General features: G+C 49.2%; 15 protein-coding genes across 29 annotated transcripts; 7 read left to right on the forward strand and 8 right to left on the reverse strand.

The window, feature by feature from the left end:
• The first annotated feature begins 205 nt into the window (after positions 1–205).
• Positions 206–28,067, forward strand: SLC6A16 (solute carrier family 6 member 16). The gene is made up of 12 exons (XM_036834056.1): positions 206–635; positions 1,069–1,226; positions 1,415–1,541; positions 1,753–1,928; positions 2,164–2,274; positions 2,447–2,688; positions 24,278–24,464; positions 24,794–24,995; positions 25,137–25,296; positions 27,085–27,247; positions 27,461–27,631; positions 27,957–28,067. Exons 1-12 carry the CDS (start codon positions 206–208, stop codon positions 27,999–28,001), a joined length of 2,172 nt encoding a protein of 723 aa, XP_036689951.1. The 3' UTR covers positions 28,002–28,067.
• A 26,166-nt stretch (positions 28,068–54,233) lies between these two features.
• Positions 54,234–90,564, reverse strand: TRPM4 (transient receptor potential cation channel subfamily M member 4). Of its 6 annotated transcripts, none has more exons than XM_036834281.1 (25): positions 90,459–90,564; positions 90,061–90,128; positions 86,037–86,211; positions 85,496–85,676; positions 85,133–85,296; positions 84,820–85,003; positions 80,487–80,548; positions 80,150–80,335; positions 79,710–79,809; positions 77,079–77,191; positions 76,376–76,708; positions 76,063–76,197; positions 71,084–71,213; positions 70,760–70,905; positions 69,544–69,656; positions 69,106–69,183; positions 65,435–65,866; positions 60,508–60,640; positions 60,154–60,328; positions 59,763–59,940; positions 55,741–55,934; positions 55,316–55,448; positions 55,033–55,105; positions 54,835–54,940; positions 54,234–54,595 (listed from the first exon to the last, which is right to left on the reverse strand). In XM_036834281.1, the coding sequence occupies exons 1-25, from the start codon at positions 90,459–90,461 to the stop codon at positions 54,591–54,593; spliced, it is 3,600 nt and encodes a 1,199-aa protein (XP_036690176.1). In that variant the 5' UTR covers positions 90,462–90,564; the 3' UTR covers positions 54,234–54,590. The 6 variants fall into 6 exon arrangements, with proteins under 6 accessions (XP_036690176.1, XP_036690175.1, XP_036690178.1 ...); XM_036834280.1 differs by having other exon boundaries at positions 90,438–90,564; XM_036834283.1 differs by lacking the exons at positions 85,496–85,676; positions 86,037–86,211; positions 90,459–90,564 and adding an exon at positions 90,438–90,451.
• Positions 90,565–91,690: 1,126 nt separating this feature from the next.
• On the forward strand, positions 91,691–95,436 carry HRC (histidine rich calcium binding protein). 2 transcript variants are annotated; one of them, XM_036834274.1, is made up of 6 exons: positions 91,692–93,522; positions 93,601–93,671; positions 94,207–94,275; positions 94,537–94,591; positions 95,077–95,113; positions 95,298–95,419. In XM_036834274.1, exons 1-6 carry the CDS (start codon positions 91,887–91,889, stop codon positions 95,332–95,334), a joined length of 1,905 nt encoding a protein of 634 aa, XP_036690169.1. In that variant the 5' UTR covers positions 91,692–91,886; the 3' UTR covers positions 95,335–95,419. The 2 variants fall into 2 exon arrangements, with proteins under 2 accessions (XP_036690168.1, XP_036690169.1); XM_036834273.1 differs by lacking the exon at positions 95,077–95,113 and having other exon boundaries at positions 91,691–93,522; positions 95,298–95,436.
• Positions 95,437–95,582: 146 nt separating this feature from the next.
• On the reverse strand, positions 95,583–116,875 carry PPFIA3 (PTPRF interacting protein alpha 3). Of its 4 annotated transcripts, none has more exons than XM_036834275.1 (29): positions 116,704–116,875; positions 111,811–112,065; positions 111,448–111,549; positions 110,910–111,074; positions 110,475–110,549; positions 109,927–110,001; positions 109,390–109,611; positions 108,248–108,394; positions 108,025–108,159; positions 107,529–107,612; positions 107,275–107,406; positions 106,765–106,827; positions 106,529–106,608; positions 106,094–106,238; positions 105,363–105,550; positions 104,124–104,346; positions 102,778–102,941; positions 102,529–102,656; positions 101,860–101,953; positions 101,434–101,515; positions 100,534–100,734; positions 99,826–99,888; positions 99,631–99,657; positions 98,382–98,557; positions 97,866–97,963; positions 97,469–97,644; positions 97,312–97,380; positions 96,916–97,087; positions 95,583–96,515 (listed from the first exon to the last, which is right to left on the reverse strand). In XM_036834275.1, exons 2-29 carry the CDS (start codon positions 112,048–112,050, stop codon positions 96,457–96,459), a joined length of 3,585 nt encoding a protein of 1,194 aa, XP_036690170.1. In that variant the 5' UTR covers positions 112,051–112,065; positions 116,704–116,875; the 3' UTR covers positions 95,583–96,456. The 4 variants fall into 4 exon arrangements, 3 of the variants coding, with proteins under 3 accessions (XP_036690170.1, XP_036690171.1, XP_036690172.1); XM_036834276.1 differs by lacking the exon at positions 116,704–116,875 and having other exon boundaries at positions 95,583–96,359; positions 96,444–96,515; positions 111,811–112,050; XM_036834277.1 differs by lacking the exon at positions 99,631–99,657.
• C19H19orf73 (chromosome 19 C19orf73 homolog) lies at positions 112,221–117,854 on the forward strand. The gene is given in 5 exon segments (XM_036834058.1): positions 112,221–112,277; positions 116,102–116,307; positions 117,380–117,488; positions 117,490–117,627; positions 117,630–117,854. Coding segments are annotated over 5 exon segments (735 nt in total).
• A 90-nt stretch (positions 117,855–117,944) lies between these two features.
• Positions 117,945–121,666, reverse strand: LIN7B (lin-7 homolog B, crumbs cell polarity complex component). Its single transcript, XM_036832308.1, has 6 exons — positions 121,343–121,666; positions 120,805–120,923; positions 120,458–120,529; positions 119,599–119,808; positions 118,393–118,556; positions 117,945–118,048 (listed from the first exon to the last, which is right to left on the reverse strand). The coding sequence occupies exons 1-6, from the start codon at positions 121,377–121,379 to the stop codon at positions 118,027–118,029; spliced, it is 624 nt and encodes a 207-aa protein (XP_036688203.1). The 5' UTR covers positions 121,380–121,666; the 3' UTR covers positions 117,945–118,026.
• Positions 121,667–129,179: 7,513 nt separating this feature from the next.
• On the reverse strand, positions 129,180–145,119 carry SNRNP70 (small nuclear ribonucleoprotein U1 subunit 70). Of its 2 annotated transcripts, none has more exons than XM_036833218.1 (10): positions 144,890–145,119; positions 143,977–144,133; positions 142,553–142,615; positions 142,385–142,439; positions 137,043–137,107; positions 136,836–136,898; positions 136,068–136,149; positions 132,750–132,851; positions 130,082–130,169; positions 129,180–129,973 (listed from the first exon to the last, which is right to left on the reverse strand). In XM_036833218.1, the coding sequence occupies exons 2-10, from the start codon at positions 144,121–144,123 to the stop codon at positions 129,349–129,351; spliced, it is 1,290 nt and encodes a 429-aa protein (XP_036689113.1). In that variant the 5' UTR covers positions 144,124–144,133; positions 144,890–145,119; the 3' UTR covers positions 129,180–129,348. The 2 variants fall into 2 exon arrangements, with proteins under 2 accessions (XP_036689113.1, XP_036689112.1); XM_036833217.1 differs by having other exon boundaries at positions 129,180–130,000; positions 144,890–145,117.
• A 15,078-nt stretch (positions 145,120–160,197) lies between these two features.
• KCNA7 (potassium voltage-gated channel subfamily A member 7) lies at positions 160,198–162,681 on the forward strand. Its single transcript, XM_036834057.1, has 2 exons — positions 160,198–160,828; positions 161,829–162,681. The coding sequence occupies exons 1-2, from the start codon at positions 160,274–160,276 to the stop codon at positions 162,645–162,647; spliced, it is 1,374 nt and encodes a 457-aa protein (XP_036689952.1). The 5' UTR covers positions 160,198–160,273; the 3' UTR covers positions 162,648–162,681.
• Positions 162,682–166,513: 3,832 nt separating this feature from the next.
• Positions 166,514–172,829, forward strand: NTF4 (neurotrophin 4). Of its 3 annotated transcripts, none has more exons than XM_036832122.1 (6): positions 166,514–166,706; positions 167,700–167,823; positions 168,480–168,848; positions 171,543–171,743; positions 171,844–172,005; positions 172,719–172,829. In XM_036832122.1, exons 3-6 carry the CDS (start codon positions 168,492–168,494, stop codon positions 172,809–172,811), a joined length of 813 nt encoding a protein of 270 aa, XP_036688017.1. In that variant the 5' UTR covers positions 166,514–166,706; positions 167,700–167,823; positions 168,480–168,491; the 3' UTR covers positions 172,812–172,829. The 3 variants fall into 3 exon arrangements, with proteins under 3 accessions (XP_036688017.1, XP_036688018.1, XP_036688019.1); XM_036832123.1 differs by having other exon boundaries at positions 168,480–168,734; XM_036832124.1 differs by lacking the exons at positions 171,543–171,743; positions 171,844–172,005; positions 172,719–172,829 and having other exon boundaries at positions 168,480–169,427.
• Positions 172,830–174,593: 1,764 nt separating this feature from the next.
• Positions 174,594–175,748, forward strand: LHB (luteinizing hormone subunit beta). Its single transcript, XM_036832125.1, has 2 exons — positions 174,594–175,131; positions 175,394–175,748. The coding sequence occupies exons 1-2, from the start codon at positions 174,613–174,615 to the stop codon at positions 175,634–175,636; spliced, it is 762 nt and encodes a 253-aa protein (XP_036688020.1). The 5' UTR covers positions 174,594–174,612; the 3' UTR covers positions 175,637–175,748.
• Positions 175,749–175,826: 78 nt separating this feature from the next.
• Positions 175,827–189,920, reverse strand: RUVBL2 (RuvB like AAA ATPase 2). 2 transcript variants are annotated; one of them, XM_036835045.1, is made up of 15 exons: positions 189,570–189,920; positions 186,547–186,601; positions 184,937–184,992; positions 184,482–184,623; positions 182,508–182,637; positions 182,291–182,357; positions 181,013–181,119; positions 180,834–180,927; positions 180,316–180,439; positions 179,885–179,979; positions 179,670–179,788; positions 177,050–177,169; positions 176,532–176,661; positions 176,051–176,165; positions 175,827–175,937 (listed from the first exon to the last, which is right to left on the reverse strand). In XM_036835045.1, exons 1-15 carry the CDS (start codon positions 189,579–189,581, stop codon positions 175,912–175,914), a joined length of 1,392 nt encoding a protein of 463 aa, XP_036690940.1. In that variant the 5' UTR covers positions 189,582–189,920; the 3' UTR covers positions 175,827–175,911. The 2 variants fall into 2 exon arrangements, with proteins under 2 accessions (XP_036690940.1, XP_036690939.1); XM_036835044.1 differs by lacking the exon at positions 189,570–189,920 and adding an exon at positions 187,202–187,374.
• A 216-nt stretch (positions 189,921–190,136) lies between these two features.
• Positions 190,137–205,641, forward strand: GYS1 (glycogen synthase 1). The gene is made up of 16 exons (XM_036833099.1): positions 190,137–190,467; positions 191,912–192,093; positions 194,037–194,228; positions 195,431–195,616; positions 195,859–196,003; positions 196,844–196,961; positions 197,255–197,375; positions 197,689–197,795; positions 199,030–199,089; positions 199,180–199,258; positions 200,966–201,079; positions 201,368–201,494; positions 202,491–202,586; positions 202,778–202,941; positions 203,401–203,481; positions 203,644–205,641. The coding sequence occupies exons 1-16, from the start codon at positions 190,350–190,352 to the stop codon at positions 203,965–203,967; spliced, it is 2,214 nt and encodes a 737-aa protein (XP_036688994.1). The 5' UTR covers positions 190,137–190,349; the 3' UTR covers positions 203,968–205,641.
• An 829-nt stretch (positions 205,642–206,470) lies between these two features.
• On the reverse strand, positions 206,471–208,079 carry FTL (ferritin light chain). The gene is made up of 4 exons (XM_036833102.1): positions 207,737–208,079; positions 207,424–207,570; positions 206,946–207,071; positions 206,471–206,781 (listed from the first exon to the last, which is right to left on the reverse strand). Exons 1-4 carry the CDS (start codon positions 207,836–207,838, stop codon positions 206,629–206,631), a joined length of 528 nt encoding a protein of 175 aa, XP_036688997.1. The 5' UTR covers positions 207,839–208,079; the 3' UTR covers positions 206,471–206,628.
• Positions 208,080–211,403: 3,324 nt separating this feature from the next.
• BAX (BCL2 associated X, apoptosis regulator) lies at positions 211,404–215,331 on the reverse strand. Of its 2 annotated transcripts, none has more exons than XM_036833100.1 (6): positions 215,228–215,331; positions 214,606–214,657; positions 214,368–214,514; positions 213,850–213,985; positions 211,998–212,102; positions 211,404–211,581 (listed from the first exon to the last, which is right to left on the reverse strand). In XM_036833100.1, exons 1-6 carry the CDS (start codon positions 215,259–215,261, stop codon positions 211,477–211,479), a joined length of 579 nt encoding a protein of 192 aa, XP_036688995.1. In that variant the 5' UTR covers positions 215,262–215,331; the 3' UTR covers positions 211,404–211,476. The 2 variants fall into 2 exon arrangements, with proteins under 2 accessions (XP_036688995.1, XP_036688996.1); XM_036833101.1 differs by lacking the exon at positions 215,228–215,331 and adding an exon at positions 215,157–215,190 and having other exon boundaries at positions 211,405–211,581.
• A 7,794-nt stretch (positions 215,332–223,125) lies between these two features.
• On the reverse strand, positions 223,126–233,711 carry DHDH (dihydrodiol dehydrogenase). Its single transcript, XM_036834061.1, is given in 9 exon segments — positions 223,126–223,267; positions 223,546–223,699; positions 224,579–224,703; positions 228,903–229,155; positions 231,640–231,660; positions 231,662–231,804; positions 232,480–232,591; positions 233,040–233,156; positions 233,661–233,711. Coding segments are annotated over 9 exon segments (1,053 nt in total). The 3' UTR covers positions 223,126–223,190.
• Between the last annotated feature and the right edge of the window lie 6,697 nt (positions 233,712–240,408).

Consider the following 240,408-nt stretch of genomic DNA (forward strand, 5'->3'; position numbering starts at 1 on the left):
GATTTTTTTGGTGTGCTTTGAATTTCAGTGGTGGTAGGGACAGAAATGCAAGTTTTCCTTTAAGGAGGTGTTGAGGATTGTTTTGGAACTCAGTCATTTCTTGACTCTAAAATCTAAAATCTAGTTTTTGGTGTCCTTAAGGTCTACTCAGAAAGGCAAACCCTCCCTTGAAAGAGTTGGAGCTGCTCCTGAGAGTCTGCCTGGAATGACGACAGAGGCCCAGGCTTCAGAATCTTCACTGGCAAAAGCCTCATCTGCTGAGAGTTCCCTAGGAAGCCAAACTTGGGAAGACAAGGGCGTAGGGACCTGGTCTCTGATGGCCTGGGTTTCAGAGGCCCAGGCTTTGGAGGCCCGGGCTGCAAGGGCTCAGGCCTGGGAGACGCAAGCTTGTGAGGCTCAGAGCAGGGCCAGCCAACCCAAGCCAACCTCTGTATCGGGGGTAGAAGCTGCCCCAGTCCTGAAACAGAGACTCTTACCTGCGAAAGTTCAGGTGCCAGAGAAGGAAAAGAGTGAGGTTCTCTTTACTCGTCCATTCTGGTCCAGCAAGGTTGAGTACATCCTGGCCCAGGTGGGCTACTCCATGAGGCCAGGCAGTCTCTGGCATTTTTGCTACCTGTGGCTTCACAGCGGAGGTTGTAAGTCTGGGTACCAGGAATCACGGATCCACAAGGGGCTAGCAGGACGGAGGCCTGTCTGGGCTTCAAACTTTAAGATCTCTGGAATCTGTAGAGGCTAGAGACTTGGTGCTCTGAGCAGGGTAGGAGCCAGGTGCCTGAACATCAAGGATCATGAGAGGGGTAGAGGTGCAGGATATCTGAACATGAGGATGGTGGGGCTAGAAGCTGGGATCGGGGTGGGGGTGCACACTAGGTATTTGGGTCTTCCAGGAACTGGGGACCAAAGAACTGGGCACCTGGGACTGTGAGGGATGTGGAAACAGTTGATCCCTGATGCTGGTGGCCCTGAGGAGGTCACTGTTGGGGAACGTGTTTTCCTGGACCCATGAAGAAGTCCAGGCACTGAAAAGCCTGATGGTTCTAAGAGCTCCTCCTCGAATCCCCTGCACAGGCAGTTTTCTCATCATCTACATCTTCCTGCTGTTGTTGCTTGGGGTTCCTCTCCTCTTCCTGGAGATGGCAGCTGGTCAGAGGACTCGTCAGGGCACCATTGGTGTGTGGAAGGTCATCAGCCCCTGGATTGGTGGTGTAGGGTATACCAGCTTCATGGTGAGGAGCCCTGGGCTGCCCAGGCCTACCCTTTACACCCCCTCCCCACCCCAACCCTTGTCCTGGAATGGGTCCCATGACTTCACTTCCATGGGTCAGGTTCCTTCAGTTCCCCAGTCCTCTGTCAAATCCCCTCCTTTTTCCTGTCCCCACTCTTCCTCCCCAGCCACCTCCTCCCTGGCCCCTAGGTGTGCTTCATCACTGGCTTGTACTTGAATGTGGTCAGTGCCTGGACCCTCTTCTACTTGGGTCAATCCTTCCAGTTTCCTGTTCCATGGGAGAAATGTCCTTTACTGAAGAACTCCACTGGCCTTGGTGAGGGGGAAATGAAAGATGAGAAGGGGGAAAACAGAGAGGTGGAAGGGAATTTGGAAAAGGAGAAAGGAGCGAGGAGCGATAAAGAAGAGGAAGATAGGGGAAGGAAGAAGAAATGGGAGGGGGAAGGAGGAGGGGGTAGTGGCGGAGGGGCTAAAGAGGGGAGGGGTAACCCTGTCTAGCAGGCATGTCCAGAGCCAGGTCCCCTCAGATCCTGAATGTGCACGGACGACACCCTCCCTGTACTTCTGGTACCGGATGACTTTGAAGGCCTCAGACAGAATTGAGGATGGTGGGCCACCAGTCTTCAGTCTGAGCCTGCCCTTATTCGTGTCCTTGTGTATTCTTGGTGCCCTCACGATTAATGGGCTCAAGTCCACCGGGAAGGTGAGCCACCTGTTTTTGATTCCTTGACATTGTCAGATGCTTTAGCCCTCACCTAACATTGTTACTCTTTGATCTCCTAACTTCTCACTCCCTCTGACCTTTTACTCCCACTAGCCCCTGACCCCTGCTGGAAGCTGTCTTCTTACTCCTCCTTATTTCTGATTCAGCACTTTTGATCACTGCTGACTGATGGTTGACTCCCACTGGTACATGCTTTGTCCCACTCTCAATTCAGGTAATATATGTCTTGGTATCATTGAGCTATCTCATCATCCTCTGTTTCATCATCCGGAGTATACTGCTGGATGGGGCAGTATTTGGCCTTCGGTATTTGGCAGTTATCAAGGTAAGGTGTACCTTCCTCACTCCCCTATCAGGCCTTGGAGGACAGTTCTTGCCTATTCTTATCGCATCCTTTCCCCATTATTTCTGTCTGTCTCTCTTTCTCCCCATTTCTGTTAAGGTTCTCCTCTCCTTCTTTGACATCTCCCCTTAACAATTGTCTTCTCCCTTTTTAGATATCAGATATGTACAACGTGAACGTGTGGTACCGAGCAGGGAACCAAGTCTTGTTTTCCTTGGGCCTCGGCTTTGGCTCCATTGTCTCCATATCCTCGCACATGCAACCGTCCAACAGCTGTCTCAGTGATGCCTTTGTTGTGGCTCTGGCTAACCTGGTCTCCATGCTGCTTTTCACACCTTTTATCTGCTCTGTCCTGGGCTTCTGGGCCACAGTCCTCACACACCGCTGCAGTGAGAAGTAAGGCCGACCTCTTAGTTGAGGGTCCCAGCCCCAGGGGACTACAAAACCCAGAGAGCCTAACCTTAAAGTCGCTACAAAGACCCACATTCACACATCTCAACCTCAGGTGCACTTGCGAACCTCTACTTTCCCCTATAGTGAAAAACAGACAATAGAATCCCTGTCATATATTGTCCTTCTCAGAACATTTTTCTAGCCCTAGAAATCTTAAAACTCCGAAAATTGCCAACTGTCTACCTCAGAGTACCACCACAGAGTTATGCAAGCGTTCAAGGTTACTCTAATCCCAGACAGCATCCAGGACCACAGCCATCTGGAGACCTTTCTACTTTCTGAATGCCTGCATTCTTTACTGTCAGCTCCGAAATTTAGGGATTTCTGTCAGTCTATCATACTTAAACCCCAGAAGGACTCAGAACTAGAGCCTTTATTGTCTGCTCACCCCATTTTTTAACTTCTTTAGGCATTAATTTCAAAAGCATCCATCAGACATTTAGAAAGTACTCCTTGTGTAACGCAGAGACTTGGACAGGTGAATCAGACCACAGTCCTTGCCTTCACTGAGTTTTTAGTTTTGGAGGGAGGAGGGGAGGGGAGTTAGATACTTGATTATACTGTCTTAAACTCATGATAACCAGCAGCAGGAGTGATGGGGAGGACAGAAGACAGAGCTGTTCATTCTGCCTGAGCTACTCAGAGAAGGACTCCCAGAGGAGGCAAACCTAAGCTGAATTTGTCCCTGGTAATCCTAACCCATGCAAATGGCCACGATTTCATTCCAGAAAAAGGCTGGGCATATACAGATGCACACATGCAAGAGTTCTGTAATGTATATACTTAGGAATGGAATTGCTGGATAAGGTTGGCACACCTTCAGTCTTAACATATGTTGTCTGATTTTCAACGTGGTTTATGATATGTGAGAATTCCATGTATTTCACTTTCTGCACAACACTTGGTTAAACTTGGTCGAACTTTAAAATTTTGACAGTCTGGTGGCAGTGTAATGGTATTTTTAATGTTTTTAAAAACATTTTGTTATATATTACTTACATATAGAAACATGCATAAAACAAAATATGCAATGTAAAGAACTATAAAATAAACAGCACCCATGGTAAGAACTAGAATGACCCTAGAAGCTCTCCATGTATCTCTAATTATAACCTCTTTCCTCCCTCCTAGAGGTAACCATTATCCTGACTTTTATGATAATTAGTTCGTTTTCTTTACATGTTTATCATATGTTTGCTTATCTAAGCAATATAGTTTAATTTGAACACTTACATAAAGCAATATAGTTTAGTGTGTCCATCTGTGTAGTCTAATTTGTTCATTTACATGTACATTTTCTTTGTATTCTTTTATGTTTTACCTTTTTTATTCAACATATGTTTGAAAGATTCATCCATATTGTGCATACCTCTAGTCTGTGCTTTTTAATGCTGTATAATGTTCCAGTAAATGAACATACTGAAGTTCATTTACCGATTCTATTACTGGTGGACGTTTGGAATCTTTCCAGTTTTTGGCTGTTAAAGCAACGTTGCTCTAAACATTCTTATGCATTTTCCTTATGTAATACATATGTGCACATTTTTTTAGGGTATATAAGTATGAGTGAGATTGTTGGGGTGTACTTATCTATTACTATGTGATAAATCACTCCAAAAGTAAGTGGCTGAAAACAGCAGTGGTTTATTATTTCCTCATGATTCTGTGGGTTGACTGGAAAGTTCTTCTACTGGGCTTGGGTGGGTTAACTCACATGTCTGTGTTCAGCTGGGCCCAAATGGGACAGCACTGCTCTGCTGTACATGGTGTTGGCTGGGCTCACTCCACCTGCAGTCAGTTGGCAGTTCAGCAAGGCCTGTTTTCTTCAGGGAGGCCTCACCTTGTGGCTAGTTTGGGCTTCCTCACATGCAGCTTACAGAGAATAAAGGTGGAATCAGCAAAATGTCTTGAAGCCTATTAAGCTTGGGAATGCTCGCATTGTTACTGCTGTTACATTTTGGTCAAAGGAAGTCACAGAGCCACCCCAGATTCAAGGAGTGGAAAAACAGACTTTACCTCTTGATGGGAGGAGCTGCAAAATACCATGGCCATGTTTCTTCAATCTACCACATGTATCTTCAGCTTCACTAGATAATGCAAATTACTTTCCACAGTGTTGATAGGATTGTAATTCTCTCTCTCACTGTCTCTCTGTCTGTCTGTCTTTCACACACACACCCATTTACTTAATCCCAATGCTAGAATACATGGAACATAGTTACAGAATTGCTAGTCCATACTATTGCAAAAACATACTAATCCCAGGTTTCCCAGGTATTTGTTGACAACTTTTTGTCTTTATCCTGAATTTTACAGTCAAAATGCTGTGTTCAGAAATTACTTGGGCTAGTTCTTTATTCCTCTATTCAATGTGGTTATGTTATTCACTTGAAATACAGTTATGTTCATTTGTCTCTGTTTGTATGTCATCTCAGTGCCCCTCCAAACTTGATTTTATTTTTTATTAAACATTAATGTGGTTTCAAAAGACAAAATTATATAAAAAGATACTCAAATATCACTCCCCCACCATCACTTCAACCCATTTCCTACCCATCCCTTGCAGGAAACTCATTATTTTTTGGTTTATACTTCTGGTGTTTGTAAAAATAAGTAGAAATATGTCTATTTTCTTATTTACCCTTCTTTCTTACACAGAATATAGCGTACTGTGTATATTCTAGTTTTTTACTTTTGAAAAATTTAATAAGATATCCTGGGAATCACTCTTCCATATTCATTCCTTTCTTATTAGCCTGCCTTAGGCCTAATGGTATTGCCTGTTATCCGCTATATCTGCTGTTCCTCTATTCTTTAGAGTTCTCATTGCCCCTAGTAGGTAAGCCCTTGTTAATAATTGGACAACGTCAGAATTAAAATCATTTTCTCTTTGAAAGATACCATTAAGATAATGAAAGTACATGTCACAAAATTGGAGGAATTTATATATTCTGTACACAGTTGATCCTTGAACAACACAGGTTTGAACTGCACAGGCCCACTGTATATGTCGTTTTTTTTCAATAGTCAGTACTACAGTACTACATGATCTGTGGTTGGTTGAATCCATGGATACAGAACTGGATACGGAGGAACCGTGGATGTGGAGGTCTGACTATAAGTTATAAATGGATTTTCAACTGTGTAGAGGGCTGGCTCCCCTAACCCTCGTTTTGTTGAGGGATCAACTGTATATGTTATCCAGAATATGTAAAGAAGTCTTTCAACTCAGTGAGAAGACAAACAACCCAATGAAAGTGTGCTATTAACTTTTTACAGTCTGCTTAGAATTAATATGATATTTTACCACTTTAAGTGAAATGTAAAACCTTATCATCATAATAGGACCTTTATCTGCCCCCCTTTATGTTATGGTTGTCATATGTACTACATATACATACACTGAAAATCCCATCAAACAAGGTTATAATTTTTACTTTCAACTGATATACTTTTTTTTTTTAATTTTAGAATTAAAAAAATTTTTTTTAATTTAAAATTTTTTTTTCTTTTTTTTTTAACATCTCTATTGGAGTATAATTGCTTTACAATGGTGTTTTAGTTTCTGCTTTATAACAAAGTGAATCAGTTATACATATGTCCCCATATCTCTTCCCTCTTGCATCTTCCTCCTTCCCACCCTCCCTATCCCACCCCTCTAGGTGGTCACAGAGCACCGAGCTGATCTCCTTGTGCTATGCGGCTGCTTCCCACTAGCTATCTATTTTACGTTTGGTAGTATATATAAGTCCATGCCACTCTCTCACTTTGTCCCAGCTTACCCTTCCCCCCCCCAAGTCCATTCTCTAGTAGGTCTGCATCTTTATTCCGGTCTTGCCCCTAGGTTCTTCCTGATCATTTTTTTTTTTTTTTTAGATTCCATATATACGTGTTAGCATACAGTATTTGTTTTTCTCTTTCTGACTTACTTCACTCTGTATGACAGACTCTAGGTCCATCCACCTCACTACAAATAACTCAGTTTCGTTCCTTTATATGGCTGAGTAATATTCAACTGACATACATATTGTAATACTTAAGAGGATAAAAATATCCTGTTATACTTACCTAGATACCATTTTTGTTGCTCTTCCTTCATTTCTGAAGTTTGAATTTTCCCTCCAGTATTATTTCCATTCCATCTGAAAAACTTTTAACATTTCTTTTATGTTACAGGTATGTTGGCAATGAATTTTTTGAAATTCCTTTATCTAACAATGCCTTTATTTTACCCTTATTTCTTGAAGGAACTATGGGTTGACAGTCCTTTTCTTTCAGTACTTAAAAAATGTACTATTTCTTTCTAGTCTCCATTTCTTTTTTTTTTTAATTTAAAAAAGAATTATTTATTTATTTATTTGGTTGTGCCGGGTCTTAGTTGTGGCAGGCAGACTCCTTAGTTGAGGCTTGCAGCCTTCTTAGTTGTGGCTCACTGGCTCCTTAGTTGTGGCACGTGAGCTCCTTAGTTGTGGCAGGTGGGCTCCTTAGTTGTGGCATGTGAACTTAGTTGTGGCATGCATGTGGGATCTAGTTCCCTGATCAGGGATCAAACCCGGGCCCCCTCTTGGGAGCACAGAGTCTTAACCACTGCACCACCAGGGAAGTCCCTCTGGTCTCCTTTTTTTTTTTTTTTTTTTTTTTTAATTTATTTATCAGTAATAGTGGCTCACGGGCTTAGTTGCTCCGTGGCATGTGGGATCTTCCCAGACCAGGGCCCGAACCCGTGTCTCCTGCATTGGCAGGCAGATTCTCAACCACTGCGCCACCAGGGAAGCCCCTGGTCTCCATTTTTGATGAGAAACGTAGTCACTCAAATGGTTGTTCCTCTATATGTAATGTGTCATTTTTCTTTGGCGGCTTTCAGATTAAAAACAATTTTTTAAAATTGAAGTATAGTTGATTTACAGTGTTGTTAGTTTCAGGTGTACAACAAAGTGATATATATATAAATTTTATATATATATTTATATATATACACACACCCAGACACAAATACTATATATTCTGCATTTTTTTATGTTTAATTTTCGTTTGTTTGATTTTGATGTGTCTGGGCATAGGCTTTTTGGGTTTATCATGTTTAAGGCTCGCTGAGCTTCTTGAATCTAAAGTTTTATGACTTTGGCCAAATGCCAAATTTTCAGGGAAATTTTTCAGCCATTGTTTCTCCAAATATTTTTTCTGCACTGCACTCAGTTTGACTCTCATTCTGGACTCTGATGACACAGATTATAGGCCCTTTGTTATTGTCCCATAGGTTTCTGAGGCTCTGTATATTTTTTTCCCCACTGTTTTTCCTGTCGTTCATATTGGATACTTCCTATTGATTTATCCTCAAGGGCACTGATCCTTCCTCTGTCATCTTCATTCTGTTATTTAGCCATTCAAGTGAATTTTTTGTTATTGTATTTTTCAGGTATAAAATTTTCCACTTAGTATTTTTCTTATATCTTTTGTCTGCTGATAGTCTCTTTATCCATTTGTTTCAGGTGTTTGCTTTGACTTCTCAAAGTGTGATTGTAATAGTTGCTTTCAAGTCTGATAACTAAAACTGCTTTGTCATTTTGGGGTTGTTATGTATTGATTATCTTTTTCCTTGTGGCATATTGAGGTTTTCCTGGTTCTTTATAAATTAGGTAATTACGTATTGTATTATGGTTATTTAAAATATATATGAGACTGTATTCATTTGGAAAATGTTGATTTTTTTTTTTTTTTACAGTTTTATGAGGCAACTGTCCCAGTTAGATTTAAGTTGTAAATTTCTACCCATCTTCCCAACTTCTGTGGGCTGTGGTTCCAGTGTCAGTTCAGTTTTCAGTCTTCGCAGTGCTACTTGGGTATGCCCTGGTTATGTGCCACCAGCAGTTTGGAAGCTGGGAAGTGGTATACCCTGTTTTCCAGTTGTCAGAATTTTTTGAATGCTGTTTAGGGTCAGATATAATCCTGTGCTGCCCAGGATTTCATATAACACTTCATAGGATCACCTTCTTGAGCTCCCTCTTACCTGAAGTCTCCCCAACACTTTCCAGCTCTTAGAAGCCCCACTAACTGGCTTTCTGCCTAGAAAACTAGGGCTTTAGTTTCTCTGCTCTGCTACTCCTTTCGTCAGCTGCATCTGTCTCAGGGCTACACATTGAAAGAATAGAAAAAAAGTGTTTAACAGGGATTTTCCTCCCTTATCCATGTACTTGGAATCACAGTTTATTTGATTAGAGGAGGGTTTCCATCTCAGATGTATGTAGCTTGTCCAGCCACCAGTGCCGTAGCCACCATTGTTGCTGCAGGATTGTCTGACATGTTCGATAAAACAGAAAAAAGGAAGAAAAATCAGGGGATTTCTCTTGCTTTCTCTGAAATTTGAGGCCTCTTTTCTTTTCCTTGGACCAGAAATATAGGACTTTTCTCTCGGAACTCTTTCTGTCCACACCTGATAGGTAGTTCTGGGTTTCAGGCTACCTTTGAGTCCAGACCAGGAGGTACTATGGGAAAAAGTATTGTAACTCACTGCTAATTTGGTGGTACTTTGAATTCAACTTTCCTTCCCCCAGCTGCCAGCTACCGTTTACTATTCAGAGTCCTTCCATGTGTAGGACTTTCAGTTGCATTAAGTAGAAGCAGGGTAGAATGTACATCTGAGCTCTAGTTTCTGATGAGAAGGCATTCAAAAGAAAATTCATCCTGCTTGGGGTTGGCTAAGCTTTGTAAATTTGTACTTTTCACCAAATTTGAGAACTGTCATTATCCCTGTAAATATTTTTTTCTGCCTCATTCTCTCCTCTCCTTTTGGAACTCTTAATTATGTGTATGTATGTTAAACTCTTTGTTATTGTCCCATAAGTCCCTGAGGCTCTGTTCATTATATTCTAAAATATGATTTCCTCTGTTCCTCAGATTGTATAATACTATTGATCTATCTTTAAGTTCACCAAGTTACCTCTGATTCCGCCTATCCTAGTACTTATGTTATAACTAGAAGTTTGTACCTTTTGACCACCTTCATCCAATTCCTCCTACCCCCAACCCTGCCTCTGGTAACCACATATCTGATCTCTTTCTCTATGAGTTTCTTTGTTTTTGAAGTATAATTGACCTACAACACTATGTTAATTCCTGGTACATAACACAGTAATTCGATATTTCTACATTTCAAAATGATCACCATAAGTCTAGATATCTTCTGTCACCATACAAAGATATTACATAATCATTGGTTATATTCTCCACATGGTACAATTCATACCTGTGACTCACTTTTTTTGTAACTGAAAGCTATACCTCTTAATCTCCCTCACCTATTTCTCTCCTCCCCAACACTTCCCCTCTAGCAACCATCTGTTTGTTCTCTGTAACTATGACTGTATCTATGACTCTGTTTAGTTATGTGTGTTCATTTGTTTTGTTTTTTAGATTCCACATATAAGTGATATACAGTATTTGTCTTTCTCTGTCTGACTTATTTCATGTAGCATAATATCCTCTAGATCCGTCTGTGTTGTTGCAAGTGGCAAGATTTCATTATTTTTTGTGGCTGAGTAATATTCCATTATATATATATATGTGTGTGTGTGTGTGTGTATCTTCTTTATCCATTCATCTATTTTTTAAAAACTTAATATATTTTGGATATTAACCCCTTGTTGGATATATCATTTGCAGATACCTTCTCCCATTCAATAGATGGCCTTTTTGTTTTATTGATAGTTTCCTTCACTGTGCAAAAGCCTTTAAGCTTAATTAGGTCCCATTTGTTTCTTTTGCTTTTGTTTCCATTGCCTGAGGAGACATATCCAAAAATATATTGTTAAGACTGATGTCAAAGAGTGTACTGCCTAAGTTTTCTTCTAGAAGTTTTATGGTTCAGGCCTTACATTTAAGTCTTTAATCCATTTTGAGTTTATTTTTGTATATGGTATGAGAAAGTAGTCCAGTTTGATTCTTTTGCATGTAGCTATCCAGTTTTCCCAACACCACTTATTGAAGAGGCTGTCTTTTCCCCATTGTGTATTATTGCCTCTTTTGTTGCAGATTTTGGATTGTTGTGTTTTAATTTCCATTTGTCTCCTGGTATTTTTTTTTAAATTTCTTCTTTGATTTTTTTTCAGTGACCCATCAGTTGTTTAGTAGCATAATGTTTAGCCTCCATGTGTTTGTGTGGGGTTTTTTTTCTGCAGTTTTTTCCTTGTAGTTGATTTCTAGTCATAAAAGATTCTGATATGATTTCAATCTTCCTAAATTTACTGAGACTTGTTCTGTGGCCCAGCATGTGATCCATTCTGGAGCATGTTCCATGTGCACTTGAAAAGAATGTGTATTCTGCTGCTTTTGGATGGAATATTCTATATATATCTATTAAACCCTCTGGTATAATGTGTCATTTAAGGCCAGTGTTTCCTTATTGATTTTCTTTCTGATAATCTGTCCATTGATGTAAGTGGGGTGTTAAATTCCCCTACTATTGTTGTGTTACTGTCAATTTCTTCCTTTATGTCTGTTAATATTTGCTTTATGTATTTAGGTGCTCCTATATTGGGTTCATATATATTTACAATTGTCATATCTTCTTAGGTTGATCCTTTGATTATTATGTAATGTCCTTCTTTGTCTCTTTTACAGTTTTTGTTTTAAAGTCTATTTTGTCTGATATAGGTATTGCTACCCTGGCTTTCTTTTTATATCCGTTTGCATAGAATAGCTTTTTACATCCCCTCACTTTCAATCTGTGTGTGTCTTTAGGTCTGAAGTGAGTCTCTTTTAGGCAGCATATATATAGATCTTCTTTTTGTGTCCATTCAGCCACTCTGTGTCTTTTGTTTGGAGCATTTAGTCCATTTACATTTAAAGTAATTATTGATAGGTATGTATACTTATTGCCATTTTGTTAATTGTTTTGGGGTTGTTCTTGTAGTTCTTTTTTGTTCCTTTCTTCTTTTGCTCTCTTCCCTTGTGATTTGATGACTATCTTTAGTGTTATGTTTGGATTCCTTTCTCTTTTGTGTGTGTATCTATTATAGATTAAAAAAAAATTTATTTATTTGGCTGTTGGGTCTTAGTTGCGGCATGCGGGATCTTTGTTGCCATGTGTGGGATCTTCGTTGCCACGTGTGGGATCTTCGTTGTGGCATGCGGGATCTTTGGTTGAGGCATGTGGGATCTTTTTTTAGTTGTGGCATGTGAACTCTTAGTTGCAGCATGTGGTATCTAGTTCCCTGACCAGGGATCAAACCTGGGCCCCCTGCATTGGGAGCACAGAATTAGCCACTGGACCACCAGGGAAGTCCCTATTATAGATTTTTGGTTGTGATTTCCATGAAGTTTATATATATATATATATATATATATATAATTATTTTAAGTTGCTGATCTCTTACATTTGAACACATTTTAACAACCCTGAATTTTTACTCCCACCCCATGTTTACTGTTTCTGACATCATATTTTACATCCTTTTGTTTTGTATATCCCATAAGTACTTATTGTGGATATACATGATTTTACTACTTTTGTCTTTTGTCCTGCTAGCTTTATAAGTGATTAATCTACTACCTTTACTGTATATTTGCCTTTACCAATGAGATTTTTCCTTTTGTAATTTTTATATTTCTATTATAGTTATGGCCTTTTCTGCTTAGAGAAGTCCCTTTAACATTTCTTTTAAAGCTGGTTTCTTTTAGCTTTTACTTGTCCGTAAAATTTTTTATCTCGCCTTCAAATCCGAATGAAAGCCTTGCTGGGTACAGTATTCTTGGTTGTAGGTTTTTACCTTTCATCACTTTAAATGCATCATCCCACTCCCTTTTGTCCTGTAGAGTCTCTGCTGAAAAGTCAGCTGACAGCCTTATGGGAGTTCCCTTGAACGTAACTTGTTGCTTTTCCCTTAATATTTTCTCTTTATCTTTAATTTTTGCCATTTTAATTAGTGTGTCTTGGTGTGGTCTTCTTTGGGTTAATCCTGTTTGGCACTCTCTGTGCCTCATGGTCCTGGATGTCTGTTTCTTTCTCATGTTAGGGAAAATTTCAGCTATTATGTCTTTAAATATGTTCTCTGCCTCTTTCTCTCTTTCTTCTCCTGGGATTCCTAAAATGAGAATGTTGGTATGCTTAATGTTGTCTCATAGGCCTCTTAAACTATCCTCATTTTAAAAAATTCTTTTTCCTTTTTTTCTGTTCAGCTTGAGTGATTTCCAACTCTGTCTTCCAGCTCGCTGATCCATTCCTCTGTATGTACTATTGATTCCTTCTAGCGTATTTTTAATTTCAGTTATTGTATTCTCTGATATTTCAGCTCTGTTTGGTTCTTCTTTATATGTTCTAACTCTTTGTTAAAAACTTCTAACTTCACACTGTGTTCATGCATTCTTCTCCCAAGTTCTTTGAGCATCTTTATGTTTTTTTTTTAATTAATTAGTTAATTTATTTATGGCTGTGTTGGGTCTTCGTTTCTCTGCGAGGGCTTTCTCTAGTTGCGGCAAGTGGGGGCCACTCTTCATCGTGGTGCGTGGGCCTCTCATTATCGCAGCCTCTCTTGTTGCGGAGCACAGGCTCCAGACGCGCAGGCTCAGTAATTGTGGCTCACGGGCCTAGTTGCTCCACGGCATGTGGGATCTTCCCAGACCAGGGCCCGAACCTGTGTCCCCTGCATTGGCAGGCAGATTCTCAACCACTGCGCCACCAGGGAAGCCCCATCTTTATGTATTTACCTTATACTTTTTATCAGGTAGATTGCTTATCTCCACTTTACTTGGTTCTTCTTCTGGGTTTTTATATCGTTTTTTATTTGGAACATATTCCTCTGTCACCTCATTGCCTAATTTGCTATTTTTATTTCTATGTATTTGGTAGGTTGGTTATGTTTCCAGTCTCGGAGAGGTGACCTTATGTAAGAAACATCCTGTGGGGCCCACCAGTGCACTCTGGGTCACCAGAGTTATATGCTTAGGGGTGCCCTCTATGTGGGCTGAGTGGGTCCATCTGTTGTGGTGGGCTGACTACTGTGGGCACGCTGGTAGGCATTGCTGGACCCTGTTCCAGGTGGTTGCCAGGCCCTGCCTTGTGCAGAGGCTGCCGGCCACTAGTGGGCAAGGCCAGTTCCTGACATGGCTCGATGCAGAGTCCAGGGTGTCCCAGAGCTGGTGTCAGCATGCTGTTGGGTGGGGCTGGGATCCAGGGCGTCCTCTGGTGGTGCTGGCCTGCTGGTGTGGGCAGGATCCGACATGGCTGGCTATGGGACTGCAGTGGTCGCAGGGCTGGTGTTAGCCTGCTGGTGGGTGGGCCAGACCTCAGAGGTTCCCAGGGCTAGTGCCAGCCCACTGGTAGGGTCTTGGGGTCTCTGGCTGCAGGGCCCTGGGGGTCCTGGAGTTGGTGTCAGCCTGCTGGTGAGTGGAGCTGGGGCCCAGGGGGTCCTGGGGCTGGTGTTGGCCCACTGGTATATGGACTTCGGTCCTGCCACAGCTGGCTGCAGGGCCTCAGTGGTCCCAGGGCTGGTGTCTGCCCACTGATGGGTGGGGCTGCGTCCTGGCCCTCTGGTGGCTAGGACTGGGTTCCTACTCAGCTAGCTGCTTGGCCTGAGGCATCCCAGGACTGATGCCAACTGGCTGGTGGGTGGATCTGGGTCCTGGGACTCATGAGCTAGAGGGAGAGTTCCACAATGGCACTTGCCAGCTCCACTACCCTTGTGGTGGCATGAGCTCCCCAAAATGGCTGCTGCTAGCATCTTTGTCCAGAATGAGTCCCAGTTACCTTCTTCCTCTCTGGGAGGCTCTCCAAGATCAGCAAGTGGGTCTGACTCAGGGTCCTTTCAAATTACTGCTTCTGCCCTGGGCCCTCAAGTGTGTGAGATTTTGTGTGTACCCTTTGACAGTGGAGTCTCTATTTCCCATAGCCCTCTGACTCGCCCGAAAATAAGCTCCACTGGCTTTCAAAGCCAAACATTCTGTGGGCTCATCTTCCCAGTGCAGAATTCTGGGGCTGGGGAGCCCAATGTGGGGCTTGGACCCCTTGCTCCCTGGGGAGAACCTCTGCAGTTGTAAACATCCTCCCACTTGTGAGTCACCTACCTTGGTGTATGGGTCTTGATTATACCATGTCTCTGTTCCTCCTATCTGCCTTGTTGTATTTCCTTCTTTAATTGTAGAAGATCTTTTCTGCTAGTCTTCATATTATTCATATCAGTAGTTGCCTTATAATTAGTTCTACCTTTGGTGTGCCTGTGGGAGGAGGTGAGCTCAGGGTCTTCCTACTCTACCCTCTTGGCCACTTCCCCCATGTAAGTTTTTTTAGAAGTAGCTTGTCAGTTTTTTTACAAAAAAAGTTATGCTCTGCTGTTAATTGAGTTTGCATTGAATCTGTGGGTCATTTTGGGAAGAATGAACAATTAATATTTTGTCTTCTGATTTAAGAACATGGTATATCTCTGTTTATTTACATGTTCTTTAATTTCTTTCAGCAATATTTTGTAAATTTCAGTATATAACATGTCTTGTACATGTTTTGTAAAGTTTTTCTGCAATGATTTCTTGTTTTATGTTCTATTGTAAATAATATTCTGAAATTTTAATTATTTAATTGTTCATTGCTTAGTATATTGGAATATAACTAATTTGTGGGTATTGACCTTGATAAATTCATTTATTTTTGTAGCTTTAGGTTTTTCTACATACACAATCATGTATCTGCTGTGAAGACTTTTACTTCTCCCTTTCTAATCTTTAAAAATTATTTTACTTGCTTTATTTCACTGACTAGAATCTCCAGTAGAAGATAGAAGGGGTGAGAATGGACATTCATGCATTTTGCCATTTTCAGGGGAAAGCAGTGAATCACTAGTATGTATGATGTTATTCGTAGGATTTCCCCCTCAGATGTCTTTAATTAGGTTAAGCAAGTTCCCTTATATTCCTAGTTTTTCTGCAACTTTTTACATGAATGAACACTGGAATTTTGTTATATTTTTACTCTACAACTATTGAGCTGATTATATCAATTTATTTCTTCTGTATTTTTGTTAATGTGGTTCATTGTATTGGTTGATTTTTGAATGTTTAAGCATTCTTGCATTCCTGGAATAAACCCCACTTGATCATGGTGTATTATACTTTTTATATATTTCTGGATTAAATCTGCTGATGTTTTGTTAAAGATGTTGAATCTAAGTTGATGAGGGGTATCAGTATTTTGTTTTCTTTTCTTCTGGTGTCCTTGCATGGTTTTATTATCAGGGTAATACTGGCTAAATAAAATGACCTGGGAAGCGTTTCCTCCTTCTCTAGTTTCCAAAAGAGCTTCTGTAATATTATTATTATTTGTGACTCAAATATTTGATGGAATATGCCAGTGAGCCGTCTGGGCCTGGAATTTTCTTTGTGGGAAGGTTCTTTATTGTACTTCAATTTATCTAATAGATTGTAGGGCTCTTTTGGTTTTCTGTTTCATCATGTGTTATTTTTGGTAATTGGTAATTTATGTGCTTCAGAAAAATTTTTTCATTTTATCTTAAGTTGTCTATAGTTTTGGCATAACATTGTTCATAACACTCCTGTTTTATCCTTTTAAGGACCTGAAGTGATATTCTTTCATTGCTGATATTGGTGATTTTCATTTTGGGGGGGGGGGGTCAGTCTAGCTGGAGGTTATCAATTTTAAAAATTCAATTTTTGGTTTTGTTGTTTTTTTGTTTATTAATTTTCTATTTCACTGACTTCTGCTCTTATCTTTAATATTCCCTTCCTCCTACTTACTCTTTTTTTTAGCTTATTATAGACATGTATCCACAACTATAGTATCATACAGGGTATTTTTACTGCCTTAAAATCCTCTGCGCTCCTCCTGTTCATCCCTCCCCCAGCTCTGGGCAATCAGTGCTCTTTTTACTGATTCCATAGTTTTACTTTTTCCAGAATGTCGTATAGTTGGAATCATACAGTATTTAGCCTTTTCTGGTTGATTTCTTCTTTCACTTAGTAATATGCATATTTACATTTCTTCCATGTATTTTCTTTTTTTAAAAAATAAATTTATTTATTTATTTATTTATGGCTGCGTTGGGTCTTCGTTGCTGCGTGTGGGCTTCCTCTAGTTGCGGCGAGCGGGGGCTGCTCTTTGTTGTGGTTCGCAGGCTTCTCATTGTGGTTTCTCTTGTTGTGGAGCACAGGCTCTAGGCACGCGGGCTTCAGTAGTTGTGGCTCGCTGGCTCTAGAGCACAGGCTCAGTAGTTGTGGCGCACGGGCTTAGTTGCTCTGCGGCATGTGGGATCTTCCCGGACCAGGTCTCGAACCCATGTCCTCTGCATTGGCGGGCGGATTCTTAACCACTGCACTGCCAGGGAAGTCCCTCTTCCATGTAATTTCATGGCTTGATGGTTTATTTCTTTTTCACACTAAATAATAGTCCATTGTCTGAGTGTACCACAGTTTATCCATTCACCTACTGGTTGCTTCCAAGTTTTGGCAATTACAAGTAAAGCTGTTATGAACATTCTCGTGCAGATTTTTGTATGGAGAAAAGTTTTCAGCCCTCTAGGATAAATACCAAGGAGCACAGTTGCTGGATTGTATGGTAAAAGTATGTGTTTTTTTTGTAAGAAACCTCCAAACTGTCTTCCAAAGTAGCTGTACCATTTTGCCTTCCCACAATAAATGAATGAGAGTTTCTAATGCTCCACATCCTCACCAGCACTTGTTATTATTAGTGTTCTGGATTTTGGCTATCCTAATAGGTGTGTAGAGCTATCTTGTTGTTTGAATTTGTATTTCCCTGATGACATATGAAAAGATGTTCTGCACATCATATGCTTATTTGCCATATGTATATCTTCTTTGGTGAGGTGTCTGTTAAGGTATTTGGCCCATTTTAAAATCAGATTGTTTTCTCATCAACATTTAGGAGTTTTTTATATATTTTAGATAACAGTTCTTTATCAGGTATATCTTTTGTGAATATTTTCTCTATCTTATTCTCTTGATAGAGTCTTTCACAGAGCAGGACTTTACTTCAATTTAATTTAATTTAAAAAAAAATATTTATTTATTTATTTATTTATTTGGCTGTGCCGGGTCTTAGTTGCAGCACGCGGGATCTTTGTTGCCACGTGCAGGATCTTCGTTGTGGGGCAGGGCATACAGGATCTTTAGTTGCAGCATGCAAGATCTAGTTCCCTGACCAGGGATTGAACCTGGGCCCCCTGCATTGGGAGCGCTGTGTCTTAAGCACTGGACCACCAGGGAAGTCCCAGAATTTTAATTTTAATGAAGCCCAGCTTATCAAATATTTCTTCATGGATTGTACCTTTGGTGTTGTATCTAAACAGTCATTACCATACCCAAGGTCCTCTAGAGTTTATCCTGTATTATCTTCTAGGAGTTTATAGTTTGAGTTTTACATTTAGGTCTGTGATCTATTTTGAGTTAATGTTTGTGATGAGGTGTAAGGTCTGTTGTCTACATTTTTTTTTTTTTTTTTTGCACATGGATGTCCAGTTGTTCCAGTATCACTTGTTGAAAAGACCATCTTTGTTCCATTGTATTGCCTATGCTACTTTTTCAGAGTTAGGTTAACTATATTTATTTATGTGGGTCTATTTCTGGGCATTCTATTCTGTTGATCTATTTGTCTGTTCTTTTGCCAGTACCGTATTTCTTGATTACTATAGTTTATAGTAAGTCTTGCCAGTCCTCCAACTTTGTTCTGCAATATTGTGTTGGCTCTTCTGGGTCCTCTTCCTCTCTTCATATAAATTTTGGAATTTGTTTGTCAGTATCCACAAAACAACATGCTTGGATGTGATTAGAAATGCTAGAAGTATGTTGTTCATTTTCCAAATATTTGAGTTTTTATTAGCCCTATTTTTATTGTTAATAATTTAAAATTTAATGCCATTGTGGTCAGAGAACATACTCTGTATAATTACCATCCTTTTATTTTATTGAGAATTGTTTTATGGCTCAGCATATGGTCTGTCTTGCAGAGCATTCCATGGGCACTTTAAATTTATTTATTTATTTATTTATTTTTGCTGTGTTGGGTCTTCGTTTCTGTGCGAGGGCCCTCTCCAGTTGTGGCAAGCGGGGGCCACTCTTCATTGCGGTGCACGGGCCTCTCACTGTCGCGGCCCCTCCTGTTGCGGGGCACAGGCTCCAGACGTGCAGGCTCAGCAGTTGTGGCTCACGGGCCCAGTCCATGGGCACTTTAAAAGAATGTGCATTCTGCTGCTGTTGGATAGAGTGTCCTATAAATGTCAAGTTGGTTGATAATTGGTTCAAGTCTGTGTTATTAGTGGTTTTGTATACTTGTTCTATCAATTAATGAAAGAAGAATGTTGGTAACTATAAGTGTGGATTTATCTCTTTTCAATTCTGTCAGTTTTTGCTTTATTCAGTTTGAATCTCTGTTACTAGTTGTATAAACATTATAATTGTTATATCTTTGTGATGAATTGACCACTTTATCATTATGAAATGTCTTTTCATCCCTGGTATATTACTTATTCTGAAGTCTACTTTGTCTTAATATAGCCATTTCAGCTTGCTTATGGTTCGTGTTTGTGTGGCATATATTTTTCATCCTTATACTTTTAATCTATCCATATCTTTATAATTAAAATATGTTCTTGTAGCTAGCATACAGTTGGTTCTTGCTTTTTTATTCAGTATGAAAATAGAATGTTTAGGCCATTTATGTTTATTGTAATTATCAATAGAATTGCCTTCTTCCTACTTCTTTTCTTTTTGTCTTGTGTCTTCTTTGTTGCTTTATTTCTCATTTCCCAATTAGATTGCTTTTTTAAAAGGATCTTAAGATTCCATTTTTAACTCCATTCTTGGCTTATTCACTATACCTCTGTTTTATGTGTTGAGTAGTTTTTCTAGAGCCTACAATACACATCTTTGATTCGTCACAGTCTTCTTTCAAATAATATCAAACAATTTCATACAAAACTTAAGAACATTCCAACAATACACTTCTATTCCATCTTCCTGTCCTTTGTATTGTTGTTGTCACACATTTTTCTTCTCGGGACATTATAAACATAATACATTGCTACTATTTATGCTTTAAATAATTAATACCTTTAAAATAAATTTTTAAATAAGAAAAAAATGTGTCTTATATTTGCCCAAGTATTTCCCATTTCCACTACTGTTCACTTCTTTGTGCAGATCCAAGTTTTCATCTGGTATCATTTTCCTTTCATTTAAGAAAATCCTTTTATTAAAGGAATGTAATGTTTTTGTAGTGCAGATCTGCCAGCAATGAATTATCTCAACTTTTGTTTGTCTAAAAGTCTTTACTTCACTTTTACTTATTAAACATATATTCAAATGAATATATGAAATACAGTCAGAATGATAGAATATTTCAGTGTAAAGTTCATTTAACAGTTTTTTTCTTTCAGCATTTTAATGAGGTAATTTCTCATCCTCTTGCTTTTATACTTTCTGATGGCTTTCCTGCGTTCATTCTTATCTTTGTTTCACTGTAATGTATCTTATTCTTTCTCAGACTACTTTTAAGATTTTCTTTTTTTCACTGTTTTTCAGGAATTTTATTATCATAGGTCTTCTTTCAGTGTTCTTTCTGTTTATCCTGTTTGGAGTTCATTGAGCTTCCTGGAACTGGGGATTTACAGTTTTTATCAAATCAGGAAAGATTTAGGCCAATATTTTTCAAATACACTCCCCTTCCCTTTCCTCTTTTTCTGGAACTCCAGTTGCACTTATTTTAGAGGGCTTGATATTATTCTGCAAGTCATTGGCTCTCTGTCTTCTTTTTCAGTATTTTTTCTCTGTATATTTACTATTGTATAGTTTTTATTTTATTTCTTTGGGTTCCTTCATCTTTCCTTATACAGTGTCTAATCTGCTGTTAATCTCATCTGGGAGTTTTCATTTCAAATACTATATTTTTTATTTCTAGAAGTCCCCCTGGTTCTTTTTTTTTTTTTTCTTGCACAATTCATATTTTTTAAGGAACCATTGATGTTAAAGGGACTGTATTTTTTAAAAAATTTATTTAATTATTTATTTTTGGCTGCGTTGGGTCTTCGTTGCTGCGCACGGGCTTTCTCTAGTTGCGGCGAGCGGGGGCTACTCTTCGTTGCGGTACACGGGCTTCTCATTGCGGTGACTTCTCTTGTTGCGGAGCATGGGCTCTAGGCGTGTGGGCTTCAATAGTTGTGGCTTGCGGGCTTCAGTAGTTGTGGCTCACAGGCTCAGTAGTTGTGGCTCGCGGGCTCTAGAGCACAGGCTCAGTAGTTGTGGTGCACGGGCTTAGTTGCTCCACGGCATGTGGGATCTTCCCGGACCAGGGCTCGAACCCGTGTCCCCTGCATTGGCAGGTGGATTCTTAACCACTGAGCCACCAGGGAAGCTCTCCCTGGTTCTTTTTTATATCTTCCATTTCTCTACTTGTTAGGTTCATATTTTTCTTTAAACACTTTAACATAGTTTTAATAGCTGTTTTGATAAATATCCCTGACTGCTAATTCCATATCTGTCATTTATTGCTCTATTTTATTTACTGATTTTTATAGTGATTATAGGTCACATTTTTCTCTTTCTTCATTTGTTTACTAATTTTTGACTGGAGGTTGGACTTTGTGAATTTTATATTTTCGAGTGTCTGGCTTTTTGTTGCCTTCCTTGAATGAGTATTGATTGAGCTTTGTTCTAGTAAGTAATGTTACTTGTGGTTCAGTTTGATCCTTTTGAGGCTTGATTTTAAGCTTCATTAGGGTGGGTCTAGAGTAGTCTTTTCTTTTCTTTTTTTTAAATTTTATTTATTTTTTTGGCAGCATTGGGTCTTTGTTGCTGTGCGTGGGCTTTCTCTAGTTGCAGCGAGTGGGGGATACTCTTTGTTGTGGTTCATGGGCTTCTCATTGCAGTGGCTTCTCCTGTTGCAGAGCATGGGGTCTAGGGTGCACAGGCTCCAGTAGTTGTGATGCGCGAGCTCAGTAGTTGTGGCTCGCTGGCTCTAGAGCGCAGGCTCAATAGTTGTGGTGCACGGGCTTAGTTGCTTCACAGCATGTGGGATCTTCCCAGACCAGGGCTCGAACCCATGTCCCGTGCCTTGGCAGGAGGATTCTTAACCACTGCACCACCAGTGAAGTCCTAGAGTAGTCTTTTCTCCAGGAATACTTCAGTCCCATTGGGAAGGCATGGCCCTTCTGGGCTCTCTACTGAAAACCCCATTCAGAACTTGGATGTTATTCTTTACATAGCCTTGTGGATTTTCATCCTATATGTGTGGATCTTAAAATTCAGCAAAGACTCAAGAGCCTGTATGCAAATTTCTGGAATTCTTTTTCTTTGTAACTACCTTTCCTCCAGAATTCTTCTTTGGAACTTCCAGCTTCTTTGGCCTCCGTGAACTCCCTCTTTGTCTCCCCAGCTCAGTGAGACTGCCATGCTTTACTTGTGATCTTCTTTTCTGCTCTGCAGACTAGAATGTGCCTTCAGGCAGAAAACCAGGGCAATTATATGGCACACCTCACTTGTGGCACACACATCCTTTCTCTCAGGGATCACAATCCTATACTGCCTGTTATCTAATGTCTGAAAACAGTTGTTTTATAAATTTTGTCCAATTATCTAGTTGTTTACAATGGGAGGGTAAGTTGTGCCCCTGTTACTTAATTGTGACTGGAATTAGAATTATCCACACTGAATTTTAAATCTCAATTATTTTTTATTTCAAGAGGTTCTGTTTCATTTTTTTAAATCTTCACGGTCATTTTATAGTTTCTTGTTCCCTACAAATGTTTCCAGCCTTGTCGTTTATTATTTAATCATAGTAAACTTAGTTGTATTATAATCTTTGATAATTCTAATATTTGGAAGTAACTTTAGTTCTATTTTTACTGTGTTTCTGATGGTTATTGCTCATGGTGTCTTGTTTTTGTGTGCGTGGTTCTTTTCATGTCCTATTTATTTATTTGACCATTATTTGTAGGAATTCTTTAAAGTCTAAGAAGAGGGTGTATTCATCCAGATAGGACTTTTGTTTCTACTTGATGCATAGGGACAATTAGAAAGACTGCTTGAAACTCAGTTCTTAACTTGAGCTTTTTTTTTTTTTTTTTTTTTGATGTGGACCATTTTTAAAGTCTTTATTGAATTTGTTAACAATATTGCTTCTGTTTTATGCTTTGGTTTTTTGGCCGCGAGGCATGTGGGATCTTAGCTCCCCAACCAGGGATTGAACCTGCACCCCTTGCATTGGAAGGCGAAGTCTTAACCACTGGACCGCCAGGGAGGTCCCTTAACTTGAGCTTTTGAGACAACCAGGGTCAAATATTTGGGCTCCAAGTCCAAGCTAGGGCTGGCTTGTGGTTATGACATTCAGGAACTTTAAAAATTTGCCCTTGTTTTGCTCATTTCTGAAGCAACTTTCCTTGCATTCCCTGTGGTGTGGAACAGTTGGGTGCAAGCTTCTGGTTCATGAAGGTGTAGCCCTTTGAAGTGCCAGATTTAGGGGAAAACCTTCTGTTCTAATCCTTACTTTGGGCAGGCTCTGGTGCTTTATATTTGACCCCCATGCTCTCTTTATTTCTTAAAGGTCACTTTAAATTAGAAACTTCAGGTACAGTTTGCTGTATTTGACATATACATTCGGGGCAAAATTGCCTTGGAAGTCTCCTTTCCCCACTGCTTTTGTTTGTACTTTGATTTTTGTCTAATAATTCCTTATTATCTCGTCAACATTTTTATTTTTTAAGAAGATTTAAAAATCTCTTTGAGACTTTTAAATTATCTCCAGTGAGAAGTTTGGTCCAAATATTTAACTTGCCTGTTACCAGAAGAACATATAGTATTTTATTTTCTAAAATGTGATCAAACTATACTTATTTCTCTGCTGCTTGCATTTCGCCGTTATCAGCACATCTTGGCAAGCCTTCCACTGCAGTTGTTATAGAGCAATGAGCTGAAGTTTTAGGGATTTATAGGAATTAGCCCAAGTGAAGAATGATGGTGGGAATGGGGTTGTTCTTGGGCATGAGAGGGCATGGCAGGCCCTGAAACTGTAAATAGTTAAGTCTGACTAGAGTATAATGTGTACAGAGGGTCATGGGGGGAAGATAAAGTTTAGAGAGCAGGGCTCAGATCAAAAAGTGCAAGAAGCTTCTGCAAGTTTCTCACAACATAGTACAGCTTCATGGGACCATTATGCACATGGTACACTTAAGTAAATGCTCCCTGACGTTCTGTAATATAAAGCTTAGAAGGTTGCTTTTACCCACTAGTCTAAGAAGGGAAGAGGTAGGGGGTGAATAAGAGACCCCATCACTAGATCAGGGACCCCAGAGTCCCCAAGAAGACTATAGGAGAGGCTTCTCTTGGGGCTCCCCCCATGGTCATAAATTATCCAGGCTCATAAAAATTCATGACTTTGAAGGTGGGTGGCTTCTAGATTTCATCCCAGGCTCTACCTTACCCAGATCAGTTATGTGATGTCCTTTCTTCTCTGGAAGATAAGGGAAAAGGAGGTGATCTTCTAAAGAGCAAAATGGTACTATATGATTCAACTCCTTATCCTCAGGAATACTGAAACACTTTTAAAGCTGGTAACCCTGGGGATACTGCCTCCTGAGGCCCAGCCCCCTCAAAACCTGAATGGTGATCCGACCTCCATCTTCACCTCCTGGTTCAACAGCCTCTCCAACCCCATCAAGAGGAAGGTCCTCAGGCATGTGCCTGAGTGCAACTTAGAGAAGCAGTTTTTGAAGGTCAGTAAAAATAGGTGAGCGGGGCCTAGAGTTCTTTCAAAGCTTTTTGTAAAACAGAAATTTCACCAGAAAAAAATCCCAGAAGCACCAGGATAAGCTGCAGCCCTGGTAATGCAAAGAACTATAGCTTGCAGAATGCTCTTCTGTGGATAATGTTAGGTGGATTGGTTTCCATGTCAGAGGGTCAGCTTGGAGATCTGATTTTCTCAGTGACCCAGGGTTTTTAGGGAATTTTCCAGGAAAGATAGAATGTTTCTTTGTCTGTATTTTGTTGTTGTTGTTGTTAAGTTCAAAGACACTTTAACTCCTCCCCTTTCTCCCCTTAACAGGTTAGGGAGAGCACAAACTTTGCTTTCCTGGCCTTCATTGAAGCCATGTCATTTATTCCTGGGTCTGTCTTCTGGTCGTTCCTCTTCTTCCTGATGTTGCTGACCATGGGGATGACCACCATGATAGGGATCATGCAGGGCATCATTACCCCCCTCCAGGACACCTTTACTTCTTTCCAGAAATACACAAAGCCATTTACAGGTACTCTGACCCATGTCCCTGTACCCATCAATGACCCTGACTTCATTAAGACTCTTACCCAGCCCTAGTCTATCACCTCTGCTTAGCCCTTGTCACCCAGCCAGACCTCTGACCTTGATCCAAATCCAATGTTCCCTCCAGTGGTTGTCTTTCTGCTCATGTTCCTGTGTGGCCTCTTCTTCACTCGACCTTCAGGCAGCTACTACATCAGACTGCTGGCTGACTACTGGACAGTCCTCCCCGTAATCATCATCATCATATTTGAAAACTTGGCTGTGAGCTGGGCCAGTGAGGCCAGGAGGTGATAGCTTGGGTCTATAGGGAAAGTTGACCCCTCTCTTGTTGCCTCTTTTCTCACTTGACTAGAGTGACATAGGAACCCCGTAACTTCAGGGCCTTCTGAGAAATCGTTTTATTCACTCATTCATTTAACATATTTTTGGGGTGCTTAATATGTGCCAGGCACTGTTTTAGTCCCCGGGGATACAGCATTGAGTGAAACAAGCATCCCTGTCCTCAGGGAGTTTACATTCTAGTGGTGGAGATAGACAATAACCAGATGAAAAGATTAAAATGTCAGGAGATGATAACTGACAGGCGAAAAATCAAAAGTAAGGTAAGACGATCAAGAGTGGGAGTATGTTTGGGTGCTAGTTTAGATAGAATTGCAGGGAAGGCCTCTATGATAAGGTGACATTTGAGCAGACTCCTGAATGAAATGAGGGGAGGAACCATGACAAGATTTTGAGAGAGCATTCCAAGCAGAGAAAACAGTAAGTACCAAAGCAAGAGGAAGCATCATTCCTGGAATTTTTGAGCAACAAGGAGATCAGAGGTTAGAATAGTATGTTAGGAGATGAGGCCAGAGAAGTAATGGGATATTATGTAGGACCTTTTAAGCTATGGTAGGACTTAGTTTTTTATGTAGAATGAGAGAGGAGGCATGGCAGCATTTTGAGAAGGGGACATTATTAGATTTGTTTTTTAAAAAGATACCTATGACTGCTGTATGGTGAACAGACTATGAGGAGTCAAGAGTGAAGCAAGCAGAGCAGTTGGGAGCTATTGTAATATTCCAAATGGGAGCTAATGATGGCTTGGGCTAAGGTGGTAGAGATGTAGGTTGAGAGATGTGGTCTAATTCTGCAAGGAAGAGCTACCAAGGAAAGGGAACAAGATAAACAGGGACATAGTAGACATAATTGTGAAAGGAAGAGCGGGAAAATGCACATAAAATACAAGGAACTCCCAACGACTTTTAAACAGGCTGAGGTGTGGTTATCCAAGAGGTATAACTCAAGGGCAGAAGGTTCCGGTGGCAGCATTTTCAGGTGACAGTGGTTCTTGGAGTCAGGTTACTCATTCACTAACTCGCTCAATACATATGTTGAGACTTTCTTTGTGTCAGGAAAGCCTTGTGGTACTGGGATACAAATGAATAGAATAAGCTTCTCCTCTCAAAGAGCACAGAGTCCAAGGAGGAAGACATATATAAGCAGACAATCCCAGTACAAGGTGGAAAGCCTATAGTAGAGGTAGCCAGGGACATCTAGGGGCATCTGGAGAGTTGGGGAAGGCATCCCACGTGAGAGGATGGTTGAGCATAGTCTGGACAGATGAATATGTAGACAAAGAGGGAGAGAGAAGGGCATTCTAGGCCAAAGGACCCCACTTGCATATTTATTGAGATTGAGAACATGGAGTGAAGGAGGCTGGATACATAGGTTGGAAGAAACTAAGAAAAGCTCCATGAGGGTCGAATGTCAGCTTTTTTGGAGTCTGTGGTGTTCACTATGGACACCCAGCACCTGGAAGAATCCCTGGTACATCATAGACACTCTCATGTTCATGGAATGAATGAAAGGGACTTGGCTTTTATCCTGAGGGCACTGATAACCCATGAAAGGTTTTTGAGCAGTAGAGGAATGTTTGAAAATTTTTCTTGGGTTGGGATGAAAGATTGACTAAGAAGAAAATAAAGAGGATGAAGCTTGAGCTGAGGCAGGGGCTAAGGTTGGGCTGACCTTGTCCTCCAAGACTGGGTATGGCCCAACTGGGCCTTCTACTGTCTTGTGGCCCTTCCTCCCAGTTTCTTTGCAGACTTGGCTAACCTGTGGGGCCACCCCGTCTACCCCATCGTTCGTTGGCTGTGGTCCTGTCTGAATCCAATTGTGCTGCTGGTCCTGTTTGTGACCACTGTGTTTCATCTGTCTCTGAAGACCATCACCTATCTGGCCTGGGACTCAAGCACTGTAAGTCTCCATCCTCAGACCCCTGACCTTCACAGAGAGTGGGGGGAGAGATTTTTCAATCCACTCTTGGTTTAAAGACTCTATATCATCTCATTCTCTGACTCCCTGAAGACTCTTAGTTCTCTGCCCTGGTTCCCCTCCGACCCTCCCCTTCCACAGTCCTTCGTCTTATGGGAACTTTGATGTTCTGAAACCCTTTCCATCTCTCCACAGTCAAAAGAAGTGGTTCGACGATACCCATCATGGGGGCTGTTCGCAATGATTGCCCTTTTACTCATTGTCATTCTCCCCATCCCCACGTACTTTGTATATTGCCTCACCCATGGGATTCCTGTCACCTCCACCCGCTGGGACAAGCCTGTGATATCCTCCAGATCCCTGCCCGTAAGTGTCCAACTAACACCCATTAAAGAGGTCCAAAAGGAGGAAATCCTACAAGGTGATATTCAAATTGCTGATTAACCTGTTGTGAGACTTCCTAACTTTATTTGGCCTGACATCATATATCCCTCAAAACAGATCTAACAGGCAACTCTTAATACCAACTTGCAACTGTTGATGTCTCTAGACCCAGAACTGCTTTTATTCCCAAGGGTGGGGACATTTTTGGTGGGGGGAGCTCATGGGGCCTGGCTTTGCAGTCTTCCTCCTAGACTGCATCCTCCCTGGTTACCACTTTTCATTGTGTTTTCCCCATCCCCTTCCTCAGTATATACACATACCCGTTTTATACGCCATCGGTGATGCCTACTAGAACCTGCTTCTCAACTGGTCTACCCAGCTCTTGGAATGAAGCTGGAAGAGTAATGCTGTTGGTCAATAAATTAGTCTACTGGGATTCCAAGCACTGGGTGTGAGCAGATCTTTTTTTTTTTTTTTTCTTCTATAAATGTCTCAGATGTTTTCTTCCTTTCATGAGTTTTCCATTTTTTTGAGAGCCAAATATCCAGCCCTGAGTTCCTGCCCTCTCTTTGACATGGTAAATTAGATGCTAGATTACTAGACTTGATTTATCCAAGGATTGGCCTTGAGCCAGGAGAAACCCAGGAAATAGTGGCTTCAACAAACATGGAAAGGATATTAATACACTTGCTGATGGGAAGTGGTAATCCTATCATTGGTCTAAAAATAACTTTTTAAAAGAAGTTCCAAGACTGTTGCGGACTGTGTATCTGTGAATCGACACACAACCAGCTTGGGGAACTACCAAATTGTATCGCTGAGCCCACCAGGGTCCCATATCTGCTTGGTAAGAGACATAGTAGGTTTTACCATAGGGCTAAATCAAATGAATCTGCCTAGAGGATGATAATGAGTGGGTCTCTCAGAACTTGTGGGAGGGGTGACTCCGTAACTGAGCTGAAGCACTTCCCAAAAGGAGGTGGCATCAGTCAGTTAGCAACCGGGATGGAGGCTGTGGGTGGAGGTTTTCGGGACTTCCGAGGATCCAGGGAATGGGTTTCCCTTAAATGTTCAAGAGATCCCAGGACTTCAGATTGCTTAGGGCCCACAGGGAGGCTGCTCCTGTGTAAGTTTCTGTGACAAAGGAAGAAAAAGCAGACATCCCGAACCGCTGGAGCGTGGGACTCTAGGGATGGGTCTGGTGAATGGAAAGAGCAGAGATCCCAGATTTCTGTGCACCTCTGAAGTTTCGAGCTCAAGCTAGATGATTGTAGGGCTGGAGGGGATGCGAACCTCTATGTCATCACCCATTGGTTCCTGTACCTTGTAGCCCCACCCTCTCACGCTCCTTCCTTCCTGCCGCGCCCCCTCCCCAATCCAAACGAGATCGTCTGCTTCAAGTCCTGTGCTGTTGAGTCGGGTAAGGTGAGAATCAGAGATAGGAGGCAGTCGCCTTCTCCTCATGATCAAATAGTCTTTGAGTTTTCAACCTCCTTGTATTTGGGAGCCCAGGAGCTCATCCTCCTTTCTGCCCACACCCACCTCCTCCAGTTCCAGCTTTGGGAATGGAACTTGTCGGGGCAGGGGGGATTGAAAAGTGGGGTTTTACCGGATAAACCGAAGGGAGTGGAATGAAGATCTTGGTGTTTCTCCGCCTCGCACTGTAAATTTTTCTCTTCTCAGGCCACTTGTTGAATGTCCTTTGACACCTAACGGCAAGGTTGTTTGAACTGGGAATATCTCACATTGCTGTAGGCTGTACTGATTAGAGATAGGAAGACTGATTTCTACAGTAGGTATTTCTCTACAAAGCTCTGGGTCCTTGTTGTCTCAAGTTGGGTTTAGTAGCACCCTGTGTGTGATGAGCAGATTTTCTTTGGACTGCTCTTGGGAATCTCCGGCCATGTTAGACAAAATGGAGCCCTTTTTCTTGGGTAGGGAACCTTACACATCTTCACTTTTATTCCTCCCAAGAGTGGTGTGAGATAAAGGTATTGTCATCCTCAGGTTTAAGTGGGAGACCCGGAAGTAAGAGAGGTTCACATAGTGAGTCAGGGGTAGATCCTGAGAAATGTTCTTGTCTTGTGGCTCCCGGCCATTTTATTTTGGACATTTTCAAACACATCTGAAAAAGTAACGAAGTGAATTACTTTGTACTTACCACCCATCTTCAATAATGACCAACTTGTGACAAATCTGGTTTTATCTCTCCTCCCCCTACTGCATGCCTACCCATTATTTTGAAGCAAATCCCAAGTTTATCATTTCATCTGTAGATAAGTCAGTATATTCTCTAAAAAATACCCTTTTAAAAAAATCTGACAAAACTATTATCACACCTAAAACAAATAACAGTATCCTTTTATTAAATATCTAGTCAGTATTCAAATTTTCTAGTTGTCTCATAATTCTTTTTTCTAGCTTTATATTTTTTTAAATAGCTTTACTGAGATATAATTCATATACCACACAACTCACCCTTTTAAAGTGTACAATTCAATGGTTTTTAATATATTCACAGAGTTGTCCATCTAGCACTACAGTTTTTGTACATTTTCATTACCCCAAATAGAAACCCCACACCCCATAGCCATCACCCCAACTGTCCCAGCCCGCAACCCCAGTCTTAGATGAACACTAATCTACTTTTTGTTCTATACATTTGCCTGTTCTGGACATTTCATATAAATGGAATCATGCAATATGTGTAGTTCTTTGTGACTGGCTTCTTTCACATAACATGTTTTCAAGATTCACCCATGAAGTGTGTATCAGTACACACTTCATTTCTTTTTTTTTTTTTTTTTAATTTTATTTATTTATTTATTTATTTATGGCTGTGTTGGGTCTTCGTTTCTGTGCGAGGGCTTTCTCTAGTTGTGGCAAGCGGGGGCCACTCTTCATCGCGGTGCGCGGGCCTCTCACCATCGCTGCCTCTCTTGTTGCGGAGCACAGGCTCCAGATGCGCAGGCTCAGCAGTTGTGGCTCACGGGCCTAGCTGTTCTACGGCATGTGGGATCTTGCCAGACCAGGGCTCGAACCCGTGTCCCCTGCATTAGCAGGCAGATTCTCAACTACTGCACCACGAGGGAAGCCCTTCATTTCTTTTTATTGCTGAATACTAGTCCACATTTTATTTATCCAGTTATCAGTTGATGGACATTTTGGGTTGTTCCCACTTTGGGACTATTATGAATAATGCTGTTATGAACATTCATATAAAAGTGGGGTTTTTGGTTGGACATATATTCTTATTTGTCTTGACATATATTTAAGAGTGGAATTTCTGGATCATATGCTAACTCTGTTTAACTATTTGAGAGACTGTCTCATAATTTTTTAAAAGTTTGTTTGAATCATCATCCGAATAAAATTCATATGTTGCAATTCATTGCTATACCTCTTAAGAATCTTTTAGTCTACAGGTCTACCTTCCTCTTTTTTTTCCCCCTTGAAATGTGTTTGTTGATAAAACTGGGTTATTTGTCCTGTACAATTTCTAGCCATCTGGAATTTGCTGATCACCTCCCTGTGATGTTATTTAATATATTCTTGTGTCCCCCGTGTTTCTAATAAATTGGTAGTTAGGTTGAGAAGTCAATATTCTAGCAAGAATACTTCAAGGGTTGTTTTATGTACTTCAATTAGGAGGCAAAAAAAAAAAAAAAAAAAAAAAGCCAAATACCTGGATGGCTCTCTTTTTGTGATGTTAGCAGCCATTGATGATCATTGTCTAGATTTGCATATTTAATAGAGATTATAAAATGTAGCATTCTAAATTTATTATTCCTTTTTTTATTAGCTGGAATAATTCTAGGAAGAGAAGCTTCTTATCAAACATTCATTACCCTGGCATGCATTTTGTATAGGAAAAACAATAAATTTTGATTCTTTCCCTTTATTTACCAGCTTAAAAAATGAGTTTGTTGCCTAATATCCTCTAAATATGATCATTGAGATTTTTAACTTTTAGTATTTCTCTGAACTCATTGATTTAAACATATTTGATGTATTTTAGTCCATTGCAGTCATTCTTACTGATGCTCAGATCATCTCATCTTTGACTCATGGGAGTGTCTTCAAGTTGCTCCTGCGTCCTTTAGACAAGACCCGAGTATATCTAAAAATGTCCTTGCTTTCTGGTATTGACTGTATGGTCCAGGATTAACTTGTACATTTCATGACCCAGATCTGAAATCAGCTATTTTTCCAAGAATACCTAATTCCTTTTAGTGGAAAATGGTATTTAGAGATCACAGTTTTGTGCTAGGGGTGTTCATTGCTACTGCATTGATCATTGTTTCTAAGCCTTTCAATAGATACAGCTAGGAAATACTTCTTTTCCTAAGACAAAATATATCATAAATGCATACTCATTTTTTCAATTCAAATTTAAGACTATAGCGTTTCTACTTAGCCTCTTGGATCTTACCTTTATATTTTTTTCTCTATGTGTTTTTAGGCTCTTGATGTTTGTTTCTCAACTAGAAGTTGGTGCCCACAAGCCCTCACCCTCATCATTTCCCAAACTGAACTCATCATTGTCTCTATCAGTTTTCTCATTCCCAGACCTACAAACGCATATGTGTTTCCACCTAGGGAGTAGGGCAGCTGGACCCAGATGTGGTGGACCTAGAACCTAGGTGGGTAAACTGAGGCAAAACCTGTTTTAGGACTCTTTGTGGTAGGGTTTGAGGAGATCTAAAATGGAAATGTTCACATGTCCTCTCACTGTTTTAGGGGTCCACGGGCAGCAAGACTAATCCCAGATGTACTCACTGATGGAACTGTTATTGCAATCCCTGTCTTGAGGGGCTTCTTGGCTCTGTGAGAAGAAGGATAGCGTTTGGGGATAAACAAGTCTGTGTTTGTATGCTACATCAAACCCTTAAGTAATTCTGTGACTCTCAGCAAGTTGCTTTTTCTTCTTTTTCTTAGCTTTCTTATCTGTCAAGTGGAGATGGGGAAACAATCCCACAGATTTATTTGTTGGGTAAATTAAATTGTTAAGCATAAGGGAATTATCACAAAATAAAAGAGCTGATATAGATGATAGTATGTTAAGATTATATAATTTTCTCTAAATCTCTACATTTTTTCAGATTTTATACACAGATATTACACATTAAAATATTCTGCACTATATAAAATGTTTTAAGTTACTAGAAGGTAAGCTCAAGGAAGGCGGGAATTTTGTCTGCTGCTGTATTCATAATGCCTAGAACAGTGTCATACGTGTGTTTTCAAGCGCAAGTGGGCAATCAAATATTTGTTCAATGAATAGATAGATTAATCCCAGAAGTTGATGTTTTAAATAGGTAAAAACAGTTGCCAGTCTAGAAGTGAGAATTTTCCACTTCAAATGTTATTTCTCCCTTAATTAAAAAAAAGAAACCCCTTTAACAGTCTGAGGTGGTAAACTACAAATAAGAAAAGATTTCGTTTTTCCCCAAGTATTGTATCCATCTTTATATTGTTGACTTTATCTTGCTGTGTTCCAGATCCCTTAATTTCTGGTCGTTTTCATTCATTAAAAATCCATTCTAAGGTCCATTTAAAAACTCCAGTCTTATCTGATTCAAAGCTTCCTTACTCTAATTCCTGGACAGGCTTGTGACTCAATGGACCTGAAGTGAGAAGAGATGGTCTGCTCTTTTATTCTTCCCTTCCCTTTGAGTTATCTTCTCCCCCTTTTCCAAACCTCTGTTTCTAACACCAAGTCCTCTAATGTTTTCAAACTTGAGACCCACCCCCCTCCTTTCCCTAAGCCTAAGACTCCATGGAGGAAAATAAGGGACAATCATCTCCAACTTTACTGAGGACATGATTACAATTGTCTTTCTTTTGGTGGGTCTCTGATTCTCTGGCTAAACCATAGTGGCCTTGTATGCACCAAAGTGTAAGAGGTGTCTGAATGGTGACTTTTTTGTGGAAACTTACATGTGAATTCTCCCTGACAGCATAATTCCCTGACATGGGAGATTTGACTCCAACATAACCTCTTCTGAACCTCCTCATATCCTACTCCAGAAGCCAGCCTTCTTAGGTATTGTACCTACTAGTAAGTATAAGCCAAGCTGTCTTCCATGATACCTATTTGACCACTAGGAAATTCAGGCATTCTCGTCACTACCACCCTGGTCAAGAAGTAGAACATGTGCCCTCTCCCCGTCACCACTACTTCCCTCCCCTCTAGAGGTAATCACTATCCTGTCTTTTAAGGTAATCATTTCCTTGCTTCTTTGTAGTTTTACAACCTATGTATGTATCCCTATATAGTTTTGCTTTAGTTGTTTTGGGGATATCTCTTTATCTATCTATCTATCTATCATCTCTATCATCTATATAAAGCTACAGTAACTAGGTGAAGTAAATGTGCAAGGAGATACAAAATGACCAGTGAAGCAGAATAAAGAGCCCCAAAACAGATCCACACATGTATGGAACTTTAATAAACAACAGAGTTGGCACTACAGATAAGTTGGAAAGAAAATTGTTTCATAAATATGCTGATACAATTAGATATCCATATTTTAAAAAACAAATTTGGATTCACACCTTATACCTTATACAAAAAAAAAATCAGGTCAAGATAGATTAAAGGCTTAGATGGGGGGACTTCCCTGGTGGCACAGTGGTTAAGAATCCACTTGCCCATGCAGGGGACATGGGTTTGATCCCTGGTCCAGGAAGATCCCACATGCCACAGAGTAACTAAGCCTGTGCACCACAGCTACTGAGCCTGTGCTCTAGAGCCCGCGAGCCACAACTACTGATGCCCACACGCCCTAGAGCCCGCCTGCCGCAACTTCTGAGCCCATCCACAACTACTGAAGCCTGTGCGCTCTAGGACCTGCGTGCTGCAACTACTGAAGCCCGCGTGCCTAGAACCTGTGCTCCGCAGCAAGAGAAGTCACCGCAGTGAGAAGCCCGCGCACTGCAATGAAGAGTAGCCCTCACTCACCTCAACTAGAGAAAGCCTGCGTGCAGCAACGGAGACCCAATGCAGCCCCCCCACCCCCCCAAAAAAAGGCTTAGATGGGTTTTTAAATATTTTTTAATTTTATTTTTGGCTGTGTCAGGTCTTAGTTGCAGCACGCGGGATCTTCGTTGCGGCATGTGGGATCCTCTGCTGCAGCATGAGGGCTCTCTAGTTGTGGTGCCCAGGCTCCAGAGCATGTGGGCTCTGTAGTTGTGGCACGTGGGCTTAGTTCCCCCGCGGCAGGTGGGATCTAAGTTCCCCGACCAGGGATCGAACCCATGTCCCCTGCATTGGAAGGCGGATCCCTAACCACTGGACCACCAGGGAAGTCCCAAGGTTTAGATGTTAAAAAGCAAAATTTTTAAACTTTCAGACAAAATATGGAAGAATACCTTTTGAGAAGATATATATATATATATAATATCTATATATAGAGAGCAATCAATATACATATTTATATATACCACTTTACTATGTCATGATATCTTATTCTTCAAAAATATCTTCATTATTCTTTTTTTAATTTAAAGTTATAAACAGTAAAATTCACTCTAGCTGTAGAGTTCTATGAATTTTGACAAATACATGTGGAGTCATGTAACTATCAACATAGTCAAGATACAGAATAGTTCCATCACCCCCCAAACACTCCTTTGAGCTGCCCCAGTATAGTCTAACCCTATCTCCACCGCTAACCCCTGGTAATCAGTTCTCCATCACTATGGTTCTGCCTTTTCCAGAATGTTATTTAAATGTAACCTTTTGAGGCTGGTTTCTTTCATTTTGTGTAATATATATGAGATTTGTATATGTTCTTGAGTTTATCAATAGTTCATTCCTTTTTACTGCTGACTAGTATTGCATTCCATGGATGTACCACAGTTTATCTATTCACTAGTTTAAGGGCATTTGGATTTTCCAGTTTGGGCAATCATGAATAAAGCTTCTATAAACACTGGTTTTTATAAACAAAATTTCTTGGAAAGATACCTAGGAGTGGTTTTGCTGGGTTATATGGAAAGTGTATGTTTAACTTTTTTTTTTTGACTGCGCTGGGTCTTCGTTGCTGCATGTGGACTTTCTCTAATTGTGGCGAGCGGGGGCTACTCTTCGTTGCGGTGCGTGGGCTTCTCATTGTGGTGGCTTCTCTTGTTGCGGAGCACGGGCTCTAGGCGCGCAGGCTTCAGTAGTTGTGGTGCACAGGCTCAGTAGTTGTGGCATGCTGGCTCTAGAGCTCAGGCTCAGTAGTAGTGGCGCATGGGCTTAGTTGCTCCGCGGCATGTGGGATCTTCCCGGACCAGGGCTCGAACCCGTGTCCCCTGCATTGGCAGGCGGACTCTTAACCACTGCGCCACCAGGGAAGTCCCTGTTTTCATTTTCTTCATTGTGATCTTGACCCATCTGAAATATATTTTCTTGTAAGGAGCATAATTTTCCCCCAGGTGGCTTGCCAATTGTTCCAACCCAATTACTGAATACTTCATGTTTTGTCCACTGATTTGAAACGCCACTTTATCACGTCCTGATTTCCATCAGTACCCAGGTCCTCTTCTAGACTTCTGTTCTGTGCTATCAAGCAGTTTATGTAAATCTACTCCAGAACCACCCTGTTTTATTGATAGATATTGAAGCTGTACACTATGTTGAGTCTTTATAGCACAGTGGTTAAGAGTGTGAGCTCTGAAACAGGTCTCCTGGGTTCCTATTTTAGCTCTCCCCTTACCTCAATCCACAAAGTGTGTTAACCACTAAGCTACTAGCCACAGTAAATATGCCTGGCAACCGGTGACTTCACTCCAGCCGCCGCAAGGCTGAATTGGCCTAGTAACTGGTGTCCCTAGGGATCCTCCTCAAGGAATAAACGTGGAGAGAAGATGCTCCAAGGAGGCAGGGATGATGGGGTGAAAAGGAGTGGGAAGAACTGAACTATGCTTGACACCTAAGGCGCAGATCATCAGGTTTCAAAACTGTGGGAACCGTGGGGAAGGCGGCTCCCTTCAGAGAGATAAGTCCAGGACGCCGGCAGCGGCCTGCGGACGGCGGGTCCGAAGCCTAGAAGAGTGAGCCAACAGGGGCTGGGCTGGGGGTCTCAAGAGGGCACCCCAAATGTGAGCATCTTCAAGGTAAACTGCCTAAATCACCTTTCGGCTACAGCGAAATATTAAAATCTCCTCCGACCCCAATGGCGATGGCTCCCACGGATCCTCGTACCATCGTCCCCTCGTCGCACTCCCATGCCGACCCTCCCACCCCCACCCCCAAGCGCCCGCAGAAGCGACCGGTCTTCTCCAGACGCGCGCGTCAGTGGTGGGTAAAGGGGCGCAGTAGTCCTGGCCCGCTGTTCCCGACCTCTCCGGGAGCCAGGCGTCTGTTCCCCCGGCCCCCACCCCTCCGCCTCTGGACACAGACCTCGGAACTTCCCCTTCCATCTCCCTTTTTCCCAGGAATTTAGGGGTCCAGCATGCCCTGAATCTGGGAGCGGAGGGGCGGACCCCGGGCGCGGAGGGGCGGGGTAGTAAACGCCAGCGGGTAGAGCGGAAGTCTGGTGGCCCATCTCGCCGCCGCTCTGCTCGTCAGCTTGCCTCCCCTCTCCTCCGCCTTTCTCTTTCCTCAACCAGGTCTCGGATGGGCCCGCCCTGGAGACACCGACTTCCTCCAGCAGGTGATCGGGGCAGAGGCCGGTGGGGTTGGGATGCTGTAGGCGCGTCCTTCACTGACTCGCTCCGAGGTGGACTCCTGGTATTTTCCCGTCTGGATCAAAGAATTTCTTAGCTGGCCTTCAAACAGGTTGTCGCTCCTTTGATTCTCAGAGAGCCCGGCGGAGAGTAGACAGAGTAGAGGGCACGGAGGCAGAGAAAGACCGGGTGCACAGATCCTGGTAGGGCCGGACTCGTGACAGAGACAGTTATCCCAGGTGGGTGCTACCTGGGTTGACACTTCCCGGGGGTGAAAGCAGAGGGAGCATCGGCAGCAGATTGAATTGCAGGTAACGAGGCTTGAAAGGGTGACAAGGCGGTGGCTGCTGCTGGAGGAAGGGTGGGAGGCGGGAGCAGGAGCAGGAAGCAGTGGGCTGTTCAGGAAGGGCCCTGGGTGCTAAACTAAACGGGTTGTGAGGCATCCGTGGGAAGATTTAAGCAAACCATAGATTTGGTCAGGTTTATATAATGACTCTGGAATATTAAGTAGCCATTAAAAATCATATTTTTAAAGAATGCTTTATCACATAGGAAAATACTCATTATATACTCATGATATAATGGAAACATATATATATTATATATATCCAATATATCTCCAATCTGTAAGAAATACATATACGTGTTCATAGAATATATATTAATATATATTTATATACTCTATGTTACATTTAACAGATTATCAAATATATATGTTCTATAATCATATCCAATTTGTAACAAATATACAAACACATATGTGTTAATAATAATATCTAGTTTGTAAGAAATATACATGTATAAAGTATTCATATAGACATATGATATGATAATGTCCAATTTATAAGATTGGCTGTGTCTCCTTCCAAAACCTAAAGGGAGCAAACATTTATTTATTTATTTATTTATTTATTTATTTATTTATTTATTTATTTATTTATTTATGGCTGTGTTGGGTCTTCGTTGCTGCACGCAGACTGTCTCTGGCTGCTGCAAGCGGGGGCTACTCTTCACTGTGGTGTGTGGGCTTCTCATTTGCGGTGGCTTCTCTTGTTGTGAAGCATGAACTCTAGGTGTGCAGGCTTCAGTAGTTGTGGCGTACAGGCTTAGTTGCTCTGTGGCATGTGGGATCTTCCCGGACCAGGGATCAAAGCTGTGTCCCCTGCATTGGCAGGTGGATTCTTAACCGCTGTGCCACCAGGGAAGTCCCAAGCAAACATTTAAATTATGGTATCTTTTAAGATTGTGTAGGCACCCAATTAAACTAAAATCTCAAACTTAAACCAAGAGGAGGCCCAGTGGCTCCATCTTGCAAATAGCATTCTCCCTGAGCCATCTTCCCAAATCCAGATTGAACCGAGCTCAGATGTGTGCTGGCTTGGTACAAAAGCTGATGCTGGTGCTAGTACTGTCCACAGAGGAGGTTGAAAGGAGTTTGCAGGTCAGGGTGACCGCCTCTTTGGCTGGAGTCTGTGCCGTGGACTCTTGAATGGGTTTGACCATCCTAGTCAAAAAAGGAGAACACTGCCTATACCCTAGAAACACTTCCTTGAGCCTGTCCCAACCACCAATCCCTCATGCCCCCCAAGAGAGAATCACTATCCTGACACTTATGGTCATCACTTCTTTGATGTTATTTCTGATTTTACCACCTCAGTGTGTATACCTAAATACTTTAGTTTTGCTTGTTTTTTTGGACTTTGATATAAACAGAGTCATATGATCTGTGTTCTTTAGGATATAGCTTCTTTCACTCAATGTTAAGTTTTTGAGATTCATCCATGTCATTAAGCATAATTGTAGTTCATTTCTTTGCTGTGTAGTATTCCTTTGTACTGGCTATATCACTCTATATTAATGCTACCGTGATGGATTTCTGGATTGTTTCCTTTGGGGGTTGTCGCAAACAATGCTGTTAAGAAAAATGTGTCCTTTGGTGCACATGTACACACATATTTTGTTGCAGTCATACCTAGGAGTGAAATTGCTGTTCATGGGATATGTATACTTCAATCTTAATAGATAATGGCCAACCCATCTCTCAAAATATTTTTGTCAGTTTCCATTCAGCAGCAGTGGGTAAGCTTTACCATGGCTCCTCATTCTTGCTAATATTTGGCAAGTCTTCTCATTCAAGCCAGCCTGGTGTGTAGTGTCACTTCATCGTGGCTTAAACTACCATTTTCCCACTGTCTGAATAGCTGGAGAACATTTTCATATGTTCACTGGCCATTTGGAAGACCACTTCGGTGAAAGATCTCAAGTTTCCTGAATATTTTTCTATTGGGTTATTTATATTTTTCTTATTGCTTTGTAGGAGCTTTTTATAGATTCCAGATAAAAGCCCTCTGTCAGCTATATGTGTGGCAACTTTTTTCTACTCTGTAACTTTTTAGTCTTTTAATGGTGTCTCTTGATGAACAGATGTACTTAATTCTAATGAACTCACATTTACCTATTGTTTCCCTTACGGTGAGCCCTAAGTCCTGTTAAAGGAATCTTTCTTAATCTCCAGATCATGAAGATATTCTCCCATATTAACTTCTTTAGAAGCTTCATGGATTAATTTTTGTATGTTGTGAGATAATAGTCAAATTTTGTTTTTTCCAAATGAATATACATTTTCCCATCATAATTATTTAATTCTGTCATTTCCATGATCCTCTGAGTTGACATGGACTACCTCTCCATTTATTTAAAACTTTTACTTCTCTTAGTAATCATTTTTAGGTTTTGGTATAAAGGTCTTATCTTTCTTTTGTTAGAGTTATTCCTAAGCACTTGAAATATCTTCATGTTATTATAAACATTTCCTTTAATTTTTTCATTACCTATTTATTTCCTGCTGGTATTAGAAATGCTATTAATGGTATTCCACTAACCCTGTATCCAGCAATGTTGTTAAACTCACTTATTAATCCTAATTATGTATTTACAGATTCTTTTTTATTTTTCACATGCACAATCATATCCATAAACAATGACAGTTTTACTTCTTTTTCCAAACTTTATACTCTAAAAATATCTTACTGCACTTTCTAGGACCTTGTATCAATTATCTATTGCCACCAAAATGCTGTATAACATACCACCTCAAAATTCAGTGATTTAAAGCAACAAGATGGGGTTCCCTGGTGGCGCAGTGGTTGAGAATCCGCCTGCCAATGCAGGGGACATGGGTTCGAGCCCTGGTCTGGGAAGATCCCACATGCTGCGGAGCAACTAGGCCCGTGAGCCACAATTACTGAGCCTGTGCGTCTGGAGCCTGTGCTCCGCAGCAAGAGAGGCCGCGATAGTGAGAGGCCTGCGCACCGCGATGAAGAGTGGCCCCCGCTTGCCGTAACTAGAGAAAACCGTCGCACAGAAACAAAGACCCAACACAGCCATAAATAAATTAAAAAAAAAAAAAAAGCAACAAGATTTTATTATTGTATCTCATGAGTCATTAGACTGGGGTCAGCAAATATGTAAGGGGATTGACTGGCTATTGACTGATCTAAGTTAGCTTGAGCTAGGGCCACTGGAATGATTCAGCTCTGGTTTACATGTCTCACTTCCAGCAGATTAGCCTAGATGTGTCCTCATGGTGATAGCAAAAGAGTAAGAGAGCAAGCAATAACAAGGAAGGTCTTTTGCAGCCTAGGCTCTGAATTGGCATACCAGCCCAGATTCCAGTTAGCGAGAGGATCTGAAGAATTACATTGTAAAGGGAGTAAATAAAGGAAAAAATTGAAGACTTAGGACCACTGATGCTATTAACCTACCCAAATTTTAAATTCAATTTGACTAGAATGGTAGTGGGCATCCTTGTCTTATTACTGAGCTCCAAGGGAAAGCCTTCAACATTTTATCACTAAGTTTGATATTTGCTGTAAGCTTTTTTGTAAATAACCTCTGTGAAATTAAGGATGTTCCTTTTTAGTCCTAGTTTCCTAAAAGTGTTTTTTTAAAATGAGTAGTTATTGGGTTTTATAAAATATTTCCACAAATATTAAGATGATCATATGATTTATATCCTTTGTTATGTTATCATTGATTGATTTTCTTTTTTCTTTTTTTTTTTTTACTTTTAAACTTCCCTGCAATCCTGGAATAAATTCACCTCGGTTGTAATGTAATGTCGTTTTTATGTACTGATGGATTTGATTTGCTAGTATTTTGTTTGGGACGTTTGCATCAACGTTCATGAGTGACATTGGCATATGATTTTCTTTTTCATAATTCCCTTGCCAGGTTTTGGTATTAAGGTTAGGCTGGTCTCACCACTGTTTCTATTCTGGAAGATTTTATGCAAGATTAGTAGTATTCATTTCTTAAATGTTTAGTACAATTCACCAGTAAAATCATCCAGGTTGGAAGTTTTCTATGGAGGAATATTACTAATTAAGAAGCAATTTATTTAAAAGTTATAGGACATGTATCTTTTCTAATTATGGTTTTCTCCAGATATATGCCCAAGAGTGGGATTGCTGGGTCATATTGTAGGTCTATTTTTAGTTTTTTAAGGAACCTCCATACTGTTCTCCATAGTGGCTGCACCAATTTACATTCCCACCAACAGTGTAGGAGGGTTCCCTTTTCTCCACACCCTCTCTAGCATTTACTGTTTGTAGATTTTTTGATGATGGCCATTCTGACCAGTGTAAGGTGATACCTCATTGTAGTTTTGATTTGCATTTCTCTAATAATTAGTGATGTTGAGCATCTTTTTGTGTGCTTTTTGCCATTTGTATGTCTTCTTTGGAGAAATATCTATTTAGATCTTTCAACCGTTTTTTATTGGGCTGTTTGTTTTTTTGATATTGAGCTGCATGAGCTGTTTGTAATATATTTTGGAGATTAATCCCTTGTCGGTTGCTTCGTTTGCAAATATCTTCTCCCATTCTGTGGGTTGCCTTTTCATTTTGTTTAAGGTTTCCTTTGCTGTGCAACAGCTTTTAAGTTTAATTAGGTCCCATTTGTTTATTTTTGTTTTATTTTCATTACTCTAGGAGGTGGTTCAAAAAAGATCTTGCTACGATTTATGTCAGAGAGTATTCTGCCTATGTTTTCCTCTAGGAGTTTTATAGTATCTGGTCTTATATTTAGGTCTTTAATCCATTTTGGGTTTATTTTTGTGTATGTTATTGGAGACAGGTTTAGGTTTAAATCTACCATCTGATTAGGTGTTTTGTACTTGTCCTATCTACTCTATATTCCTTTTTCTCTCCTTTCTTGCATTCTTTGTACATTAATTGTTTTCATTAGTCCATTTTTTCTCTGATAGCTCAGAAATTATACACTTATACTATTATTTTAATGGTTCCCCTACATATTAAATATGCATACATTTTATCAAGTAATATTTATTTGTACTTTCATCCCCTTCCTAGACAATGAAAAGTACTTATAATAATTAAACTCTATTTACCACCCTCCTAATCTCTGTTGTTATATATTTAATTCTTTACTTAATTAAAACCAAATAAGATGTTACTGTAACTGTTTTTTTGCAGCCTCAATTTTATCCACATATTTCCATTTTAATTACTCTCAATTCCTTTCTGCATGTTTGACCTTTCTTCTGAGATAAGTTTTCCTCTTCCAGAAGAATCCACTGTAGTATTTTTAGTAGTGCCACACTTCTGGCAACAAAACTCTGTGGTTTTGTTACTCCAAAAATGTATTTACTTCATCTTCATTCTTGAGGAATATGTTTTCGAGAAATGGAATTCCAAATTCACAGTTATTTTCTTCCAGGACTTTAAAGATTTAATTCCACTGCCCACTTGCTGTAACAGTTATTAAATATTTTGAAATTGATCTATGCTTATAAGATGAGAAAAAAACGGAGTGTCAGAGAGATGAAATTATTTTCCCAAAGTCAATAACTCATGAGGAGAAGGGCCAAGATTTAAACTCTGGCCCTCATTGCTCTAAAACCTTTGTTGTCATGGAGTTTTACAGTCTGGTATCTGAGACATGTCCCTTAAAGTCTGCTATTCTTGGTGATCCCAGGATTCCCTTAGGAGTTAGTGGGCCTGTAAGAAGAAACTCATGGAGTCCCTTGAGGAAATATCAGAGGAAGAGGCCCCCAAAGAACACCACTCTTCCTCAACCCCATCCTGGAAGCTCACGGCCAAGGAGATTCTGGCCACCAAGACCCAAAACTACTTTGCTCAGACTAAAAGAACTGAGAACATCTTGATCCAGGTTGCCTTCTCCGTTGGGCTAAACAGCATATGGCGTTTCCCTTACTTTTGTCATCTGAATGGAGGAGGTAAGGTCAGGGACCTGGATCCTGAGTTTAAGGAAGGAGTTTTAAGGCTGGGAGCCTAGACTGCTAGGTGCTGGGGGAGGAGATAACTGGAGGGGAGGCACCCAGACTCCTAGAGGATAAAGAGGAGAGGGGCCAGGACTCCTGGCTGCCTGAGCACAGCTCCTGGCTCTCTTCTTCAGGCAGCTTTATCCTGATGTACTTCTTCATGCTCCTCTTGTTCGGGATTCCCCTCTTGTACGTGGAGATGATCATGGGGAAATGTCTGCATGTAGACAACATCTGGGTCTGAAAGCAGCTTGTCTCCTGGCTGGGCAGCATAGGCTACGCCAGCATACTGGTGAACGTGGGGCCCAGCCAAGAGGCATCCCAGTTCACCCCTTGTGGTCTCCAGGTTCCCTGACTCCACCCATCCCACCCCTCAGGCCCACTATGTCCACCCCCAGGTATGCATCTTGGTGAGCTTGTATAACAGCGTCATCATCACCTGGAGCCTCTCCTACCTGGGCAACTCCTTTGGTCATCCCCTGCCCTGGAACAAGTGCCCACTGGTGAAGAACATCAATGTCACCAGTGAGGAGAGGGAGAGAGAAGGCCAGCAGAGCCCAGGGAGGCAGGGGCACCAGGGGGCAAGAGACAGGGAGTGAGAGCCAAAGGGAAGGAAGTGACTAGCAGGGGCAGCCACCAGGTGAGGTGGTACCTAAGCGCCTGGGTCCCCCCAGACCTCACTTGCCTTCGGACTGTGTCCCACCAGTACTTCTGGTACCACACCACTCTGAATGCCTCAAACCACATTGAAGAAGGGGTCGAGGCCCTCGTCCTGAATCTCAGCCTGGGCATCTTCGCAGTCTGGTGCCTCCTCTTCCTAATCATGAGCACAGGGCTAAAGATTTCAGTGCAGGTAAGCCACCTTGATCACTGATCCCACTACCACTTCACCTTTGCAAATCCAAAGATCCTCAGGCTCCCTGCCCCCGCACCATCCTCCTCCTCCCTCCTTTCCAGGACCCAACTTCCCAGTTATCATGGAGATGGACAGTGTTCTCTCCAACCCCTCACCTCCACCACCAAACTGGATCAGTGGGGTGGCTAACTTCTCTGGGGCTGCCCTCTCAGAATGAAGCTGAGACGACAGTGCTGTGAGTTAATAAATGGGTCCACTGGGACGCCCTGCACAGGCCACGGGCATAGTGTGCTTTCAGTGAGCAGCCCAGATGTCAGCCTCCTCCTGCACATACACCCTCCAAATTGCCAACACCCCTGGCAAACTGAGTATCCAATCTGGTGACCCCAGTTTCCCCCTGCCTTTGAGACCCCTCCATCTCCTGGAGCTGAGCCAAACTGCGGGGGAACTTTGCAGCAATCAGTATCATGCAACTAGAAAGTGTGTTAATCCCTAAAGCTAACTTGGTAATTGGTGACCATACTAAATCTATCCCATAACTCATCTCACTACTCCTACCAAGAGGGTAGCTCGCCTAGAACATTTAGGTTCTCACTAGCTGGCTGTTATGCTTCGTTCTTACTTGGGATAAGGTCCCTCACCTACTTGGGCCCTGGGAAGTAGGTCACCTGGTTTCTGTGGGCTCAGGACCAGGGAATCGTGGAGGACTTGGACCTTATTAGGGTTGTCTGTGGGAATAGGTAACACCGCCCTGCCTATCTGTCAAATGGAGTTAAGGGAACTCAGGGGATGGAGGACAGAGGCCCCTTCTAGAAGCCACACCCCTTAGTGACTTCCTGGGCAAAAACCCTTCTCTCCCATTGCCTACTCCCGAAGGTCATGACCTTGAGAATCAATGCCAGCTTCCATTACCACCCACTCTGGTTCCCAATCACTTCTCAAATCTTCGCCTGCTCTTTCACACCTTTTAGTTACCGCAAATGTCTCTAAACATCTTTTATCACACTCCCCTATCACTGACAGCTTTTTGAAAAAATATCCCCAACCTACGTAGAAAATTTACGTGTGAATTCCTGTCATTCTATCAGTACATACTTGATATCAGTAAAGTTTCATTTGTTTTGCTCATTGATTTTTAAAAAAATAGATGTAAGTAGAAATCCTAAATTTTTCTTCCTGCATTCCCAATGTAATGGCTTATCCTTCCCAATTTGGAGAGCCCTGAAAAGGTCAGAGGCAGAGACCCCCAGGCCCTTCCAGCCCCTGAGATTCACCTCGGGGCCTCCTGCCTCCTCCCTTGCTCTCCATGCACCCTGGGTCTGGGATAACCCAGCTCCGGGAGCTGGAGGTGAGTGGAGTGGGCCTTGGTCCCCCTGCCACCCTCACCCTCACCTCTGTGTCTCTCCTCCCCTCTCAGAGTCAGGGTGGGCCACCATGAACCAGTATTACCAAGTGTCTGGTGGGGTAAGAGAAAGGCCAGTGTAGACGATGAGTCCTGCACTTGGAGTGGTAGTTGTAAGGTTGCTTTTTGTGAGGTTGGGGGGTGAGAAGTCCTGGCATGGAGGACACCTTCCCAGGTGCTATGAGAAGCCCCTCGCCCTTGGTAACACCTGGACAATGTATTAACGGACAGGCCCTTGGCTGGTCTCCCTCTCCACCTCTCCTTTCATGAAGTGGATATTGCAGGAGGCTCAGAGAAGAGAAAGGACAGCCCTGCAGTCAAACGCCCAGCCAGTGACAGGTGGAGAGAGAATCAAGGTTTTCTGGCTCCTAGTCTGGGATCCTTTCGTGATTTGGATGACCATGACATTGGCTGGGGGAAGCCACGTGAGGAGCTTTAGCAAGTAGTTGCAGCTAAGACAGGAGTCTGCAAACTTTTCCTACAAAGGGCCAGATGGTGTTTTTGGCTTTTCAGGACGTGGTCTCTCTGGCATACAGTTGTCCCTCAGGATTGCTTCCAGGACCCCCCACAGATACCAAAATCTTCAGATCCTCAAGCTCCTTATATAAAATTATGTAGTATTTGCATATAACCTACACACATCCTCCCGTATACTTTAAATCATCTCTAGATTACTTAATACAATGTAAATGCTACGTAAATAACAGCCAGTGTGGCAAATTCAAGTTTTGCTTCCTGAAATTTTTTTTCGAATATTTTCGATCCACATTTGGTTGAATCCATGGATGTGGAACATGTGCCTACAAAGGGGGCCGACTGTGCAACTAGAACTGTAATCAGAAAGAACTTTTGTACTTTTGTATAACTTGATCGCCATTTTATATAACAGGTCCTGTTTTACAAATAAATTTTGATTTACTAAAAACAAAAACAAAGGGGGCTGACTGTATTCTCTTTGTTGTTTGATTTTTACAACTCTTTAAAAATGTAAAAATCATTCTTAGCTCACAGGCCAGATTTATCCCACACACAACGCCCGTAGTTTGCCAATCCCTGGTCTAGGGCCATGTGATACCTACAAGAGAATGCTGGTGACTAAACCAGAATTTACTTTGAACTCCCTAGTTGGCCCACTTTGTGCCAGGCAGCCACCCAGAGGGTATAACCATCAGGCTGTCCAGCAGAAAGAAAGGTGACCCAAGAATGGTCAGGGGGGCAGAATCCTAAATTTTCAAAATGGTCTATATAACTCCCCCACCCCTTAGATCTCAAGAGATTGATCATCCAGGAGACAGCCAAGAAGAGACGAAGCCTCTCTGGGGACACCCACATTCAGTGACCAAAGTGCCCGACTAAGCTGTGTGGACCAGGAGGAGAGGAAGAAGGTAAAGTCAGAAATCTTTTTGAGCTGATTTTTTAGGAGATGGGTCCAACAACCATTAATACCAGATACATGTGGATGGGAGGGAAAATAGTCCCACCCAATACCTTAACCTTGACTGCAGTCTGTCTTCCAAGGTGGGCTCTGGGGTTGGATGGATGGACACCACCAGCTTTTAACTCAGCCCAACCAGCAGTGAACCAGGCCCAGTCACTTACAAGGACTTGTATAAATCGAGGGCCCCACTGAGCCAGCAGCTTTGCTTCAGGCGGTGGAGGGAGGGATAAAGTTTTCTCCAAAGGGGAAGCTGCTACTTCTCCACTGCAAAACTGAGATGACCCAAGGACCAGCCCAGCTGTGCCCTTGAACATACCATTTACATTTAACCATTTCAGACCTTACTAGTTGTCAAGTTCAAGTTGACCTACCCCAAAATGGAGGAGTCAAGCCAGGAAGTCACAAGGCCTCGGTGGGTTGGTGGGTCCCTTTCAACAGCGCTTAATAGCAATTAATAGAGGCCTTTCCTAAAAGGGGTGTATGTGGTGGCTGCGTCGGCAGGTGGCGCTGTTGTACCGGGAAATGACTTCTGAGTACCTCCACAGCCATTAGGTCATTAAAGCTATGATTTCCCTTTCTCCTGGGGTTCTACGTAGTTTCTGTAGTCGGCCGTGGAGAGGACCACACATGCTACAGTCCCTGGATGGGAGAATCCCCGGACACTTATGGGACAATCACAGTATGAACACATAAAACATCAATACCAATTATATATTCAATAGGGGAAGCCATGACAGCACACTGAATTGGCCCAAATGCCCGTACCCTGCAAGGTCACTTCAGCTTCCCTGCCCCCATAATGAGCCTTATCAGTTGAATTCAGGTGCTTTTTCCTCCTCGAGGAACATGCATGCGTCAGGGACTACAGCATCAGCTTTAGTGAAATTTCTACCTGGGGGATATACTGTCTCCAAAATCCACAAAGGCTGATCCTTGTTGAACATCCTTTGTAGCAGGACCAACAGTTTGTCTTTTCTAAGCTATGAAATGTCTGTCTGAGCCTAGATAGTCCTCAAGATGATGACTTGGATAGCAGGGTCTTCTCTTTCGTTTGTTCATTTGTTTGTTTAATATTTATTTATTTTGGCTGTGCTGGGTCTTAGTTGCAGCACACAGGATCTTCATTGCAGCATGTGGGATCTTTTAGTTGTGGCACATGGACTTCTTAGTTGAGGCATGCATATGGGATCTAGTTCCCACCAGGGATCGAACCCAGGCACCCTGCATTGGGAGCATGGAGTCTTACCCACTGGACCACCAGGGAAGTCCCAGGGTCTTCGTTTTTGTCTTCATTCAAGACCCATCCATCCTCAGTTAACTGTGATTGGGTGGCAGGTAATGCAATACAAGCAGTGAAGGTCATTACTAAAAAGCCATTCCTTCCAAAGATGTACAAATGGCCAAACGCACATGAAAAGAAGTTCAATGTCGTTAGTCATTAGGGAAATGCAAATCAAACTCACCATGAGACACCACTTCATACCCACCAGGATATCTATAACCAAAAGAAAAAAAAAAAAAAGGAAAATAACAAGTGTTGGTGTGTATTTGAAGAATTTGGAACCTCATACACTGCTGGTGGGAATGTGAAATGGTGTGACCACTGTGAAAATCAGTTTGTCAGGTCCTCAAAAAGTTAAACGTAGAATCACCAGCAATTCCACTCCTAGTTATATACCAAAAAAACTGAAAACAGGTGTTCAAACAAAAACTTGTACCTGAACATTCATAGCAGCATCAGTCACGATAGCTAAAAAGTAGAAACAACCCAAATGTCCATCAATGGATGAATGGATTTTAAAAAGTTATATATCCATACTATGGTTATTATTCAGCTATGGAAAGGAATGAAGTTATAATATAACATCAATGAACCATTGTGCTAAGTGAAAGAGGTCAGGCACAGAAGACCACATATGTTATTATTCCACTTATATGAAATATCCAGAATAGGCAAATCCATATAGATAGAGAGCAGATTGTTGGTTGCCAGGGGCTGGGAACAGAGGAGAATAAGAAGTGAGTTCTTAATGGATACAAGGTTACTGTGTGGGGTGATGAAAACTTCTGGAACTAGACAGTAGTAATGATTGTACAACATTGTGACTATTCTAAATGCCACTGAAGTGTACACTTAAAAAGGGTTAAAATGGTAAATTTTATACTATGTGTATTTTACCACCACCACCACAACAACAAAAATACAAATTGAAAAGAATGAAATAAAATTGCCTCTATTTACAGACAGTATGACATAGAAAATCCTAAACAATCTGCAAAAATAATACTAGAACTAGTAAAGTGAGTTCATCAAAGTCATAGAATACAAGGTTAATATACAAAAAATCAGCAGTATTTCTGTATACTAGCAATAAGCAATTCGAAATTCTAAAAAATTTGAACAGTATCATATACAATATCACATTGTATAAGAATACATCTAACAAAATATGTGGAAGATTTGTATGCTGAAAACCACAAACACTCATGATAGAAATCAAAGAAGACCTAACCAAATTAAGAGACATACAGTGTTCATGGATCAGAAACTACAGTACCATTAAGATGTCAATCACCTTGAACTGACCTGTAGATTCAACACAATCCCAAACAAAATCCCAACAGGTTGTTTAGAGAAATTGACAACCAGATTCCAAAGTTTATATCAAAAATCAAAGGAATTAGGACAACTAAAACAATTTTGAAAAGGGAAGGCAAAGTTAGAGGACTCACACTACCTGATTTCAAGATTCAGTACAAAGCTACAGTAATCGAAACAGTATGGTACTGGTGAAAAGACTGACATATAGATGTACTGATCAGAAGAGAGAGCTCAGAAATAGACCCACACATATATGGTCAATTGATTTTCAACAAAGGTGCCATGATAATTCAATGGAGAAAAAAGGAGTCTTTTCAACCAATGATGCTGAGCAATTAAATTACACATCTGCAAAAATAAATAACCTTGACTACAAAATTACCCTATGTATAAAAATGAACTCAAAATAGATTGCAGGGAGTTCCCTGGTGTCCAGTTGTTAGGACCCCGAGGGCATGGGTTCAATCCCTGGCCAGGGAACTAAGATCCCACAAGCTACGTGGCCAGGCCAAAAGAAAAAAAAAAAAAAAAAAAGATTACAGACCTAAATGCAAAGCCTAAAACTATAAAACTTTGAAGAGAAAATCTTTGTGACTTGGGTTAGTCAAAGATTTCTCAGATAGGACAAAAAAGCATCAAACATAAAAGAAAATGTTGATAAAATTCTTCCCTCCAAGAGACACCATTAAGAAAGTGAAGGGCACTTCCCTGGTGGTCCAGCAGTTAAGATTTCGCCTTCCAGTGCAGGGGGTGCAGGTTCGATCCCTGGTTGGGGAGCTAAGATCCCACATGCCTCACAAACAAGAAACCAAAACATAAAACAGAAGCAATATTGGAACAAATTCAATAAAGACTAAAAATGGTCCACATCAAAAAAAAAAAACTTAAAAAAAAATGAAAAAGCTCAATACATACTGAGGGAAAATATTTGCAAAATACATATCTGATATAGGAGTATGCAGAATACATTAAATTTTACAATTCAGTGATACAAAAACAACCCATTTTTTAAGTGGGTAAAAGATTTGAACTGACACTTCACCAAAAAAGCTATACAGGGCTTCCCTGGTGGCACAGGGAAGAATCCGCCTGCCAATGCAGGGGACACGGGTTTGAGCCCTGGTGCGGGAAGATCCCACATGCCGCAAAGCAACTAAGTCCGTGTGCCACAACTACTGAGCCTACGCTATAGAGCCCACGAGCCACAACTACTGAGCCTGTGTGCCACAACTACTGAAGCCCACACTCCTAGAGCCCATGCTCTGCAATAAGAGAAGCCACCACAATGAGAAGCCCGCGCACTGCAACGAAGAGTAGCCACCGCTCACCGCACCTAGAGAAAGCCCATGCACAGCAGTGAAGACCCAACGCAGCCAAAAGTAAATAAAATAAATTTATAAATAAATAAATAAAATATCTTTTAAAAATTTTTAAAAATTTAGAAAAACACAGTGAGACACCACTACAAACCTCTTAGAATGGCTAATTAAAAATACTGATAATAGCAAGTGCTAGTGAGGATGCAGAGCAACTGAAATTCTCTGATAACATTGCTGATGGAAATGTAAAATGTGCAACCACTTAGGAAAAGAGTTAAGCAGCCTCAGATAAAGTTATACAGGGGAATTCCCTGGCAGTCCAGTGGTTAGGATTCGGCGCTTTCACTGCTGGGACCCGGGTTCAATCCCTGGTTGGGGAACTAAGATCCCGCTTATTATACAACCCAGACACCCCAATCTTAGGTATCTACCCAAGAGAAACAGAAACATATCCGATACCCAGTTTTCTCTAATTCAATCTAGGTTTGCATATCAGCCCCTTGGCTTGTCTAAGTAGGCCTCACAGGAGCTACCAAATCTATTCCAGTTTTTGGCGGCAGCTTTGAGCAGCCTTTACAGCTGTCTTCTCTAGCCCCACTTGTCCCTTTAATGTAGCAGGTCTTCAGCCTTCACAAAGCTCATGCATTCTTTTTTTTTTTTTTTCACATGCATTCTTGAGTCCTCACTCCATCCTGCTGCCTCCGTTTCTCTGACGACCTGCACCTTCTTATCTGGAGTTTTCGTTTCTGTATAAAATACACCTCTCTTTCAAATGACCTATTTGTTTAAGATTTTAGTGGCTTACATATTCTACTGACAGTCACTCCCTTCCCACATCTGAGACTGGAGCAGATATCTTACGGGTTCTTTTGGATCACAGGCTAGTGAATGCCACAGCTGTCCCGTGCCCTCAGCAACCCCTCCAGAGGACCCTAGAGTAGCAGATCATGGCTATGCTGCTCACTCTTGGTTAATGGACACCCAGTCACTTACTGGCCTTGCTGGTGACCTGCAAGAGGTCCTCCTCACTCCTAAAAGGAAATATCTTCCATCTTTGTAATGGCCCAGTTAAACTCTGTGTGGCTTCCAAAAACACAGCATCAAGACAAGTGGAGACATTTGTGGTCACCAATTGTCATTTTAAGGGGCCAGGATTCCCACTGCACCAGGGCTGTGCAACAGAGAAGTGAAATAGGTTCACTGCGGGAAAATATACAAGTAAGAAAGATTTAAATATAAATTTTAGCAGTATTTTGTAATTCCTCGAGCGCCTAGCCTCCTCTTCAATTACAGGACTTTTGGTTTCCAAACTGATTTATGTGTGGAAATGAAGTGGAGGTTGTATCTCTCCATTATGATGACTCGTGTCAGATTTCTACCTGCCAGACCTGGCGTTTTCCTGTTATACAGATATTTCAACAGAAATAAATTAATACAGGGGTCTCAGATATATTAAACGGGTCTCAGAAAACTGGGAAAGAAATAGAAAGAAGCAGAGTTAGCACAGAAATAGTAAACTGCACGAAGCAAATATCACCCCCAGGACTGGAGAGACAAATGGAAGAGAACAGAGTTATCAGAACCTAAACTCTTGGAGACGCGCCCCTGGGAGCTGAAACTCAGGCTAGAAAAAGGGGCTGCTTGGATGGAGCAGGTGTGATTGAGGGCATAAACGGAACTTGTGGGAGTGCTGGGGCGGGGGAAGCTGAAAGCTGCAACCAGATAAAGCAATGCTCTGGGGCTACGCTCAGGAACGGGAAGCAGCAAATCCCCTCTTCCTCCTCCAGTCACCGTTCTCCCTCTAGCGCCCCCTCTAGGCAGAGTCTAATAGGAACCCAGCTGGCAAGACAAATGTGGCTTGCGGAGTCCCAGCCCCAGCATCACAGAGCTGAGTATACAGAAGGGCAGATTTGGAGCTGAGAGACAACAGCTTAATAAAGCAGCATGCCCACTGAGTGAATTCCTAGGGCTTTGTAGCATTTAACATTTCTAAATATAAATTAGTGCTTTACAAAGGCTCTGGATCCAGATGGCCCAGATTCCTATTCAAACTCAGCCACTTTCTAGCTGTGAGACCTTGTGTGAGTCACTTAACTTTTATCTGTGCCTCAGTTTTCTTATCTGCAAATGGAGACATTAGTACCTACCTAATATATGGTTGCCATGAGAATTCCTTGACTTAGCACCTGGGAAGAACTTAAACACAATGCCAGACACATAGCACTCGTGTTAGCTGCTGTTGTTGTTGTTGCCACCATCGTCATTACTGTTGTTATTACTACTTGGGTTAGTGAGAATTGATTCAGCATCTTCCAGAGAAATCTGGTTGCCACAAAACACTTGGCAATATTTCAAAGCTACTCTGCATCCAAAGTGGCAGACAGTTGGAATTCCTCCAATTTGGAAAAAGGATGTTTTGGTTTGCATTTTTGGATGTGTTGGTTGTTGGTGGCTTTTTTGCTATTTTACTAATAATTGCTGTCAGTTCAACCTTGTCATTACCAGTTTAGTTTGTTATGGGTTGTTTAGTTAAACGGCATGTATAATGATGCGTATTTGCCTCAATTCCGTGCGTGCGTGGCCTGCAATTTTCCACTAATTAGACTTTTTAAAGACACATAGGCAGTTATCTACTCAAATTTGCATCATCTGTTCCCCTATTGCCAAAGCAGATGTACACAGCACCCACCCACCCCCACTCCAGGAAATACTCTTACTTTTTATCTCTGAGTTCTTCTTTCATTGGTGGGCAGGAATGGGGGGGGTACAGATGGTTAGGGTTCTTATCCCACTGAAGTGAGAGTCATCAAAATAGTGCAGATAAGAGGTGCTGGGCCTGAGTCACACAGGAATAGTGGGGCTGAGAGGAAAAAACAGCCGGGGGATACCTGAAAGAAAGCAGCAAACGAACCAAGGACCCCAAACACACCCCCAGCTTCAGCCCCCATCCCCAAAGGATCTAGACACCCACCAGTTCCCCAAGAATCAAGCATCCAGACACTACTCCTCTCAAATGGCTTTATTTCTCCAGTGTGGGGAGCTGTGAGTGGGCTCTGGTACCTCAAGGACCCTGCAGCCTTCTCCAGCCCAGCAGGCTGTGGTACAGCCTGGAGAGGCAATGCCTGGGCTCCAGAGGCTCATGCTTCCAGAGTAGGGCTGGTTCTGGGAGGATCCAAGCCTGCTGTGGCTTGTGTGGATGACACTCCCTGCAGTGGTCGTGACAGCGGCCGAGGTGGTAGTCCGTGGGCATGAGGTTCACCTCAAGGACAAGGTCGCCAGGTGCAGGGGTCAAGGACCTGCTAGGCCTTACTCTGGGAGCAAAACTCCCTATGGCAGCTACTCTTTGAAGTCCACCAGCAGGGCTCAGTCTGGGGGAAGAGAGAAGAGGTGGTGGGCATAGAGGCGAAGACAGAAAAAATAAAGAGACTGGTAAAAACAAAGATGTACAAAAAGCCAAAAGGAGACCGAGAGTGAACCAGGGACTAAGGAAAGCCAGTTAAAGAGAAAAACACTCAGAGATAGGGGAAGAGAGACCCGGAAAGCAGGGACACAGACGTAGGTAGTGATAGACGCCAGAGATACACACAGGTACACCACACACACTGACCTTTAGGCCCAGGTGAGGCTGGGGGCAGCGGCCCCCCTGGGGGAAGTAATGCAGAGTGGCTCAGGGCCTCAGCTACCCAGCCCAGGACACGGCTACAGTACTGGACCTGGGGAGCAGGGAGGATATCAGGGCACCAGACTGGAACCCTACTGCCCCTCATCCCAGCCATACTCCCCCAGCCTGGCCCAGGGTCCTCACCTCCTGTTCCAGTCCTTTCAGACGCTGCTCGTACTCGCGGATCTGTCTCAGCTGCTGCAATGCTGTGTCCACCCTGGGGATCCAGGGTTTCAGGTCAGTGCCTGCAGCCTACCAGCCCCGCCCACCTTCGAAGACCCGCCCTCTGTAGTTCAGCTTTCCTCCCTAGCATTCTAGGACCCTGTCCCCGCAGGCTCCGCCTCTAGCCTGGGTCTTTGCAGGATCTAAATCATGGGCTCGATTCCTGAAGCCAAAAGCCCCGCCCAGAGCCAGGCCCCGCCCTCACTTCTGCGATGTGCGCTTCAGACTTTCAGAGTCGCTCTCCCGCTTGTCCCGAGCTCGCTCCAGCAGGAAATTCTCCTTTTGCACTGATTCCCACGTCAACAGCCTCCGCTCTGCTTCCTTCGAGAGGTGGACCCCTGGACAGTGGGGTCAGGAGAGAGTCAAAGGGCTCGCCCATCCTCGAGTCAAAGGGCTCGCCCGCTCCTAGACCCAGCTTCCCCAACCAAAACCATGAGCTTTGGTGATCTCCCAGACCACTCCCCTTCGCCGTTCTAGGCCTCCCACTAATATCCCACGCCCAGCTCCCTGACAGACTAAGCCCTGCCCACTAGTGCTCCTGGGCGTCCTCCTCCAGCCTATACATGCTCTTCTTTCTCTCCAGGTTCCGCCCCCTAGGTTTCTCTCTTTTGGGCCAAGCCGGCCTCTCACGAAAATGCTCGACGACTGCTGAAGGTGGCAAGCTGGCCCGGCGCCTGCGCAATCGACGGATGAGGGAGAGCACGTGCGAGATGACGATGAGAGGCGGAGCCAGTGCGGGCCGAGAGTGAAATTCCCGGATGAGGCTGTAGCGCTGCGCCTTCCAGTAGAGGTCGCTGTTGCCCTGTACTTTGCCGAAGGTATAGCTGTGGGGACCAGAGATCAAGGGTCACTGGAGGTCAACGCCCCTTCAGGAAGAGAGGATGAAGATTAGCTGTCAGGCAATATCTGTTTGAAGCCCAAGGCAGCAGGCAGATGTCAAGATCAATAAAGTTGGAGGTTATTACAGGACGCAATTAGTAGCTGGGTTAGGAGTGTCCAGGGTCAGATGTCATAGGTCAAGTTGGGAAAGCTATCATGAATTAAGTAGAGATTGGAGTCAGGTTCAAAAGTCAGCCTGGACACAAATAATAAAATAGCAAATGAAAATGGGGACACTACTATCAACCTTATAGAAATAAAAAGGATTATAAGAGAATGCTATTAATAATTGTACACCAACAAATTAGATAACCTAGATGAAATGGACAAATTGCTAGAAACACACAAATTACCTAAACTGACTCAAGAAGAAACAGGACAATCTCAAAAGACCTATAACAAGTAAAGAGATTGAATCACTAATTTAAAATGTCCCAACAAAAAAAGCCCAGGACCAGATGGTTTGACTGGTGAATTCTACCAAACATTTTAAAAAGATTTAACACCAATCCTTCTCAAACTCTTTCAAAAAATTGAAGAGGAGAGAACACTTCCCAATTCATTCTATGAGGCCAGCATTACCATGATAATATCAAAGTCAGATAAAGATATCACAAGAAAACTACAGAGCAATATCCTTTATGAATATACATGCAAAAATCCTCAACAAAATACTAGAAACCTAATTTAACAACATATTGAAAGGATTGTAAGTGGGATATATGCAAGGAATGCAAGGGTGGTTCAACATACAAAAATCAATCAATGTAATATACCACCTTAATAGAACATAGGAAAAAAAACCATGTGATCATCTCAATTGACATGGAGACACAGAAAAGGCATTTGACAAAATCCAACACCCTTTCATGGTTACAAACAAACAAACAAAACAAAACAAAAGCTCAGAAAAGTAGAAATAGAAGGAAACTTCTTCAACATGATAAAAGGTACTTATGAAAAACCCACAGCTAACATCATACTCAATGAAAAAAGACTGAAAACGTTCCCCAAAGATCAAGAACAAGACAAGAATGCCCACTTTCGGGACTTCCCTGGTTGCCCAGTGGTAAAGAATCTGCCTTCCAATGCAGGGGACGTGGGTTCGATCCCTGGTCGGGGAACTAAGATCCCACATGCCGCAGGGCAACTAAGCTCGCACACCACAACTACTGAGCTCCTGCACCTCATCGAGAGATCTCTCGTGCCGCAAACTACAGAGCCCACACGCTTTGGAACCCGCGCACCACAACTAGAGAGAGAAAAACCCATGTGCCACAACAAAGAGCCCGCATGCCACAACTAAGACCCTACGCAGGCAAAAAAATAAAGAAATATTAAAAAAAAAAAAAAAAAAGAATGCCCACTTTCACCACTTCTATTCATTATACTGGAAGTTCTAGCCACAGCAAGCAAGAAAAAGAACTAAAAGGCATCCAAATTGGAAAGGAAGAAGTAAAACTGTCTCCATTGACAGATGATATAGCCTACATATAGAAATAGAAAATCCCAGGGACTTCCCTGGTGGTCCAGTGGTTAAGAATCCATCTTGCAATGCAGGGGATGCTGGTTCAATCCCTGGTCAGGGAGCTAAGATCCCGCAAGCTGTGTGGCACAGCCAAAAAAATAAATAAATAAATAAACTTTTAAGAATCAAAGGATATTATCAAGAAAAGGAAAAGACAACCAACAGAATGGGAGAAAATATTTGCAAATTATATATGTGATAGGAGTTTAATATCCAGAATAAAGAACTGCTACAACTCAACACTAAAATACAAACAACTCAATTTAAAAAACGGGCAAATGGGGGCTTCCCTGGTGGTGCAGTGGTTAAGAATCCGCCTGCCAATGCAGGGGACACGGGTTCAAGCCCTGGTCCAGGAAGATCCCACATGCCACGGAGCAACTAAGCCTGTGCGCCACAACTACTGAGCCTGTGCTCTAGAGCCCGCGAGTCACAACTACTGAGCCCACGTGCTACAACTACTGAAGCCCGCACGCCTAGAGCCCATGCTCCGCAACAAGAGAAGCCACCGCAATGAGGAGCCCGCGCACCACAACAAAGAGTAGCCCCTGGGCTTCCCTGGTGGCGCAGTGGTTAAGGATCTGCCTGCCAATGCAGGGGACACGGGTTCGAGCCCTGGTCTGGGAAGATCCCACATGCTCGCGGAGCGACTAGGCCCGTGAGCCACAACTACTGAGCCTGCGCGTCTGGAGCCTGTGCCCCGCAACAAGAGAGGCCACGACAGTGAGAGGCCCATGCACCGCGATGAAGAGTGGCCCCTGCTTGCCGCAACCAGAGAAAGCCCTCGCACAGAAACAAAGACCCAACACAGCCAAAAATAAATAAATAAATAAATAAATTAAAAAAAAAAAAAAAAGAGTAGCCCCTGCTCACTGCAACTAGAGAAAGCCTGCGCGCAGCAATGAAGACCCAACACAGCCAAAAATAAAAATAAATAAAATAAATAAATTTATTTTTAAAAATGGGCAAAGGATTTGAACAGACATTTCTTTAAAGATGTGCAAATGGGCAATAAGTCCATGGAAAGATGCTCAGTGTCACCAGTCATTAGGAAAATACAAATCAAAACCACAATGAAATAACCAGTTCATGCCCACTAGAATGGCTAGAACCTCTTAATAAGGAAAATAACAACTGTTGGTAAGGAAAGGCTAAACATAGAATTACCATATGACCCAGCATTCTATTCTAGAAATATACCCAAAAGAAATAAAAAACGGAGACTCAAACAGATTTGTGAACTGCAATGTTCATTGCAGCATCATCCACAATAACCAAAAGATGGAACCAACCCAAGTTTCCATCATCAGATGAATGGATCAACAAAATGCCTTATAAAAATACATCAGTATTATTCAGCCATAAAAAGGACTGGAGTGGCGGTACATGCTACAACGTGATTGCACAATGAAAACATTATGCCAGACACAACAGGACAAATATTGTATGATTTCACTTACATGAATCACCTCCAAGAGGCAGATTCATAGACACAGAAAGTAAATTAGAGGTTACCAGGAACTGGGTGGGGGAGGGGAAAATGAGGCGTTACCCTTGCTTAATGGGTACACACTTTGTTTGGCGTGATGAAAATGTTTTGGAAATAGTGGTGATGGTTGTACAACATTATAAATGTAATTAATGTCACTGCATTGTGCACTTAAAAATGGTGATGATGGCAAATTTTGTTATATATATTTTGCCACAATAAAAAAAATTTTTAATCTTCAGCCTGGGCTCAGAGAGCAGATCAGATTCCAAAGGCCAGGTCAGGAGCAGACTCTAACTGGGTTTAGGACAAGCCAGCATTAGATTTGAATCAGAGTTCAGAGACTAAAACTAGAATTGCTTAGACTGGGATCAAGAATCATGCTGGGGGCGCTTCTCTGGTGGCACAGTGGTTGAGAATCTGCCTGCCAATGCAGGGGACATGGGTTCGAGCCCTGGTCTGGGAAGATCCCACATGCCGCGGAGCAACTAGGTCCGTGAGCCACAACTACTGAGCCTGTGCGTCTGGAGCTTGTGCTCCGCAACAAGAAAGGCTGCAGCAGTGAGAGGCCCACGCACCGCGATGAACAGTGGCCCCCGCTTGCCGCAACTAGAGAAAGCCCACACACAGAAATGAAGACCCAACACAGAAAAAAATAAATAAATAAATTTTTAAAAAATCATGCTGGGGTCAAGGGTCATGCTGGGTGAGGTCACCCAGATGAGGTCAGATCATCAGAGAGCAGTGGGGACTCACCTGAACATCGCGATGAGCAAATTGACCAGCAGGATGTTGGCCACGAGCAGGAAGATGACGAGGAGGACCAACACCAGCCAGTTGGCATAAAGCGAGACGCAGGAGCCTGCCTGGGTCCTTGAGGGGCGCGCCCATAAGCCCTTCTCCGATGAACAGTTGTCGGGCTTCATGAGGCCCGCTGTAAAGGGAGATAGAGATGGAGCCAGAGAGACAGAGACCTAAGGAAGACAGAAATCCAGACGGGCATGGGAGAGCAGAGAGGGAGACAGAATCCCAGAAAGAGGGGGGAACAGAGACGCAAAGAGAAAGAGGAGGGGCCAGAGACCCAGAGATAGGGGAGAGAGAGGGGGGACTCAGAGGGAGGGTGTCACGCCCTCTCATCCCTCCTCACCGTCTATGTCCTCCTGGGGGATCTGCCCAAAGATCTGCAGGTAGGGCCGGTAGAAGACCCGGCGCAGGATATTCGCGAGGTTACGGTCCTGGGGCCTAAGGAGCCCCTCCGTGGCCACCCCGTAGGCAATCAGCCACACGCCAAGGAAGAAGAGGAAGAAGAACACATCCTTCATCTGCAGAAGAGGAAGATGAGACCAATCCGGGCCCTGCCCTTCCCTACTCTGGCCCCGCCCCTGCATCCAAAGCCCCGCCTCCTTCCCTGACATTGCGTTCCAGAGTCCACGACACCTTCCCTGGCTCCGCCCCTTTCCTCCTCTGGCCCCGCCCACACAAGCCCTACCGCACCCCTCACCATCTTGTTCACCATGACGATCTTGGGCCCCAGCTGTTTGTTGACTGTGAAGATGTGCAGCAGCCTCACCGTGAAGATCATGAAGTCGAGGCAGAGGACAGTACGGCCCAGGTCATACAGTCCTGCGGTCAGCCTGGGGTATGGGTGACGCGGCAGGGGTCACTCAAGGGTTACAGCGTGCAAAGGAAAACCCCGAGTCTTCCCAACACCAGGCTGAAGGTGAGGGTGTGGCCTCCCCAGGGCCAGAACTGGGACCCCCCCACACCTCCGATTCACCCGGGGTTTACTCAGATTTAAAATTTGGCACCCATGACAGTGCCAAGCTGGGCCACGCAGGGCGCTGGTACCCATTAAATAATGGCTGCATGAACAATGGCCTTAGCAAAAAGCTGGGAGGTCCCTGTAGCAATCAAGTTGTGAAAACTGCAGGAATATTTGTCCAACCTATAAAAGGCAAAATATAGAGAGTTCCAGCAAACCAATAAGCAGAAGACAAACGACCTAACAGGAAATCGGATAAAGGATAACACACAATTCACAGAGGAAGGTCAAATGGTGAATAACATCAGCAATCCCTATGGGGAAAATAAAAATTATATCTCTATTTTGCATCATGTACTTTAACTTTGAAGGGATTAAAAACCTAGAGTAAAAGGGAAAACATCAAAATCTTAGTAAGAAAATATAGAAGAATTTCTTCATAAGCTTGACATAAGATAAATGTCATATAAGAAAAAGTCTTATATACAAGACACAAAATCATAATAAAGGAAAAGACTGAATATTTAACTACTTTGAAATATAAAACTTATGTGTTAAAAGATAACATAAATACGATGGACAGAGAAAGGCAAAATTTTCTGCCAAAAATACATAGCCTAAATTTGATCAGGAGGGAATACCAGACAAATTTAAACAGAGGCAAATTCTACAAAATAACTGGTCTGGACTGTTCAAAAGTGTTAAGATCATAAAAGCCAAAGATGGACTGAAAAACTGTCCCAGATTAGAGACAATTAAGGAGACATGACAACTAAAGGCAACATGGAATCCTGGATTGGCTCCTGATCCAGAAAAAGAACATCAGTGGACAACTGATGAAATTTAAATAAAATTTCCTGGTTCTGATAATATAAGATGTTAACATTTGGGGCATCTGGATGAATTCTCTGTGCGGTTTTTGCAACATTTTTTTATGTCTCGGGGTTTTTCGAAATGAAAAGTTAAAGAATAAAAGAATGTTTAAAGAACATACAAAAGTGAAAAGACAAGCTTCAGACTGTAAGAAGATACTTAGAACAAAACCACCAAGGATTGGGATCCAGAGTATAAGGAGAGCACCTACCAAAAAATATATACATGCAAGAGATGGATGAACACAATAAATTAAAAACTGGGGCAAAGGATATGAAAAGACAGTTGACAGAGTACATGTGCCATTAGATATGAAAGATGCCCAACTTACCCAACTAGGAGTCAGGGATGCATAAATTAAAACAAGGAGAGGTCATTTTTCCCATCAGATTGGCAAAACATGTAAAGGTTAAATTGAGAGCTACAAAATTTTAAAGATTGAAAATATCAGGTATCATCAAGCATGTCCTCAAGGGGGCAGTGTCTTACCCAGATGGTGGGTGTGTAGCCGGAAGAAGCTATTTTACAAGGAAAGCAATCCACATCAAGAATACACATACCCTTTGACATCTCAGATGTAAACTGTTATTACTTTGGAATAATAAAAAATTAGAAACAACTGAAATGTCCATCCGGAAGGGATTGGCAAAATAAAACGATTCATCCATTCAATTCTGGAGAACATGGGAAATTTCTCCCGTGTAAAATGAGATTTTTGGGATTTTTTTTTCCTGTCCAATAATTCTTCCCCCACCTAAAAAACGATGAGCTTGACAAAAATGTCTATCACTGGTATTCCTAAAGGGTGGTAGCACATGGTCCTAGCCCTTTCCTCTCAGAAGATACTTTATACAAAATACAAGGAATAAACAGAAGCACAGTGTTCTACAAAACTTTCTTATCCTGCTGTTTGAATAAATTATTCATGTCGAATTACTTTGTACCATTTTTAACACAGCACAGAGGAAGCATAACTCTCAGTGTGTCAACTGAGAAAAGAGTAGGGGGTCATTGCTGTGAACCATCCAGATTATAAAAGGGGGTGTCAGGACACTTCATCCCCTGTAAATAGTCACTAGGTTGTGACCACAAAGTTCTTTGTCTGCTCTCTTCAAAAGCAGTGGTGTCCTAACAGCTAGGACTTTATTTAAAAACAAAAAAACAAAAAAACAACTCACCATCAGAGTACTGGACACAGAGCAGCTAATATCTGATTATAACTTCATGTTATCTCAAGTAGAAAATGAAAGACGCTTTGTAGAGAAATTTTTGGCCTAATTCTATCTCTTGAAGTTCAGAATTTTTGTCCCACTGCCTCATGAAAGGAATTCATTCATTTATTAAATCTGGCAAGAAGAAGTCTGTCTTGTCTGCCTTAGCCAGCGAAGACTAAAACCCCTTCTTCAGGAATCTGATGCAACATTTTTAAAGAATAAGGAATATTTGCAAATATTGACATGGAAAGAATGTCAGGGCATATTACAGAGGAAAAGAAGAGGTTGCAAAAGAATAATAAAATATAGTATCATCTGTGTATAATATCTGTGTATAAAAGAAGTAGGTAAATGCATAGAAAAAGAACAGGCAGGATGTGCACCAAACTGTTGATGGAGGTAACTGCTGAGAAAAGGAGGAAGCTTGAAATGGTTGAGGAAGATAATCTGTTTCTGTTCTATGCTCGTCTTCATTTGAATATAATCTTGTTCAATAAGGACGCACTTCTGCATTTCTTTGGGCACAGACTATATTCAAAGATGTTTTAAGTTGCTGGGAGACAAGATAGATGTGGCTTGAGGAGTTTATAATCTTGTATGAGGAGAGAGACAGCAAAAGCCATGGTCAAAGCACTATTGGGGGGACTCTCAGGATGTTAGAGGAACACAAAGAAGAGACCCAGAGTCTGGGTAGGAGAAAGGAAGACCTCCAGAGGCAGAGACAGCAAAGCTGAGGCTGAGAGGAAGTGTAGGAGTGGCTTGGCCAAGGAGAGGAGGGAAAAGTGTTTCAGGAAGGGGAAACAGCATGTGCCAAGACCCAAAGACAACACAATTTATTCCCGAGGACATTTTGATTTGCCCTTTGCCCTCTCTCTGGCACCACACAATACAATCTAGAAACTATGGAAGAAATGAGCTAACATTATATAGCCCAGTCTGGGCAACAGAAAATAGTTGAGGGTAATTCCTCACAGTTAGTTTTTTGTAAATTAGCTAAGAAATAAGCAGAAACAGTCAAGATTTTTATGGAGTAAAAAGTTGACAAAGCATTGAGGCCTCCCTGATGAAATTTAAAATTATGAAATTTGACCCAGGAAAACCAGACATGCAAGAAATAAAAGCCACAAAGTAAAATTCACAAACACAGACCCTAGATTTTGGCAAAATTTGATACGGACAAAAACACAAACGTTGAACCAAATATTTGTTGTAAAACTTAACCCAAATAATAATTAATCAAGTTGAAATAATTTCAGAAACTGAAAAAGAAAATAATTGAAGCTACTTTCACTGCCCTGCGATGTAAAATCAATCAAGGCAGTTTAAAGTAACTAGAAAATAGTTCCTTGGTAAGAATCCGTCAGTACTGGTAAAATTCTGATTGCAATTTTATAATTACGCAGATTCAAAATACCAAGGATCACGGTCAAAACCACTGGCCTTGTGAAGAAGGAACTGCAAGTCGCTCTCAGACAAGCCAGAGTGTAAATGAAGAAAAGAGAAAGAAATCAGGGAGGCAGCCCTGGCAGAGAAGGGCAGGGGCTGAGACTCTGTGCATGGGCGCTGGAGAGCCCCAAGAAGCAGGGAGAGACAGGCCAGCTCTGGGTGTAGAAAGACCCTTGCGGGCCCTGTGGGGGATGGATTGGAGGGAAGAGAGGCTGGGGCGAGGGTCCAGGTGGGAGAGGCAGGCGTGGAGGTAAACAGGGGGATGAGGCAGAGAAAGTCAGGGGCCAGGAGGACGGGGCCTGGGACCCAGGGCTGTAGAGGAAGAGGAGGGAGGAGGTGAGGGTGGCACTCGGTGTGTGGCCTGATGTCTGGGGTCCAGGACAGGGGTGCAGCTGCAGGGCCATGTTGAGGACTAGAGAAACATCCTGTAAAGTCCAGATCTAGAATGAAGAGCAGTGGGGTCCTCATTCTATCCTATCAGCCCTAAAGCCAGATATCCACATGTGAGCAAATGGCTTACAGAACATCTTTAGGCAGTACTTTCAATCAAGATGGGATTTTTTTTTTTTTTTTTTTACGAATAAGCAGGGGCTCCCCTGGTGGCAGAGTGGTTAAGAATCCGTTTGCCAATGCAGGGGACACGGATTCAAGCCCTGGTCTGGGAAGATCCCACATGCCCCAGAGCAACTAAGCCCGTGCGCCACGACTACTGAGCCTGCGCTCTGGAGTCCGCGAGCCACAACTACTGAAGTCTGCGCGCCTAGAGCCCGTGCTCCGCAACAAGAGAAGCCGCCGCAATGAGAAGCCTGCGCACCGCAACGAAGACCCAATGCAGCCAAATTAATTAATTAATTAATTTTTTTAAAAAAAAGAATAAGCAAAGTTATTTTAAAACTGTGAATCACTATATGTATACCTGCAACGTATATAATATTGTACATCAACTATACCTCAATGAAAAAAGGAAAAGAATAAGTGGAGTTGGATTTAGCCTCTGCCTGCCACAGGGAAGCCAAGAGTTGAGACCCCCAACCCCACCCCTCACCCCCATCCCCACTCCCACCCCCCCACCCCCAGGAAGGAAGGGTCAGAGGTCGCCATGGGCTGGGAGTGTAAGGTCACAGGGCACTCACCGGCAGCCCACGCCCAGGAGGAAGCAGGTGAGGGCCACCAAGTCGCACTGGTTCCAGGCATCTGAGAGGTAGAGGTGCAGGCGGCGGCGCAGTGGGGCCTGGTGGGAGTCTGTCCTGGGGGCCCCCATGGCCAGGCTGCCCAAGCCGCCACCCAGCCCCTGGCGGAACTCCTCGCAGAGCAGGGTGAAGGCCCAGAAGTAGAGCAGCAGCTCCAGGGCGCTGGGCGTCTCGGGCTGGAAGTCAATGAGCAGCACGTGGGCGAAGAGCAACAGGAAGAGGAGGTAGCTGACCACGTTGCCCATGAAGGAAGTCACCGGTGCTCCCCAGAACTGGGGCCAGCGGCGCAGGCGCTGGGGGCACCCCCCACAGCAGCTCCTGCGGCTGGGCGGCCTCAACACCCCCAAGGGCGTCTTCTCAGGAGGGTCTGTGGTCCTGGGGGAGAGAGGGAGAGAAGGGAGAAGGGCTCAATCTGACCTCTGCACCTGACTGTCACCATTATCAGGACCTCTAAACTTTCATATCCTCCTCATCCTCCTTTCCAGACATTCCCCACCTTCACGACTTCTGACCCTGCCTGACCTGAAACTAAGTCTGATGTCCGCCATCACCTTGACTTTTGACCCCTGTATCTAATTTCTGACCTCTGAAATCTCCTACCATCAAGACTGCTGAGCTTGCACCTCTGACTTTTTCCACCTTTCTGACCTCTGGCCTCTGGGCTGACCTCTGACTCTTGTCTGGCTTTTGTCTCCAAGTCCCTCTTCTTTCACCTTCACAACCTCTGACTCTCTGTCTGACCTTGGACCATCTATCTGACCTCTGGCCCTCAAATATGACCTCTGACCCCCTCACTTTCATGGCCTTGGTTCCCCAGGTTTGACAACTCCATCCCTGAATATTAACTTCTAACCCATAAATTCTGATATCAGATTATCCAGCACAGTTTTCTCAGATAACTCTTCCTTCTCTATATCTGATCTCTGACTGTACAGCCATATCTGAATTCTAAGCTTCTAGGTCCACTCATATCTCTGACCCTTCTCACCTGAGTTCTGATCCTCTGTCCCAGTTTCATCCTAACTCTTAATTCTGACCTCAAATCAGAAACAGAAAAATGAATAATACAAATAATAATAAATTCAGAAAGCTAACAGGAAAAATAAACTGGCTTGGAAAGGCATCCTCTCTTTATAAACCAAGTGGAAAGAAAACCCCAAAGTGGAAACAACCCAAATGTCCATCAGCTGATGAATAGATAATAAAATGTGGTAGATTCAAACAATGGAATATTATTCAACAATAAAAAGGAATGAAGCACTGACACATGCTACAAAGTGGATCAATCTTGAAAACATGATGTTAAGTTAACGAGGCCAGTCATAAAAGACCACCTGGTGTATGACTCCGTTTATATGGAATGTCCAGAACAGGCAAATCCGTAGGGACAGAAAGTAAATTAGCGGTTGCCTGGGACTGGGAGGAGGGAGGAGCGGGGAGTGAGACTGTTAATGGGTACAAGATTTCTTGCTGCAGTGATGAAAATGTTTTCAAATTAATTTTGTGATGATTTCACAACTCTGTGAATATACTGAAAACGACTGAAAATTGTACACCTTAAATGGGTGAACTGAATGGTATGTGAACTATATCTCAATAGGGCTGTTCTTTTTTTGTTTTTTTCAGGCTGTTCTAAAGAAAATAAGCAGAAAGAACACTACAAGCTAAAGAAAGTGAGATGCAGAGAGGAGAACTAGCTCCCCAATAATAAGAGAAAACAGACCTGGTAACAAAAATATGTGGTGGGTCAGAATGCTCCCCAAAGTCTGCCATCTTGAATCACCTCCAGGCAGGAGACACACAGATTCCTGGATGCTTCCCTGGAGGAGAAGCATCCAGGAATCTGTCCTTTTACAAAGCTCTCCAGGGAGGTGGCTTTCTACAGTGACTAAAAGCACAGATTCAGGAACAAGAAGATCTGGGCTCAAATCCCAGCTCCACCACTGACCAATCACATGATCTGAGGTGGGTGACTTAATGCCTCAGTTATGTCATCTGTAAAATGGGGATAATAATGGACCCTATGGCATAGGGTTGTTGAGAGAATTAAATGAACTGATTTTCAAAACAATTTAGCGCATTGGCTGTCCACTGTAAGTGTTCTATAACCTCAGCTATTGTCATCATCATATGGTACAAATGTTGGGAACTCACCAGACAAGGATACCACTATGGATCGTGACACTGGGACCCTCTGTCTAATTTTTTTCAGTGGTCCAAATTTTTTTCTTAGTAGTCTCTTCTACCTTGACAAATATTTTGTATTCTTTGTGCATTGTCTCAGAAAAAATATGTATATACATAATACATTTAAATTTGACTTGTTTCACAGCAGGTGGTAGGTTTTACAGACTTCTGGCTGTCTGATTATGTTTCTAACAGTTACCAGAAACACTTTTTCTTCTGGAATACTGGGGCTGAGTTTCCTCCCTGTTCCCATTCAGATGATTAAAGTAGAGATGGAGGGTGCAAAGATGGGGCCTCTTCCTCTGTTTCTCTATTACCATAGATTTAGACCCTTATACCTACACACACACACACACACCATTCAACAAAACAAATAAGTGTATCAGTAATAGCAGTAGTAATGCTAGTCCCCATGAGCTGAGCACTTACTTTGTGCCAGGCACTACAACATGCACATTTAATACACATTATCTCCATGAATCCTCCCAACTGTTCCATCAGGCTTTGTGGTATATTGTATTACTGTGGACCAAACATTTTGGTTCCCTCCCAGTGGGAGAATTAAGAGCTAAGGAATTATCATATGACTAGTTTTCGGCAATGAAATGTGGGCAAAAGTGACACGTGTCACTTCCAAGTGGAGGCTTTAAGGTCCAGAACCTGGTTTGCCACGTCTCTTTTCCCTCTACCATGATACCAGCAACATCTCAGCTAGGAGGTGTTTGCTTATCCCAAAGTGGAGACCACGTGGAGCAGAGCCGCAGACAACCCAAAAATGGAGCATGAATGACAATTAAATCCTCACTGTTGCCCGCCCACTGAGAGTTTGGGATGCTTTGTCATTGCAGCATTACTCAACCTAACCTGACTAACACACGTACAACCTTCTCTTTACAGCAAAGAAAGCTGAGGCTCAGGGGTGAAGCCACTTACAAAGGCAAAGTCGGGATTTGAACCCCGCTCTGCTTGACTCAGAGCCAAGTCCCCCAGCACCTCTGCTCTGCAGAATTAACAGAAGATTGATAAATATTCAATTTCATTTGCTTAGGACTGATTTTGAAAACACCTTCATGGGTACCACAGCACAGAGATTAAGAGCAAAGGCCCTGGAGTCAGAAAAAAAAAAATTGGCAAAAGATCCCTAAATGAACCAAATCCACCCAATTCCACTTGCTTTATCAAGACAGAAATACATGTATCATGAAGCAAATTGATTTTCAGTGAGGAACTCCTTGGTGGCAGAACCAAAGTTGAACCAAGCCTTGAGCCTGGCATTTGGGAAACTTCCTCAGTATTTTCAGTGGCTTCATGAAACCACCATCTCCCGAAGCCCCACTTCTCCCCTCTGGTTTTGCTCCCATTACCTGGTGCTCCTGGAGCTGCCTAGGGTGCCCCCTACCCCCGCACAGTGCTGGTGCTTCACTTACTCGCCAGGCCCTTCCCCACTGACGTCCCTGTCCATGTCAAATGCCAGGTCCTTCTGCGTGGGTTCCTCATCTGGCTTCCTGGCATGGAGGGACACACAGAGTGAGAAATAGGGGGAGGGTAGGTGGGAGAGGAATTCTCCAAACCAAACTCAGTCACCCAGAGACATTGCAGGGAATGAGAGGTATCATCCCAAAGTGACCTTCCCCCCAGAGCCATGGCCAGAGGGCAGAGGAATTGCCCCTAGAGATACTGCAGAGACCCACCCCCAAAGCTCGCTTCCCACAACATGCTCCCAGTCTGGGGGAGGGAAAGAGAATGAACAAGGGTGGGGGAAGCACAGGACAGACCAAGTAGAAAGGCAGCCAGAATTCAGCAGGAAGTAGAGACTGATCTCCCCTCTCCCCCTCCTCCTGCCAATCTAACCCCAGGGGACTGACCTGAAGGTGATGAGGTTGGTGTAGATGAGTGGGGGGCAAAAGAAGGTGAGAACCAGGGCCCAGATGGGTGTGGTGCTGTCCATCTCCCCCCACCACTTCTGTGTCAGCAGAGACTGTGGGGTGTGGGGAGGATTAGGAGCCTGAATCTCCCCACAGCCCTCTCCCAAAGACCCCAGACAAGGATCAAGCCACACTCCAGAGCACAGAGCAAATGCTCACTGTGGGGGCCATAACTACTGGGGGTTGGGGGAAAGGAGTCAAAGGCAAGGAACATCTGTCCCAGATTTTAAAAGAGTTAAACAGCCAACATTTGTTAACATGATATACCAGATACTGGGCTAAGCACTTTACATAGATTAGCTCACTTAACCCTCACCACACCTCCAGGAGGACAGGTACTAATATTTTCTCCTTTTTCACAGGTGGAGCACAGGGAGGTTACAGAAGAGGCAAAAGCTGCAATCCATGAGTTAACCACCATTCAAAGCAAAGGACTCAGGGAAAGTATTTGAAGTGCCAACAAATCATTCCAAGAAGTGAAATGGGACTTCCTGCTGGGTAGGCAAAACTTCTTGTACTGAGGATGGGACTCTCTTTGCCCCTGTCAGATTTAGATTAAGGAGACCGAGAGTGTTTTCAAAATGTCAGGATTAGCAGGATGGGAGCAACTATGGGGGCACACAGGTCTTTCCCAAAGGAAGGGTAGGATTTCCTAAACCAGAGTTTGTCTATATCCAAAACACTAAGTAATTGTCCAGTGACACCATTTTAATTGTTGAAGCCTGGCAGTGGGCACCTCTTAAGGAAGTGGGAAGGACTTCTTGTGTGAGAGGTGACACTTCTTACTAAAGCCCCAGGTATTCCTATATCTGGAATAGAACTTTTTTTAGTTCCCTGACCAGGGACTGAACCTGGGCCACGGAAGTGAAAGCGCCGCATCCTAAGCACTGGACTGCCAGGGGATTCCCTGGAATAGAACTTTTTAGGAGGGTGCGCTTTGCTGTGGGAAGGTTGGCTTTACTGTGGCAGGGTGTGAGGCTTCTTTTGGGAAGACCAACCCTTCCAGGAGAAGGCTGAGACTTTCTGGAGAGGGGTTATCTCCAGGGGGAGAGGCTGGTCAAGACCATGGACTGCCCACCATGGCAGGGGCTTATCCTCCAGACTTCCCACAGTCCAGCTGAGAACTGTTTGGGATGTTGGTATATCAGATGCTCACCTGTACCCCATCCTGGGCAAAGAAGGAACGGGCATCAGCCTGCATGGCAAGGTGGAGGCAGGTGGCATCCCCCCAGAGTGGGCAGCGCCAAAGGAGCAGGTGAGCAGCCCGTTCCTCGCTGCTGCGGTAGCATTCTCCAAAGAGGTCTGGGTGCAGGAGATTTATGTGAGAGGGAGGAAAAGTAGTAGGAAGACGGTGTGAGCGAAGAGATGAGGGGATTGAAGGGGAAGAGGCAGAGTGACGAGAGGAGGAATGGGTAGGTTTACAACCCCCTTCATGGCAGCTCCCTGTCCCTGCCCCGCCAGGCACCCATGCCCCACGCACCAACACCCAGCCCCTCAAACTTGGCTGCCAGGTCCTTCCTCCGTGCTGCCTCCTCAGCCTCAGTCTCCAGGCGCCCCAGCACTCGCAGCAACAGACAGGCCCCAAGAGCTGAGGCCACAGAATTGGAACCCTGGAGAGACAGAGACGGGGGTCACAATTAGGGTCAGAGTTTGGAATGAGAGTCACAGAGGGGTGAAGAAGGTGAGAGGAAAGCTTGTGATCAAGGGAAGGGACACAGCCAGAGGTTAGGAATTAACTAAGGTCGGGAATTTCCTGGTGGTCCAGTGGTTAGGACTCCATGCTTCCATTGCAGGGGACACGGGTTTGATCCCTGGTCGGGGAACAAAGATCCCGCAAGCTGCGTGGCATGGCCAAAAAAAAAAAGAATTTAACCAAGGTCATCAGAGACCAAGGATGAAGTAATATTTGTAGATGGATCTGGAAGAAACTGGACATCAAGGGAAAATGTCAGAAGTCAGGTGGTTCAGAGACCAGGGGCTGGGCTGGAATTAAAATGACATCAGAGGTTACAGACAAGCCAAGAAGCAATGGAGATGTCACCTAAGATGGCAGAGTAGAGAACGTCAAAACACTGTCCCTCCACAAAAGCAACAAAGAAGCTGGCAAAAAACTGTCAAGATCAACTTTTTCGGAATTCTGGACTCTAACATAAAATTTACAGCAAACAGGAGAATGCTTAATGAAAGATCTCAGTAAAAGAGCACTGTGACATTTTAACTAATCCACTTACCATTGCCAATTCCCCAGCTCAGTGGTTGCCTTGAAGGCAACAGCCCATATTGCTGCTTCAGGTTGTTGGTATCAGAAGGAGCAATTCAGATCTTACTCTTAAATAATTGTGGTTGTGTGTATAAACCTAGCTGGTGGCTCTCTGAAGGGACAGCTCAAGGGTTGGCCTTTGTTTCACTGTTTTTGGTGCTTCCCCAGAGCAGAAGTGTCTTCCCAGGTGGTGTTTGAAAACATCAAACACAAATGTATCAGCCTCAGCTAACTGAGGCAAAGAATAACAGATTCTTTGCCTCAAGTAGCTGAGGCAAGCAATAGATACTCTGAACAGCTTGGGAGGGAAGAGGGAAGCAGCTGGGGAAGGAGATGCTTGGGGGAGTAAGGGGTTTTAAAAGCTCCTATGGGGAATTCCCTGGTGGTCCAGTGGTTAGGACTCTGAGCTTCCACTGCAGGAAGCACGGGTTAGATCCCTGTTGGGGGAACTAACATCCCGCATGCCACGCAGCACAGCCAAATAAATAAAGAAGTAAAAATAAAACAAAAAAATAAAAAGCTCCTACATGTACCAGGAAATCTAGAAGGCTACAAACATGACCAAGACTGGATGCATGCTCAGGAAAGACTATGGAAAGCCCTAAGCTTTCACCTCTGGCTGACCTTTAGGCTCAGCAAAAGCAGGAAGTGAAGGCTAAAGTCAAATTGTAAACAGCCTGCCTAAGTGTTGAAAGACAGCTCCACAAAGAGCCAACCTGCAAAGTGGAAGAGCTTTATTCCCCCACCCCTGTGCATTTAAGGGAATCTCTGTCAAGTCACTAGCTGACCACTAAGCTAACAGAATGGGATTTCAGTGGCCATACATGACAAAGAATACAGACTTTACCAAAATAGCTTAGGAAAGTCACTAAACAAACAACAACCACCCACAACAAGCAGCAACAACAACCCCTGAAGGAAGGAGTTAAGCTGATTTCCAAAGTTGCCATATTATAATATTCAAAATGTCCTGTTTTCAACAACAACAACAAAAATTATGAGGCATGCAAAGAAACAAAAAAGTATGACACATTCACAGGACAAAATAAATTAGGAAACTTAGCCACTGGATTTACTAGAGAAAGACTTTAAATCAACTATCTTAAGTATGCTCAAAAAGCTAAAGGAAATTATGAACAAAGAGCTAAAGGAAGCCAGGAGAATGATGTGTCAGCAAATAGAGAATAGAAATAAAGATATAGAAATTATAAAAAGGAACCAGGGACTTCCCTGGTGGCGCAGTGGTTAAGAATCTGCCTTCCAATGCAAGGGACATGGGTTTGAGCCCTGGTCCAGGAAGATCCCACATGCCACGAAGCAACTAAGCCCATGTGCCACAACTACTGAGCCTGTGCTCTAGAGCCCACGAGTCACAACTACTGAGCCCACGTGCCACAACTACTGAAGCCTGCACCCCTAGAGCCTGTGCTCTGCAACAAGAGAAGCTACCGCATTGAGAAGCCCGTGCATTGCAATGAAGAGTAGCCCCCACTCGCCACTAGAGAAAGCCTTCACGCAGCAACGAAGACCCAACGCAGCCAAAAATAAATAATTAAATAAATAAATTTTTAAAAAATAAAAAGGAACCAAATAGAAATTCTGGAGCTGAAAAGTGCAATAACTGAAATGAAAAATTCATTTAAAGGGCTTAAGAGCAGCTTTGAGGAGACAGAAGAAAGAATTTGTAAACTTGAAGATAGGTCAATTGCGATTATCCAGTTTGAGGTGCAGAAAGGAAAAAGAAGGAAGAAAAATAAACAGACCCTAAGAGATCTGTGGGACACCATCAACCATACCAACATATGCATAATGGGAGTCCCAAAAGGAGAGGACAGAGAGAAAGGGACAGAAAGAATATTTGAGGATATAACATACTAAAACTTCCCCAATCTGATGAAATACATGAATCTGTACATCCAAAAAGATGAAGAAACTCCAAGTAGGATAAATTCAAAGAGATCCACACTACAAAACATTATAATCAAATTACTGAAAGCCAAAAACAAAGAAAGAATTTTAAAATCAGCAAGACAGAAGTGACTCATCATATGTAAGGAATCTCAATAAGATTAACATGTAGGGTTAAATAATTATATATATAATAGTTATAAAACTATAAAACTCTTAGAAGGAAACATAGGGATAAAACTTCATGATCTTGGATTTGGCAATGGTTACTTAGATATGACACCAAAAGCACAAGAAAACAAAGGAAAAAAAAAGACAAATGGGACTTCATCAAAATGTAATACTTTTGTGCATCAAAGGACATTATCAACAAAAGGAAAAGACAGCCCACAGAGAGAGAGAATGTATTGGCAAATCATCTATCTAATAAGGGATTAATACCCAGAACATATAAAGAATTCTTTAAACTCGTCAACAAAAAAGACCAAAGAGTCAATTAAAAAATGGGCAAAGACTTGAATAGACATTTCTCTTAAGAAAGATAGATGGCCGATAAGCACATGAAAAGATTCTCAACCTCACTAATCATTAAGAAAATGCAAATCAAAACCAAGTGAGAGGGCTTCCCTGGTGGCGCAATGGTTAAGAATCCGCCTGCCAATGCAGGGGACACGGGTTCGAGCCCTGGTCCAGGAAGATCCCACATGCCGTGGAGCAACTAAGCCCGTGCACCACAACTACCGAGCCTGCGCTCTACAGCCTGCGAGCCACAACTACTGAGCTCACGTGCCACAACTACCGAAGCCCGTGCTCTGCAACAAGAGAAGCCACCGCAATGAGAAGCCCGCACACTGCAACGAAGAGTAGCCCCCGCTCGCCACAACTAGAGAAAGCCCACGCACAGCAACGAAGACCCAACGCAGCCAAAAATAATAAACAAATAAAATAAATAAATAAAAATAAAACTTAAAAAAAAAAAACCAAGTGAGAGGGACTTCCCTGGTGGTCCAGTGGTTAAGACTCCAAGCTCCCAATGCAGGGGGTTCGATCCCTGGTCAGGGAACTAGATCCTGAATGCCACAACCAAGAGCCTGCATGCCGCAATGAAGATCCCACGTGCCGCAACTAAGACCCGGCGCAGCCAAGTAAATAAATAAATAAATATTTAAAAAAAAAAAAAAACCAAGGTGAGATCACACCCATTAGGATGGCAATTATAAAAAAGAAAGAAAGAGACAGAGAGAGAGAGAGAGAGGAAGGAAGAGAAAAGAGAAAAGAAAAGAACAAGTGCTGGTGAAGATGTGGAGAAATTGGAACACTTGTGCATTGCTGGTGGAAATTTAAATGGTACCACCACTGTGGAAAATAGTATGGCAGTTCCTCAAAAAATTAAACCTAGAATTACCATATGGTCCAGCAATTCCACTCTTAGATATGTACTCAAAACAATTGAAAGCAGGGACTCAAACAGATATTTGTACACTAATCATAGCAGTATTATCCACAATAGCCAAAAGGTCAAAACAATCCACATGTCCATCAACAGATGAATGGATAAAGAAAATGTAGTATATCCATACAATGGAATATAATTCAACCTTAAAAAGGAAGGATGTTCTAATACATGCTACAACATTGATAAACATTTATCTCAATTTAAAAAAAAATCTATTTATTTTTAACCAATGACCGGATGGGCTGAAAATAACCCAGGGCTGAAGAACTCCTGTCAAGATATTTCTTCGACATAAAGATAGGGTCTGTCTTTGATCCTATTCGAATACCATGACTTTTTTTTAAACTTCTCAAATGTGTCCCAACACCTATGTCTCACCAGCTTTAATCCAGGCCCCCATCTTGGCTGCCTGAAGCTTTACCTTCCTACCTGGCATCCTTGCCTCTAGTCTTGTCCCCTTCTGCAATGCAACTACAACAATGCATTTAAATTGCAAGCACAATTATGATGAAATGAATCCCCATCAGCTACAGATAACGTCTAACTTCCTCATACAAGCAACCACTTTGAAAGGATGAGATTGATGCATATGTACGAACAAGGGTAAATGCCCAATATATACTGTTAATGGAAAAAGCAAGTTACAAGAAATGCATGATATGGGGGGGTGGGGAGGAAGAAACAGCACTCGGGGTCATATATCAAGAATGGAGTGGGGTGGGGGACGGGTGATATCCTAGGTCAGGGAATCTTACTGCACAAGCATTGGAGTTCGGTAGAAATAAAGGACAGGAATGTAGGAGAGAGTAGAATCAGAGATCAAGTCAGCACTCACCATCTCCCAGAAGTACACGGCCATCTGAGCCCTGTTGAGCAGCAGTGCCCAGAGGAGCAGGTCAATCCAGGGTGCCTGCCCGGGAACGGCTTCCAGCACAAGTTCTGAGGTAGCCTTGTCCCACAGCAGATACGACTGGAGGCGAGGAAGGCAAGGTGAGCGTTGTCTCCGCCCCAGACCTTTCCTGACTCCGCCCCAACCATCAGCCCCACACCCCGTTCAGTCACACACCCCGTGCTCTGACCACGCCCCCTCCTGGCATAGCCCCGCCCCCAGACCCTTTTGTGCTTCCCCCACCCACCCCATTCCTTACATCCTCCTTGCTGCCATCGCCCTGGTGGGTGCCCCCGGCGGGGAACGTCGGCGCACACGTCTTCCCCAGCAGCAACCGCAGCACCTGCCCCACCTTAGGGGGTTGTGGCTCCGAAGAGGGTTTAGAGACTGGGCCTTTGTTGCCTGTGCCGTGGGACGCCTGCTCCAAAAGGCTGTAGATAAGTGAGTTGGGGGGCGCTGCACTGTAGAGCTGGGCCAGGCGCGTAGGGGTCAGGAAGCGGTCCAGGCTAAGGCCATGGGAGATGAGCAAGCGCACGAACTCTGGCCGGTCATTCAGAAGGGCGTCCATGAGGGAGGCTTCCAGGTGGAAAGACTGGTGGGGGCGGAATGAATGGGGGAAGAGTTGAGCACAGAGACAGGCAGAAGGCCAGGTGAGGTCAGAGATTAAGGACAAGAGATGGGGGTACAGAGCTATGAGTGACAGATGGATGGATGGATGGTTGGATTGATGGATGGGTGGAGGGGTGGATGAGAGGATGGATGGGTGGGCAAGTAGATGGATGGATGGAGGGGGAGAGAGGGAACAAGATGGGGACAGATGGACAACCAGAGATGGATGGACAATTAAGAGAAGGCTGGACAGGCCATAAAGGAAGATAGAGCCAGATGTCAAAGGAGTCAGGGAGTGGGGGAAATGCATTCCTTTTGTCAGGATCCCCAATCGCCAGGCCCCAACCCCTCACCCGCCATCGGATATCCCCCCGGAAGAGTTCACTCTGGGCAATGTCCACACGGTTCCAAGCCACAGCCAAACGCAACTCATCCAGGTAAGCTGAGGCTTCAGAGCTCCCACAGGCTGAAAGGGTGAGAAGGAGAGGGGGCAAGAAGTCAGGGGAGGTTGGGAAGATCTGATGAATGTCTGTATTGCTTCTACTTGAGATGCCTGACATTTAAACTCTGTATAAAGGCAATGTTGTTGGGCAGAGTCTGGGGTCTTAAGAAGTCAGGCTATTACAAGCATAAGGTCATTCAACACAGGGGCAGAGTTGAATGTAAATCTCTTCAGACCAGCGGTTGAGAGGCCCCAAGAAAAGGAAAGGGAATCATTTATTCATTTAACATTTACTGAGGTAGGCTACGGGCCAGGCAGTAAGAGGGATGGAGAGAGATTGGATACAGTCCCTGCCCTGAAGGAGCTCATTCCCGGGAAGTATGTCCCAGAACCACATAACTGCCCTTAGAGTGATCGGTGCCCTTGGAGGAGGGCATAGAATGTGATTAGGACCCAGGGGAGGCTACAATCACAGAGGTATGGAGAGATCCAAGGGAGCCTCCTAGGGGATGCACATTGAGGTAAGGCTTTTGAAAGACTAGTAGGATTTGGAAGTGTGCATCTAAGGTGAGAAAAGAATCATCAAGGCAGCAGGAGCAGCTTGAGCAAAAGCCTCGGTGCAGGAAAGCACAGGCTATGATGGCAAATGTGAGTCACTCTGGTTTCCTGCAACTTGGGAGTATTTGTGAGACGAAAAGTAGCAGAAAAAATGTAAACATTAGCCGGACTTCGGAAGAACTTGGAGGTCATTAAATAGAACAAGGAAGAACAAGTGGCCTTTAAAAATTTGATCGGATAATTTAATGGATCCAAAAGTGTGCAGTCAACCTTGTGTGACCTTGGGCAAGTCACTTTCCCCCTCTCTGAGCCTCAGTTTCTTCATCTGCAAACTGGGGAGACGGTCCTTATAGGAAGGGTTAGAGGATCAGGGGCAATAATGTGTGCCAGCTGCTCAGCACAGTGCCTGGCTGTTCCTAGACTCTCATGAAGCATTCATCCCCTTCCCTCTTCCTTCCTCACCTGCTGAAACCCCATCCCTTCAACTCTGCCAACACTGAGACTGTCCAGCCATCTCCAGTTTCCCCAGCAGAGTGTGATCACTTGTACTTCTGCAGGCAACAGACTTAAAACACCACCCCCTCAAACCACATCTTAGAGAGCCGCTGTGTTTTCCCCCAGGAGGCTGATGAGTTAACTTCTGTAAAGTAAATCAGATTTGCCCACTGACTGTCATCCTCTATTAAAGGATGTGTCCCCACAAGAAATGGAATCATATTAAGAAGAGTTCCCATTTATTAGGCTCCCCCTGGGGACCAGGCACTGCCCATAATCTGCCTCTGAGGCCCACAACACTCCCGCCAGGTATTATCTCAGTTTTTCAGAGAGAGAAACGAAGGCTCAGAGAGGGAAAGTCTCTTTCTCAAAGTCACACAGCAGAGAGGGGGCCAAGCTGATACTCAAATTTTAGTTTTATCTGATTCCAAAGTCAAAAATAACTGCCACACCACAGAACATGGTAGATGCAGTTGGGGTGGGGACCTGGAACTCAGAACGCATTACAAATTGACACTATGCCTCTTGAGAGTTTTTATCTAAGTGGGTGTTTTCCCTGTAAAACTCTTCTGACACCAAAAACGACCCTCCCCACCCACATCCCCACAGAGCCCTGGGGAACCCCCTTACCACTTATTTATCCCACCTCCACATCTTACTAACTCCAAATTCTACTGGCTCTTCAAGGCCGCCCAGTTTAAATACCACCTCCCCGTTTTTCTGACAGCAGTTCCTCTCCCATGCTTTTGTCTTGAATTTTACTTAAGGTTGTGTCCAAACAACCCTGGTAGGAACTGCTTTTATCTCTGAGCCTAATCTTTGTTGAATGAATAATGAGCTCCATCCTCAGCCTCTACCAAGCAGCCATTATGCTCCCTACCTTGGTTTTCATCATGCATTCCTCTAGTGAAATATCAGGAGCTCCTTGCTGGGAGATAGCACTCTGGTTTTTCTCTGACTCCACCACCCCTCAGGGCTTAAAACATATTGGAGGCATATAGAAAAAGTAGAAAGGGTGAGTGGGTGGATAGATGGAAGAAGGGACGGATGGATGAAAAGATGGATGGATAGATGAAAGATGGATGGATGGAAGAATGATGAGTGGATGGAATTGTTACTAGATGTGTGAATAAACTGGTAGAAGGATGGGTGGATGGCAAGATGGATGGATGATTCGATGGATGGAAGAATGAAGGATGAATGGAATAATGGGTAGATGGAAAGATCAATGTACATATGGCTGGCTGGATGGATAAAGGATGAAAGGATGGGTGGATGGATACAACAGAAGGAAAGCAACGTTGGAACATAATGAAAGTATCTTGGGAAAACTGTCCAAATAACTCCATGCAAAGCCCCAAAAGGTAATGATAAAAGGAAAAAGATAAAAGGGGGCGCAATTTAGAGAGGATGGATAAAGTGCCGAGGCCAAGAGAGATGTCCAAAGTTGAGCTGACAGTGGGGGAAGTTTTGGGACTCCAAGCCTTACCCTTGACAAGGGCCTTCAAAACGATGGTCTCAAATTCCTCAGGGCCATCATTAGCTGAATAGACTGTCAGCAGCTCCTTCCGAGTCATGATCCTCTCCACCTGCAGGATACCAAATTTTGCAACCCACACCCAACTCCCTGGCCCTGTCCACAGAGATATAGGAGAACATTCCCCTGCAGGACCCAGTAGTCTAGGTGCCTAGCACCCTCTACTCCCAGAACTTAGGGGGGATCCAGGCCCCCAGGCCTCTCCTCCCTTAGACCCAGGAATCCAGGCTCCCAGCCTTTCCTCCCTCATATCCATGAGGCTGGGCCCCCATTCCCCTTCCCTTGGATCCAGGACTCCAAATCCTCAGCATCCTCACCTCTCAAGACCCAGGAACCCAGGTTCCCAGCTCCCTCCCATCTCAGGTTCCTGAGTTGGGCCCCCAGTGTCATACCTGGGCCTGTAGGATCTCAGGGTCCCCTTTGGGGAAGAAACGTTTAATCAGATCTTGGGCTTCACATCGCCTGCCTCCTCCACTCCCTGGAGCCAGAGTGTGGATCTCTGCCAGGCAGTCTGCAGCTCCCCCAGACCCGGCCACCAGGAGGCAGGGGAGCTGAGCCTGGGTGGCATTCTCTATCCGCTACAGGACAAAAGCGGGAGTCAGGTTAGGGAAGGAAAGTATTCACACCTCCTGGAGTCTAGATTCCCAGCCCCCTCCTCCCCTAGGACCCAGGAGTACAGCCCCCGGCTACTGCCCCCGCCCTTAGACCCAGGCACCTGGGCCCTTATACCTTCAACATCTTTTCATCACCATCAATCAAGAGAAGGAGGACAGGGATGTCAATTCCAGTCCCTGAGGAGAGAAGAGAGCACAGGGCTTGGTCACCTCCCATCAGCCTCTGTCAGCGATGGGAGAGAACCACATTTCCCAGGAGTCCCCAGGGCAAATGCTTGGGAGGGGCCAGATCTTGAAGACAGTAATGTTCAACTTCTCAAGGGAGGAGAGGGCTGGGAGCCTGGACTCCTGGGTTCCCGAATGAGGCATGAGTCAATCCTATAACTGATTAACCATCCAGGAGCCAGGAGAGGATGAAAGTGCAAATTGAAAATCAAGGAAATAAGGAATAGAAAGGACTATCCAAATACAATAAAGATATTTATCAAAGCCCAATAGCAAACGCATATAAGTTTTTTATGAACTCTATTCCAAATAAAATAAGAACTGAAACAACATTACTACTATTCACACTTATCTAGGAGTTTTGAGCTAATGTAACAATGCAAGAAAATGAAATAGTTGGAATGAAAACTTGTATATATATTTTTTAAGCTGGAAGAGACAAAGGTATCTATTTGAAGGAAAGATGATTTATATTCTCAGAAAATTTGAGAGACTCCACTCAGAATAACTAAATATTAATAAGAGAATTTGGTTAAGAGGATTAATACAAGAAAAATAAATAAAAAACTTTTCTCCAACTATTATAATATGTATCTTATCCATGTTTTCACAAAAATGATAAACTACCTGGGAATTAATTCATACAGAAAGGTATAATATTTTTATAAGGAGATTGATAAACCTTATATAAGGACAAGGCCTGAATAAATGGTAAAACAAATACCATGTTAACCTGTCACAATGTAACACATAAATTCAATGCAGTTTGGAGAAAGAGGGAGGTAGGAGGAGGTTGGCAATGTTTTCCTTTTTTTTTCTTAATGGAACAAAATAATTTTTACATTAATATGAAAGAATTAATATCAGAAGAGTTAAGAAATGTTTGAGAAATGACAGTGGGGAGAAACTTTCCCTAATATACATTCAAACGTCTTTAAACTGCTGTAAACAACAAGAACAAATATATATATATATATATATATATATATTTTTTTTATTTTTTTTTTTGCCGCGCTGCACAGCATGTTGGGTCTTAGTTCCCTGACCAGGGATTGAACCTGCACCCCTTGCATTGGACACGCAGAGTCTTAACCACTGGACCACCAGGGAAGTCCCAAACAAAATATATTTTTGGCACAGGAATAAATAGAGAGGTAGAAGAGGAAAAGGTTCAGAAATACTTCAACATATAAAGGAACTGAATATACAACTTAAGTGGCATTTCAATTTAGCTGGGAAAAGATGGTTTATTTATTAAATGGACATGAAGAAAACGTGGCTTCCCATTTGTAAGAAAAAAATGTAGACTCCCTATCTCAAGACACCTAAAAATCATTTCCAGATGGATTAAAAGTTTAAACATAAAAATATAAGATATTAAAAAAGAAGACAACATATTTGTATAGCATTGGAGTGAAATGGACCTTCCTAAAAAACCAAGGGAAACCAAGGGGCTATAAAAGGAACAACAAATATATCTAACCACATAAAAATGATAGAATTTTTATGGAAGTAGACACCATAATTAAAGTATCTTTTAAAAATTTTACATCTAACAGTCAAAGCGTTACTAAGGACAGGATACAAAGAATTCTTACAAAAAGACAAGAAAGAAATAACCCAATTCAAAAATGTGCAAAGAATATGAATAGACAGTTCATAATTGAGGAAATCTGATTGGCCAACAAAATATGTTTATATCTTTTAATAGTGGTTAGATAAATTAAAAAATCAAATGAAAAGTGGCATGTCACTTTTTATCCATCAAATTTGCCAAAAAAAAATTTTAAACCAAGAGTATCCAGAGCCGGTTAAGACCGGACAGAAAAGGAAACTCTCACACATTGTCGATGAGAGTGAAAACTGCTACACACTTTTAGAAAGTTATCTAGTACTATCTATTAGTATACACACAGGGCAATCTCACTTGGGGGATCTACTGTATAGAATTTAAAACACCTGGATGTAATTATGGATGTTCATACAAAGATATTTATTCAGCATTGTTTGTAGTGCCAAACACTGATAGCACTTTAAGTATCCACCAATTGAGAAAAATTTAAATAACAGATGGTACAACCATTACCAAGGAATATCATGCAACTATTAAAAGGAGATACAGGGCTTCCCTGGTGGCGCAGTGGTTGAGAGTCTGCCTGCCAATGCAGGGGACACGGGTTTGAGCCCTGGTCTGGTAAGATCCCACATGCCGCGGAGCAACTAGGCCCGTGAGCCACAATTACTGAGCCTGCGCGTCTGGAGCCTGTGCTCCGCAACAAGAGAGGCCGCGCTAGTGAGAGGCCCGCGCACCGCGATGAAGAGTGGCCCCCACTTGCCGCAACTAGAGAAAGCCCTCGCACAGAAACAAAGACCCAACACAGCCATAAGTAAATAAATAAAAATTAAAAAAAAAAAAAAAAAAGGAGATACAAGATAGAGTAGTTTGTATCTAAAAGGGATGGTTGTAAGAGAGTGATATGTATATGTATAGTATAAAAGAGAGAAAGGAACACCATTGAGCATAGGATTTTATAAGCATAGACAAAGATATAAAAGGATTAACTCCAAACCATATAACACAGATTACCCCAATAGAAGGGATTGGAGCTGGGAAGGGAATTTTCTAACGTCTTTTTTTTTTCTTCTTTGACCAGTGGGTTATTTACAAACTACAATTCAGGCAATGATATGAATTTCCTTATATACCTTCGCATGGTTTGATTAGTTCCAATAAACACATATTAAAGCTGCCATAAAATATTATGTTGAGTGAAAGAAGCCAATCTCAAAAGGTCATGTATTATATTATTCCATTTATTTATCTTCTGGAAAAGAGAAGACTAGAGTGATGGAAAACAGATCAGTAGCTGCCAGGGGCTGGGCACAAAAGGAATGCCTTCATGGTAACAGAACTGGTCTATGTCCTGACTGTGGACATGAATCTCTACATATGCCTAAACTCACAGAATTATACACCCCAAAAAAGTCAGTTTACACCCCAAAAAGATAATTTTAAAAATAAGATTAAAGTTGCCAAAAAGCTAAGTAAAGTTTAAGAATTAAATGAGGGACTTCCCTGGTGGTGCAGTGGTTAAGAATCCGCCTGCCAATGCAGGGGAAACGGGTTCTAATCCCTGGTCCGGGAAGATCCCACATGCTGTGGAGCAACTAAGCCGGTGCGCCACACTACTGAGCCTGCGCTCTAGAGCCCATGAGCCACAACTACTGAGCCCTCATGCCACAACTACTGAAGCCCACGCGCCTAGAGCCCGTGCTCCGCAACAAGAGAAGCCACCGCGATGAGAAGCCCGTGCACTGCAACGAAGAGTAGCCCCCGCTCGCCACAGCTAGAGAAACCCCGCACACAGCAACGAAGACCCAACGCAGCCAAAAATAAATAAATACTTTAAAAAAAAAAGAATTAAATGGACACTTTTTAAAATACAGGAAATGTTCATAAAGAAGCAGGTTTCTGTTTAGTTGACTTTCTACATTGGGCATTTCTTTCTGTTTTAGTGATTTCTGCCCTGTCTTTATTATATCCTTGCTTCTGCTTTCTCTAGATTTGATTTGCTCTTCTGTTTCTAGGATTTTTTTAAATTGGAGACTTAAATCATTGATTTTCAACCTTTCTTTTCTTTTCATTTTAGATAAGCATTTAAGTCTACAGATTTCCCTCTAAGTACTGCATTAGTTGCATCCCCAAAGTGTTGGTATGTCATAACATCATTATCATTCAGTTCAAAATATTTTCTAGCTTCTTTTTTTTTTTCCTTCTTTGATCTGTGGGTTATTTACAAACTACAGTTCATGCAATGATATGGATGAATCTCACAGAAATAATGTCGAATATGAGAAGGCAGAATTTAAAACATGGGGTTGTATTCATATGAAACACGGTCAGAACTACTCTATGCTGTGACAAGCAGAATAGGGTGGCTCTTGGGTGTGGGCAGAAGGCTTCTGGGGGCTGGTATTATTCTGTTTCTTGATCTGGGTGCTGGTTGCATAAGTGGGTTCAGTTTGTTAAAAATTCATCAAGCTGTCCACCTTTCGGTATTGTAGATTTCAAGATAATGATTTTTTCAAACACAGCAAATGATGGGAGAAGGCACTTGACTACAGGAAACTCCACCTGGCCGCAACCCCCAAATTCCGACCAGATCTGACCACTGGGATCCTGAGCCTTGGGCTGTGAATCCCCAGTGGAAGGAGCCACTCACCTCCCACGCCCGTCTTCTGTTGGGCAAGGTAGGACTCGAAGCCCAAGCGGAAGCGGTTCTCGCCGCCCAGGCGGCTGTGGGTGCCGTCGTCCACCAGGAGGAAGGCCGAATAGTTGTAGTCAAGAGGGAACTGGACCCCATCCTCAGGGTCACCGTGCCACCGGTACCTCGCAGGAAACGAGCCCTGGGGGACAGGTGGCAAGACCAGGGAGTCTTTCCATCAGGGCCAAGAGGACAGACACCAGTCGTTCGTCCTTCAGACCCAGGAGACCAGACACCCAGCCCCCTCCTTGTCCAAGACCCTGGGTCCCACCTTGGGGTTGATGAGGGTGTGTCTATTCCGAACCACACCCCAGGGGGCCACGCCCATGGCCACCACCTTGTTGCCCCCAGTCCTGGCCGTCTGGTGGTCCCGCACAGCCACACCCACATGCCGTCCAATGCCCTTGTGCAGCCCTCCGGTGACAATCCAGGCCCCTACACAGCGACACAGACTGGTGGTGAGATCCAGAGACACACAGGAGTGCAGAGACAGAGAGAGAGAGACTAGAGAGTGAGACAAAACCCCACACACAAAGACGGGATGGGGGGAAAACAGAATTCCAGGGAAGTGGCGGAGATGGGGGAGCAGTTGGCCCCGGCCCAGGAGGCAGAGCCCCTGCCCACCCTCAGTCACCTGTGTTCTGGGCAGCCCGCACCAGCCCGCGTCGCAGCAGGTCCTGCAGCCAAGTCTGCAGGGTGGGGTCCCCCGACCCCCCCAGCACTGACACCACCAGGTTCGGGGCCTGGAAGCCCCATATGTTCGTGACCAGATTATAAACTGTAGCTGGATCCGCGCGGTCAGAGAGCCGGAGGAACTGTGGACACACAAGAGGAAGGGACATGGGGAGGGGGACAGAGACAGAGAGAAAGGGACAGAGACGCAGAGAGAGGAGCACAGAGATGGGGGGAGGGGAGACGGGGACAGAGACCCAGAGAGGAGGGATGGAGACCCAGAGAGAGGAGGACAGAGACCCAGAGAGAGAGAGAGGGGGACAGGCTCAGAAAAGACAGACAGTGGTGGAGGGGACAGGGATCCAGGAGAGGTGAAGATAGGGATGGGCAAATGAAGAGACACAGCGTTCAGCTGGGACACCCCCAGGCCCTGGCTCCGGGAGCCCCTGAGGCATGCAGCCCCACTGGTCAACCCTGGCCCTGCCCAGACATGCAGGCCTCACATTGCTGGCCTTGCGGCTGGCACCCAGGAAGTCCAGGTCTCCGAAGGCATCTGTGGGCTTCTCCGTGGTGTGCAGGTCACTGTCCCATACGGTCACCACGGCTGCCCCGAATGCATCCTCCACAGCCACCGATGGGTGGGCACACCGGGGTTGCCCACACTGGCACAAGGTCCCCCTGAGGGGGGAGGGGAAGGAGGAGAATGAAGCCCAGAGGTGTCCGCACCGACCCCAAGCATCCTGTAGAAATGTCCATATTTCTGCACCTCCCTCCAGAGGAGCTCACAATCCATACTGACCCTGGCACTGGCCCTCCACGGTTCTGACCAGCCTGAGGGAGAGACTGGCAGGGAGGTCTCCCTGAGCAGGGAGGTCTACATACCAGGCCCCACACTCACTGTTGCCTTCAGGGCCTGAGGTGGAAAAGTGCAGGGGGCCATCGGGGATGTCCTTGCTGCCCCCATTTCAAACAGATGATATTCACATGAAAAGGAAAATCAAGAGAGTGATTCACAGAGCACGCATGCACTAGAGGCCAAGGCAGCTGTGTGACTTTGAGCAAGTAGCTTCATCTCTCTGAGCCTAAATTTCCACCTCAAATGGAAAGACAATGATAGCACAGCCTACGTCATAGAACTATGAGGAGCCAATGAAATAACACAACATTTCCTAAAATGGGGGCCGCATACCAGATCCAGTCTCCGTGAACTCCACACAGAGCTTTAAATAACCTTGAACAACACAGTGAGAAAGTCATTCCTTTTTGAGCTCTCCTGATTACTGTCAAGGAGAGAGGCTCAGCGGGTGCTAGAATATTTTTAATGCCTAACTCTTTACTTTTTCTTTTTAACAGAGAAAAGCTAGCCTCATGCTCAGAAAACTGGGCTGGCAACAGCAACCATTTAGACGGTAAATACTTTTTATTTGGTTTTCATTGTGATTGTCTTTTATGCCTTGTTTCTTTCTCTTTGTGGCAAATGGAACAGATTTTGCATTTATGGTGATCACATATGAAACTTTTTTCCCCCTAAATAAATACACAAGTATCCCTTGTCACCTAATGGGATTGGCACCTGAGTTTAAAAACAGGAAGCAACACGGGTTTGGGAGATGAGGGATTTATTTGAAAATGTGTCTAAATCTCTTTGGTCCCTGATTCCAGAAGGGATTCAAATATCAGGGGAGACCTGCATTTATGTAAACAGAGTGAGCCATGACTTAAGGACTAATTTTATGGAAAGAATGGCACAGGTGCTCCATGGATTTGACAAGAGTTGTAAAGTCACTAAAAGAATGGCCAACAAATCCAAACAGAATACACCAGCTCCTGGCACAGTAAGGAATATGGGATTCACCCCTCCGTCTTCCTGAGTCTACCTCCAGGGTCCTGGCATGCCTCAGTTTACCCACTTGATCCTTTCACCCATCTCAACCCCGTCCCTGGACCCCCCTCATTCCTGTCCATCTACTTCTCATGAGCCCTTCCAGGCAAAATTTCTTCATGGAATGTTCCAGAACCTGAACTGTCCAGTACAGTAGCCTCTAGTCACACCGTGCTCCTTATATTCAAATAAATTAAAATTAAATACAATTAAAAATTCAGTTCCTCAGTTGCTCTGGCCACATTTCAAGTGATTAGGAGCCACATGTGGCTGATGGCTGCCATATTGGATGTGGATATAGAACATTTTCACCATTGCAGAAAATTCTGGTAGACAGCACTGGCAGACTCCCCCTCTGTCCGTCTCACCTCCTACCCCCCCTTTCTCTGTGTGGCCACTGAAACCGAAATTGTTCCCGATAAAATCAGCAATTACCTGCACGTCCCTGAATACAGTGGCTTCTATTCAGGTCTCATCTGACTCAGACAAAGTAGCACTGGTCATAGCTAAAAGGCTGATTCTAGAAAACCTTCTCCTTGGCAAAGCACACCTGTTCCCCTGGCTGCTCTGTCTCTGACTCATCTGTGGCTTTCTCTTGCTCTGTGCCTCCCTTGAGTGTAGGTGTTCCCCAGAGCCAGGACCACATGCCTTCCCTACATGGGTCTCAAACTCAGTGCCCCCAAGGGCCAGGCAGGTAACATAAGAGAAAGAAGCATCAGGTGGAAAATTATAAGTGGATGTGCCGGAGGCTGTGCGGACTTGAGGCAGCATGTCTGTCTTGAAGCATTCAGAGACGAGTGTTTAGCAATCGTCTTCCGTGGAAAAAAAAAAAAAACATTGGCCATAGAATTGCCAGTTTGCAACCTCCTCTGATTTTACACTTTCTTCTCTCCATCCTACTTCCACAGTTTCCATTACCACCTACAGCTAGGACTTCTCAAATCTTGGATGGAAGTCACAGACCTTTCCTGAGTCCCTGAGCCAGGTTTGCAACGCCCCTGGCTCCCCCAGGCCCCTCCCACACACGAAGTCCCACTCTGAGCTGGGTGACATTTCCCAAACCTACTCATGCACCTGGATTCCCATCTCGGGGACAAGCTCACTGTTTCCCAGGCCCCAGACCAGATGTCTGGGCCCATCCTCCCCTCTCCCCTCTCACTCTGCAAATCCATCGGTCCCCAAGCTCCTGCCCCTGGCCTGCCTCAGGCCTGTTCTCCTCCCACCTGCCCCTTGCCCAGCCTCTTCCCCAGCTTCCTGAACTATTCATCCTTACGTGGCCCTCAAAGCATCTTTCCACACCCAGAGCTGACCCTGCCCCTCCCATGGCTCCCGGGAACACCAAGACACGGTCCCAACCCCTCGGGGTGACATTTAAGGCTGTGTGACTTCTGGCCCTGCCCTCCTGCTTGATATCCTCTTTCAGATGCTCCTTGCACCTTGAACTCTGCCCCATTTGCAAGCCATATCATCAATAGGGGGCAATTTATACTTGTTGTTCCCACTCCTGGAATCCAACCCACCTTCAACTGTCAAACTCCAACTTTATCACCTTCCAGTGTCACCTCATTAGCCCCTCCTCCTCCAGAAGCCATTGGTGACACCCTGTGTCCCCTCCCCAGACTTAACCAGATGCCTCCTCTTGGCTCCCACTGGGCCCAGTGGCTTGTCCTTTGCAGCTCCCATCTCCTTGCCTTAGAATCATCTTCCTCCCACCAGACCAGAGGTTCCTAAACTTCCTTGACCGCCCTTTCCATCAGTAAAAGTTTTTGAGCACTCACCCCCAAATAATATATATGTTTATTTATACATAATTCAAGCCATCCTGCACTAATATAGTCATAATAAAACACACACTAAATTAGGAACGTTGACATTTCCCATACTCCAAAGATTGCCTTGAGGACACTAGAAAGCCAAAACCCACTTGAGAGACCATCACTGAAGGCCAGGAGCTCCTAAGGGTGGCCACTCCCCACCCCCCAGCCACCCAGCACAAGCACAGGCCCTACACATGCTAGTAATTGCTACCTTCCGGTGGTTCCTATGGACATATTTTCCAGTGCTTACTATGTGCTGGGCACTGTTTCAGAAATATCACAAGCAGTAACTTGTTTAATTCTCACAATATCCGCAGGAAACAGAGCCTGTTTTTATGCCCAGATGATAGATGCGGCCCAGAGAAGTGAAATGACTTGCCCGAAGCCACACAGCACGTGTCCCAGCTGAAATCTGAACCCTGGCAGGGCCTGTGCTCTTGAAAATAATGCCCCCTTGGAAGCGCTGAGTGAGAGTTTCTTGGAGGAATGAACGAATGAGTGAATGAATGAAACAGAGAGAGCCAAGAAAGAAAGACAGAGAAAGTGACACCAGGAGGCAGAGACACACAGAAGGCACACGGGGAAGGAAAAAACCATAACCCAGCCCTGGGGCTTGAACACTGACCCTGAGCGGGAGGATGGGAAATTGGAAGTGTTTGCAGACTGACCCAAGCCCTCCCCGAGGTAGAGAGCCACTAGGAAACGCCCTAGGGAGTATCGGCTCTGACAAGACTGGGGAAGGGAAGGAACCGAAGGGCGGGGTCTGCGGTGGGTGGGGTCAGCGGACCCGGGACACTCTGGGGTCCGTCCCCGGGGCGAACTCCTCACCCCGCATCTGTGGGGTCAACGATGAAAGTCGTGCACGTCTTCTTCTTGAAGATCTTGGGGATCCAGCTCTGGAGACAGGAACAAGGATTGGGGGTTGTTGATCCAGTTCGGTCCTATGGGTCACGGAGTGACCCACCCGCGCCCTAGCCAGAGAGCCAGGAGTCCGGGACCCCAGTGCCCTCCTCTCCCAGACTCAGGAGACTCGACCCCCCCAACCCCCTCACCAATCCGTCCCCAAGGACCCTGGAGTCCGGGTCCCCAGCAACCCCTTCCTTTGTCTGACCCAAGAATCTGGGTCTCAAGCACCCTCCTCTCTGGAAACCAGGAGGCCAGGCCCTAGCTCCCTGTTCCCTCAGGCCCGGGTCCGGCCGCTGTACCTGCTCCTTCTCCGCACCCACCATGCTGCCGCAGCCACCGCAATCTATCCGACTCCCTGCATTCCCTCCACCAACCGGGTTCTAGATGCGCCCTGGACAAACCGGATCCGCCACTTCCCAGCCCAGCCTGGGGCGGGGCCAGGTCTGGGGGGCGGGGAGTCTCGGAGAAGCGTAGAGCGGGAGGCGGGGCAAAGGGTCGGACAGGACCCAGAGAGAGGCGGGCAGGGACGCAGGGAGAGGGGGACAGGAACCCAGGGAGAGGGGACAGAGACCCAAAGAGGAAATGCCAGCGATGAGAGAGAGGGCACACTGACCCAGGTCGGGGGATGGGGGGCGGGAAACACAAAGACTTAGCTGGGGGCAGAGAATCAGAAAGGGGGAACAGAGATTGGCGGGGCGCTACATTGACCCAAACACGGAGAGAGAGAGAAAGGTTTGGATGGGTGGCAGACACTCAGAGTGAGAGGGAGAAGGGGACAGAATCCTCAGGAGGTGGGCAACAGGGACCCTGAGAGAGAGCTGGTGAAGAAACAATGACAGAGAGAGGGAGACCCATAAAGAAGGATGGGAACCCAAAGAGCGAGGGCGACGGTGACAGGATGAGGAGTGGGAGGTATTGATATGCGGACAGGCAGGGCCACATGTCTCCTGACAGCTCTCTGACAGGGACAGCTGCGGCCTCCTGGGTAACCTGAGCCCCTTGCCCCCCCTCGCTGTATTTATAGCCCTGGCCTGGCACCATCCCCTGCCCCCAGATCTGAGTTCCAGGGACAGGAGGTCATGGGTACGTGTGCTGGAGCAAAATTCCTTTCGCGCCATTCCAGGGCTTCCATATTGGCATCCACCTTCTCAGCAAAGTAGCCCATTCTGGCCAGAAACTCCCCATAATCTAACCCCCAGTCCTTCTTTGGCAGGGGTTTCTCCCCTCAGATACATCCCTCCTGCTACCCTCCCCCATGGCCCAGGCTCCCCCCAAATTGGCCTACTAAAAATCTAGCCATTGTCTTTGCAGCTGCCAAACATGAACTTGTTGGCAACCCAAAGTCAAATCCCTTGGCTCCTCTCTCTTGGCCAAGGAGAGACCCCTTCATCCACCCCCTCCCCAGCTGGGAGGAGGAGGAGCAGGAGGGGAGGGGCAGGTGGGGACTGACCCAGAATAACTCAGGGCTGAGAGTAAATTTAGCCACAGAGAGGGGAGGGGAGAGACCCTATTGGCTGGGAAGTGGGAGGGAGGGCCGGAGAGGAGGGTAAGGGGCTCTGGAGACTGCCTCAGAGGTCCTGGCTGTGAGGGCCAGAGGGCAGAGGCCGAGAGAGACACAGCAAAGGAACAACACAGGGAGAAATAAAGAGAAGGAGCCCAAAAGGGACAAGGACCCCAACATTCATCCACATAGCCATAGCCACGGTGGGAGCCAGCCCTGGGAGAAGCTCTGCTGCCTGTCTGTCCCCATGGGCCACTGTGGGCCGTGGCTGCACACTTCTCTCCTCTGGGCTGCAGTGGCCAGCCTGCTTCTCCCCACTGCCGTGACCCAGCAGCTGAGAGGGGCTGGGCCGGGGCCCAGCAACTGGAACAACAATGCAGGAGCTTCGGGGCCCTCAGGGGACGCGTCGGGCAAGTTTGGCCACCCCACGCACAGCCATAGAGGCCACGGAGATGAGAACAAGGATGTTTCCACGGAGAGTGGGCATCATTTCTGGGGCCACGGAGACCACAGAGAAGAGGACGAAGATGTCTCCAGAGAATCCCAAGACCATAGGTACCAAGGCCCCGAGGTGGGAGATGAGAACATCTCTGATGAGGAGGAATATACAGAGCATGCTCAGCAGGCCCGTGGGCACAGAAGCCATGGGAACGAAGACGCGGATGATTCAGCTGAGCACGGGCACCACTTCCCCAGCCACGGGAGCCACGGCCATGAAGATGAGGACGAAGATGAAGTTGTGTCCAGTGAGCATCACCATCATATCGTCAGGCATGTACACCGAGGCCATGGAGAAGAGGAGGATGAAGAAGAGGAAGAGGAGGATGTCTCCACTGAGTATGGACACCAGGTCCACAGACACCGAGACCATGGGAAGGAAAAGGATGAAGATGTCTCAGATGAACACCACCATCATGGCCCCAGCCGCAGACACCGAGGCCGTGAAGAAGAAGAAGAAGAAGAAGATGATGACGATGATGTCTCCACTGAGTACGTACACCAGACCCACAGGAGTCAAGGCCATGGGAAGGAAGACAATGAAGATGTCTCAGATGAACACCACCATCATATCCCTAGCCACAGACATCAAGGCCACAGAGACAAGGAAGATGAGGATGAGGATGTGTCCACTGAACACTGGCACCAGGTTCCCAGACATACCCACCATGGCCTTGGAGACGACGAGGAGGAGGACGAGGAGGAGATCACAGTCAAGTTCAGCCACCATGTTGCAAGCCACCAACGCCAAGGCCACAAGAGCGCTGAGGAGGAGGACTTCCCAGAGGGATATGAAAGAGCAGTCCCTGGCCATCACCACCGCGGAGTCCCCAAGGAGGAAGATGAGGACATCTCTGCCAAGCTTGGCCACCAGGCTCCCAGCCACAGGCAGCAAAGCCACAGAGATAAAGGGACTGGCCACAGAGGGTCCATCAAAGAGGAGACTAGCCACCAGCCCCCAGAACACATGGGGGTAAAGGATAGAAGCCATTTAAAGGAGAGTGATTCTGAGGAGGAAGAGGAAGAGAAGGAAGAGGATCACAGCTCCCATGAAGAAGATGATGAAGGTTCAGAGGAGGGAGGAGAAGGCACCCACCATGGCAGCCTGGACCAGGAGGATGAGGAAGACAAGGAGGAAGGTCATGGCCTCAGCCTGAGCCAGGAGGAGGAGGAAGAAGAGGAGGAAGAGGAAGAAGAGAAGGAGGAGAGGAGGGAAGAGAGGGCTGAGGTTTGGGTCCCACTGAGCCAAGACCACCAGGAGGAAGAAGATGAGGAGGAGGGGCTGGAGGAGGATGAGCTCCCCTTCACCATCATCCCCAACCCACTGGCCAGGAGGGAGGTGTCTGGAGGTGCCTCCAGTGAAGAGGAGAGCGGTGAGGACATGGGTAAGTGATCTGACTGGATGATGCGGGTGGGGAGGAGCGGAGTCAGCCTGGGTCACCGCTGCCCTCTTGTCCCCACAGATCAGCCGGACGCCCAGCAGTACGGGAACTACCAGCCAGGGTCCCTTTGCGGTTACTGCTCCTTCTGCAATGTATGTCCGCAACCCAGCTCCATCCACCAAGCTGTTCCTAGAGTTTGTGCCAGGGCTCTGGTGTGCCTTGGGAGGGCCCTGAGCAACGGGCCTGAGTAAACAGAGACACTTCTGGGGCCAAGTAGGGGACAGACTGGAGGCCAGGAGGCTGGGGAGGAGCCTGGGACAGTGGTCCAGGAAAGAGAGGGTGAGGCCTAAGCTGCACTTGCAGATGTGGGGACAGGGAGGAGGGTTCAAGGCAGAGCTGAGGGAGGTGGGACAGGACTGGAGACTGACAGGCTATGGGGAGAATAGGAAGAGAGGGGGTGAAGAGAGTACCCAAAGGTCCAGCCCACAGTGACAAGGGGACGTCGGGGCGCCTTGCAATAGGGAAATGAGGGGGTGGGAAGCAGGTTAAGCAGGTTGGAGGAAGATACTGAGCTCAGTGTCAGAAGTAATGAGGCTGAGAAGTTGGGGATATGTCCAGCGGGCAGGGTGGAGGACTGGCGGGTGGCTCCCAAACGTCTCTGCCTAACCAGGCTCCTCTGGTCCCCAGCGATGCACTGAATGTGAGAACTGTCACTGTGACGAGGAGAACATGGGAGAGCACTGCGACCAGTGCCAGGTGAGACTTCCCCCAGACTCAAGGATCCACCAGGTTTCCGGATGGCCCGGGACCCTCTGAGCACCCCCAGCCCCAAATCCTCTGCCCTCAAACTGACCTAACCCCTTACCCCTGATGCAGCCTTGACTCCAAACCCGATCCTGCCTCTGACCTTAACCTCCACCTAGCTACACTCCTACCCAAGTACGGCCCACGCCCCATCCTAACTCCGCCCCTGACCACCTCCTACCGCTCATTCTCTCTCCCCATCCCCGCCCCCAGCACTGCCAGTTCTGCTACCTCTGCCCGCTGGTCTGCGAAACTGTCTGCACTCCGGGTGAGCATGGGTGGGGCCCAGAAGAAACCTGATGAAGGTTTCTAGGCCGCGGGGCCTAGTGGGTGGAGCCAACCTGAGGAGCAGGCTGGAAGGTTGTGGGGCGTGGCTATGTGGGGAGGCGTGGCCAAGGCTGGGACTCTGTGACGAGCGGGAGGAGCACGGAGGGGCGGGGCCGGGCAGAGGGAAGGTTGGGGATAGGTGCCAAAACCTAAGAGGTTCGGATTGAGGGGTGAGCCTAGAACAACCAAGAGGTTGGGGCCAAAGCAAGTGGAATTCGAAGGACGCGGCGGGGGGTGGGGCTATTGGAGAATGGGAACACTTAGAACACTTAGAGCCAGGAGGAAGGAAGGAGTCCCTGTAGAAGGAATTAGTCTGGGGGAAGGAATCCAGAAAAGGGGGCGGAGCTAGTCCTGATCCTGGACTGAGTGAAAAGTGTCCCCCAATTTCACCCGTGGTGTACCCCTCAAGCCTCTTCTCTCCCACAGGAAGCTACGTCGACTATTTCTCCTCGTCCCTGTACCAGTAAGTGTATGGAGGAGGGATGTTTAAGGGCCCCGTTTAGAAAGGTGTTGTCCCGCTATGAATTATTGGACAACCCTGAGCCTCTAGTCCCCCCTTGGTGAAATGGGCAGGTTAACGATCTCTAAGCGCCCTGGTGTGAGCTTTGGACACTTCGGCTGTCCAACCTCTGCGTCCTTCTCTCCAGAGCCCTGGCAGACATGCTGGAAACTCCGGAACTCTAACCCAGACACACGGCTGCGGCGCAGATACATCTCCCTGGCCCTCCAACCCCTTTCCACGGGCCATATTTATTTCTCTGAATAAACGTGCTCCCCGAAACCTCATTGTCAGGCCTGGGATCTGGATCCTCTGGGCACCGGGGAACGCGGGTGGGGTCTGAGGGAGAAGGGGCCTGGACTCCTCGAGGTGGGTGGTTGCTAGGTCCTGATAAATAAATCAGTCAACACGGGAGCTTTTTGAAACAGTTCTCTTTACCCGTGATCACTGAGTGACGCCTAGGGCAGGGAGGCCGACCAAGAGTCGGGGGCGAGGGCTCCCCCACCGTCTTTCCTCTCCCCACGCCACATCGCCCAGCGGCATCGTGGAAAGAGGATTCTCCCATGCAAACCCCGGAGCTGGAGCGGAACGGGGAGCGCAGTTCTGCACTCCCTACCCACCCCGGGGCACGGACACGGCCACAGCACGGGGGGCGGAGGGGCCTCGGGGACACGAGACACTGGGGAGAGAGAGGAAACCCCGCCCGCGGCTGACCCCAGGCACCGGCGACCGGACGCCGCGGGGCAGGGCTGAGTGGCACAAAGGGCGAGGCTTTTAGCAGCGAGTCCCCCCTCCCCTCCTTTCGGACGAAGAAGGACGACTTGGGCCCCGCGACTGGGAAGAAAGGGGAGGGGGCAGCCTCTCCCCGCATGCGGCCCGGGAGGGAAGCCCCGCCCCCTTCCCGCGGGGAAAGGGCACCCATCTCCCACCGGAAACTGATCAATAAATTACAAAGTAGAGGAAAGGGAGGCGGAAGTTTGGGGCGGGATTTCTTCCTGCCGCCTTCTTCCCCCCTCTCAGTCCAGTGCATGTGGTTTGGTCCAGGCCCAGTCCATTTGTGAGGCAGGGACCAGCATTCCCCGTTTGTCTGTACAGATGGTCCAGTCCGCGGCGTGAGCTCCCCAGCAAGCTCTCCCCGGCGAGACCATACTCTGGGCAGGAGGGGAAACGGCCCAGCCTCTGAAAGGTTCTTCCGTCCGAGTGAGGTCACCTGCATTGACGCCAGGCAGTGCGTGCAGCTGTGAAGATCCATTGTGCCGCCCAGAACCCCAAGAGCGCCCAGTACCGTCCTCACCTGGAGGCGTACACTAGCAGGAATAGGTCCGGACAGAAACGCCGTCTGCCCGGGAACTCCCAGAAGTCTGGCCTGGAGGGAGAGTGAGCAGCGGTTCAGCCTGGAAAGCGCGCACGCACACACACACACACACGCCCACTTCCTCCCCCAGTATTTCTCCGATCCTCAACCCCAAGCGTCCTCCCTTGGATTTCCCCTCCCGACATGACAACGACCGCCTAGCTCCAAGCCGGTGTCCCACCCTTTCCCATAGCCTTGGATTCCTTCAAAGTATCCCAGGTGACACTGGAAGAGCTCATTTCCCACCCTGGAAAGGGGGTGTGGTGGGGTTGAGGAGGTTGGCTTATAGGAGCGGTCCATTTGTCATGGTTGGGGGAGAAAGGACTAGGCCATTTCAGAACCTGAAGAGGGAGGTTCCTACCCCCGAGGAAAGGGAGGGGAGGAGAGGCTGTCGAGTTTGGGATCCGCCCACCTTCCGGCTGCAGCTTGCGGAGAGGAAGCCCCGGCGAGCCCAGGGCCCCTGCTGCGGCCGAACGAAAGTTGGGGGGCAACATCTCAGCTGAGTCAGGAGTTACGCCTCGGAGGTCCTTCTCTCGGAACATCTTCCGCCAGGATGGGGAGCGGCTGAAGGACTTGGCACTGTCCTAGGTATAGGGGCCCGGCAGCCGGTGAGGGACTAGGGCCGCGTTCCGACTCCGCCCCTTCATTTGACCCCACCCCTCCCCGGGTCCTTCCCTCCTTTAACCCCGCCCCTTTTCTGGCACCTCCTCCAACCACGACTCGCTGGCAAAGTCAAGCCCCACCCCTTCAGCTCCCAGCCTAGCGGTGCCGCTGGGAGTGGAGTCTCCTATGCTGCTGCTGCGCCCACCTCATCCAGCCGCCTGTCTGTGCCCAAGGAGATGAGGTTGCTGAATTCCTTCTCCAAGAGCTGCCGGGCCTGGGGAGGAGAGGTGGGAGAGGGGTTAGCAGCGTGCAGTCTGTGAGGTGGGGATGCCCAGTATGCCCAGGGCCTAGCGGCAGCTCACCTGTGCATTCTGTGTGGGAATCTGCAGGAGCAAGGCCAGGTCAGAGTAGTCGAAGGTCTCGTCCAGGGCGAGCAGCGCCCCGTGCACCCCGCTCTCCGTGAGGTTCGTGGCGAATTCCTTCAGGCCCAGCCCGGACACCCAACCCATGACCCGCTCATTGGACCACACCATCACGTCTGGGGACAGAAGGGACCCTCAGCTGCTCCCCTCCTGGGGCCAGGCCCTTCCAATTTATCCCATATCTCCACCCCCACTTCCTCTTCCTGGCCACGCCCCTATGCTGGCTCCATCCCCTCTTCCCTGGCCTCCGTCCCCTCCCCTATTTATGCCTCCTCCAGCACTGTTCCAAACCCCTCCAACGTGGCTCCCAGCTGGACGTTTACACTTTTCTACTCACCTCGGATCTGGGTCTGACTCTCTTCCCGCCTCCGCTCCAAGTCCTTCCGGTCATAGTTGAGCCGTTTCAGGCACATGATCCCGTAATGCAGACTCACCCTGAGTAACAGAGATAGTGGAGTTACAGATGAGCCCTCATACCCCAATGACTGCTACTCCTATTGGGCTCTCCCCGTTGTCTGTGGTCTTCTGGCAGAGGTTGGGGAATTGCTCCATTGGATCTGTTCTACTGATTGCTGACCTTCCCAGGAATTGCAATATTTTCAAAAAGCAGTTCCTATTAGCCAACCTCTAAGGGGTATGGGGTCAACTAGCTAAGCTGTCTCAGGACTTGGGCTTTTCCTAGTGGGCCTTCTTATGGGTGGAAGGGGCACAAGAGTCTGGACTGCCTGACAATCAGGGCTAGAGGACCAAAGATAGTCCAAGGAATTCCCCATCACTGGTCCTATTTGCCAAAGACTCTCTAGAAGTGGGGCTTCCCCCCTTGGACTGTCACCATGGGCCAGGCAACCCCCACCTGTGGAAGCTGTCCACCATCTTGAGTTGGCCCCGGAGCTCCTTCTTGTTAAGATGATCTAACATTCGGGCATCCACCAGCGACTCCATGAAGTAGCTGCGGTACTGGGGCAGCCCCAGGCTGGGCAGCCAGTCGTTCCCCACCCATTCATGGTTCATGTCGCCATATGCCAGGATCTGGGGCCATGGGCAGGTGGGGGAGGAGTCAGGCCCTCTGACCCCTTCCCATGTATGTATGAAAGGGTATAGTCCAACCCCCCTCCCCCAGATCCGAGGTTGTTCTTTCTCCATCCCATAGCAGGACAATGGCCAATCTCTGCTCAGGACAATGGACAATCCAAAATTGTCTCCCTTTCCTTCATTATGACAGCATAGACCCTTGTCTACTCAAAGTGTGGTCCTTGGACCCACAGCATTATCATCACTTGTGAACTTGCTGGAGTTGCAGAATCTCAGACCCTAGCCTACTGAATCAAAATTTTATTCTCACAAGATTCTCAGGTTATCTGAACTGTACATTAAAGTTTAAGAAGCTCTAGTCTAAAGTTGTCCCAACTCAGAACAATGGATCAGTCCAACATCACTACTCCCCCAAGTCAGCACAACGGATTCTTCCAATGTAGCTCTCTCCCCAACAAAGGATAATGGATCTATCCACCACTCTTGCACTGTCCCCAAAATACTAGTCTAGCTATATCTGGCCCAGGACAATATTCTGGATCAACCCCAAATCCTTCACTCCTCTTAGCATAAGGAAATAATCCATACCTTCCCCCCTGCTGGGAAACAAAGACCCCACACAGCTCCTCTGTCTCAGGTGAGGTCATCCCTCTCCCCTCTTGAGAACAAAATGTAGCTCCTTCTCCCCAACTTCTCACCCTGACCTGCCGCCCCCTCGCCCCAAATGCTTTCCCTTTTCACCCCAGTACAGTGGAACAATTCCACTTCCCTCTTTTCTAGGGAAAAGAGCTGCTCAGCACCTCCCTCTAGTTAGAGCAATGAAACAGCCCGTGGAGCCCCCGCAACCCAGCATAATGGAATGACCCGTGCACCACTAACAGTGGAATAGCCGGGCTTCTACGCCGACCCCCACCAAGCCACAGACAAGAGCAGAGCTCCGCGCAGCGCCCCCTCCCGCGGTGAGGATGGAATGCTCCGGCGAGGGGAGGGGCGGGGCTCGGAGAAGGAGGGGCGTCCATGCAGCGTGCACAGCCTGTTCATGCGCCCACGGCCCGCCCCGCGCCCCCTACCTGCTCCCAGCTGATCTCCTTGGTCTCCTGACCAGTTAGTGGGAAGAGGGGAGAGAAGGGGTGGGTTAAGGGGCAGGCGGAGGAGGGCGGGAGGGACGAAGAGACGGACAGACAGCCACAGATTCATCCGCCCCCCTTGCTCCTCCCGAGGGAAAGTTAGTGCCACCCCCAAGGCCACCGGCAGGGGGCACTCACAGGCTTGGTCGTCGCGGTAAGGGACTCCATCTCTTCATGTGTCATCCACACGTTTCCTGTGGACTGAGGGGCGAGGGGTGTTACAGAGGTTGAGAGAGGGCTTCTGAACAGGGGAGGGGAAGGAGGTCGTGCTCCTGGAGGAGCCGAATTAGGCATGGGAACACATAATTTTCTGTATGGAACAAAATGATAAAATTTTAGAAGTCAGTATGTGCTATGGGAAAAAAAATAGGTGTTCATGTGTTGGGGTGATGGGGCCGGTACTAGTTTAGCCGTTGAGTTAGGGAGGCCTCTTGGAGGTGGTGACATTTGAGCTGAGACTTCAAGGATGAGCAGGAGCCAGCCTTGGGGGAAAAAGAGGGAGGGGTACTCCTAGGAAAGGGAGCAGCAAGGGCCAAGAAGCAGAGTAGAAAAGGGGGGGTGGTAGGGGCCCCTCATCAAGGGCCCTGTAGAGAACCATATGAATTTGGCTTTTTCTCCGGGATGGGATCCCTCTGGCTTCAGTGTGTAAAACAGCCTGAGGGGAGGCAGAGGGACCTGAAGGGAGACCCCACTCTCAAGAGATAATCCAGGTGAGAAACTGTGGGGAGCAGGGTGTATCAGACAGAGCTGGAGTGAGCGGACCCAGGATTGGCTACTCTGAGGACAGTAGGCGGGGCCTTGAGACAGCAAGACAGCAGGGCCTGGGATTGGCCCCTGGACACTCACAGTGCGGGAGGAGGCAGGAGCAGAGGGTGAGGTGAGTGAGACCATCTCCTGGATAGCGAGGCGCAGCTTGAGCCGGTGCAGTGGGTTGCTGATGCCGATCTCGCGCTGGATCTCCGTGTCTGACAAGTTGGCCATGATGGCACCACTCTTGACATTGGCCCGGCAGGCGGCCACATACCACGCAGGCATGCCTACCCACAGCTGGACCAGAGGGAGGAAGGGAGAAATGGGGAAAAAATGAGACAGAGAGACAGAGACATACAGGAGGAGAAGTGGGAGAGGGACAGAAAGAAAGGGAGAGAGGGAGACAGAGAGATGGGGAAAGGCAAATGGGAGAGAAACAGAAAGACATGAGAAAGCAGTGAGAGGAGGGCAAGGCACAAAGAGATGCGAGAGTCAGAGGGAGACACAGGAGAACAAAGGAGGAGAGTCAGAGAAGGGTAATACCAGAGTCAGAGGGGAAAGAGAGAGATGGGGAGAGACAGAGATGAGGAGAGACACACAGAGATGAGAGGCAGAGATGGGGAGAGAAAGGAGCAAAAGACATAGAGAGACATGGGAAGAAATACGGGGAATGACAAAAACACAGAGATGGGGAGAGAGGCAGGAAAATAGAGACACAGAGAGAGAGAGAGACATGGGAAGACACAAAAAGATAGAGAGAGACAACAGGACCAAGGTGGGCATGGCCAGAAGGACAGGGGTGAGGGGAGGAGGAAAAAGAGCAACAGGAAGATCTACAAGAAGCCTGACCCCTCCCAGGGCCTCCCCCCCACCAACTCCTCTCCACCGCCACCTCTGAGTTAGGAGGATGGTACTAGGTGGACCCGGCCAGCCCTAAGGGTGGGGTTCTCAGACCAACTGGGGATAAAGAGTCAGGACGTTTCTGGGCCCCAGTACCTCTAGCCAGGAGACCACAGTGGGCCCATCCCAGGCAGCAAAAGGCAGGCCCTGACGGCAGGCCTCTTCCAGAAGTTCATGCCTGGGGAGAAGGGGCCAGGGCAGGAGATCTCAGGGGCAGAGACACCTAGCCCTCTTGGATGGCCCCCTTCACCAACTGCATCCCCCCACCAAAGCAATTTTTATGAATGTAAAAAACATGGCAGGAGGCTAAAAAAAATACATGTGAATCTTTGTAATCCACCTTCCCTCCCCCCAACACACCCACACTAATCAAGAGAAAAGGGGGAATAAAAGAAAAGAAAAACTCTAAGGGTTCCCAAGTTCCCAGGCAAGCAAGTTCAGGATCTTGGACACCCCCTCCCAGAATTTTCTTCTCACTTATGACCAACCCTCCCCACCTCCGCACCACACACCCACACTCACTTCCTCTTGTTCCTTCGGTCCTTGTCTCCTGGGCCTGTCAGCTTGGCTAGCCCCAGAGGGTCAGTGGCCAATGTCTCGTCTGAGGGTGTTCCAGCTGGAGGCAGGGAGGGGCCAAAATTTGGAGAGTCTCAAAGGGGAGGCAGAATCTTTGATGCTGGGGGGTTGAGAAGGATGCCAGGAAAGCAGAGGCCCAGAGGGATTAGTAAATGCGGCCACACAGAGGGAGTGATAAAACCAGACAGGGACCAAGGTATTTCCTGATTTGTAGCATATGCCAATTTCCATGGTGTAAATAATCCCACCAATTTCAAGCTACCAATGTGATGTCAAAGCAGCTCATAAAATTCCTGAAAATTTAACTAACTTGGATTTCACAAACCAGACAAGCAGGCTCCAGCCCATCAGATGCCCTGCCTTTAGGATGCTCCTCCCTCTTTCTCTATTTAAAAAATAGGTAAATAACATAACAAATTCATTTGCCCACCAGTCACTCAGGCAGGCCTCAGAGTGCCCTTTCCTTGTCCCTTCTCCTCCCCTCTACCTCTGCCAAGGTTCCAGTGTTCTAAATGAATTACCAAATGAATGAAGACAGGATTGTATGTCAAATGAATATGTAAAGAAGAAGAAGGAAGGAAGAAAGGAAGGGAGAGAGGGAATCAGGGGACTCACCCAGAGAAGAGCTGTCCCGACCTGGTGGTCCCATTCGCCCCTTCTCCTTCTTGCCAAAGAGACGGCCTATGGATGACTTGATGCTCTTCTTCTTGGGAGCTTTGTGCAGGGAATCTGGGGTGCCCTCACTGGGTGAGCAGGACAGATAGATGCCATCTGGGATGCCTCCTCTCATCCCAAGTCTTTGTCCACTCCCACCGCCTCCTTCCAAGCAAGTCCCTCCCTGTCCCATCCCTTATTCTTACTGACCTTCCCCGTGAGGGCCCTCCATCTTCCAGGGATCCCGCCTGCAGTGCCAAGGCCTGGGTCATTCTCTCAAGGCGGGCAGAACGAGGAGTGGGAGGTGGGGTGTCTCCTGGGATTGCTGGTCCCTCCATTCGTGGAGCCCCAGCTTCCTCCTTGGGGGCATGATTCTGGAGACAGAGAGGCAGAGATGCTATATTGAATCGGAGGGATCATGTTGGGGGCTCATTAGTTGGGATGTCTACGAGGTGTCTGGGATACCCCTGACTTGGGGAACCACTTCTAAAGATAGCCTAGATTAAGTGCGGGTGAGTTGCATAAATATAAAGGCAATAACTGCAGTCCCTCTGGAGCTTGATAAGCCCATATTTATACTGTCTTAGCTTCTGGTGTCAGGAGTGGGATCTGCTCAGCCTCAAGGAAAGCTAATGAGTTACAGGTTCTGAAAGTAGGAAATCTGAGTTTAAGGCAATAAAATAGGGCAGATAGATATTGTGCCTCCCTCAAAGGTCAATTCTGAGGATCTAATGGTAGTTCTCAAATGTATATTTGGTCACAGAGACATTTTTCTAAAAATCCTATGCACTGGGAATTCCCTGGCCATCCAGTAGTTAGGACTTGGTGCTCTCACTGACAGGGCCCAGGGTTCGATCCCTGGTGGGGGAACTAAAATCCCTCGAGCTGCATGGCATGGCCAAAAAAATAAAAAATAAAAGTAAAAAAATAAAAATAGGGCTTCCCTGGTGGCGCAGTGGTTGAGAATCCGCCTGCCAATGCAGGGGACACGGGTTCGAGCCCTGGTCTGGGAAGATCCCACATGCCACGGAGCGGCTGGGCCCGTGAGCCACAACTACTGAGCCTGCGCGTCTGGAGCCTGTGCTCCGCAACAAGAGAGGCCGTGATAGTGAGAGGCCCGCGCACCGCGATGAGGAGTGACCCCTGCTTGCCACAACTAGAGAAAGCCCTCGCACAGAAACGAAGACCCAACACAGCCAAAAATAAAAAATAAAATAAATACATTAAAATAATTTCACATTTAAAAAAAAAAAAAAAAAATATATATATATATATATATATAAAATAAAAAAATAAAAAATAAAAATAAAAATCCTATGCAGAAACTTAATTCATAAAACAGGTAAAAGTAGATCAGATCTGACTAAAGTACAAGTTAGGGTTCAGGAACCCAGTGGCTCAGCCTCCCATTTGCCCTTTGAGTTGGAACTTTTAGGGAAAGCTAAGGTTGCTTTTGAAAATCACTGGTGTGTTGGTCATTGTTGCTTTTTGTTAGGGAGCCCTGTTTATGACCTCCCACCACCACCACCAAGCTGAGGAGACTTAAGAATACTCACAGCTTTGTCGGTGCCCTCACGGGCAGGGCTAGGGGGTGCCAGACGGGGTGTTGAGTGGCCAGAGCTGGGAGGGGAGGGGCTGGCAAGGGTAGAGGTGGTGAGGGAGGGGGGCAGTGAGCAGCTACTGCGGTAGCGGCCCAGTGAGTCCAGGCCCGAGCCAGACACCCGGCTCTCCAGCTCTTCTGCCCTCTGTTCTGTTGTCTCCTTCTCCTCTTGGATTAACCTGAGGAGGAAAAGGGGGAGATGGGGTGAGAGGACTCAGGCAGACAATAGGAGAGGGAGTTGGGGGATCCCAATGTGCCAGGAAGGCTTGGCGGAGCAAAAATAATTCTGAGGAAGGGACAATGAGGTTAGAGGGTCTTGGTGGATCCCTGACGGCCTCACAGGTTCAAGGGGAGTCAAGGGATCATGATAGGCTCAGGAGGTCGTGGAGAGATTAGGGATGACAGGATGATCAGGATCTGCATCAGGATGACGCTGATAGTAAACAAGTGGTTATGGAAAAGCACAAGTGGATTACTATGGGCAAGAGGTCAAGTTCCAAGGAGGACAGCAAGAGCAAGCTCCTAAGAGCAGAGTGAGATCAGGGACTCTGAGGTCAACCTAGGATCTGGGAAGGTCATAGAGACATTTGGTGAGAGTCACTGTCTCAAGTCACAACAAGTTTGAATGGAAGATGATGGTCATGTTGATACGTTTGCTGGGGCCCATGGAAAATGTTTTATTAGAGAATTGTTAAATAGGGCAATTTCTGGGGAATCAGGGTAGACTTTATGTGATGGGGGTTTCTTAATAAATTGAGGATTGTTGTTATATTAGGTAGAAATTCTTGTTATCTAGAGTTGAGGTTCTCAAGGTGTTTTGGACTGGGGGACCTTGTGTTGTGTTGAGATTCGTAGGGTACTGGGAGTCTCTGGGTAACTGTTGCGTGAAGCCATGAAAGCCATGATGTAATGGAGGATTCTTGATGGATTGGATTGTGAATTTTGGCATTTGGGGATGCAGTCTTGGGTATATTGGGAAATTGTGAGTACCGGCCGGGGGGTGTGTAATGTATATATAGCACATAGGAGACTTCTTGGTATTTCCTCAGGGATTCCTGGATAGTGTTGGGCTGGGAGAATTCCTTGAGGATGTTGAGGAAAGGAGTTGGGCTTAGGTGTGCAGATTAGTCTCCAGAGCCAGAGGGGCCTTGGGCTAAGCTCAGGCAGGGTGGGGAAGAACTGGGCCAGTGCTCACTTGATCTCTTTGTTGATGGCTTCCAGCTGCTCCTGAAGCATGATGGCCAGTGTCTGCACATCAGCCTGCCCACTGGGAGACAGCAACTCAGCTCCAAACATCCCCTCCGCCTCCTCCTCATCTGAGCCATCCAGCTCCCCAGGGAATGGAGGTGGCATGGACCCCGCAGGGGCAGACCGCTCCCACTCCTATCTCTGTGTGGAGACAGAGAGATGCCAGGTGGACAAGGGCCGAGGTAGGTGCTGGGTCTTCCCTCACCTATCCTGACCTTGCCCACCCTCTATAACCCTGCCCATGTCCCCTGACACTGACTGCCCTCACCATGTGACCCAGCCCCCCAGCCCAGCTTTCTCTCTTGGTGGGTCCTTCTTCTTGACCACCCATGACTCTGCCCTCTCCCCTGATTCCACTGTTTCCTTTGACCCAGCCCACTTCCTTTCTTCACTTGACCCCATCCATTCTAGGATTCTACACCCTGCATACCATCCCCCCAAACCCACCCCTCTTCCCACCCCATCGTTCCTCTAAAGTTCTCACCAGGCAGCAGGACGTCCACGTGAAGAGCCATCGAGGCAAGTGGGGATGACGGAAGAAGAAGAGAAGACAGTGTGGGTCCAGGAGACCTTGCTTCTCAACTCAGTCCCCTCCCAGAGCCCTGCATGTTGGGCTCCACCTCCTACTGCTGCCCTCCCAAGCCCTGCTCAGTCCAGGCCCCAGAAGTGGCTGCTGACCTTAGAGGGCTCATCTTTGACCCCTGACCAGCGACCCCTCTTGCTTGCCCGGCCACTGCCAGCCCCATAGGGGTCCAGGTGGGCGCCAGAAGGTAATGTGGGTGCCTGGGAGTAACGGAGCTCCAGGGCACTGCCAGGGAGAGATCTGTGGGCATAGAGAGGGCAGTCAGAGACCAAGGGGTCAGGAAAAGGAAACAGAGGTGAGTGGTCATGGGGAAGGGCTTGGAGTCAGAGGATTGGGAGAGGGATCTGAAGCCAAAGGTCAGGAAAAAGGGTCTGGGGTCAGAGGTCATGAAGTCAGGGGTCAAAAATAAAAGGGACCAGTGGAAGTCTCAGGAGGACAGGGAGTGGGGTGGGGGAGACTTCGTATCAGAAGGGATGTGCTTGGCCAAGGGGGCTCCATGGGCAGAGGTGGGACAGGAAGATTACTGTCACCTGGAGTAGGAGGACGGTGGCCTCCCCCGCAGCTGGTCAATCTCCATCTGCATGCGCTCCATCTCCGCCAAGAGCTGCTCCTGGGGGGAGGAGGTTGGAGATGTCAGGTCAGAATCTGCCCCCTCCCCCCCACTGAGTGTCAGCCCCTCCCAGCCAGGCTGATTCCAACCCCAGCAATGCCTGCTCCATTTCCCTGGCCCTCACCCCCAAGCGCACCCCCCCAGCCCCCTCCCTACCTTGTTGAGCAGCAGCTCATCCTGAAGCTTCTTCATGCTGGCGATCTCCTCGCTTAGTGAGTTCTGTGGGGGGCAGGGGGGCAGTGAGGGGGCGGAATCTGGAAGCAGCCTCCAGTGCGCAGAGACAGGCCTGAGGGGACCCCAGGGGAAATGAGGTGGGCTTGAATGGTGAGCTGGATGGGGAGAGGGTTGTGGAGCCGAAGATGCCGCTTAGGCAGGGAGTCCCTGGGAGCCCAAAATTCAGCGTCCTGTGAAATTTCCACGGATTCAGAGTTTGAGGGTCCACAGGGTGAGAGGCTTGGGCAAAAGCCAAGAATTCAGGCTGTAGGTGCCCCAGAATTCAGCTCTAGGGTGTTTAAACTAGGTGAAAGTGTGGTGGTCCCAGCAATAGAGCAGTCTATTAATTTCAAATTCAGGATGCCCAGATTTGGGGAGATCTCAGATAACTGCTTGGGGAAAGGTCTGGGGCCCCAAGATTCCAGCTCATTGGAGTCCTAGGCTGGGGCACACCTTCTCCTCCAGTGCCCCCATGCGCTCCTTGAGGTGAAGCTGCAACCGTTCGTTGGACTCACTCAGCAGCTTGTCCACTGTCTCGGACAGCCGCTTATTGTGGTCATCGTTCATCTTCTCCCGCTGCCGGGCCTGCCCAGAGGAGAACAGAGCAGAGGTGCTCAAGCCCCGAGCACTGTCCCTGCTCCGAGCTCCCGCCCCCCGGCACAGCCCCCTCATCTAGGCGCATCCCCCAAGCCTCAAAGCCTCCTCACCCGCTGCAGCTCCTGGTTCTTCTCCTCCAACTGGGCCTCCAGCTGCCGAAGCCTCTCCTCAAAATTCCCATGACGTTCCTCAGCCTAGAGGATGGAACCCATGGCATCTGACTTTGTCCCACTAGGACGCAGTCAGCCTCCAGGCCCCAGCTCCTCCAAGGCTGGCTTCCAGGCCCCAGGCCCCTCCCCCACAGGACTCCAGACCCTGCACTTGTGATTCAAGCCCTGCCCTCTCCTCTAGTCTACAGGCCCTGTCCCCTTCTCAGTTCATGTTCTCCCCATCTGTTCAGTCCAAACTAGAGAGCACCACCCCCCACCAAACCTCCAGGCGCTTCAACCATCCCAAGTCACGTCCCTTCCCTAGACCCCAGGCCCTGCCCTTTTCAGCAGAATTCGGGCTGTGGGTCTCCTACCCCTCCAGACTCAGGCCCTGCCTCCTCCAAGCCCCGCCCCTTTGCCCCAGAGACTCAAGGCGCCGCCCCAGGCCTCCCTTCACCTTGTTGAGCGCCGCCACTCGCTGGGCCAGCTGGGCCTCTATCTCCGGCAAGGTCTCCGCCTTCTGCAGCGTCTGCTGCAGCTTCTGCTTAGCGTCGTCCAGCCACTCGGCCAGCTGACGGCTCTTCTCTTCACTCTGGGGGACACAGACAGGGGGAAGGGAGGAGCTAGGTCAAACTGGCCACGGCCTCGCCCCCACCGCCCCTCCTCGGCCGTCCTCCCACCTGCCGGTACAGCGACTCCTTGCTGGCCAGCTCGTTTTCCAGCTTGTCGTTGGCGTCGTGCAGAGACGTGGCCTCTCGCTGGGCACTCAGGTAGCGCTTCTCTAGCGTTGTGATCCGCTCCTCCATATCCTCCCGCTGCGCCAGCGCCTGCAGAGGTGACAGAGGGCCGTGGGGGTAGCCTAGGCTTAGAACCCCAGTTCAGGCACCCCAGGGTATCCTGGGAAATGAAGTCCCCTGCCCTCAGGGTGTCAGAATGATGGAACCACACCTGCCGAGAGCTCCCAGGCATAGCCAACATTAGATCCCATGCCACCTGATAGTTAAAATGGTGGTACAGCACCTCCCATAAACTTCTGGGGCAGTACTGGCTTAGACCCTCCTCATATGGATGACCTAAGACCCATGAGATGGAATGTCTCCACTCTTCTTAGCCCACTTGCCTCAAAAATCCAGGCCTTAGATTTTTCAGCAACTTCTGGCACAGCTCAGGTTTAGAATCACAGAGCAAGTGCCCTAGGGTCTCAGAGGAAACAAGGGTCCCTTCCACCTGGGAGGCAACATCTCCCAAGAGCCCCCAGGGTAGCGCATGCTTAGAAAACCAGAGAAGGTGCTCCAGGGTCTCATGGGGGAAGGACTCCTGCCTGGGAGCCGGTGTGGTGGGACCACATTTCCCAATAAGCTCTGGGGCCATCCACACTTGAAATCCGAGGTAAAAGCCCCAGCGGATGATGAAAACTAAAGTGCTCTCTCTTCTTTCTCATTCAGTGCTTTCAAGAATCCATGCCCTACATTTCACAGCAGTCCCCGCAGCGTGGGAGTTAAGGTCAAGGAACCTCAGCCAGGATGGGGTGAAATGCAGACAAAGGAGTTCAGTTAAGAGGTGCAAGAGAATTTCCCAATGATAACATAATAACTACAACAAGATACTGGGTGACTACCAAGTATGTGCCATGTGCCAACTCTCTGACAAGGGTCATACATCCCATTAGGTGAGGAAACTGAGACTCAGAGAGGAGAAGTGTCCACACAGCTTGTGGACTGAATCCAGATTCGTGAATTCTGTGACTATGGGCAAAGGGGGACAGGAAGGGTTGAGGGGAGGGAAGGGACAGAGGGCAGCCCACCAGGGGCTCCGGCCTCACCTCCTTGAGGTCGCGCTGGAGCTTGGCGTTAGCTTCCTCGGCCTTACCCAGCTCGCGGTGGGCCGTGCCCAGCTCCTCCTCCAGCTGGCTCATCTGGCGGCACAACACCGCCAGGCGCTCCCGCAGCTGGCACACCTCCGCCCGCTGGCGCTCCAGGGCCTCCTCCAGCTCTGCCGTGCGCCGGTTCGAATCCCCACCAGGACCCAGGCCATTGGCAAGAGTCTGGAATGGGGACAGTGAGGGAGGAAGGGACAGAACTCAGAGTGGGGAACACAGAGATAGAGAATGCAAGGAGAAAACTGATGGGGGTGAGGGGCGATCGAAGATCAGTAAGAGCCATGGAGGTCACAAAAGTTAGCTAGCTGACTTGAATCAGAGGTCAAAGGCCAGTAAGGGTCTGAGGTGTTCAGATGTCCTAGGGTCAGTGAGAATCGTACCAAACATTAAAAGGACCATCACAAAGTCAGGGGGCTGAGTGGGATCACAGTGAGGAGGACCAGTGAAGAGCAAGGGGAAGGAAAGACTTCCACCTCTTACCTGCCCATCCCCATCCTTGCCGGGCTCCTCTAGCCCCGACCGGCGCCTAGACAGCTGCTCTCGAAGGCTCAGAGTCTGGCAATGGGAAAGGGAGATCAGGGCAAAAGAGGCCCTAGAAACCCCGTTTGTACTTCCCACTGGCACTGGTCCTGCTGGGGCCACCCTTATCCCACAGTCTACCCTTAGACCCTGTGCCGTCATTATATGTCTCCTTAGCCCCCCACCAGAGAAGAAGTCCACTCTTATTCTTAACCTTAGCCTACTTGTGGAGGTGTCCTGACTTTCCCCACCCAACCATTTCCTCCATAGTCAGTTCTTTCCCTTAGCCCAAGCCCTGGTTCTCACCTTAGTCTCACTGTCACAGGGCAGTACTCCCCTTAGTCCTGCCCAATGAGTTCCTCCTTAGGAACCTCACTGGTTATCTCCATAGTCCTACCCCACTGGTCTTCTGCCCTAGTCCTGCTCCCAACAGATTCTAGGACCCACCCAATCAGTTCCACCCCATTGGTAGTTCATAAGTCCCTCCTCCTTCTTGGTCACGCCCCCACCTCCTGATTGCTCAGCTCCAACTCTTCCTCTAGCACTGCCACCCGCTCCAGCGCCATTCGCAGCCGCTCCCGGACCTGGGGGTGGGGGCAAGACAGTGTGAGATGGAGATCAGACCCGATCAAGGACAGTTGATGCAGAACACCTTTGGGATGGACCTGATAGGGCGACATTAGCATTCCTCTATTTATAGTATGTGTGCATCCCCAACTAGCTACCAAGTCAGCCTCACCCGCTGGTATCCCCCATCCTATTATATTTTTCTATTATCAGCCACTCAGGTCCCAGTCTGCATAACTTGTCTCAGTCAATTACAGTCAACATTCTTCCCACTTGGGCCATCCCCAACCAATCACGGCCAGAATTTCTGCCATTCAACATAGCCCCAGCCAACCACGAGTTTCTGTTCTGTAACCAGGCTCTTTCAATTCTCATACCTTCTCATCCAGGGCCTTGTGGTGCTCGAAGAGGGATTTTAGAGCCTTGAGTACCTCCACCTCGGAAGAGACCCCTCCCGGGGACTGGGCCTGGCGCTTTACCACAGTCATACGCAGTGACCTCTCGTGCCTGGACACCAGGCACTCCAGGTGTTCTAGGAGAAGCTACAGAGATAGGGCACCGGGCCAAGGAAAAGTGTCAAGGGAAGAGAGGCAGAGTGAAGGAAGAGGATTCAGACAGGTGGGGCGGACACATGGTAGAGGTGGAGCCAAGCAAAGTGGTATGGAGAGAGACAGGTCAGGAAAAGAGAGGGATAACAGAGGTGGGGGGCAGGTCAAGGAAGGAGTGGTACAGGAAATGAGAACAGTTATGGAGATAGGGGAGGGGACATGAAGGAAGGAGGGGACCAGAGGAGACCCGCCAAGTTGTAGGAGCAGGGAGAAGAAAAGAAGGCGAGATAGAGGAAAAACAATGGGTCAGGCTGCAACACCCAAGGCCCCGCCCACCGCACTTAGGTCCCGCCCCAAGACCTCTCACCCGAGTATTGTTCCGCTCTGCCTTCAGCTCCGCAATTTCTTCCTCCCGTTCCAGTAGTTGCTCCCGACACAAGTTCAGCTCCTTCGTCAGAGCCGCAAACTCCTGTCCAGGTGTGGGCAGGATTGGACAATCAGATCAATCCTTTTCCCCATCTCCTTCATTCCATAGGACTGGGAGGTTTGGAGACCCCTCCCCTCTCTGCCAAGTCCCGCCCCTTCAAGCGGCTCAGGCCCCGCCCACCACCGGCAAGCCACCCCCCCCCCCTTCCAAGTGCCAAGTTCCGCCCCTTCCGGACCGCCCTCCCTGTGCCTTCGCGAGTCCAGGCCCCGCCTCCCTCAGGCCCCGCCCAGGCCCCGCCCAGACCTGGGGCAGCGCGATGCTGAGCTGGCGCTGCAGCGAGTCCTTTTCGTGGCCCAGCTCGCGCAGCCGCAACTGCGCCGTAGCCAGTCCGTCCTGCGCCTCGCGTAGCGTCTCGAGCAGGCGCTCGCGCTCCGTGAGCATCGTGACCATGAGGCGCTCCAGTTCGCCGCCCGCCTCGTCCGGGCCCAGCGCCGAACCCCGCCGGCCATCCTCGCTGATGGTGGGCATCACCTCGCACATCATGGCGGCGGTGCTGGCCTGCGGGTACGGGGAGGGGGCAGGGAACCGAGAGGGACTTCGTCAAAGCACACCAGCGAAACTGAGGCACGGTCACTGGGATACTACATAGTGAAAACTGAGGCAGGACAACCCAAGCGCTGCACAGAAGAAACTGAGGCCCATCCATTCCGATCATGGCACAAGATAAACGGAAACCCATTGCTCCCAGGAAACCAGGCCTGGCTACCTGGGTGAGAGCATTTAGAGAAACAGGTCAGACTCCATCAGACACTGGCAGCAAATCTAGGCCCAGCCTAGTCAGAGAAACCGAAGCCGGGTGCCCCATTGCCTGAGTGAATGTGGAAAGTTTTCAGGCCCCTCCCCTCTGGTCCAAGTCCCGCCCCTTCAAGCAACTCAGGCCCCGCCCATCACTATCTATTCTGGCCCTGCTGAGAATCCCCTTCAACCTACTGCATGAGCTAGAAAACTCAGGCCCAGGCGAGGGAGACCATGTCTTCAGGAGGCCACAAAACTGGGGTCACAGAATTAGGTCACTGGTACGTAGTCACCTGTATAATGTCACAGGGATGGTCCTCACCTGCTATTCAGCCCAATTCCTGCCTCCTTCAACTTCCCAGATATCTAGATATCTAGCTCCAGGAGAATCGAAAGACCCACTCCAGTCGGGAAAAACAAAAATGGTGGGGACAATGCTAGCCATCTCCCACTACGCAGGAGTCCAAGATCCAGCTACCTCTTCTCTCAGGTCACAGGAATCTAGGTCCCCTATCCCTCCCTTCCCCCAGACTGAGGAGTCTGAGCCTCCAGCCTTCTCCTCCCCAGTCCCAGGAGTCAGAGACCACATCCCCTTCCTCCCAGGACACAAGAGTCTGGGCTTTCAACCTCCAACCGTAGACCCAGAAATCTCAGCCTTCAGACTTCTCCCCCCTCAGAACTCAGAAGTCAAGGCCCCCAGGACCCAGGAGTCCAGGTGCATGAGCCGCGGGTGGAGATGAAGGGAGGTCTCCTGAGCCACTCCCTCCACACACATCAGGTCAGACGGGTCCATCTAGCTGAGCCGAAAGCAGGAGGGACCTTCACTCTTTCCCTCCTTTCTTTCTCTCCCTTCAGGCAGACGCATAACCGGTTCTCAGAGTAGATAATTTCCAGCTCCACCCAATATTCGGACTATGTCTGAAGCCTGGGACTGGGGCCTTGGACTCCTGGGAGTACAGGAGGGGACTGAGGGCCCTGGGACCTGGGAGAGGAGGCAGATGGGTGCCTGTAACCTTGGGTCTTTGAAGAGGTGCGTCTGGGAATCTAGACACCTGAATCCCAACACTCAGAGATCAGATTCAAGAAAATGTTTATAAGAGGTCAGGCCAGACTTAGACCAAAACCCAACATGGTATCTAAAACCCAGAATCTTCTCATGAGATGCAACTAAGGATGTTTTAGGGAGGCTGCTCTAGAACTTCAAATTCCTTGAGAAGGAAACAAAATTCAGCTAGGCTGGGTGTAGAATCTAGAAGGCCACGTGCAAGAAGACACAGTACAGAGTGCAGAGAGGACATACACTTCCACATTTACAATGTGCTTGGGGTAGGATCCATACATGGGGCCAAATAGAAGGGCATACTCTAGAACCCAGGTCTGGAACTTCGAACAAGCCAAGAGCAATCCAATAACTTCAAAGAGTGTCTGGGTCACCCCAGAACCCCAAACACAGAGGGGAGGATAATGATATCTAAGAACAGACCTAATGCAGTACATAACAAACCTAAGTCAGGAGACATAATCTAGACATAATCTAGAACTCAGAACCTACCAGGGATGAAGGTATAAAGGTATATTTTATCTTTACAGAATAAAGCAGAGATCGCATGCTTGGTTTTTTCATGCATCTAGATAATGTTAGAACTCAGAGGGCAGAATATATGCTCTAGAATTCAGAACATGCCCTGGAGGCAAAGGAAAACCTAGAAAATAGCAAGGAGTTTGCCTGGAACTTAGAATCGCCTGGGGGAAGATGCAGAAAGATGCATTCTGGCAATTGAGAATTTCCTGGCATAAGGACTGAGCTGGCAAAGGGGGTGGGGATGGGGGTGGTGTGTTCTAGAAATGAGGACATTTCTAGGCTGAAGACTCCAAAAGAGGAGAGAGCCTAGAGCATGTTTAGAATGCTGAAGTGGCAGATGGAGGAAGCCCCCAATCCACCAGGGGACAAGTTCTAAGCCAAGGTCACACCAGGGAAAAGATGGACAGAGAAGGTGGGAATGGATGAGCCGAGAACATAGAACCTGAGGAAGGAAGATGCAACGTACAACACTTCAGTGGGAATCCTCGAGATTTAAGACTGTAGAATTGGATGGAATCTAAAACAGGGAAGTGCAGGGACTTCCCTGGCAGTCCAGTGGTTAAGACTCGGCGCTTCCACTGCAGGGGATGTGGGTTTGATCCCTGATCACGGAACTAAGATCCTGCATGCCACACAGTGCAGCCAAAATAAATAAATAAAAATTTAAAATATAATAAAATAAAATAGGAAGTGCATTCTAGAATGGATAGCACAGTTTGGAGAAAGGCTAGAGCACATAAATGGAACACACATATTCTAGCACTTAGAATGCCCCTGGGAAGGGAATGGAATCTAGAACAATGCCAAGGATGTGGCTAGAACCTAGAACACACCCAAAATGAAATTTTAGAAGAAAATAAGCAAGGACTGGCTTCTTAAAAATTGGAACATGTAGGGAATTCTCTGGTGGTCCAGGGATTAGGACTCCGTGCTTTCACTGCTGAGGGCCCGGGTTCAATCCCAGGTCGGGGATCCAGCAAGCAACATGGTGCAGCAAAAAAAAAAAAAAAAAAAAGGAACTTGTCAAAGGGGAGGAGGGTGAGATCAGAATTTGGCTTGGGAGCATTAGCTAGATATTTGAATTTACCTGGGGAAAGTCGTGCCTTGAATTTAGCATCTAGCCTAGACTTTAGAACAGTACCTTGGGTGAAAAAGGAACAAAGATGTTGACTGGGAGTGTTCTAGGATTTAGGAAGAATCTAGAACACGAAGCATTGCCAGGGCTTATGTTTAGGTGGAAATGTGGAAGACAATTCTAGATCACAGAATGAACCTATGCCATAGAACACATCTGGAGGAAGGCATGTATGTTTGGCTCACCAGTCTGACAGTGTACTCGAAGGATGTGACATCACGATATGAAAAAATCGTGATGGAGTGCTGGAAACATCTCAAGAAGCTGGGTCTCAGGGGAGAACGTTGGAAACCCCAGGGAGCCCAGAAACTGAGATGATATGGAGATGAAGCAGGGTATTTCAAGGCCACCAGAGATGTCAAATTGATGGGAAATTGTGAGGCTGTAGGGACTTGGGTTCAAAAGAGTAACAGCTGAGTGGCTAGATACTTGGGGTGGTGGGTGGCAGAGTTGGGGAACTGGACTCCTGAATCGTTGTGGAGGCCAAAGCCAGGAGATGGAAGTTTGGAGCCTGAGTCCTTGTTGGATGGAGGGTAGGGGTAGATGGCTTTCGTGGGCAGAATAGAAGGTGGGGTCTGAACTCCTGGGTCCCTGAGGGGAGGCAGGATCAGGGACAAGGCATCTAGGTCTCCAGGGGGCAGCCAGAGAATTGCATTAAGAATTGCATTCTGAGTCCCTGAAAGGGAGAGAGTCATGGCGCCTGAATCCCTAAGGGGGCAGATGCTGGGGTGCCAGGTGGATGGGTATATTTGTCTGAGGGGCACAGGGGCTGTTGAACTGCCTCTGAAGGGAGCAAAAGCTGGAAAACTGGATTCCTAGATCCTGAGGGGGTGAGGGCTACCAGCTGGGGCCTTTAGCCAGAGGAAGTGAGGACTGACAGGGCTCCCAGAGCCCGGTGGGATCTGAGTCCTCAGATGCCAAGATCCCTAAGGTGCACCAGGCAGGAACATTCAGAAGCCCTGACTCCTCAAGTAGAAGCTGGGGTCTCCGAAACCTGGGTTGTTGAGGGTGGAGCTGAGAGCCTGACCAGCGTAACCCTGAGGCCCGGGCGCCCAGGTCGGGGAGGGCCTGGGTATCCCCAGGTCAAAGGCGCGGCGGGGGAGATCCCCGCGCCGCCGGCGCCGCCTCCCCGGCGGCAGCAGCAGGAGATGGGGGACGCGAGGCTGCCGAGAACGGTGACCATGGACAGCTCCAGAGCGGGCCTGTGTCCAGGGCGGCCGCCGAGCCGTCTGGGACTGAGGGACTCGGCCGGCTGTTCAAGCCGGAGGACCAGAGATGGGCAGACTGGGTGCGCGAATGGGGGACTATGCGGACGCGACGGGGGGGCGGCCGGCCCTAGCTGGGGGAGTCTGACACAGCCGCGGCCGGTGTCTGGAGCTCCCAGGACTGGGCCGAGGAGGAGGATCTAGGTCCAGAGGGGCTTCCTGGGGCTGACCTGGGAAATCCAGCCTCCTGGGCCCCGGAGGAGGCGCAGGCGGCAGTACGCCTGGGATTTCAGGGTTCGGTTGGGGACTCAGAGCCGGGAGGGGCACGCCTGAGTCTCTGGGGTCTGGCTGTGAAATCTGGCCTCTGAGGTCCCAGGGGATGAAGAAGGGAATCCAGGATCTCAGGGAGGCGGGGGAAGCTCGGCGACGGGTCCCCGGGATGGGCGCTGCCAGGCGGGCCGGGCTGGGCTCTTACCTACCTGGTCCGCGGCGGCTGCGGGCGGAGCTGGGCTGCAGGAGGGACGTGGGGTGGGGTGGGGGGACCGGGCGGGGCCCCTGGCGGCGGCCGGGGCCCGGATCTGTGGCTCCGGAGCCCTGTCTCCGCCGCTCGCGCGGGCTCCGCGTCTCTTGCTCCGGCTTGGTCGCTGGGGCCCCCCCCCCCCTTGACGGTCTCACAGCCCTCTACCCCCTAAAATAGCCCCCTGCCCCTTTCACCGTTCAGCCTCCCCCCGCGAGGCCGCAGCCGTCAGATCCAGGGGTGCTCACCAGCGCCCCCCAAATCCCACCTTCCCCCGCCAAAAAATTCCTCCTCCCTCCTCCCCCCACCCCCCGCAAACCAGCTCCGGGGCGGTCGTGGCCCCTTTAACAGAAGACTGACAGACGGGGCCGTATGGCCAATGGGAGGCGGTGTCTGCGCCGGCCGGCGGCTAAACCCCGCCTCCGCACTGCCTGGGAGGGGTCTCGCGGGCGGAGAGCGGGAGGCGGGGCTCAAGGTGGGACTGCCAATAGGCAAGCGGCGTGCGGCGGCTGGGGTGGGAGGCGGAGCCCGGCAGGGGGATGATGTCACCTGGAGCGAGTGGCGCGCGGCGTGGAACGCGAGTCGCGACCCCGGATTCCGGCGGTGGCGCGCGCCGGCCCTCGCGCCGCACGGGACAGGAGGGAGGGAGTAAAGGATGGATTTTAAGGCGGGGGCAGTTCCCGGAGACACGCGCTCGGGTTGGAAGGTGGGGTGAATGCCGGGTCGGCTAGCGCACCTTATTCTGCACCCCTTGCGCCCGCCTCGGGAACTGCACGTGGCACCTCCACCCCCGCCTCCCACTCAGACGATTACGCGGCCGGGAGGGCTCCCCCGGCGGGCTAGGCTAATGGTTCGCTCCGCCCCGCCCACACAGAGGCCGCCCACTGACTTTTGCGCGTTTCAGGCCTCCTCTGTGCAACCAGATACAGAGGAAGGGGGCTTGGCCTCCGCCCTCAGGATCTCTGAAGGGTAGGGGGAGTTGTCTTCAGTTATGACCCAGCGCTCAGACCCAGACCGGGTCCCAGCCTCCAACCTGGACTTGCCGCTAGGAAGCCGGCCAGCCTCTGCCTTCGAACCTGGGGAAAAGCCTCAAGCTCCGCTCTCAGACTCTGAAAAGGGTCTGGTCGTGACCTCAGCTTCTCTCCTTCCCCCACATCTCCAGACATTCTAACCCCCGGATGCAGAACAGACACAGACACTCAATGAGGGTCAAAGATCTTTAAATAAGGAGCTGGTGACAATAAATACTGTACAGGGGAGGGGGTGAGGGTCCAGATCTGTGGTTTCAGCCTCGAGACTCCAAGGACCTAAAAGGAGGGTGAAGAGAGGGGAGCCAAGCTCAGGGGAGGGGACCGGGGGAGGCATGGGAGAGAGCCAGGACTGGGGTTCCAGGGCCAAGAGCCCAGGGAAGTGGGCTGAGGGTTCCAGAGGGAGTAGGTTCCCGATCTTGGGATGGGAGTGAGCTAGGAGTCCCCAAGGTATTTAGTCAGAACGGCTTGGAGTGAGAGCCTGGGTCAAGGGTCAGAATCCCAGGGAAAGGAGCCAGGGCTGGAGGTGGCAATCAGGGCCTCAGAAATCATTGGCCTGGTTTGGGAGTCTGGGGACACCGGAGGCAGTGGAGGCCCCAGGGGTGTGGTGGCAAGGGGCTCACGAGTAGCTCTGATGTTGCTGGCGCCGCCGGGCAGAGCGCATCTTCTCAAAGCGGGCTTCCATCTCCTCCAGCACTCGAGGTGTATAGCGCACCACCAGCTTCACCGAGCCCTGGGCAGCCTTCAGCAACTCCACTGCCTTCTCATGCTGCTCACCCTCAACGCTCTGCAGGGGCGGTGCAGACAGCTGGGCCTGGGGCCCACCACCCTCACCCCGCCCCCACCCTGGTACCAACCCCAAGATGCCAAGGCCTCATGTCCTCATGAGAGAGTCACTCTTGGCTCAGAGTCCTCCCCCCAAACCTTCCAAGTTCCCCATGTCAGGGACAAGCCCCATATCCCCTCAGTCACCGAGCTAGACCTCCAGACTCGTCTTTATCCCCTCCCTCCCGGCAGCCCGATGATCCCCAGCCCCATCCCTCCTGCCCTGACTCCCTCTTCTTTGTCCCCACCACCAGGCCCCAGCTCAGACCTTATCCTCTCCCCACTGGACCTCACCCTAGCCTCCTCCTTGGCCTTCTGGCCTCCAGTCTCTTCCCTCAGTCTATCCCCCACAGAGTCCCAAAGGGGTCTTTCTATGCCTCCAGGCTGAGCCTATCCTTCCCCTACTCACAGCCCTCCCATGGATCCCCAGGAGGCTTGAGACAAAGTCCCAGCTTCTCAGGATGGCACTTAGTCCCTGCATGACTGACCCCAACCACCTACCTAGTCGTGCCTCCATCTACTCTAAGCACAGTGATTTTAATCACCGGCACGCCCCAGTCCTTCATCAGAACCAAGCCCTTTCTCTTCACCTCGTAGGAGTGCAGAGTCACAGCCCCTACCCACAACACCCTCCGCCAGTAACACCCTTCTCCACCAGCTCCTACTCATCCTTCAAAACCCAACTCAAATATTCCTTCATCTGCAAAAACTCCCCTCATCTACACTGGTCTGGTGCCACATCTGGGCTCTCACAGTGCTTTGTGCTTCTTCATTATCTCCTTGGTTTAGGACTGTTTCAGTCAGGGTCTATCTCCCTCACCAGAGAGGGACTCCTCGAATGTAGAAGCAGTGGCCAATTACTCTCAGGGTCTGCAGCAAAGCCCAGCACAGGGCCAGACACAGAGGCAGTGCTCAGTGTGTGTTGACTGAATGTGAAAAACAGCGACTGTGCTACCTTGGGCAGGCTGTGACCCCAGCCAGCCCTGCCTCAGCTCCCCACTCACCACACCATTCACTGACAGCAGCTGGTCCCCACGCTTGAGGCCTCCGTGGCGGTCAGCCACGCCTCCAGGGATGACACGGGAGATGTAGATGGGCGAATTCTGCTCCTTGCCCCCCATGATGTTGAAGCCCAGGCCCTCATCCGTCTTGGGCAGTTCCACTACCCTGGGATGTGCATGGCCCTCACTGGCTGTGAAGGCGGCCACCGTGGCCTGGGAGAGAGAAAGCCTCAGGAGGTGAGGGCCCCTCCACGATGTGTATGCGGACTAGGGTGGAGGATCTGCGCCAGGGAGAGGGATTTAGGCCAGAGAGCTTCCCTCAAGCACGGGGCGTCTGCCACACAACTCAACACAAGATCACTCCGTAGTGACAGTACATCCCTTTTAGTCACTTTGGAGACTTCAGACTGTCAAAGAGAAAGTCTCCATTTGGTGTGCATGCGTCTTGAATACTCAACACTTGTCAATATCGCTTTTTAACAGAGAGAAACAAGACCTGGACAGAGTTAAGAGCCTCCAGCAAGCAGCAACAAATAGCATCTAACTGTAGTTTAATAAGATTACAGTGTTTAACGCTAGTTCACTGTTTTCATTGGTTATCTTCTAGTCAGGCATTCGGTACTAGTTTCCATTTGTAGTTGCTAAAAATGTCTTTTTTGCTAAAGATGTCTTTATACGACACAAACTAAAAATGTGAGATTATTTAAAATACATTATAAATAAATCATAGCAAGGGTGGTACATAGATATGGCAAAAATCATGAAGGAGGAAACAGGAATGAATGACTGACATTAGGTAGATATTGAGCTAGACCATGTGATTCAGTGGATACCATGGGCAATGGGGTGGGGGGGCGCCTACCTTGGCTGTGGCGTGGGCCCGGATCTCAGCACTGCCGGTGATGTCCAGCGTGTCATAGAGTTGCTCATACACCTGGCGAGGACGCAGCAGCATCAGGGAGCCGCCAGACCCCTCCTCCCTTCAACTCAGGAGTCCAGGCCCCCAGACCCTCCCACCCAAGGATCCGCCCCGCCCCCGCAACCCGGAGGCCGCGGAAACTACAGCTCCCAAAGAACCCCTGAGCTGAAGCGCGGGCACCCCAAGGAGGGCCGCCCCGGTAGCTGCTGGGAGGCGTAGTCCCCGGGCTCGGGGCGACCAGGAGGAGGACCACGGCCGCCCGCTTGTGCTCGGCGCCGCGTTGCTCTCACCTCCCGGATGGCAGAGCAGAAGCGGCTCTGCAGGACTCGCTGGAGGGCCTGCAACTTCTGCGGGGGCAGCTCCCCGCTGCGCTGGAGCCGCTCGAGGAGCTCCACCGCCCGGGACACGTCTGCGGGGCGGGGGCGGGGCACACAGACACACAAGAGTCAGAGGCGTGAAGACGCAGAGAAAGACGGAGAGATGCGGCCAGAGACCAAGTAAGGGCGAGCGCAGACGCCGGGAAGGACGGCAGAGTCCCAGTCGGACACCCGCACAGTCGCCCGTGGCAGAGACTGCGGCCAGTCGGGCGCCCTGCGTCCCCAGGATGCCCATACACACCCAGGCAGGGGTGTGCAGCGGGCGCCCCCTCTCTGGCCGGCTCGCCCACGGGCCCTCCCACACCCACCGACTGCTCGACTCTCGGCGCCCCGCCCCGCCCACCCCCGCCGGGCCCGCCCACCCGCCCGGGCCTTGCCGGAGGAGGGGCAGGGGACCGGGCTCCGGGACGCAGGCCGGGGCGGGGTGGGCAGGGGCCCCTGGCGCGCTTACCCCGCTCCAGCCCCAGCGGCTCCACCAGCGCAGCCATGTCAGCGCCGCCGCTGCGAGGCACCCGCCTGGCGGTCGCCGGCGAGGAGGGCGGGGCTGCGCGAGGCCACGCCCCGGAGACGAGCGCCCCCTGCGGAGGCGAGGCCCAGTGAGCGCACCGTCCCACCTGCTACCGCTCGGGTCTCGCTGCCCTGCCCTCAGACCCCATCGGTCTGTTGGTTGGGTTTGTGACCCCTCCTACTGCAGCCTCTGTCTGTCTGCACCGCCTGCCATCTCATCTGTCCTGCCCGCCACACCTGTCTCCTGTCCCTTTTTCCCACATTCATTGGACAAACTTATGTTAAACATCTGGGCCCAAGATCATGGACACGATGGTGAGCAGGGCAGATAAGCCCACTGCCCTCCCGGAGCTTAGTCTATGGGTGGGCGGGGGGCAGGGTAGACAACCAACTATGGCTGTGATCAGAACTGGGAGTGGGGAGGTGATGATCTACGAAGGACACTGACATAGAGCCCTTGGAGGTAAGATCATCAAGAGGTGTGGGGCGTGGGTCACCTTCCAGGCAGAAGGAGCCCACGTGGCTGGATAACAGCGTAAGGATTGGAGTGGTTTATGATGAAGGTGAAAAGTTGGCAGGATACAGCTGATGCACAGCCTTGTGTGTTGGCATACTCACGCTGAGGATTTTGGACTCCATGGTAACTCCTAAGAGTAAAATGTGATATTCAAATGTGTATTTTAAGATTACTGTGGACACTGTGTGGAGACTGGATTGGATGCGAGCAAGAGCGGAAGCAGGGGGACAGAGCAGGAGGCTATCCCAGTAATCCCGTGATGGCTGAGACCAGGGCAGAGGCATGGAGGATAAGTGGACAGATTTGGAAATGTTTGGACGTGTCTTAACTGCATATGAGGACTGGGAGGTGGAGGAGAAGGGGATATTAAGGTGCTTGTGAGGGCTTTTGCTATGACGGTCTATGCTGGTGGAGGGATAGTGGATATTTTGACTTTGAAGAGCCTGTGCAGTATCCAAGGCCTGCAAGCAGTTTTGAGAATTTGGGCGAAGGTGGTAAATAAAGCCATAAGCATGGACAAGAAAGCTGGAGGCAAGAGAATATAGAATGAAGAGGACCTAGAACTGAGTCCTCAAAACTCGTAACATTTAAAATTCAGGAAGAAGACAAAGAATGGCCAGAAATGTAGGAGGAAACCCCAGGTGGGAGAAACCATAAGAATTTTAAAAAATATTTTATTTATTTTATTTATTTATTCATTTTTGGCTGCCTCGGGTCTTAGTTGCTGCACGCAGGCTCTTCGTTGCGGTGCGCAGGCTTCTCTCTAGTTGTGGCGTGCGGGTTTTCTCTCTCTATTTGTGGCGTGGGGGCTCCAGAGTGCGTGGGCTCTGTAGTTTGGGGCGCACAGGCTCTCTAGTTGAGGTGCACGAGCTCAGTAGTTGACGCGTGTGGGCTTAGTTGCCCCGTGGCATGGGGGATCTTAGTTCCCTGACCAGGGATCGAACCCACGTCCCCTGCACTGGAAGGTGGATTCTTTACCACTGGACCACCAGGGAAGTCCTGAGAAGAGAGTGTTTCTGAAAAAAGAAGTAGGCAGTGGTATCAGATGCTCTAAAGAAATGTAGATGTAGACAAGGCTGGAGAAGTCTGGTTGTTGCTTTACCATCAGCTGGATGGGTAAAGTATATCCTCAGTTAACTTCACCATTAGTGGGATGGAGTCCAGAAAAGGGCTTTTGCAAAGTGAGAGGACTAGAGTAGGTTTGTCTGTCCCTCTCCTTCCTAGTATATTTCTCTTATTTTAACAAAAAAAATAACGTAGTTACAGAGTTAAAAACAAAATCAGGGCTTCCCTGGTGGCGCAGTGGTTAAGAATCCGCCTGCCAATGCAGGGGACATGGGTTCGAGCCCTGGTCCGGGAAGATCCCACATGCCGTGGAGCAACTAAGCCCATGCGCCACAACTACTGAGCCTGCGCTCTAGAGCCCACGTGCCACAACTACTGAAGCCTGCGCGCCTAGAGCCCGTGCTCCGCAACAAGAGAAGCCACCGCAATGAGAAGATGGCGCACCGCAAGGAAGAGTAGCCCCCGCTCGCCGCAACTAGAGAAAGCCCACATGCAGCAACAAAGACCCAATGCAGCCAAAAATAAATAAATTTATTTAAAAAAACAAAACAAAATCAAATAATACAGAAGGACGAATAATGAAAAGCACCAGCCCCTGTCCCTGTCCTAACTCTCCCCACTGCAAGAGGCAACAAGGTGTAGATGTTTCATCAGCTAGTTGCTTCTGCAGCTAAGTAACATACCGTTTCTCAATTTTTCAATTTTAGATGTTAGCAATATATTACACATTGATTTTCTGCTCTTACAACCTTTCCCCTCTCTTCCCATGGTAGCTTTATGGTACCAGTTTTTAGGTCAATCAATAAAGCGCTCACCTTATGTCTAAGTACTTACTGTTTGCTGTAGAGCTCAAATGTTATCCTGTGATTACATTTCCTTTCTTGAACAGCTTCTGTTTTTTTCTGTAATGTCTATCTACTTTTGTTTCCTTCGTCACATTCTTTTTTTTAAATTAATTTATTTAATTTATTTATTTTTGGCTGTGTTGAGTCTTGTTGCTGCGCGCAGGCTTTCTCTAGTTGTGGCGAGCGGGAGCTACTCTTCGTTGAGGTGCGCAGGCTTCTCATTGCAGTGGCTTCTCTTGTTGTGGAGCACGGGCTCTAGAGCGCAGGCTCAGTAGTTGTGGCACACGGGCTTAGTTGCTCCGCGGCATGTGGGATCTTCCCGGACCAGGGCTCGAACCCGTGTCCCCTGCATTGGCAGGCAGATTCTTAACCACTGTGCCACCAGGGAAGCGCCTTCATCACATTCTTAATTTCTTTCAAACTCTCCATCACAAGATACATTACTGAATCTTTTTGTCCTGAAGCTCCTTGGAAACTTCAATCCTCTGACCCCAATCTGGACCAAATGCTCTCTAGAAACTGCCATCCTGGGATTTCCCTCCACTGCTCTGCTGAACTGGAACCTCTCTTTTAATTCTCTCATTTTGGTAAAGTATATCCTCAGTTAACTTCCTAAAAAGATTGTGGAGGGAATTCCCTGGCCATCCAGTGGTTAGGGCTCCATGCTTCCATTGCAGGTGGCACGGGTTCAATCCCTGGTCAGGGAACTGACATCCCACAAGCCGTGCGGTGCAGGCAAAGAAAAAAACAAGATTGTGAGATTTCTCCTTCAAGAAAGTTCCTCTTTTTTTCCCTTAGCACTTTTAGTATCTAATCAACTACCAAATGCATCTAGTAGTTAATTTCAGCTGCTGTTTTCCAGTTCTAAAATTTCCATTCGATTATTTTTTTAAAGATTCCTGTTGAACTTTAAAATTTTTAATTTAAAGATCTCTTTTAAAAATTTTTTTGAAAATATTGATTGATTGATTGATTCTGGCTTTGCCAGGTCTTAGTTGCAGCACGTGGGATCTTTGTTGACTTCTTAGTTGTGGCATGCGGACTCTTAGTAGCGGCACGCGGGTTTCAGTTCCCTGACCAGGGATCGAACCTGGGCCCCCTGCACTGGGAGTGTGGAGTCTTACCCAGTGGACCACCAGGGAGGTCCCCTAAAGATCTCTTCAAATTCTCCATCTTTTCCTTTGGGAACATAGTTATTTCAGTCTCTGGTAATTCCAACATTGGAATCAAGTCTAGGTCTGTTTCTTTTTTTTTTTTAATTAATTAATTAATTTATTTATTTTTGGCTGCGTTGGGTCTTCATTTCTGCGCGCGGGCTTTCTCTAGTTGCGGCGAGCCGGGGCTGCTCTTCCTTGTGGTGCGCGGGCTTCTCACTGTGGTGGCTTCTCTTGTTGCCAGAGCTCAGGTTCTAGGCGCACGGGCTTCAGTAGTTGTGGCACATGGGCTCAGTAGTTGTGGCTCGCGGGCTCTAGAGCGCAGGCTCAGTAGTTGTGGCGCACGGGCTTAGTTGCTCCGCGGCATGTGGGATCTTCCTGGACCAGGGCTCGAACCCGTGTCCCCTGCATTGGCAGGTGGCTTCTTAACCACTGCGCCACCAGGGAAGCCCTGGGTCTGTTTCTGTTGTCTACTGTTTTTCTCTTTGAATAGATGCTAATAAGCATTGGTACTAAAAACCATAGAGGCTTTGAACCTCAACCTGTCTCCCCTAGGACCGTGTGGCTGCTCAGCTCTCTCCTCAGTAACTTAGCCTCCATTATTGCTTTCCGATGAGACCCTTGGGGGTCTCGCCACAACGAGCAGCTTAGGAGTTGGCAGATGCCTAGAGGGAAGTTTGCATGTGCATTCTGGGGCTCAATGCCCCACCTGGGAATTTCACCCTCAAGTCCCAAGTGTCTGGTCCAACCTCCGTGAACTCAGCCCAGTCGAAGACTGCCACTTTCTGAGTTTATTCCACCACTGAGAGTCTTCCACCACTTTCTGAGTCTATTCTGCCACACCAAACTGGCAAATGTCCTGAAAGAAAAAGCAAGAGTAAATATGAAGTTCACCTCTGTATGCTCTCCTTTCCCCTCAAGTCTGGCCTACATTCGTTGTTCCCCAAAGCCTTTCACAAGTTACTTGTATGTGTTTTGTCCAGTCTTTATATAACTGGCCTGTGCCAGGCTAGTCCAAAATGGGTTGTTCTGCATAGCCAAGCCCAGAAGTCTGGCTTCAACATCTGGGAGATCTATGAAAATACACTAGAAGTATTAAGTTCTTTTATTCCCTAAATTGTTTCCTCTCGGACCAGTTTCTCTATTTATCTTGTGGTCCCTTTTGGCAGAATTTTTTCAAATGTCTGGGATCTTTGGTTATATGCTTATAAAAACTGAGGCAGTTAAAAAGCATGCTAGAGGACTTCCCTGGTGGCACAGTGGTTAAGAATCCACCTGCCAATGTGGGGGACACGGGTTCGAGCCCTAGTCCGGGAGGATCCCACATGCCGCGGAACAACTGGGCCCGTGGGCCACAACTACTGAGCCTGCGCTCTAGAGCCCGCGAGCCATGGTTGCTGAGACTCGCGCAGCTAGAGCCCGTGCTCCGCAGCAAGAGAAGCCACCGCAATGAGGAGCCTGCGCACCGCAGCGAAGAGTGGCCCCCGCTCTCCGCAACTTGAGAAAGCCCGCGTGCAGCAACGAAGACCCAACGCAGCCAAAAATAAATTTAAAAAAATTTTTTTTAAAGCGTGCTAGAATCTTGCTGTATGTCAGTCAGCTCACATGACAGACTGCCTCTGGTTTATCAGACCAAGTTTGCCTTGAGGCTGAGAAACTTATAAAAGACAAAAAAGTAAGTCTTATATTTGCCTAGGCAGCAAATGCCCGGCTCCTAGGCATCCTGACTGCTGAAACAGAGGGCGATTTTTCTGTGTACAAATCCTACTCGAGTCGTCTACCCTTGTTATACCTGGAGTCGTAATCTTGAGCATCTGTAGGGTTCTGCAAGGCTGATGGATGGCTTCCTTCTCAAGTGGTCAGCAGACTGAAGTGTTCTCACCATCGTCCTGTTTCATCTGTAGTCCAGAAGTGTGTTGACATCTCCACTGCTCATGGAATCTCTCGTTTTGTTACTCCTCTACTATCATTACGAAGCATGGAGTAAAAACGCAGACGGTGAACCTGCCATCATGAGCCGTATGCTGTTTTCTGTCCTGACCCTGCGAGGACTTTCTGCTCTACCCAAATCTTCTTGCATCTTTTCTTTAAATTGAAGTATAGTTGATTACAATGTTTCAGATGTGCAGCAAAGTGATTCAGTTGTACATATATATGTATTCTTTTTCAGATTCTTTTCCATTATAGGCTTTTTTCTTTTTTTGGCTGCGTTGGGTCTTTGTTGCTGCGCGTGGGCTTTCTCTAGTTGTGGCGAGCAGGGGCTACTCTTCGTTGTGGTGCGTGGGCTTCTCGTTGCGGTGGCCTCTCGCTGCGGAGCACAGGCTCTAGGCACGCGGGCTTCGGTAGTTGTGGCACGCCGGCTCAGTAGTTGTGGCTCGCGGGCTCTAGAGCACAGGCTCAGTAGTTGTGGCGCACAGGCTTAGTTGCTCCGCGGCATGTGGGATCTTCCCGGACCAGGGCTCGAACCCGTGTCCCCTGCATTGGCAGGCGGATTCTTAACCACTGCGCCACCGGGGAAGTCCCTCCATTATAGGTTATTACAAGATACTTAGTTCCCTGAGCTATGCAGTAGGTCCTTGTTGTTTATTTTCTGTATAGGAGTGTGTATCTGTTAATCCCAAATTCCTAATTTATCCCTCCCCCTTTCCCCGTTGATAACTGTAAGTTTGTTCTCTATGTCTGTGAGTCTATTTCTGTTTTGTACATAAGTTCATTTGTATCATTTTTAAAAATCCCACATATAAGCATTATCATAATGCTATCTATCTTCCTCTTTCTGATTTACTTCACTTAGTATGATAATCTCTAGGTCCATCCATGTTGCTGCAAACGACATTATTTCATTCTTTTTTTATGGCTGAGTAATAGTCCATGGAATATATAGACCACATCTTTTTTTTTTTTTTTTTTTTGACATGGACCATTTTTAAAGTCTTTACTGGTTTTTTGGCCCCAAGGCTTGTGTGATCTTAGCTCCCTGCCACGCAGCAAGCAGCATCTCCCCAGCCAGGGATCAAACCCATGCTCCCTGCAGTGGAAGCACAGAGTCCTAACCACTGGACCGCCAAGGAATTCCCTCAGCTATTGTAAATAGTCCTGCTATGAACATTGGGGTACATGTGTCTTTTCAAGTTAGAGTTTTCTCCAGATATATGCCCAGGGATTGCTGGATCATGTGGTGACTCTATTTTTAGTTTTTTAAGGAACGTCCATACTGTTCTCCATAGTGGCTTCACCAATTTACATTCCCACCAACAGTGTGGGAGGGTTCCCCTTGCTCCACACCCTCTCCAGCGTTTATTTGTAGACTTTTGGTGATGGCCATTCTGACTGGTGTGAGGTGATCTCTCATTGTGGTTGATTTGCATTTCTCTAAATTAGCAATGTGATGTTGAGCATCTTTACCTGTGCCTGTTGGCCATCTCTGTCTTCTTTGGAGAAATGTCTATTTTGATCTTCTGCCCATTTTTGACTGGGTTGTTTGTATTTGTTATATTGAGCTGTATGAGCTGTTTGTATATTTTGGAAATTAATCCCTTGTCGGTCACATCATTTGCAAATATTTTCTCCCATTCCATAGGTTGTCTTTTCATTTTGTTTCTTTCCTTTGCTGTGTAAAAGCTTTTAATTAGGTTCCAATTGTTTATTTTTGCTTTTGTTTCTATTACTCTAGGAGTCAGAACCAAAAAAATTTCAATGCGATTTATGGCAAAGTGTGTTCTGCCTATGTTTTCCTCTAGTTTTTTAGTATCCGGTCTTACCTTTAGGTCTTTAAGCCATTGAGTTTATTTCTGTCTATGGTGTTAGAGAATGTTTTGTCTTTTATATGTTGCTCTCATGTTTCATTTCCTCACCCTTCTTCCTGCTCTCCAACTCAGACTAACAGCTTCCCTTTCACACAAAGCTGTAGCTTCCACTGAGTATTCTAATGCCTAAGCCCCATCCCCGCACCAAGATAGGGGTATGAACAGACGTATAAGGGATGTGTGGGAGAGATGTAAAAAAGGAAAGAAAGATACAAAGGGATCAAGGACCCTTAGGGAGGGCTTCCTTATCCCATCTGAAACAGCTCTGGCGTACTGGGGCTAGCCCCAGCCTTAGGTCATAAAGCTGAAGTCAAACCCAACCAAAGTAGGGCTATCAAAAGGCAGAAGGTGACACTCTTCTAGGGAAGGAAGGGCAGTGAAAAAACCAAATGCCCATTATCAACAAGAAATTAACTTTATTTTTAAATCCAAGAGACCAGAACAAACAAGGAGACTCCTACCCTTGGCTGGCAAACTTAGGTGGTGACCAAGGAGGTTTGGGGAGAGGACGGCAGCAACTGGGAGGGCGGGAACACGTCCGAGCCACCGGTGGGAGGCGCTCTTCACTCTGGCGCAGCCTCCATCAAATACCCGTTCTCTGGGGCCAGGTACCCGTCGCCTCCCTCGGACTCCATGTACATGTCTCGGCCGTCGCTGCCCAGGCCCTCCAGCCCATTGTCCTGGCCACCGCCACCCGCCCCACCTCGGGCCTCATCCCTGCCCCGTTCACCACCCCGCTCCCCCCGCTTGTGCTCCCGATCGCGCTCGCGATCGCGGTCCCGGCGCCGCTCCCGCTCGCTCCGGTGGCTCCGACGCCGCTCCCGATCCCGATCCCGGCCCTTCTCCTCCGGGCCGTCGGGGCCGTCAGGACCCAGCTCCCCGGGAGGCCCATCATCAGGGGGCGCGTCGCCGGCCTCGGAGGGCTCTGCCATGTCGCCGCCACCGCCGCCTCGCAGCTCCTCCTTGCGTTCCCGCTCCCGCCGCGCCCGCTCACGGCTCCGGCTGCTTCGCCGCTTCCGATCCCGGTCCTTGTCCTTGCTCCGCTCCCTGGAGCGCCGCCGCTCCTCCTTGTCACGACTCCGCGAGCGCCGCCGCCGGTCCCGAGAGCGGGAGCGTCGTCGTTCTCGCTCCTTGTCTCGCTCGCGGCTCCGCTCCCTGCGCTCCCGCTCGCGGTCCCGGTCCCGGTCCCTGTGGGGAAGCGGGGAGGGGCCGGGCCTGGAGAAGGTGGGCAGAGGTTTGCGGCAGGGCTCCCCCGCTGACCGCCCCCGTCCCAGGACACCGGCTGCCCAATCTCACCTCTCATCATAGCGGGAGGTGTCGTCCCGGCCGGAGTGCCGGATGTTGACGTCAGCGCCCCCTCTCCGGGTTCCGCCTAGGCCACCTCCTGGGGGCGGGGGCAGACCACAGCGGGTCAGTCCGGGCGGGGCCCACAGCAGGGCGAGCGAGGGGCGGCAAAGAGCGCGGCGAAGGCCACCAAGCACCTCTGCCGGCGCCTACGGGGCCAGGTGCTGTGAGGACCTTCTGCCGCACTTCTCTAACATGACACGCACGCTCTGCAGAGATCGGAGGACTTCCGCAGCGCGAGCTGGGAGCACCTGTAATCGACTCCAAAGCCCACCATCTTCACCACTACAGACGCCACACAGCCTCCTGGCAAATCCTCTCTTCCAGCCATCCTCACCCTCACCCGAAGGCACGGCAATGGCCTAACAGAAAACGTGATCTGCTCCAAAGCCATCAATGGCTCCCCACAGCCTAAAGGCAACGTCAGGCAGACGGCTGGTTCCTTCCCGTCTCTAGAGCAAGGCGCCCTGGCTCTTCATGTCCTAGGCATTTCCCAATCTCCTCATGGTCTCCATTTCCTTCCTGCCCCAGTTTTTGGGATCATTCACCTCTTTCCCTAGAATCTCATTTCCCTTGTCTAGTTAACTGCTACTTACCCTTCACACATTAACCCAAACAATGCTTCCTCAGTAAGCCTGCCCTGACCTACCAGATGAAGCCGTTCTCCACGACTCACATACATTTCCTTCTCAGAACTTCACGTGGAGTTTCCGATTTTACATGTACATGTGTGAGTTAACAGCTGCCTCTCCCACCAGCCTGTAACGCACCATCAAAGTCAGGACGATGTCTGGCTCTGCTCGCTGTGACTGTACGTGGTACAGCACCCAGGATATAAAATCGTATGTGCAGCAAGCAGTCAAATGACTGAACAACTATAAGGAGTAGCGGATGGTCTCCTCTTCAGATGGGGAAACATTCTCAGATAAAGCCACCTGCCCGGGGTGACTCTGCAAGCGAGGGCAGAGCTGAGACCCAGGAAGCTGCCCTCTCACGCACGCTTCTGCCCCACACTGCCTGGAAGGAAGCTTCGGCGAGGTGGGCTGGGGTTCCATATAAGGAATGACTTTCAGCAACGAGGGTGAAAAAGGAAAAGAGGCGGCCTGGATATCAAAGACATTCAAATAGGGACAAGCAACCGACCAGGCTTCTGGAATATCACAGGTATAGGGCAGAAGAGACTAGTGTTTTCAATTTTCAGGTCACAACCCAGCAATGGATCACATCATTAAATGTGATTGGTTGCAACCAATATATTAAAAATAATAATAATAAAGCAACAGAATATAAAATACTAGTACATACTGCCTGTAGAAAAGATAATTACTGTTTCATAAAACTTCTGTTTGGGTTAAATGTATTTTTTTGCATGTAGCAATGCACTGGGTCAAGATGCACCAGGTATCAGCATCAGCAAGTCGGAAACAGCAGACTCTGAAGGACTCGCTCCAACCCAGAGAAACCAGAGTGAGATAAGAACCCGTCTGTTAAGTTCAGAGACTCAGCAGACTGAGTGTGTGGTCTACTCAGCAAAGGCAAGTCAAGCATCACAACAGCGGGCTGGGAGGCAGAAATAAGAGCAGAGGGTACTGGACCCACCTGGGGTGTCTGCACAGGGAAGATCATTTTCTCTGACAACTGTGTCACTCACCCTCATAGGAGTTGGTCCTCAATAGCCATGTTTGGATGGCAGGACCTCAGCCCCAGGTCCACGTCCAATGCTGAGCCACTTAGATACACCCGCCCCGTAACGCAGAGAGACTCATCCAGGACTGGGCTGTGGAATGCCACACTGGGCCAGTGCGGAGAGACACAGTAGAGACCAGTCCACACGAACAGCAAACAAGGCAGAAGCAAGCTGCAGAAATGCCAAAGGTGGCTCTTGACCGTTCAGGTTTGGCTACCAGGTCCTCTTGAGGCCCACAGGCATCGCCTGTCTCTGGGCTCCAAAACACTGGGATTCTGTATCAACAAGGCCCCTTTATGCTTTAAGAAGCTCAAATGTATTTCTGGTGCTTGCTACCAAACTGACCTTGACTGAGATGGCTACTTACAAATTAGAGACAGAGAGTGGGGGGGCTGAATGCAGGAGTCTCTGAGGGCAGAGGCTATCTATGTATGTCTTGCTCTTGACTAGAAGCCTGGTACACAGCTGGTGATCAAACTGGCGTTTGCTGAATCAATGAATGAATGAACAAATGAGCAGGAGCAAAGTGTAAGTGGATGAGAGAGTGACTTTCACAAGCCCGACCGTAGGCCACTTGCCAAGCTGGCTAACTGAGATGCTGAGCTCACTGAACTCTTGCCGTTATTCCCACTTTCCAGGATGAGGAAAATGAGGCAGGAAGAAGGGAAAATCCACCAGCCAGGAATTACGTAAGCTGGAATCCGACCCCAGACTGGCTTCTCAACGTCAGTACTCTTGCTCCTAACTAGTAACCCAGAGTAAGAAACTAGACCAGGAGAAAGATGGTGACGAGAAAGGCTGAGCTAGACAGGGAGAGACCATGTGAGCAGCTAGGAGAGGAAGAGAAGACAGAAAGCAGCAGAGGGTACAGAAAAGAGAGGTGAGAAAGCAGCCGGCAGGACCCCGAGCCCAGCCTGAGCAGGATGTGCTCACCTAGCCGCCGGGGCCTCCAGCCCTTCACGGTGCGGCCCCTCTCCACGTCCACGAGGACTCTCCTGCCATCAATCTTCTTGCCGTCTGCGTGCTTGTAAGCGGCTGCAACAGATGTGGGGAGGGGGAGGGGGAGGGGGGGAGGAGTCCCCAGAGGGTCCTCTAGTCAGGCTAAGGCCCAGCTCTGTGGCATCCCCACCCCCCGGCCGTGTCCCCATCCACACACTTACACACGCGCACACACAGACACACACGCCCACCAGCCAGCCAGGCAACTGACAGCCAGACCAACCCTCTCCCAAACCAGGAGGGGCCTGCTCCGTCTCAGCACCTGCTTCCTTACCAACCCCCAATCACTATTGGGGGGCGAGACCACTCCCAGGCACCATCCTGACCCTAACCACCCCCCTGGGCTCCCAGGCCACTCCTACTCCCACTCGACAGAGCAGCCCCCTCCCGCCAAGGTGGCCAAAGTCGCTGCAAAGAAACTGGAGGTTAACTCAAGGCTGGACTCTGCTGTGGGGGAGGGTTCCTCCACAACCCCAGGCATGCACCCTAAAACATCATGCTGGGGGAGGAGGCCCGGCCGGGCCGCTCTGCACCCCAGTTCACACCGGTTTCCTTTTTCTGTGGTTTTTTTTGGGGGGGAGGGTGAGCGTGGGGGGAACAGACATCAGAACAGAAAATGAACCAGAAGGGGGTGGGAGAAATCTTTAGGAGATGGCAGGGAGCAGAAGGGCGGGTTATGGTGCTCCCGGGGGCCTGGAGGGGCCCCCTACAGCAGGCGGGGGAGAGGGCAAGTGGAGGGAGGCACGGGAGATGTGCGGTGCTACTGAACATTCCTGCCTTACCTGAGATGACTGCCACCCAACCCCGGCCCCTGTCCCATCTCACTCCACACCCCCAGCTCAACGCACGCCGGGAGGCCAAGCCCAGCCTGAGCCTCTCGGGAAGGGTGAGGAGTAGAGGGGGAGATGCGGGGAGAGGCACGTCCTGCTCTCGGGCAGGGCACAGCAAAGGACAGGCCTGATCCCCGGCCTGTCTCACGTGGGGCTGTCGGGAAGGCCAAAAAAGTCCCTATTTCCCACCCCCAGCCCTGGCCTAGGGGGTTGTCCTCAACCAGCCACAATACCCGGCCCCGCCCCAGCCCTCTCCCCCCCAAATAACAACCAGAGGAAGAGAAAAAGGTGCCATTTACCGATGCCGGCCTTGCGGGTGTCCAAACCGAGCGGGATGGGGGGGGCTCGGCAACTCCTGGGGGCCTGGCGAGGAGGCGGGCTTCCCGGGGGGGGACACGGGACCGCTTACCTGGAGCCCCCAAGCTTACCTGAGCACGCGCACAGACCCCACACCCACCACCACGGGGTCAGCTAAAGCTACAGGGAAGGGATTCTAGGGAGCCACGGAAGGGGAGAGGAACCACATCTCCTGCACCACCTGGAGACAGGCAGAGGAAGTGGTGGACCCCAAAGAAACCTTACGGAGGCCTTGAAAGAGGGGGAGACAAGGGTTAACATCAAGTCTGGGAGCTGGAAAGCCGTGGGACTATCTAGTTTGATTTTAAAAAGAAGGCTAGGGAGGCCTTAGCAAACCTGTCCACCTTCACCTTTCCCCAATAAAGTCCATGCTGAACTAGGCACACGCCCACCCCCTCTCAGCACGTGGAATGACTTCTCCACCTCGAACTCCACACTCCCTCCCACCACCTGCTTCAGCCCAAAGGCTGGCACCCAAGGGGACAGCCTTGGGGGTCCAGGAGATGGAGTGCTGCCCATGATCTGAGGCGGAGGGGCCGCTTGGCCCCTGAACCCAGAGGAGGGTGGTAGGGAAAGGAAGTTAAGGACTGGGAACACCGTCAAGCAAAGGAACCCTGCTCTGGTTGTGTCCCAAACCCCAGAAGAGGCCCAACCCGGGAGTAACAGCAGAGAAAACATGTGACGTGTGTATTTCTAGGCTTCACTCTCTCTCCCTCTCTTAGGTCTGTAGACAGTGGAAGGGTCTTCAGGAAAATCTACACCACCTTCTGCTGTTTACGGCCTGTCACTCGAACCCTCCCGCACCCCAGTCCCCAATCCCATGCACTCTGGAGAGCAGCTGGGCCGCTGGGCTCCACGGCCTCTCGGGAGGCCTCAGCCATGATAAGGCAGACAGGAGGGGGCAGAGCACCCCAAATCTAGCAGGCAAGACGATTCTCCAGGGCCACCACAGTGGCAGCCCCGCGAAGGCGCAGGGGCAGGGAGCGGAGGGCTGAAGGGTTCCATGTGGAGCCCTGGTCCCCGTGCATCCCGTCTTCAGTATTCCCGCCACCTTGCCACTGACGTCATGAGGCCAGGGAAGTCAGGGGGCTGGGTCGAGCCCAGCTGGAGAGGCCGGCTGCCTTTCCCGTCGGGGTTCATCTTTCCCCTCCTGGGATCAGCAGGATTACTGGAGAGCAGATGGATGGGGGCAGATGGGACCAAGGGCACCCAAACGAGGAAAGGGCTCTGGGTGCGGGGAGGCTGAGGGGGCGGCTGGGGATGGGAGGAGGGGTGCCTCGCTGCTCCTGAGCTGCCTGGCTAAGCTGGGCTGGTGTGCGGTGCTGAATGATCTTACCCATGATACAAACCCTTATACCAACCATACACTGAGGTGTTGTAAGGGGAGCGTAAGCATCAGCTGCAAGCCAGCTGCGTGGTGGCTGCAGTGACAATAAGAACAGTCAATTAATACGGCGGCCCCTGGACACGCCGCAGCCCTGCCCGCCCCCACCCACCCATCCCTGCCCACGTGGATGCCGCCGCGGCCTCAAAGGGGGCTCTGGAGACGTGGGGGCAGGCGCTGAACACGCCAACCGGCCCACTGCCCGCTGAGGAGCAGGGCGGGGGCCGGGGTGGGGAGGCGGAGGGTCAGGTGGCCCAGCCCCAGTTCAGCTGGGGGAAGAGAGGGCAGGTTCAAAGGCCAGTCCTCATTCTAACCTGGCCGCCCCCAACTCCGGGGGGAGGGGGGGACGGGGAGAGGCTCCCCGAAACTCCGACCCCTCCCCCCACCTCCTGCTAGCCCCAGCCGCCGCCCGGCTCCCTCCTTGCCCCTGAGGTTCAACGTGTGACACTTACCTCCCCGGGTTCACACACACACACACGTTGTGGGGGATTTTGGTTTTTGTTTTTAAAAAAACACGTATATAAAAAAAAAAAAGATATATCAGAAACAGAGGGAGGAGGAGAGAGACATTGCTAATGTCAGGTTTGGCAGGGAGGGGGGTGGGGACAGACGACGGGAAGGGGCTGGGGCAGCAGAGAAGAGAGAGGGTCAGAGGGCAGGGTGCAGGCGGGAGGTACTCACAATGCATGTCTCGCTCGTGTTCATACTCGATGAAGGCATAGCCCCGGGGCTTTCCTGACCGCTTACTGTAGACCATGTGTATCTGGGGGGCAGAGGTCAGCTCTGACACAGGGAAATCCCACCCTGTCAATCACACAGCCCGTATGCCAGGCCCTGGGCTGGGTGATGCCAGCCACAGACACCTCAGACCCTCTCTCCGTCCCTTCAAGGACCCAGAGTGACTGCTGCTCTAATGGCCCTGGGCTTCGCAGTTTATGTGCACGATGACCTCAAGCCCTTGCTACAGCCCAGAGCACTTAAGTGACTTTTAAATTAAATGAAGAAATGTCAGTTAAACATGAAACCTTGCTCTAAAACAAGAATCAACATACATTTTCTATAAAGGTATAGAGAAGACAGCAGATATTTCCAGCTCTGAGGGCCATACAGTCTCTTTCGCAACTGCCCCGACGACTCTGCCTTAAGGCAATAGCAGCCGCAAACAACAGTAAACAAATGGGCCTGGCTGGATACCAACAAAACTTTATTTACAAAAACCAACTTTGTAGTTTGCCGACCTGTGCTCTAAATCAGCAGCAAGTAGTCACTACCTCTTTGCTGTCCTTCTGCTGTCCCAAGTCTACCGCATGGAAGTGCAGTCAGGACAGCAACCCAGGCCATGGACTCCGAAGCCAGAAACGAGGCAATGCATCCTCAGGGCTGGGAGCCAGCCTCCTCCCTCCCTCCACACACGTCCAACTCAAACTCCCCGTGCCCCAGTCCACTCACTCTTTTGATGGGTCCGTACACCTCAAACTCTCTCCGGAGCTTGGATTCTGTCGTGTCATAGTTCTACAAGGAGACAGAAATGAAGTTAAGTGGGAGAAGCCCTCAGAACATCCCTGGGACCTAGTCTACTGCCCACACCCAAGCTCTCAGCAGTCGAGGGTTCCAAGACTCCTCTGGGGCTCCAGGGATTGGGAGCTGGGGACTCACCACTCTAGCCACAAAGAGAGTCTTGAAGGCATCACCCTGAGCATTGGGATCATTGTGAGGGTCCCCTGTGCAGGAAAAAAAGAATTTCTAAGTAGAAGGTGCCAACAGTATCGTAGAGCGAGACAGAAACAGACCGACGGGCAGAGACCCAGAACTTTTGGTCACCTGGCCACCTTGGGCATGCCCCTCCGAGCCCTGGTTTCCCCGAAGCACAGCAGCCTTCATCTAAGTGGCTGATTTAGGCTGACGAAGGGAGGGCGTAAGACTGACTTCAAGCTGACAGGACGGGGGCCAGCCGAACTGCCATTTCAGACGTATGTATCCTGAGGCCCAGGTCCCTCGCAGGTGTAACTAAGCGCAAAGGGGCATCTCTGGAGAAGCAGCCTGATCCCTCCAGGCGCTGAGCTTCCTCTCTCACCTGCACGGCCACAGTGCCACCCACAGGCAGGGCCTGCAACTGCAGCCCCAGGGGAAACCTGAGATCAGGCAACCCTAAGACTGGGAGTGGAAGCCTAGCAGAGGCCAAGCCCTGCTTTCTGCCCTATGCCCTGTGGCCTCAGGGAGGAACCCACGGCTGGTGCTGGAGCCCACAAGAGGCGGGTCAGATTCTTACTCCCAGCCTTACTACCGCCAGACCATTGAGGAATAATCATCTCCACAGACAGAAACCAGACTCTTATTACAAAACCAACTCCATAGGTGATTCTGATGGGTCAGGCCTGGGAAGAAAGAAGTCTTTTTCACCAAGTATGGTGGCCCCAGCACACACAATGGCTCTTGACTCCTGCCAGGGCCCCAAAGGCACCCTGCCCATTGCCAGTGGAGGCGGTTCTTCTACAATACAGTGCTACTTTCTGAAGAACTTGCCATATTCTATGAGAATGTGAGAAAAAGAATAACATTAATAATTTATTGAACACATAATTAGGCTCAGACACTGCTGGAGACTGAGACTTATTTACCATCATTTTGCAAATGGAAATACAACCAACCCCTGAGGCATGGAAGAGGAGAAGTGTCAGGCAGCAGAGAGGCCAAGCTCAGCTTTACATCCCAGCTTGACCTCACAGCCCAGGCCCCAGGCTGAACCCCCGCGTGTTAGCTTCTCAGAGAAGCCAGAGAATTAAAGGTCACAGATCTGTTTCCCATGAGAGAGGATGGCTGCAGACATAAACTAAGTTCAGGACGACTTTAGAGAATTTCTTGGAAAACAGAAGACTGAACCCAAATTTAAGGGAATGACTACCTGGAAACTGATGGTAGCCTTTGAAAACAACTCCATCTTTGTGCCTGCCCCTCACTTCCTCACCAAACCTCATCCCTTTGGGTTGTAATTTTCTGTGCCCAAATGTCTCAATCTGCATCCATTCACCCAACAGATATTAAGCACTTTGTGCCTGAAACTCCCATAGGTGCTGGGGATTCAACAAAGACAAAAAAGATGCCTGCCTTCTTGGAGCTCATCTGTTACTGGAGGGAGGCTGAAGGTAAACAAGGTAAATAAGGCAACCATCTAGTTCTATCCGGTAATAGCAGAGAGATGGGGAGAAGAATTTTAATGGGAAGGTCAGGAAAGGCCTCATTGAGATAACATTTGACCTGAAGTTGTATTTAACAGGAAATAAACCTCACACCACCAGGCAGCAGGTGGTTTAACAGGTACAGCAGGAGCAGTAGAGTGGGACCCCGATCACTGCCTGGCGGAGTGGACGGAGGCCAGACAGCAGAGCGCTGAGCTTCCTGATGGGCAGCCCGGAGGTGCCCGGCAGACAAAAGGGGAAACCACCCCAGGCACACCACACGAGTCTCTATAGTTTTTGCTTAACCAAGAGGCTCAGGAGTGTGACCACAGGTAAAAGCTCGTGCAGCTGAGCCAACAGGACGCACGTATCTGAGCTACAAGAGGGTGACAATGAACTGAAGTTGAAGAGGAGCTCACCAGTCACCATGCACACACCCTCACTCCACTCCGCTCCGCTGGCAACTCTGCCCTTGGGAAATCCTTGGTTAAAGGGATTATGTAGGTAGCAGCCCAGAGCAGGGACTCAAAGGACTGGACTGGGGAGCTGAGAAAACTCATTAGGCTTTTAGATGGCGAAGAAAGCATCTCAGAACTCTTGCTCTTGCTAAACATACCCGGCCTCCACAAACCTCCACCTTCTGTCTTAAAAGCGGGAGCAATAACCCCTGCTGCACTTGGAAGCTGTAAGTCAAAATCATGACGTATTCAATACATCAAGTGTTCAGCAAGGAGCAAGGTCCCCTTGAATGGTAGCTGTTAACTGTGACAAGGCACAGCAAGTTTCTGTACTTGGGGATGGAGGCTCTCAGGGGCAGAGAAACCCTACTATACTTGACCCATCCTTTTCTTTTCCTTTTCTTTCACAGGGAAGTTCAAACACTTAAGGAAACAGAGAACAGTGTAACGAACCCCTCCGAACCAGCTTCAACTATCACCACATGGCTACACTTGTTACATCTCTAACCCCACCAGGATTTTAAGTCAAACCCCAGATATACCACTGTAGTTGCTAAAAAAAAAAAAAAAAAAAAAAAAAAAAAAAGTAACAACAGTACTGCTATTACGACTTAAAAAGTTAACATTAATTCCTTAACTTCACTAAGACCCAGTGTTCAAATGTCCTTGACTGTTTCAAAACTAGATTTTTACAGCTGGCTCATTTAAATCAGGATCCAAACAAGCTCCACACTTACCATTTGGCTGAGGTGCCTTTTGACTGTTTAATCCATTTGGTTCACTCCCGGCCCCCTGCCACCCTTTTAACATTTGTTAAAGAAACTGGATCACATGTTTGTCCTATACAATTTCCCACATTCTAAATTTGATTGACTGCATCCTCAGTATTGTTTAACATGCCAGGATCCCATTTTTAAAGTGTGGAAAACAATTTCCAACAGGAGAAGTGACTTATCCAAGGCCACACAGCTGTAAGTGGCAGAGGTGGGGTTAAAACTCAGGTGGGTCAGAGATGAATGGATAAAGAAGATGTGGCACATATATACAATGGAATATCACTCAGCCATAAAAAGGAACAAAACTGAGTTATTTGTAATGAGGTGGATGGACCTAGAGCCTGTCATACAAAGTGAAGTAAGTCAGAAAGAGAAAAACAAACAGCGTATGCTAACGCACATATATGGAATCTAAAAAAACCCGGTACTGATGAACCTAGTGGCAGGGCAGGACTAAAGATGCAGACGTAGAGAACGGACTTGAGGACACGGGCCGGGGGGGCGGGGAAGGGGCAGCTGGAACAAAGTGAGAGAGTAGCACTGACATATATACACTACCAAACGTAAAATAGATAGCTAGTGGGAAGCAGCCGCATGGCACAGGGAGATCAGCTCGATGCTCTGTGACCACCTAGAAGGGTGGGACAGGGAGGATGGGGGGGAGGCTCAAGAGGGAGAGGATATGGGGATATATGTATACTTATAATTGATTCACCTTGTTCTACAACAGAAACTAACACAACATTGTAAAGCAATTGTACTCCAATAAGATTAAAACAAACAACTCATGTGGGACAGACTACAAGGTCTGTGCCCCAGCAGCAGAGCTGAAAGGTTTCCCAAGTTACCTGCTGCCAACAGTTCTGTGAGCCAGGTCCTACAGGAGCTGGGGCCACAATGGTGAGCAAATTCCATCCAAACCCTGCCTTCCTGGAGCAACTATGAACCAATGTAAGATAGATATTCACCAATGAATCCTTCCTGCAGACTGAAGTGACCAACCTGCAGCAGGACTCAGGGCTTTCAATGTACATGGGGACTCGGACCAGAGCAAGCAAGTCACGAAAGGCTTCCTTGAGGAGAGACGCTGACAGAGATACGAAGGGCAGCTCCATATAAACCAAATATCATGTGAGACCAAGGGAACAGCCCAGGCAAAGACCCAGTGACAGGAGACCATCTGGGAAGGAAGAGGCATGAGAAGAGGCCAGTGTTGGCTGGAGCAGGAGGGGAGGGGAGCATGGGCAGAATGCATCCTCAGTGGGCAGGGAAGGGACTCTGGTCTTTGTGCTGAAAGCAAAAGGAGGCTGTGTGGGAATTCCCTGGCGGTCCAGTGGTTAGGACTCTGCGCTTTCACTGCCGAGGGCCCGGGTTCAATCCCTGGTTAGGGAACTAGGATTCTGCAGGCCGTGCGGCGCGCCCTCCCCCGCCAAAAGGGTGTTAGCAGAGAAAGGTACAATCAGAGTTGTATTTTAAAAAGCCCCACAGAGGGAACTTCCCTGGCAGTCCAGTGGTTAAGACTTTGCACTTCCAATGCAGAGGGTGAGAGTTCGATCCCTGGTCAGGGAACTAAGATCCCACAGGCTGTGCAGCACAGATTAGGAAAAAAAAAAAAAAAAAGCCCTCCAGAACCTGGCGGGGACAGAGATGCAGGTAAACCCCATTAGACATTAGACTGCGTGTCCAGGCTAGAGGGGCCCTGGGTGGTGGACACAGAGAGAAGGCTCAGATTTGTGACAGGGATACGTTTTGGTGACAAGCTGGGGAAATAGCAAGAAAAAGTTGTTAAAAGCAAACTGGGTGGCCATGACTGAGGTCATGATTTGCAAAGCTGGATGACCATGTTCCAGCAAAGGAAACATCCAAAGACCAGGTTGTTGGGGAGAGGAAATCCTGATTGTGGTTTGGACACTGAGTTTGAGATGCCTTTGAGGCATCCAAGAAAAGACAGGAAGGCAGTGAGAGTCAGGGCTCAGACAGCTCTCATTTAGATGCCCAGCTTGCAGTTGTGAGGCATTTGCATAAGCTCCCTGAGGAATGGGCCACTCCAGGGAATAGGTTCTGGGTGAAGTGATTCACCATAGACGCACAAGTATAGGAGGAAAACCCAAGCCCTAACTAAAAAGGCCTCGCCCTAACAAGAAAGGGCCATTGGAGGTTGATATGCGACCCTCTTGTGAAGTCTGGTCAATGGCTACAAGGTCCCTATCCCAAACTCTAATTCCTCCTGTACCTGGAAGAGATGAAACATCCGCAGTCCAAGGATCAGGGAGCTAAGGTGGAGCCAGAACTGCCTCACTAGCCGGGACCTCACTGCCTCACCCTGTGAGACCTGGCTGGGCTGTGGGAGCCTCTCCAAGTCCAGGCCCCTACAGGAGGCAGCCCAAGGTACCGGGCTCCTTTCCTGCTCACCCTTACTCCACACTCCCCTGCTTAAATGCCTAAACCAAATACAGTGCGTGGCAAATGGTGGGGTTAAAAGAGTGAACTGACAACCTGTTTTCCCAAATTAAAGTCTTGGGGTGGACTGGCGGAGAGAAACACAGGAGTGCTTGAACGAGAGATGAAACGAGGAAGGAGAGACTTACACATTTTTAGCTCTGTCTCGACTTCCTGCTGTCGCCGCTCAATCTTTTCCCGTCTCTGTCAGGAGAAAGGTAGACAACTGAATACAGACAGAAGTGCCCTGATGTCAGGCAACATCCTGAAGAAAGAGGCAAAAAAGGATGTGGGGCCAGAAGGCAGACACTACATACCTTCCTCTCCATGCGCTCCTCCCGAGTTTCTGCTCGAGTTGGAGGAGGGGCATCTCGAGGGTCCTGGGAACAATAAGAGGTGACAGGGTGGGAGGGACAGGGGACAACAGCATGAGACACCCAGCCAGGAAATAATAAATATCTTGGCCACGCTCCCCTGCGTGTTTACACACACGCGTGCACAAACAAACATGGACAGTTCCCAGGCACAGATCAAAGCACGGTCCATGGACCAATGCTATCTGTGAAATCTGTGAACTGTTACTGGTCTGCGACAAGAGAAGTAGAGAAGCCAGGAATTGGTATTCAGAAACTTCTACAGCAATCTGACAGAGGAGTTTTATGCCCGTTGAACTTAATAAAAAAATTTTGAGTTTTTACTTTGTAGTCTTTCTCTAAAAATACTAGAAAAATGAAAGAAACTCTCTTGTATTTATCAAGAACATCAACCTGCAACATATTTGTCCTCTGTCATAAACAGGAATCGGGACCAGGCCTGAAGCAAAAGGAGCTGACAGTGCAGTGCTCAGAGGTAAACAACTGGACACCTTCTGAGGGCCAGAGCAGTTCCTGAAGGCCTCAGCAAGCTCTCATCAAATAGTAACTGGCACATAACCCATGTCTGCCACTGGCCTGTAGCGATTAAATTAGTGTAACTGGAGAACAACATTTTCCAAGTACCAGTTCAATGAGGGTGGCAAATCCCACTAAAGAGCCAATCTTCTGTCATCTCGCTACTAACTTCTGCTCTGCAACTTCCTCCATCTCCCCTTTCCCACTCAATGCCAGAACTTTCTTCTTCTGACTTCTGGCAGCATTTCTCAGGTGTTCTCTGATACACCTTAAGAGGTGGAAGTTGTTATCTCAATTTCACAAATGAAAAAACTAAGGCCCAAGAGCCCAAGTCATTTATTCAAGTTTATCCTGAAAATCTCAAGCCCACGGTCTTAAGCAGCCCATCACCTGGTGCTAACCCTTTACAAATATCACCCTGTTAGTGACAAAAATGGTAAATATAATAATAAATATTGACATTTGCTGACTGCTTAGTATCAAGCCCCGTGACATAAAACTTCCAGTTATTTCTCCGTCAATATTACAGCAAAGATACTAATATCCCCTTGCTGTAGATGAAGCGATCAAAGCACTACGAGGATGCACCACTTGCCCAAGGTCACACAGCTGATAAATGGTGTGCCAAGGTCTACCTAACTCGAGAGCTTGAATCCTCAACTGGTAGTTACGGAACTTCCACAAAAACCAACAAGGGATGCATTATCAACCCCAAGCAAGACTGGGAAACTGAGCATAAAAGTCACCTGCCTAAATCACCCAGCTGGAAAATTGGCCAGGGACTGGACTCCCCAGTCCAGCCCCACGGCCTCCAGAACCCAACCCAGTCCAAGTCTGCTCAGTGAACTCACCTCAAACTCTCGGATGTATGGCGCAATGCCACAGTAAGGTTGATTGTGGTGTTTTTCATGTGGCAGTTTCTCCAGGGGTGGCAGGTACGGGATGGGGTCACGGGGAGCAAAGAGAGCCAGAAGGTTGGGTGGCAGGAACTGGGTCATCTTGCCAAGTCTAAGAGCAGAAGCAGGACCACATTATATGAGGGTGGGCTGGGAGAGATGAGGCCCCTATAACCCCTTGACTTCCAAGGAAAGAGAGAAATAGGGGCAAAATCTCAGTATCAGAACAAGTTCTGTAGAGGCACAGAGTGTTCCTAAGCCACAGGGGAAAGGAATAAATCTGAAAGAGAAAGCAGGTTTTGGAGGGAAGGCTGTGCGAAGGTGGGGCGAAGCCGGTAAGGGAAACAAAGACTGAAAAAGGGTTTCTGAGTAGTGAAGTCTCAAAGTCCTGAGCAAGGAACTGCGGGGCTGAGGGTCCCTGGGGGCTTGTGGGGGCATCAAGGATCCTGAGAAAGGAGGTCCAAGGCAGTGGCGGCTGGTGGTCCCATTCCTTGGATAACAGGTTATGGGGCGAGGGTCGCAGAAAATCTCCGATCAAGGAAGGGGATCAAAAGTAGCAAACCTCAAGCCTGGGAGTTGTGGGTAACAGATCTGGGCCCCACAGGCGAAATGAATTATGGGTAAGGGTCGGTGGAGGCGAGAAAAAAAGGCAACACACCGCAAAGGCCTGTGGGTAGTGGCCGCTGAGGAGGAGGGGGACTATGGGAAGAGGGCCTAAGTGACCAGAGAACTCTGGATAAGGGGTGCAAAAAGGTGCTGTGGCAGTGGCGCGGGAAGGGGACCCAACCGCGGGGAAGGGACTGGGGCACACCGCAGGGGCTTGTGGGTAGCGGCCCCACACCCGGTAAGGCCACTAAGTCGCACTCACCCGCCGCGCGGCGCCCTCCTCGGCCTAGCGACGGTCCGGGGGCTCGCGGCGGCTGCGGCGGCCCCTCAGCAGCAGATAATCCTGCTCTGGCTTCGACTCTGGCGGCGTCCGCGTCCCTCAGTCTCTGTCGCTCGCCTACCGCGCGTACCAGGCCGCTGCTCACGAGCCCGCGCGGCTTCGGCTCGCGACAGGGCAAGGGGTGGAACCAGCATCAAATCCCTCCGCCGTTCGCACTGCGCACGCGCTGCGCGAGTCCATCACAACTCACACACGGGGAGCCTGGGGCCGCCGTGGGCACTGCGCACGCGCAAGACCACTACCCCGCCTTCCGGCACCCTAAACGCCTTTGCCGCGGCATGCTGGTGGTCACAGTGCGCACGCGCGCTTCGCCCCAAGCCGTCTTCTTCCCCCTCGCGCTCTGGGATCCAACCGCCTCTGTCCGCGAGACTCCTCTCTATGCTCCACCCCTTTCCCTCACACACTTCCCGGATCTTCCGCGCATGCGTGTATCGACATGTAGGGCGCTTTACCCTTCCGCCGTTTGGCAAAGAATCCCTCTGTGAACGGTGTGATTGCCTAACCTATTAAATCAGTAAACTATTCATCGAGCGCTCAATGTGTCCTCGGCCTTGTTTGGACTCTGGGATATAGCACGTGACTAAAGCAAAGTCTTTTCCTTTTTGGAGCTTGCATTGTACTGAGGGAGACAATAAAGGCATTTTAAAAAATAAATTTAATTTCATATAGTGGCCAGCACAATAAAGAAAAATAGGGGAGAGTAGGGTGTTGGCAGTGAAAGAGGAGCTATGTTAGAAAGGATAATGGAAGGCTCTTCTGAAGAGGTGACATTTGAACAAAGGCCCGATGGAAAGGAGATCGGGGCGGGATTAACAGCAAGTGCAAAGGCCCTGACTTAGGAATGATGGCAGGAATCCCAGGTGGTTGGCCAAGAGAGCAGAGAACTGGTGGCCATGTTATTTAGGGCCCTGTAGACCTGTAAGAAGTAAATATTTTAAGTTTTTTTGATAGATGCAATTGGCTGTTTAATAATACAGAAATTATTACAACATTTAAATGACTAATATGTTAAAAATATTTTGACATATTTGCTTTATGTATGTATATGGGAACTCTGAACTATTTGTTTTTGGAGCTTTTCCATAATTCTAAAATTATTTCAAAATAAAAAGTCTAAAGAAAATAAAGCTAAACCTGCCTTAATAATGTTTTTTTTTTCTGTACCACTGGAAAGTAAATTGCTGCGGCACTGCACCTCTAAATACTTCACCATGCATCTCCTAAGAAAAAGGCATTCTTCTACATAACCACGGAACTAGTTTCACCTCTTAGAAAGTTTATCCAGTCCCTATTCAGATTTTCCCAATTGACCCACTAGTATTTTGTTTTAATCTGAACCAGGAGCCAATCAAGTTTCATGCATTGTATTTGGTTGTCATGTCTCTTTATTCTCTTTTAATATAGAATACAGACACACACACACATGCACACCCACACACACTTTTTTTCCCATATTTTGTTGGTTTTTCCCCAGAGTTCAGACCAGTTTCCAGTAGAATGTCCCACATTCTGGATTTGTCTGATTGTTTCCTCATGGTGTTTAGTGTGTTCCACAACCTCTGTTTTGCCTATAAAATGGAAATTGAGTCTGAGGTTTGAATAGACTAACGTTGAGCATTTTTGGCAAGAATGTTTCCCTGGTGATACTGCGGACTTCATATTGCATCACCTCTGGAGGTGCAATAATGTCAGAGAGCCCCACTATTATGATGCTGAGTTTGACCACCTGATCAAGGGGCTAACTGATAGATCTCTCCTTGTAAAAGTACATTTTCTCCTTGGTAATCTAAGCAGAGAGACTTTGCCACTGTTCCCCAACTACCTCATCTCTCACCTCATGGTTGTAGCAGCCATTGCTGATCTTTGACTGAATAAAGTGTTACATGGGGGAGAGGGCAGATTTTTTTTGAAAAGAAATAGGAAGTCACTAAAGGGTTTTGATCAGGAGATGGATAGAACATAAGTTGCATTCTTAAAAGATCACGTCAATGGCTGGGGACAGAAAAATTGAAGGGAAGAGGCTGAAGGGGAACAGGCAGATGTTTAGGAGGCTACAATTCCCAGGGAAGAGATGATGGCTTGGACTAAGATGGTAGTGTTACCAAACTCAGGTTCAGCTACTTGCTACTGGAAAGTCAATACTCCAGGGACAAGTGTTGGTAGGAAAGGAAAGGTTGCTTTATTCAGGAGGCCAACAACCTGAGGAGAAGGTGGACTCATGTCCCAAAGAACCAACTCACCACTGCCTATCAGGGCACAAGAGATTTTATTTTATTCTATTTTATTTTATTTTATTATTTTATTTTATTTTATTTATTTTAGCTGCACCACATGGCATGCAGGATCTTAGTTTCCCGACCAAGGATCGAACCCATGCCCCCTGCAGTGGAAGAGCAGAGCCTTAACCACTGGACCACAAGGGTAGTCCCACAAGAGCTTTTTTTTTTTTAAATTAATTTATTTTTGGCTGCGTTGGGTCTTCATTGCTGTGTACGGGCTTTCTTTAATTGTGGAGAGTGGGGGCTACTCTTCATTGCGGTGCGCAGGCTTCTCATTGCGGTGTCTTCTCTTGTTGCGGAGCACGGGCTCTAGGCGCGCAAGCTCAGCAGTTGTGGCGCATGGGCTTAGTTGCTCCGCGGCATGTGGGATCTTCCTGGACCAGAGCTCGAACCCGTGTCCCCTGCATTGGCAGGCAGATTCTTAACCACTGCGCCACCAGGGAAGCCCCACAAGAGCTTTTAAAGGGGAGTTTCAGGGATGTATAGGCAGAGGGAGGGGGTTACATGCAGAACACCACAGTCAGCTTTGACAATTATCTTGAAATTGGTCATGCAGTTGTCTGACCAGCATCATCTTGATTGTTTTAAGTACAGTTAATCTTCAGTTCCAGAGTCAGTTTGTTCCCATTTCTTTGAGGCCAGTTCTCGGAATTGTGGAGGATGAAGCAGCTTATGTCATGGCTACAGCCTGGTTATCATGTAGTTAACTTCTTCCACCTGGTGGGGGTTTTGGTATCTGCAAAACATCTCAAAGGAGATGACTCAGAATATTATCAAGAGCCCTTGAGGAGGAACTAAAGGTCCTTAACTTTGTTTAATGACTAAACAATTATTATTTTGTCCTGTTTGACTGCTTTTCTTTGCTTCTGCATTTTTTTTCATTTTTCTGATGAAATTTATTCTTTGGCTAAAGTTTTTTACAGACAGGAGGCAGGCGGAGGACATGGAGAGGGGGTCTGTTCTGGGAAGACCCCATAGGGTCCTGCCCCGTTACAGTAACAGTGAGGTGGAAAGGAGTGGTAAGATTCAGGATCTACTGTGAAGGTAGATCTCACTCAGTTACTATAGAAGTGGAATTAGAGTGTATGGGAAAGAGGGACGTTAAAAATAATTCCTAGAGGAAATTAAGGAGACAGCTAAATGCAATGTGGGATCCTGGATTAGATTCTAAACCGGAAAAAGAACATTAGTGGAAAATTGTTGAGATTCAAATGAGGTCTGTACCATTGGTTAATGGTATTATACCCTTGTTAATTTCCTGACAAATAATTGTACTATGGTTATGTAAGTTGACATTGGTGAAAACTGGGTGAAGGATATATGGGAACTCTGTACTATTCTTTGCACCTTTTCTGTAAGTCTGAAATGATTTTAAAATTACAAGTTTAAAGAAAAAATTTTAATGAAGCTAATCTTCCCTTAATAATAATAAGGGGTTAGATTTTCATACTAAGCGAAGTAAGCCAGACAGAGAAAGACAAATATCATATGATATCACTTATATGTGGAATCTAAAAAAAATGATACAAATGAACCTATTTACAAAACAGGAATAGACCCACAGGTATAGAAAACAAATGTACAGTTACCGAAGGGGAAAGGGGGGAGGGTTAAATTAGGAGTTGGGATTAACATATACACACTACTATATATAATAGATAACCAGCAAGGACCTACTGTATAGCATAGGGAAGTATACTGAATATTTTGTAATAACCTGTAAGGAAAAAGAATCTGAAAAAGAATCTCTCTATATATGTATACATGTATAACTGAATCACTTTGCTGTACACTGAAACTAACACAAGATTGGAAGTCAACTATACCTAAATAAAAAATAATAATAATCCTCACTCCTAGATTTGTAGACTAAGCAACTGGGTAATTGGTGGTGCCACTGATTTACAGAGGGAAGACGTGGGGAAGAGTGGGATTGTTGAGGAGGACTTCTGGGTTTGGACACGTCAAAGATGTCTGTTTATTATGATATACAATAATTATACAACTGCAAACTTTTTTTTTGCCTGATTGTTAGTCATAATAAGAAGGGTACCTATTTGGCATATCCATATCATAGGCAGAAATTTCATTCGTACCTGAGGACTTAACTTGAGAAGATCAGTCTGAGAGTCATTGGATTCTGAACTGTCAGAGCCATGGCTACTACAAAAAATAATAAATTACTTCAATTTAAAAAAAAAAAAAAAAGATGTCTGTTTGACACTCAAGTGGAGCTGTGGAGTTGAAAGTTGGAAGATATGGCAATCATGGAAGAGTTTGGGCCTGGAAACCTAGATTTGGGAGTCATTGGAATAGACATAGTATTTGAAGCCATGTGACTGAATGAACTCAGTTAGGAGAGGAGAGAAGATGGAGAAGGGAAGACATCTGAGGACCAAGTCCCAAGGCCCTCCATCAGAATTCAGATAAAGCAAGAAGACCCAGCAAAGGAGACTGAGTAGGAGTGATCACAAATGTAGGAGAAAAACCAGGAGAGTTGGGTGTCCAGGAAGCCAAGAAGGAAAGTGCTTCAAGAAGGAGGCAGTGTTGGGCTTCCCTGGTGGTGCAGTGGTTAAGAATCCCCCTGCCAATGCAGGGGACACGGGTTCAATCCTTGGTCCTGGAAGATCCCACATGCCGCGGAGCAACTAAGCCCGTGAGCCACAGATACTGAGCCTGTGCTCTAGGGCCCGTGAGCCACAACTACTGAGCCCGCGTGCTGCAACTACTGAAACACACGCGCCTAGAGCCAGTGCTCCGCAACAAGAGAAGCCACAGCAATAAGAAGCCCACTCACTGCAACGAAGACCCAACGCAGCCAAAAAAAATCATTAAATAAAAAAAAAAGTAAAAGAAAGAAGGAGGCAGTGTCAAGATATGGAAGCAATCTACGTGTCCATCAACAGATGAATGGATAAAGAAGACGTGGTGTATATATACAACAGAATACTACTCAGCCATAAAAAGGAATGAAATTTTGCCATTTGCTGCAACCTGGATGGACTTGGAGGGCATTATGCTAAGTGAAATAAGTCAGACAAAGACAAATATTGTATGATATCACTTATATGTGGAGTCTGAAAAATACAACAAACTAGCGAATATAATAAAAAAGAAGCAGATTCACAGATATAGAGAACAAACTAGTGGCTACCAGTGGGGAGAGGGAAGGGGGCAGGGGCATGATAGGGGTAGGGGGAAAAAAGGGTTATTATGGAACTATATGAAATCACTTGTGTGAAACTTTTGAAAATTGTAAAGCACTATAGAATTTAAAGAATCTTTCATTCAATAAAAAAAAGAAAGAAGGAGGAGGATGGACCTAGAGATTATCAATACTAAGTGAAGCAAGTCAGACAGAGAAAGACAAATATCATATGATACCACTCATATGTGGAATCGAATTTTTAAAAAATTATACAAATGAACTTACTTACAAAACAGAAACAGACTCACAGATTTCGAAAACAAATTTATGGTTACCAAAGGGGAAACACGGAGGGGAGGGATAAATTAGGAGCTTGGGATTAACATACACACACTACTATATATAAAATAGATAACCAACAAGGACCTACTGTATAGCACAGGGAACTCTACTCAATATTCTGTAATAAACTATATGGGGAAAGAAACTGAAAAAGAATGAATATATGTGTATGTATAACTGAATCACTAAGCTGTATACCTGAAACTAACACATTGTAAATCAACTATACTCCAATAAAAATTTTTAAAAAAAGAACACAGGAAAAAAAAAAGGAGGAAGAAGAGGCAGTGTTCAGAGTGTCTAATGCTGCTGAGAAATGCAGAAACATAAGGACTGAGGTTTGGCTACCATAGATGACCTTGACTAAACAATGAGAGATGAAGAAGAGACCTCAGGTAGGGAAAAATCTTTAGAGAAGTTTTGCTACAAAGGGAGCAAAGAGAGGTGATAATAGCAGGAGAGGGAAGTGGAGTCAAGGAAAGTTGGGTTTTGGGTTTTGGGGTTTTTTTGGCCATGCCACACAGCTTGTGGGATCTTGGTTCCCTGACCAGGGATTGAACCCATGCCCCCTGCATTGGAAGCGCGGAGTCCTAACCACTGGACCTCCAGGGAATTCCTTTTTTTTTTTTTTTCTTTAGGATAGAAAAGATGTTAAGATAGAAGGTCTTATAGCAGAATTGTCTGCTGATGGCAAAAAAAAAAAAAAAAAAATTAAGCATATACTTATCGTATAACCCAGCAAGCTCACTCTTAGCTACTTATTCAGGAGACCTGAAAACTTACATTCACAAAAAAACATGTACGTGATTTTTATAGCAGCTTTCTCCATAATTGCCAAAAACTAAATGAAACTCAAACGTCCTTCATATAGGGAATGGATAAACACATGGGCACACATGCCTTGGAATAGTACTGAATGTTAAGTAGGAAAAAGAGTCGACTCTACTTCAATAAAAAATAAAATGTAGGGACTTCCCTGGTGGCACAGTGGTTAAGAATCCGCCTGCCAGTGCAGGGGACACGGGTTCAAGCCCTGGTCCGGGAAGATTCCACATGCTGCGGAGCAACTAAGCCCGTGCGCCACAACTACTGAGCCTGCACACCTAGAGCCCGTGCTCTGCAACAAGAGAAGCCACTGCAATGAGAAGCCTGCGCACCACAATGAAGAGTAGACCCCGCTCTCCACAACTAGAGAAAGCCCGCGCGCAGCAACGAAGACCCAACGCAGCCAAAAAATTAATTAATTAATTATTTTTAAAAAAACCGTAAAGGATAGAGCTACTGATACAAACAACAGGAATGAATCTTCCATGCATTATGCTAAGTGTAAGAAGCCATATTGAAAAGGCTACATACCCTATGATTTCATTTACACTTGACCCTTGAACAACACGGGTTTGAACTGCGCAGGTCCACTTATACGTGGATTTTTTTCAGTAGTCAATACTGCAGCACTAAACGATCCGGTTGGTTGAATTCCTGGATGCAGAACCATGGATATGGAGGAACCACAGTACTCAGATTTTTCAATTGCGTGGACTGTCAACACCCCTATCCGACCTGGAGCATTGCTCAAGGGTCAACTATATTTGACATTCTGGAAAAGGCAAAACTACAAGAGCAGAGGGAGAGAAAACAGAGCAGTTGTTTCCAAGAGCTGGAAGTGGGGGAGGCAGCTGACTACAAAGGGAAGGAGGGAACTTGGGGGGAGGGATGGAAGGTTCTATATCTTTACTATAGTGGCAGTTACATAACTATCCGTTTGCCAAAATTCATAGAAGTGTACACTATAAAGGGTCACTTTTATTGTATGAGAATTAAATCTCAATAAACTCGACCAAACAAAAAAACTGGCTTCCCCAAATTAATTCATTAATGACAAAGGGAAAAAAATAATAACTTTATAATGGAGAAACCCAGCAGACACTAGCCTAACCAAGTGATCAAAATTAATGTCACCGGTGACAAGATATAGCAACATCATGTGCCCCCAATATGATGTGATGAGAAGGGAACTTCAACTGTGTGGCATCCTCCCTCCCCGCAAAAAACTATAATCTCAATCTTATCAAGACAAGACACCAGATAAATGCAAATTGAGGGACAGTCTGCAAAGTAACTGACCAGTATTCTTCAAAAGTGTTGAGGTCATTAAAGACAAGGAAAAAGTAAGAAACGTTTGCAGAATTGCAGGAGACTAAGGGGACATGACAGCTAAATGCAACGTGGTACCCTGGGTTGGATCCTAGAAGAGAGAAAGGAAATTAGTGGGGAAATGGAGGCAATTGGAACGTCATTTAGTCAACAGCATTGTACCAGTGTCAATTTCTCCGTTTTAACAAATGAACCTTGGCAATGTAAGACGCTAACATTAGGGGAAACTGGGTGAAAGATATCACGAATTCTCTGTGCTATCTTTGCCACACTTTTGTAAGTCTGAAAATATTTCAAAATTAAAAGTAAAGCAAACAAAAAAGATCGTATTATAACACAGGAATGACAACATGATACCGAGGAATAGGAGAAACTGACATTGAAATTGACATAACACGTCTGTGTTAGTTTCCTGTTGGCTGCTGTAAAAAATTACGACAGACTTAGTGGCTTAAAACAATACACATTTATTACCCTACAGTTCTGGAGGTTGGAATTCTAATATGGGTCCACAGGGCTGTGTTCCTTCTGGAGGCTCTAGGACAGAAGTCATTTCCTTGTTTGCTTTCTCCAGCTTCTACAGGCCACCTATATTCCCTGGCTCATGGCCCTTCCCTCCATCTTCACAGTCAGCAAAGTAGCATCTCTCTCCTCTCTGACCTCTACTTTTTTTTTTTCATTTTTTCTTTTTTTGTTTTTTCATTTTTAATTATTATTATTTTTTTGTCTTTTATCTTCTTTTCCCCGTGGCACCATGCACAGCATGCAGGATCTTAGTTCCCTGACCAGGGATCAGACTCGTGCCCCCTGCAGTGGAAGCGTGGAGTCTTAACCACCTGGCCACCAGGGAAGTCCCCATTTTTAAGTATTTTCTATTTTATTTTAATTTCTTACCTGTACGTCTAGCCTCACATCATCTAGGAATCTGACCTTCCTACCTCCTTCTTGTAAAGACCCTTGTGATTACCTTGGTGCCACCGAGGTCATCTGGGATAATCTCCCCAACTCAAGAGCCTTAATTTAATCACACCCACAAAGTTCCTTTTGCCATATAATACTGGGTTGGCCAAAAGGTTCATTCGTTTTTTTCCGTAAGATGGCTCTAGTAGCACTTAGTTGTCTTTAACTTCATTTGAAACAATTTTGTTAGATTGTATGTGACAGCTGTCATATCAGCGTGCATTTAAAAAAAGACGTATCAAAACTGGTGAATTTTTGTATAGCCATTTTAATATTGAAGATGGAAGAAAAAAAGCAACATTTTCGACATTTTATGCTTTATTATTTCAAGAAAGGTAAAAACGCAACTGAAACGCAAAAAAAGATTTGTGCAGTGTATGGAGAAGGTGCTGTGACTGACTGAACATGTCAAAAGTGGTTTGTTAAGTTTTGTCCAGGAGATTTCTCGCTGGACGATGCTCCACGGTCCGTTAGACCAGAAGTAGTTGATAGCAATCAAATCGAGAAATTAATTGAGAACAATCAACATTATACCACGCAGGGCTTCCCTGGTGGCACAGTGGTTAAGAATCCACCTGCCAATGCAGGGGACACGGGTTTGAGCCCTGGTTCAGGAAGATCCCACATGCTGCGGAGCAACTAAGCCCGTGCGCCACAACTACTGAAGCCCGTTTGCCTAGAGCCCCTGCTCTGCAACAAGAGAAGCCACCACAGTGAAAAGCCCACGCACCGCAACGAAGAGTAGCTCCCACTCCCCACAACTAGAGAAAGCCCGTGCTCAGCAACGAAGACCCAACGGAGCCAAAACAAACAAACAAATAAATAAAATTTAAAAAATAAAACAAAACAAAACATTATACCACGCGGGAGATAGCTGACACTCAAAATATCCAAATCAAGCGTTGAAAATCATTTGCACCAGCTTGGTTATGTTCATCCCTTTGATGTTTGGGTTCCACATAAGTTAAGCGAAAAAAACTTTCTTGACTGTATTTCTGCATGTGATTCTCTACTTAAACGTAACGAAAACGTTCCGTTTTTAAAACAAATTGTGACGGGCAATGAAAAGTGGATACTGTACAATCATGGGGAACGGAAGAGATCATGGAGCAAGTGAAATGAACCACCGCCAACCACACCAGGGGCTGGTTTTCATCCAAAGAAGGTGATGTTGTGTATATGGTGGGATTGGAAGGGAGTCCTCTATTATGACCTCCTTCTGGAAAACCAAATGATTAATTCCAACAAGTACTGCTCCCAATTAGACCAAATGAAAGCAGCAGCACTAGATAAAAAGTGTCCAGAATTAGTCAACAGAAAACGTATAATCGTCCATCAGGATAACGCAAGACTGAATGTTTCTTTGGTGACCAGGCAAAAACTGTTACAGCTTGGCTGGGAAGTTCTGATTCATCCACCATATTCATATTCACCAGTCTTTGCACCTTCGGATTTCCATTTATTTCGGTCTTTACAAAATTCTTTTAATGGAAAAAATTTCAGTTCCCTGGAAGACTGTAAAAGGCACCTGGAACAGTTCTTTGCTCAAAAAGGTTAAAAATTTTGGGAATATGGAATTATGAAGTTGCCTGAAAAATGGCAGAAGGTCGTGGAACAAAAAGGTGAATATGTTGTTCAATAAAGTTCTTGGTGAAAATGAAAAATGTGTCTTTAAAAACCAAAGGCACTTTTTGGCTAACCCAACATATTCAAAGGTTCTGGGAATTAGGACATGGACATCTTCCGGGGGTGGGGGGGACATCATTCTGCCTCACATATTAATGATACAAGAGAATTAGGAGTGATGACAGGAGCTGAGTCTGCAGGTGGGACAGAGAGATGGGACCCAGGACACAAGGCAAGATGTTGGTCTTGGATCAGGAGGGACAGATGAAAAGCAGACCATCTGGGCAGCTGATAGAATGGGCTGTGGGAAGATGAAGTGTCTGGTAGCCTCTATGCTTTCAGAAGAATGAGGAGAGAGGGAATCAGCTGACTGAAGGAGGAGAATGAAGATTCCTCCAGGAGGCGATTCCTCCTAGTGAGGAGGACCAGGGTGAGCTGGGGATTTGAGGAGAATGAAGATGGGGAATCGCCATCTTGTGTGTGTGGCCGGTGCTGAGTGTACGTTGATGAAGGACACAGAGCAGGGTCACAGGAGGGCTGGGATTTGGGGTCCAGCCCCCCTCAGAGCCCCCTGGGAAGGCACAGAGTGGGTGAGAGGATTTACTAGGGTTAGGGTTTCACCCCAACAGTGCCCTGGAGGGGATCATAGGCAAAGAAGGGAAAGACATCCGAAGGAGAGTGACTTTATGGGGGACCGTGGAACGGTGGAAGCAGGGGGAGGAGGGAAGGGAGGACAAGATGGGGGTAGTCAAAGATAATGAGAATCTAATGGGGTCCGTGCATTGTACATGCTGGTGGGCTTGAAAGTTGGCTTTATTTTTATTTATTTATTTTTTTGCTGCACCCCCCGCAGCTTGCAGAATCTCAGTTCCCCGACCAGGGATTGAACCCCAGGCCATGGCAGTGAAAGCCAAGAATCCTAACCACTAAGCCACCAGGGAACTCCCTTGAAAGTTTTTTTTTTATTTGGTTGCTGGGAAAAGGGAGCGCATGGACAGAGAATGGGGTGATAAAAATAGAGTTTGCCTACTGTGTAGCACAGGGAACTATATTCAGGATCCTGTGCTGAACCATAACGGAAAAGAAGAGGAAAAAGTATATTTATGTATAACTGAATCACTGTGCCGTGCAGCAGAAATTGACGTTGTAAATCAACTATACTTGAATAAAATAATTTTTTTAAAAAAAGAAGAGGAAATCAACTAAACTCCCATAAAAAACAAAAACAAACAAAAAAGAGGAAGAAAAAAATAGTTTGGGGAGTTCCCTGGAGGTCCAGTGGTTAGGACTTGGCACTTTCATTGCTGTGGCCCACGTTCAGTCCTTAGTCAGGGAACTAAGATCCCGCAAGCCGCGCCGTGTGGCCACAAAAAAAAAAAAAAAAGTTTTAAGGGGGTGTAGTTACTGATAATGACAAGGACAAGGGTATGACCGAGAAAGTGGGTGGCACAATCAAGGGGGACAGATAGATACAGGTGTAGAGTTTCTTTGGGGGGAAAACAAAAATTGCCTAAAATTGATTGCAGTGATGCATGCAAAACTCTTGTGAATATAGGAAGAACCATTGGGTTATATACTTTATTTTTTTTAATTATTTTATTTTATTTTATTTTACATTTATTTATTTTTAAAAATTTTGGGCTGCATTGGGTCTTCATTGCTGCGCGTGGGCTTTCTCTAGTTGTGGCAAGTGGGGGCTGCTCTTCCCTGTGGTGCACGGGCTTCTCATTGTAGTGGCGTCTAAGCGCATGGGCTTCAGTAGTTGCAGCATGCAGGCTCAGTAGTTGTGGCGCGCAGGCTCAGCAGTTGTGGCTCGAGGGCTCAGTCGCTCTGAGGCATGTGAGATCTTCCCAGACCAGGGATCGAACCCGTGTCCCCTGCATCGGCAGGTGGATTCTTAACCACTGCGCCACCAGGGAAGTCCCATGTCGTATACTTTAAAAGAGTAAATTGTATGGTATGTGAATTGTAGCTCAATAAAACTGTAAAAAAGGAAGGAAGGGGGCTGGGGTAGATCAGAGGGCAAGATGGATGGAAATGATGGGTTCAGAGTACCAAGAGGCCACGTGTGGATTATCTAGTATCATGGTGTGTGTTAACGAACCACCCAAAGACTGTATGACTGAAAACAATAAAGATCATTTATCTCACTCACAAGTCTGCAAGCTGGGCAGGGCGTCAGGGAGAAGGCTTATCTCTCCTCCAGGGGACAGCCTGGCTGGGGCAGGACGACTTCCACGGTGGCTCACTCACGTGGCTGCAGGCTGGTGCTGGGGATCAGCTGTGAGTTTAGTAGCCTAGGGTCCTCTCCACATGGGCCTTGTCATCTAGCCTGCACAAGTGTCCCAAGGAAAAGAGTGGGGTGGAAGGTTGCCTGTTATGATCCAACCTCGGAAATCACACTGCGTCCCTTCCAAGGTGGTCTGCTAGTTGAGAGTCTCACCAAAAGCTGGAGAATGGACTCCACAAGATAGGGTGTGACATGGCTCGGACAAAAAATATGGTCCTGGGCTTCCCTGGTGGCGCAGTGGTTGAGAATCTGCCTGCTAATGCAGGGGACACGGGTTCGAGCCCTGGTCTGGGAAGATCCCACATGCCACGGAGCAGCTGGGCCCGTGAGCCACAACTACTGAGCATGCGCATCTGGAGCCTGTGCCCCGCAACGGGAGGGGCCGCGATAGTGAAAGGCCCGCGCACCGCGATGAAGAGCGGTCCCCGCACCGCGATGAACAGTGGTCCCCACTTGCTGCAACTAGAGAAAGCCCTCGCACGAACCGAAGACCCAACACAGCCAAAAATAAATAAATAAATAAATAAAGTAGCTATAAAATTAAAAAAATATATATATGGTCCTTTTTGGAAAAGACAACCGGGTACAGGCCAGGTTTTAGCAGAATCATCTATATGGGGATATTGAAATTATTAAGAATTTTGACAGTCGTTTTAGAGTGATGGATATAGAGCCAGGATTGAAAATCTTCCATGAAAGAGTGGGAGTGGGCAGAAGGGAAAGGGATGAGTTCTTTAGGGAAGGCTGGAAAGAGGTGTCCATGGATAACTTGAGCTTCAAAGGAGCTGAGGGAGGGAGAATTGTCTGGAAGTGGCAAGAAGGAGTGCCCACCTCCAGGCTCAGTGGTAGGAGGGTGTTAAGAGATAGGGCTGCAGGGAGGAGGCGAGATCGGTGCACACAGAGCATTCAGAAACCCACAAAGAGGGATCTCTGTGGGCTCTGAGAATGAGAAAAAAAAGAGAAGAAAGGAGACCAGAAAGAAGGGAAAAGGCGAGAGAGATGGGGAGACAGAGACCCAGACACGGGTAGGGCCAAAGACCATGAAAAAAAGGGACATAGACACAGAGAGAGGGAAACAGAAATCCAGATGGATGGTGACATAGCATCCCAGAAAGAAATTCTAGACAGGAAGAGAAAGAGTGCCAGAATTCCTAGGGGGTTAAAACCTTTAGTGTCTCTCTCTACTCCCCCAGCAGAGGGCGCCCGGGGCCTCATTCCCTGGAGTCCGGGTGTCCAATCCCCACGACTTCCCGCCAAGCACATCGGGTGGGGCTATTTTTACCCCGTGTCATAGGACACCTGTGGCTGGAAGGCCATCGTCTGTCTGTCCTTTGGTCCCTTCGAGTGACCCTGCGGCATTTCCCCAGCCCACCCCTGACCTGTTCCTGGCAGGCCTGGCCTCCTTTTGCCCTATTCAGGGCTGCAGCTCAGGCCTTGCTGGGTCTAAGAAAGTCTGGCAGAGAATCCAGGTGGAGACCCGGAGGGTGGGGGTAGGGGCAACCCGAGCGAGGGGACCCCGTGTGGGGGACACATGCTCAGGGTTTAGAGCTGCTGGAGCATCCCCAGGATGGGGAAACCACCAGGACAATGGCAGAGACAACCTAGGGTGAATGTCAGAGAGAGATTCAGAGATATGACTCGGGAGAGGCTCGGTCCTCCAGAGGCCCTGAGACAGAGACTTGCAGTAATTCAGAGAAACAGGGAAAGAAAGATACCCAAAGGGGAGACCCAGAGAATCCCAGGGACAGAGACACAGCGGGCTGAGAGGTAATGAGAGAGAAGAGACCCAGAGAGACAAGAAGCAGAGAGACCCAGACAGAGGGGAAAGACAGAGACCAAGAGAGACAAGAAATAAACAGAGATAGAGATACAAGAATCAAAAGGAAGACGGAGATTCGGAGAGACCAAGACACAGAGACTGACGGGAATCCCCAGACACAGATGACCCTAGAACGGCAAAGCTCAGAGATAAATGACCCATAGAGATACTCAGAGATACAACCCCGAGATCAGAGATACAGAGACCCAAAGTGAAGACATAGCCAGACACAGAGACATACAAAAGAACGAGAGAGAGAGACAAAGAGATGGAAATTTGTGACTCCAACAGAGCGGCTCAGATACTCATAAAAACATAGACGAGAGACATACACGGAAACCCGGAGAGACGCAGGACAGAGATCTCAGGCGATGGAGAGACAGAGGGAAAGGAACCCGGAAGGCCAGGTGGACCCCGAGAAAGCGCAGCGCCGCGTCGCCTGGGGGTAAAGGGCGGGCGCCCCGGCAGAGGGCGCCCGAACGCCCTCTGCCCCGCCGGGGTCATGGCGACCCCTCCCCCGCGCCCTGGCCGCACGGCCGGGCTATTTTTACGCGTGGACACCGGACACCAGGCTGAGGCGGCTGGGGCGGCTGGGGCGGCTAGGGCGGCGGCGGCCGAGGCGGGGCCGGGCCGGGTCGGGCGTCGGGGGCCACACGTCCGTCCGCGGGTCGCCGGGGCTGCGCGCGCCATGGAACCCGGGTGCCCGCCGCCGTGCGGCTGCTGCGAGCGAGTGGTGCTCAACGTAGCTGGGCTGCGCTTCGAGACCCGGGCGCGCACGCTGGGCCGCTTCCCGGACACGCTGCTCGGGGACCCGGTGCGCCGCAGCCGTTTCTACGACGGCGCGCGCCGCGAGTACTTCTTCGACCGGCACCGGCCCAGCTTCGACGCGGTGCTCTATTACTACCAGTCCGGCGGGCGCCTGCGGCGGCCGGCGCACGTGCCGCTCGACGTCTTCCTGGAGGAGGTGGCCTTCTATGGGCTGGGCGCCGCGGCGCTAGCGCGCCTGCGCGAGGATGAGGGCTGCCCCTTGCCATCGGAGCGCCCCCTGCCCCGCCGCGCCTTCGCGCGCCAGCTCTGGCTGCTCTTCGAGTTCCCCGAGAGCTCGCAGGCCGCGCGCGTGCTCGCCGTTGTCTCAGTGCTCGTTATCCTCGTCTCTATCGTCGTCTTCTGCCTCGAGACGCTGCCCGACTTCCGCGACGACCGCGACAACTCGGGGTTCGCCGCGGTGGCTGCAGCTGGCCCGGTGAGGGGGCGGGGCCTGCGTGTGGAGAGGCGGGGTTTGGGAGGAGCTGGACGAGGTCCACGGGGTCCTGGCCAATCATAAGGTGGGGTAAGGGGCACTGGGAGGTGGGGCCTCTCAGGAAGGTGGGGCCTGGCTGTGGATGGGCAAGGCATTGGGGGCCTGGTTGGAAGACCTGACCAATCAAAGGTGGGCAAAGGCCTGTGAGAGGTGGGCAAGCCAGGGACGGCACCAGACCAGGGGACTCTACATTAAATCCTGGGCTGGGGGCGGGAAAGGTATAGCTTAATGGGGCGGGGCCTGAGGATCTGAGTAGGAGGACCTGCCTTATCAGAAGGCGTGCGCTGAGGTAGGTGAGAAACCCGGCTTTTGGAGGGCAGGAGCACAGGAGGACAGGTGTATTAAGAAATCAAAACTGAGGGATAAGGCGAGACTGAAAAATCGGGGGTCTATACGGCTGGCAGTAACCAATGGGAAGGATGGGCTGGAGGTAGTGAGATCTGGGACCTCAAGAAAGCCGCCGAGGGAGCTGCAGATCGAGGCGTGGGGCCTGAGGATTGGGGCAAAAGGAATCCATCATAAAGAAAGTTGAGCTGAGGGCCGTGAGGGGAGGGGCCCGGGTTTTGGCATAAAGATAAGGTCTTTAACCATTATGGTCCAGGCTGGGTTTGGGGAGGGCAGGGCACAAGGGAGTGGGGCTAGGATGGGGACCCTCCCCAACTGGAAATTCAACTCCGGGGGCGGGATTTGGGGAGGGAAGAGATTGAGCCCTACTCAAGCATTATTTCAGGAGGCCCTGCCAATGAAGGATCAGGGACCCTAAAGTCAGCCTTCCCTGCGGGTCCCGAGAAGGAGTGTACTACAGCTAGGTCACCGGGGTTCTGGGGGCAGCAGCTATTGACCAATTTGTAAAGAAGTAGTTGAATATTTAAACAGCAAATATGGCCATTCCAGTGCGTCCCAGCCCTGGCATGGTCCTCCCTGAACCCCTTCCTCTCTGCAGTTTCCCGCTCGGCTGAACGGCTCCAGCCCAGTGCCTGGACTCCCACCTCGCTTGCCCTTCGATGACCCGTTCTTTGTGGTGGAGACGCTGTGCATCTGTTGGTTCTCCTTCGAGCTGCTGGTGCGCCTGGCGTCCTGCCCAAGCAAGACAGCCTTCTTCAAGAACGTGATGAACCTCATCGATTTCGTGGCCATCCTGCCTTACTTTGTGGCACTGGGTACCGAGCTGGCCCGGCAGCGGGGGGTGGGCCAGCCAGCCATGTCACTGGCCATCCTGCGAGTCATCCGACTGGTACGCGTCTTCCGCATCTTCAAGCTGTCCCGGCACTCAAAGGGCCTGCAGATCTTGGGCCAGACCTTAAGAGCCTCCATGCGAGAGCTGGGCCTCCTCATCTTCTTCCTTTTCATTGGTGTGGTCCTCTTCTCCAGCGCAGTCTACTTTGCCGAGGCCGACCGGGCAGAGTCCCATTTCACCAGCATCCCTGAGTCCTTCTGGTGGGCGGTGGTCACTATGACCACAGTTGGCTATGGAGACATGGCGCCTGTCACTGTGGGCGGCAAGATAGTGGGCTCTCTGTGCGCCATTGCCGGCGTGCTGACCATTTCCCTACCTGTGCCAGTCATTGTCTCCAACTTCAGCTACTTTTACCACCGGGAGACAGATGACGAAGAGGCCGGGATGTACAGCCATGTGGACACGCAGCCCTGTTGCCCACTGGAGGGCAAGGTCAATGGGGGATTTGTGGATCGAGAGGTTCCTGAGCTCCCACCTACACTCCTCTGGCCTCCGCCTGGGAAACACATGGTCACCGAAGTGTGAGGGACAGTTGAGGTCTGCAGAACCTCACATTTCCTTGGAGGGAGGGAGGGAGGGAAGGGAGGAAGGAAAGTTGGGGGGAGGGTGTCGGGTTTAGGAAGAACTAAGTTAAGTGGTAATGGGTTGGGGAACACTAAGTCTTATTGGGTCTTGAGTTGTGGATTGGTAGCCCCTGTGGGTACCTCCTTAGGTGACAGTGAATGGCAATGGGTTATGCTGATTTGAGGGGGAGGCTCCATCGGTTTGTATTGCATTGGGTTGTGCAAAGCTTGGGGTAGTATTGATAGGTTTTGTCACATAATTTTGTGAGTTTCTTAGTTCTGTGTTGGATCGGGTTGGGTTACTAGTGTAGGTGAGTCTTGTCCAACTGCATTATGCAGGATTCTGTGGTTTTATGAGTCCCCTAGGGCCATGTTGGATCAAGTAAGGTGGTCACCCATGGCACTGTTGGGACTGATTGTGTGTTCATGCATGGTGCTGGAGAGTTGGGTTGAGACACTGGAAACTGCGTGGCTTTGTGATTCTTCTAGGGCCATGTTATTTTAAGTTCTGTGAACTTGTGAGTCATGTAGAAATACGAAGAGTCATGTGATAGAATGTGAGCTTTCTAGGTTATATGAGGTTAAGTTGGGTTGGAATGTATGAGCATAGGAGTCTTTCAGGGTTCTGTTGTGTTGAATTGTGTAGAGTTATGTGGCTAGAAGTTTGTCGGGGCTACAATGAGTTGAGTCGTAATGAGTTGTGTAATCATGTGAACCTCGTAGGACCAGTTCAGTTGGGTCATACAACTGTTTGGTTTGGGTTACGTCAAGTTGCGTCCCTGAGTCCTGTAGGAACGTTGGGTTGAGTTGGACTGTATGTATGAGCACCACAGGGCCATGCTGGTTTGTTTTGCATTTAATGGTAGCGCCAGGACCCAAGGATAACAGCACTGGGAAGGAATCATGTGTCAAGGAGTGAATGTGCTATGTGGACTCTAGGAGACCAACTGAACTGGCTTGCCCCGTGTCATCCCTATAAGGGGCAGGGCTAGGTTCTGTATCTGTAGATTCAGTTGGTCACACAGAAAGCTTCTGGGTGAACTTGGAAGATGTAGATGCCCCTTACATTTACCCCACACCTGCTTTGTTTTGCCATTCAAACCCCTCCTCTATCTGTCTTCCCTTGGAGTTTTCCTTCCAGACATGGAGATCAGAGCCACAAGGGAAGGGGAAAGGGGGAGAAACTGTACTCTGTTCAGACATGGTGGGGGGATAGAAACCCAAGGGAGGGGGACAGAGAGCTGGGGAGGGATAGAGACCCAGAGAAAGAAAGAGAAAGAAACCCCAAGAGGAGAAAAAGACCCAAAGAGAGGGGGAGACAGAGACCCAGAGGGGGCAGGTATCAGGCACCCAGAGAGAGAGGGACAGAGACCCAGAGTTGGAAAGAGACCAGAGCACCCCAGAGAAAGAGAACCAAAAAAGAAAAAGGCAGAAAAAGTCAGTGCGCCTGAACCTGAGAGAGATGCACAGTGTATGCCATGGAATCACAAAGGGATCCCAAATCAAGACGCACCACCCTAACCTCCCGCAGCTCAAGAAGTGTGTCACACAAACTGCAGGGCCCACTCTATCTTCCTGGGGAGAAAGCAGTGTCTCAGAGCATGGGCGTGACTTCCCAAGGTCGCGTGGCTTGTCCCCGGGGAGGGATGGGGGGGCTGGACTTGTGGCCTGCTGCTTGACCCTACATGTCCCCATCAGCCTGCTGGTCTGCACAGGACTTCCCGAGTCTAACAGCCTCATTTCTGACAAATGAGGAAACTAAAGCTCAGAGGGGAGGGGGTTACCCAAGGTCAGAAGTCTTTCAGTACTAAAAGGGCATTTGGAGGAGGAAGAAGAGGAGGATGGTTACGTCACTCACATATGTAGGGCTGCCTATGTGCCACGTAACTTTCAAAGTACTTGTATTAATTTATTAAAATCCATCCAGTGGTTTACAGAGAGTTGTTGTTGTTATTTTTAGCTAGGAAACCACCCCCCCTTTCTTTTTCGGTCAAATGAAATCTTACTTAGGAGCACCAGTGTGATGCATCGGAGGGTGTGAACTGGTTTGAGGAGTCTCTCTTGACAACTCAGAATGTGGCTAACAAATTCCGTTTGGAAACCCCTGATTTAATCCAACCACCTTTTTACACAGAGAGATAGAAGAAGGTACAGACTGTGAGAAGTGTTTGATAAAGGTTGAAAAAAATGTAACCTTTAAATAATATAACACTTCTCTCCGAAATGGAGAGAAAGGCACATTTGGAAAAGAAATGGAGACAGACCCCCTCACAGTGACAGACACAGGGCAGAGTCTGGGAGGCAGGCACAGAGCCCAGCACAGGGACCCAAAGAGGAAGAGACACGTGCAGAGAGGACAGAGATACCCAAGGGGAGGAGGGAGAGCAGGAGAGAAGAGGGCAGCGGTCTGGGAGGGGGTAAGAGACAGGAGGGCGGACAAAGACCCATAGGAGGAGGACGAGACCAGAGAGGAGGGGCCAGAGATCCAGAGAAGAGAGAGGGACAGGGACCCAGACAGAGAGGAGAGGGATACAGAGAGGGGGGGACAGAGACCCAAGGAGAGAGGGGGAGACGGAAACTGTTTCCCATTACTCTTTGAAAACTCACCCCTACTACCCCATCAGAGACTGAAAGTTGCATAAAGTTCCTCTGGTAGGGGGTGGGGCATGTTCGGTGCTTAGGGGTATGGGAAGCATGGCGAGGTCAGGGAAGTGACCTGAGTGGACACTCAAAGACTGGGAAGCGCCCCTCCTCCACCCCAATAAACAACCGCAGCAGCCTTCTATGTGGCCTTGGCTCGGATGGGGAGAGGTGAGGGGAACACCCTAATCCGGGGACACCCTTCCCGCCACCTTGCCATGCTATATTTAGGCTGAGGGAGGGGTATGGGATGACCACCTCCCCCCCCCTCCACGAAGGCGGGTGTCGGCTTTCCTCCTGAAAATAGCTCCAGGGGAAGGGTGAAGCGTTAAGTCTGTCCCGGGACTCCAACTCCTGTCCGATCTCCGTCTGTCTTAAGGTCTCTCTTTCTCTGGGTCTCTGTCCCCCTTGTGGGGTTCTGTCCCCTTTTCTCAGCATGTCTGTCCCCTCTCTCTGCATCTGTGTCTTCTCTCTCTCTCTCTGGGTTTCTGTCTCCCTCTTTCTCTGGAAGTCTGTCCCCTTTTCCTCTCCATTTTTGTGCCTTTCCCCCACCTCCCTTCATCTGTCACTATTCCCTTTCTTTCTCTAAGCAGGTCATTCTGTTGCCAAATCATATCTTTGTCTATCTCCGGGTCCTAGAATACCTTGAGTTGCTCTTATCTGAACTCAAGACAAGACCCTCTCCCCAGTCCCCACCCAGGAAATTCCAGCAGAGAGGACTTATGTGGGAGAGACCCCTCACGCAGCGTCTCCCCGGGGCCTCGGGCCTTATCACTCCCCGAGCCCAGCTGGTTAATGTCTGGCCTGGAGCTCCCGGGAGAGTTGGGGATGAGAGCGGAGGGTGGGAATCTGCCCGGGGATTGACACTTCACTGGCAAAAGAACGCAAAGGAATCTCAGGCCCAGACTCCTGGGTCTGAGGGAGGAGGGGGCTGGAGCTGAGGAAGAAAAGGGCTGGGGGTCCAGACTCCTGAGTCTGAAGGAGGCGGGAGCTGCGCGGGCCCAGACTCCGGAGTCTGCGGGAGGAGGGGTCTGGGGGACCTGGACTCCTGGATCCGGGGGAGGAGGGGGCTGGGGACCCGGACTCCGGGGTCTGAGGGAGGGAGTCGGGTGCTGGCGCCTGGCCTCCTGGGACTGAGGCGGGCGGAGGGCTGAGCTAGCCAGGCCAGGCTTCCGAGGTCCCGGCACGCGTGTGGAAGGCGGGATCCGCCGGCCCCTCCTCCGCCGTCGGGCGCCGCCCCGCCCCCGCCCCCGACCCGGGCCCTCGGGAGCCTGTGCCACGAGGAGCCGGCGGGCGAGCGGGCGTCCCTGCAGCCAACGAGCAGGAGGAGGAGCCGCCGCCGCGCCAGGGGCAGCCGGGGGAGCCGAGGAGTGCACCCCAGGTGAGAGCCTCCGCGCCTCCTCCCCCGGGATTCCGGCGTCCGGGTCGCCCTGCCCCCGGGTGGGGGGGGGCGGGGGCGGGGCCGGCGGGGGCGGGGCTTGGCGGAGGAAACTGAGGCAGGAGGGCAGTGTCCCAGAGGGACAGCCCGTGACCCCCAGCGGGGTCTCAGGAGTCCGGACCCCCTGGCTAAACCTTCTGGGGGAGGGGGGGCCGGGGAGTCCGTATATCTGAGTACCTGGGAAGGAGCTTGAACTCCAGAACTCCAGGGTCTGAAGGAGGAGGGCACTGGGGGTCCGGACTCCTGGGTTTGAAGGAAGAGGGATTTGGGGGCCTGGACTCCCGCATCTGAGGGAAGGAGCTGGGGACCTGAGTTCCTGAAAGAGGAGGCAGCTGGGGCCGGGGCTTTTGGGTCTGAGTGAGGAGGGGGCGAGAGCCTGTTCTCCTAAGGGAGGGGGCAGCTAGGGCCCAGGACTCCAGATCTGAGGCAGGAGGCAGCTGGGAACCTACACTCCGGGTTCTGGTTGGGTCAGCATGTGCCCCTCTTCACAATTCCCCCTTCCCATTTCCCCATCTCCCAGCCAGGGCAGGCGGCCACGCCAGGTATGTGCAGTAGAAGTCTTGGACGGGCCCTGGCCTGTCCTGTGAGGAGAGAACATTCCAGGAAGCAGCCTCGGGGACCCGGGGCTTCTTAAGTGTGGGCCCTCAGGGACCCGGGTGTCCAGGCCAGCCCCGCCCCTGCCCTGTCTGAGAGATGAATGGGCTGAGGAGGATGTAATCTTTTCCAGCCTCCATCCTCAGCGTCTCCCCTCCCCTCTCCTCCCCCCATCTGCTTTCCATCCAGGAGCCATCACCTGGGCAGGGCAGGGGCCTCTAGCAGGGGGATGCAGCCTTGGCTCTTGGTCCCCTACACTTTGAGAGGAACACTGAGAAGGGGAGTGTTCAGGCCCCCTCCTCCACCTGCCTCTATAACCTACCTGTTCCCTTCCTCTGCTAGGTGGTTGCCTCCTCCCTCTCCTGAGATGTCAGGAAGGAGGGGGCCACCTGCGTCCCCCACAGGGGCCCCCCGGAGCCTGGGGGCCCCCAACCCCGGAGCTCGGAGGCGGAGGAGGTGCTGACAGGTCTGGTAACCACCCACTTCTTCTCAGTCCTCTCCAGGCCATCCTTTCCCAGAATCCACAGGCTTCCAGAATGTTCTAGAGAAACTGCAATATCCACACCCCTGCCAGTGTCTCCCAGCCCTGGGCCAGTTTCATGGACAGGGAAACTGAAGCCCCACTTGAGAGGAAGTGTCTTGCCTTCACAGTGGCAGTTTTAAGCTGAACTTGGGTCTCCCTAGGATTCCAGAACATGACCTTTCTCAGAATTTTGGAAACTCAAACCTCCTCCAGGCTGCAGGGCTTAGGGTTCCTTGGGGTTGTAGAGACAGGATGGCAGAGTGGAGTTGCTGGGACAGGGTTCAAGTTCCACTTCCGGCATTTGCTGGCTGTGTGACCTGGTGCAAGTCACTAACCTCTCTGAGCCTGTATTTCCCCATTTGCCTGTATTTCCCCATTTGTTGGCTATTAATAGGAATAATAGTAGACTAACTATGATTAATCTAGAAGTTGGGCATTATCGAAGTCCTAGAATATAGGGTCCCCCGAAGTTCTAGAACAAGTGCCAGAACCGCCTCCCTGTGGTTCTGGCACACAGGTCCCCCTGGAGTTCCCATCGGCCCCCACCACTAAGTTATTATCCTTCTCTCTAATTCCAGCTTCCCTCTCTCTATCCTCAGGTGCTCAGCGAGATGCTCCCCCACCCCTCAGGCTCCCTCCCCATCCTCCTACTTTTCCTCCTACCCAGTGTCCCAGTGGAGCCCCACGCCTCACCCTCACCCCTGCCCCCATTTCCAGTCCCCGAGTGGGACCTCTTGTCCCCCCGAGTAGCCCTGTCCAGGGGTACCCCCGCTGGGCCCCCTCTGCTCTTCCTGCTGGAGGCTGGAGCCTTTGGGGAGCCAGCTGGCAGCCTGGCCAACCGCAGTCGGCGGGGGGTGAGTGAGACAGCACCAGCGAGTCGCCGCGGAGAGCTGGCTGTGTGTGACGCAGTCAGCGGCTGGGTGACAGACCGCCGGACTGCTGTGGACCTGCGTGGGCGCGAGGTGGAGGTGCTTGGCGAGGTGCCTGCGGCTGGCGGCAGTCCCCTTCGCCAGTACTTCTTTGAAACCCGCTGCAAGGCTGACAGCGCTGGGGAAGGTGGCCCCGGTGGGGGTGGAGGAGGCTGCCGGGGTGTGGACCGGAGGCACTGGGTGTCTGAGTGTAAGGCCAAGCAGTCCTACGTGCGGGCATTGACTACCGATGCCCAGGGCCGTGTGGGCTGGCGATGGATTCGAATTGACACTGCCTGTGTCTGCACGCTCCTCAGCCGGACTGGCCGGGCCTGAGGCCCATGCCCAGGAACTGGGCAGGTAGAGGAAGAAGAGAGCTGGATGCTGAAAGACCTCAGGGGTGGCCTGGCTGCTCTAGGCCTCAGTTTGGGAACTCGTCAAATGGTCACAAAAATCACAGCTCTCTGATTTTGAGAGCTCAATCTGGGCAAGAAAGACAGATGGTGAAACCAAATGGGGTTTTGAAGGATGAATAGGAGTTCTCTTGGATGAACTTGAGGGTAATAATGATGATGATGATAGCCAATATTTTCTGAGTGCCTACTGTTTATGAGCTCTAATACACAACTTGTCAGATCAGCTCTGGTGGATTTGACCATTGGAGGCCCTCAGCTTCTAAGCTGCTGACCATGCGATCTCAGAGGACATCACCTTGCCCACCCTGGAGAGAGCGACAAGGAGGGGATATGTCAAGAAGTGTGTGTGGGAGCATAAAAACTGGAACATGTAGGCAACTAGTTGGGAGCTGGGGTTCGAATGAGAAATCTTACTTAGTCAGATAGGGCAAGTGTTGACTTAGATATTCTGTTTTGAGGTAGTGAGCTACCTATCACAGCAGGAGCACAAGCAAAGTTGAATGACAGGATGTCAGGATGCTTAAGAGTTTGGCCTTGGTGGGGAGTTGGAATCAGGTTTCTACCCCTCTTCCCTGTCCCAACCTTTACCCTATACTAGTGAAGAAATAGACCTTACCATTGTCCAGCTTGAGTAGAGCATGAGGTTTTGACCAACTGGCCTGCCCCCTGGCTGGGATCAGGGGTGATTTGGACCCTGATCAGCCTAGAGTGAGCCAGGAAAATCCAACAGGAGAAGTGGCCCCAGAAGCCTGAATGAGGCGGTCAGTGGGACCCTGGGCCAGGCTGCAGAAGGCAGCCTCAGTTTTCCCTGTCTGAAGAATGGGTTGGTGGGATGAGATAATGGGGACTGAGGAGGCAGAGGCTTCGACCAAAAGGGCTTTAAAGTGAGGAAGTGACAAGAGAAGTCAGGGGTAGACCCCACACCCTCAGGACACCCCTTCATATATTACCATTCCATAGCCGCATGCAGACACAGACCACACTTTTGCCCTTGTTTCTACATCTCTGTGTTCCGGGTCTGTGGTTCCCACTCTCTTTTCTGCCGCCTCCTTTGCTGTCTCTCTGTCTAAATTCCTGTCCCATCATCTCTGGGTCATTAGCTCTCTTTCTGTCCCTGTTTCTCACTCACTGTCTCACCCATTCCTGTGTGTGTTTCTTTCTCATTCAGCAAAGCTCTTTCCACACCCACCTCTTTATTGCCAAGTATTTCCCCGTGGGTCCCTCCCTCTTCACCCACCCCCCATACCCAGGTGGAAGTTTTCAACCAAATCAAAGGCAGGCAGGACAGAAGAAGCCGAAGCTGATGCTGAGTCCTTCAGCACACACGGGGAGGGAGGGAGAGCCCTGGGGAAGTCTGGAAATCGTTACCCAGTCCCTCACCCCTGCCCTCTGCTGCCGAGGTGGGCTGTCCTGGCAGAGGGAGGAGGTGGCCAAGAGGGCCGGGACCCTATAGGAAAGGGGGATGTTTCTCATGGATGCCCTGATGCGCTGGGTAGCTCTGCCCTCCTCTCCCTCTGTTCCTCTATTTTTGGGTCTCTGACCACCCCCCGCCCCAGGTCTCTGTCTCCCTCTCTCTGCTGCCCCCTCTCTGGGTCTCTGGATCTCAAACTCTCTGAACTCTGGACTTCTATTGCTCTCCCCCGCACTTTCTGCCCTCCTCTCCCTCTGGGTCTCCGTCCCCACCCCCGCATTTCTCTGAGTTTTTGTGCCCCTCTTGGGGTCTCTGTACTCCTCTCTCAAAATCCTCCTCCCTCCTGCCTGGGTGTCTTTCTCACTCCATCCATCTGCACGCCTGCAGGCCCTCCATTGGCTGGGTTTAGGGTGGGCGGGTTCTGTCACCCGGGGCAACAGCAACAACAAGCCGGCTCCTGCTAGGCTACGGGGCGGGGGTGGGACCATGGCGGGTCGGACCCTAGCTCGGCGCTCCGGTACCCCACGGTCCCCCATCTCTGGGACAGAGGTGCCTGGATCCCAGCCTAGCTGGCATCTCACCAGCAGTGGCGTCGCCCACCACTGTATCCCGCCCGTGCCCTTTCCCCCGCCCACTGTGCAGGTGAGAGGACCCTAGGCTCTTAGCCAAGAGGAGACTGGGGGCCCAGACTGAAGGAGGGGCCTGGGGATCCAGACACCTGCTGAGAGAAAAGGGGATTCCGGGCTTAGAGTCCTGTCTGACAGAAGGAGGAGGGTTCCAGGGACTGGGTCTGAGAGAGGAGGGTTCAGGGAACCCGGATGCCTGGAACTGGCGGGAGGAAAGGGCTGGGGACTGACTGGGAAAGATCAGGGCTTGCGGACGAGACTCCTGAGTCTTTTTAGCTGACGTCCTGCACCTTCTCCTCAGTCTACGGTCGCGGAGCCCCTGCCCCCGGCCGCAAAGCAGGATTTGCGTATTTGGGCTTTCGACGAGGTCACCAGCAGATGGGAGACAACCTCGGGCTCGGCTCACGTGCCCAAGACCCACGGCGGGCCCTACGCGCAGCCCAAGGCCCCAGAACCTGCGGATCGCTCGCGGACTGTGGGGATCAAGGATGTAGCGGAAAAAGTAAGGTTCTGGGATGCCCAGGTCCGCGGGAGACAAGGCTGGGGACCGCACTGGAGTCCCGTGAGCCCTCATGTTGGGTCCCCGCGTCGTCTTCCTGCAGCTCAGACACCGCGGCTGGCGCCTCCCTCTGATCACAAAGCACCAGTGCAGTGAGACGAGGGCTCAGTACACCGGCTGGCCCAGCCTGGACCGGGGCGCCACCTCCTTCATCGGGCCCCAGCCCCTGGAGCTTGCGGACCACAACCGAGGGGGCCCTTCCCAGGTAGCAGAGAAGACCGCAGTGGCAGGATCTGGCAGAGCTTTGAGACCCTGGGGCGGGGTCTGAGGGAATTTTGAGTCTGGGGTCTAAAGAGTGGGACAGAATCTGGAGGTTACATTGAGTGGGGAAGGGGCTTAGGCCTTTTGAGGCGGAGCCAGGAGGAGGAGGGGACTGGAAGCCCGAAATCCCAGCTCTGAGGCTGGGGGCACAGCTAGTAAATCCTGGGGCGGGCCTAGGAGGCGGTTCTGAGGCTGCGGGCGGAGCTAGGTAGCCTAATGTCCGTGTGGGCGGAGCTTGAATATTCCGAGGCCGGTCTGGGGCGGAAGGCGGGGCTGGCTTCCCCTGTTAGGGAGGTGTAAGGAGTAATAGTCTCCCGAGGCACAGCTGAATTCCAGGGGCGGGACCGAGAAGGTTTGAATCTAGGGGAGGAGCAAGGAAGGTTTTTTAGTGACTGGGTGCTTGGCTTTGTGTCCGATGACGGGCAGAAAGTATTTGGACTTTGCAGGTGAGGCTAGTAAGGGTTCTGATTTGGGGAGCGAAGGTGAAGTGCACTGGCGTGCAACTGGCCAGGAAGGATTCTGATTCTGGGGGCGGGTGTCGGCCTGTTTCAGAGGCGCTGTTGAGGCCGAAGGAAGAGGAACTCCGTCTGGGGCACAGGGCATGAAAAGGGGTATGAAACCTTTCTTGCTCATCCCTCCTCCCGCGATCCTCCTCAGGCTCTAATCCCCTGGACGAAGAACCCCGAGTTGGCCGGCGGCCTTTCACTGTTTCTGACCAGGGCATCCTGGACCGCCATCAGCTCTATCTGACCACTTCGGCCCGGGACTTCCAGGCCTATTCGAAGTGAGCCTGGGTCCTCCCTTGGCACCGCCCCCCCTGCACAGCCCCCGCATAGGCTGGTGGGACGCCGAGCCCCCCGGTGTTGGCTCCCCGTCTCTGACTCAGTAGTCTCGGCCTTCAGCTCCTGCACGTGCAATAATCAGAAGTTCAGACCCAGCCCCTACCTTTTTTAGCGCCCTGGTATACTTAGTGTCAACTCTCAGGAACAAGAAGCCTGAAAACGGCCCAAGAAGGAGTTCTGGATCTGGGGACGTGGCCCTGAGGGTCTAGGGCGGGCCTCCTTTGGTATTTGAGTCCCCCAGATAACTCTTATCCGAGGATGCGAAAGTCCCAGATTCCAGGCCCTTAAATACCTCGAGGACCCCGGAATGCAGGCTAGGACTCCCCAGTCCCATGCTTCCTAAAGGGTCCCTGACTCCTACAAATGTGTCCTCGAGGATCTATCTAGCCGTGCCCTCCCCATCGTGCCTCCACCCCAACCGCCGACAGGAAGGAGTTGTCAGGCTACCCTCGCAAGGACTCGGTGACCTCCTGGAGCTTCGGGGAGACGCCCCAGGCCTGGGGCCACGGCCCGAAGCAGCCGCCCGGTCCGTGCTCCTCTCGGCCACTCCGGCCGCCGAAAATCCGCGTGCCCCGCGCCCGTCCGGTGATGCCAGTCGTGCCGCACCGCGGGGCGCTGTCTCTGGCTCAAGAATCCTACGGCCCCCCGCTGCACCCACTCCGCCAGCTCGACCGTTTCTGCCCGCTGGAGCTGCCCTGGGGCGGCCCCCACTGGAAACCCGAGTCAGGCATCTACAGCGTGCCACAAGCCTACAGCACCGAGAACTCCAACTACGGCAGCTTAAAGCCGGCGCTGGTCTGAGCCAGACGGGCCAGCCCCGCCCTGGACACGCCCCCCAAGCGGGGGCGGTGCCGAGACTGGAAGACTGGGACTAGGGGTACACTGGGTGGGGCTAAGACGGGAACCCCGCCCCCCACCTGGGGGCGGGGCAGAGCGTGGACCGTGGGCGGGGCGAATCTAACACTTCCATTCGATCGCGGGGGCGGGACTGAGCCTGGAAAATGTACCTTGAGGCTGTGGGCTAGAGGGTGGGACACACCCTCTGCGGCGGGAAGGGCAGAGCTTATGTCAGTCAACGACAGAGTTAAATAGCCTAAACCACGCTCTTTGCTGGGTTCGGTTCCGGCATCCTGGTTTCTGGGGGCCTGAGTGTGGGGCAGGTGGGATTCCCGCTGAATCCCTGGTGGAGGGGCGGAGCGTCTGGGTGGACACCCCCACCTCTGGTGACAGAATCCAACATCGAAGCCACATCCCTCCTAAGAAGTCGGATTCAGTCTACGGCAGGTGGAGCAGGGTTGAGGCTTCAGCCTATCACCACTGGAGGGTTGTCAGACGGGCGGCGCTCCAGCCTCTGGCGGGCTCCCCTCAGGGTGGGTAGAGGGGGGCCCACAAGGCAAGGGGCACAACTGCGGCCTCCTATACCCTATTTCTTGCGCTCCCACCACGGCCTCCCTAGCACCTGGGGACTGAGTCTGTGAAGTCCGCTTCACCTTGGGCGTCTTCTGCTTCTTGGCACGGAAGCCACTCAGGGAGTGGGGGGAGGGGGGCGCCACTGGGCCATTCCTGCATCTCCCCGACCTTGTCTGCCTCTCGCCCCCGGGGAGATTAGTGTCCTGGTTACCCCACCATGCTGCCGCCCCCAGTGGCCTTGCCGCCCCCACAGCCCGCAGCTATAAGACCAGGTAAACGCAGCAGGGGAGACACCAAGGATGGAGATGCTCCAGGTAAGACCGCAGGGCCCCTGGGCCCCATGCGACTCCATCCAGGCCACGGCTGGAAGGAAGAGGGAGAGTCCTGTGACCTGGCAAAGGAGGCCTCTTTCTAGAAGGGTGTGGAGAGCCAGCAAGCTTCCTGGCAGGAGGAGGGAAGCAGCTGGTGCAGGGCCTGAGGGTGGGTATCTGAAGTGCTGGGGTATCTGGGGTCCCTGGGTATGGGGATGGGAGATTCTTGAATGGAAGACGTCAGGGTCCCCGAACGTGTGTATGCAGGGCTGGGGGGTGGGTGCTAAGGACTCGTGGCAGAGGGCTCAGGCTGGCCCTGAGGCACTGGCCTTGTCCCAGGGGCTGCTGCTGTTGCTGCTGCTGAGCGTGGCCGGGGTGTGGGCACCCAGGGGGCCACTGCGGCCGCTGTGCCGGCCCATCAACGCCACCCTGGCCGCTGAGAACGAGGCCTGCCCTGTCTGCATCACCTTCACCACCAGTATCTGTGCCGGCTACTGCCCCAGCATGGTGAGCTGCCCAGGGTGGGTGGGTGCTGCCACCTCAGCTCCAGGTGGATTACTCAGGGCCAGGCCCGCAGAAGACAGGAAGTGGCCCCGGGGGTGGAAGGGTGGCCCGCCACCCGGGGCAGGGGCTGGGCATGTGGGAGAGCACAGACGGTCCTCTGGACACCCGAGTCTGGGATCTGTAGGGTGCAGTGGGGGAGCTCGGGGGAGGGCTTGGCCCCAAGTAGACACCCAAGCCCCCCCCCACCCAACCCCGCCACCTCCAGGTTCGGGTGCTGCCGGCTGCCCTGCCGCCTGTGCCCCAGCCAGTGTGCACCTACCGCGAGCTGCGCTTTGCCTCCATCCGGCTCCCCGGCTGCCCACCTGGTGTGGACCCAATGGTCTCCTTTCCCGTGGCCCTCAGCTGTCACTGCGGGCCCTGCCGCCTCAGCAGCTCTGACTGTGGGGGTCCCAGAGCCCAGCCCTTGGCCTGTGACCGCTCCCCTCGCCCAGGCCTCCTCTTCCTCTAAGGATCCCCACCTCAACCTCTCATGCCCACCTCAACCTCCCATGCCCACCCCAACTCCTGGAGCCAGCAGACGCTCCTCCCTATCCCTCCTAATAAAGACTTCTCAAACTGCACTCTGGGGGTGTCTTTCTGGGGTCTCAGGGTGTGTGTGCCTGTGTACGCGCACACGCACACACAACACACACAACAGGTCCAGTTTCAGAACCATTTTATACAAAGTCACAGTGTCAGAACTCTGGTAGAAAATGGGGAAGCGGGGGTGAAGGTGATATCAGCTCAGGAGGTGTCCATGGTTTCACCTTCTGTCGGGAGAAGGAAGGCCACGTGGTCAGTGTGGCCCCGAGGGCAGGGCCTGAGCTCTCCAGGCCGGGCTCCCTCCTCCCTCTCTGGGGCAGGCGGGGAGGGGGACACTCACTGAGCTCGTTGAAGAGGAAGGCGTCCTGGTACTCCTTCATGTACTGCGTGGAGCGCGACTCATCCAGGAAGAGCGAGTAGACCCGCTTGATGTCATCCACCTGCACCTCGGTGCCCTGACAGGGGACGTGAGACCTCAGTGGGCCCCTCCCAGGAGGCGGGTCAGGGTGAGGACTCTGGGGCCAGGTCGCCTGGATTCAAATCCTGCCGTGGCCACCTCGTGGCTGTGGGCCCCACCTCCCCACCCCTCAGTTTCTTCACCTGTAAAATGGACTTAATGGCATCAACTTGCAGCCAATAGATATTTACTCAGCACCTCCCGTGTGTCAGGCTGGGAGCCACAGCAATTAACCCGAGAGACCAAAGTCCCCTGCCTTTGAAAATTTGGGTTCTGGGACTCAATGCAACTGCCCACGGAAAGCCCTGGGAGTAGCATGTCCTCCACTCGCTCATCTGACCCCTGGGCAGACGCAGCCGCTGACCTTGCGTTTCCGGCACACCAGGCTGGCGGCCGTGATGAGCTGGATGGCGTAGCGCAGCGAGGTCTCCAGCCCAATGCGGGTCAGCACCGTGTAGGCGTCCTCACTCATCTCCACGTCTTCCTCCTCACACCTGCGGGCAGGGGGCGTAGGGGGCATTCAGCCAGGGCCGTGGTGCTGCTGGACCTCCCGGGGTACACGTGGAGTCCACGTCCTCAGAAGCACAGAAGAGCCACCGAGGCACAGGCTGGGCCCAAACCTTGGGCCTCCTGAGCCTCCCCCTTCCAGGGCTCTTTCCCCAAGGTCAGTCACCGGCACAGCCCCTCCCTTCTCCAAAGAGCCCCACCCCCCCCATCACAGGCCACTGCTTGGATGCCCAGCCCACTCCTGCTTCTGGCAGCCCAGTGACCTCCCCCTCAGACCTCAGTGTCACCACGTGTCACACAGGGTGGACACCAGCCCTGCCTCTCAGGCCTGCAGCCTGGACGTGTCCCGGAAGGCCGGGGGGCCCCCACCCGCACCGGATGCGGAGGATCTGCTTTGTGTCTTTCTCGCTGTAGGGAGAGGTCGAGACGATAAGCAGGCGGTCCAGCAGGTCAATGGGGATGCCGTGGGGGCTCTGGTAGCTGGTGCCCCGGATCCTGGGGAGGAGGGGGAAGGGAGGCTGTCAGGGTGATGCTCTTAGAACCTGGCTCTCCACTCCCTCTACTCAGAACACCCCACCCCTACCAACCCCCTCACTGGCTCACTGGACCAAATACCCGGCAGCCTTCAGCTCTGGGCTGGTGTCACTGCCCGAAGGCGCAGCCACGCCCTGACTGCATCAATCCCCCTGGAGCTGAGCTGGTTTTCGCTAGATATCTGTGTCCGGGATTACCGGATCAAGGTCCCACTCCTCTGCTTGACACAGAGCTCCGCAAGGGAAGCAACTGTGCCGGTCCCGTCCCTGCCTGCACCTGGCCCAGCACAAGGCCTGGCACGTGGTGCTAGGAAACAGCAGATTCCCGTTATTCATGGTAGCTGCATTCTACAAAGTGGAGGCGAACATTCAACTAGCAAATACAGGGTTAGGCTCTTGTGAGCCTCTGGTCACAATTTTTGGCAACCAACCAATAGGTAGCCTGGTTTCAGGTTAAAGACACCTTATTCAATATACATTATTGACTTATTCATGCCGAACTCATAGCCAGTAGCACTTGAATTCGTGCCTGAAGGAAGCTCATCTAACACATGTGTTTTCTCCGTACGGCACATCCCTGCCTTCTGGTGCTTAGCGACGCTGGACAGCTGGGGGCCATTTTAAACAGCAAAGTTACCAGGAACAAAAAGCATACAATGTGACAAATGTGGCACTAAATAGATCAGGAAAAGGACACTTATTTACAGCCTGTGAACTGAAACTAGGAGGCACAGCACTGCCTGCTTTGACCCTTGTCTGGACTGTCTGCCGTGGGCGATTCAATTTTTTCCTGCTCTGCACACGTTTGCGAATGACCGCCAAAGTGTGATGGATACCAATTTGGGGGCTACAAATCAACTGTAGCGAGTAAGCAGATCCACAAATACGGAATCTGCAGAGGAGTGGCTGCGTTTGCTGCCCCTCACAGGAGACACCCCTGTTCCCACAGCGTGACCTGCAGCTGCTACAAACATGCTCTCAGCTGCTCTCATCCAACCCTGTCATCTGGATACCAAATTCTGGCCCTGCCACCTTCTACGTGTGACCTTGGGCAAGTTACCAGGCCTTGCTGTCCCCAGCTTTAAAATGGGGCCGAGGGAATGCCCTGGTGGTCTGGGTGGTTAGGACTCCGCGCTTCCACTGCAGGGGGCACGGGTTTGATCCTTGATTGGGGAACTAAGATCCTGCAAGCTGTGATGCATGGCCAAAAAAATAAAAAAATAATAAAGCAGGGCTGAGACCATATTACCTCCCGAGCTTCTTTTGAGGGGGCCAAGCAGTTCATCCTGGAAAAGGGCCGAGCACAGAGCCAAGGACGCCCTGCCCGCTGCCCCCGGTAGCCATGCCCCCGTCTTCCCTGCACGGCAGCTGGCACATGGCTGCTGCCCTGGAGGTGCTGGTCGCTGGGCTACCGTGCAGCCAGGTGCTGCCACACACCTGAGCAGCCCTGGGTAATGGGTCCAGGTGGCCGTGCTGGGTGCAGCCTTTGGGCCCCAGCCTCTTGCGAGCTCTCTGCCCTCACTTCCTTCTACCTTCCTGTGGACTCTTGAAACGTAGATGAGGTGGGGAAGAGCCAGCAGGGAGGACATGGCACAGCACACCCTAGGGCAGAGGTTCCCAAGCTTTACGGCATCTGGTACCCTTCACGTCTCGGGATTTTTTCCATGGTACCCTTAGGTCAAGAGAAATACTAAGCTTCGTTCCCTTTATTTCTATTAAGCAGTTAGGTGTAAGCAACTTAATTGTAGTATTTTCTGCAGCGTCCAAAACATGTCACTGTGCATCCCTTAAAACCTTGAAACATCCCACAGGGGCTTCCCTGGTGGCGCAGTGGTTAAGAATCCGCCTGCCAATGCAGGGAACTCAGGTTCGAGCCCTGGTCCGGGAGGATCCCACATGCTGCGGAGCAACTAAGCCCGTGCGCCACAACTACTGAGCCTGCGCTCTAGAGCCTGGCTCCACAACTACTGAGCCCGCGCGCCTAGAGCCCATGCTCTGCAACAAGAGAAGCCACCATAATGAAAAGCCTGCACACTGCAACGAAGAGTTGCTCCCACTCGCCGCAACTAGAGAAAGCCTGCGCACAGGAACGAAGACCCAGTGCAGCCAAAAAAAAAAAACCAAAACACATCCCACAGCACTCCTGTGTTCTCTGCAGTACCCTGGGGTGCCTTGGCACACAGTTTGGGAACTGGAGCCTTAAGGGAACAAGAAAACAGAAAGAACATGGCACCTGGACTTCCCTGTGGAGCAGAGTTGCCCACCAGCCCTGACCAGCCACCTACTTTTGTTTGAGGGGAAAGTACACTGTCTTGTCTGGGCCACAAAGCTCGGGGATAGCCAAGCCCACCCCTCCCTAACGAGGTGCTCACCAAACGTGCCCTGATTATCCAGCGGCCGTTCCCGCCACCCAGAGGTCCCCGTTCTCCCCAGGGGCCTCTGAGGGGCCGGCAGTGGCTCACCGGGTGATGCCGCGGTTGGTGGCCATGATGAGGACAGGCGCCATGTCACTCTCCAGGGCCCGGTTGAGGAAGGAGAAGCTCTCAATGTCCAGCATGTGGACCTCGTCGATAAACAGCACCTGGGGGTCAGGGGGGCGGATGTCAAACCCACCTCCTGCGCCCACTCTTCTCCCCCACCGCAACGTCCCCTGCCCTGGCCCTGTCCTGGTACTCACGCCGGGGATGATCTCCGCCTTGCCCTCCTCCCGCCACTCGGCCACCTTGGCATTGATCTGCTCTCGGACTTCTGACTTGATCTCCCCTGTGTCACCTGCGGGAGGCGGGGTGTCAGCGACAAGACAGGGATCCAGGGCCGGAGGGTGGACCAAGATGCAGAAGGATGGGACGCCGGGGACAGAGGGGAGAGAGACCAAGCCTGGAGTGGCAGCATGACGGGAGGGCCAGGGAGTCGGAGGTGTCCCAGAGAGGCAACACAGGGGGAGAAAAGAACCACACTCACAGATGGAGAAGAACAGGAGTCGGCGAACAGGGATGGAGGAAGAGGGGAAAAGCCATGGTCACGGGGGGGGCCGTACTGGTGGATGGGAGAGCGAGAGGGGAGCTGCCAGGCCCCCCGGGGCGGGGGGCGACGACGGCTGGGCCTCACCTGAGAAGAGGGCCAGGAAGCCCTGGGTGCGGGAGTTGATGACGTCAATCTCGTGCAGGGACACCGTGTGCACCACCTCCTTGCGTTTCTGGAGCTCCCCGTCTGGGCACTGCACGAACTTGGTCTATGGGGCCGGGGTGGGGTTCAGTGTGGACAAGGGCAGAAAAGAGCATGAAGTGGGGGGGCCCAAGGGGCCGTCTGGGGAGACTGGGGCTCCCTGGAATGGAACTAAGAATCCAGATGGGGGTTACCCAGAAACCCCAGGCCCAAGAGGTAGTCAAGACCAGGGCAGTCAACAGCACTGAAGGATATGGGGGTTCCTGGAGGACCCCGGAAACCATGAGCCAAGTGCCAAGCTGAGGGGTCCCAGCTGTCCTAGAGGGTACAGGGAAGAACCAGGAGTACCAGGGACATGGGGTTGGGGTGACAGGAGGATCCAGACCCTGTGGGCCCTGGGGTGATGGAGGAGAGAGAAACATCCTGGTGCCTGATGGAGGGGACCTGGAGCCCTGGCCCACCTGGGAGCCCATGGCGTCATAGTCTCGAGCGCGTGTGAACGAGCGTCCCAGCTTGGAGATCTTGCCCGTGGCCTTGTCGATGGTGATCACATCCCTGCAGGGGATGGAGGGCGGGGGTGAGGAAAGGAAGGGCCAGAGCTCCCCTACCCTGACCACCTGGTGCGGCCCCCACTGCTCACCCAGCCTGGACCTTGTCCTTGGTCAGGGACTCAATCATCTTAGTGCCCAGGTCGTATATGGTTTCCATCTCTGTGGTCTTGAGGGTCAGCTTGCCCACCTTGGAGCCCTGAGGGGTGACATGCCAGGCAAGGGGCTCAGAGACGGGCCCGATGTCTCCCTAACACAGCTTCAGAACAAGCATGACATGGGGCAGCTTTGGGGGCTTGACGAAGATATCCACTGTCACAACTGCGGTGACAGCTTCCTGGGTGCATGTGTGTCAAAGCCTAACATCCTGTAAACCTTCAAGGGCGTGGCTTATTGGCTGTCAACTGCACATTAATAAAGCGATTATTAAAACTCCAGTAAAGAAACAAACAAAAACCTAAAAGACAAAATCTATAAAAACAACAGGGACCTGAGGTCTCACAGAATGGCCAAAGGGGTCCCACTGTAACACTCCTTTTTTATACCCAAATGAAAGGCAGTTTTTGTCGATCACAAACCCAGAAGAACTCAGCTAAACACAACTAAGAAAACAAAAAATGCCACGCCCCTCCCCACGAGATAAGCTAAGAAAACAAAATGCCACGCCCCTCCTCACAAGATGAACAGTCGCCAAGTCCGGGCTTTTCCCAGCACATTGGAGTCTCTCCTGTGTCCTGGAATTGTTTCCACAGTGAGGTGCTCCCTTTGTAGGGACAGGTGGCAGCATAAAAGAACTGGGATTGGGGAGGGAGTTAAAGGGAGTTTTGCTTGTTCATTTTTTTTTTTTTTAATTTATTTATTTATGGCTGTGTTGGGTCTTCGTTTCTGTGCGAGGGCTTTCTCTAGTTGTGGCAAGCGGGGGCCACTCTTCATCGCGGTGCGCGGGCCTCTCACTATCGCGGCCTCTCTTGTTGCGGAGCACAGGCTCCAGATGCGCAGGCTCAGTAATTGTGGCTCACGGGCCCAGTTGCTCCGTGGCATGTGGGATCTTCCCAGACCAGGGCTCGAACCCGTGTCCCCTGCATTGGCAGGCAGATTCTCAACCACTGCGCCACCAGGGAAGCCCTGCTTGTTCATTTTTAAAGGGAGGATGTATCCACAGATTTCTTCTGTAATCAAAATCTAATTTAAAGAACTATCTGGGGAATAGCTTTCCCTATATTTAAAGGTTCTCCTACCATGTTTTTAAAACACAAAATTTAATTGCAATAGATGAGACTAATTTAGGAGGCTGTTTACAGGTGTTAAAAGTGCAGGTGGACCCCCACCCTCCAGCCCTGGGCGTAGCCTAGACTCGGGAGCAGACTCACCGTCCCTGTTGCGGGCCGATCAATCTGGATCTCCACCACCTCCCCTTCGATGATCTCGGTCTCCTCCCTGGGCAGAGAACAGATCTAAGGAGAGAGCCCGAGGCCTGGGCCCTCAGGAATTGCCAACTCCTGTGAGCCCTTGGGTGCAGGATAAGCTGGCCAGGGCCAGGGGGGGATGTCCCAAGGCCGCTGGGAGCTGGCACCACCCCCTGCTTACTTGATGCGCACACCGATGGAGCGCCGGAAGGCCTGTGTCAGCGCCTCCGTTTTGCTCATCTCCAGGGAGAAGATCTCACTGCCGGCGATGGCTGTGAACGGGGTGTCAGGGCCCAGGGCCTGTGCCATGCCTGGGAAGGAGGGGAGGCAGCCTGGGTAGGTGGGGGCGGACCTGGCACCAGGTCCCCAACACCCGCTCTGTGGCAAACCAGCTCTTCTCCCTCCTCAGGCAGGAGAGCAGGAGAGGGGCAGGGTGCTGAGCGGCAGACAGGGCGACGCAGAGAAGGCAGGGGACGGAGGGCCGCGTGGGCAGGCCCTGGATCAGAACCCTGCGCTGCCCAGAGGGCGAACCTTACGACTCTATAACTTGCCAAGCCTGCCTCCCAACCTCTAAGAGCTGTTTAGCCTCAGGGCTTGGGGGTGATGAGCAGGGGTAGAGGCAAGGGGCTGATATTGAAGGTAAGAGAGTCAGACTGCGTAGGTTCGAATCCCGGCTTCGGTGCTTAGCACCGGGTGACCTTGAGAAGTCTGCTCCCCAAGCCGGTTTGCCCCTCTGTGTGATGGGACCGATAACATGACAAGCACTGGCATGGGATGGCACCCTGCACAGAAGCGATTACGAGGGCGGGCAGGCATACACTGGTGCTCAACCATGACTCCGCCACATGGTCTGGAACCAGCACAGGGACGGGTCTCCTCTATGGTCTGGGGCCTGGAGCTGGCTGGTAGACAGCGGGGCCATTCCTGCCATCACTCCAAGCGCTGAGCCCCTCTGCCAGCTCCCCTTCCTGAGGGCTCTGCCCAGCTCTGAGCCAAGTCTCCCGGACAGGAAGTCACCGAACCCTCCTGACCAGTGTGAGCTGGGAACTCTCCTTGGTCCCCTTTACAGATGTGTGTCACACTCTGTGCCTGGGTGTCCTGCTCCCTACTGTCTGTCCAGGAGACTCCCAGACATCCTACAAGTCTTAGTTCAGGCACTGACTCACCTGGGAAGTCTCTCCTGACAACCACCACCCCGTTTTCTCTCCCCACCACCCCTCATCGGAGGTAGAAGCCTCCTCTGTTCATCACCCTGGACGGGACCGTGTCCACGAACACTTCCTCCAGGCCGGAAGCTTCCTAAAGTCAGGACTTTGGTCTTAATCATCTTAGTGTCCGCAGTGTCTGGTCCAGGGCCTGGCACACCAGGGTACCCGAATGAGTGCTACTTTATCTTAACTGCAGACCTAGCTGTTACCTTGATTCTCACTGCCTGGCCCCACAGTCAAGGCACAAAGGTGGGAATGAGTGGGACGAGAGGAGAGTCCAGGAAAGCTTCAATGAGGAAAAGATGCCTGGGTAGGGTTTTGAAGGATGAATAGGAGCTCAACAAGGATGAGGGACAGTTGTGAGTAAAAAGATCTTAAATCACTAATGCATTGCAAAAGAGACTGCTGGCTGTCTATGCAATGCCCATCTTTCCCATCTTCCTTCGTTCCAGACCCCCCATTTTCTTAGGGTAGCAGTGATCCCAATTAAAATATTAAAATAAGTTTTAATGTCTCATTCTTGTGCAGCAGAGTGTAGCCATTAAGCTCTAGTCAATAAAATATAAGCAAGAGTGTGTGGGAGTCCCAAGACAGCTGCTTAAAGGGAGCTACCTCTAGGAGGTACACCCTCATTGCAATTCCTCTATCTCCTTCTTCCCATATGGAGTATGGGTGGGATGGCTGGAGCGTAGGCCATCTTCTTGCAACATGAGGTGACCCTGACATGGAAGCAAGTGATGTGGAGGCAGGAAGGTAGGAGCCTTCACTGTTCAACAAGGCTGAATTGGCCTACATTCAGGTTCTTCTATGGGAGAGAATAAACCCATAGTGTTTAAGCCACTGCCATTTTGGGCTGTCTGTTAAACATGGCTGAACCTGACCCTGACTTACACGGGAGGGATCGTCTGGCAAGGCCAGAAGAGATCCTGCCCTGAGAGGTGTCTTACCCATGGCGATGGCCGTCTTCCCAGTACCCGGCTGGCCGGCGATGAGGACTGCCCGGCCGGCGATCTTCCCTTCCCGGATCATCTCCAGCACCACGCCAGCTGCCCTCCGGGCCGCCAGCTGGCCCACCATGCCCTGGGAAGCCTGGGGGTGGGAGGTGACAGAGCACACAAGGTGACTTCCTACTGGGCTACTACTGCATTTCTACCACCTCCAGGCTGATGAGATCAAACAGGACATTGTTGGCTGGGACTTCAGAAAAAAAGCCAAAAAAGCCTTTTCCACCCCCATTTTTTAAAGAACGATAAAACTGCACATGCCGCTGAATTTTATAAATACAGCGCAGACAAAGGTCTGGAAGATCATAACGCAGTCCCCATACTCCCCACAGCCCTGGGTCCCCTCTGCCCGAGGCCCCCATGGAGCAGCCTTCCCACCCCGGCCCCCTGGGCTCTACCTGCCGTGGCTCCAAGGCATCGTCTAGCCCCAGCCCCCGGATATGGGAGTGAGCGCCTGTGTGTGGGGAAAGAACCAGAAGACACGGTTACCAGCCAGCTCGTGTCGATGTGTGGCCTGAGGGGCTTCCCCGCTGAGCCCTGGTTTCCTCCTCGGTCACAGGGGCACCTCGATTCCCCACCTCACTGGGAGGATGGCCGGACATGGTAAATGCTCAGTAAATAAGAGTGGCTCTTAGGCTACATGGTGGCCTGAGTGACCTCCCAGGTTCTAATCTCATTCCATGTAACTCTGAGAACAAGAGTCTCAGCTATTATCACCCTGGATCATGGCCAGGGCTCAATAATTGCCCCCAGGCCCTCATTGACATGGAGGCGGGGAGGAGTTCAGAGAGGTTAGGTCCCTTGCCCAAGACCACACAGCCAGTGAGAGGTGAAGACGCAGGATTCCAATGCTTTACACTAGACCAGGGCTGGGCAAACTACAGCCTTGTTTTTGTAAATAAAGTTTTATTGGCACACAGCCATGTCCATTCGCTTACATACCATCTGGGGGTGCTCTCGCACTGCTGCAGCAGAATTGATTACTTTCAACAGAGAAGATATACTATCTGGCACTTTAAGGAAAGATGTGTCAACCCCTGTGCTGGACTGTAGGCACGCCGAGGGCAGGGATTCGGTGCAGCTAGAGTCTCCTGGGTCCTCAGCTCCCAGCAGGGCTGGCCCTTGATAGCTAAGTGCTTTACCTTATTGTATCTTATGTCAACCGAGGAGGTGAACTACTCTCCCACCGTTTTGCAGGTAAGGAAACTGAGGCACAGAGAGCAACTAGCCCCTCACTACGTGGCTCAGAAGTGGCACCCAGCAGCGTGCTTCCAGAACCCAGGTTCATAGGCAGGAGCCCTTTACTGCCTCTTCTGGAAGCTCTGAATGAATGAATGTGGACAAATACGTGTAGTCTCCTCCTTGCAAGTAAGGCTCTTTGCAAAGGCTGCACCCTGCTGTTGCCACTACACCCCAACTTCCTGGTCCCGGGTGAGCTGGGACCAGGGGCTTGACTGCTCTGAGTCTTGGTCACCTCAGCTAAAAATGAGATGACAGTCACAAGAGGCGCCTTGTGGGGCTACTGTAAGGATTCAAGGGATGCAAACTCATATTCAATGATTATCTGTGGAGCGTCTGGTCTGCCAGGGCCTGTGCTGGGCACACCGCTAGGACGGAGACAGACCAGGTCCCCGCCCTCACAGAGATGATGCGAGTGCTGGGGGTTTGGGACAGTCAGTGCAGGGCCAACTCCAGTCAGCACTCAGCAAATATCCACTTTCACGATTTCCAAGCAGGATGCTGGGGCATCCGGGAGCCCCGCCAGGGAAGCCAAGCCAGCAGCAGTAGCGCCTGGGGTTGAGGCCTGGCATGGTCCACCCCACCCCGGCCCCCAGCCATCTGACCTGCTCTGGAACTCAGGATCCTCCCTCCTTAGATAGGGGGGACGGGGGATGGTGGGATGGTGTGCAGGCCGACTCCTTCTCGGGGGTCCTGGGTAAGTTGGCTCTGTCAGGGGTACAGGGGGCAGGCAGGGGCTAGGTCCTATTCCTGATCCACGCTCACTCACCGATACGCTCAATCCTCGTCACGTCGCGGATCTCTGGGACCTTGGTTGTGGCTGTCTGGGGTTGGAGGAAGACGCATCAGTAAGAGCCTTTGCGGTCCCAGCTTTCAACAAGCCCTCCTCTGTCCCTCCTGCCCGCCTCCCACAAGACAGTCCTTTCCACTCTTCCCCACAGGGGGGCTGGCGTCCCAAACACCAGATCCTCCTCAGTTGTCACCCACTAGGGCTGGTGGGTTGACCCCGTTACGCTGTCAGTCCCAGGAAGCCAAGGACTGTGTCTGTCTCATTCACAGCCCTGTCCCCAGGGCTGGGCCCATGTTTGATGCCCAGGAATTATTTGCTGAAGGAAGAAGTCCTCCCCGCCCCCCAGAGCTGCGAGGACAGATGCAGAGTGGGCATTAACTTGGATGTGTTCTGGCCCCCGCTGATCTCCCAGCCCCCCTTGCGCCTCGCTGCCCCAGCTCTCTGTCACTAGGCCTTTGCATGTGCAGGTCCCTGGTCTGGCCTGCTCTCCCCACCCCCCTCACTGAATCAGATCAAGCGTCACTCATTAAGGGAGGCCCTCTTAATGCAGCAGCCCCTGCCCGGCTAATTTTAGGGTCTCTGGATGTCCAGACAGAAGGAATGGCCTCTTTTGGGAGTCTGATCTCACACTCACAAGGTAGACTGTTGGATCAATGTTCTTGGCTCCAATGGATGTGAGTCCCATGAAGGGCACAGCCCACATCTCGCTGGTCTCCCTTGGGGCTCAATGTTTGGAGTTTGAATGAATGACGCCCTGAAGTGCTGAGCTCACTCAACAAGCAGGTACTGAGGTCTCCTGTGTCCCCAGCTTTCCAAAGAGCAAAGTCAGACATTATCCCTTCTCACGTGGGGGAGAGAGATGAGTAAACACCGCCTGGGACAATTCAAGAACCGAATGGAGATCCACTCAGATATTCATGGCAGTGTTATGTATAACCAAGAGGTGGAAAAAACCCAAAACATCCATCAACGGATAGATAAACAAAATATGGGGTAGCCATAAAACGAAATATTATTCAGCCATAAAAAGGGATGAAGGGACTTCCCCGGTGGCGCAGTGGTTAAGAATCCACCTGCCAATGCAGGAGACATGGGTTCGAGCCCTGGTCCGGGAAGATCCCACATGTCGCGGAGCAACTAAGCCTGTGCGCCACAACTACTGAGCCTGCGCTCTAGAGCCCACGAGCCACAACTACCGAGCCCGCATGCCACAACTACTGAAGCCCGTGCGCCTAGAGTCTGTGCTCCGCAACAAGAGAAGCCACCGCAACGAGAAGCCCGCGCACCACAAGGAAGAGTAGCCCCCGCTCACCGCAACTAAAGAAAGCCCACGCACAGCAATGAAGACCCAACGCAGCATACAATTCTTAAAAAAAAAAAAAAGACCCAACGCAGCCAAAAATAAATAAATAAATTTATATAAATAAGTAAATAATATTTTTTTAAAAAAGGGATGAAGTTCTGATCCACGCTACAACATGGATGAACCTTGAAAACATTATGCTGAGTGAAAGAAGCCAGACACAAAAGGTCACATGTCGAATGATTCCGTTTATATGAAATGTCCAGAAGAGATAAATCTAGAGACACAAAGTAGATTAGAGGTTGCCTGGGGTGAATAAAGAAAGGGAGGCCTAAGAAGGCAGCACGCTGACCCAGCTCCTTGACCACCTGCCCCCAGCCCTCCTCCTCCTCACAGGTCTCCTAACCAGAATGAAAGGAGATGCAGGCATCCAACCCAAGGAAAACCCTCCTCTCTCTGGAACCAAGAGTTCAGACTTCCTGACCACCACGTAGTCACAAGCCTCCTCCCTTGCAGGTTGTGACCTCTCCCACTTACTCTTCCTCACAGGAGGTTGCTCACTGCCCCCAAACCGCTATCAGAAGATTGAGAACATACTCTCACCCACCCCTATATAGCCTATCAGACTCTACTCGAGACAAAAGATAGACATTGGTCCAGGAATCCCAACCCTCAGCAATCCCAACATACAGACCTGCCTCCTACAAAACCTTTCCTTTCACCATAAGCCTCTCCTACCCCCCGCTGCCTGCTGATCCCATGGAAACAAAACTCAGCTCCTACCATCCCCTCTTACTCCCAATACTTCATCCACACCCATGCAAACTGGGTCTCAGGAGTGTGGCCACTGCCCTTTCCTCTTCCGCTTCCCCATCCACCCCCTTTGCCGTGACAACAGAAACAGACTCACATGTCGCCCCTCAGGCACCAGTTAACTCTCATCCCGACCCTAGCCCCATCTTGACTGAGGTCACCATGGGAACCGAGGCATCTGGAAGCCACGTCCAACCCCCAAGCCAAGGCTACATCCCTTCTTCATTCAGATGTTTCTCAGAAAAGTACTTGGTGCCTGGCCCAGTGCAAGTGATAACTTATTGAGCATCCACGCTGGGCATGCCCTGATGAAATGCTGGGAATATGAAAATGGTTAAAACAACCCCATGACAAGTTCCTAAGCCTCTGTGCCCCCGGCCCTTTCCGCTCTCTACTGACACCCTCTGAGTTCTCAACACTCTCTCTTTTGGCTCAAGACTCAATAAGCAACTCCACGACCTGAAGCGCAGAGGGCAGGTCCCCGCCTGTGTTTCTTCCTTGTACTCAGGTACTATCCACACCATCAACAACCCAAGACTGCTGGATGGCTTGGAGCCCAAGACACTACAACCCTCATCAGACTTTAAGGCAAAGGACTGGAGAATTGGCCACTAGTTGAGCCCAGAGGATTGGAAGTTGGAGTTCCTATAAGATGATGGAGTCAGATTTGACCACTGAGACCGTAAATATTCACTTGAACCCAGGATGCCGGTATCCTAGTCCCTTCTGTTTTCCTCCCTCAGATCCAGAAGCCCAGGCCCCCAGCTCCCTCCTTCCTCAGATCCAGGAGTCCAGGCCCCCAGCCTCCTCTGCGCTAAGATCCAAGAGTTCCCGTCCAGCCCCCTCCTCCTTGAGACTCCTCAGCCCTCAACGCGCCGACACTCACCACGGTTGCCATGATGCTCACCAACCGCCAATATCCTAGCGGAAACGGAAACGCACTAGGAACGAGGCTTTCTGGCCCCTCTAGACTGCCAGGTCCTCCAAAAATCTCGGTGGTTCTCCTGGTGGGCGCGGCGTCACTTTTCAGGCCCCGCCCATCCAGGCTGCTCTGGAAGATGAGTTCCCAGAACTGCTGAGTCGATTCCCCACGCCTCGTGGCTCCTCCTCCTTTTACCCAGGCCTCCTTACTAAGGCCGATTGCAAAATTCTTAACACTTCTTCGGGCAACCACACGTCCCCCACGCTTCCTTTCCTCCTTATCCACCGTCTTCCCTCCCCCGCCAATTTTGGGGCCCCTAGCTTCGGATTGACAGAGCTGAAGGCCAATCAGCTAGCGCAGCGACAAGCCCCGCCCACTGGAGCTCGCACCAGCAGCCAAGGCGGTGGCGGGGCTGAGCGAACCCTGCACTGTCCACCAATGAGAGACGCGGGAGCCCCGCCCCCGGGCGCAGACCAATGGCGCTGGCCGGGGGGCGGGCACCGCCTTCTGGTGGCCGCAAGGTTTCACTGCAGGAACCCCCACTGGGCTCAGTGACGCTGCGGCCGCCTCCGGCCCCGGTCCGAGCGCTCTAGGCGGGAGTGCGGTCGTGCAATAGGAAGCCGAGGGTGGTGCAAGCTTCCCGTCGGGCACCAACTACCTGGCCCAGCGCCCTGCCCAGTGCATTCCTCAGACACCTCTGGGGCCCCCACCTGTGGCCCCCGGAGCCCTCTAACCGCGTCGGCCATGCCTCTAAACCGCACTTTGTCCGTGTCCTCACTGCCAGGACTGGAGGATTGGGAGGATGAATTCGACCTGGAGAACACAGTGCTCTTTGAGGTGGCCTGGGAGGTGGCCAACAAGGGTGAGCACGCCGGGCGGAGGGACCCGGACGAGAAGGGCAGTCGGGGGTGGGGGCCCGGAACTGTAGAGTAACAGAGGAACGAGTCTGCATGGCATGACTCTTGGGTCCTGGGCAAGGAGCCTGTGACTCCTGTGTCCTTGGGGAGGGACTGGAGTTTGTCTCCTGGGCCCTGGAGGGAGGGGATGAGTCGCCTAAGATGAAAGGAGGTTGGAAACCCAGGTCCTGGGTCCTAGGGGTGAGGGGGCTAAAATGAAAAAAGACCAGAGACCTGGGTCCTCAATAGGGAAGGAGTTGGGGGGAGGGGTTTTGCACTTCAGAACTGTGGCCCTAGGGGGAAGGGTCTTGGGATGTAACTCCGGATTTGGGAGAGAGCCCACTTGGAGATACGATGCATGAATCGTGGTGGGAGAATTTGGGGGAACTGGTCATTTGAGAGTAAAGTTGTGAAGAGGCTGGAGACCCTAATTCTTAGATTCTAGGGTGAGAGAGAGTTAGGGCCTGGATGCCTGGGTTCTGAGGGCCTGAGCTCTGGGTTCTTAGGAGTAGAGGAGCCTGTAGCCTCAGACACATGCGCGCAGGAATGGGGAAAGGGTGGGAAGTCCTAAGCTGGTCAGGGCCGGCCCTGGGATGGGAGTGGCTGGGGGCCTGGATTTCTGGGTTCCGGGCTCCAAAGGGCCTGAGGTTCTGGGTTTGGAGAAGGCTGGGGCTGGAATCCCAAGAGCTAGGCAGTCTAGCTCCACAGAAGAAAGGGAGCTGGGATTTTGCTTTGCTGAGTCTTGGGAGAGAAAGAGGAGGTCTGTGAACATGGAGACATGGATCTCCAGGGCCCAGGCTTCAGGAGGTAAGGAGGCTGGAGGCCCAGACTTCTGGGTCTGGAATGGAGTCATGGGAGGGGCAGGACCCTGCATGCCTGTGTCCCCATGTGGGGAGAGGGAACTGAGGGACAGGTCGGCAGAATCCCTGGGGGGTGAGGAATTACAGCTCTGGCTTCTTTTGGGCAACTCCGAGACCCTAAATGAGGCCATGAAGAGGGATTCTCCCTTACTGTGTCCTGGAGCCTGACTGGGAATTTAAATCCAGCTCCTGTAAGCTGGGAACTCAAGAAGCTAGGCCCTAATAACCCTTGTCAGCTTCTGTCCTCCTCAGCCCCAGCCCCTAATTCCCTCACACCTAGAAGCCTAGGCCCCCAGCCCCTTCTCTCAGACTCAGCACCTCCTCCCTTCAAGTCCCGACCCCAGCCCCCTTCTCCCATAGTCCCAAGAGTACCGTCCATCACCACCCTCTCCCCTCCTTCCTCTGACTCTGAAGTGTAGGCTCCCAGGCCCCTTTTCCCTCCGAGCCAGAGGTCTGGGGCTCCCGCAGCCGCCCCCCACCCCGACCCTGCCCCAGGCCCCAGATCTGTGGACCTCTGCTGGGGCCTGCCCTCACGCACTTGGGCCCACAGTGGGTGGCATCTACACGGTGCTGCAGACGAAGGCGAAGGTGACAGGGGATGAGTGGGGCGACAACTACTACCTGGTGGGACCGTACACGGAGCAGGGCGTGAGGACCCAGGTGGAACTGCTCGAGCCCCCGACCCCAGCCCTGAAGAGGACGCTGGACTCCATGAACAGCAAGGGCTGCAAGGTGGGACATGGCCCGGCCGAGGGCAGGGTGGGGGCAGCAGAAAGAGAAGGAGCAGGGGATGGACAGCCCCAGGGAGAGAGGGAGGCATGGACAGAAACTCAGGATGGCCCAGCACTTTCCCGGGCAGACATCTGACAGACACTCAGACAGATGCAGGACCCCGTGAAGTGAGTGGGTGAACCCCCAGCTCTAAGACAGCAGGTATGAGACAGACTGAAAGATGGTCCCAAGAGGCCGAGATCCTCAGATCCAGAGAAAGGAAAAGAGCTAGATGGACAGCCAGACAAAACCCAGGGGAGGTGGGCTTGGGGGTGAGGCAGGAGGCCAGAGCAGGAGTTCTGGAGCCTGAAGTTCAAATTCGCCTTCTCTGCTTCCTGCCTTGTGACCTTGGCGAATGAACATGCTAATAGCATCCGCCTTATAGGCTTCCGGGGAGTATGAAATAGTTCATAAAAAGTCTTCAGCCCAGGTCCTGGCATGCAGTTAGTACTGTCTGTGAGCTGTTATCGTCGTGGTTATTATTATCATCATCATTATTACTGAAAGCAGCCACACGTGCAGAGTGAGGTGGCCAGGCAGGCAAAGGAGAAAGCCAGATGGAGAAAGGCTGAGTGTTCCAAAAAGTGATGGTGGCCCCAGTGGTTAGAGCAGTAGGGAGACAGACAGAGTCCAGATACAGAAAAGAGGTAGCCTGATGTTTTAGAGAGAAGGATCTCGAAGGAGAGAGGACGATGGAGTATTGAGGAAGAGATTAGGGGTAGGCAGGCAAACCCAGGGGACAGAGTTTTGGATGCGCAGCCAGGAATTAAAAGGAGGAGGGGGAAAATAAAAAAAGAGGAGGGGAGAGTCCCAGGCACCCAATGAGGATTGAACGATGAGGACAGAGAGGTGGCTGTCCCCCAGGGAGAGGGCCATAAGGCAGCAGGGCTGAGGTACAGACATCGGGGTCTGGGAGGGAGAGGTACAATGCTGCCTTCATTCATTCACAGCCTCTGATTTGGGGTGGGGTCTGGAGTCTAGTTAGACGGGACTGTGTCCCTAAGGAACCCTAGGGCAGCCCAGTCCCTCCCCCATGGCAGCTGCTGTCCATGTGCTGGGGGCCTAAGAATAGCCCCCCCAGCAAAAGGGCAGACAACAGCTGGGAGGGGGAGGAGCATAGGGGGTCAGGCTCCTAAAGCCGGGAAAAGCCAGGTTGGGGAGGAGTAGGACGGCTTGTCGGCTGCATAGAGCTGTGGCAGCAGACCCAGAATCTGGGCCACGGTCTCAGGAGGAAAGCAACAGATCAATGAAACGTGGCAGGGCCAGAAATGCGACCACAAGGCTTAGAAACACGGCAGTGGGTAGAAAAATGTAGCCCCCGTGCATGGAAAGTGGGTGGGCAGTGTTAGAAATGAGGCTGCGAAGTACAAGATGGGCCTATGGGCAGAGGAAAGAGGAAGCAGGTGACAAATACATGGCGAAAGGATCAGAAACAAGGGAGCGAGTGGAAGAAGAAGGAGCCAGTACAAGGAGTGAGCGGCAGAAAGGAAAGATAATGGGAGAAAGCAGCATTAGGGTTGGTGAGAGAAATGTGGCAGCGAACACAGAAGCAAGGCAGCGGGCTGGAGAAATGATTAGCAGGGTGGAAAAATAAGGCAGTGGGGGCACAGAGACAGGACATGTGCAATGTGGGTTTATAAGTAGAGAAGAGAGGCAACTGTTAGAGAAACTAAGCAAGGGATAGGGAGATGCTGCAGCCGAGATGGGAAAAAATTGTGGTGGGAATAACTAATGGCAAATAGAGAAATAAGGCAGCAGGTGAGAAATTAGCAGCTGATACAGAAACAGAAGGTAGAAGCACCGAGGCCATGAGCCCAGACGTCTCCCTGGGGATGGGAGAAACGCAGTTGCTGTGCCCAGAGACAGGTGGCCAAAACCCTAAGCCTCCCTGTGTCCCCCTGCAGGTGTATTTCGGGCGCTGGCTGATCGAGGGGGGCCCCCTGGTGGTGCTCCTCGACGTGGGGGCCTCAGCCTGGGCCCTGGAGCGCTGGAAGGGGGAGCTATGGGACACGTGCAACATCGGGGTGCCCTGGTACGACCGGGAAGGCAACGACGCCGTCCTTTTTGGCTTCCTCACCACCTGGTTCCTGGGTGAGGTAGGCCCCACTGCCAATCCCCGTGTCACTCCTTTCGACCCCAGGCCCCAAATTACAATGGCCGTCCGAGGCCAGAGGGTGGCTAGTGTCTCCCAGAGCATTCTGGGAGTTGTAGTCCTTTAAACCGAGGATTAACTCTGATCTCTGGCAATATGGACATCCAGGGGCCAAGATTCTTCTTTCCTGAGAGACCCAGTCTCCCAACCCCAGCTTCATTTACTCCAGTCTTCCAAATATAGGAATTCTAAGCCATTAGCTCTTGGGGAGGCTGGCTTGACGGGAGGGCTCACCCCCAGGGAGTTCTGGGAGTTGTAGTTCTCTAATATGGGCGGGACTTGGCTCTCAGGTGGGTCCCCGGATGTTTGGGACTCCTCAGCCTATCTGAGAACCCGAACCCCAATTCGGGCCCTTTCTTAAGTTTTAAAAGGCTCAAGAAACTTTGTTTCCCATACCCTGGGACAGTTTATGAATTGGCTGCTCCTAGGGCATTCTGGGAGTTGTAGTCCTTCAACCAGTATCCGGTACAGGTCTACTCTTTATTATTATTATTATTTATTTATTTATTTTTGGCTGTGTTGGGTCTTCGTTTCTGTGCGAGGGCTTTCTCTAGTTGCGGCGAGCAGGGGCCACTCTTCATTGCGGTGCGCGAGCCTCTCACTGTCGCGGCCTCTCTTTTTTTTTTTTTTTTTTTTTGCGGCCTCTCTTGTTGCGGAGCACAGGCTCCAGACGCGCAGGCTCAGTAATTGTGGCTCGCGGGCCCAGTTGCTCCGTGGCATGTGGGATCTTCCCAGACCAGGGCTCGAACCCGTGTCCCCTGCATTGGCAGGCAGATTCTCAACCACTGTGCCACCAGGGAAGCCCCCCAGGTCTACTCTTGATTGACATAAAAGGTGTCCAGGAGTTGTGTTCAGGACTTGGGGACACTAAAACTTTGGTCTTTCCAATTCAGCCCTTCTGGGACTTAGAAGGTTGGTCAAAAAAACATAGCTCCCATCAGCCTCTGGGAATGAGGTAAGCTAGTCTGGCTGCCTTAAGGATTTAGAGCTCCTTGTCCCATGGGTATTGCAATGGGTCACCACCCACTCTGTGCAGTTGTGGGGATAGATTGACTTCTCCCCTGCTTCCTCATCCACGTTGGGGATTGCTGGTTGTCTTCACAATACACATGGAGACACAGTGGCCCTATCCCTATTGCCCCACAGTTCCTGGCCCAGAGCGAGGAGAAACCACATGTGGTTGCACACTTCCATGAGTGGTTGGCGGGCATCGGGCTCTGCCTGTGCCGTGCCCGGCGGCTGCCCGTGGCTACCATCTTCACGACCCACGCCACGCTGCTGGGGCGATACCTGTGTGCCGGTGCCGTGGACTTCTACAACAACCTGGAGAATGTGAGCTGGGGGCGTGGCAGATGGGGGTTGCCAATATTTCAGGACAGCCCGAGGCTGTCTGCGAAGCCCAAGGGGATCAAGTTCTCTCTTCCCCCAGGACCCAGGAATCCAAGTCCCCAACCCCTCCACCCTCAGGCCCAGGAGTCCAGCTTCAAGGCCCAGTCTCCCCTAAGACCCTGGAGTCTGGACCGCCTGTCTTCTCCCCAGTTCTTCTAAGCTGATTGCCCTCCCTCCCTACCCAGTTCAACGTGGACAAGGAAGCAGGTGAGAGGCAAATCTATCACCGCTACTGCATGGAGCGGGCGGCAGCCCACTGCGCTCATGTCTTCACTACTGTGTCCCAGATTACCGCCATTGAGGCTCAGCACCTACTCAAAAGGAAACCAGGTAGGAAATAGGCCTGGGTCCGTAGACATAAACGGGGTAGTCTATGCCAAGGCTTGTTCCAATGTTTTTGCTGTAAAGAGCAGAGAACTACAACTCCTAGAATGCCCTAGGTTGGTGACCTGAATATGAGGCTGCCTGGCTGCATGCCCTAGAGGCTAATGGGAAGTGTAGTTTCTTTAATTTCAGAAATGGTAAAATTCTTTTACTGGCTAATGTAGATATTGGTCTTCTGAAAGAGGAAGGAGTTTCCTTAGATTTTGTTTTTGAGAAAAGCAGTGTTGGAACCAGTTATTCTTCCCAAACTATAGCATCCATTCTCAATGGGTATAAGGTGAGAACTATAACTCCCAGAAGACCTTTGGCTGTCCAGCTCCTTATATTCCTGGAATTTTGCCCCAGGAGCTGATGGAGGTTATAGTTTTTCACTGATATGCTTTAATTTCTATGAGAATAGGAAATGGTTGGGGCCCTAAAAGAGGCTTGAAGATAGAGAAGCAGGATGGGGACATTGACTCATTCCCCCAGCTCAGGGTGGCATAGGGGAAACAAAAGAGCTACAACTCCCAGAAGCCCCGATGTTGCTCTGTTCCCTGTCTGGTTAGCCATTCACAGGGGCTGATGGGAGTTGTAGTCAGGCTTGTGAATATAAGCATGCAATATTGGGCAAGAAAGTATCTGAGTGGCAGGGCAGCTGGGTCACCACAGGAGCTCACTGGGGAGCTATCGAAACAAAGACATTGTGAAAGGAAAGGGGTCTTTCCTTCATTTATTCATTCAGCCACATTGATCTGAACGAAGAAATGAAGAAATGAAATGTGGGACCTTCTCCCCCAATCCCAGATATCGTGACCCCCAATGGACTGAATGTGAAGAAATTCTCTGCCATGCATGAGTTCCAGAACCTCCATGCTCAGAGCAAGGCTCGAATCCAGGAGTTTGTGCGGGGCCATTTTTATGGGTATGTAGGCCAGATACCTAGGTCTTGAGAGAGATGGTGGTTGGGAACCCAGACTCCTGGGGCCAACAGAGGGGACAGCTGAGGGCTCAGCCTCTTGAGTTCTTGAGCACCAGAACAATGGCTGAGTATTTAAGGAAATCCCCATCTAAGGAGAAAAGAACAATTCCCAGGAGTTCCCATGATGCCTCTGTCCTAAGATGTTCTTTGCCCCTGTGGCTTCTGGGGTTTGTAGTTTCAAGGCTGGGGCTAGTGGGTGAGGGTCTTGGCTTCACCCTGTCTTGTGGCTTCTTTAGGCACCTGGACTTCAACTTGGACAAGACCTTGTACTTCTTTATCGCTGGCCGCTACGAATTCTCCAACAAGGGGGCTGATGTCTTCCTGGAGGCCTTGGCCCGGCTCAACTATCTGCTCAGAGTAAGGCCTGGGCTGCAAGGGGACAAGGAGGATGAGAAAATCAGTACATGACTGGGGAGAACGGAGACCTGGGGAGGTGGGGGCAGGGAAACCTATGTGTAAAACAGGAGTGTAGGGACCCAGAAAGAAGATCAGAGTCCCCGTGGGAATGGTAGCTCTGTCCTGTAATTCTCCTTGACAGTAAGGGGCATGGCAGGGTCCTCGTGGTCTTGGGGGGTGGAAAAGGGTGGGTGTTCTCAGCCTTCTCCCATGTGATCCTCACACACTCACATGCACGCACACACACACACACCCTCCCTTTCCTCTGCCCCAGGTGAATGGCAGCGAGCAGACAGTGGTTGCCTTCTTCATCATGCCAGCTCGGACCAACAATTTCAACGTGGAAACCCTTAAGGGCCAAGCCGTGCGCAAGCAGCTTTGGTCAGCAGCCCTCGGCCCGGCATCCCTGCCGCTCCCACTCCCAGCTGTGTGCTTTGGGTCCCCTGTTTCTCCTGGAGTCTCAGTTTTGTCATCTGTGACATGATCAACCCATCCCCCACCTGATTCCCAGCAAAGTTACTTGCTCCAGATGCCTGCAACTCGGGGGCAGTACGAAGTCGCAGTCGCAGGCAGGACAAGTGTGACAGCATGACCAGGGCTCTGGTATCAAGCTGGCGAGATCCCGCTCATGCCCCTGTCCTGCTCTGGCTTTGTGACTTTAGGCAAACCACTCCCCGTTTTCAAGTCTCAGTTTCCTCATCTGTGAAAAACACTCATTAGCCATCAGCTATTTCTTGAGCGCCTACTGTGTGCAAGGTGCTGTTCTAGGCACTGGGAACACAGCTGTGAGGCAGAAAGATAAAATCCCTGCCCTCATTGTGTTCACATTCTAGAAAGTTCTATAGAAAGTGCTCTGGCAAAAAAAAGCAGGACTGGAATGTAAGACAGGGTTGTCAGGACAGGCCACACTGAGTAAGTGCCAGCAAGTAGAGACCAAGAGAGGAAACGAGGGAGGAAGCCCTGTGTGTATCTGGGGAACAGCATTTCAGGCAGAGGGAATGGCAAGTGCAAAGGCCCTGAGGTATGTTTGAGAAACAGCAAGGAAGCCAGCGGGGCTGAAGCAGAGTACCCTAGGGAGATGGGGTAGAAAATGAGGCCAGAGCTACGAGAGGACCATGAACAGAGGAATGTTAATGAAGTTGTAGGGCGGCACTCTTTGCTAGCTTTACTTGTGTCCATACATTTTCCTCTCTCAGAATGTAATTTTCCCTTTTTATAAAATGGGGCTCAGCATCACGACTACCAGGACTAGCCCAAGTCCTAATAATAGCTGACATTTTTGGAAGGCTCACTGTGCGATGGGCACTGTGCACTTTTTGTCATGACCTCATCGAATTCTCACAGCAAACCTTTGAGGGTGCTTCTATTTTTATCCCCATCTGACAGATGAGGCATTGAAGTCAGAGAGGGAAGGCCACCTGTCCCTGGCCGCAGAGCTGATGCAAAGCACAAGGGATCCGAGCCAGGGATCCAGGGCCTATTCCCCGAGTCCCCATCTTCCAGCCAGAAATTCCCAGAGCTTCTCTGCTCAGACCTCAACTTCCCAGCTGCCCCAGAAGCCTAACAATAAATGGCAGCTGGTCTATAAGTGATGTTGTCGCTCTGCTCCTTCCAGGGATACGGCCAACACAGTGAAGGAGAAGTTTGGGAGGAAGCTTTATGAATCCTTGCTGGTGTGAGTGTCCCGCCCTCAGCCCTGCATCCTCCTGGGCTCTAAACCCTCTCATCACCCATTCCCAGATGCATACCCCTGCTCGCCTTACAGGGGGAGCCTCCCAGACATGAACAAGATGCTGGACAAGGAGGACTTCACTATGATGAAAAGAGCCATCTTTGCCACGCAGGTATGGTCTGGACTCCTGAGTCGAAAGATGGCGATTCCCAGCAGCCCTGGAGGCAGCTTGCCGTGTTAGCTCTGACCCCAGAGATGGCTGGGAGTTCTGCTTTGTTGGCAGCCCTTATTCAAGGAATCAATTCTGAAGTCAGAAGGGTGTGTGTGAACTGACTGGTAGAACTTCAATTCCCAGAAGCCTTTAGGGCAGCCTGCTTTCCCACAGCTTTTTCTGCCACAGAGGCTGCTGGGAGTTGTAGTTTCTTTGAGTCCTTGGGGATCCATGAACAAAAGGTGGAAGGGACCTTAAACTAAAGTCAAGATAGTCACAAAAGGAGAACTGCAACTCCCAGCTAACCCTGGGCCTTGCTGCAAGCTACCGCCACCTCTTCCCCCAGAGACTGCTGGGAGTGGTAGTTTTGTTGGGCCTCTAGGGATAGAGCCAGGTCAGCTAAAAAAATTATTTCGGGACTTCCCTGGCAGTCCAGTGGTTAAGACTCTGTGCTTCAAATACAGGGGGTACGGGTTCGATCCCTGGTTGGGGCCTAAGATCCCACGTGCCGCATGGTGCGATCAAAGAAGAGGAAAAAACAACAATAACAACAACAAAAAACAGCAGTTATTCACTGAAGAACATTGAAAACTTTCAGCAGCTACTGTTTCTTATCCCACTGGTTGTGTCTTAGTCTCCAAATACCCCTGGGAGTTGTAGCTTCTTTAGATACCTGGGGTTAATTAGATGAGTGGGAAACCTTAGAGAAAATTGGCAGTCACAAAATGAGAACTACAACTCCCAGCAGCCCCCAGGGCTTTCTGCTACCTTGACTCTTCCCTGGCCCCAGAAACTTCTGGGAATTAGAGTTCTTTTATTCTCTGGAGTCAAGGGTTTTTGGTACCTGTGGTCAGGGTTGGTGATTTCCCCCAATCCTGGGGAATGGAAACCAAGACAGCCAAGTTGTACAAACAAGGTGTGAATTGTTTTTGGCCAAACTATAATTTCCAGTAGTTCCTAAGGCAGTCGGCCTCACTGAGGGTGTTTCTGCCATGGGGCTGCTGGGAGTCGTAGTTTCCTGGGCTCCTGGAGTCAGTAAACTGAAGATGAGTAGATCTTTTAATGAGAGGAATGATGGGACAGCTGCAAAGAACTATATATCCCAGCAGCCCCTGGGACTGCTATCACGCTAGCTCTGTCTTCTTCCAGTGGCTCTTGGGAATTGTGGTTTCTTTGGGCCTCTTTTGAGGGTGGAGGTGGAGGTGGAGAGAATACAGGATGGAGAGTAAAAGGAACTTGGAGAGAAAGAGATCCAGGATTTTCATAAGAAAACTATAACTTCCAGCAAGCAGCCCCTGAAAGGCACAGCCCCCATCAACTGCTGGGAGTTACGGTGCCTTTGGGTTTCTTTGATGAGAGCCCAGAGTACAGAACAAGATAGCTACAACTCCCTCTAGTCTGTGAGGGATGTTAACACTGGCTCTGCCTCTAAGACAGCTGGGATTGTAGTTTCTTTTCAGCTTATGGTGGTTAAAGGGAAAAGAAAACCTTTACAGATAGAGCCAAGTAGGAAATCTACAACTCCTGGTAATCTCTTGGGTTTGTTGCTCCACAACCTGATGGGAATTGTCTCCTTAGATCCCCAGGATGAGCATGGCTCATGGGGAAGTAGGAAGTCCTCTGTCCCTTCCCTGATCCCCCCTCCCACCCCACTTGTGGCCCCTACAGCGGCAGTCTTTCCCTCCTGTGTGCACCCACAATATGCTGGACGACTCCTCAGATCCTATTTTGACCACCATCCGCCGAATTGGCCTCTTCAATAGTAGTGCCGACAGGGTCAAGGTGAGGGCACTGGCCAGGGTGGGTTGGGCATGGTTGGGGGTGGTGGTTCTGGGGAGGGTGGTGATATGGGGGGTGGAGCCTGAGCCTCACATTCCCCATCTCCCCTGGTATATCAAAGGATTGCAATGTTTAGAAAGAACCTTTACTTCTGAGGCAGACAGACTTGGATTCCAATCTTTGTCCTGACACTGTCTTGTGTGGCTTTAGACAACTTTTTCATCCTCTCTGGGATCCCCAGGGAGTAGCTAAATAAGGTGCTCGGGCTGAGCCCTTGTTTTCCACTGCCAGGTTATTTTTCACCCGGAGTTCCTCTCCTCCACGAGCCCCCTGCTCCCTGTGGACTACGAGGAGTTTGTCCGTGGCTGCCACCTTGGGGTCTTCCCCTCCTACTATGAGCCTTGGGGCTACACACCAGGTGAGTTCAGCGTCTGGAGTGATCCCAGGACAAGGGACTGGTCCTCCCTGAGCTCCAAACTCCTCCTTTGCAAAACAGGAACAATGGAAACAGTCTGTTCCTGTGTTTTTGTGACACAGTAGCTCATGTGAGTAACTAGAGGGCTGATGTCAGAGTTCACACGTGATTTCTCCCAATTTGCTACTGTTTAGTTCCCCAAAACAACAACAGCTAAATGCACGGTTCACTAACGATCAAGCTACTTTCATATGTTTTTAAGGCAAAATAAATACCACATTTGCTGTAATATTTCTTAAATGATGAGTAATTTGACAAGTCTTTTAAACTGTGCTTGTGTGATGATTAGGAAATTTGCCAGTTTCATCCCCGGTTAAAATGGTGCATAGGTTTTGTGTGACCAGCTCCAACCCTATTTTTCCCATAAGCCTTGTTATATGTAGTGCCTACTTTTGCAGCTTACAGACGTTTTTAGAAACACTTATATAAAAATTATAATAAACTCCTTGAAGCATTTCTCAGCGTTATTTAAGGGAGTAAACGAGGTGTAGTAGGTGCTCTGTACACAGTGATAGTAATAATGAGAGACCTTGTCTTACCTCTTGTCAAAACAGACTATAAAGCTATGACAACCAAAACAGTGCAGTCTGGCACAAAAAGGTGTCTTATAGGTCATGAGGATAAATTAAAATGGTGGACATTGGCCCAGAGTACCGTGCTCAATAAATCAGCATCCTTATTACCCAATTATGGACTCTTCCTTACCCTGAGGCCTTGGGGCAAATGAATTCCCTTTTCTGGGCCTAGTAGCTTCCCCTCTAAGGAATAGGGACTATCATACTTTAATGCACAGCCTAATTTGTCTGGTTCCTGACTTGCGCAGCACAGCGCCCGGCTCTTATTAAAGGCGCCAATAGAGGGCGCCATTGGGGCTTTCACTGGGATTTAAGGCAATAAAGAGGGGGAAGCTAAGCGGACCTTTCTCACGCCTTCCCGCAGCTGAGTGCACGGTTATGGGTATCCCCAGTGTCTCCACCAACCTTTCTGGTTTCGGCTGCTTCATGGAGGAACACATCGCAGACCCCTCAGCTTACGGTCAGCGCCCGGAATGAGAGCCGGGACTCTTGGATCCTGGGAAGGAGGGGCGTGGTCTCTTGGGTCACTAAGAGAGGAGGGGGTGGACTCCTGAGTCCCAGTGGGAGGAGGCGTCCTGGTGTCCGCAGAGTCCCAGAGACAATGAAGGTTTCCCCAATCTGTTTTCTGAGACCTCGTCCTGGCCCCGACAGGCATCTACATTCTGGACCGGCGTTTCCGAGGCCTGGATGATTCTTGCTCGCAGCTCACCTCCTTCCTCTACAGTTTCTGCCAGCAGAGCCGGCGGCAGCGCATTATCCAGCGGAACCGCACGGAGCGCCTCTCCGACCTTCTGGACTGGAAATACCTAGGCCGGGTATAACTCCCCTCCCTGTCCTCTGCTGGTGAATCAGTCACTTACGGCTCTGGGTCTCTGATTCCCCGTGCCTCGAAAGCTGGCGCAAAGGGCATGGTCTCTTCCTATTTGTAACGCTTGCTGTCCCTTTAAGAAAAGAATCAACTTTCAGACTGGAAGACCACCGAGGTGGGAAGTTCTCTATTTGCATAAGGGTGCGGCCAAAGAGGTACCTGACTGGAGAATTCCGCCCCTGTTAAGGGGGTGTGGCTCAGAGACTGTCCATTCACAGCTCTGCTTATCTACATAAGGGGTGGAGCCTGAGAGATGGATGATTGGCAGAGGGGCCAACTGGAAACCACCGCAGGGTGTGCTCATCTGCATAAAAGGTGTAACCAGGGTTCACCCCACCTCCAAACCTGCTGGGGGCGGGGTCAGGCTCCTGACCACTGATGCCCACTCTTCTTTCCCCCCAACAAGTACTACATGTGCGCACGCCACATGGCGCTGGCCAAGGCCTTTCCAGAACATTTCACCTACGAGCCCCACGAGGCTGAAGCGGTAAGTGGACCCGGGGTCTCTCTAGGGGACCAGGAGCTAGAAGGGTGGGGTGAAGTGGGGTGTCCCTCCTCGAGTTGCAAGACCTCAAGGACGCTGGACGCCCAGGCAGGCTGTAGAGGCCTCTGCTCACTATGCGGTTTGTGCCCACACCTCCGTACGCAGACCCAGGGCTACCGCTACCCGCGGCCAGCCTCAGTGCCACCATCGCCCTCACTGTCGAGACACTCCAGCCCGCACCAGAGCGAGGATGAGGAGGAGCCCCGGGACGGACCACCCGATGAAGATGGCGAGCGCTACGACGAGGACGAGGAGGCTGCCAAGGACCGGCGCAATATCCGCGCCCCGGAGTGGCCGCGCCGCGCCTCCTGCACGTCTTCAACCGGCGGGAGCAAGCGCGGCTCGGTGGACACAGCGCCCTCCAGCTCAGTCAGCACCCCCAGCGAGCCCCTCAGCCCCGCCAGCTCCCTGGGCGAGGAGCGCAACTAAGTCCCCTGCCCCGCACTCCCCTGCCAACCCTGCCTCCCTTATCTGGAGGGTGGATGCAGAATGGCGCTGTCCCTAAACTCCACTCCAGATCCCCAACCCTCTGTGGGGTCCACAGCCCTACCCCCTCCGCCATACACTCCAGCCCCTCTAGCTCCTCTGTCGGAATCCCAAACACTCCAGAATCCACAACGTGCCTTTCTTGGGTTCCAGAATGCATAATCTGTGCCCTGGAGTCCCCCAGGCCATCCCAGAGGCCAGGAATCTGCCATTATCCTGCCATGGTGCCAGAGGTTTTCAGAAACCTGCTCTGTTGCCTTCTGTGCTGGGACTCCTTGAGCCCCTTGCGGCTTGCTAATTTTACAGCATACAGAGCCTGCCATGCTCAGGCCTGGCCCGGGGCCACCAAGCACTGGAAACCACGTGGAGTCCCTGCTAATGAGACAATCAAGTCCAGAGCTGGGGCACTTTCAGGGACTTAATGCAGGTTAACTCCAGAACTCGGGCTCCAGGCCAGTGCACTCGTGTTTACTCTGATTTAGCCCTCCCTGGGGTGTCTGGCTCTGCCTGGAGGATCCCTCCACCCCTGCTCCCTTCTTCCTCTGCACTTTGGCCAAGCAAGTGGGGGCAGAACCACTTGGCTTCTCATTCCTACTGGAGAACAAGCTGTCTTGGTCTAGATGCCTTTCTGGCCTTTTCTGGACCAGACCCTACTTCTCCTTCCCCATATCTCTAAACTCCTGTGCCCTACAGGGAATCCCTCTTCTGAGGACAACTGGCTGTCTTCCCCAGTACCTGCACACATAACCCCCAACCGCTTAGACCCACCATGAAACCACTGGGTTCTAGGTCCCAGCTGCCAAATCTAGAACCTCGCCACGTTGCTGCATCCTGGTCCCTTCCGTCTGGTCTAGAACTCAGCCCACTGGATTCTAGAACCTCCATATTTACCTCGAGCCTCTTCCATCCCTAAGCTGTGCCCTGCCCCCGGCTTTGGTGAAAGGGAGGTGCCCCTCACGTGTGCTGTGCTGTGTCTGCTGCCCTTGGTTTGCAACTGGGCGGGGGGAGGGCAGAAGGGGTGTGATTGAAGTGTGTCCAGAGATGAAAAAATACATCTATATTTAAGAATCTCAGGTCTAGTCTGACCGGAGGGCTTGGTGGGCCTCAATCCTGGCCCCGCCCTCCTCTTCCCTCCCTCTTCTTCACCTCTGATTCCTCCCCTTGCCCACTGCTGAGTCCCGGTTCTCTTGTCTCATTCTACTGTCTCAGAGACTTGGATTGCCACTGGATTCCAGTGTTATTTCAAAGGAAGGCAACTCTCTTGTTTTTGACTCGACTTGCAAGTGGCAAAGTTGGCTCAGGCTCTTAGATTCCTCAGTAGCACTAGCCATATGCAAGGGCTCAATAGCCACTGTGGCCACATGTGGCCCATGGCTACCCTACTGGACAGCGCAGATACAGAACATTTCCATCACTGCAAAAAGTTCTATTGGACAGCACTGGCTTAGAGCATGTTTCTAGGACTCTGGCCTCTGGACTTTGGCCCTACTGTCCCCTGGATGACTCTACTTTTGGAAAAAAATCTTTTTCTCCTTTCAGTTCTAATCATCCCTAGGCTACATGTGCATCTCTGAATCAATCGCTTTTCAGGGGAGTAGAAAGCTCTGATTGTTTGAATTTGGATGTGTGATCATCCTTCTGTTAGCCACAGTGTTTGTGACACCCAAGAGTCCCCTCCCCAACCAGAATTACCAGCGGGAGGGGCATGGCGCTGAGCAGACAAAAGAACAGCTGTCTAGCAGCCATTTCCTCTTAGATTCATCTACCAAATATAGGATGGGGTAGGGGGTCAGAGTTGACATCGTTTTATTGCTTGGACCCAGCAGCTGCTTAAGTCATCTTCAAGCTTCTTCAGTTCCCATTTGGATAATTTCACATCCCATTTCTGTCTGTGCTGAGCCCTGAACCCCTAGCTCAGCACCTCTTTCACACCATGTGCCCTCAGCTGCTCAGAACCACTAGCCAGGTTCTACCTATTATGTGCCTTGAATTCCACACCTGTAACAAGCAGCCTTTGGAGGTCAGACCTGGGTGTGCCTCCTGGTTACCATAGGTAATTTACACAGTTTGTCTCGACTTACCCATATAAAGGAGCTCACATTTCTACTTAGCCTCCCAGAATTGAGACAGAGTACTTCCAGAGCTTGGCAAGTGCCTAGCAACATAACTCATGTGAACCGGTTTCTAATTACTGAGCTCCTTAACAGCTGTCTGCTTCCAGCTAGCAACGCCAGGTTTTACTAGACTCTCCCTGGAGTCTGGACTCTACCATCTTAGGAGGGGCAGTTAACAGCCTGGCAAAGCAGAAAACCCACTACTGCAACACCCCACAGGTGTTATTATGTCTTAGAAGTAAAGAGCGCCAAACTCCTCTCTCCCTGCCAGCCCAGGGCAGCTTGTGAAAATAGATCCCACCTTTTTTCCCAGGATACACACACAAAACCACTAGCCGCTGCAAAAAGCTTTATTGTTTCCATTTGGTCCAAGGCTTGGGAGAGGGCTCCAGGGTGGTTAAAAAGCTGCCTAGTGGCTGCAGAGAGGGGCTTCAGGTAGAAGCCCTAACACCAGAGGGGCTCCTCAAAGGCCACTGGGCTCCGGAGACTCCTAGTCGTGCTTGAGGGTGAGCCTTTCGAAGAGATACTCGCCCAGCCCAGCCTGGGGACCAGCCAGCCTGCGGAGGTTGGTCAGGTGGTCACCCATCTTCTTGATGAGTTTCACCTCCTCATCTAGGAAGTGGCTCTCCAAGAAGTCGCAGAGCTGAGTGATAAAAGAGGAGAAAATGTTGCCACGGACAGATCTAACAATGTGACAGATTGGGGAAGGAGGCTCAGAAGGAAATCTGCCCAATCAGATGAGGCCAATGCTTAGTATGTAAGCATCATTCCAGGGAAGGTCTTATAGACATGACTGGAGATACTTACGTGGGGGTCTGCGCGGGCACAACCCAGGGCATGCAGATCCAGAAGGGCCTGGTTCAGGTTCTTCTCCATGTTAATGGCGGCTTCCATAGCGTCCTGAGTTTTACCCCACTCATCTTGAGATGGCTTCTATACCGAAAACAGAAACGGCTCAGTACTAGCCACATACTGTGGAAAGGACTAAAAACTAATTTTCCAGTAGTTGCTAGAGTAGAGGGCTTAACCGGGAAAAAACGTCTAAGAGTTTGTATCTATCATTCCCCAGTGTCCTATAACTACACGTCCCAGGATACTACACGCTGCGCTCTGGACCGCCACGTCTTGGGAGAACTGGGTGCGCCTCGATCTCCAGCTGTAATAACCCACAAAAGACTGAACTCAATCTCCAAGAAGCCAACGCGGTGCCTAAACCGCTACAGTCAAGGGGCCTCTAGTGCAGGGACTGTTGGGAGATGTAGTCCGCTGCCCACACACTATTTACCTGCACGTCCTGGAAGAGGGCGCGGCCGCCGCGTTGGTTTTGCATTTTCAAGAGACGCTCGGCGCTCTCGTGCTTCTCTTCGGCCAATTCGCGGAAAAAGTGGCCCACGCCCTCCAGAGCCACATCGTCGCGGTCGAAATAGAAGCCCTGCGGGAAGAGATGGCGGGAACAATGGTTAGCAGGAGGCGAGGCCAGGCATGCGGACTCCGCCTTCTGACTATCCAACAGGACAAAGAAGGCCAGCGCGTGCGCAGAGGGCCGGAGGTGCGCAGCTGAGGGGAACTTGGGCTAGGGGCGTCCTGGGGACCCTCACCAGAGAGAGGTAGGTGTAGGAGGCCCGCAGATGCATGTTGACCAGGCGGTTGACGGCGGCCTCCACCTCGGTGGAATAATTCTGACGAATCTGGGAGCTCATGGTTGATCGGTAATAAGGAGTTCGGCTCAAAAAATGGTGTTGGCTGGTCCCGGTGACCGAGGACAGCTGAGTGCCTCACTCCGAAGGTTGGAGGGTGGATAGATGAGTGGCTGGCTCCGAAGGCTGGAGGGTGGTCGGAGGCTGGAGGAAAGGGCGACCCTGGGTCTGTTCCGTCCAAACACTGTTGAAGCAAGAGACAGATCCGGGGAACCGCCGAGCGCAATGGAAACGTCTGTGGCCAAGGCGGCTTCTTTTATAGCGCGCGGGCCCTCGGAAGTGGGACGGTCGGGGAGAGCAATCGGCCAATCTGCGGTGGTGGGAGGCGGGGCCTGGAGCCCAGGCGTGACCAATCAGGAGCATATAGGACTCCTAGACACCCCACCCCCCCCACCCCACCCCGCCCCCCGGAGGTGGGGAAGTCACGCGCCTGTAGGCGAGGGCTGTTGTGAAATGGGGAATTGGGGGGTGGGGGTTTTCGGGGGATGCAAGGGCTCTGGGGCTAATTCTGGGAAGTCAAGGGATTCTGGGGAGGGGGGAGGGAGACTCTCTGGTAGGTGAAAGATTAATAATGAGGACACTGGGAACCCTGGAAAATAACGATCCCTGGGTCCTGGGGGTGTCTCAGGAAAGTAGATCGGATTCTGGTGCTGTGTCCCGGCACGGACTTTACTGGAACCCTGGGGGGGTTCCTCAGAGGTGCGGAAACCTCCAGATGACTGTGGTTTACGCTGGGAGATAAGGGGGTACCCGGATCATTGAGAAGTTTGGAAGGCTGTGAGATGATATTTCTGGAACCTTGGGTCTCTCTCTGGGAGGACCTGGAGCCTTGGGGTTCAAAGGTGGGGGGAGTTTCTGTAGCTTTAGAGTTCACAATGGAAGTCCGTATTTTTCTGGAAACTTCCCCGGGGGGGTGGGGCGGTCTTTAGGCCCTTGAAGTGATCTGTGAGATTAAAAGGACAGTTGTAGAGCCCTGGTGTTCAGCCCCGGAGTGGGGGAGAGGGATGTTTCCAGAAGCCTAGTAGGGGCTTTTTAAAGAGGTCAGGGGTCTTGGAGAGCCTTTTGGAGCCCTCGAAAGATTGTCTGGGCCCCTTGGAATACCTGGGGGCTATTTTAGGGGCTCACTTTTTCTGGAAGCTGAGATGGGGAGGGGTGAAGTGACACTGGAATTTTGGGGGTCCCTCTGAGGCTGCACTTCCTGGAGATGACTTTGAAGGCAGCCAGAGACTGGGAATTCTTTTTGACTCCGAAGCAGCCTCGCTGAAATTGTCCCTGTCTTGCCTGACACATGCTCCTTCAAGATCACAGAGAAGTACTGGGTCCTGGTGAAACAAGGAGGGTCTGGGGACCTATGAATGGGATGTCTGTCTTTAACCAATGGACATTTTTAAAGTGTGCCTGGTCCAGGCTGGTGCCTGGGTGGCAGAGCTGGCTGAAGGAGCCCTCCAGGAGCTCCCCATTGTTGTTGTTTGGGGGGAAGGAGAAACAGAGACAGGACTTTGACCCTATTTCAGTGCCCTAATGGAGGCAGCTGGCCGGCTGGGGCAGGAAAGCTGAAGCCGCTGGGGCGTTGGGGGCAAAGGTCAGGGCTCACCTTGCAGAGAAGCCTCTCCAAGCAGCCCGGGCAGGGTACTCCCTGATCAAGGGGACGCCAGTCAGGCTGGTATCTGGGGTCCTCAAGGGGTGTCTGGGCCAGTGGCCAGGAGAGCAGCCGTGCTGAGTCATGCTGAACTCAGCTCTGGAAGGGGCTCCCTCCGAGGGGCGGGGTGGAGCCCGCTGACTGACCTCATCTACTTTGGGTGGACTGCAGTCTGGCTGGGACCCAGGGAACTAGGCCTGGCTGGGCCCCAAGTCTGGCCCCCTCCCCCAAGGTGCCACCTTGAGTGCTTTGTCTCAAGGCACTGTCTTTTTAGTTCCCTTGATGGTTTCCCTGGGCTCCCGCCTGTGGCCATATTGTCCCCTCTCTCTGGGTGGTGACTCAGTCTCCCCTCACTTCTGTCTTATCTGACATCTCTCCCCTGACTTGCTGTCTCTGGGGCAAGCCTCTGGGGGAGGGGCAGTTGCCCCAGGCACACAGTCACAATGGGGTCTGAGTTACTCATTCACCAAATTTCATACCTCAGCCCAAAGACCTTTAGCCTGGGAAAGGAGAGGTGACCTGGAAAGTGCTCACAGGTGGAGGGAGAGGAAGGGGTGAGATAAAGATGATCTGAAGAAGGTGGGGGTATCAGGGGGGATGGGAGAAGACAAGTGACCCAGGGAAACAGGGACAGAGAGACAGGGGGACAGAAAGACCCAGAGAGGGACAAAGAGACAGGAACAGAGACAGAGAAGGGGACAGAAGGACCCAGAGAGAGGGGGACGGAGAGCCAGAGGGGTGGGACTTCCCTGGTGGTGCAGTGGTTAAGAATCCGCCTGCCAGTGCAGGGGACACGGGTTCGAGCCCTGGTCCGGGAATATCCCACATGCTGCAGAGCAGCTAAGCCCGCGAACCACAACTACTGAGCCCGCCTGCTCTTGGGCCTGCGTGCCTCAACTACTGAAGCCCGCGCGCCTAGAGCCCATGCTCCGCAACAAGAGAAGCCACCGCAAGAGAAGCCCAGGCACCGCAATGAAGAGTAGCCCGCGCTCACCACAACTAGAGAGAAAAAAACCTGCGCGTAGCAACGAAGACCCAACGCGGCCAAAGAAAGAGAGCCAGAGAGGTGACAACCGACTGTGACTCTCCGAGTGACCTTATTCTCTGTAATTTCCCTTTTCTGATTCTCCTGTGGCTCAATCTACTCTGCCTCTTTGTGAGCACAGCATCTTCCCAGGGGCCGCTCCTCTCCTGGAGGGCCCTTCCCATTTACAGGGCCAGACCCTAGACTCCTCCTCCTCCTCCAGCCCCTCCCTCTACCACCTGTCAGTCTCCAGCCTGTGTGTCTCCTCTGCAGCCACACAGCTCAAGCTCAGGCCTCCTCTGGAGTCTCCCTTGGACCCTCTCTCCAGCCTCCTCAGCCTTCCAGCCTCCTCAGCCTTCCAACCTCCAGAGCCCTCCCCTGCTCTCCTAGTCCTCCCGAGGTCTGCCCCCCTCCAGCTTCTTCCCCATTTCTCCACCTCAGTAAATGTGCAACTTCCTGTGGTCCCATATGGTGGAAGCTTCCAGGTCCTAGTTCCCAGGGTCCAGGAGGCTGCTTTGCACCCTGCTACCCTGATATCCACCCCCCACCTCCACCCCAGCCCCAGGCTCCTCTGCCGGGCTTGGGCCTGGCACAGTGCTGCCTCTAACACAATACCCTAGGCTGTGACACGACTCATGTGATCTCAGGTCACCTCGGTTCCCCTCAGGACTGTGGGCTCCTTAAGGGCAGGCCAAGACTTAACTCACCACCTACCCACAGAGGGCACCAGGCAACCTCAGAAAAAGATGTGTCAGCACATGAAGCCTGGTCTCCTGCGAAAGCCAGGAAGTGGGCCCAGTGACTCAGACTCTGAAAGTGTGGCCCGAAAGAGGTTTATTGCCCCCCGAGACCACTCCTCCCCACCCCACCCCAATAATTACAAAAGTAAGAAAAATGCCCATGGCCCCCAGTCCCCACCCCTCCCGAAAAATGCCATAATTTATGCAGAAAAGACACAGTCCAAGGCCGCTGGTGGCCTCAGCCCATCTTCTTCCAGATGGTAAGCGAGGCAGTGAGCACGCCGGCCACGAAGATGGTCACTGTCTGCCACGTGGGTGTCCCAAAGTAGGAGAGGAGGCCGTCCTGGGGATAGGGACATGAGGCACTTCAGCAGCTCAGCCAAGGGGCAGGCCCTGGGCCAGCACATGAGGGGTCACAGAGAGGTCAGAGGGCATGAGTGGGGGCAAGGGCCTAAGATTAATGGTACTAAAGAGTTGGGGGCCAAAGAGTTATCATAGAACTTGAGGGATTCCGAAGGAAGTAGAGGCACCAGGGAGGGCAGAAGGCACTAGTCAGGTCAGAGGTCACCAGGAGGTCAAGGGTCATGGAGAGGTCAGTCGGTGCCACATGAATCAGGGGGTTGATCAGACATGTAAGAAAACGCATTACAGAGTACATCTGATGATCCGAAAATGGGGAGGGGGGCACCACTGTGGTGGGCTCAGGAAGGCCCAGGGGTCCCAGAGGAGTGGGGGATTGGGTGGGGTTAGGGGCCTCACCCAACCACCCTGGTCCTGGATCCAGCCCAGCAGCCGCTCTCGAAGGAAGTCCAGTGTCCAGCCCATGATGGTCCTGATCAGCTGGGGCACCTTGGTGCACAGGGCCTGCGGGGAGTGGGCTGGGCCTTAGGGACTGAGCCTTGTCCCCACTGCCTGGGGCCATGGCCCCCAGCCTCCTTTCTCAACTCTCTGCCTCCCCTCCTGCCCTTCTGCAATCTCTTTTCCACTCACAGTCAGAATGAGCTTCATAAATTGTGAAGTGGATCTGGTCACTGTCAACTGCCCTGCTCACAAACCATCTATGGCTCCCCAGTACTTCTGGGATAAAAAATCAAAAGCATATCTTGGCCCACAAGGCTCTGTATGAAGCCTCTGACCTGATCACATTCCAATTTTCCTCTTCTTTTCTGTGCCTCATTGTCCTTCCATATCTTTTTTTTTTTTAATTTTAAACTTTAATTTTTATTTTTTCTTTGGCCACTCCACACAGCTTGTGGGATCTTAGTTCCCCGACCCGGGATCAAACCCGTGCCCCCTGCAGTGGAAGCACGGAGTCCTAACCACTGGACCGCCAGGGAATTCCCACCCTTCTTCCATATCTTCATTCCCACCAAATTCTTAACCTGCTTCAGGACCTTTGCACGTGCTGACTCTGCTGCCTCAATGGGCCTCAACCAAGGGAATTTTCACTCATCCCTCAAAGCTCAGGTCTAATGTCACTTCCCCAGAGAGGGCTTTCTGACCTTCAGACGAGGCAAGGCCTGACGCCTGCTCTTCAACTCCCTAAGCTTCCCTACTCAGCCTTTATCTAGCTGCTTCTCACCTGCTGTCCCCAGCTCCACACGCAGCCCTACCATCACCCTGACTGCTGTCCCCCTCACCTCTAACATTCAAGCCCCATCAGCTCAATCTTGCAAACACATCAAGAAATCTACTTCTCCACCTCCAATGCTGCCCCCTGACTCCAGGTCAGTCTTCCGTTAGCCAGGACTATTACAGGTACCCCTTCGTCAGCTTCCCAGTTTTTGCCCTTGTGCCCCATAATCCATTTTTCTACCCACAAGGGACAAAATAATTTGCTGGGTTTCCCCTCCCCCAGTATTTTATAATGAGAATCTTCAGAGAGAAAAGTTTAAAAAATTTCAAAGTGTACAGGCATATACACACAACCTAGATTCTACAATTAACATTTTGCTCTCCTTGCTTGAAAAGTCTTTTCTATTTATAAATCAGGTCACCTCACTCTCTTGTTTAAAACCAGCCAATCACTCCTGTCGCACTCAGAGAAAGCTAGTCTTTATAGTGGCCCACAAGACCCTCGCAATCTGCCCTCATCTCTCACCTTCTCCCCCTCCTCACTCTGTTGTAACCACATGGGTCTCCTCATTGCCCACAACACACCAGGCTTGGTCCTACCTCAGGGCCTTTGCATGTTCTGCCCCTCTACGGGATGCCTTTTCCCCCATCTTTATACAATATATCACTGCATCTTTCTTGTCATTCCAACTTTGGCTTTCATGTCACCTCCTCTTAGAAGTCTTTCCTGACCACTTTGCCCAATCACGTCACCCTAGTTTACTTCGCTCAGCACTCATCATACGACGTGGGCTCCCTGAGAGCAGGGACCTAGCCTGTTCTGTACTGTGTCCTGGGTGCCGAGTACAGGTCACACACACCATAGGCCCCATAAATGTTTGTTGAATGAATAAATGAATGAAAAAGCAGACAAGCGGTCCATAGCTGTCTCTCTCCATTCCCTCTGTGGTTACTGGGCTGCCACAGGGGTTGACCTCACAACTCCCAGGTCCTCATAGGGGAGCCTGCCTGGGCTCACAGCCCTGCAGCCGCCCACCTTGAGCACCAGTTTGCTGGCAAAGTAGAAAAGGGCGACAACCCGGCCCCAGTTGAAGTTGCCGTCAGAAAACATTTCAGCCGCCACTCGGAAAAAGACCTCTCGGGGGGAGTCTGTGTCCACGGCCGCGATCATCCTGCAGGAGAGAGGAGAGCCAGTGCTGGGGAGGGAGGATCAGGCAGAGTGTGGAAACTCTGGTGTCCACCCCATACCAAAGATAAGGAAACTGAGGCCTGAGCCAGGAAGCCATCATGGGGGAGAGCCACAAGGTGGACATTGAGGAAATTGGGGAAAATGACTCCCTGAAGGAGAGTTTCAAGATCCTAGGGCAGGGGAGGGCTGGGAGTCCAGAGTGCTGAGTTGAGTGGTGGGGCCCTGGACCCCTGGGTCTGACGGAAAAGGGGGCTGTGGGCCTGGACTCCAGGCTCCCAGGGGAAGTGGAGGTTGGGAGCTGGGACTCCTGGGCTCTGAGGGAGAAGGGGCTCACTGGCTGGGCTCCTGGGTCCCCGGGGCCACACCTCTGCAGCTCCATGTTACTGTCCAGTTCATCTCCAATGCGCTTGAGACACTCGCTCAGCTTCTTGGTGGATGCATCCTGGGGCGCCTGCTCCAGGCCCAGCTCGGGTGTCTCTCCCCCCATTCGCCCTGCTCGATCCTGGATGAAACTAGAGTGGGAATGGAGTTGCAGGGAATGCAGAATCAGAATGGGGCCTCACTCCTCAAATCTGCTCCGCAATAATCAGACCTCAAACTCACCCCTGAAGCAAAAGGGCCCCTGTCTTCATGATCTGCTCAGAGCTGGTGGGCCCTAGAGGAGAAAGGAGGGAAGAGGTGCCTGGACTCTTGGGTCCTAGGGGGATCCAGGGAACTGGAGTGGCTCATGATCCCTGAGGGAGGACAACGCTAGGGGACCCTGCATTTCTGGGTCCCTGGTAGATAAAGTGACTGGGGGCCCAGGCAACTGAGTCCCTGATGGAGAAAGAGGCAGGAATCCTGGGCCTGTATCCTTCATTCTTCCGGGGGAGGAGGCTGAGGGAACACTTCATGCAACCAGACCCCTGGCCTGAGGGGACCGAGGGGAGACCCGCCCCTCCCACCAGGAAGTGGTGCCGGCAACAAGCCCGGGCCTGCCCCGGGGGCTTGGATTATGGGGTTCCCCAGCTTCTCGGGGGTCCGAGAGCGCCAGACAGGAAGGGATCCGGACGCAGAGGCCAGAGAGCCCGGGACCCCGGGAGTGGGTGGAAGCTGGCAGCGCCGGATCCCGGAGTTTCTGCCCCGGAGTGCTTGGCGATCGGACGGCCCCATACCGGCAGGAGGGATCCTGGGGTCGGCCGGCGAGGGGCTCGCCCTCCTCCCGCCCGTCCGCCTCCCGCCTCACCCCCGCCTCTGGGTTGCTCCCCGGACCCGTCCATCACCGCCGCTCCCGCCGCCGCCTCTCGCCGGGTCCGCCCGGGCGGCCGCAGCACGCCCCTGGTCACGTGAGCGCCCCGCTGAGCGTGCGTCCTCTCACGTGAGCGCCCCGCAAAATGGCCGCCGCGAGCCGCTGCCCCGCAGGGCTACCCGGACACAGGACCGCACCTGCCTCACCTGCTCCGGGAAGGCTCGGCCCCTATCACGTGACTGCCCAATCAGCACTTCCCCTTAGGAACTGGTCGTGGCGCCGCTCCACCAGGCACGCATTCAATCGCAGCTATAACTTTTATTCATTCATTCATTCCTGCAGTATTTTCAAAAGTTTCGGGTGGGACTTGAGCCCTTGCCAGGACAGAAGGAACATCAGAGGCCAAAGATAGCATTCTTTGAGGCAGGAAGTTCCAGATGACTAAAGTCTATGAATGTTTATATGTGTTTCTGTGAAAATAAAAGGAATCTGAAGTTCAAAAAGTGATAGATTGGTGATAGATTGGCAGGGTGAGGACAGAGAGGCTCCTGGGGTGTCCGAAATGTGCTATATATTTATCTGGGTGGTGATTACTTGGGCATACAAATATTTAAAAATTCACTGAGTTGTACACATAAGACGTGCAGTTTACTGTATGGCAATGATTATATCTACCTTTCAAAAGAAAATAGTAAGAAGGAAAAAGAACTGAGATTAGAAAAATAGGCTGGGGTCAGATGATGAATGGTTTGGGCATATAAGAGAAGGGAATCTATGTCCTAAGGGTGGCTGGGAGCCACGGCAATTGAAGATTATAGGTGTCTTAATCCATCAGCCTGACAACACCAGGAATATAGTCTGACAAATTAAAGTTTATTGACCCATTGAGATGATGGAGACCACACAACAGAGAAATCATGGAGCATCTTGACAAAGGAAAAGGTAGAGTTATTATAGGATCTGGAGGAAGAGTGGAGTTTAGGTGATGACTGTATGTTAGGCTCAAAGCCAAGCAGTGTGTGGACTGCAAAAGGAACCAGGGTCCTGTATCCTTGCAAACTACAAGATGAATGTAGATGTGTAGTGTTGGGTCCAGAAACCCTTTACTCTGCACCTGGGTTGGAAATCGAGGCTGCTACTATGTTTCAAATGATTTCGATCCTACAGGCAAGAGTGGGATGTTTCATTTTTACTGATAGAATTTCCAACACTGTGAGTAAGAAAGCATGTCCTTGGGAAATAGTGTTTCGTATTAACTTTGAAGCTGGCTTTATTTGTGTCTGTTATTCCAGCCCAGTGAATTAGCCCTCCCTCCATCCCAGTTACAGAGAAGGAAGAAAGGGCTTTTAATGCAGCCACAGACCTCTAAACAGTACAGCTGTTGAGTAGAGGGGAAAAAACCTTTGAGATAGTTCTGAAGTCAATATTGTTTACAATAATAAAGATACTATATCAGAACTATGAAGCCCACCTCCAAGATGGGCCCCAATGATTCTCACCTCCAGGTATTCAGGCCCCTGTGTAGTCTCCTCCCACATGAATAGGGCTGACAGTGTGACTAATAGGGTATTGTGGAAATGGCAGAGTGTAATTTCCAAGGTTAGGTCATAAAAGTCACTGCAGCTTCTGCCTGACTCTCTCTAGGATCACTCACTTTAGAGGAAGCAGCTGCCACGTTGTGAGGACACTCAAGCAATCATCCACTGGAGAAACACATGTGTCGAGGAACCAAGTCCTCCAGCCCCAGTCAAGCCTTAAGGTGACAGCTGTCCCCACCAACATCCTGACTGCAACCTCGTGAGAGATCCTAAGCCAGACCCCACAGCTCAGCCACTCATTGATTTCCAACCCTCAGAAACTGTGTGAGACAATAAACGTTTATTGTTGCTTTAAACTGCTAAGTTTGGGGGCAATTTGTTACACAGCAATAGATAACTAATACATCTAGGATAACTATGGCCTATTTATAGATGCAGAAACCAGAGCCCAGAGAAGGAGATGGATTTGCCAGAATTGTACGGTTCTTGTGGGTGCTGTCAGGTCTCCAGCTTGACCTGTGTCACTTGGACAGGGCTTTCTTACTCAGCCCCACTCATAGGCCCCAGCCTCCTGTCCCTCCCCTCCAGCCCATCTTCCACATGAACCTAGATGGGTTTTTCTATATTCAGAGCTGGCCCTGGTCCTCACCTGCTCACAGCCCTCCCATGGCTCACTGGTAATAGTAAATCTCTCTTACACATTATTATAAGACAATTAATCTAGTACAATCTGTTATTTATTGTATATCCGAAGGGATAAGAGAGAAAATGATGTTTTAAGACTTTTTTGGGGGGGGGCATGCCACATGACTTGTGGGATCTTAGTTCCGAGACCAGGGATGGAACCCATGCCCCCTGCAGTGGAAGCACAGTCTTAACACCTGGACCACCAGGGAAGTATCTTAAGACTCTTCTAACAAAGGAAAATACAGTTTATAAGTGTTTTAAAGTTACCGATGTATATTACAAGATGGACGTAATTGGTGGGATCTGGGGGTGGCTTACTTGGGTCCTCTGCTTTGCATTCTCTCACAAGGCTATAAAAAAGGTGTCAGCTGAGGTTCTGGTCTCATCCAATGACTCATCTGGGGAAGGATCCATTTCCAAGCACCCATAAATGGTTGTTGGGAAGATCCGGTCACATGAGAGACACTGGACTGAGGGCCAGCATCTTGGTTCCTTGTTGGCTGGAACTCCTTTCTTTGCCATGGGACCTCTTCATAGTGCAGCTCACAGCATGGCAGCAAACTTAATCAAAGTGAGCAGGCAAGACTGAAGTCATAGTCTATTATAACCTAGTCTCGGAAGGGACATCCCATCACCTTTGCCATGAGCGGCAGGTCACTAGGTCCAGCACAGTCACAGGAGAGGGGATTATATGAGGACATGAATACCAGGAGGTGGAGGTCATTGAGAGCCATTTTAGAAACCGATTACCCCAGAGAAAACTCTAATTCGAAAAGACACATGCACCCCTATGCTCATAGCACCACTATTTACAATAGCTAAGACATGGAAGCAACCTAAATGTCCATCGATAGATGAATGGATAAAGAAGATGTGGTCTATATACACAATGGAATATTAGTCATAAAAAAGGATAAAATAATGCCATTTGCAGCAACATGGATGGACCTAGAGATTATCATATTAAGTGAAGTAAGTCAGTGAAAGACAAATATCATATGATATCATTTATATGTGGAACATTAAAAAATGATACAAATGAACTTATTTACAAAACAGAAATACACTCACAGACACAGAAAACAAACTTATGGTTACCAAAGGGGATAGTGCAGGGGTGGGGGGAGGAGAGAATTTAGGAGTTTGGGGTTAACAGATATATGCTACTACATATAAAATAGATAAACAACAGGAACCTACTGTAAAGCACAGGGAACTGTATTCAATATCTTGTAATAACCTATAATGGAAAAGAAGATGAAAAAGAATATATATATTCAATATATATATATAACTGAATTACTTTGATGTACACTTGAAAGTAACATGACATTGTAAATTAACTATACTTCAATGAAAGAAAGAAAGAAAGAAAGAGAGAGAGAGAAAGAAAGAAAGAAAGAAAGAAAAGAAACTGACTACCACTCCAGGAAAGGAAGAGCCCTTTGCACATAGAGGAAGGACAGCAAAGGAGAGGGCTGACATGTTGTAGATGCTAAGTTATTCAGGGGAAGAGGACCCTGGTGGCTGATCTAGTGAAGGTTCTGGGGTGGAGAAGAGTGAGTAGGATTTGGGGGTTCCACTTCTGCTTAGACATATTAAAAATGAATCCATCTCTCCCACTATAAAAGTTATACCAGATGTTCTGGTTCACTACTGCTGTGTAACAAATCAGCCCAGAGCTTAGTGGCTTAAAACAACAATTATTTTATTATCTTTGATAGGCCTGTGGGTAGTGAGATTGGGAATGGCTCTCTGGGCAGTTCCAGCTTGGGGTCACTCAGTGTCTGCAGTCAGAAAGTGGCTGGAATTGGAAGAGCAGGGAGACTGAAGGGTGTCGGGACCTGGTGGAGCATATATTTTCATGGAGCCTCAAGCCTTTCCATGTGGTTTCTTTGTGTGGGATAGCTTGAGCTTCCTTATAGCTTGGTGGCTTCAGGGCAGCTGAACTACTTGCCTGATGGCTGAAGGTTTCAAGAGTATTTCAGCTAACAAAGAAATTGCATTGCCTTCCCTGATTTGACCTCAAAAGTCATGCAGCATCACTTCTGCCATGTTGCAACAGCTACATATTAGTCATGAGCCCACTCCACTTCAGGGGAAGGGGAACTCGACTCTACTTCTTAATGGGGGAAGTGAGTGGGGACAGGAGATATCTTTGGAAAATATAAGGTAACACACCAATTCAGCTGCTTTAGCAAAGACCATTATAACAATGACTTAAACAACACAGAAGTTTATTTCCCTCTCATGTAACAGTCCAAGAATATGCAACCTTAAGTGTTAATAACAGTGAGTAAAGTTCCACAGTGTCAGGAACTATGATGGTTAATTTTATATGTCAACTTTACTGGGCCAGCTTGACAGGGTACCCAGATGTTTGGTCTAACATTATTCTGAGTGTTTGTCTCAGGGTGTTTTTGCATGAGATCGATATTACATCAGGAGACTTAGTAAAGAAGATTGCATAAAAGGCCTGAATAGAACAAAAGGCTGACTCTCCTCTGAATAAGAAAGAATTCTTTCTGCCTTGCTACCTTTGAACTAGGACATGAGGGACTTCCCTCGTGGCGCAATGGTTAAGGCTCCGCGCTCCCAATGCAGAGGGCCCAGTTCGATCCCTGGTCAGGAAAATACATTCTGCATGCTGCAACTAAAGATCCCTCACGCCACAATGAAGATCCTGCATGCTGCAAATAAGACCCGGTACAGCCAAATAAATAAATAAACAAATAAATAAATAAATTTTTTTTTTTTTAAAAAGGAACTAGGACATCAGCTTTCTTCCCGCCTTCAGGCTCAAACTGAAACATTGGCTCTTCCTGGGTCTCAAGACGAAACTGCACAATTCAGATGGGACTTGAACCCAAGGGGTGGGACTTAAACCCAGTGTCTTTTTTTTTTTTTTTTTTTTTGACGGCGCCATATGGCATGTGGGATCTTAGTTCCCTGACCAGGGATCAAACCCGCGCCCCCTTCAGTGGAAGCCCGGAGTCTCAACCACTGGACTGCCAGGGAATTGCCCCCGCCAGTGTCTTTTTTTTTAATATAAATTTATTTATTTTAATTTTATTTTTGGCTGCATTGGGTCTTCGCTGCTGCGCGCGGGCTTTCTCTGGTTGTGGTGAACGGGGGCTACTCTTCATTGTGGTGTGAGGGCTTCTCATTGCGGTGGCTTCTCTTGTTGCGGAGCACGGGCTCTAGGTGCACGGGCTTCAGTAGTTGTGGCATGCAGGCTCAGCAGTTGTGGCTCACAGACTTAGTTGCTCCGCGGCACGTGGGATCTTCCTGGACCAGGGCTCAATCCCGTGTCCCCTGCAGTGGCAGGCGGATTCTTAACCACTGCGCTACCAGGGAAGTATTCCCCCCACACACTGTCTTTTAAATGAGATCACACACCAGGTCTCAGATCTTAATGAAGCTCAGGTTCTTTATGTCTCATCGCAGAAAGAATTCAGTGGGAGACAAATTGATAGGTAAGAAGTGGACTTATTTAGAGAGAAACACAGTCCACAGAGTGTGGACCATCTCAGAAGGCGAGAGGCCCCGAAATATGGGGTGATTGGTTTTTATGGGTTGGGTAATTTTATAGGCTAACGAGTGGGAGGATTATTCCAACTATCTTGGAGAAGGGGTGGAGATTTCCAGGAATTGGGCCATTGCCCACTTTTTGGCCTTTTATGGTCAGCCTCGGAACAGTCATGGCATCTGTGAGTGTGTCCTTTAGCATATGCTAATGTATTACAATGAGCATAGAATGAGGCTCAAGGTCTACTGGAAGTCAAATCTTCTGCCATCTTGGACCTAGTTGGTTCTAACCAGTTTATGTCCTATCCTCAAGGGCTATGTCATTCTTTTAGACGTTGTGCCCTGCCCCCTTCCCTCCTGTTTCAGAGCTGCCAGCCTTCAGACAACAACTACACCATCAGCTGTCCTGGTACACATGCCTTCAAACTTGTACTGGAACTAAACATTGGCTCTCCTGGGTCTCCAGTTTGCCAACTCATCCCGAAGATCTTGGGGCATGCCTACTTCCATAATCATGTCTTTCTTCTAGCCTTCTAGCTTGTTGCCCTACCATTCACAACACAGCACTTCCATCTCATAGTGTAAGATGGACACACCAATGCCCAACACATCCCTGCACCAGGAAGGGAGAGACTGAAAGGGATGTCATCCTCCTTGCCTTTTAAGGCCATATCTCAGATGCTGCAGACATCCCACTGGCCAGAAACCATTTACATGGCAAGAAACTGGTTGCAAGGGAGCCTGGGAAATGTAGTCTTTAGCTGTGCAGCCATATGTCCAGTGAAACTTCCCTATCAGAGGCGAATAATTATTAAGGGGACATCTAGGCATATCTGCCACACGATCAAATGACTGAAACCAAGCAAGCAGAGGGCTGAATGGTTTCACATTGTGGTGATAGCTGAATGATGTGTAATGGGACTTGGAATAGGCAAACAATAGAAAACTCATTTAACTGATTTCTAATCTCTCAATGTTCTGAAATTTCTACCAAATTGCTTATGTGCTCAGAGTGAGAGTTATTAGTGTCATAAACCCAATGTATCCATCTCCATCTTCTGGAATGTGGTAGAATTGAACTTCCTGGACTCTCTGTGGTTCGTTCAAGTCACATGACTAGTTTTGGCCAATAAATTCTAAGAGATTATGTATGTCATTTGTGTGTCAGAACATTTAAGTATTGGTACAAGAGCTTCCAGGGTGTTCTTCCTTGGCCACACTTGACCGGCAGGACTCCAGATGGTAGTGGCTCTGTCAGCCTGGGTCCCAGACATATACAGCCCAGAACCCTCAGTCAATATATAACACAAGTGAGAAAAAAACCTTGTTATGCTAAGCTGAGATTTGGAGTTGTTTGTTACTACAGCATAACCTAACCTATTCTCACTACTATAGAAAAATATGAAAGTTAGATCTTTCCTAGAGCACAGAGTTAACCCTAATTGGTTGGCCAAGCACCCACTCCAACTGCTTGTAATTTGGGTGGGAATGATCTCCGACCCTTTCCACACAGAGGGGCATATGACCCCGGCTTTGCCAATAAGGCCACTGAAATATTTGTGAACGTTCCTGTTGAAATGACTCTCTATACCTTAATGGAGGCCTGGAGCTTCTGGAGGCCTGACCTCAAAGTGAAGGGCCAATCAGCTAACATCTATAGAGAACCTGCTGTGTGCTAGGGCCTGTTATATACCATTCCATTTACTCCTCACCAGAGGGTGGATAGCGTGGTATCTCCCCTTTGCTGATGAGGAGACAAAGGCAGAGAGAGGCTAAGGGAGGGTGCAGTTAGGGACACCTCCTACCCATATACTATGCCCTGCCCAAGATCACACAGGCTGAGGCAGGCAAACTGTGGATTTGCTCACACGTCTGCTCCAGGAGCTTGTGGGAAATGTGATCCTGACCGCCCGCCCCCGCACATCCTTCCACCCAATTTATGCTCTAGTGACCCCTTGGATGGTGGGCTCTCTCCAGCTCCCATCAAACCACCACTGCCAAGATCTCTGTGGAAAGCACGTTTTTATTTTATTTTATTATTTTATTTTATTATTTTATTATTATTTTTTGGCCATGCTGCGCAGCTTGTGGGATCTTAGTTCCTCAACCAGGGATTGAACCCGTGCCCTCGGCAGTGAAAGCGCAGAGCCCTAACCACTGGACCGCCAGGGAATTCCCAGCATGTCTTGATTTGTTCAGGACATACATCAGTGTTTGTCTTGGGGGAAGGTGATTCCAGTGGCCTTCCTCACCTCCTCAAGCATGTCAGCCAGGAGCTCACTTTCTGCCAGAGGAATCACAAGACTTTCCTTCAGGCCTGGGGGAAAGTGCAGTTAGGGACCCCTCCTACTCACGTCCCGAAGACCAAAAGAACTACAATTCCGAGAATCCCATGAGGCACAGTAATACATGGTTCAGGCATATGGATGCCGCAGGGGTTCCTGGGAGATGTAGTTCTAAACAGTTGCTTGAGCGGCTGAGGGGTGGGGAAGATATCCATCTCCCCTACCGGGCTTGCCCTGCCACCCTGCCACCCTCCCACCCCGTCCTCCACATCCTTACCCTTCTGCAGGCATTCCTGGACGTGCTTGGCCTCATAACTCATGCCCATTCCATTTGTAAAATTGAACTCCTTGCCTGGGGCTGGGGGCAATGGGAACTCCATACGCTCCCCCTTCACCACCAGCTCTGTTGGACACCAGCAGGGGTCGGGGATCTGAGGGGAGATAAGAGGTGGTCCTACTGCCCTCAGCAACAGGGCTGCAGGGGCTCCTCTTGGGGCTGCTCAGGAGCCTCCCTCTCATCAGCTAAGGGCTGATCACCCTCCATCCTCGGGGAGGTTTGGGTCCCCAACCCCAACCCCTGCCCTGGTCGCTGGGGGATTATTCCTTAGCATCAAGGTTGCCACACTACAAGCCTGTCTTGTCTGTCCATTTCCCCAGGAACAAACCCCTCTTTAACCCTATGCTCAGGCCTCGTGAAGATAGCCTACCTTTGCATCTGTAGATAGCCTATCTTTGCAACTGCAATCTCCGTTGCAAGGAGGAGGCTTAGACAACCCATCACCTTCTTATCCACTAGGAGACTTGTTTTTGTTTTAGCCCTGGGGAAGCCTAAATTATTCCCATACCCAAGTCAGAGTCAAAATGGAAATATAGAGATACAACTGGGGCAAATTCTGCAGTTCAAGTTTGGGGCAAGGTCCAAATTCTTCTGCTGAGAATAGAATTTCTTTCTAGCAACATGGCTCCAGGAAGTCCCATGAAGCCACTCTTTGATAATGCCCATATCCTGTCCTGAAAGCAATTCCAAAGATTAGAGCTGTTCTCAGAGGATGGTTGATAAGAACTGGTTTCTCCTAGGAAAGGACTAAGGACTTTTGACAGACCAATGGGTTCACCCTCAGGAAGGAGCCTGGAGGTCCAAACCCCATCCCATGGCCTGGTGGTTGAGGATGGATTCCTTAGCAGTGGTGTGGCAAGAGGCTGGTTCAGTCCCTATCCAGCTCCAACAGGCATGACTGGCCTACTCCTCTTGCTAAGGGCCATGGTTCCCAGTACTTGGGCCCATCCCAGCTCGGCCAATCATGTCTCACCTGGGCCATGCCCTTGGTACCGCTCACAGAGACCATACTGGAGAGCTGGGCAGTGATGCTGCAGGTGAAGCTGCCGTAGACCCCTCCTGGGTACTGGAGTAGCACAGTGACAGTGTCGTCCACACCTGGGGGAAGGCACCGGATGGGGGCAAGCCTGGCATCAAATCCTGCCTGTGGAACCTTGGGCAAGAGACCTCATCTCTAATATGGCAATGAAAGAGAGTGAAGCCAGAAGCGGTGATGTGTCCTACCACATGGATGAACACTGAAAACACTTAGGTTAAATGAAAGAAGCCAGACACAAAAGTCACATATTGCAGGATTCCATTTGTGTGAAACGTCTAATATTTGGCAAATCCATAGAGCCAGAAAGTAGATTTGTGGTTGGTTAGGGCCCAGGGGGATGGGAGAATTGGATGTGGGTTGTTTTTTTTTTTTGAGTAATGAAAATATTCTAAAATTGATTATGGTGGGGGGAGGGATAAACTGGGAGATTGGGATTGACATATACACACTACTATATATAAAATAGGTAACTAATAAGAACCTACTGTATAGCACAGGGAACTCAATACTCTGTAGTGACCTATATGGGAAAAGAATCTAAAAAAGAATGGATATTTGTATATGTATAACTGAATCACTTTGCTGTACTCCTGAAACTAACACAACATTGTAAATCAACCATACTTCAATAAAAATTAATTAAGAAAAATAAAATTGATTATGGTGACAAATGCACAACTGTGACTGTACTAAGGCCACAGAATTATACCCTTAAAATGAATAAATTGTATGGTATGTGAATTATATCACAGTAAAGCTGTTATCAAAAATAAATAAATAAACAAAAATATGCTAAAAGAAAAAAAAGAGAGACTTCACCTCTCTGAGCCTCATTTGTGAGAATCAGTTTCCTCATCTCTAAAATGGGGATAATAATAGAACCTGCCTCATAGGTCCATTACAAGTATTATATTAAATGATATAATATGCACAAAGTACTTAGAAGGGTATTTAAATTACAATAAGTGATATGTAAGCATTAGTTAACACAGCAGGAAAAGTACTAGCCTGGTTCTGGAACACATCAGGCAGGCCATAGATGGAGGAACCTAGTGACTCAGCTCTCTTTGATTTCAGATAAGCCCAAGTTCTTATCCTGGATCTGCTGTATAAGCCTGGATAAGTCACTTCCCCTCTCTGCACCTCAGTTTCCTCGTCTGTAAAATGGGGACAACCTAAATATATTAGGGAGATCATATCTATAATAACCCTAATGCAGAGGTAGCACATGACAGATGGGATCTGTTATAGCTACTATTTAGTCTAGAAATGGGCCAATTTGTTTTGAATTTTATTTAATTTATTTTTTTATACAGCAGGTTCTTATTAGTTATCCATTTTATACATATTAGTGTATACATGTCAATCCCAATCTCCCAATTCATCACACCACCGACCCCACCCCCCCACCACTTTCCCCCCTTGGTGTCCATACGTTTGTTCTCTACATCTGTGTCTCAACTTCTGCCCTGCAAACCGGTTCATCTGTACCATTTTTCTAGGCTCCACATACACGTGTTAATATACGATATTTGTTTTTCTCTTTCTGACTTACTTCATTCTGTATTGACAGTCTCTAGATCCATCCACGTCTCTACAAATGACCCAATTTCGTTCCTTTTTATGGCTGAGTAATATTCCATTGTATATATGTACCACATCTTTTAATCCATTCGTCTGTCAATGGGTATTTAGGTTGCTTCCATGACCTGGCTATTGTAAATAGTGCTTCAATGAACATTGGGGTGCATGTGTCTTTTTGAATTATGGTTTGCTCTGGGTATATGCTCAGTAGTGGGATTGCTGGGTCATATGGTAATTCTATTTTTAGTTTTTTAAGGAAGCTCCATACTGTTCTCCATAGTGGCTGTATCAATTTACATTCCCACCAACAGTGCAAGAGGGTTCCCTTTTCTCCACACCCTCTCCAGCATTTGTTGTTTGTAGATTTTCTGATGATGCCCATTCTAATTGGTGTGAGGTGACACCTCATTGTAGTTTTGATTTGCATTTCTCTAATAATTACTGATGTTGAGCAGCTTTTCATGTGCTTCTTGGCCATCTGTATGTTTTCTTTGGAGAAATGTCTATTTAGGTCTTCTGCCCATTTCTTGATTGGGTTGTTTGTTTTTTTAATATTGAGCTGCATGAGCTGTTTATATATTTTGGAGATTAATCCTTTGTCCATTGATTCGTTTGCAAATATTTTCTCCTGTTCTGAGGGTTGTCTTTTCGTCTTGTTTGTAGTTTCCTTTGCTTTGCAAAAGTTTTTAAGTTTCATTAGGTCCCATTTGTTTATTTTTGTTTTTATTTCCATTACTCTAGGAGGTGGATCAAAAAAGATCTTGCTGTGATTTATGTCAAAGAGTGTTCTTCCTATGTTTTCCTCTAAGAGTTTTATAGTGTCCAGTCTTACATTTAGGTCTCTAATCCATTTTGAGTTTATATATATATATATTTTTTTTTTAAATAAATTTATTCATTTTATTTATTTTTGGTTGCGTTGGGTCTTTGTTGCTGTGTGCCGGCTTTCTCTAGTTGTGGCGAGCGGGGGCTACTCTCCTTTGCATGGGTTTCTCATTGCCGTGGCTTCTCTTGTTGCGGAGCACAGGCTCTAGGCATGCAGGCTTCAGTAGTTGTGGCATGCGGGCTCAGTAGTTGTGGCACACGGGCTTAGTTGCTCCACGGCATGTGGGATCTTCCCGGACCAGGGCTCGAACCCGTGTCCCCTGCATTTGCAGGCAGATTCTTAACCACTGCACCATCAGGGAAGTCCGTTCCCAGAACTTCTGCTGCCAGTGTCCTTGTCCCCACGGTGAGCCACAGCCACCCCCCACCTCTGCAGGAGACCCTCCAACACTAGCAGGTAGGTCTGGTTCAGTCTCCTATGGGGTCACTGCTCCTTCCCCTGGGTCCCAATGTGCACACTACTTTGTGTGTGCCCTTCAGGAGTGGAGTCTCTGTTTTCCCCAGTCCTGTCGAAGTCCTGCAATCAAATCCCGCTAGGCTTCAAAGTCTGATTCTCTAGGAATTCCTCCTCCCATTGCCGGACCCCCAGGTTGGGAAGCCTGATGTGGGGCTCAGAACCTTCACTCCGGTGCGTGGACTTCTGTGGTGTAAGTGTTCTCCAGTTTGTGAGTCACCCACCCAGCAGTTACGGGATTTGATTTTATTGTGATTGCGCCCCTCCTACTGTCTCATTGTGGCTTCTCCTTTGTCTTTGGATGTGGGGTATCTTTTTTGGTGAGTTCCAGTGTCTTCCTGTCAATGATTGTTCGGCAGTTAGTAGTGATTCCGGTGCTCTCACAGGAGGGAGAGAGCGCACGTCCTTCTACTCTGCCATCTTGAACCAATCTCCTGAGACAGTTTTTCTGAAGAGTGACCTTGATCCCATGTATTATTTTCCTGGTTATCCATTGCCTTCTGTGGTACTGTTTGCAAAGATGAAAACAGTAATTCCTCTTACTCCTCTATGAGTGCCCCTTTGTGGTAGCTCCTTCCATCAAGAGGTAAAGTCTATTTGCCCACCTCTGAAATCTGAGCTGACTTTGGGCCATGGAACAGTGGCAAATATGGTACAAATAAAGGTTTGAAAAGTGCTTGCACATTGAGGCCTGCCTTCTTTTTGTTACGCCTGGAACTCTGAGCCCACAATGTGAATGAACCTGAGCTAGTCAGCTGGAGAGGCCATGTGGAGGAGAACCAAGACTCCCCACACAATAACCAATACCTGCAAGACATAGTGAGGCCGTCCTAGACCATCCAACTCCAGTGGAACAGCCAGCTGACTGCAGCTACATGACTAAGACCAGCAGAAGAACCACCCAAGCTGAGCCCAGCCCAAATTGCCAACCCACAGAATCACAAACTAATAAATGATTGTTATTTAAGGTCACTAAGTTCTGGGGTAGTTTGTTATGCAGCAAAGTCTGAGACAAATTCAAAAAATAATAATTACTAACTGCTTGCCATTTGCCTCAAGTTACTTCATTAACTCCTTATGATAACTCTATTACTGACATTTTACCAGTAACTAATTAAGACTCAGAGATGTTGGGTCCCTTGGCCAAGAACACACAGCAAAATCCCAGCACAGAGCCTGCCGACACTCTCAACTCTGATCCTCTTTGACTTCATATGGGAAGCTCCTCCAGCTGTCTAACCTGATTCTCATGGGTGAGGAGACATTCCCAGCTCAGCACTCCCAGTAAGACAGGATCACTCCTATTACCATCGTATAGTCCAGGATAGATCGTACCTGTTTCATGGCGCCTTCCCACAGCTTAAATCCTCTCCGGCTTTGGCCCACCGAAGACCATAATGATGAACTGGAGGCAGTAGATGCCAATGTCTAACAAGCCACCTCCAGCCTGGGCCCAGTCTATGGCCTGGTGTACATGGGTGAGATTCTTCCCAAATTCTGCCCGAACCACCCGAAGGTCCCCCAGAGTTCCCTGGGCCAGAACAGACCTCAGAGCCTCTACAGCAGGAAAGAAGTGGGTCCAGATGGCCTGCAGACAACAGAGGGAAGAAAGCAGAATGCAGAAAGGGAAGGAAAGGAGTCAGGACCCAGGAGTTAACCAATCAGTTCTTCTCCTTTCGAGGGCCCAATCTTGAGGGGGTACCCACTGCTCCCCAGTCTCCAAACAAGACCCCTCCCTCTTCCTTCTGCAGCCCATCAGTCCCCAAGTTATGTCCTGCCCCTGACACCCTCTGCCCTCTTCTCTCCTCTCCACTCCCATAGCCCCAACGCCGGCCTTTCCTTTCTCATCTGGACCATTACACCGGTCTCCCAATGTTATGGGCTGAATTGTGTCCCCACCAAATTCATGTTGAGGCCCGAACCCCCCAGTACCTCCCAATGTGAGTGTATTTGGAATTTTTTTTTTTTTTTTTTTTTTGGCCACACTGCATGGCATGTGGGATCTTAGTTCCCCGACAAGGGTTCGAACCCATGCCCCCTGCAGTGGAAGTGCGGAGTCTTAACCCCTGGATTGCCTGGGAAGTCCCCGGAGATGGGGTTTTTGAAGAGGTAATTAAGTTAAAATGAGGTCATTAAGGCGGGCCCTCATCCAATTAGACTGGTGTCCTTATAAGAAGAGGAAATTAGGACACAAATATGCACAGAGGGAAGACCATGTGAAGACACAGGGAGGAGACCACCGTCTACAAGCCAAGGAGAGAGGCCTCAGGAGGAACCAACCCTGCTGACACCTTGATCTCAGACATCTAGCCTCCAGAGTGTGAGAAAATATTTTATTTGTTTTTTAAAATTTTATTTTATTTTTAAATTGAAAAGTTTTCTTAATTTAATTAAAAAATTTAAAAAAATGTTTTTGGCTGTGCCGCGAGGCTTATTGGATCTCAGTTCCCCTACCAGGGATTGAACCTGGGCCACAGCAGTGAAAGCCCAGAATCCTAACCACTAGGCCACCAGAGAACTCCCCAGAAGAGTGAGAAAATAAATCTCTGTTGTTTAAGCCACCCAGTCTGTGATGGCACTTTGTTACGGCAGCCCTAGCAAACTAACACTCCCAGTCTCTCCCCTCCAGTCCATCCGCTACATAGCCCAGAGGGATCTTTCCTTCTCCTAGAGCTGACCCTGTCTCACCTCTGACCAGTCCTCTTCCATCGTTCTCCATTGCCTAGTGTCAGCTCCCATTTATTGGGTATATATTATGAGCAAGACAATAGGTACATGCTTTGCATAATGGCTCCTCCCAACATCCCTGCCACATAGCTATCATTAGGTCCATTTTATAGATGAGAAAACTGAGGCTCAGTTGAATCAAATTACTTGCCCAAGGTCACAGAGCTAGGAACTGGGGAACTAGAGTCTAGAGTCCTCTGACTCTAAAGCCAGAAATCTTGACCTGTCCAAGATAAATTTCATACTAAATACATGAAATCTGTCCATTCTTGTTTTCTTCAAGTCTTAACTCTGCTTTCCCTCTCTGACCTATTTACCTATGCAATTTACTTTTCCTTTAAGGCACAGGTCAGTCCCTACCCGCAGGAAACCTCCTTGACCATCACCCAGGCTGGGCCAAGGCCTCTGTGCTCTGTCAACTCCTCAGTCCTATGTCCATGAAAGTCCATGCAAGTGGGCATTGGGATTGCCCATTTCCATGACCATAAGAGCTTGAGCTCCTTGAAAACTAAGCCTGTGTCTTACACATTATGAGTTCCCAGTTCCTAGGATTGGATCTGGCACACATTAGGTGCCAATAAAAATGAGGAAGCAATAAACTCACAGAATTTTGAAACTGACATCTTGACTACTTCTTGGGCACGTGGAACTTTGCAGACTGGGAGGCTCAGCAATACTGGTCATATGACAGCTAGATAGGACATGGGGAAGTAAGAGGCAGCCATTGTGACTACCAGCAGAGCCTATAGCAAAGTATTTAAGAACCATAAGACTCCTTAACGTGAAAACAACTTGCGGGGGGGGGGGGGGGGGGATGGTGGCGGATGTCATATGGTGGCCATCTTAATTGCTGGCACTATCCATTGCTGTTTGGTGGTCATTTTAATTACTGGCAATCTGCAAGATGTCAAGATGTTTTGGCTATAGGTAGCTAAGTCTGATAAGGGCAAAAACAAAGGTAGCTTGACGTTGAGGGTTGGTAGGGGATTCCTTGGTACTTCTGATCTCTGTCTCTGTAAATCCACCCAAACTAAGCCCATTGCCATTTTGTGCCACTTTGTCACTATCGACATCTTTTTCTGAAAGGCTGACAAAGGATCCTCCAGGTGGCCGTGTTTGCTAAGGTCCAAAAGCAATGACTTCCACACATGGGAGATGTTGCTAGTCGATTCCATGACATAGCTCAACTGTATCCTGACAAACGCAAGGACCCCGTTTCACTTTGTGGACATCTTAACTCTTGGCAGCCCACCCTTGTATTCCTCCAAAAATGTCCACCGACAACCACGTTTAGTAATGGCAAGTGGCGCTATGTTGTGTGTTGGAAGGTTCCCTCCACCCTCACCTCCATAAGGAATTAGGCCTCAGGATCTGGCCTCAGGAACCATTTCGTGCACTTCCGCGGCGTTCACGCCCATGGGCTTCTCGCACGGCACAGCCTTGCCCGCTGCTAGGCAAAGCAGCACCGCGGCCTTGTGCTGGGGGTGTTGGGTGCCAATGCAGGCCACCTCTAGGGCGGGAAGAAAGAGGTAAAGAGATCGGTCGCCCCGCGCACTGAGACCTCCGGTACCGCCCACCATTTAGAGGCCCCGCCCCCAGCATCCGGGAACCCAAGTCCCTCCAAGCGGGAACGAAGTCCTGCCGCAGTGGTGAAACCCTAGCCTTCCATCAGGACGGAGCTAATCATTCTCTACCATCACTCTGTTTCCTTCAGATTATTTCCAGCCTTCTGAAATTATCGTATTCAATCATATGATCCTCACAACACCACCAAGAAGTAGAGATGATTATTTTGCCCGTTTCACAAATGAGGAAACTGAGAAGGGCAAGCGGAAGAGGGAAAAGCCAGTTCAGGCAGCCTGACTCCAGAGCTGGGCTGTTGTCCAACTACAGTGTCCTGCCTCTCCATCAAGGCTACTCTGGAACGCAGAAGCCCGGGCCGCAGGTCATATTTAAAGCCTGAAAGGCCTCCCTCAGAAATTCAACCCTGCCTTTGCCGCGGAGGTGTGGCCCCTAATCGCAATTTCACGCTGGACGAAGAAACCGGTTCCTATCGCTCTGCCTACCAGCCCGAAGTCCTTCCAGGAGCCCAGAGGGATTGGCTCATCCCGCAGAGCCTTGCATCTCCTACGGAGCAGCCTGAAGGCAGCGCCCCCGGTGGCCCCCCGCGGCCCTCCCCACTCACCCACGTTCGGGTCCTTGGCCAGCTCCTCATAGGATCCGTAGGCCTTGGGGATGTCGTGTTTCCTCGCAAACTCCTTCGCCCGGCTCAGGTCACGGGCCGCTACCGCCACCACCTGGAGGGGCGCCTGCGTCATACTTGAGGGGCTGGGGCAGGTGTGGAAGACAGGTGGATGGGAGGGAGGTGATGGAGAAGGCCTCGGGTTAGGGAGAAATTACATCCACGAAGACGGGGCACGGGGAATGTGGTCCTGGGGGATGAGGTGACCGGGGGCTGGACACTTGGGTCTTGGGAAAGACAGATCTGGGGCAAGCGATTATTAAACCCCTTAATATCTAAATTTCTTCTTTTCACAGCAAATCAGATCAAGACCCTCCCAAACCTCACGGAATTCGTGTGGTTAAAAGACAGAATGGGATAAAGGAGTGAGTACGGAATTTGAGGTTGTTTCACTGCCTTGGGGACTAAGAAGTCCAGAACCTTAGTTCCCTCCTCCCTCAGACCCTGGAATACCCCCAGACCCCCCGCCCGCGCTTCCCCTGGACTCCGGAGGGAGGGCGGACCTGGTGCCCAGAGCGAGGCAGGGTCCGCAGCACCGTCGTGAAGTCGCTGGAGATAAGGCCAGCTGACACAATGCCCCAGCGAAGCGCCAGCTTCGCAACCTGGAGTCCCAAAGGCCCCTACCTTCGCGCGGAGAGTTAAAGACTTGATGCGCCGCTCAGCGAGGGCGTGGCCCTTTTCTCCTCCCCCATCGCTCCTAGGCCGCTCCTCATTGGCCACGGGGCCTGTGTGCTCCTCCAGGCAAAGAAGGAGGTTATTTAATTCTAGCGTCCCCACTGGAAGAGGGCACCGTTGGCTCCGCCTAATGGGGGTGAGGACCAGAAACACTTCGGGAGTTGTCGCCGCACGTGACAAAGGGGCGGGGCTTTCTTGTCAACTTGGACCCTTGAAACCTTAGGAATTGTCCAGAGAGAGAGAGAGGATAGTAATAGCAAAGCTAGTATTTTTACTAATTTTTACCAATATTTATTAATATTTATAGAACGCCTGTGGTAGCTCAGACCCCCACCTCCGTGCTTTACTTTCCCCATCCCTAATTTCTCACCACAAACCTGCGAATGAGGTTCTGTTTACAGACGTAGAAACAGATCCAGAGAACTATGCTCATTTTTTCGAGGTTTCACAGCTAGGAACGCGAAGACCTTCAGGTTGGCTGCTTCCAGAGAAATCGCCATACTGCTTCTTAAGAGCCCTGGAGCCAGGCTGAAGGGTTGCAAACCTCTCCTTGCCACTTCTTGGCTGTATTGCTTTGCACAAGGGGTTTCCCTCTCTGAGCCTCAATTTTCTATTCCGGAAAATGGTGATCACAATAGCATCTACTACAACAGGGTCCTACTGTATAGCACGGGGAACTATATTCAATATCCTGGGATAAACCATAACGGAAAAGAATACAAAAAAGGACGTATAGGGCTTCCCTGGTGGCGCAGTGGTTAAGAATCCGCCTGCCAATGCAAGGGTCACGGGTTTGAGCCCTGGTCTGGGAAGATCCCACATGCCGCAGAGCAACTAAACCCGTGCACCACAACTACTGAGCCTGCACGCCACAACTACTGAACCTGTGTGCCACAACTACTGAAGCCTGTGCGCCTGGAGCCCGTGCTCCGCAACAAGAGAAGCCACGACAATGAGAAGCCCGCTCACAGCAACGAAGACCCAAGACAGCCAAAAAAAAAAAAAACCCAAAAAACAACGTATATATGTGTATAACTGAGTCACTTTGCTGTGTGGCAGAAATTAACACAACATTGTAGATCAACTATATTTCAATTAAAAAAAAAAACCACCAGCATCTACCTATATAGAGTTAAAAGGATTAACTGAGCTCTGGGGTCTATTGTGTAAAACATAGCAAATGATTATTGTCTATGTTAATTGGCAAAAGCCAGCCAACTTCACCCACAGCAAATTAGTCAATTTCCCTTGTAGACATTTAATTAAGATATGAGTTTCACACAGGGAATCACACAAACTGCTGAGTAAAAATATTAATGGATTGCACCAAGGACACAATATCACTACCGTGAAGAAAAGGAAAAAAGACATTTTAAAAAGTGGGTGCTCCTGGGTATTTATCCTAGAGAGGTAAAAGCTTAACATTCACACAAAACCTGTACACAGATGTACATAGCAGCTTTATCTGTAACAGTTCAAAGCTGAAACAGCCCAAATGTCCTTTAACTGGCCAGATAAGCAAACTGGTACATAGATACAATGAGATGGAATGAACAATTATAGGAACAACAACTTGGATGGATCTCAAGGGCGTTTTCCTGAGTGAGAAAAGTCCATCTCCAAAGGTTGCATCCTGTACGATTCCATTTATGTAAGATTCTCGAAGTGACAACATTATAGTGATGGAGAACCGACCAATGAGAACAGCCAGGGATTAGGGTTTGGGGGCTGGTACAATTAAGGGGTAACACGAGAGAGTTTCTTTGTGGGGATGGAACAGTTCTGTATCCTGATTGTGACGATGGATATGAGAATCTTCGCATTTGATAAAATTTCATAGAACTCTACACATACAAAAATTTTCAAGTGCGTGTAAATCCGTGTAAAAATTTCAAGTGCTGAAATCTGAATCAGGTTTGTACCTGATTGAATAATGTAACAATATCAATATCAATAATATAGCCATATCAACTCCTGGTTTCGAGGATGTATAATGGTTACCTATGATATCATCATGGTGTGTAGGGGGAAGCTGGGTGTAGGGTACAAAGGAATTCTCTGTACTATTTGAAACTTCTTAAAAGACTTCAAAATAAAAAGTCATAATTGAAATTTGTTGGCAGTGAGTTCGGGTCCCCAGAAGAGTCATTTGCAATATCCAGTAAAGTAGAAAATCTGCAGTATGTCGTGGTCTAGCGATTTCTATCCTGGGTAGAAGATATAAATCCTTGTGAAACTCTCAACCCTGTGCCTGAAAAGACATGTGTATGAACGTTTATCGCAGCGTTGGGTGTGATCGCTCAAAATTGGGAACAGCCATCAGTGGAAAAATGGATGAAGAAACTGTGGTAAATTCTAACAATAGGATACCATGTAACAAGGAAACTGGATGGGGACTAATTTCACACTGTTTTCATGGAATCTGGAAAACTTAAACTTGGTTAAAAAAAAAAAACAAAAAAACCAAGTGATGTCACAGGGATATAGTTCTTTCATGTGAACTTTAGAAACATGTATCAGAGTACCGTGCATTGTTCATAGGTATATTCCTGTTTAATAAAGAACTGGAAACATTTATGGGAATGAAAAACTCCAACTTCAGGAGCAGTGGTTTTCTCTGAAGCCAGAAAGAGGGTGTGGTTGCGGAAGGGCCATAGGGAGCTTCAACGCTACCTGTAACATTCTGTGTCGTAAGAAAAGAAATCTGAAGCATTTTGGCAATAGGTTAAGGCTTGATGAATCTGGGCAGTATGTCCAAGGGTGTCTATAATTTTTCTCTAGACTTTTCTCTATGCTTTTATTTGCCTGGGAATCTATTCAGCAAAGCTCTTATGTGGGGTCATCTATGCCTGCCTCTGTTCTAAAGGCTTCCTGAATATTAACTCATATAATCCTCACAACAGCCTTCTGAAGCAGGCCCTGTTATTCGCCCCGTTTTGCAGATGAGGAAACTGAGGCACAGAGTGGTCAAGAACCTTGCCGGAAGTCACACATCTAGCAAGCGGAAGCGCTGGATTGAAGCACGACAAGCGTAGCCCCAGAGTGCACGCACTGAACTGTGTCCGCTGCATTTGATTTAACTCATAATTAAATAAGGAAAATCACTGACCCGGGACGGGAATGCTCTGCTCAGTAGATCAGGCTCTTTCCATGCCAGGGAGGCAGACCACGGGGGTTAAGCATGTGACAGCAATTCTGGAACCCGAAGTGAGAGCCAGGGAATTAACAGAGGGCATAGAACGTGAAGTGGAATTTAGAGGCAGAAGGTCAGTGAATATACAGGAGCCCGTTCTCTGGATGTCTTCTGGCAAGGGCTGCTTGACTGGGGCTCAGGTAGCCATGCTGTGGGACTGTACTCTAAGAAAAGTCCCCCACTGCCTAGCTCTCTTATTCTCTTTAAGAAACAAGCAAAACGATGATGTTGGAAATGTGGCAAATCCACTCTGAGCTTGGGTACCAAATTGTGTGCGTCTGGGTGCCAGCACGCTCCAGGACTTGCTGGCAACACCATTTAGAGACCTTCGAAGAAAATTGAAATCATAGGGAGAGGGGAAGGCCCTATCCCAGGCAGCCCATAGCCAGGAATTCCAGAAAGAGCTTCCAGGGCCATTCTACAGACAGTCCTCCCCACAGAGCACAAATACTGAGCATCTAATCTGTGCCAGATTAGATGGGACACATCTGAAATGGGACAGATGCTTTCTCTGTCCTCATGGGGCTATCAATCAGTCCAGGGGGGTTGATAGTGTGGGGAACAGCAGCAGAGAGAATGGCATGATCAAGGGCTCTGAGGTGGGAAAGAGCTCCATATGTTCTAAGAACTGAAAAAAGGCCAGCATGGCTGAAGAAGAAAGATGGCGGGTGAGTGTGATGGAAGATGGGGCTGGGGAAGCTGGCGGGAGAGATGTCTTGAAGGGCTCACTCGGAGAGGACCCGAAGGAATGGAGCGTCCTCTAATTTAGGTGGCTTCTGGTTGTGGCACTGACCACCGGCATGACTCCTATATTCATTCTGCAAACGTTTCTACTCCTGACAGGGCCATGTGCTGGGCAATGCTGGGGACCAGAGATGAACCTCACTCCACTCCCTGCCCCCCTCTGGTGGCGGAAAGAGACACAGTCTGTGGTAGGCATAATAACGCCCCCTCCCAGGGACTTCCCTGGTGGTCCAGTGGGTAAGACTCCGCGCTCCCAATGCAGGGGGCTGGTTCGATCCCTGGTCAGGGAACTAGATCCCACGGGCATGCTGCAACTAAGAAGCCCACATGCCGCAACGAAGACCCAGCACAGCCTAAATAAATAAATAAATATTAAAAGAAAAACCAAAACGCCCCCTCCCAAAGATGTCCACTTACTAGTCACCAGAACCTGTGGATAATGTGACCTTACATGGTAAAATGGTCTTAACTGAAGATGCGATTAAGTTAAGAATCTTGAGATGGGGAGATTATCCTGGATTATCTGGCGGGCTCAATATAAATACAAATGTCCTGATGAGAGGGAGAGAGGAAGGTCAGAATCAGAGAAGGAGATGTGACAAGGAAACAGAGTAAGGGAGAGATTTTTTTTTTTTAGATTAATTAATTAATTAATTATTTGGCTACGTTGGGTCTTCTTTGCTGCGCGCGGGGTTTCTCTAGTTGCGGCGAGGCTACTCTTTATTGCAGTGCGTGGGCTTCTCATTGCGGTGGCTTCTCTTGTTGCAGAGCATGGGCTCTAGGCACGTGGGCTTCAGTAGTTGTGGCACGCGGGCTCAGTAGTTGTGGCTTGTGGGCTCTAGGGCACAGGCTCAGTAGTTGTGGCGCATGGGCTTAGTTGCTCCGCGGCATGTGGGATCTTCCTGCACCAGGGCTTGAACCCATGTCCCCTGCATTGGCAGGCTGATTCTTAACCATTGCGCCACCAGGGAAGTCTCAGGGAGAGATTTTTAAATGCTACTCTGCTGGCTCTGATGATGGAGGAAGGGGCCAGGAGCCAAGGAATGCAGGCAGCCTGTAGAAGCTGGAAAAAGCAAGGAAAGAGATTCTCCCCTAGAAACTCCAGAAGGAATATAGCCCTGCAGACACCTTGATATTAACCAAACAAGACCATTTTATACTTCTGACCTCCAGAGCTGTAAGATAATACATTTGTGTTTTAAACCATTAAGTTTGTGATACCTCAGTTGTGGCAGCAATTGGAAACTAATACACAGCTCCAGCCGTCTCAGTCCTGGATGATGTATGTCATAATGGTGGAAACGCTAGTATAGAGGCCAGGGTGGAGGGTACTCGTAGCCCAACCTGAGGACCAGGGAAGCCTGGGCAGATGAGGTCATGATTGAACTGCATTTTGAAAGATTTTGATGGAGGTTTTCCAGGTAGAGAAGGAGGCGTGGCCTTCCAGACAGAAGAAACAACCCACGCAGGAAAAAACTGGATCCAGTTAGAACTGAGAGCTTGGAACCCAGGGTGGAAGGTGGGGGACACATGAAAGATCAATCTAGAGAGAATAACTGCACCATTTGTGAAGGGTCAAAGAGCTCCCCCTGAAGGTGATGGAGTGTGAAGGAGGGGGGAAAGGAGATGATGACCCGGGTCATATTCAAGTGTTAGAAAAATACCTGTGAAATTAAAGGTCACACAGAAACTGTCAACCATGGGTGAACAGTGTGCTAGGAAGAGAGCATAGCATTTATTCATTAACTCATTTGTTCATCAGATTTTTTGAGCACAGATGCAGTACCAAAAAAATAAAAAAAAAAATAAAAAACCCCCAAAACCAAAAAACAGAACAAAACCAACAAACAAAACATTTCATGATACTTCAGAGAGTGGACTTTGGATCCAGCCTGCCGGGGTTGCAATCCCAGCTCTGTCACTTACTAGTTGTGAGACCTCAGGCAAGCGTCTTGGCTTCCCCTAAATGCCTCATCTGTAAAATGCGGGTGATGATGGATGTTACCTCGCAGGGCTTTTGTGAGGATGAAATGAATTTTATTTATAACATATAATGTGTTTGAGATAGCACCTGCTACATTCTAAATGCTATGAGGCTGTTAGCTACTATGTATTCATATGTACTAGTTTGTCTGCTGCTATAAGAAATTACCCACCATCAGTGGTAATATTACTGCTTATACTATGACAGTTCTGGTGGCTGCCCAGAGCTCTGACCATGAAAGAGGTGAGGAGAGAGATGATGGAGAGTTTAGACTGTGTTTTTTTTTTTTCAAAACAAACAATTTTTTTTGAAGTATAGTTTTTTTGAAGTATATTTACAATTTTATGTTATTTTTAAGTACACAGCAAAGTGATTCATATATATGTATATATATATACATATATATATATATATATATATTGTTTTCCATTATAGGTTATTACAAGATATTGAATATAGTTCCCTGGGCCATACAGTAGGTCACTGTTGTTTATTTTGTATATAGTAGTACGTATCTGTTAATCCCAAACTCCTGATTTATCCCTCTCCCCCGCCACTTTCCCCTTTGGTAGCCATAAGTTTGTTTTCTATGTCTGTGAATCTATTTCTGTTTTGTGAATAAGTTCATTTGTATCTTTTTTAGATTCCACATATAAGTAATAGCATATGGTATTTGTCTTTCTGTCTGACTTACTTCATTTAGTATGACAATATCTAGGTGCATACATGTTGCTGCAAATGGCATTATTTCATTCTTTTTTTATGGCTGAGTAATATTGCATTGTGTGTGTGTGTGTGTGTGTGTAGATTGCTTCCAGGTCTTCGCTATTGCAAATAGTGCTGCAATGGACATTGGGGTGCATATATCTTTTTGAATTAGAGTTTTCATCTTTTCCAGATATATGCCCAGGGGTGGGATTGTTGGATCATATGGTAACTTTAAAAGAACCTCCATACTGTTCTCCATAGTGGCTGCACCAATTTACATTCCCACCAACAGTGTAGGAGGGTTCGCTTTTCTCCACACCCTCTCCAGCATTTATTATTTGTAGAGTTTTTGATGATAGAGTGTTTTAATGAATGCAATGAATGAAGACTCAGAGAAGGAAGGTGGGAGGAACAGAGACCTGGAGAGAGGATAAAAACTGTATCAGTTTCCTGCAGCTGCTTTAACAAACTACCACAAACTTAGTGGCTTTAAACAACACAAATATTCTCTTACAGCTCTGGACATGGGAAGTCCAAAATGGGTCTCAGTGTGCTAACATCAAAGAGT

Source organism: Balaenoptera musculus, chromosome 19 (assembly GCF_009873245.2).
Source record: "Balaenoptera musculus isolate JJ_BM4_2016_0621 chromosome 19, mBalMus1.pri.v3, whole genome shotgun sequence".
Taxonomy (NCBI): domain Eukaryota; kingdom Metazoa; phylum Chordata; class Mammalia; order Artiodactyla; family Balaenopteridae; genus Balaenoptera; species Balaenoptera musculus.

Coding starts and splice junctions, on each gene's coding strand:
- SLC6A16 (XM_036834056.1), top strand. CDS start 206: ATGACGACAGAGGCCCAGGCTTCAGAATCTTCACTGGCAAAAGCCTCA. Junction 1,227..1,414: donor TAGGGTATACCAGCTTCATG/GTGAGGAGCCCT, acceptor CCTGGCCCCTAG/GTGTGCTTCATCACTGGCTT. Junction 27,632..27,956: donor TATCCTCCAGATCCCTGCCC/GTAAGTGTCCAA, acceptor CCCCTTCCTCAG/TATATACACATACCCGTTTT.
- TRPM4 (XM_036834280.1), bottom strand. CDS start 90,461: ATGGTGGGTGCGGAGAAGGAGCAG. Junction 55,106..55,315: donor CTGAAGCGCACATCGCAGAA/GTGAGGGCGGGG, acceptor CTGGATCCCCAG/GGTGGACACAGCATTGCAGC. Junction 54,941..55,032: donor TGAAAGGACTGGAACAGGAG/GTGAGGACCCTG, acceptor CCTGCTCCCCAG/GTCCAGTACTGTAGCCGTGT.
- HRC (XM_036834273.1), top strand. CDS start 91,887: ATGGGCCACTGTGGGCCGTGGCTGCACACTTCTCTCCTCTGGGCTGCA. Junction 93,523..93,600: donor GGAGAGCGGTGAGGACATGG/GTAAGTGATCTG, acceptor TTGTCCCCACAG/ATCAGCCGGACGCCCAGCAG. Junction 93,672..94,206: donor GTTACTGCTCCTTCTGCAAT/GTATGTCCGCAA, acceptor TCTGGTCCCCAG/CGATGCACTGAATGTGAGAA.
- PPFIA3 (XM_036834275.1), bottom strand. CDS start 112,050: ATGATGTGCGAGGTGATGCCCACCATCAGCGAGGATGGCCGGCGGGGT. Junction 107,407..107,528: donor AGAACCAGGAGCTGCAGCGG/GTGAGGAGGCTT, acceptor TCCTCTGGGCAG/GCCCGGCAGCGGGAGAAGAT. Junction 106,609..106,764: donor ATGAGCTGCTGCTCAACAAG/GTAGGGAGGGGG, acceptor TCCTCCCCCCAG/GAGCAGCTCTTGGCGGAGAT.
- LIN7B (XM_036832308.1), bottom strand. CDS start 121,379: ATGGCTGCGCTGGTGGAGCCGCTGGGGCTGGAGCGGG. Junction 118,557..119,598: donor TGCTGTCAGTGAATGGTGTG/GTGAGTGGGGAG, acceptor CCGCCCCTGCAG/AGCGTTGAGGGTGAGCAGCA. Junction 118,049..118,392: donor CAGCAACATCAGAGCTACTC/GTGAGCCCCTTG, acceptor CCCTCCTTTTAG/GTCCTTGGAGTCTCGAGGCT.
- SNRNP70 (XM_036833217.1), bottom strand. CDS start 144,123: ATGACCCAGTTCCTGCCACCCAACCTTCTGGCTCTCTTTGCTCCCCGT. Junction 136,150..136,835: donor TGTACGGACCCATCAAAAGA/GTGAGTGGACTG, acceptor TCTGCCCCCCAG/ATACACATGGTCTACAGTAA. Junction 132,852..136,067: donor ACACGAGCGAGACATGCATT/GTGAGTACCTCC, acceptor CATCTGTTGCAG/CCGCTTACAAGCACGCAGAC.
- KCNA7 (XM_036834057.1), top strand. CDS start 160,274: ATGGAACCCGGGTGCCCGCCGCCGTGCGGCTGCTGCGAGCGAGTGGTG. Junction 160,829..161,828: donor CGGTGGCTGCAGCTGGCCCG/GTGAGGGGGCGG, acceptor TCCTCTCTGCAG/TTTCCCGCTCGGCTGAACGG.
- NTF4 (XM_036832122.1), top strand. CDS start 168,492: ATGCTCCCCCACCCCTCAGGCTCCCTCCCCATCCTCCTACTTTTCCTC. Junction 171,744..171,843: donor TCAAGGATGTAGCGGAAAAA/GTAAGGTTCTGG, acceptor GTCTTCCTGCAG/CTCAGACACCGCGGCTGGCG. Junction 172,006..172,718: donor ACCGAGGGGGCCCTTCCCAG/GTAGCAGAGAAG, acceptor GATCCTCCTCAG/GCTCTAATCCCCTGGACGAA.
- LHB (XM_036832125.1), top strand. CDS start 174,613: ATGGAGATGCTCCAGGTAAGACCGCAGGGCCCCTGGGCCCCATGCGAC. Junction 175,132..175,393: donor CCGGCTACTGCCCCAGCATG/GTGAGCTGCCCA, acceptor CGCCACCTCCAG/GTTCGGGTGCTGCCGGCTGC.
- RUVBL2 (XM_036835044.1), bottom strand. CDS start 187,270: ATGTGGGCTGTGCCCTTCATGGGACTCACATCCATTGGAGCCAAGAAC. Junction 182,638..184,481: donor GAAGACGGCCATCGCCATGG/GTAAGACACCTC, acceptor CCTCCTTCCCAG/GCATGGCACAGGCCCTGGGC. Junction 180,440..180,833: donor ATGACGCCATGGGCTCCCAG/GTGGGCCAGGGC, acceptor CCGGCCCCATAG/ACCAAGTTCGTGCAGTGCCC.
- GYS1 (XM_036833099.1), top strand. CDS start 190,350: ATGCCTCTAAACCGCACTTTGTCCGTGTCCTCACTGCCAGGACTGGAG. Junction 195,617..195,858: donor TCTACAACAACCTGGAGAAT/GTGAGCTGGGGG, acceptor CTCCCTACCCAG/TTCAACGTGGACAAGGAAGC. Junction 202,587..202,777: donor CGCAGACCCCTCAGCTTACG/GTCAGCGCCCGG, acceptor TGGCCCCGACAG/GCATCTACATTCTGGACCGG.
- FTL (XM_036833102.1), bottom strand. CDS start 207,838: ATGAGCTCCCAGATTCGTCAGAATTATTCCACCGAGGTGGAGGCCGCC. Junction 207,571..207,736: donor CCTACACCTACCTCTCTCTG/GTGAGGGTCCCC, acceptor CTCTTCCCGCAG/GGCTTCTATTTCGACCGCGA. Junction 206,782..206,945: donor GTGCCCGCGCAGACCCCCAC/GTAAGTATCTCC, acceptor TTTATCACTCAG/CTCTGCGACTTCTTGGAGAG.
- BAX (XM_036833100.1), bottom strand. CDS start 215,261: ATGGACGGGTCCGGGGAGCAACCCAGAGGCGGGG. Junction 214,658..215,227: donor GGAGCAACCCAGAGGCGGGG/GTGAGGCGGGAG, acceptor TTTCTCCTCTAG/GGCCCACCAGCTCTGAGCAG. Junction 211,582..211,997: donor TCCAGGACCAGGGTGGTTGG/GTGAGGCCCCTA, acceptor CCCTATCCCCAG/GACGGCCTCCTCTCCTACTT.